Consider the following 259065-nt stretch of genomic DNA (forward strand, 5'->3'; position numbering starts at 1 on the left):
AAAACAGTTTGAAGTAGTTTTAGTTTGTAATATAAGATTAAGTATTGTAATTTTAGAGTAAAAATGTAGAAAAGTACCACCATATAATTCTTAATATGCGTTATTTTGGTGTAAATTTTTTTAAATAAACACATACAGTTCCAGGAGAAATAAATAAGTAAAAAGAGAAAGGTTTTTGAAAATCATTGTGGTATTTTAGCACTTTGATTGATGTCTTTATATTATCTTCCTGAATATATAACTGCTTTTTCAAAGAAGAAAGAAAAGACGATCTATAGCAGAATATCTAAACAGTTTTAAAGATGAAAAATCAGTGCTTCTGAAATAAACATTTATGGGATTAATACATGCAAGATTTCGATTTCTCTTTTGCCGAATGGGTAGGAAGAACTTACCAAGACTTCAATTATAAATTAAGAAATCGTTGAATAAGAATCTTTTTTTTTTTAAATTCAAACTTGAACTGGTTCACTTTAATTCAAAAACAAGTGCATTGTAAAGCAGTTTAGAGACTTTATGTGGACTGATGCCGAATCTTGACTTTCTACATTTTTTTTACCATTTTTTACACCATAGAATTTCTATTCGTATTTTAGAAATTAACATTGAGGGAAAAAATATATCGTTTCAAATGTTATTCTTATATGCAAAAACTTATATGCTTCAAACGGCGTTAAATTGGTCAAGAAAGAAAAAACAAGCCGAAAAAATATTGAATAATTATTATATTATTGTATAACAGAAGCTGTGTATCATTTTCTTTTTTAATCTGAGTGTGACTCATTTTCCTGGTGTTTTTTCATCATCTATCGAATAATTTGTTGAATGTGTATACAAATACTCGGGATTATAAGCAAATTTCATTAGAAAATGTAGTGTTACACAATGATAGGTAATGAGTAGTGATTTTCATTATGAAAGAGTATATCACTTAGAAACGTCAGATTTAATGATCATACTCATTTTATTACAATTTCAGTCGCAGTTGTGGTTTTCTTGGCTCGCTGCGGTTTCCAGAAAATAAATCAATGTTCGATATGTAAAAGTCATGTATAAGGTCCACGGATAATGTTCCTTCTTAATCTTGGAATCGGACTATAACGTTGGAGATCAGCATATTTGGAGTGCAGAATTCCTCTTGGCTTTCAGCTACAATTGTTCTGTCAAAGGGGAATCCCATAGGTTTCTTATCGGGGTACTTCTCGCCCATAACACCACAGTAGCTGAGGGCATCAGTGCATGCTGTCTTTCCAGTGGTAGCGACCTGAATAAAAAAAAGCAGAGGTCAAATTGAGTGAAATATGAACTTATGCAAATTTGAACATTAAAAATGAAGAAGTTCTTTTTTTTTTTTTTTTTTTCCAAAGGAGTGAAGATTTAATTGTCCGTTCAGCTCTTCTGCAGTAATTTATTAAAATTTGTGATTGAAGAATAAATATCTGCAGTATTTCATTAACGATTTTTGTGATAATTTTTCGATATCCGAAACTATGTGTTGAATTAGCTTAGGCCTTCATCTAGTTTTCTGCATTGACAATCAATCAAAATTGACAATTCAGTTTGGATTTCACTATTTACTTAGAGCAGTATTATCCTAAAGCATTAACGTGACAATGCATGTAATATAAATCTATATTTATTACTGTTGATTTAGCTTAACTAATTAAAAAAAACTTTTTAGTCAGATAAAGCAAATTAAGTTATTTCAAAAGCTATTTGGAATTTATACAACTGCATTTTTGATGTATAAAATTGCTAAGAGTGTGTTTTGATATTCTGTAATTTAAATAAGAAGCTATCAAAATTTTACAATCGAATATATTTTCTACTGAGCTCAGATAATCAATGTTATGTGTCATGATAACTTTATTTATTTTCATTTGTTACTTACTATGTTTTATATTATGTGTTATTTTTTTAAATAAGCCAGGACCTTTTCTAATATGGACCTACACATTGACTCAAACATTTAGCTTTGCACTCACAGCATGTCTGTCTAATAATTACTCTTAGCAAACATGTGAATGCGAGACATTTTAGAAAAATATTTTAGAAGAATTACTCAAAACCAAGTGGGAGAGTGAGACGTGGTGTTCAACGAATTTTCATTAAAAGATATTTTTCCATCTGTCAAAGGGGGTTAAATATTTATCTTCTCCCCAATCAAACACATGCACTCGGTTATAGAAGTTCTGTACCAGAAACAGAATTTAGATAGAGATCATCGTTCACACACTTTTACTATTTTCTATCGCTGAAATCGACTTTTACGAAAAATATTGTGACAGACTAGAGAAAAACGGAAATATACTACAGTCTGAATTTTTGAATCTTCTCTGCAATACTTGCAATAATAGTTTGCATAATAGTACCGTTTATTATCGTTAACAAAGATCAAATTAAAATACTGAAGAATACTGAACAATGCAAATAGAGGTTTACTAGTAGAAATATGTGGAGGAATGTAAGAAGAGGACTGGGACACGTCTGCATCAGCTATGATTTATGTCAAGAAATGAGCTTTGTTGGTACAATTGATTTAATTTTACGCTCTTATAAAATTAATTACTTTTTTTATAGTAATTCTAAGTTTTTTAAAAATATATTATTATATTTTTCAAAATTAAGTTAAAAATGTATTGTTTGTTTCAAATATAAAATACCTTGTCTTTTTCTGCATCTGTGATCATTACAAACAAATCGAAGACCATGCCCTTGTCGTTGCCTTTAGGAACGAGAAGATGTTGGGGCCATCCGCAGCTGCAGAATTCATCCCTGTCCTCTTGCATGTCTTCTCCGTGAAGAAGTTCTTTGAATGTGTAGGTAGAAGAAATGGTGACACTTGAATCAGTTGAACTCCTTACAAGGGTGTTCTTTCCTGGCCTCACTAAAGTAAATAATTCATTTATTCAGCATTTATGGAATAAGATCAAGTAGCTTAAATAATTCAACATTTTATGCTATTAAATCACGATTGTAATTTATAATGCAACATGTTTTGCATTTTATTTCATTGATTGTATGGAATTACTTTTTGGTTAGGTCATTTCACTTTTACTTCACTTCACTGCACAGAAGTAAAAGAAAATATTCAACAAGGTTCCTTTTAATCCTGAAACACATGCCTACAGTTCTCTGCAAATTTGTGTGATTTAGCATTGTAATATTATCGTTTGTTTTCATGTTTGTTTTAATTTTTTCACCGATTATAATAAATGCAATTAAAATGGCATAAATCTTTGTATACATATATATTGATTTTTCTTTGCCATAAAATTATGACTGCGAGATTAATTGAACATAATGGAATTTTCTTAATCCTTGTTACGTTAAGAGCTCACTTTCATGATATCAAGTCTTTCTAGCTATAAAACTCAGATTAATTAAGTTGCTCATTGTTACTATTGTAATTACTTTGAGGATTAGCATAAAAATCAATGATTTTTTTTTCGAATGTGAGAAAAAGAAATTTTACTGTTTCTACGAAACATCATTATTATTTATAAGCTAATAAATTAACTATACATATGATAGTTTTCTTCTTTCAAGGAAAGATTTGTGGATACTTATTTTCAATTTAAAACAAAAGAAAATAAAACATATTATTAAGTCCCCTTTACTCTGTTTAAAAAGTGTGAATTCACATTTTCAATAATTTCCATGGCAGGAATATGAATAACAAATACAAAATTCAAAAAATATCATAGAAAAAGTGTACGTAATAATTTTGAGTCATTGAACAGAAATGTTTTGGTCTAACAGATTTGTCTTTGTACTTACATTCAATGGAGAACTTGTCCATTTCAATGAAGAGCCTTCGTTGCTCATCCAGAGGAATAATGTTGCCAAGTTCATCATATTTTGGAGCCAAGAAAATTCGAACTGTGCCTTGTTTCTCAACGTTGCTGTTGTTAACGGTGGTGATAATGTAAGAGAAAGCTTCGTGATCAAGATGATGGTATCTAGCCTGAAACAAAGTATGGTTAACACTTAAAGTTGAACACATTTATATTGAAACTATCTTTTGTACGTTTACTATTTCTATACCATATATATATATATATATATATATATATATATATATATATATATATATATATATATATATATATATATATATATATATATATATATATATATATATATATATATATATATTATGTATTCAAGCCAAATACCAAATTTTAAACATTTTATACGAAAAATAATGATGAGAAAAAGGAAAATACCAGCAGTAATATAATGGAAAAAGACAAAGGTTGAATCCAGATCTCATCAGCCGTGGAGGATTCAATAAATATGGTCAAAAAATTTAACTACAAACTTTTTCTCATCACTACTTTTCGTATAAAATGTTTAAAATTTGGTATTTGGCTTGTATACTTTTTTATATTTACTAGTCTTTTTAGTTTTGCTGTGTTGCGCATCTATGGGCTTTAGGTGTGGTCATTTCAATACTTTTCACTTTTATTATAATTGTTATATATATATTTCATGTTCACGTTATTATACGACTATTTGGCATTAATATCATGTCATGATATTTTGCAAAATTTCAATAAAATATGCTTTGACATTTACATTTTAAGTTTTTGTTCAATCACTGTAAAAAAATGTGGAATGTTGCCGGTATTAATGGGTGTAACGTTACACGAATTCTAAACTTCGTAGTATCATTGTTTTAAAAACTCTGTTGGAGGAACCTTCCACTATGTTTTCTGTAGAATTCAAAGCGTATGCGTAAAAATCAGAATCGGCTCAGAGCAGGTGAACTCTTATTAGCGGAATGAAAACCGGCCTTTGGTAGCTGAGCGGTAAAAGCTCTAGCTTTGCAATCTGTCTGTGAGATTCGCGCATTGTGGGTTCGGACACCACTCAAGTAATTTCCTCTCTTACAGCGACAAAAATATCTTGTTTGTGTATTAAAATAAATAAATAATTGGCGTACATTGGTTGTGAAAAAGAACTTGATAAATATTGAATAAACGAATGACTAAAAGCAAGAGCTGCAAAGAATGACGTTTTTTAATACTGTTATATCGAAATTTCAAGAATTGTAACCTACCAATTTATTTTTGTACTGTCAACTAGACTTTACTGGACAATTTAAACCATCAAATAATTAACTTAAAGTTTTAGTCTACTTACAATTAAAGTCGAGTACCTGTTCAAGAAAGTCAGATGAAAGCTTAATTTTTGCTAGTGTGTAACCTTTCAAGCAATTTCTCCGTAAGCATACAGAAAATTGTGGTGTAACCTTACGCAAAAAAAAGTGAGACGTTACGCTATAGTTACATTACCATGGTGTAACCTTCCACAAGCGATGTGTAACTTTACACCAGTTATACAGTAAAACTTGTAAAGTTGACCACCCTTGTAAGTTGACCACCTGTCTAAGTTGACCGCTATTTTCTGGCACAGAATTAGATCTATATCATATAATTCAACCTCTATTAGTTGACCACTTGTTTAAGTTGACCACTAAAGTAGTGCACCGCGAGTGGTCAACTTATACAGGCTTCACTGTAATGCTTTTCTACAAATAAGAGGAAGAATCTTACCCTGACTGATCCAGGAGTTGCAAATTGCATGCAATGCGACAACTCCAACTCATCTTCACGGATGAACGTATGGATTACGTTAGAAATCTTAGCATTCACTTTGATTTCAGTCACTTGAACATCTTGGAAATTGAGCTGTAATGGAATGAGAATCAAAAACATAACTCTTAAAACCATGAAATGATGCAATTAAAAGTTAGAATCGCGACTGTTGAAATTAGTTACCTGAAAAGACCAAAACGGTGCAGAAACATCATTATTTTTTAATATTAGTGAAACATTATTTCAGTGTTTTGCTGTGGTTTTATACATCTATCCATTATTTGAAATTTGATTTGAGACGATTGTGGTTACTAAAAGTAGAACGTTTGTTAGATGAAAATTTGTAAGTTAATTAAACTGATATGTAACCTAAATTGAATACTTTTCATCTATTTTTTTTAATACTCTAATTTTGAGCCTATTTTTAGGAGTGTTTTTTTTAACACCAAGAACCTTTAAAATTCTTAATTGCTCAATTGTTTAATGCATTTGAAAATTAACTTTTTACTAAAGTAACTAGCCGAATTTTTTTTTTTACAAGATGGTGTTTATATAAGTGACTAGAAAATCACCTGTCAAGGTATGAAGGCTGAAAATTGCTTCTTCATTTCAGTGAAGCAACAGCCTGTTTGGGGATATTTTGATCGTTGAAATTTCGGGTCGCATAACTTTGAGCAACTGTTCCTTTCTGACAAAATCAGCGAGGTCAAAGTATATTAACTCTTTTTGGTGCCAAAAAGTTGGCAACAGTTGAAAAAAAAATCAAAAGTCTCAGCTATTTTCTAGTAAAAATATATACAAAATTCAATAAACATTCTCAATTGTTAAATAATTCACGTTTAAAAATAACGTAAATGCTGGTGACGTCAGAACGTTACTCGATCAATGATTTTGTCTATTATATATGTGAGGATTCGTATATATTTGGATTATTGTGACATTGTGAATCATCAAGTTGATTTCCGTTTAAGCTCTACCCATTGAAATGCTTTTATTTTAAAGGCACTAAAATGTGTTTATTGTTTGAATTTTTATTTTATTACCGTTTCTTTGTTTATTGAGTACTTATGTAAAGTATCAAAACATTTAGTCAGGGTAACCTCAATGACTTCTTAGTTTCTAAATTTGTCTGATTGACTAATTAAACGTCGAAAGAAGCAAAAAAAAAAAAAAAAAAAAGTAGAGCAATCGATATTTAGCTTGAAAAGCAATCTGTATTTTTGGCTCTTTTGACGCAAAAAGTATTGATTGTTTCTTTAAGTAGCGAAGTTGATGTAAAAAATATGTTTACAAAATGTGCATACAAAAATAGGATTGTCCATCTTCAAAAAAAAAAAAAAAAGGAGTTTTCTGATTTCAAGTAGTTTAAGAAGTAGATATTGTGTTCTAAATTTTTTGAAAATTTACGACAGAAAAATGACCGCCATTCTTTTGTAACTTTTTCTTATTATTCTTGATAAGAGAAAGTATGTAGTTTTTAACGTAGTAAACTCGAAGTAAAAATATATTTTTTCAATTTTACTGCATTGAATAAATGCTAAATGTTATTATTTTCTGGAAAAAAAATGAGTACATTTTAAAAGTAAATGTTTTACTTTGAGTTTTGCATGAAGTACATATTTTATGTTTAACTATTAATTTTGGTACATTTTCTAATTTGTTTCAATTATCTTTGATTTTCAAATATTAGTACAAATTGGTATCAGCAAAATATTACCTTTTCTTTCGTGTAAACTGGAAGAGTGTGCTTATATTCTTGGAAAACGTTATCGATAAACCTATGGAATCGGTAGAAGATTGGATCCCTGAGACTAGTGGCAGTGTCATTCATGACACCTGGCGTTTCCTGAAAAACAATACAGTTAGTTTAAGTAAATAAACTACAACATGTACTTAAATTTATACAGTTGTTCTTGGCCAATATTGGAATGGAAGTATGCAGAAGCAATTTAACGCGCATCATAAGTTATTTCTAATTCGTCAAAATGATTACTTATTATCAATAATTTAAGTGCATAAAACTAATTTTGAAGTTTTAAGGATTTCTTAAATAAATTATTTATTTCAGTATTTCTATTTATTATGATGAGCTTTTCTTTTTTTTTTTCTGTGATTGAAAGTATAATTGCACTACAGAAAATCTTACTTTAAATCGACCATCAGGGTCATGAATGTAGGCCATCATTACGTGTCCCCAGTTGTGCAAATTGCCATAGAATTGAGGGTTTTTGGAGTCAACACTAGATTCAATAAGAGCACCGATGATATCAGCTCCGTTCTCTTCATCCAATGGGATATCATGTCCCTCAGCGTCAATAACTTTGCCAATGTGGATGGCTTCAAGAATACGTTCTGTCCACCTTTCCATGTCCTGGACATCGACACTGCGTAAATCGTGCATTGCCAACCCATTAGGACGAGCGGCGTAATATCGACCGCTAGCAATGTGAGTAAGATGAGCAGCATAACCTTCAAGTGGTTCTTCGAAGTTGTGGAAAGCTACCATTCGATTCAAGCCATTGGACAAACGCTCGCAATCGTATCTATAAAGGAAAGAAAAACATTGATTAAATCAATCAAAATGTCAGCAAAAGCGCGACATTCATTCACATTTTCGATACGGAGTCTTAATTCCAAAAATGTAAATCTAATCTTGAAATTTTTCTTTTAATTTAGCTGCATTGTCTTTATAAATTAGTGGCATTATGGGAGGTATAGTTTTTAGTTTAATACTAAGATTTTTGTTTTGTTGGTTAAATTTCTTATGAGAAAAATAAGCAATACAAAGGCAGATTAATAGGGCAGAATCTTAATGAGATCATGGTTAACATTATCAATCGTTTATTGTTATCAAAATCATTTGGTCCTGATTTTCTCTATTCATTTGTATATTAAAATAATCGCTTTATATGATCATTACATCGATTAAAGTTATCAGTTTGCAAATCAGGGATTGCGTTTCTGATAAAATGATCAGAAATCGCTTTGCCCCCTCAAAATTTTGCAAAAACGTTGACTAAGAATCTAAATGATGAAAATCCTTCAGATATGACATCAGAAGGAGCAGCATGAAAAACATTGATCAAAATATCCCAATGGCTTCCATATTAACATTCGCCAGATTGTTATAGGAAAGTGACGACGGAACTGGGGAGTCAAATGAAGAATGACTTGATATTCAGTTACCTCCTACAAGTGCTGAAATGAGGAATACATTGGAAGTTTTGGAACTTTTCGTACAACACCACTCCGATGACTTGAAAATATTGATTACGAGCAGTTTATAAAGGAGATTTTGAAAAAAATGCTGGCAATCAACGATCGACTATTTTTAAAAATTTGGTACACTTTATTGTTTTAATGGAAATATACATAAACATTAAATGAGAGTTTTTTTCAACCACTTTATTTGGAATCACTGAAATAAGTATATTTATCTAGGTTCGTGATTCATTTATTGTTATCACTCGGTTATGTTGTCAAAATTATTGTGTCCCAAAGTGATCCCATTAACGGAGACTACTTCAATTTTGAATTTTTTTGTTTTATGTAAATATTTGACCCCTTTTAGATTGAATATTGGAAATACGAGTTAGAATAAATTTATCTCTGTTGATTGTTTTTACCTGGCGCACATCTGCTGATGCATGTAGTAGAAAAGTTCTCCTTTCCTGTCCTTAGGTTGACCAAAAAACTTAGCGTCGTATACAGAAGGATAAACCACATGCCAGTGCCAATGATGTGCATTAACACCAATGTCTTCCCTGTAATAGGCCAACTTGTATTCAGGATCCAAAATATTACCTGTTTCTTGCACGTCGACAGTGATATCACCCTGAATGAAAGTAAGAAAATATTTCAAAACAGAATGAAAAAAGCTAAAATGGAAACTTATACCGATTTCGTTAGTTTTAACTCGTTATTTTCTCATTAAAAATGATATGAGAAAGGTACTTGTTAAATTTTTGAATAGTACTGTTTAGGATACTACTCAAAACGGCTTTTTGTCATTGTCACCCAGAGACAAGAACACGTTAAAAGAAGTTAGAGCAGGGGTTCTCAAACTGGATGCCGCATGATGAGGCAAGGGGTGCCGGGAAGTGTCCATGGTATCCATATATATGTTGGAGTGTGTGCCAAATAAGGCCATGTAAACCAATATAACCATCCCCCTATTTTTTGATGTAGCATAATAAAAATTCGCTATATCGTGTTTTCATCGTCATCATAAAGCCTGATTGATGATTAAGCTTTTTCAACTAGCAGTTTTTGATTACTAGGCAACAATGTAGCAAAAGTTTTTTCAGAAGACAGACGTCAAAACTATCTTAAATTATTTTACGGTAGGTTTTGTTCTACTAGATTACTAGCATAAAAAAAGTTGTTTATTGTTCTTGAAGCCTAATTTATGTAGTTGATGAATTCAAAGAGAAAAATGTCTTTGTACTGTCATTTTTTCCTATAATTTGATAATCTAGAAAAGTAGATTGTAGCCCAATAAGGTCATCTGATGAATATGCAAAAGCCAGTGCAAATTCAGTTCCAAATTAGCGTGATATTTGGTTATGAACATTAGGATGACCTTATTTAGCGCACTAACCTTATATAGTTTAGATGGACTAGGGTGTCGCGAGAAAATTCTAATTCGTCAAAGGGTGCTGCGAGTCGAAAAAGTTTGAGTACCCCTGGGTTAGAGAATTGAAGCACGAAGAAACAAAGTGATGCAGGTGCACAAAATAAAAACTTGAAGATAATGACCTCTTAAATGGAACTAATCTGTTTTGTGGCAAGGTCAATCCTGACTGCTGCTGTTATACAGCATGATTTAGAAAAACTTTTTAGCTTTCCCGTGGGATGAACTTTGCACACCGTTTTACTCAAAACTTTTATTTTTTTCACTTATCTTCCTTTGCTTCTCACTACCTGAATATTAAGTTATCTTTTTACAAACATAACATCATGAAGTTAAAATTAATTTACACGCGTATATAAGTCGACTCCCCTACTTTTAAGAGAAAAATCGGGAAAAAATAGAAAATCCGTGAATAAGCGGAGCCTCTTCTGTAAAAATCGGGACCGTTTTGCTATTTTTGAATATGAACGTAATAAAATGGGGGATAATGAAATGCAGTGAAAATTCTTATGCTAAAAAAAGTCCGATTTTTATACTTTTGCGATCGTAATTTTAGTAAAGGATTCCATTTTCGCTGCAACGGGTTTTGTTACTTGTTTTTATTTTCAATTAATATCATTATTATTATACGCCCAGCCTCATTTTCAGAAATGAGTATGAATTCGCGACTATCGGAAAAATTCGCGAATATGGGAACTCTCGAACTTTTTGGGTAGTCGGTAGTTAACTATAATTATTTAGTCTTTATTTCACAGTCAGACCATGCAAAATTACATCAGAATGGGAAAGTATTTATTTCTTTAGCATTTCTTTAAAAGGAATGGAATAAAATCTGGAAAAGAGAATTTTTCAGAATGTTTTTTTCCCAAAAATTGTTCAGGGAAAATTTTTGGAAATTCTGTCCCGCGCATAAGTCAGGCCCTGAACTTTTAACCTTAGGTTTTGTACTATATTTCTCGATAATCACATCATTTCTTTTTTTTTTTTTTTTGAAATGCAATGAGTTTTTACATAACAATTGCATTGAATATTTTTAATGCATTTAATTTCATAGTAATTAAACACTCTTCTCAATTTTACAGAAAAGTTTAACTTTAAAAAGAATTAGCTGGTAGTTTTTCGCATTTTTAACTATCTGTTTGTTATAACAAAACATTATACATTAATGAGATTTGAATGACTTACTTCATCTCCAACCGGTTTAGTTGTGGCGAGATTGAACGCTCTGATGAGGGTATCAGAAGGAACAAATCTGTCAGCAAAGATTTCTTGAATGGGTGGAACAATGATTCCATGGCAATCTTTTCGATGCAATAGAGCAACTTCCGCTGCATAAGCAAACAGTGTAGAGTTCACAAATGATCGGGCCTGCTCTGCTAAGTGAATGAAATCTTCGAAGTCGTTTGCACCTGAAACAACTCGCTATGTGAGCCAGGTCTTATTTATTTATATATTGCAATTATTACTATTTTTTATTATTATTATTACAGTTGCTTTAACTTCAAAGCATGACAGCTAAAACAAAAAGATACTTTTTCGTGGGATCTGTAGTAAAACTACACCCTTTGGAGAAAAAGATATCTAGTGTTTGTTAGAATTACGGTTTAATATTTATAATAAAACTCACATAAGGAGAAAGCATTTTCTGTCTCAGTGCTATAATACTTTCTCTTATAACCTTATTCAAGACGATGTTGTCCAATATGATGCTTATTATGAAAAATATTTATTTTTCACGTGTAAAGTAAAACAAGTCATAATGAATTTAGGATAACAATTTATTGCAGTTAGCCCCACCACATTTTTTTTTTCATTTAGGCTCAACATGAAGTCAATGAGCTTTCTTAAATTAGTTAAATAGTTTCAAGTAATTTTCTTTAATCGTTTACATATAATAAATAATTGAACAAATGAACACAATTTGATATATTTTTTTATAAACCAGCAATGCTCTAACACATACTTTTTTTATTATTGCATCGGTAAAAATCAAGTTAGGGGAAAAAGAATATTTTGTATTAATGAAGTAAAATGTTAACATTTTTTGAATTTTATCTTTTTTTTCTTAGGAAGTGTGAAACTTAAAAATAAATGCGGCAATAACTTTAACTTTTGTGCAAAAAAAGCACAAACGTGCGAATCGAATTATATTTTCATTTAGTTCAAATATTTAAACATTTTAATTGATTTTTTTTTTTTGTTAAGAAGTATATGGCATATTTACAATCTAAGAACTACGGTAGTATCTTCACAATTACGTCTACGTATACACATCTAAAGTTTTAACAATTTCATTCTTTGGAAAGTTTCTAAAAAATTGCTGTTCAGTTGAAAGTCTAACTACATGATAAAAGCATTGTTTCTTTATTGAAATACAAAGAAACATGTTATTTTATGATAGAAAATCTGAAGTAAAATGGAATGTCGTATTAGTCAAATTTGTATGCTATATTATATTTTTTAAATTTTAACTTTAGTAAGGCATTACTGAAATCTTCCTTTATGAAAGAAATTAATGGAGCAAGTTAAGGCACATAATTTATTTGATAATAACACTTCTAAGAACTTCTGTACTCCATGCACCCATATTAGTGAACATTAAAAAAATATATAAAACTTTGAAAAGCTATGAAATAAGAATGGTTTTAATACTGTTAACTGATTTTCGTTTCTTATTTTGAAGTTTTTGAGAAATTTCGATTTCAAGTACTAATTTGCGAATCGTTAAAAAAGATTTTTGTTGAGAATTCATGAATGCTCCTTAAATTCCTCATTATAATACCTAAATTCCATAAATACGCAATTTGGAGAGAATTTGAGAGTTTTTTCAGCAAGAAGCATTGACAAGCTTTTTGATTCTTTCATTGTTTTTTTTTTTTTTTTTGGTCAACATTTTTTTTTATAACCATGAAAATAAGAATATTCGAATTCATGATTCTGTGATCTTAAAAAAATGAAGTTTGTCTTAGAAGTATGTTCATTAGCTTCGTGACTACTTCAAATTTTTAAAAACGTAATTAGCTTTCGTTTTCATAACTTTGCCGGTACCAAATTCATACTTTTTCAACAGACTTAATGAGCCTTTTCATTTTCTTCACATTTCTCATTCATATTTAATATTTCCAGAGCTTTACTAAAGGTGTATCATCCAGCATTTTAAATAACCACTAACCCGGAACGTTTATTTGAATGCTCAAATTCTGCTTCAGGCTGACGTAATTTTAAATGTACCGAAAGATAATTGTTGATGCGTATAAAAGCATTCTGATATTCTTAGAGATGGAGTGAAGATATAAACAAAACACCCCCGATTCATTTATGTAACTTAATTTCTGTTATAATTGTTTTCGAATTGAAATATATTTACAAGAAAAAACTTGATGTTGAAACTAGCATAAAGAAAAAGAGCCTAGAAAAATGCTTTTGGTCGCCTTATCTGAGGAAAGATATTTCTGTATTGGAAAGGGTTCAGGACTAGTAAGGGGACTTTCAGATTTAGATTAGAATACCAGACTTAATAGGCTTAATATGTATAGCCTGGAGCAAAGGAGAGTCAGAGGGGACAGGATTCAGTTGTTTAAATTTATCAAATTGAAAGATGTTAATGGATTAAATTTTTGCACGGAAAGCAGGACGAGGGATCATTGCTTTAAGTTATTCAAATCTCAGGCTAACCTAAAAAAATAGGAAAAACTACTACTTTAGTAGGGTTGTGGACACTTGGCACAGCTTACCGGAAAAGGACGTAATGAGCAAGGGGGTGGATAGCTTTAAGAGGGCCATTTATCTTAATTGTGGACTAATAAATTGACTAGGACCAGCCTAGCTGGGCCCAGAGCCTGTTGCTGGTTGTCACATTTGTATTTGTATAATTAAAAATGAAACTTAATGTAACTAACTACATTTCATATTTTCCTTGGAACAGCTCGTCATACAAAGATTACTTCAGTGAGCGAAAGATTTTCATTTAACATCATAAAAAATATTTTTGTTTGTTGCTTTCAGATTGAAAATTACTAGATTACTATTTACTAGATATTATGATTCCGTTTAATTTGTTTCAAGGAATTAGTATGATTGAAAGAATGTACCACTTACTGTAGAGAATTTCAATCAGTCTGCGGGCTTCCTCCAAATGCTCGGGCAAGAAGCATGAGAAAAAAGCGTTGGCCGCCACTTGTCCGACAGTTTTTAATCGACTGTCGATTAGATCGGCAGGGATGTTGTTCTCGCCTGTTGCAGCGACATTAAGTCGCTCAAAGAGCTTCAGGACACGAACTTGCTTCTCGTGGAGGAGAGTCATCTCGACGATTGCTTCTTTGCAGCTGAGCACAACCGGGACCGTCCTTGCACTAATCTCTGCTCAGTTTTTACATGACAGCAGCGTTTTATATCTCGCAAGCGGAGCCTTGTTCTAAGAAATGTTTGGACACTGCTCGCTGGGCAGTCGAATCAAACTTTCGCCGAATCTTTCTCTCTAACTATCTATGGCAATGCTATTAATAACTACTGCAGGAGACCGTCCACTCATAAGATAGGAAGCGGATTATCAAAACTAGATCTCATTTCACAGTGTGAAAATTCGCCTTTGACGTGTGCCGGGAACTAGTTGAAGTGCTATCATAGTAAAGAGTTTCATTGATTTAGGTAACATTACATGTGTCACACCAGCATTCTTTTGGTGTAGTTGAGCAAAATTTTTGCTTCGTGGGCACATGTCTATATAAAAAAGGCTTTTTTTAGGGAGTTTTTTTTTCACGGAGGTGCAACATGAATAATCAATTAATCATTTTTTTCATGTTTCATAATTTTATAATTAAATGAAATGAATTGATGATGCCGTTTCTAATATGAAATTTTTACTCGTAATTAAATCGTTTATTTCAAAAGGTAAAATGCAATCTGTTTTTGATCTCATCTGTCTCTTTTGAAAAGGGAAAAATTCTTAGTTTTAATTTATTATTTTTATGGCATAATCAATCAAAAATCGTTGCAATTAGTTACACTATTATTGCAATAATCTACCAAAAGAAAAGTCAAATAAAAGACCGGTAACGCTGTGCAAACTTTCATTAGTCAGTTTCTTTTCTTTTTCGGAGATGCTACCTTTTCGAAATAAGCGATTCAATTGGATTTCTAGCAACTAACAACAGTAACTAATAGAGATGAGAAATGCTTATAATACACAGAAAAAAATTTAACTTTCTGAAAAGTCCTTTTCTGGAAAATCTGAAGCTCCGAAACCACTTGTTAATTCTCGAATTAAAATTTAGTGAAGTTTATGTAAATACTCACAAAGACAGGGTGTGACAAATCCTGTACGCCTGGTCACCCTGGCAACTAAAAATTTTTTCTTGATGACTAGTTCTTTCAGGACGGCAAAAAGTGATGTATGTTAGCTCTGAGGGATAATTTGGTGACAAAAGTTTTCCTGGCTCCTAAAATTTCACAATTTTGTCAGTCCCTGATCAAAGACATCAAATTATTAGATGGTCGATAGTTTTCCCTAATATGCTAACCTAAATTGTTCATAATTTTTATCATTCTCACTATTCAATAAAAATGTTGACCTTTCATAAGTTCATTAGTTTCTTGACTAATGAAGAGAAGGGAGAGGGCAAAAAATATTTTTTGAATATATAGCGAAACCTTCATTATCCGTAATGATAGGGATCGGATCTTCTTAGATGAACCAAGTACTCCGGATGGCATTGCAAAGGAAGGAAAAACCGAGCTTATTCCCGGGAATAAACCGGGATTTTTGGGAAGGAAATTTTAAAATTTCCCAGGAATTTCCAAGTAGTTTAAAGAAAGGAAAACTTTGTTTATATTTTAACCCTTCTCCTACACTATTTTAGAGTTTTAATGCTTTTTACCGTTGTAAATGCAAATTAGGTAACATTTTTCTAAAACAATTATGCCAAGTAGACTGTTTAGCAACCCTTAACTAAAGTTCTTTTTATTGGTTCTCAATTAAATATTTAACTGATTGATTTGAAATTTTAATACTTTTACGAGCACTACTAATCAGTAATTAAACATTTAAATGGTTTATTTTTATATTAACACTCTTTATTAATAGCACTGAGATAAGACATTCATAATACTTATCACTTCATCAAGGGTTGCTTACGTAGTTATTTTTGGACACCAACCAACAATTTGATTTTTTTTTTAAATAAATAAAAATAAACTTGTTCAGCAAGCATATTTTTAGTTTTAATTCGATTTTAATTTTGAATAGCTTGTTCTATACTGAGAATACAAAAGATTATTTTGCAATGATATCATCTAAGAAATCTAACATAATGGTATTTTAAGCCCAGAATCAGGGTGGGAAAACATGGAGTTCGTTTACTTCCAAAATTCCTAATTCAGTACCTATTACTGCTGCTGGTATGAAGCTGTTCTGGTATGTTTTTATTGCAACTGAGCAAACTAATACATTGATGTTCCTATCTACTTGTATGACAGTGATTCGTAATAATCGGAAGTATTCTATCATAATTTGAATTAATTTATACTCCGGATTCCGCAAAAAATTAGTCTATATTAGTCTAATTAGTCTATAGTTGCCACTACGTTTTCCTCAAAAAGCAGTAGGGGAGAATGGGGATACTTGATCCCTAGGGATTCATGATCTCACAGTCAAAAATGTACCAAAATCATTAAGCAGAGTTTTGAAACCTGACAATTATGTTAAAGTTATACTGTACATAAAAACTCTCAACACTTTGTTTTTTTCAGCCATTTTGTTTTAGCTCAAGAGATGATTGTCTGAATGTGTCAAGGGAAACCTTTATTTAAGAAAACATTCTGAAGCTTACATTATCCGTCATATACAACTTTAAAAAAATACCGAAGTGTAATGTTAAAGTATAGAGAGTCTTTAATAATTGAGACATATTTTTAGTAATTTGCCACTGATTGTTAATAATAGAACAAGTATATTTATAAAAATCGCATATAAGGGATACTTGATCCCTTCGTTTAGAGGGATACATGATCCCAGGAATCAACTATTCATATGACAATATAAACACAATGAAAACAACATAACTGTTGTTCACTCAGTTGACATGAACTTAAAACATTTAAAACCATGTTAACCGAATAAAACTTATCATACTATGAGTGATAGATTTAAACAAACACTACAGTAAATATGCTTAATCAGTTCGCACTTCTAAGCCACATAACACCTCAAACATCTAAAATTGAACTAACTCTACTGATGAATTATGTTTTGATCAGCTAAATGAGCTTGAACAAGTTGAAATAGATAACAAATATTTAAAATGATTTTGCTATAGTTAGATTTACAACAAAAAAGTGAGTTGCCCATAATGTAGACCCATTAGCGTATAGAATGCAAAGTTCGATTTCAAGAGTTTGAAATAAGTTTTCTAAAGCGAAAAGGTATAATATGCTAAATCAATCTATTTTTCCAGAAAAATTGATAAAAGTCTAGTAAATGAGAATAAATGTGTTAAGTTTCACACATCGAGTTGGGTTGAGCAGAACTTTAAGAACTACAACAAACGAATTGTTTGCATTTGACTTTTCAGGTGCGAGAGAGATTACCCGCACGGCGTTGCTCGTGCTACGAATTTGAAGGAAGTGCGTTGAATAAAGAAATCCAATCTCTCCCCCCCCCCTACCTTCTGACGTGAAATGATTAATTTTTTTTCAACTAAAATGGGTACACATCTTTTCAAAAAAAAACCCTATTAAAATATCTTTGGATTTTAAAACTACATTCGACAAAACACATTAAAAGATAGCCGCCTGCGGCGACCAGCTAGTTCGCCTTTCTATGCAAGCAGCCCCAAAGGAGGGGGGGGGGGGCAGGTGTACTCTCAATGCCCATTTTTTCGAAAAATAACGAAAAGCAAGTCTTCTTTATGTGAATGCTTTATTTTTTCAAAGTCGGGGGGGGGGGGGAGCATTGATCACCCGTTGAAGTTCAGTAAATACGGGCCTATCTATCTCTTACTAACCATCTACCTATATCAACCTATATTTATCTATCAATCTATCGATATGATCTATGCATATCTACCTCTGATGATAATTAACAACCTTTTTCTATGTATACGACACAAAGATCATCCAAAAAAACCGTGTGCTTTATTTATTTAATTATAATAGCACCAAAAAAAAAAAAGTTTCTGTTCCCCGTAGTGTGCAAAAGATAAAAAGAAAACCTCACTGCTATTATTGAATCAAATGCATACAAATGTGTCACGTTGAAGAACAACAGTAAAACGTCGAGGGGGGGGGATAATAAATAAAATTACTAAATTGAAATTAAAAAAAGCAAACACTGCAGTTGGATCACGAGGCCATGACATCATTCCCATGACGTAATGACCATCCTTAATTGAAGACGGACAAGCTCTGCGGCTATGCTTGGAAGTCGTGCCGTGCTCCGAAATAAAGAAATTCTAAAAAAAATAACTGTTGCGCGTTTTTGAAAACTTTTTTTTCTGAAGAAGGTGAAATGGCTTTACCATTACATAGTTAAATTTCAGAAAAGAGGTCTGTGTATTTTTTGCGGGATGAGTTTAGAAAAGATTAAACCCAGGAAAAAATGCGAAATAAAGTTTTTTTTCCAAAATGCATGAAAAATACAAAAACTGCTCTATTTGCAAAAAAAAAAAAAAAAAAAAAAAAAAAAAAACGTTTTTTTTCACCATACTTAAAAATAAATTTCTTACATTTTAGTACAGAAAATATTTTTCTGGCGCAATTGGTCGGGATCTGTGGGGTAAAAAGTAGTAAAAACTGCAAAAAAAAATCACATAAAACATTGAATATTTTTTTAAATAAAAATATTAATGTAAATTATGCCAATAGCCTTCCTCAATAAATGAACTATTCAACACAAAAATGATTTTGCGAATCAAACCAGTAGTTCCTGAGACTAGCGCGATCAAACAAAGAAACTCTTCAGCTTTATATTATTAAGTATAGATTGATAAAAAAATAAGATAATGACACGTATATATATAATTTTGGTTTACTAATCATTTTTAGCATCGCTGCACAATTTCTCTGAAAAGTCCCCTTGAGATTTGCCTCATGGTTGACTCGAACCTATGTCAACTGGATCGCGAAGGGTCGAGCCACCGTGGTTAAGCATAGTCTGCGTTCCCAGCTTTTTATACACTGTTATAACCAGGGGTTCCAGACGAGTGAAAATATTCCCTCTAAGGTGAAAGCATAGTGCCTGAAGGTGCAATGCAGGCCAGAAAATAGAGCAGAGGAGCCGAAACAGCATGCAATCGCAAAAAGACTCATTGCGCATACGCTTTTGTCTTAGACATACATTTAACCACCTCAATATGGCGGACAAATGATGATTGCGTTTGTGTGTCTTTCACATTAAATGAAGTACACTATTGGATTAAGACACAACTTTTCTAGGATTAATTATCCGAAATTACAAGTAAGTACAGCTTTTGATCACTTTGTAGCTTTGCTTTTAGAAATTTCAAACATAGTTTAAGTGTTTAAAAGTACATTTATTGCTTTTCAGTTACCGTTACTGTCTTTTAGTTTCATGTTTACCGTTACTATCGAGAAATTTCCATCATTCAAAACGCTACTAAAAATATCTGTCATTATTTTCTTAAGTACTCGATAAGCAGCTTTAATCGCAAAAAAAAAAAAAAAAAAAACACCTACTATAAGATTATCAATAATCAACAAGTGAGAATCTTAATAAAAATGGTTCTTGCGCTTCGTAGATTATAACAGAAAGCTAGCGGAAAAAAAAAAGATTTCTCTCAGTCTAGCTCTTTTTTTTTTTTGCTTTTTCATTCAAGTGTTAGAATCATTTCCTGTTAGCGGTTAATGTCTCGATAGCGTTAGAAATTTCTTTTGGTTTTTTTAACTGTCAAAAAACTCCATGTGCATTTTATTTTGTTACTCTTGATTAACGTTTATGAATCGATTTTGTTTTTCTGTAACTGTAATATCCCTGAATATTTTTGGCTCTTCATGTAAATAATTCATAATTACAGCTATGCTTCATTTTCGGAATGCGTCATGTTTTAGTAAATGTATAATTTCTCACATTATTTAAATAATTACTCGTCTTTAAATTATAACGATTTGTGACAGATCTTTGATACCAAGTAAAGGGGTAGATATTTATTGTTTTATTAATTCTTAACATTACTTTTTGTAAAAAAAAAAAAAAAAAAAACTCATCAGAACTCTGAATTTTTCACACGTTTTTAACGGCCCCATAGTTATTATCAATATAATTTATTTTATGAATTTTTAAGAAAACGATAAAGATTTCACTGGTCCGCAAAGTTTTTCATTTGCTTTTACCGTGTCCGTGGGTCAAAAGAGGTTGAGAAACACTGAGTGAGAGAAATGAGCTCTTCTTAACTATGTTGAAAAACTCTGAAATATGATCAAATGCTGTAATTACATGTTTTAATCATTTCCAGTACCGAGTTCAACGTGAAAAATATCCAAAACGTAGAATATCATAAATCAAAACAAAGCTACACAATACGGGAGGGGGGGATGAGGATCTATAGTAAGGGTGCCATTTCTCTCTCCGAAGGTTCTTTTTCTTTCACTCCGGCTGTCTATTTTTTAAAGGGTGCCTGTTTTTCACCCTACTTAGAGGTGCGATTTCGGCTCCGTGTTGGGTGCCGCTGGTGAACAAGCGTTTCTCCCCTGAAAGGTGCCGAATGCATCCTGTTGTTTTAACAGTGTATTATAACATTAATTTTCCCATTTTCATAACATTTTTTATTGCTGCTCCACTCATATTAGTCATAGCGTGATGTTATATATTCTATAGCCTTCCTCCATGAACAGACTATTCAACACAAAAAGAATTTTTCGATTCAAACCAGTAGTTCCTGAGATTAGCGCGTTCAAACAAACAAACTCTACTGCTTTTTATTATTAGTATAGATATAGATATTACTCACAGCTGTATTGGAGAATAAGTAACTGATCAAAAGCATCAAAGTTGTGCACATTTTTTTTTACAAATGTCCTAGTGGAACTTAAAACAATTAATGTTATTCTGTGTTCACATTATTATTATCTCATAAAGAAAAAGAAATAGTTTAATTTTTTAGAAACATTTTGTAGAAAACTAAAATCCATAAATGAATTGCTGATCTAATGAAAAATCTATGTATTTTCTCAGTGGGATCAAGTATCCCCTATGAAGGGATCATGTATCTCTCGCTGTAGGGATACGTGATCCCTACATCGAGGGATGAAGTTATGAAATTATTGAAAAAAAAATATTTTACCTAAACTATCTGTTTAATTCAACTAAAAGAAATCTGCCAGATGGAAAAAAAAATTACCTTTGTTCACGTACTTAAAAAAAAAAAAAAAAAAAAAAAAAAAAAAAAACAAAAACCCTGATAATCTGCAGCAGAGAAAAAAATTGAAAACTAAAGTGGGGATCTAGTGTTCCCAGTCTCCGCTATTGTCAGACAGTTTCTGCATCACCCTTCTTTGTTTCTTCACAATGTTAGTTGGAAATGCAGCAGTGTATCCATTTAAAACCACTGCCTCACATAAAGAGAAGTTTTTTCTGAAGACACCTGAAGTATTTAAGGTATATGTCTTTCTGTTACATGTCTAACTTGACCCATGTCAATGCTTGCATAAGAAATCCTTCATCTTTAATGGGCGAATAGATTAGTCTCGGCTTAACACGAAGCTATAATGAGGCGTTTTTATCATTTCTCAGAGAAACCCGACCAAAAAGCGAGGAAAGTTGAGGGGCTAATTCATCTTTGAGTAAATTATCGTTTGATTTGAGAATAGCAATAATCCTGGCGAAAAGCTGTGGAAGACGGAACAAAACACTCTCATTTTTCAATAATAAAACCTTTTTTCTTCTGAAGATTTTAACTTCCCCAAACGAACTTCCTTAAACTGAAGGCAATAAATTTTCACCGCCATTTTCTCTGTTGTCACATAATTATATGCAAAGGTAATTTAAAAACTTATTTTTGAGTAACTATTTGCTAGTTAAAATGCCCAAAAAATACGATTTTGAGATGACAAATGGTCTTTTTATTAAAAATAAATGTGTTAAACCATTTTTGACGAATTTCTATCGTTACTGTGAGTGTGTGTGTGTTTTCTATTCTCACTGAATATCACAAAAGGAATTTGGAACCATAATACGATTTATGGTAGTTTCAAAGAGTTAAACATATCAGCCATTGAATTTTCAAAACAAAATTGTTGCATTTCAGGCAAAAAACAATTTGCTGATCATATTGTTACAAATTCTGTAAATAGTAACTATTTTTATGATTAATTTGTTGTAATCTGGCTAAATTTGGCGTTTATTCCATTATCTTTCATCTAAAAGTGTCTTAGTAACGTAACCTGTAAATAGTTTCTTGTAATGAATATACAGCCCCCCTACATTCGAATGAAGTATATGGTCCCTCCATTTCTGAATGATCAGATTTGTGAATGGAATAAAAACAAAACATCCAGAAAGAAATCGAAGCTCATCGAATTTTGTCGAATCTTCTCTAGAATTATAAATAGCCGGGCGTCTTGTGAATGGAGAGAAGAATCAGTTATGCTTTTTAACTGTCTGAGATTCGACTGAGCCGTTACTCTGTTTATTGTGAGGCATTTGCCCTGTGTTTTTGCGTATTTGGATGTAAATATGTGTGCCATCGTTGAGTTTACGGTGTTAATTGATATTTGCTTAATTGCTGATGATTGATTTAGCAGTTGTAACTACATTTCCTGTACATATAGCTGTAAATAAATCTCCTGTGCTTTTCTCAAGAACTGTGTCGTCATTCAAAGAAAGTTTGAAGTTGCATCGAACTCTTAACAATATATTTTTAGAGCTTTTTATGGGGAAATGTCGGTAAAACCCAAGCATCAGTTCAAACATACATAGCATTTTTCAGAACAGAGTGTATAGCATTTTTTAGAACTGAAAAATACCAACTAATGACTAATGTAAGAGGAAAAAATATTTTTTTAAAAAATACCACAAATAATTATTTATATTAGTAGCTTATGTGTTCTGCTGCTTATTACGTAGAACACAGAAAGTGATGTTTAATATTAAAATTTCAGTTTTAGATGTCAGAACCAGTGGCGTACCTAAGGGTTGGCAGCAATGGCTCTCGCCTGCGCAGCAGGGCGGCAATTCGACGGATTATATATATATATATATATATATATATATATATATATATATATATATATATATATATATATATATATATATATATATATATATATATATATATGTATAAAAATCTCGTGTCACGATGTTTGTTCGGGGTAGACTCCGAAACTACTGAACCGATTTTTATCAAATTTCATACCTATCTGTAATTTGGTTCAACTTAAAAGATAGGATAGTTTTTATAATTTTTTATTGCAAATTTCATATTAATTATGCAATAATAGTGTGAATTAATTGTTTAGTTCTAAAAATTCTTAATAGATGGCGATGTAAGTTAATTAATCGATACAACTCTAACATCGTATGACTTACTACTAAATAAACCATGATAAAAAAACTCAGAAATGCTGCTTAGAATTTCCATATATCGTTTCGGGATATTACAGGTTATTATTTACTTCCTGAGAAAATCAACTATATTTTTCAAAACGTTTCCTTGAATTGCTACAAATTGCAGATTTCACACCGTTGTGAAAAGTATTTTTCTCCACCAGTATCAAGATTAACTAAACGTATTTAATAGGTGTATCGGTTTCGGAGCGATTACGGTTCGTCCAGATTGACTCAACACCCAATGAGTGCGAAAAGTTAACTGGATCACGAAGTTTTGTAAGAGTTGCAGAGGAGTTACATTCGAGCTACTTGCTTGAGAGTCCGTCTTCGCGTTGGCAATGCGTGTATTAATGCTTTGAGAGCTTTCTTAGAAAAGCAGGAAGGTTCCAGGCTATTATATTAAACCTGCGTTAGGCTTCTCTGAAGGTGCTAGTATCATAACTGCCTTTAACCAAGAAGTCTACTGAATTCTTCAAAAATATTCCAGGCTAATTTCAGGAAGGTTAATGAATTTAAGCGGAAAACAATTATTTTCTTTATTTTGTTCCCCAAGAGATTTTTAATATCATTAATTCTTGCAAACATACGTTTGCAACAGAAAATTGCAGTGACAATTGCATCGTCAGGCATTGCTGCTACTTTTTTTAGATGGTAGACGAACAGCACATTCAGCTTTAAAGTTGCCTATTAGATATTCATTAAAAACAAAACGCAATGTGTAACATTAAAGAAAAAAAAACGTGGTATGACTGTAGTGTTGCAAGAGAGTGAAATTATAATTTGGGATAAGTGTACTATGGCTCGAGAGTAAAAGGGTTCATTCGAAGCACATCGTAGGATTGTGCAAGATTTGAACGGCAACGATAAACTTTTAAGCGAAATCGTCTGAATACTGTCTGGGGACTTCCGGCAGACATTACCAGTTATTCCGATGAAATCAACGCATTTTTAAAACAATCGTTTTTATAGCGTAATGTCGAGATAATGCGATTGGCCATGAACATGCGAGTATAAACGCAAAATAATCTAATCGCACAAGTATTTTCTAAGCAATTGCTGAGTATTGGAAACGGTGAAATTGATCTGTATCAAAATATACAGTACAAGAAATAGTCAGACAATTTTTACACTGCCGTTGAGACGAAAAGTGAACTAATTGAGAGTCTATTCCCAGATAAATTTAATTTTTTAAAACTCATAATTGCCACTGTAATCGCGCTGGTTTTGTTTTCGGTAAACATTCCCGAACAGACAGGAATATTTGTAGATCGTCAATTGTCGACTGTCAAATACATATCATGATGCATGTCGCAAATTGTATTTATTGGTCGCACAAAGTCATTGGGAGTTGACACTTTCTAATGCAGGTTTGACATACGGAGAAACAGTATTCGTCAACTGTTTAAAACAATTTTGACGACATACTATCCGATACAATCATTTTTTTTAAGGAGAAACTATATAACTTTCACGTTTGAAGACGTATTTCATAAAGTTTAACAAACACACAAATGTCCAAATCCAGATGTTACACAAGAGATGAATATGAAGCTTTAGTTTTAACTGAAGTTTTTTGCGTTTCAATTTCAAATTTGCCACTTAGTTATTATGATATGCCGTCACTTGATAGTTGGGCCACCGACTTAGTTAACATTGATTTGCAACGTATAACAACAGAGCAATGACGCTGTCTTAGCTACAATTATTGCGAATAATGAGCCATTACTGACGGCTTTAAAAAAAAGCTCCCCATTAATGCTGAACAAGCCTATACAGTTGTCGATGAAAACAAAGCAGTAAACATTCCAAATAAATTTTTAAATTCCCCGGATACACCAGGAATGCGACTACACGATTTCCGGTTGAAAATTGGCTCAACAATTTATTCTTTTTCGCGATTTAAACTCACCTAAATTACGCAACGGTACACGTTTCTACATCAAAAGTCACCAATTTTGTCGGGAAAGTTTAAAGGAGAAATGTTTGTGTTGCCACGTAATCCATTAATAGCGTCATAACTTTGAAGCATATTTAGAAGACTTCAGCTTTCAAAGCGTTTAGCTTTTTCAATCATCCTATAAATATCTTAAGACAAAACAATGTCTATTTGCGGTTTGTACTTGAAATATACATATTTATCTCCTGGGAAAACTATCTATCGCCTACTCACGAGTGGGAAAATTATCATACCTATTAGTGTATTTTGTAAAGAAGTTATTGATTACAAACTATAGAGAAAGCTGAGGTGAATAAAATGTAGTGTAGAATCTAAAAGTGTATGGTGGTTTACGCTTAGTTTCTACATTCGGTTATTTTACAATCAGTTTCGATATTTACTATCACTTTCAAGTTATTTTTGTGTGTTTTTTTGCGGAAGTCATACTTACAAAATTTACTAAGCGTAATTATAGTGCTTTTTCCATAGAAAATTTAGTAAGTACTTTCTTCAGCCTGCACTGTAAAAAAAAATCCGAAACGTTAATGAGTAAAAATTTTCGATACTTGCTTGCAGTTCTGGCTAAGCTTTGGCTATGTTTGCATTACTGCTTATAGAAGTTCCTTTATAAATCAGAAAGGTGCTAAGCTTTTTTTTTTTGTATCCCTTCCTAAGTTTACACTAAAGTTCCAGAAACACGACTAACTTCAAATGGGAAGATCTTCGAATTTTTCAAGAGGCTTCCGAGATGATTTCAGGAAGGTTCAGGAACTTTTATCGGAAAACTTTCCGGGTTTTGGCAGGACATGTTACTGGCAGAAATTGGCCACATCAGCTGCCCATAATTTTCCAGGGACATTTAGGAATCGTTTTTACATTGAATCACGCCCATTATCAATCTCATATGTTTTAAAATTGGCTATACTATTTTAAGCTCTATTAAAAATATTTATTTGATTCTATCAAAATAATGAGTAAAAGTTTATTTTAATCCAACTTTTTTGCCACAGCAACGCGTGGCTGGGTCAGCTAGTATATATATATATATATTTAACTTAAAAAAATCGCAGGAAAAAGAGCTGCATGCGAAAGTAAAACAATCCTTAATTCTCAAAAAATAAAAAATGGGGGGGGGGGGGACTTTACCCGTAGCATTAAATTCCATTCCGATTCACTGATTTAGCTAAATATTTCTATACACAATTTGTACACCAGGGAGCGGTAGAGGACGCGTTTTATACCATATGATTCCTTTTTTTTTTTTTTGCAGGGAGAGGGATGACATTTTGTCGTATAAAGTTTTCTTAAAGTATTTATTATCATTGAAATAAATAATACAAGCATAAAAAGTCTTATTTGAACAAAAGATTGGGAGGCCTAAATTAACGAATGTACAGTATTTTTATTTTTCCTGTATGTAAATGGTCGTGTTTTATATGCCAATTTCAGACGAGCAATGCTTTTTGTATCTGCTTTGCTTTCCTAATTATAATAGGATTTTTTAAATGCTGGGATTTTTATTTAAAATATATTTTAAGGTTTCTTTTTTGTTTTGGTAAATGTGTAAATCATGTTTAGTAACGGCATCAGTAACAGACAGTCATAAGTTTGGATAAAAATAATAAAAATTTTAGGCATGGTCAAACTGATGTTGCTGCGACTTATGAATATAGTGCATCCATCTAGTGTTAGAGTGAATTTTATGAGCCAGTTGGTATTTACAAGGCAGTGGTGGAAGCTTATGAACAGCTACCACGAGGTCAGCTGGTGTTTCATGTTCTTTGAATTAAATAGGGCTTTAGTTCTAAAAATAAAGAACTTTTGCACATTTTGAAGAGAAAAAGGGAATTCTGTCCATTACTCATCCTTTTTTCATCCTATCTGTTACTGGGTATCAACAAATTTTTCAGTGTCAACAAATTTTTCAGTCAACTATAATTCAGAGGATCCAGAAGCAGTCAAACGTTACATGAGATGTAGTTGCAGGAGAGAAAAATAGTTTAAAAAGTCTAAATGCATTAAAAGACTCAGAAAATTGAATTAACCTGAGAGCGACGTCTTAAGCATGTCTGTTATTGGCGCCGTTACCCTAATTTACTTTCACATTTAATCACTTTCAAGTCTAACGGCATTTTAAAAAAGTAGAATTATGTAGCGTCGTGTGAGATGAGAGAAAGATCAATTGTTTCTCAAAGCCTGTTAGTCGATACCAAAACAGCCATCCAGGCTGTAGTTCATTATGCCACAGAAACTCAGATCGTCTCAGAAGTTAGACAAGCTTTGAACTTTCTTTTTAATTACAACAAAACAATCATTTTCAATGGATCGCTTTACATGTGCGGGTGGACGGTAACAAAAAGGCCAACTCGCTAGACAAGAAAGGAACACAAGAGCCACAATACATCAGACCAATTCCTCCAGAGACACTTAAAAAGCACATTTTTGAGAAATTGATGGGTTATCAACAGGTAATGGATTATCAGTAAAATCAACAGGTGCCTGAGCTAACATTCAAGACTCTTGGAAATGTTTTGTCATAAACCCCGTAAAGAGGCCGTTGCTAACTTACCACTGACGAAAACACTGCGCGACAAAAAGCAACCTCCAAAATGCTTCTGATGCTATTCTTGCTGATTCTTATGCCAAATAACCCCCTAAATCCAAGTATGCCCACCATTTTCCTCCATCCCCCCCCCCTCCTCCACTTTTCGGAAATGGCACCCTATTTTATTCAGTCCTCGGCAGTTTCATAGCCATTATTTTTTTGGAGAGGAAAGGACTCGACCGATGGTTCAATATTTTAACCATCGGCATCGGCGGCCGATGCTAACTTGGAGGAAACATCGGCCCATCGGCCTTAAAAAACATCGAAAAGCCGATGGAATTGGCCGATGTTTTCGAAAAAAAGGACCTTTGCTGTTTTACTTTTTAATACAAAGTAAAGGGAGTTATTGCTTTTATATAAATTTTTTTTACTTGAATTTCAGTATGAATTTCTATTCTAGTCACCCCTGAAAGAATTTTTAATACTGCATTCAGGTACGTACAAGTTAATTATTGCGTTGTTTTTTGCTGGATGTGCGTATGTATCTCTCATAAGTCATAACTCAAAAATGGTAAGCTGTAGAAGGTTAAAATTTCGTATGTGGGGTCTGCGTACGTTCCAGTTGTGCACCTCCCTTTTTGTTTTCAATCGGGTGTTCTAAAAGGCCTATTTATTCATTTTTGTGGTTATACATTACTTATTTCAATGCAAAACTAATATAGCGTCTTAGGCTGATCATTTGGTGATATATTGCCGAATTGGAGACCAACTTGAAAACGAATATGAGGTGGCGAAACCGGATTTTGTGACATTTTCTTAGATTCCCGTTAAACTGACGGTACTTTTTAATTTTTCGATATTTGTAATATGAATCACAGTAATGCAGTCTTCCTGTATCGCTTCGACGCAGTTAAAAGTTGGAGGCCCGTCGAAATACATTTTGGGGCCCTCTTTCTCTATCACAGAACTTGTTAAACATGTATCATAAGGTAGAATCCATGTCAATTCAACAGGGAGCGTAACTTGATGGTCTCGGATTTTTTTGAATTTAACATATGTTAAAATTCATAAAAAATTAAGAAATACTTAAGAAAAAAAAATGCTCAAAAAAATTTCTGGGCCGAGATACAAGCGGCCAAAGCTGACGGCCCTGTTATGATTTCTCACTTGGGATTTTCGTAAAAGGCTTTAAAGTACATTATCATAGGAAAAATAGAACATATTTTGTTGCGGTTCGTTTTATTTAAAATAATATATATTTTTTTTTGTTTAAGAAAATATACCAAATTTTGAAAAAAAAAAAAAAAAAAAAATCCCACAGTCTTTTGAAAAAAAAAGTTTAAAATATTTTTTTTTTACTTATCTCGAAAATTCCAACTTCGAAAAATTTCATTTTTTTACTATTTATTAGTACCACTGAGCACTACGTTCCCTGAAAAGGAGAGCTTCTACTTTTTCGTGTTACAGGTTTTAGAGGCATTTGAAAAAATGAAGGTTTTTAATGAATTTTTACGTAAAGGCAAAGTTGAAAATATAGCGAAATTTTCATTTTGAGTCACCATTTGATTCGGGATATTCAATTTAGTGAGAACAAGATGGCATTGCATTTAACGATTCTTTTGGCGCTACGCTGAAAGGTTGTGTGGGGAAATGCAGCGAATCAGATGGAGACTGCGTTATTGTTTTCATAAAAAATGAAACTCCTGGATAACTTGAAGACTAAAAATATGATAATTTCGCTATGTAACTTAGCTTAAAAGTGTTTTCTGGCCACTTGTTGCGATTTTTTTTTTAATTTTCAGGTCTGCCATTACGTAAAGAGTTCCATAAAAGCCTCCATTTCTTCAAATGCCTCTAAAATATCTTAAACAAAAAGTGGAAACTCTCCTTTTTAGGGAACGTAGTGCTCAGTAATACTAATGAACTGTAAAAAAATTAAGAAATTTCAAATTGGAATTTTTAAGGAAAATTTAAAAAGATATTTAAACTTTTTTTATCAAAAGAATGGAAAAAAAACCTAAAGATCATATTTCAAAATGTTGCATATTTTTTTAAACAAGAAAAAATATCCTTTCAAGTAAAACAAACCGCAACAAAATATATTGTACCGTTCTTGAGATAATGTACTTTAAAAGATTTTGACGATAATCCCAAGCGAGAAATCGTGACAGGACCGCCATCTTTGACGGCCTGCATCTCGGTCCCAAAATTTTTTTGGGCAAAAAAAAAAAAAAAAAAAACATTTTTTAATTTTTTATGAATTTTAACATATGTTAAATTCAAAAAAATCCGTGACCTTCAAGTTACGCAACTTGTTGAATTGAAATGAATTCAACCATAAGCATTTTTGTAACTCCTACGGGGCCCTTATGGTCATGGAGCCTCTCGCGCAACTGCAACATTTGCGATATTTTAAATCCGCCACTTCACGTCAAAACAAACTGGGGTGCATATTTCAAAAGGGTTTTTCTGCTCGCTCTAAAGGCAGGGGTTCTCAAACTGAGACGGGGGAGGTGCACACCTCTCTAGTGAGCGAAGAAGAGTGTCCTGGGAGGCGTGTATGATTAGAAAATGTAAAATGATAAAGTAAAACTAACTATAATTTGCTAAATTTTATGGTCACATGTGAATATTTCCGACATTATTGCCTTTTTTAGGTTGTTGGTGTAGTTTTCATCCACATATGAGTGAATCTGAATTTTCAGCATTAGCACCATATACAAAGTCAAAGCATCGAAGAAGGTATTGAAAGTATTCTGATGCACTGCGTTAATTACAACTTAACATTCAGATATTTATCAATCACAAACAATGGCAGCTCTCCCACCAACGTAGCTAGTGTTACATGCCAATCTCACTTCGATCATAGATTTCCTCAAATTAACGCATATTAGTTCTTTGCTTCTTTGATTTCATGAGTTCTAATAACAACACTCTCAAAATAAAGTTATATGTGTATATACATTTTGCGTACGAACTTACTATTCTTTCACTTAATAGCCTGCTTCAGTTTCAATTCTCGGTTTTCCGATTGCACTATACTTGTATTGACCAAATATAGTTGAGGTGATAAAGGGGGGGGGGATACGTGTCACGTGTGAGACTATAGTAGCGTAGCTAGGGTGGAGCGAAGGGGGTGGTTCGCCCCGGGCGGCAAATTTACCCTCAATATTTTGGAAAAACGTACGTATTTTCCCAAAAAGGATAGTATATTTTTAATCTATATTTCCTGCAAAAACAAAATCTCTTAGAAATGTAAGTCTCTCGTATCACCACCAGAATAAAATTACTTAGATACAAAACAAGAGGTTTTCTTGATAGCATATCAGTACAATTCCTTGTTTCTCAGTGAGGAGATGGCAGAGGAAAATCATGGAACCAATGTTATTTCTACTGTAGAGGTTAACTCGAGGAGGAAGAAAACAATGTTTTCCTAATTTTCGTTTTTAGAAAAAGTTAACACTTGATTATTTCTTGAAAACCTCCTAATAAAACAAAAACTTCCTTTTTTAACATCAGGAAAATGGTGGCAAGATTTAGAAAGGGAGGGGGAACGATCCTTCAAATCCCTGACAATCTTAGCAATTTATTTTCGCTTGATTTTTTTTTTTTTTTTTGCCATCGGCCATCGACATCGGCCATTTGGAGAAAAACAATCGGCAATCGGCCATCGGCCATCTTTGAACAATCGGCCAACAATCGGCATCGGCCCATCGGCCAAAAAATGCCATCGGTCGAGCCCTAGAGGAAAGGAGCATTATATTAAACATTAACATTCTTATGAAGAACTAGAGAGGGGAAAAGTTGAAAAGCATGAACACTTGTGGCGAGTTATCCGGCTCGTGAAGGTACCCTCCTCTAAAATATTTTTAAAAAAATCTTCATAAACGATCTCTTTTCTAAGAATTTCTTTTACAATTTTTTCAGTGCGAAACCAGAATATCAGACTGTAGTCCTGTGAGTCCCACGTACAATTACAACTGTCTCCTTGAACCATACTCCCCTTTTTCTTCTTGTAATACAATTTGCAAAGTACTTTGTTTAAAGCCTATCATAAATGTTCCGCATGATAATTATCCATACACTGTTATAACCAGAGGTTCCAGACGAGTGAATATGTTCCCCCTAAGGTGAAAGCATGGTGCCCAAGGGTGCCGTACTAGCCAGGAAGTACAGCAGGGGTGCGAAAACAGAAGGCAATCGTAGACAGGGGTGTCAAAACAACAAGAAATCGCAAAATGACTTGCTGGCGCATGCGCTTCCGGCATACATTCACCATTCAACCACTTCAATATGGCGGACGAATGATAGGTTGCATCTATGCGTGGCTTCACATTGAATGAAGTACACTATTGGATTAAATCTCAACTTTTCTAGGATAATTCTTTAAAATAACAAGTACAGCTTTTGATCACTTTGTAGCTTTTAGGGCTTTCAAACATAGTTAAAAGTACGTTTAATGCTTTTCAGTTACCGTTAGTCCGTTACGATACCGTAGTACCGTTATTTGTTGATTTTCAATTTACCATTACTGTCGTGAAATTTCCATCATTCAAAACGCTACTAAATATATATATCATTATTTTCTTGAGTACTCGATAAGCAACACTTAATCACCAAAATAATAACCGCAATAAGATTATTAATAATCAACAAGTGAGAACCTAAATAAAAATGATTCTTATGCTTCGTAGATTACTACACAACAGCGAGCGCAAAAAATAAAAAAGAAATCTCTCTCCGTCTATCTTTTTACTTTGCTTTTTCGTTAAAGTGTTTGAATCATTTCCTGTTAGCGGTTAATATTTCGATAGCGTTAGGAATTTCTTTAAATTTTTAAACTGTCGAACAATTTCATGCACATTTTATTTTATTGTTTTTTTGATTGAAATTTTGAACGTTTGAGAGACGAATTTGTTTTTCCGTAACTTTAATATCCCAGAATATTTTTGGCTCTTCATGTAAATAATTCATAAGTACCTCTACGCTTTACTTTCGGTGCGGTTATTTCTCACAAATGATCATTAACTTAACTATGATTATTCAGATAATTACTCGTCTTTAACTTTAAATATATTTGTGACAACTCTTTGATAATAAATAAAGTCTGTATATATTTATTGTTTTATTCATTTTTAATATTACTTTGTAAAAAAAAAAAACTCATCAGTACGCAGAATTTTTTCACAAGTTTTTTACCGCCCCGAGATTTATTATAATTATTATTATTTATTTTATTTATTTTTAAGAAAAGGATAAAAATTTCACAGGTCCGCAATGTTTTTCATTTGCTTTTACCGACCCGTGGGTCAAAAGAGTTTGAGAAACATTGATGTAGAGAACGATCAGATGAATTAAAGCAATGAGCACTTCTTAACTATGTTGAAAACTCTGAAATATGATCAAATGCTGTAATTACAAGTTTTAATCATTTCCAGTACTGAATTCATGCAATGTAAAAAGTGTGCAAAACGTAGACTATCATGAATCAAAACAAAACTATTAAAAAAAGAATACGCAACTGTATTCAAAAACGCACACAATACGGGGGAGGGGGAGGAGGATCTACAGTAAGGGTGCCATTTCTCTCTCCGAAGGTTTATTCTTTTCACCCCGGCTGCCTATTTTTTAAAAGGTGCCTGTTTTTCACCCTAGTTAGAGGTGCAATTTCGGTTCCGTATTAGGTGCCGCTGGTGAACAAGCGTTTCACCCTTGAAAGGTGCCGAATGCAACCTGTAGTTTTAACAGTGTAGGTAGAGAAATGAACTTGATCAAATGATTAATTTGTATTCATAAAATAAAATATTATAAATCGATGCATGTGAGAGTCAAAGAATAAACATTGCTTACACTGTTAAAACTACAGGTTGCATTCGGCACCTTTCAGGGGTGAAACGCTTGTTCACCAGCGGCACCTAATACGGAGCCGAAATTGCACCTCTAACTAGGGTGAAAAACAGGCACCTTTTAAAAAATAGGCAGCCGGGGTGAAAAGAATGAACCTTCGGAGAGAGAAATGGCACCCCTTACTGTAGATCCTCCCCCCCTCCCCCGTATTGTGTGCGTTTTTGAATACAGTTGTGTATTTTTCTTTTTTTAATAGTTTTGTTTTGATTCATGATAGTCTACGTTTTGCACACTTTTCACATTGCATGAATTCAGTACTGGAAATGATTAAAACTTGTAATTACAGCATTTGACCATATTTCAGAGTTTTCAACATAGTTAAGAAGTGCTCATTGCTTTAATTCATCTGATCGTTCTCTACATCAGTGTTTCTCAACCTCTTTTGACCCACGGGTCGGTAAAAACAAATGAAAAACATTGCGGACCTGTGAAATTTCTATCTTTTTTTTAAAAATAAATAAAATAAATAATAATAATTATAATAACTCTCGGGGCGGTAAAAAACTTGTGAAAATTCTGCGTACTGGCGAGGTTTTTTTTTTTTTTTTTTTTTTTTTTACAAAGTAATATTAAAAATGAATAAAACAATAAATATCTACAGACTTTATTTGGTATCAAAGAGTTGTCACAAATATATTTAAAGTTAAAGACGAGTAATTATTTGACTAATCATAGTTAAGTTAATGATCATTTGTGAGAAATAACCGCACCGAAAGTAAAGTGTAGATGTACTTATGAATTATTTACATGAACAGCCAAAAATATTCTGGGATATTAAAGTTACAGAAAAACAAAATCGTTTCTCAAACGTTCAAAATTTCAATCAAAATAACAATAAAATAAAATGCGCATAAAATTTTTCGACAGTTAAAAATTTAAAGAAATTCCTAACACTATCGAATAACTGCTAACAGGAAATGATTCAAACACTTGAACGAAAAAGCAAAAGAAAAAGATAGACGGAGAGAGATTTCTTTTTTATTTTTTGCGCTCGCTACACAAAGCACAAGAATCATTTTTATTTAGGTTCTCACTTGTTGATTATTGAAAATAACATTGCGGTTACTATTTCGGTGATTAAATGTTGCTTATCGAGTACTCAAGAAAATAATGATAGATACATTTAGTAGCGTTTTGAATGATGGAATTTTCACGACAGTAACGGTAACCTGAAAATAAACAACTAACGGTACTACGGTATCGTAACGGACTAACGGTAACTGAAAAGCATTAAACGTACTTCTAACTATGTTTGAAAGCCCTAAAAGCTACAAAGTGATCAAAAGCTGTACTTACTTGTTATTTTAAAGAATTATCCTACAAAAGTTGAGATTTAATCCAATAGTGTACTTCATTCAATGTGAAAGACGTAGAAGCCACGCGTAGTGCAACCTATCATTCGTCCGCCATATTGAAGTGGTTGAATGGTGAATGTATGCCGGAAGCGCATGCGCCAGCAAGTCATTTAGCGATTGCTTGCTGTTTTGGCACCCCTGTCTACGACTGTCTGCTACTTTCGCACCTCTGCTTTACTTCCTGGCCAGTATGGCACCCTTGGTCACCATGCTTTCACCTTAGGGGGAATATATTCACTCGTCTGGAACCTCTGGTTATAACAGTGTACCTGAAATCAGAAAAATAACGATAATATGGTGGAAAAGAGAAGCAACGTCTTCATATCCCAGAATCCACCTGGGTATTCGCTGTTGATCCACGGATAACTGGCGCAATGTATTGATCCATAGAAAAAAAAAAGGCAGTCATGGGACTGCCGGCAGAAGTGAAAACTTAAAACTATAAAATAAATTTGGTGTGTTTGTGTGGTGTGTGTTAAATTTACATCTAAATCAATTGTAGTTTCAAAAATTAAAATTTTATAATTTATAAATTCAAAATATCAGCTAGTCTAATTTTGACGTTTATCAGCAATCCGAGCATCAATTTTTACATTTTTGTATGGTCTATTTCAGTTTGTTTATAAAGTAAATATTGATGGAAATATAGGAAATATTTGAAAATAAATTTTTAGTTTGTGTTATTCAGTTTTCCGTGCCCCATAAAAATAATAAACAATACACATACAGGCGTCGCTCGTATAACACGGTACTTGTACAACACGGTTTCGATATTACACGGTACCAAATTTACGATTATTATAATGCGGTTTCAATATTACACGGAACGAAAATTCAATTTAATGCTTCATGCCTTTGATACAACACGAATGTTATATTTAAAAAAATGGAATTTCATTTTTGTTTAATACTTTCTGCTAATTTTTGGCAATAACTCTAATACTTTACTTTGTTTTTATGAAACTCGGTTTCGATACAACACGGTACACATCCCTTGATTTACATTATTTCTAAGTTTCGTATAACACGGTTTCGATATAACACGAAACACGTTTTCAACACGGAACATATTGACATGATTTTACAATGTACATGATTAATTAGAGTAAAAAAAGAGTTAAAAAATTATTTTTAAAAAAGTCTTGTATAACACGGTTTCGATACTACACGGAACGAATTAACCTTGTTATACGAGGGACGCCTGTACTAAACTTTCGTCGTAATCAATTTACTTTATTACTCCTCTTTAGTCGAACTGCCGAAAAGAGCTGACATGCCGACAGATTGACCAGTATACCTGGAAATTAGAATTTTGAGGTATGCCAGATAAGTTGGTGCTCATTTCGAAAAAATAAAAAAAGAGCTTATGGATGGGGAAAGACATTTGGCAAAAGCCAAATGCCGATTTGTTTGCTCTGTTTTTATACATTTATATGTACAACTATGCAATCTATTTTGAATTTGATTTGAATCTTACACAGCTGTATTGAACTGGTTTTGCATGATGATATGAAAACGTTTTGATGACTTGTTATTTGAGATTCAATTGTTTTTAAATTTTTAAAACATCGATTTTTTGTTCAATTATATTTAAAAGAATAATTTAATCAATTACAAAAGTTACTAAAGCCTTTTTAAAAAATCAAAAAAATCTGATTAAAATAAAAAGCCTGATTTAAATAAAAAAATTCTAATTTTTTTATTTTTTTTCAAAAAAATCATGATTTTTCTTATAAACCCTCATCATTACCATAATTACATTTCAAAACTGATACTATAGGTTATGGTAACTAAAATAGGAACTAAACACTTTTTATTCGAATCTTTAATATCTTATAATAACTGCATCAATTATAGTTTTATACCTCGTTGTGCTAAGATTGTGATCATAGGACGTGGTTAAATTTAGTTCTCTATTTAAAAATTCAGTTAATGGTTGATTTTTATCACCTGCAAAGTTGATGTTGAAATACCCACTCAATTATTGGCAAATCATCAAAGCTCTTCCCAATTTTATCTTCAAGTAATGCAGATGCGTCTTTAGAATAAATAAATAAATTTTCACACAGAAATTCTCGTATTGCGCTTTAAGACTTATCCGGTGAAATATTAACCGCAACCATTACAATTAGTTTGGTCCATTTTCAGAGTGGCCAATACTAACACATATCTCACCGATATCAGAAATATTGTTTTTTTATCATATCAAAAAATAGGCCCAACTCGCCTAAAGAAGTTTTCAGTTCAAAAAGAGTTATACAAGCTTAAACATGTTTACTTCTGAAGAAGAAACGCAATGCTCCGGGTGAGGATCGAACTCACGATCGTCAGATTGCTTGCAGAATGACGCGCTGTCGACTGCGCTATCGAGGCTCGCAATACCAACAAAAACAACGCACGTAAAGGAGCAGTGAGAAGTTTAATTCAAGGGAAGGGGAGTTTAATTCAAGGGGAAAAAACTAAACAAAGGTTTTTGAAATTAATGAATCGTAAAGTAAAGAAGCGACAGCGCTAGTAAAATCCCGGAAGTAATGAAACGGAAGTGACGCAATAAACTGACTAACATTTGACAACAACTTGGTGATATTTCTCCTAATTTGAAGTCGAAAATGAAGTGACAACTTAAGTGACGAGCGTACATGAATACAGTGAAGCTCAAGATTGTTGGCGCTCGGCCTTTGACCAATCCAAATCAAAACCAGTTGAAAACAAGAGAAGCATGGGTTTCTGTAATCAAGCGTTAGCGTTAACAAAAAAAAAAAAAAAAAAACCTTGCTTTACCAAAAAACATATTTCAATTGAAAACTGGTGCCTAGCTCTCGGGTAAGGTGCATATTGTGAAAGTCTTGATTTTCCAATTGCACATTCACTGTCCTCCTCCTCATTTCCTACGGTTTCGACGATTTTGACTCTTCCACCGAACGCCAACAATAGTGTACTACACTTTACATGCAACCATATTTCTGTTTTGCAATTTTCTCGCAAAAATACCGCTGTTGAAGTAAAAAAGTCTAATCATCAGGTAGTCATTGGTGGCAAATTTTTAGTCTACCGGAAATATATAGATATCACGAAAAGCTAAAATGCTATACGCATAAGAGAAGTTACTTGAAATTATACTGGCGAACCAAATAACCTTCTAACATGAGCAACGCCGTGCGAGTACCACTAGTTGTAAATAATTTTAAAATGAACAAGGCTATAAAAAAAATCTTTATTCTGTTTTGATTTTAAAAAAATAAATTTCAACGACGCACTTGAAAACTAAAAAAAAAAAAAAAAAATGTCGATAAAGAAAAACTGTTTTCTTTTTTTTTTTTTTTTGGCTAAATGCTAAAACCTCAATATCAATCCATCCCTTCCATGTTTCCTTCGTTTTTTTTTTTTTTTTTTTTTTGTGCATTTTTGGGAAGTATTACTTTTTGTCAACTACTGCTTTTATAAGTATATTGCATGACCATTCGACTAGATTTTATACAGAAAAATAAAAAATAATAATCAACAATAAATAAAGAAAGAAATAAGAAATTATAATACAAATAAAATTCATCAACCTTGTATTTATTTTCATGAAAATGAAAACTTTTCGTTGATGTAATTAAATCAGAAAATCTATTTGAAGTATTAAGTTCCAAATTATTGATGATACTAATAATAATAAGTAAACATATTTCAACAAGAACTAAATCAGGATTTATTATTTTTTGGTTTCATTTACACTATTAAAATAAAATTGCAATAAAGCACAAAATGAACAAACCGTACACAAGAAGCTATTTCAACACTGCGAGAGACCTGCTAATTTAGTGAAAACATTCAACATACTGAACAGGTATGTTGAATAATATAACTATATAACTTGAACACTATATAAAAGTCTTCATCTAAAGACCCTTCATCGTAGTCTAGAAACAGCAACAGCTGTTTGCTCGCACTTTAAAATTTGTGGTATACTTCTGCCATTATTAATTACTGATTTTATTCAATCAATTACTCAAAAATATTACCCATACTATACGAAAGTAGTTATTAGTATTTAGTCAACCAAATACAGTTAAATTTTAATGGAATAATTACTGGTAATTTATAACGTAATTGTTCGACTAATCATTCATTTGTTAGTCGACTTCACAACGTAACTGCTTCCCTCCCCTCAAATGATTAAATGCATTTTTTAAATACACTGCTCGACATTGAAAATGCAACACCCAGAAGGAGTGTTCAGAAATTTATACAAATTTTAGAGTAGACGTACATCACCGAAATATGTAAACGATGTGAAATGCGCAGCTCTTGAAGTAACGCGACGCACGTGAAGTAAGGTATAAGGGAAGGAACTTGCAGAATGGGCAATTTGCGTGTCGTTATTTCTGGCTGGAGAATTATCGGAGAAATTTTGTTTTTGTCTTGGAGGATACGTGTAACACGAGAGAATGCTAGGCCGACGTCAACGAAAGCACTTCCAGCAGATAGACGATTTTACGAGGGGTATGGTGATCAGACTGAGAAGGGGAGGTTGGTCCGTACGTCAAATCGCAGCTCATACCCTCATGGATACGAGCACGGTGCATCGGCTGTGCCGAAGATGTTTGGAACAACGAAATGTGGTAAGATTGAGGGGTGCAGGGGCGTCCAGTGTGACCTCAGAACGCGTGGATCGACGCATCCACATACAAGCTGTAGCAGACCCACAAGTCACTTGTTCCTCGATTCTGCAGCAGGTGCAAGATACCCTGAATGTTCCCGTGTAAACCAGAACCATTTCCCGTCGTTTGGTCGCACGTGGTCTGCAATCACGGCGTCCGCTAAGAAGACTGCCATTGACCCCACAACATAGACAGCAACGTTTAGTATGGTGCCGGACTAGAGCGACGTGGATGACAGAATGGCGAAATGTCGTGTTCTCAGATGAATCCCGCTTCTGTTTATCCAGTAATAGTTGCCGCATACGTGTATGGCGTCGACGTGGAGACAGATCTAATCCGGCAGTAACTGTGGAACGTCCCACCGCACGAAAACGTGGCATAATGATTTGGGGCGCAATTGCGTTCAATTCAATATCACCTCTAGTTCGTATTCAGGGCACTATGACGGCCTAACGATACTTCGATAATGTGCTGCGGCCGGTGGCAATCCCTTACCTTCAAGGGCTACCTAATGCAGCAGGATAACGCCCGACCACACAGTGCTCGCATCTGCCAACATGCTGTCCAAGGCACACAGATGCTTCCCTGGCCACCATACTCTCCTGACCTGTCATCAATCGAACATGTGTGGGATGTGATTGGACGCCGTTTGCTGACTCTGTCCCTGCCTCGTTCAGAAGACGAACTGTGGCAAATGGTTGAAAGGGAATGGAGAGCCGTCCCTCTGGACACCATCAGCACCCTTATTGACTCTATGCCTAGACGTGGTCCTACATCCTACTGAGCCGACGCACAGTGGGGCCAAATCCCGAAAAGCTGGCCAAAACCGCAAAAATGAAAATTTGATTCGGGAAATTTTCACTTGTGGGATGGATGGAGGGATAACTGCTGCGTTAAATTTCAAAAAGATAAGGGTCTATCCTCATACCTACGCTTGTGCTCTTCAGTTGAAAGTTAACTTTCGTTCAGAGCGCACACAAGTCGCTAGAACTTAACGAAAATAAGGGTATATTATGAAGCCTATAATTTTAAAGTGAAATGTCCAAATTTTAATCTACAACATATAAACGATATCTGCAGGTATATAGAAAATGTTTTTACATTGATATGATAGAAATTTCATTTGTATCCTGCTAAAATAAATTAAAATTTTGTGCCCTGACAAAAGCGAAATAATGGTAGAGATTTCGATTTTCAACTAGACGAAAAGTTACATATAACGCCATATAACGCTAAAGATTCAAGTTTATGGCTTTAGTTTACTCCCTTATCTTACGAAATTCGTCAACATTAACTGCTTTTAGCTGCCTAACATGTTATTAAGCGCTATATTACTTAAGCGGTTTTGCGTGATTCTGCAGGTTGTTTCAAGTTGCCATGAGATACATTGTGAAAAGTTTCAAGTATATACAGTAGAAACTGCAAGGAAATTCGTCGAATTATATCCATGGTATTACATGCCGACTTCGGTGCACAAATTATTAATTCACGGTCCACAAATAATAGCACATGCATTACTACCAATTGGTCAATTATCAGAAGATGCGCAAGAAAACAGAAGCAAAGATATTAAAAGATATTGCGAAGATTTTTCGCGAAATGTTCGAGAGCTAAAACTATGGAAGACATTTTCAATCGGCTCATGATATCTTCTGATACGTATATTTCCAGTATTAGAAAATTGCCACAAAAAACTAAGGCGCTTATCTCAGGAAGTTGTAGAATTATTACTTTCTTTTACAGTAACCATTACAACAAGAACACGAACGTTAAGTAGCTCTACATTGGACACCGATTCGGAAACAGATTCTGATTTCAACATGAATTCCGAATCTGAAACTGGTTTTAACTAATTGATTGATAAAATGTATTTTATTTCCCAGTTTTTAGTGGATTAATTGATTCTTGGTTCTCACTCTTTTTTCTTTCTTTACTACTTTTTTCTTCAAATATTTTTAATTCCTTAGTTTCAAAATATTTTTTATATAATAAATAAAATATTTTCATTTTACATCAGACATTGATTATTATAATCGGCGACTTCGGAATGCACCATATATTAATTTTTATAAAACCCTTACATATTTTTCACATATGCGTTCACCGTATTGGATCCGCCATTTTGTTTACAGTAATTTTGACTTCAGATTTATAATCAGCGACCTCAAAAACCAATACCTATATACCAATTTTGGTACAAATCTAAGTTTATTTGAGGTTTTGGCCAGCTTTTCGGGATTTGGCCCTACTGTGCGACGCCGTTCTCGCTCTGTATTCTGCCTATCATTTTGAAATTAAGATCATTTATTATTCCTTGCTGTCTCGGTCTTTTTTCCAAATTTTATCACTTTCTGACCACTTCCTTCTTGGTGTTGCATTTTCAATGTCGGAGCAGTGTAGTTTAATTAATCATTGCTAATATTTTAATCGCATTGATATGCGTCTGTCGAAATTTTCTTAGAAATGAAATAAGGAAGAATTATATGAAGATGAATAAACGTAACAGTGACTTTAAAAATCAATTAACCACGTTATTTATGTGCCTGAAACTATACAATACAAAGAGAGCTCCAAAGTTTTGCAATAGAGTTTTATTTATTTAATTTCCTCAAAGTAATTTCAACCACATTCAATGCATTTCTTCATTTGTTGAAACCAGTTCTTAAACTAGCGGGAGAGAGGCACATTTGTTACCCCAAACCTCCCAGAAGTTCTTCGTCACTAGAAAACGTTTTCTTTTCAGCTTCATTTTCACATGTGAGAACAGTGCAAAGTCACAGGGAGCAAGGTCTGGACTATATTAAGGGTGCTCATGACGTCTCAGTCCAGTAGCAGCTAAATACTTGGTGCAGGTTCTGGCACGGCGAGCAGGAGTGTTGTCGTGGTGTAGTTACCAAGTGTCCATTTTTCACTTGCAGCAGATTTTTCATGGACTCTATGACTTTAGGCAGGACACTTCGTTACTTTGTTACACAGAAAAAAAAAACATCTTTAAAAACTTGTCGAATTGTATCAACTTTACTCAGTGGGGCTTAAGGTGATACTCAAATGAATAGTTTGTTGCGATGATTTAATAAGCAATGAAATGCCATTATAAATTGGTAGTTTTCGCATAAATAATGTTTTAAAAACATAAAGAGCTACAACATGTCTAAAACATTTTTAATTAACTCCTTGTATGCAAATTAACACAGCAATATTGGGAGCTTATACAGCAAGTAAGCTACCATAAGAATTTCAAAAAAATGAAATAAAAATTTTAGCTAGAACTCGAAATGAAATGCACTGCGTAACAGCAATTTAAAAGTTGCTTTTAAAGAAGATTCTTATAAAACTAGAAATCCGCCCGTTAAGGTATGATGGGTGAAAAATGCTTCTACATTTGAACGAAGCAATTGCCTGTTTGATGATGTTTTGATAGTTGAAATTTTAACCCAAACTCCAGTGGACCCTAAACTCCATTAGATAGCGTTCATTGTCGACCCGTTTTTCATTTCTTCGTTCCCCTGAAATGCCTTAACAGAAAAATAGTTAAGTTACCGGATCCAGTTCAGCCTTGTCACAATAAAGCCTTTCCCTTTATTTTAAACATTACCGAAACATACTATCAAATTATCATGCCGTGGCGCGATTTTCATTGTGGATGACGTCAGAAGCGTTACTCGAGCATTGGCTATTATGTATATAAGGATGTTTGATGTCAGATAGTAAGCATAAATGTTATTTTCAGTTGATATAAGTGTAAGTAGTGAGACTATTTTATTCACAACCGCAACAGATATGAGCTCAGCTTTTACAGGAAATGCAGTGTATCCAAACCTATCCCGGTTTAGATGTAGAGTAAGCTTTCAGACACTCGACACAAAATGCTTTCTCTTCCTTTGAATCAGACTGACTTTTCCTGTTTCCTGTTTTAGATGTCAAACTTTTCTTTGGTTCCTTTTTTCACACGACAATACTTTTATTTTTGCACTTCCCATTTTTTTGTTCATTGCTAAATAATTTGATTAATTTCCCTATTTCAGTGAAATTTAACCATGCAGTACCAACGTTCTAAGATAGTTAACATTCATTAATTTCAGCAGGTGAGCACACTTGATCATTAAAATATAAAATAATGAAATGATTAAACTTATGTCGTCTACATAGAGCATACATTTGAAAGGCAAAATATATGAGTGTCAAAATCTAAAAAAAAAAACATTTAGAAATTAATTTTATTCGTTTCAAAAAATCTTAAACATTCCCCAAGATGAAAATTCTGAATTTTCGAATATTTTCACATATTATTTGTGGATGAATTTTGTAGTGGTAATTGAGATCTACTGGAACGTATCACCATAAAAATATGATGGAAAGGATAAAAGAATCAGGTTGGGAATAAAAATTTCCATAGACAACAGGTTTTATTTTCATGCACTCACTCAAAAACGTATTATAATTCAAGCTAATTTCCTATTCCATTTTGATGAGTAGCTATTCAGCTTTTTCAAAAACACACAGCTCGATAGAAATATGACAATGGACATTCACTTTTTAGGGGGGATTAGTATCTTATACATTGCATGCAAACTTAAGTACTTTTCTAAGATGGTGTACCTGACATTTTTTGTGGATAACAGTCAAACCATATTACAAACTTCAAACGGGATTAAATTTACTGAATCTTCGTTTTTACTTCCTTTTACAAAAAAAGGAAGTATTGTATTCGTGAAAAAAATTTTCACTCAAAAATTGGCCTTAATTTCCATTTTGCTCACCCGCGAATGAATGTTGAGTTTTGTTTTCAACCTAGGACCATACAGACACCCGAAATATCCATTTTGACGATCCCCGAGTTATTTACAACGAGTTTTCTCGTGACGTCCGTATGTACGTATATATCTCGCATAACTCAAAAACGATATGTCCTAGAAAGGTGGAAGTTGGTACTTAAACTCCTAGTGGGGTCTAGTTGTGCACCTTCCCTTTTGGTTGCATTCGGATGTTCCTAAGGGGGTCTTTTACACCTTTTTGAGGGGAAATCAATGTTAATTTCAATGCTAACTCAAGTGGTGTTATAATTTGTCAAACACTTGGCAATATATCGCCAAGCTTTTGACCGTCAAGTTTTGTCGCCAACTTGGCGAAAAATTTGGCGATTTTTTTTTAAAATTTTTAAGTCTGGTTTAATTCGGCCAATGTTGGTGATATTTAAAGAGTTAACCACTGAAGCACATTAAAACTGCCAATAATGGGGAAATAAATCTATTTGAAACGTTTTTTTTTTTGCTTCGGTTCGCAAGAAACTAGGGATGAAAATATTTAGTGTTTCCTTGCTTATTCCAAGACGCGGTTATCATTCAATCGGTTTAAAAGGAAGTCATGTGATGCAAACATCAGCTCGTTTATTTTTTCATGCAATGAATTTTTATAAAAGAAACAAAATGGCTGGATGAATGCTTGTAAACGATGGATAACTGTTTTAATCCCTTGTAAACAAACGCTTGCAAAACTTCGCTTCTGTGGTAAAAGCATTCTCTTAAAATTCAAATTGAGAATTCTCTCGAAACGTTTTTATTCAGTTGTTATTTTTTCCGATGGAAAATTTTCTAAGACTGGAACTTAAACAATTTTAGTCATTTGGTGTTGCGTAAAAATCAATGGCCTTTGGCCATGGTCTAGTTGGTCTGTTCAGTAATCTGGACACTGATTCCCTTTTACAGGTCGAATCTGTTCCTAAGACACAAAGGATGAGAATTGTCATGAACAATAGAAGCAGCTGATTCACATACCGTAAACGCGGGCTACTTTGGTCCGCGTTCTGTAACGTTTCTCATCATTCTCTCAATAATTTTGTAACTATTCATATTTCCAAGCTGTAGAAACCTGTTTTACGCAGCTAGAGTTATCTTAATTTAATTTTTAAATACTGCTCACTTTGTTTCAAAATATTATTACTCCTTTTAATTGTTTTTAGTTTGGGCCAATGTTATCCTTGCTTTTGGATTACTTTGGTCCAAAGTGGTTTTCCCTACTTAAAATCATTGTAGAACTAACTAGAGCCAAAGAAAGACGTGTGTACAAAAGGAAAAACTTTATTTGAAAGAAAAATTCCTTTTTTTTTGTTATGTTGACATGTTTGAGTCACACACTTTCGTTTTAAGGAAAAGTTTAAAAAATTTAAAAATGGTGTGTGCACACCTGGTTATTGTCTCAAACATTACCGATGGAGAACAGTCAACTTTTCAACAATTTTGAATAATTTTGTTAAGATAACACCTTTTGTAAAACAAAGGATCCTAAATTTTCGGTCACTCCCAAAAATTTTGGCGCGTTCCATGCTCTGAACATTAGCTCCTTCCTCTTTCGCATGAACAGTTATCCCTGGAAACCCGAGCTCATTCCATTCCACCATAACAAAATTCCGTAAACTTTCCTACAAATTTAACATTGAACAAAATTTGTAAGAAGCAGAGGCAACTGAATCAACGTTTTCTAAACCTCCATTAACTTTTAGTTCCTCTTTCATCTTCCATAATAAAAGCCATGTAACTGAGCCCTAAGGATATGAGTCTAGATTCGCTCTCTTAATCCGTTGCTGGAAATTCCTGGTTTTTTCTTGTGTTTTTCCTGTTTGGAGTTTTACTTTGGTTTTTCTTTTCTTTTCCAAATCTCTCTGACGAATTTTTTTAAGTTTTTATGCTGGTCCAAAGTAGCTCATAATTTTTAGGCTAGGTATTATGTTGTTATTGTAAAATTTTTAAATAAAACACTTAAAAGCGGAGGGGGGGGGGGGTCGTGGATTTTTTTTTTCAATGGACTTAATTTAACTTCTTAGCACGGGCATCGCCGAACGGTTACTGCTAGTAGTAAAATATTGGAGAACTTGCAGTACCCACACGGCGATGCCCGTGCTAAGAAGTTAAAGGAAGTCCATTGAAAAAAAAAAGAAAAAATCCACTCTCCTCGCCTCCAATCTGATGTGAAACGATCATTTTTCTTTAATTAAAATGCGCAAACACCTTTTCAAAAGACCTATTAAAGTCTCTTTGGAATTTAAAACCATTCACCAAAACACATAAAAATATTAACGGTAGCTTTAAAACTCAAAATAATTCTTCAACAACATAGTTCATCGCCTAACACGCCAAGCAACCACGCTACCATAACCCTGCCCTTTAGCGAGTGAAGAGGTTTTTTTACCCTGCAATTTAAAAGTGTTTCACCAAATAAAGAATGCTATAATAAAAACGTTATAAAGAACAACCACAACTAAATAGTACGACAAATCAAATTATTTACTTAGATAAGTAACTATCTCAACTATAAGAACAAAAACAAACGTTGAAGAAATAAGGAAAACGAAACCCAATAGAAAAATCTTACAAAATAAAATTATTTACCTGAACATCGAAAAAACCGCATTCAAAAATCTGTTCATTGATCACAACAGCATGGGCATGGTTCCTTGCAGCTATCAACACTGTCGCCCAGCGCCCTCTCGAAGAGTTAACTTACCCCGACATCTATTAGGAATTCATAGAACTGAACGATTAATTAGCATTTAGTTTGCAATTGCAAATATTTCGGTCAATATGATTTAAAAAAATAGCCTATAGCTTTCCTCAATAAATGAAATATTCAACAGAAAAATAATTTTTCAATTCGAACCAGTAGTTCCTGAGATTAGCGCGTTCAAACAAACAAACTCTACAGCTTTATATTATTAATATAGATGTATGTAACAAAAGAAGGGTCATTTCACGAAAATGTCAACCTATACACTGTTAAAAATTCAGGAAGATTTTCAGGTAATTGTTACTGTAAAATGGCGGACTTAACGCATCGCTGATTTCTACGGTAATTTATACCGGAGAAATAAGCGATCCCAGCGCCAATTGGTTGCTGTGGCCTACGGAGGAAACCGTAAAATTTTACAGTAACATTTGATTTTTACGGTAATAGTTACTGGCAACATGGATGCCAGTAAAAATTACCGTAAATTTTCCGGAAAATTTTTAACAGTGTAGGCCGAAATTTCAAACTCAATCAATGTCAATGTCAATACATCAATTTAAAGATAAACATTATGAATTTTTGAATCTGGAAATAATCTTTTCAAAACGAATGCGTTGCGTAGAATAATTACTGTTTGAAGATCTTCAAGAACAACATGTAAATGGTGATTTTCAAAACGATTGAGAGTTTGGTGTCCTGACTTTATCCGTTTATTTTTACGTTGACAAAATTATTTGTTTTTGGCATTGCAAAAGCATGTAGTAAGGCATTTTGTTTTTCATGATCGTAGATTAATAAGCCTTTTCTATTACTTTAGATAGCTAGTAACGGAAATTTCCTTGTCCTGACTAGAAAATTCCGATTCCCATTTACTTTTTTTTTTTTTTTTTGTACGTTTTCAACCTTTTTTTTAACACTTTGTGCATTGAAGAAGGAAGTAATATCTGTTAGTTACACATTGCTGAAATAGATTTTACTGAACTGCTCATTTAACTGTTTAAAATTTCAATGCAGTTTGTGTGATCATGAGTGTTAACAAAGGGAATTTTTTTTATGTGCAAAATATTTCTCTATCGTAGTCATCAATAGTGTTAAGGAAGCCATATTTGTTTCTTCTTAGAATATGTAAGTCTAAAAATGGATATATTTTTTTCTTATATGTTGTATTTTGAATTTACAATTCAATGTGAAGAGTATTTTAATCATTTCTCATGAGTGCTTCCCGTTTATTTGGTAATATATTTTTAAATATAGAAATATATAATTAGGCACTAACGTATTTTTTGTGAAGGAAACAAGAGACCTAATTATATATTGAAAACGCCGATAGAATTAATTCCAGCGAAGAGTTCTTCTATAAACCTCATGAGTGTTACCGCTCATGAGTGTTACTTTTAACAGGTAACATTCATGAGAAGGGAGTAACAATCATGATAAAAGAGACCCAAATAATGAGTAGATCCGTAGTTATAGATATTGTATTACCTTTAATTCATACCTTTATCAATGAGATGCATTTTTCACAATTTTATATATAATAGTAGGTAAAAATTGACAGTTCAACGTCAGGAGGCGGCTCTGCGGCTCATAGCCGCCTCCCACTCCCCCTCTGACCTTGGGAATGACCTTGGTCTGCCCCTCCACCCCTGCCGACCCCCCCCCTCCACCTCCCCCCGACCTTGGGGATGACCTTGGGGTTGCGCATGAATCTTGAAGAAGGTTACGGGGGTTTTTCGCGCGTTTTTAGATATTTTCCCGCGTTTTCGGACTTAGAATATTTTGAACTTGTTGTCATGACAACCAGAGTTTTTAGTTTTCGGTTGGCAACACCTGTTGCTATGCTTTAACTTATGCGGTGTTTAACGTTCATGGCGCCATCTATTGAGAGGTTTATTTTTATTTTTTTTATTTCTACGAATTTAATTATTTTTATTTTTACAGAGTGTTGAAGTTGGGAATCGAACACCCAAACTTTGAGTTAGCAAAAACGTATGCTAACCACTATGCTATATTTTTCATTACTCTTTCAGTCTTAATGTGAATCTGTACCATGACAACGAATATTACAATTAAATTAATTTTAAAACCATCAGTTAATTTACTCTTTAGTACTAATCATGGCATATCATTAACTGAATTTCAGCTCATAATTGAAACTATCATCATTATTATTATTATTTTTCATAATAACAAAGTTTTCACTTAAGTAAAGATTTATTTAAATACAACCCATTCGAGATTTTAGATTTATTTCAATGCTTTGTGGACTTGAAATATATTTTAAACTTTGATTTTCTTTTCCATGCATTTCAAACTTTATCCTTTTTATTTTTTCTAACTTGTTAAATTTTCTTTTTTCTTTGTCAAATTTACAAATAATTTTTCTAACTTGTAAAAATTTCGAAGAAATAATTTTCTTAACTAATTTTTTTTTTTTTGACTTTCATACAACAAAATATTTTTTCTTATTTGTTAAATTTTCTAAGAAATAATTAACTTAAATATTCTTTCATACATTTTGAACTTTAACGTTTTTTCCTGTCATTTAGCACTTTGATTTTTTTCACTATTTTAGCGTTTTTCAATTATTTTCAGTCTTTAACTATTTTCTTAGCTTTTTAGTCTTTAACTAATTTCAAGCATTTCAGACTTAGATTATTTTTTCGTGATTTCGATTTTTTTAGTATATTTTAGAGTTTGATCATTTTCTCGCTTGTTTTTACTTTATCGTTTTTTTTTCCGATATTTTTAAACTTAGAAATTTTTCACAAGTAGTGACTGGAATCGAACCTTCAAATTTTTCGAAACATTATCATGTCTACAATTTTTGCAATCATGTCAAACTTGCAATCAATTTACTCTTAGTAGTAATTAACACTTATCATTAACAAATTTTTACGGATTTTAAAAAATCAACTTAATTAATTTTTTCCAGTAAGCAAATTTCGCACTCAAGTTACATTTCATCACTGCATATACGTTTCAAGAGTTTCATTGAATTTATCACATTCCATTTAATTAACTCTAATAATTACTTTTTCATTAATACTTAACTTAATCATTTTATCATACATTTATTCCAGTTACAAAATTATGCTTAAAAGTTATTTATTTTTCTTAGCACAAGAGATTTTAACATGTTCCTACTAAAATGCTTTTCACTCTAGTTTGAGTTTACTAAAATAGCAACTCATTTACGATTTAGATTCATTTAATCGTCTTTGATTCTTTTTCATTATTATTATTTTACATTATCACATACGTTATTATTTTTATACATTTATCCATTTAATTTTCCAAAATCTACAATCAATTTACTCTTCGTATTAATTAACACTTATCACTATCAAATATTTTCATGAATTTTAAAAATTATCTTCTTAAATAATTTTTTACTGTAACCAAATTTCCCACTCAAGTTATATTTTATCACTACATATGCTTTTCATGAGTTTCATTTAATTTATCGCATTTCATTTAATTAACTCTAATAATTATTTTTTATCATCGATATTTAAGTTAATCATATTTTCCTTTATTTATTTTTCATGCAAACACTCTTGATGGAATAAAACAAAATTTTCAACTTTCATGAATTAAATCCCCTCTGACTATTTTATTTTACTTTACCATACTTTACTATTTTACTTACTGCGTTTTACTATTTATCATTCATTACAGCTTTTCCAAAATATTACTTTACAACCAACTAATTTCATTAACAGAATTTTCATTACAATTTATAAATTTCACTTTTATTTAATTATTTTTACCTACGCTAAAATAAAACACATCACATAAAAAAGTTAAACATCAATGAAGAACCCGAGAAATGTTAAAATTATAAGTCAAGTATCAAAACTTCATGTCAGCAAATTTTAAAAATAGACTTACCGAAAAATAACTTCTACTGAAATTCATTTCAAAACTTGGAATCAATTTACTCTTAGCATTAATAAACACTTATCATTAAGAAATTTTCATGGATTTTAAAAATCAACTTATTTAATTTTTTCCAGTAAGCAAATTTCGCACTCAAGTTACATTTCATCACTGCATATACGTTTCAAGAGTTTCATTGAATTTATCACATTCCATTTAATCAACTCTATTAATTATTTTTGATTAGTATTTAACTTAGTCATTTTATTGCATAGTGTTTTACTTTATTATTATTATTTTTTTTCATACAAGCACTCTTGTTAGAATAAAACAAAATTTTCAACCTTCATGAATTAGAATCACTTTGGCTATTTCATTTTCCCAATAATATTTTACTTTAACAACTAATTTCTTTAACAAAATCGATATCATTTATTTTAGTCTTTATCCTTTTCGAACGATACATTCAAATGGACAGCTATACGTTAAATTAAGAAACTTAATCTAAATCTTGACAAATTAAGTTATAGCTAAATACTGACTAAAATTAAGTACAAAAGACTAACCTTTTTGGGGTGAAATCCCTCAAGTACCAGCTATCGCGAAGTTATTTAAAAACAGTGAATGAAATTGTAATAAGTGGATTGTTAATTATAACTCAATCTCACAAAATTACAATTACACGCATGTTTTATTTGAAATCACTGCATACGGCTGGCTGCCCATCGTCGATTTGCAGAACGCATGCCGTGATATCGCAAATCAACTCGGCTGTTGAAAAAAACTACCGTAATGCTACAGCACTTCGGATCGTCCACACACACACCGAGGCGAATTGAGAAAATGACTTTATCAATATTGCTATCTACCCCTTTACCGATAACAGATAACAAACCCCACGTGCTAGTATTATTCACCACCTGGCCTACGTCTTTCAAGTGATGTCACTGTTTCTGACCAATTAAAATTAGTTCACGTTTCTCAAATATCAAGCACATAGATCGACAATAGCCTGATGTCAGGTTTTCCAAACAAAATTTTAGATTTTAATTCGTAGTTTCGAATTAATTTCTTTTTCATTTCAAACTTATAAAAAAAAAATTTCCAGCTTGTAAGAATATTTCTTTCAAAAACAGATTTTTGATTCAAAACAGTATTTTTTCAAACTTGTAATATTTTTCTACTTAGAAAATGAAATCAAAAATTTTTGTTTTCTTTAATCATATAAAATGTTTTTTAAGAAATAATTTCTCAAACTTGTAATATTTTTCCACTAATTAAAAAAAATCAATTTTTTTCAATCATATAAAAATAAATTTTTAATCTTACAACAGTAAATTTTTCCGCAAAAATATTTTTTCAAATCAAAATAATAATAATAATAATATTTTTGTAACATATTGTTTTTTTTCCTTTCAATCTTTTTTTTTTTTTCAAAAATTTTCAAACTTACAAAATAAAATTTTTTCAACTGAATCTTCAAACGAAATGATTTAATTAAATTTAAAACTCAATATCACTTTACTCTTAGTATTAATAACCAATAGCACTTAACCATTTACTCTTTGCACTCTAAGTATTAATTAACACACACGCATTACAAATAATAATAATAATAATGTTAAAGATACTTACAAATCATCCACTCAAGCTTTCAAATATCCATCTAGCATGTTATTGTTCATTCGTGTGAGGGAACTTGTAATAAAACTTTACTTATCAACCGAAATTATAAGCGAAAATATCGCATTTTTTAGCACTTAATATAATCCTACAATTAACAAATTGGTTTTAACTTTGAATTTAAGAAAAATAAAAACTATTACACACTTAGTAACATATCTATCGATGTATATTATTTCATGACAAATCACAAATAGGTGAGGATCTTTTATTGATCATGTGACCAACTAAGTTAAGAAAGAGCGTTCTTATCTCATATGAGAATTTATAAGTCTTTAATATTTCTCTTTAATGTAAGTGTATTGATACGTACGAGTTTGTGTATGTGAATATAACTGTGTATTGTTTTCAAACCATTGTCATGTTTAAGCTTTACGGTTCTAATTTTGACTTTCCACTTAGCATTATTTGAAGTCCTTCGCATGCATTAAACTATAGAAATATTACAAAAATTATATTTTCATTCAGTCTTAATTACAAAACCATACAATAAGATGAAGACAACACCGATAGTATAAAGATTACTTACAATAAAGTGCATATAAAAAATATATGTAAGAGTGATTTCAAAGTATAATCCATCAACCATATTCAACAACTCAATCAAAACACAAGTCTCTTTTAAAATGATAAACACAATTTATTCACTCACACAGTAAAAGACAATTAAAAAAACTTGAATCCTTAAGTAAAACTCTTCAAAACTTTCAAGCGTATTTTTAACATCGATTGCATCAAATAAATCAGACACATGACATTTTAAACATGGACTATCAACATTCAAAGTAACGAAGTCACGAGTCAAGTTTTCCCAATTAACATTAAAAAGAGCCCGTTCGAAAAAAGTGTCGAACTTTCGACCCCTTGTTAATGATTCACATTCATGCACTCTCATGTAAAAAATGAATCCATTTTTACAATCCACACATTCTTTTTTAGAAAGGTAGTTTATGTTGCATATGAGCTCATCAAATAGTCACTTACGTAGAGAATCAGCCAGTTTACGAACTTCTTGTGATGTATATGTGCTGATTTTATCACATCGACAATCACAGGGATATTTTTTCTCAATTTCCGAAAGGATGTACTCTTTTAGAGTATAAGTCATAAGTTTGTCTTTGACACTACGTGAGATACAAGGGGACGCGTAGCACAATTTGTCAATCTGGCTTTCCAAAAGTAGAACTCTATCAGGCATCAACTGGAACACTTCTCGTTTCAGTTTGAACAATCTTTGCACACTAACACAGATGTTACCATTCGCACTCGACTCTCCTTTTTTATAACAAAAGCGAAATCACGGTCTTCGATTAATTTTTGATTTATATTTTTACGTAGGCTTGAAATAAGTGATCTCCACACATCTGGTTCTAAGGAAATACCATCCATAGTTGGTCGAAAAATACCATCTTTCCCACACGTATATCTTCTAATATGCACGCGTGTACGTTTCCGAAAAGCATTCACCTAAAGTGAAAATACAATCACCCAAGTGTATCATATCATCAGGCTGTGGAGAAGCCTCAATGTTCATTTTCATGTTCGTTGCATCCCATCTGTTCATCTTCAGGCTTCAAAGTTTCAGAATGATTTTCACCAGCGTTAGTCATTCTTAACTCTCATAGGATTAGGAGTCACAATACTAAAACAACTTCCTGTGAACTTAAAAAATAAATTCAAACTAGGTTTTAACACTAGCTGGTGAAGAAAAATCCTAAGTACATAGAATAAAATTTCACGATCTTTTTCAAAGCTCAGAATCACCCTGAAAATGATTCTCCAAACATCCACTATAAACCAATGAATATTCACTTTAACCAATGAGAAGTGTACATAAATCTCTTGCTACTGACGTCATAGAATATCACATGAACTTTTGAGCAGAATTGTGTTGTTTTACACAGTATTCAGATTTTTAGAAAATGCCAACACTTTGACTTCCAAATTCATCCTGACCTACTACGAGTAATTTTAAGATGGTAGCAGGTTTTCACATCACATCGAATGCCGATGACGGTTTCGCATCTCACGCATGACATGATCAATCACGTGTAATTGATCATGTCAATTTGCATTTACTGTGTGAGTGAATAAATTGTGTTTATCATTTTAAAAGAGACTTGTGTTTTGATTGAGTTGTTGAATATGGTTGATGGATTATACTTTGAAATCACTCTTACATATATTTTTTATATGCACTTTATTGTAAGTAATCTTTATACTATCGGTGTTGTCTTCATCTTATTGTATGGTTTTGTAATTAAGAGTGAATGAAAATATAATTTTTGTAATATTTCTATAGTTTAATGCATGCGAAGGACTTCAAATAATACTAAGTGGAAAGTCAAAATTAGAACCGTAAAGCTTAAACATGACAATGGTTTGAAAACAATACACAGTTATATTCACATACACAAACTCGTACGTATCAATACACTTACATTAAAGAGAAATATTAAAGACTTATAAATTCTCATATGAGATAAGAACGCTCTTTCTTAACTTAGTTGGTCACATGATCAATAAAAGATCCTCACCTATTTGTGATTTGTCATGAAATAATATACATCGATAGATATGTTACTAAGTGTGTAATAGTTTTTATTTTTCTTAAATTCAAAGTTAAAACCAATTTGTTAATTGTAGGATTATATTAAGTGCTAAAAATGCGATATTTTCGCTTATAATTTCGGTTGATAAGTAAAGTTTTATTACAAGTTCCCTCACACGAATGAACAATAACATGCTAGATGGATATTTGAAAGCTTGAGTGGATGATTTGTAAGTATCTTTAACATTATTATTATTATTATTTGTAATGCGTGTGTGTTAATTAATACTTAGAGTGCAAAGAGTAAATGGTTAAGTGCTATTGGTTATTAATACTAAGAGTAAAGTGATATTGAGTTTTAAATTTAATTAAATCATTTCGTTTGAAGATTCAGTTGAAAAAATTTTATTTTGTAAGTTTGAAAATTTTTGAAAAAAAAAAAAAAGATTGAAAGGAAAAAAAACAATATGTTACAAAAATATTATTATTATTATTATTTTGATTTGAAAAAATATTTTTGCGGAAAAATTTACTGTTGTAAGATTAAAAATTTATTTTTATATGATTGAAAAAAATTGATTTTTTTTAATTAGTGGAAAAATATTACAAGTTTGAGAAATTATTTCTTAAAAAACATTTTATATGATTAAAGAAAACAAAAATTTTTGATTTCATTTTCTAAGTAGAAAAATATTACAAGTTTGAAAAAATACTGTTTTGAATCAAAAATCTGTTTTTGAAAGAAATATTCTTACAAGCTGGAAATTTTTTTTTTATAAGTTTGAAATGAAAAAGAAATTAATTCGAAACTACGAATTAAAATCTAAAATTTTGTTTGGAAAACCTGACATCAGGCTATTGTCGATCTATGTGCTTGATATTTGAGAAACGTGAACTAATTTTAATTGGTCAGAAACAGTGACATCACTTGAAAGACGTAGGCCAGGTGGTGAATAATACTAGCACGTGGGGTTTGTTATCTGTTATCGGTAAAGGGGTAGATAGCAATATTGATAAAGTCATTTTCTCAATTCGCCTCGGTGTGTGTGTGGACGATCCGAAGTGCTGTAGCATTACGGTAGTTTTTTTCAACAGCCGAGTTGATTTGCGATATCACGGCATGCGTTCTGCAAATCGACGATGGGCAGCCAGCCGTATGCAGTGATTTCAAATAAAACATGCGTGTAATTGTAATTTTGTGAGATTGAGTTATAATTAACAATCCACTTATTACAATTTCATTCACTGTTTTTAAATAACTTCGCGATAGCTGGTACTTGAGGGATTTCACCCCAAAAAGGTTAGTCTTTTGTACTTAATTTTAGTCAGTATTTAGCTATAACTTAATTTGTCAAGATTTAGATTAAGTTTCTTAATTTAACGTATAGCTGTCCATTTGAATGTATCGTTCTAAAAGGATAAAGACTAAAATAAATGATATCGATTTTGTTAAAGAAATTAGTTGTTAAAGTAAAATATTATTGGGAAAATGAAATAGCCAAAGTGATTCTAATTCATGAAGGTTGAAAATTTTGTTTTATTCTAACAAGAGTGCTTGTATGAAAAAAAATAATAATAATAAAGTAAAACACTATGCAATAAAATGACTAAGTTAAATACTAATCAAAAATAATTAATAGAGTTGATTAAATGGAATGTGATAAATTCAATGAAACTCTTGAAACGTATATGCAGTGATGAAATGTAACTTGAGTGCGAAATTTGCTTACTGGAAAAAATTAAATAAGTTGATTTTTAAAATCCATGAAAATTTCTTAATGATAAGTGTTTATTAATGCTAAGAGTAAATTGATTCCAAGTTTTGAAATGAATTTCAGTAGAAGTTATTTTTCGGTAAGTCTATTTTTAAAATTTGCTGACATGAAGTTTTGATACTTGACTTATAATTTTAACATTTCTCGGGTTCTTCATTGATGTTTAACTTTTTTATGTGATGTGTTTTATTTTAGCGTAGGTAAAAATAATTAAATAAAAGTGAAATTTATAAATTGTAATGAAAATTCTGTTAATGAAATTAGTTGGTTGTAAAGTAATATTTTGGAAAAGCTGTAATGAATGATAAATAGTAAAACGCAGTAAGTAAAATAGTAAAGTATGGTAAAGTAAAATAAAATAGTCAGAGGGGATTTAATTCATGAAAGTTGAAAATTTTGTTTTATTCCATCAAGAGTGTTTGCATGAAAAATAAATAAAGGAAAATATGATTAACTTAAATATCGATGATAAAAAATAATTATTAGAGTTAATTAAATGAAATGCGATAAATTAAATGAAACTCATGAAAAGCATATGTAGTGATAAAATATAACTTGAGTGGGAAATTTGGTTACAGTAAAAAATTATTTAAGAAGATAATTTTTAAAATTCATGAAAATATTTGATAGTGATAAGTGTTAATTAATACGAAGAGTAAATTGATTGTAGATTTTGGAAAATTAAATGGATAAATGTATAAAAATAATAACGTATGTGATAATGTAAAATAATAATAATGAAAAAGAATCAAAGACGATTAAATGAATCTAAATCGTAAATGAGTTGCTATTTTAGTAAACTCAAACTAGAGTGAAAAGCATTTTAGTAGGAACATGTTAAAATCTCTTGTGCTAAGAAAAATAAATAACTTTTAAGCATAATTTTGTAACTGGAATAAATGTATGATAAAATGATTAAGTTAAGTATTAATGAAAAAGTAATTATTAGAGTTAATTAAATGGAATGTGATAAATTCAATGAAACTCTTGAAACGTATATGCAGTGATGAAATGTAACTTGAGTGCGAAATTTGCTTACTGGAAAAAATTAATTAAGTTGATTTTTTAAAATCCGTAAAAATTTGTTAATGATAAGTGTTAATTACTACTAAGAGTAAATTGATTGCAAGTTTGACATGATTGCAAAAATTGTAGACATGATAATGTTTCGAAAAATTTGAAGGTTCGATTCCAGTCACTACTTGTGAAAAATTTCTAAGTTTAAAAATATCGGAAAAAAAAAACGATAAAGTAAAAACAAGCGAGAAAATGATCAAACTCTAAAATATACTAAAAAAATCGAAATCACGAAAAAATAATCTAAGTCTGAAATGCTTGAAATTAGTTAAAGACTAAAAAGCTAAGAAAATAGTTAAAGACTGAAAATAATTGAAAAACGCTAAAATAGTGAAAAAAATCAAAGTGCTAAATGACAGGAAAAAACGTTAAAGTTCAAAATGTATGAAAGAATATTTAAGTTAATTATTTCTTAGAAAATTTAACAAATAAGAAAAAATATTTTGTTGTATGAAAGTCAAAAAAAAAAAAAATTAGTTAAGAAAATTATTTCTTCGAAATTTTTACAAGTTAGAAAAATTATTTGTAAATTTGACAAAGAAAAAAGAAAATTTAACAAGTTAGAAAAAATAAAAAGGATAAAGTTTGAAATGCATGGAAAAGAAAATCAAAGTTTAAAATATATTTCAAGTCCACAAAGCATTGAAATAAATCTAAAATCTCGAATGGGTTGTATTTAAATAAATCTTTACTTAAGTGAAAACTTTGTTATTATGAAAAATAATAATAATAATGATGATAGTTTCAATTATGAGCTGAAATTCAGTTAATGATATGCCATGATTAGTACTAAAGAGTAAATTAACTGATGGTTTTAAAATTAATTTAATTGTAATATTCGTTGTCATGGTACAGATTCACATTAAGACTGAAAGAGTAATGAAAAATATAGCATAGTGGTTAGCATACGTTTTTGCTAACTCAAAGTTTGGGTGTTCGATTCCCAACTTCAACACTCTGTAAAAATAAAAATAATTAAATTCGTAGAAATAAAAAAAATAAAAATAAACCTCTCAATAGATGGCGCCATGAACGTTAAACACCGCATAAGTTAAAGCATAGCAACAGGTGTTGCCAACCGAAAACTAAAAACTCTGGTTGTCATGACAACAAGTTCAAAATATTCTAAGTCCGAAAACGCGGGAAAATATCTAAAAACGCGCGAAAAACCCCCGTAACCTTCTTCAAGATTCATGCGCAACCCCAAGGTCATCCCCAAGGTCGGGAGGAGGTGGAGGGGGGGGGGGGGGTCGGCAGGGGTGGAGGGGCAGACCAAGGTCATTCCCAAGGTCAGAGGGGGAGTGGGAGGCGGCTATGAGCCGCAGAGCCGCCTCCTGACGTTGAACTGTCAATTTTTACCTACTTATAATAAATTCACTTTTATTAAAAATTGAGGATTGAACACTGACACAAAGCTAATGTTTGCAAAAATGAAATTTGTGTGCGCTGTTTAAGAAAAACTCTAACTCTCAAAATATGGTGTTCAAATAACTACATATTTTAGTAAATTTACTGCCAAAACTCTGCAATAAATAGTTTAATGAATCCATCTCTCATGAGTGTCGCCGTCTCTCATGAGTGTTGCTATAACTAAAGTTTAGCATTTGTATTAATAAACTGTTTCTTGAATGTTTAAAAATTGGTTTCAATATTGATATTTTTTAGCTATTTATGATAATTGCAATGAAAACATTTAATGTTTAATTTAATGTGACTTTATCGTAAACTTTACCCTTTATTTAGGCCACAAAGTAACACTCACGAGGAAAACATTTTTACAAATACTTAAAAGTTCTTAAATAAATAAATATTTAATCCATTTTCACTTATAACAACAAAAATTTTCAAATTGTGTCGAAGATAATGTATCAATGCATTTGTAAATCACCCAAATATTGCTCATAAATGATTCAAGAAAAGCCTCCTGCATTTTTTAAAGACTACATTTGATGTCAATAAAAGTTTTTTCACTTATTGCATACATTTTGAACTTTCTGTGTCTTTAATTTTTTTCATTGAATTTTCAATTTTTTCTCGTTGAGCCTAATTTGAATTCCGTGTTGAACCTGAATTCCTGTTACGTTCGTCACAAAACGGCATATTATTCCTTCCACACTTTTTGTAGCACTATAAAAAGAAAAAATGCTATTTATCTTCTTTCCAAGAGCTACCGAATGCATTTAAAATGTTGATTGTATTAAATTATTTAAACAATTAGTTATCAGCGTAACGAGCGTAATAAATTGTTTATGTCGAAAGCAATCGTTTGAAACAAACACTGCATCTTTCGAACGTTTAGTTCAATAAGAAATACATGAAATATACTTGTTGAAAGAATTTAGTTCTTTAAATGTCACCGTATAATATTTTGTAATTTGTACAAGAATTAACTCAATTTTTAACACTTATTTGTGGAATTTTTCCTGGGTGGAAAAAACGGCAACGCAAAATACAGTGGCTCCCAAAAGTCTTCGTACACCTACGACTTTGAACGAAATAGGTCCCATTCCATTGGTTAGAATTAATATTTCGAAATAGGTATTTAGTTATAAGATCTATGATCCATTTTTAACAAAACTACATGAAAAGTTTTTAAAAAATATTAAAACTTAATTTTTTAAAAATCAAAAACCAAAAAGTGCCGGAAATTTTATCTCACAAAAGTCTTCGTACACTTTATAAAATGTCTATATATTATTGAATAATCTAACTTTTGATTAAGTTATTAATTAGTGGAATATCATACAGTATTCATAACACCTTTTAAACGTCTGGGAAGAGATTTCATTCTTTTTCTTTCTTTTTTTTGCGTAATTTCTGAGTAAGTGTTTAACCACACTTCGAGTCTTACTGTTTCTAGCTCTATTTTCGTTTTAAACGCCCTATTTTCGTAATCTAGCCTCCAGATATCTCTAAATACGTTACATTAAGTTAAAATCTGGAGATTGAGGGGGTATTTTCTAAATTTTAGGACAATTTTCGAGGCACTAGACGCAAACGTTGAAAACCGTGTGCTTCTTATCGTTATCTTGATAAAAAACAAAGTTGTTTCCAATAACCAAATTTTTGGCTCAGAGTTCAAAATTGGTTTTTAAAATATTTAAAGGAACAGCATAATTCATTATTACATGAAAAATTACAAACTACCAAGTCCTGATGCTAATATGCACCCTCACACTAGAACAACTCCACCGTCCTGATTAACTGATCCAAATAAGTTCTTAAGATTAAGTCCCTAATTTTTTCTTCTACTTACAATTATACAAAAAATTAACCAAAAGTGTTGAATTCATTTTTATCTGTAAGTAATACGTGATTCTAAAATGTTTTTAGCTTATTTAGCATTGATTTGCGACGAAAGTCGTAAACTTTCTGTTTTTCGCATGACCAAGAAAATTTCTGCGGGAAGAGGTCCAATTTAATCCAGCTAATCTGGGAACTTGGCGAACAATTTTAGGTGAAAATTAAACGTAAAATGTTTCATTTAACTCTGCAGAAACTTTTACAGCACTCAAATGTGTATTTTTCATAAGATTTTTAACTTTAAATCTCCGATCACGTTTTGTCAACCTGCCGATTGACCTTTTCTTACCCTGTTTTCGGTCCAATTCCTTTCTTTAAAGCATTTTATCAAGCACTTTACTGTACAAACAAATAAATCAACTAATTTAGAGACATTTCAAACCAATTTACCACTACTGTGTGGAAAAAAATTCAAATTTTGAATGATGTTTGCGGTTTTTTACGAATACCAGCCATTTTACAGTAGTAAGCACAATATTAAGGAATAAATAAACAAAAAATTAAAGCCAAATGACTTATAAGGGTCAACACAATGCAAAAATATTAATAAAACGGCATATGATAATTTTAATCAGGAATTTACTCGAAAATATTTGAGTGTACGATGACTTTTGTGGCGTGTTATTTCTCTGTCTCTTTTTTTTCTGACCCATTTCAAAAAGAAGTTCCGTCAATATTTTGAAAAAAACCAATGGGTTGTATTGAGAATGACATAGGAATGATGTGAAAAAATATTGGACTTAATATTCGAATTCAGTTTCGAGTTATTTTGGTTTTACTAAAAAATTTCAAAGTGTACGAACACTTTTGGGAGACACTGTACGAGTTAAAGCAGAGCAAGAATGGCAGGTAAAATGTGAAAAGGACAGGAAAAAGGCGGCAGAACGTATGCGAATATTACGGCAATGTAAAAACGACGCTAAGAAAATAAAAAAGAAAGAGACTGAGGGATCAAAAATGAGAATGTAGGACATGAGAATCAATTGGAAGGAAACTAGTAAGTTAACTTTGTAGAGTTTTAAACCCATGTAACTTCGACTTCCTCATCATGCCAAGTTTACGAAAAGACCCCCAAAAACATATTCTTCCAAGTAGTTCCACGAAAAAATAGGCTCTTATATTTTATCTTGATAAATAGAAATAATAATACGTAATGAAATTACTGTGGCAGAGAAATGAAAGTCAAAAGTTCCTGCTGGCCTTCTTGGTAAAACAATCCTTACAATTGATTTTTTTTTGTAAAAAAGATTACATTTCTTGGTAGTCATTTGAAACAAAAATGTTCTGCTTGTGCATAAAAAAAAGAATGGGTGTGGTAGAGATGCACAATAGAAATGAAACTTGATCTTTTTTTTTTTTTTGTTATTGTTTCAACTTGTTTTTAGTTCAGCATTGTTTTTGGTTTTATTTTGTTCTTATTTGTTTTTGGTTTTTATTATGTCTTAAATCAATAGGTTTTCAATCTCCGTATAAAGAAGTTTCGTTTTTTGAACCATTTGAAATTTCTTCAAAAGAGTAGGCGTGAAAAAATTATTCCGAATTTTATTTCTTTGAAATGTAATTTACCACATTCTGTCAAAATTGACAAAGTAATCTTTCGGTTGAAATTGGCTCTACTTATAGATCCAGGAAACTATGAAACGACTTCCGTTTATTAAGCTTGACCTCTATGATTTGTATCTTTCTCTTTCAAATTCGATTTATGACTTTGATTCCGTTGATCGAACTTCTTGTTCTAGAACCATTCGTTCCTCGAAGAATCATCAGGTTGTTTTGAAAAAGAAATTTTCTAAACTGTGTAAAAATTCGCAAGTAGTTTCTTCTGAAAACTAACCTGCGGCTAATGAAAATGTGAACATTAATATTGCTCTGTGTTACCCAAGGTACATAAAGCTAGCATTTCTTTCAGGTCGATTGTTTTCAATATTGGTAGTGCTTCTTGTAAACTTGCGAAGTATTTTGTATTTGTGTTTTCTCCTCTTTAGGCTCTTACTTTATTTACTGTTAAAAATAAAGTCGATTTTGCAAAAAAATAAATAAATAAATAAATAAATAAAATAAAATAAATAAATAAATAAATAAATAAATAAAACATAAATAAATCATAATTTTGTTCCACATAACTCTTTTATAACTTCTTATGTGAACTATTTATTACAAACGTTCCGGTTGAGGGCTAATTGTTATGCTTTAAGAGTAGACTTTCTGAATTTTAATTTTACCTCGATGGAAATTGAGGTTTTAATTTTCCTTACTCGTGCAAACAATGTCGTATAAAACAATGTTCTTTTGCATTTAGTGGTAAATTTTATACCATGTTAGGTGGTCTGGGTATGGGAAACCAACTTAGTTCCATTCTCAGTGATATGTATATACATGTACTATTAATTTCCAAAAATTACACTTTCAACTCTATGTTCGCTATGTTGATGACTGTTTTGTTCTAATGAACTGTAATCTGCTAAGTGTTGATGAGATTTTATCTATTAAAATTTCCATAGATCTTCATATTCAATTCTCTAGTGAAAACAAACAGAATAACTGCCTTCCATTTCTCGATGTTCTTGTTTCTTGAACTGAATCCGGTTTTGAAACTACGGTTTATTGCAAACCTTTTGCTGTTTCCTTACCCCCACAAATATTCCCCACCTAATTAAAAATATTTAGCTTTCAACACCTTTGTTTATCGTGCTATGAATATTTGTTCCGCACCTGAGCTTCTTCATACATAGGGATAATGCTGAGAGCTGTTGCTATTGATAGGGACTATCTACCCACGTTAATTGATTCCGTTTATAAAAAACTTTCCAACAAATTTCAAAAGAACATTCTTAATAAAACTTTTATCGCTAAGAATTTGGCAGTAAGTTATTATGTCCCCAAAGTCAGGGCTAAGGAAGAAGTACATGCAATATACCGACCGCCCGGTTATCACATCCAGAAATCGCAGTTTCGTCTTTGTTTTGGACTCATCAGTATGGACTAGTGAATTTCCGAGCTGGAGGCAGATGACAGTTCAATGAAGCTGAGAATGCCAATAAACTGGTAGATGAAGTAAATTTGTCTCACCAGCGAAACTCTGCTGCCATGGTGCGGTTCAACTCGTAAATTGAAGGCAAGACTTGAGTATAAATTATTAAGTTACTGCCCCTAAGCTAGGGCTAAAGCAGAACTACATACAATATACCGACAACCCGGTTATCACATCCAGATTCTGCGATTTCGTCTTTAAGATGACATCTGCCTCCAACTTGGTTATTCACTATTCCAGACTGATGAGTTTAAAATAAGGACAAAACTGCAGTCTCTGGATTTTTACTTCAAAACGTAATCAGTTATACTAACTGTTTGACTTATTTTCCCACTCCCCCTCCCCCTAAAAAAAAAAAAGAAAAAAAAAAAAGCACGACCGCGCAAAAGTATTTGGAAAATAACAAATACAAATCAAGCAGTTGAACCTTGGCTTCAAACATTCTGACGCCCTCAAAAATACATACAATTTTCTCAAACACAGGGATTTGCAGTAAGGGAAACAAGGGAGGTTTGACCTTGACCTACCGTCTCTTTTCATGTTTAAATATTTATTTAACTTATGAGCATCATATAGTAGCATGGTATAAAGTAGAATTAAACTTTAGTATAATTTTCTAGCCGCTTTGAAGTAGATAATATGTGATGTCTTTTTCAGGTAAAAAAGCAATTTGTTTTGTTGCAATTTCATCTCTAATGTACTATTCGTCATTAGCATACAGAAAAGTAAATTGAATTATTTGTGTCCTCAGATTAATTTACTAAAAGACTGCATACTTGTTTTTTACTTCAACTTTTTGTATTAATGTTTTTTAAATTGTTTTGCTAAAATGGCTATTAAGGGTGGTTTGACCCACATCAATTCTGTAAGGTTCGACCCGGGTCAAACCTCCCCATTTATTTTTATTTGATGGTGTAACAATTCGTAAATTGTACACAATACGAATTCAATACATCACAATACATTCGTTTTCAAAATGAATGTTTTTAATTCAAATGAAAAAAGTCTTGAATTTTTACCTTACAATCGGTCCCTTTATAATCATTTGAAGCGCTACTTGTTAATGCATTATTTCGATCAAACTAGCACTAGAACCGTGGAACGGGTCAATTTGACACAAAACGATGTTTAATTTACCACCACGCGAAACATTTTGATTGCAGAAGAAAATCCTTTTATGACTTTTAATAATTTTAAGTGAATTAAGATTTGCGAAATTTAACAAATCGATAACTTGAATATTTTTTAAATTATTAGCACTTATACTTAGAATCGTAGAGCGGGTCAATTTGACCCATAAGAAATCTTGTGCACAAATGAGGGGGGGGAAAAGGGTTTTTTCATGGAAAGAACTCTTGAATACTTCTTCCTCATGTCTAAAATATGTTTGAAAAGTGTACTCGGGGATATTTGATTCGGGCTCAAGTGGCCTTTAATATGATTATACGCACAAGTATATGGGAAATGCCGAGAGTTTATAAAAGAAGCATATATAGCTGAAGTGAAACTAATATTAGTAGCGAAAGCTAAAAACAGCTGACGTGGGAGAAATTTCCGTTTCCAAATTATAGAAAAAACTCGAACCTACTTTTAAATCAACTAAGTGTGCAGGATGTATGCTTTCCTTTTCAAAAAATCATTTGCTTAAGTTCAAAAATAAATAATTTTCTTATTTTATTGTGAATCACTCATTTCAGCTATTATTTACTGTCCATTTTGAAATATTTTAATATTTTTTAGTTTATAAAGTTGAAACACTAATTTTGTTTGAGAGTTATAGTAGAGCAGACCGGGACACGTTTACGAGGATTATCTTTAATGATTTTTTTTTATTTTTTATGTTTGAACCTAAGAAATTTTAGACATTGGTTTTATAAAGCAGTTATTAAGTCAAAATTTGTACATTCAGTTGATGCTCAGCTTGTGTTTTTAACCGTTAAAAAAAAAAAATGTTATTAAGTCCAAGTCGGTGCGTAAACTTGCCCCGTACACGGGGCAAGTTTACGCATCAAGTGGAGCACGTTTGCGCATAATAGAAATTATACCAAGGAGTAAGCGATATAGATATTTAACCAAATTTTAATGTTTTATTTCTCTTAAAACACTTTAAAAATAAGAAAATCGCGAATACAATTAATTAAAGAACATTTTATAGGCCAAACTAAAATCATAGGGCTTATTACTAATTAAAAACAGAAACTATTTAGTCATCTTCTTCATCACTGTTATATTGTACTAGCAAAAAAAAAAAGGATTTCTTTTCGCATACTTGTCATGGGATTGCGTTTTGACATCTAGGACATTGAACACTGTCTTGTCCTTTTTTCGATTGGTTATGTGCTTTCAAACAATAGATGCGAGCACAATTTTCTACTTCGTAAACAGAATTGTTCATTAATTTCTTTTTTACAGAGTCCACTAATTTTTGCCCTGCCTCAAGTTTTGGTTTCATACTTTTTTCTTTCATGTCTTCTATTTCTGCTTCAATAGAAACTTGTAAATTTTAAAGTAATTTCTCCTTTTTTTCCCTGCCCATTTTGTTTTTTTTTTTTTTTTGTAGCTTCTAACTGCTCTTGTCTGAGGGCTTCTTTAATTGGAGTATCAGTTAAGTTAAAAAAAGAGGATGCTCACAATCCTTTTCTGGTTCCTAAGCTTTAGTCCTACTTTTTCAAATGGTCTCAGTTGGGGTAGTCCATATGTGACGATGTGGAAGGCCCAGTGCGAGAAGTACTTGGATTATCGATAAGCCTTTTCATTATTTTGATACTTAACGTGGTTCTGTTAGTGTTTTTAACGTAATGGCTTACCATCTTTAAAATGAAGAAAATGTATTACAGGCTGAATAGTGTGTAAAGTTAAAGCTGAACAGGCATGAAGACAACACTATATGATTGTAAGCTGTAATATACAAATCTGTTACTGAATTAAAAATGAATGGTGATTTTCAAAACTAAATTACCTGAAAATACTAAAGGTTTGAGACAATACAGAGCGAAAAAAGTGTCCGGGACCCGTTTAGAAGTAAGACAGAGTAGTACGACACAGTAAGAACGTGCGTAAATGTGCCCCGATGAAAATGCGCAAACATGCCCTATCGGTAAGTTTGGATTTGTTTTTAACGTGCAACAAAATTTAATAACTTTTCTTTCCATATAAATTCAATTCTCAAAAAAAAAAAAAAAAGGATAAAAATCTGCTATTTTTTATATATTTTTTTGTTTTTAACAAAGTATTCACAATTCACATTTATATCACAAATTTATTCACAATAAGCTTCAAAACGTTTAACACAAAATTTACTGGGCTCGTAGAAAACAGATTTTTCTATCCGCAAGCTAAACCGAAGCTCGATTGATGCTCAAAAACTTGTGAGAATATTTGCTAGGGAGTAGCATCAATCTGGTATGACTGTTGGCTCTCCATTTATAATTCGTTTTGAAACGAGCTGATGTGTGCATCACATGACCCTCTTCCTTTTACACCCTTTTAATACTAATAGTGCCTTGTAATAAGCAAGGAAACACTTTAAATGTTTTCACTTATAGTAAATAAAATATATACAGGTAGTTATCAAAATAATGGAAACATTTGAGATTTATAAAGAATTCTTTATTTGTATGGTGTAGAACCATCTTTGGCATGTAATACAGCTTGGATCCACCGATAAATCGATTCATACAAGAGTTGAATAGAATTTGTACCATTCTTCATGGAGATATTGTGAAAGCTTTGGGAGAGACGCTGGTGAAAGGTAGCGATTCCGTATCGGTTGCTCGAAAGTTGAAATTTGGTACGTAGACTTCTAGTGGGGTCTAGTTGTGCACCTCCCCTTTTGGTTGCATTTGGGTGCTTCTAAGGGGGTCTTTTGCCCCTTTTTTGGGGGAAATCATTAGTAATTTCGATGTAAACTCAAGTGGTGTTACAATTTGGCGGACACTTGGTGATATATCGCCAGTCTTTTGGTCGCCAAGTTTTGTTGCCAACTTGGCGACAAATTTGGCGATGTTTTTTTAAAATCTGGTTTCAGTTTGGCCATTGTTGGTGATATTTAGAGAGTAAACTATTGAATCACATTGAAATTGCCAAAAATGTGAAAATGACATTAAATTGGAGTAAAAGGAAGTCATGTGAGGCACACATCAGCTCGTTTGTAAAAGGAAGTAAAAAGGGCACTGCGTAAACGTCCCAATGCGTAAACGTGCCCTTGTCTACCCTATATAGTACATGAAAGTTTAAATATCTTTCTATTATTCATACTTCTTAATTTTCTATGAATATTTGATCAAGACTGATAAAAAGGTTATAAGTTCCAGTAACAATGGCAGCTATTTTGTATGATGACTTGATTTTGTAAAATAAATTTTAAGTTTTTTTTTCTATTTTGTTTAATTTTTTAAATTGACATAAGCAATTTTCATTCTTTTGTGAATAAATAATGAGCAGGTGGCAATAAATATTTGATTTTTATTTAAAACATTTAAAAGTGCACTTGTTTCTCCAGGATCAAGTCTCATGATATGAAGGAGGCTTGATCCTTTCATCTATTATTGAATAAATGATCAAGCCTCCTTTAAAAGTTTTATATCTTTAAAATTTTTACATAATACGTAGGGTTATGAAACGGCCTAGCATATTGAAAGGATAAAGAATGTTATAAATGTAACATACCTGATAAAAACTAAAAACTGCAATGATACGAGCTTTTTACGATGACGTCTATGCCATTCAAGCAGAGTGACACTGGTGCTAAAAAACTTTCCCAAAACAAAATGACAAACAAACTGTGGATAATTTGGTTAATGGATCAGAATGTTGTATTGAGTTAAATATATCCGATTTTGAATAAATATTAGCTTTAAAACATACAAGCTGACCCGTGCGAAGCATTAGCATTTGATAGTGGTAATTTAAAAATCCCATCTTTTGAACTGCAACTTTTCTAAAAACAATAACTGTGGGTTATTTCTTGTCTAAACGCCTAATGCAATGAGCCGGCATATCTTCCATTTTGTTCATTTTTTTATACGAATATACAAAGGTGTGCAAAAATTAAGGACGAAGTCGAAAAATTAGCATATCAGCTGAACGAAGAGGCAGAGCGGACAGAAAGACCAATCAGGAGATTAAGTAAGGTGATGTACGGTAGCACATGCGCAGATATGCAGGCAGACGTAATGGGGGAGTGTCTGAGTAGTATAAAGCATGTTGTCGGTGTAAGATCAGTATTTCTGGCAAAGAGATTGCACGCCGTATAGCAGTTAAAATCACACCGAGTTGCTGCCTCAGCGAGAAATGGCGAATAATCAATCTGTTAGACGACATCTGGATGCTTTTAACCGAGGTCGAATCATTGGGAAGTTGGAGGAAGGCCGCAATGTGACAAGTGTGGCTGCAGAGTTCGGAATTGCTTACAGCATCGTTTCACAACTTTAGAGACAATTTCAAACTACAGGAACAGCTATCCGGGGGTTCAGTAGTGGTCGTCCACGAGGAACCACACCCGCAGATGACCGGTATATTGTCTTACAGGAAAGAAACAGGCGGCAGACAGCGGGAGAAATCGCTAGACACACGACACAGGCGACTGGACGACCGATATCGCGTTTTACCGTGGCCAGAAGACTGCACGGTGGTGGTCTGTTTGCACGACGCCCTATATGGTGTGTACCTCTAACGCCTGCCCATCGGAGAAGGCGTTCTCTGTGGTGCCGTGAACTCCGGAATTGGAGAGACAATGAATGAGGACGAGTACTCTTTACAGATGAGAGAAGATTCAGTCTGAGTAGCGATTCTCATCGCATACTCATCTGGAGAGAGCGGGGAAGCCGCAATCATCCCTCGAACATCATTGAAAGGGACAGGTATGGAGGTCGCGGTGTTTTCGTTTGGGGAGGCATCATGCTTGGTAGTCGTACAGACCTTCACATCTTCGACGCAGGTTCAGTCAACGGGACCCGTTATTGTAACGAGATTCTTCTTCCATATGTGTGTCTTTTTAGAGGCGTTATGGGTCCGCAGTTCCTTTTCATGGACGACAATGCACCATGTCATTGCATAGTAGCTGCCGAACAGCTCTTAGAGAGTGAGGATATTGAACGTATGGATTGGCCGGCACGATCTCCGGATCTCAATCCCATCGAGCATGTATAGGATTTTCTAGGCAGATGCTTGGCACTCGTACCTTACCACCAGTAACGATTCGGGAGCTTCGATTGGCGCTGCAAGACGAATGGGCAGCAATGCCTCAACAACTCATTGACACCCTCATTCTCAGCATGGGCAGACGCTGTGAAACCTGCCTAGCAGTCGGGGGAGATCATATCCCCTACTAAAGACCGGATGTTTCTTGCTGGACACCCATCACACAGGGTCTTTAGAAGAAGAGACTAGGGTTGGACCATCTCCCGAAACAGGTTGTGGGGGAATGAAATTGGTGACGTAGCTCTGGAAGCACTCGCGGAGCACTTTAAGACGATTTCAATAGGAAATGGCATTGCTTCGCGCCTATTTTTCGACATAAAAGCATAATTTGGAAAAAAATAAAAAAAATAAGTCTTCGTGTCTTAATTTACCTTTTTTGATACTAGTGTCTCACCCATATTTTACGAGAATTATTTTGAATTCGAATAAAATGGAAAAACAAAACTTGATCATGAGTGATTTCAAACGATAATTATTATGAAACTAAACCAAGTTTGACTACAACTTAAAATAATTTTATTAGAAGAAAATGGTAATCTATTTGAGTCATTAAATTCGTAAACTACTACAAAAAATCTTTTCCTGATTTGAAAGAGAAATTACTATTATTCATTTACTTTAAAGTTTGTCTTCAAAAAATTGTAGAAGAGAGAAAGAATCATGATTAATATTAATAATATAATAAATTAATATTAATTCTAAGAAGTAAAAAACGAACTTTTCAATGAATAATGATTGAATTTAATAATATATAGCAACTATATTAGTTCAAAATAGTTATATATTTACATTTATAAAATATATACAACAACATAGAGGGAAAAATACAAATACTCAGAAACTGATTACCACATGGTAATATTTCATTTATACGTCTTTTATGAAAAAAATTAAATATCTCATGAAGCATTTTTAAAGCAATTACTGTTATTACAAGCAGATATTTCCCAAGTACTGTTACTCGTGTATAATGGAAAGATTTTGTAACTACTATGTTGATTCAAAATGCAAATAGCTGTGTACATAAATGACTACAATAAATACATATATTAAAATATTATTTTTGCAGAATACTAAAATAACTATAGAAAAATAAGTACGGAATATCAGAAGCTGGTTGATACATAACGTTTCTTTAATAACCCCCCAAAAATATTATCCGATGAAATATTTTTAAGACCAAACCTTTACTTTAAACTGATATTTCCAAGAACTATTGGCTGTGACTTTTCAAATGGATACCACTGATGAACATTCAAAGTATGATCAACTATGTAATTACTGATGTTTATGATTCAAATAAATGAAATAAGCTGCAATAAATACATATACTGAAATAATTCCATTTGTAGAATATATGCGCAACTCTGCTTGACAGAAATACACATAAAGGTAAGATTAATTAGAAGAAAAATCCTTTTTGTTTTATAACTGAGTAGAGGGCTTTCATGGTCAAACCCAGAAATAAGTCAAGTCGTCACTCAACCAATATATTGGGTAATTGGTGTCTAATCATAACAATTAAATATTCTATTTTAGATTGCCTTTGAAACTTCTGAAATTTTCGACTTTCAAACATGATTGATATTTTTGTTTTGTAAGAAAAATAATACAATGTTACTGTCTAAAAATGAAAGCTATTGAGTTTTTATTTTTTTCAATCCAGTCTAAGTCCAAATCAAAACTAAATTGGTTTTTCTTAAGCTGAACCAAAATTAAACTGGAGTTTAAGTTTATTCATACGGCCGTGCTAAGCACAGTAGTAAAAGTAGTCATACCAGCCCTTTTGAACAAATATGAGTTATTATAACCAAGTTGTTCCCTGTTTCGTATTTTACTTAATAAATAAAATGTTTTAGGGTCATTTGATCAAGACTGAATCAAATATATGGAAGAGCCACACTTTAAAATACAATATCTCAGCTTGAGCTCAACTGCAAAGTTCCCTTTTTTGCTTAGCACGGCAGTATACAGGGTGCGATATTAAAAAAAAGGACAAAAATTGTATCATCGAATGGAAGAAAGGTTATTTCATTTTAATGAGTACCTAATTTATTTTTTTTTCTCACTTTATTAGGAAATGGTTTACAATATATTACCTAGTTTATGTATTGTTTTACGGTTTTCTTACAATTTTAAGCGAAATACCTGCTATTTTAAGTTGTTTAACCAAGTAGAACGACAGTTCGTTTGCTTGTTGTGCCTCGGCAAACAGTATTTGAAACGGCATGCCACTTCAAGTGGCTTGGAAATGATAGTCGATGTCCGGAAAGTGTACAAAAACGAACAGTGAACATTTCAGTTAATCGTCTGGTCATTCAAAATTGAGTTCAATGAAATCCTCTGGTTTCCACGAGAGCAGTCGTTTGTGGGGATTTGTGACCGATAAGTGCGACTAAGGGAAAAAACAGCTCAAACAGAAGTTTTGCAAGTTCCAAAAATTCAGGCATTCGTATGACTCTAAGGATGCCAGAAACGTTTGAGACGGGCCCGCAAATCCACGCTGGAAGAGATACCGTTCACTGATTTACCGTTCAACTGGTTCATATCCCCCAGAACCATAGGATTTGGTCTGTAGACACCATAGGCTCCTATATAGGGGGCAAAGTGGGGCTCAAGCCCCCCCCCCCCCCTTTGGAAATGAGAACTTCCTCTTCCTTTTAATACTTTTTTTCTTTGTAAAAATGTAAAAACATTTTTTCTCCACTCATTAATGAATTAGTTATCAAAAATGTTAAATTTTATAAGCTATAATCTGTACTAAAGTCGGTTTCCATGCGGAAAATATCCTGCTAAACCGCGGGTAAAATATCAGAGCCCCCCCCCCCCTTAAAATTTTGCATATGGGCGCCTTTGCTAGACACTCCAAGCACCTTAGAAAGTGTTAGATATCGCCAAAATCCGAAGTCAGGCTTGGTATGAGATGGAATGAGGACAAGCGACAAAAATTCTCTAGTTTTTTTGTGGATGAGGGCCGTAAAATGAATCAAAAAGTGAGCCAGACGGACATTTTAGAAGTTATTGTACTTCTGTGGGCCTAAGAGCACTTCAACATTTTAGACTGGACATTTTCCTTTAACACCACGCCGATTCATATGGCCAAAAAGACAAGAGTGGTGCAAAGCGCATTGTTTTTGACAAGATATCATCTTTTGAGTGGACGCTCTACTCGCTCGACCTCAATCCCATTTATTACACTGTATGGCCTATTTTAGAGTCGAAGGTCTACCCTAAACTACACATAAAATTGAACTCTCTAAACCAATTGCTTTATAGGGAATAGAATTGATAAAAGAACTTGCTCAAGTTTCAATTTTTCCGAAGTAAAAATTTATTCCTTCGGAAAAAACGGTTTTTTTTCCGTTTTTTCTGATATTTTCCGGTTTTTTTCCGACTGTTTTCATCTCTATTTCATACTCAAAATGAAAAAAAAAAATGATGCGGACTGGCTATTTATATGAAGTTGATTTTCAAAACAATTGATAGTTTGGTGTCCTGACTTTATCCGTTCATTTTTATGTTGATAAAATTATTTTTTTTTTGCCATTGTAAAAGTATGTAGTTAGGCATTATTTTACACTTAATTCATGACATTCAGTGCTTTTTTTCCATGATCATAGATTAATAAGCGTTTTCTATTACTTTAGTTAGCTAGTAACGGAAATTTACCTGTCCTGACTAGAAAATTCACATTTCCTAAAGCTTTTTCGTACGCTTTCAAACAGTTTTTTTACTTTTTGTGCATTGAAGAAGGGAGTAATATTTGTTAGTTACACACAGCTGAAATAGATGTTATTGAACTGCTCCTCTAAAAGTTAAAAAATTTCAATGCAGTTTGTGTATTTATGTGCAACTCATGAGTTACCCCAGGAAATTAAAAAATTTTGCGTTGCAAAATATTTCTTTATCGTACTTATCACCAGTGTTAGGGAAACCATATTTGTTTCTCCTTAGAACGTGTAAGTCTAAAATTAGATATATTTATTCCTTATGTGTTGTATATTGAAATGCACAGTTGAATGTGAAGAGTATTTTAATCATCTCTCATGAGTGTTACCCATTTATTTTGTAATATTTTTTTTAGTATATAAATATACAGTTAGGCAGTAATGTATTCTTTGTTAAGTAAACAAGAGACCTAATTAAATTTTCAAAAATACCGATAAAATTTATTCCAGCGAAGATTTCTTTTTCAAATCTCATGAGTATTACCGCTCATGAGTGTCATGAGTGTTACTTATAAAAGGTAATATTCATGAGAAGGGAGTAACACTCATGCTAAAAGGGATCCAATTAATGAGTAGATCAATAGTTATAGATATTGTATTACCTTTAACTCATACCTTTATCAAAGAGATACATTTTTTCACATATATATTACATAATAATTCACTTTTATTAAAAATTGAAGAGTAAACTCTGACACAAAGCTAATGTTTGCAAAAAAGAAATTTGTGTGCGTTGTTTAGGAAAGACTAATTCTCAAGATATGATACTCAAATAACTACATATTTTAGAAGAATTACTGCCCAAACTCTACAATAAATAATGTAATGAGTCCACCTCTCATGAGTGTTACCGTCTCTCGTGTTTCTATAGCTAAAATTTATCATTTGTATTAATAAACCTTTTCTTGAATCTTCAAAAATTGGTTTCAATATTGAAATTTCTTAGCTAATCATGGTAATTGCAATGAAAACATTTAATGATTAGTATAATATGTTTTTATCGTAAACTTTACCCGATATTTAGGAAACAAAGTAACACTCATGAGAAAAACATTTTTACAAATATTTAAAATTTCTTAAATAAATAAAGATTTAAACCATTTTGACTTAAAACTGAATATTTAAGATAGTTTAATCAAGATTTTGTGGATTAGTTAATTTTAGAAAAGAAATTACAGAATGTTTTATAAAGGTAACACTCATGAGAGAAATGGTGACTTGCCAAATAGTATTTTGGACTTTCTAAAATCAAAGCAAATTAACTCACTAATAATCACCTGGTTAGAAAGCTGTATAAATTATGAGGAATGTATACCTAGGAAAGTTTTAATGTTTGTAACAACAAAATTTTTAAAATTGTGTCGCAGCCAAATTGTCAATGCGTTTGAAAATCAGCCATTTACACTAACAGGCGATATTTTGACTAGTTTGAACGTGGGAACTTCTGCTGCTAGTGATACTAAAGATGTGGAAGTCCATTCACCAAATCAATGTTTAATAGCCATTAACGAAGTCTTTACTTACGTACCCCGATTGCCTTTCCAAACAGTTTCATGCAACGGGCGAGAAATTCGTTACTCCGCGAAAAACTCGCGCTGTCGTTTCACGTAAGTCGAATCGCGTTGTAGCGCGAGTCGACTGTATACTATGGTGTATAGAAAATTTTTTTTTTCGAAAGTCAATTTGTCAAGTTGATAAAAAGTTGCCCCTACCGACCCACATCTTATAGAAAATTTTTTATCCGAATCAAAAAATATTTAGGTGTCCCGCACGAGGTCTAAAGAGAGTTTATAATTTTCTTCAAAAATCAATTTTGCTAAAAAAAAAATTTTAATAACAGAAAAAAATTTAATATTTTTTCAAGTTGATAATTGTGAGTAATATATCCGGGAATTGTTGTAAAATAAAAGGTTTTGTTCTCATGCTGCATTCAGGTTTCCGTACGCAAAAATAAGGATTTTTTTTAAGTTTAAGTTATAATTTACAATATAAATGTATTAGCTTTTAATTTTTTTCTTTTTTATTTCTGCAAATGTTGGTGAAAAATTTCTTCACTAATAAAGAATTTTTGGTACATTTATTTATGTTTTATAGATAAAAATTGTTTGAATTTATTTTTTAATTATATTGTTAGATTAGTTTTGTGAAGTTTAAAAAGAAATAAAAGGTTATTGTTAAACAATCTTGCAAACCTCGTTTTCATGTTATTACAAGAATTAAGTATAAAAACTGAACACGGAAACATATGTAGAGCAGGGTTTCTTTCAGGCATCTCTCCGGGGGGGGGGGGCAGTGCCCCGCAGGAGGAGGCCGACTGCCCCCGGGGAAAATTTTCGATCACACTTGTTTTACTATGTAAAGATTTTTCTTTAAGAAGAAAACTATAGAAAATTCCGAATTTTATCATCGGGGGGGGGGGGGAGTATGGGGCTCTGTGTCCTTTATTTTGTTACTGTCGATGGAAAGTGCCTTGCTATCAACAAACTGCTAAAAGCATTTTCCCCCCTGGAAATATACCTGCAATTAATTAACGAACAAAATATCTTCCCCCTTTTTATTACCCTCTTTCGTTTGTCCGCTTATTTCTGTTGTTGTCGGTATGAGGTGGTTAGAACGATATTATTTCTTATCTATTTAGTTTTAACTCGCACAATTGATTGGTGAGGTTCGTATCGGAACCTTAGAACATGTACTCTGTCACCAGGGTGTTGGAAAAGGAGGGTGGGACCGTGTCTTTGATCTTTCAGTTTCGCCGCTTAGTGGCTAAAGGAGGGGGGAAACGGCCGTGTCTGACGTCATCCTGGAAGCACTGACTTGCGTATTTCCATAGCTCAATACTGGTTTGCATCTTCAATTTTAATTTTTCTGCTCGCACTGTTTATCGCACGGGCTCCCCTTGCCCGTGCCCTGGGCATGACATTTCCAAGAAACAGGAGAATTTTTTATACTTCATTTAAATTATTTTTCAAAAACTATCCTAGTGTTTTGAAATAAATTCTTTAATTCTTAGTATTCCTTACTATATTGTTTTCCCTTTTTCGTTCGGTGAGGGGGGGGTGTAGTTTATAATGAATTTAAAACACAGAAGAAAAATAAAATAACTAATGACGAAAATTAAGAGCAGCTGCAACATAGGTTTTGGTATAATTGGAAAAAAAGGGGTCAGACAGTGATAGGGGCGGACGGGCCCGCCGGCCGATGCGCCCTCAGTGTACCTTGGTTATTATTATTTTCTTTTTTGCACCCTCAAATTTGTGTGACTTCGTTTTTTTTTTTTTTTTCATTCATTCTTTTTTTTTAATTTTTTTGCACCCCTTCAATCTTGAACCTCTTTTTTTTTTCCTTGCTTCCTCAAACCTAAGCTCAGTTTTTCTTTCATCCCTTGAACCTGTGTACCTTCGGTTTATTTATTTTATTTTACCTAATTTTTTACGGACTAAAACCTGTGCGCTTTAGGGGTGTTCCCCCCCCCCCCCCCCTTAAACCTGCGGACTTTCGAGGTTTTTTTTTTCTTTTTTTCTTTTTTTTTTTTGAAACCTTTGGGAGTCAAGGTTGGTTCTATCTTGGGGAATCCTGTTCGCCCCTGAATAGTTATGGATTTCAGAGTGGTTTTTTAAAAATTACCTTTGAATTCGAAATGTTATGCACTTTTTTGTTATTTCATAATCAATGATGTTTATTGAATGAAATTATTTAAGAATGTAAATTAATTGGAGATTAATAAAAAAATGCATATATTTGATGACTTGTGCATCTTTTCATTTCAATCCGGAGTGTGCTGTTTGAATATCTCTTTGAAATATAGTATGAGTTCTCAAAAATGTTTCATAGGATAATAAATCTCTTAATACAGCAGTTAAATATTGGAACAATGAGTGGTTTAAATGCCAAAGAATCAATATTTTTCCATTTTTAGTTGTTTTATCTATTTTGCAAATTTAAATATTTCATGGATTAATTTCTAGCAACATCTTAAACTGTTAAAAAACAAACGAACGAACAAAAAATCATTGGATGATGAACTTCAACGAATCGTTATGTGGTGTCATTTTCGGAGAATACATATTTTTATCATCTAGAGTTGTACATATATTCTACAAATGCAAACATTTCAGTACATGTATTCATTATAGTTTATTTCATTTATTTGTTCCATAATCATCAGTAATTACGTAGCTGATTATAATTTGAATTTTTTTCATTGATAGCCAGTTAAAAAGTCACAACAATAGTTCTTGGAAATATCTGTTTAAAGTAAAGGTAGTTGTTTTAAAAAATGTTTCAATTGAATAATATTCCTTTGTGGGGTTATTAATAAAACGTTATGTGCCAACCTGTTGTGTCAGTTTCGTATAACGCATATTTTTCCATCTACAGTTGCGCATATATTCTACAAATGGAATTTTTTTGCAGTATATGTATTTATTATAGCTTATTTCATTTATTTGAATCATAAACATCAGTAATTACATAGTTGATCATACTTTGAATGTTCATCAGTGGTATCCATTTGAAAAGTCACAGCCAATAGTTCTTGGAAATATCAGTTTAAAGTAAAGGTTTGATCTTAAAAATATTTCATAGGATAATTTTTTTGGGGGGTTATTAAAGAAACGTTATGTACCAACCAGCTTCTGATATTCCGTACATATTCCTCAATAGTTATTTTAATATTCTGCAAAAATAATATTTTAATATATGTATTTATTGTAGTCATTTATGTACACAGCTATTTGCATTTTGAATCAACATAGTAGTTACAAAATCTTTCCATTATACACGAGTAACAGTACTTGGGAAATATCTGCTTGTAATAACAGTAATTGCTTTAAAAATGCTTCATGAGGTATTTAATTTCTTTCATAAAAGACGTATAAATGAAGTATTGCCATGTGGTAATCAGTTTCTGAGTATTTGTATTTTTCCCTCTATGTTGTTGTATATATTTTATAAATGTAAATATATAACTATTTTGAACTAATCTAGTTGCTACATATTATTAAATTCAATCATTATTCATTGAAAAATTCGTTTTTTAATCTTAGAATTAATATTAATTTATTATATTATTAATATTAATAATGATTCTTTCTCTCTTCTACAATTTTTTGAAGATAAACTTTAAAGTAAATGAATACCAGTACTTTCTCTTCCAAATCAGGAAAAGGTTTTTTGTAGCAGTTTACGAATTTAATGACTCAAATAGATTACCATTTTCTTCAAATAAAATTATTTTAAGTTGTATTCAAACTTGGTTTAGTTTCATAATAATTATCGTTTGACATCACTCATGATCAAGTTTTGTTCCTCCATTTTATTCGAATTCAAAATAATTCTCGTAAAATATGGGTGAGACACTAGTATCAAAGAAGGTAAATTAAGACACGAAGACTTAATTTTTTTTTTCCGAATTATGCTTTTACGTCCAAAAATAGGAGCGAAGCAATGCCATTTCCTATTGAAATCGTCTTAAAGTGCTCCGCGAGTGCTTCCGGAGCTACGTCACCAATTTCATTCCCCCACAACCTGTTTCGGGAGATGGTCCAACCCTAGTCTCCTCTTCTAAAGACCCTGCTCTGTCACTCTGTGGGCACTCATGGAGTCAAGGTACATGTCGCTGGAAATCATAAATTTTCTGGATAAGGATCATTGTATAGAGAGGAAAGAATATTGGGCTGTGAGTTATCTTTGGCGGGCTGTAATGGAAATGCCTATGTTCGTTCCTCTTTTAAATGACAAATAACATGGTGCTATTAACGTCTTCTTTTCGGAAGAAATGTCTGAAAATTCGGCATATTTTACTCCCCCCCCCTTTATGTCCTCCCGCAGTTTTTAGGCCAACAAGACTTTTAGCCAATTCGAAAACTTTTAAAAATCTGAACGGATTTTCTGTGAAGAACATATTTATTTGGTAGTCATTTTAGAACTAGAAGCCCACTAACGTGTGAACTTGTTTAAGTCTCCCTACAGAAGTCTTGACTGTCTTTAGCGATCATCTTTGCCATCAGAGTCAAAAACAATATATTTCGAGGGAAATTTTGTTTCTTAATATATTTTTTTTTCCTTTTAGTTCAAAAATTATATTTACAATAATCACTCGTGATAATTTTGTACTGTTCGTTTTAAAAATTGTATGAAAGAATGAACTCCAATATTTACTTTACAAGGGTGTACAGAAGTCATTCTCCAAGTTTTCTTAACTTGAGCTTTATCAAAACTAATTTTAAATGAAATTGCTTCAAAAAATAATAAACTTCCATACATATATTTTCTTAAATGAAAATCTCTATCTACTTAATAATAAATAGTCCTTACATACACCTCTGATTACGATCCAATCGAAATCCTAAATTGAAACTAATTTGAAGTCCCATTACATTACTCTCATAACATTTTTTTTAAGTTTTAAATAAAAGAAATAACTCTTTAGAAGTTTCTCATGCGTGCTTATTTAACCATTAATAATTTATCTCCAAATTTGGTAATATTATCCATTTTTTTCAATTCAAAATATTAAAAAACCATTATTTTTTTTCTACTTAGATTTATCTTTAGTTAGTTTTCTTTACTTAGTTTTATTTATTTATTTAATTAGTTATTTATTTTTGACCACATTACAAAACGGTCTTTTGCATATGTAATTGCTAATTTTAGCCCATTTTGACGTTTAGTGCATATAAATGCATAAAAAAGTTCTTTTTTTTTAATGCATATTACTGCGTTTTTAATAAGATTTTTCTTCCCTTCTTTCTTCACGTAAGTTTTAAAAAAAAAGAAAAAAAAAGAGCTATTTTTTTTTTTTTTTTTTGTTTTTGTTTTTAGCGCATATTTTTTTTAGTTTTTAGTGAATATTTTAACTATTTTTAGTGCATATACATTGGTAGATTATTGCTAAGGACGGATTCCAATGGGCTACGTAGCGCGTAAAAAAGTAAGTGTAATTTGATGCCAAGTGAAATAAACTAGTGCCAGAACACTAGAACATTGCAATGACGATTATTAATTGTGCTCTGAAATCCAGAAGGCGTTGACAAGTGTTCAAAGCACGAAACGGTCATTTTGGGCTCAATATTTCAAAGTGAATAAATGTAATTACCGCCCCCACGCGTTCCGGCGTAAGAAGTCAATATGGGATATGGCTACCATGGAGAGCGATGCAAGCTTCCCCACGTCATGTGATGCTTTACACAACATTATCCAGCAGCTGTTGGGGTAATTTATCCCATTCTTCTGTCAGTCACGGTGTTCTTGCTTATTGGAGGACGTTGTCGACCAGCAAGACTGCTTTCCAAAGCATCCCAAACATTTTCAATATGATTCAGATCTATAGAACGTGCTGACCATCCAATGGATTGAATATTTTGAGTGAGCTAGACACTCCTGGACGGCGATCGTTAATGACATGTTACATTGCCATCCATGAAAACGAATTTATCGCCCACAGCATCACAGAGCACGTGAACATAAGGTATCAGAACAATACTAATGAATCACTAGCAGTCATAATCTTGTTTAAAAGCACACGAGCGACGTATGGCCATTGTTCATATTCCTACCCATACCATGACACAACTTATAGGATACTATTCCTTTTCTTTTATGTTTGCCGGCTTGTATGCTGTACCACTCTCATGCCAGGTTAGTTGTCGTTCACAATTAGACGACAGACTGAACCTGCTTTCATCTGAGAATAGCACACAAGCCCAGTCGACTTCTCTCCAAATGCGATGCTGAAGCCATCATTACAAACGAGCAAAACACTGACGTGTATACAATGGGATGTACAAAACAAGTTGACGGGCGTATAGTCTTACTGCATTCAAACGTCTGCAGTTATAGTTTTTCGGGATATTTGCTTGCTAGTCGCAGCAGGAAACTGCTTTGCTACCTCAGTAGCTGTGTTGCGCTGGTTCCTTTTCGTTGCTAGCACTAAGTACCAATCTTCTGCTGACGTCGTATTGCCTACAAGACCTCCGTCGTGACATTTGCTACACATTCCTGTTGTTTAAAATGATTTCCAAACTCTAGAAACAACACTGTAGCTGACATCGAACACCCTGGCAACATCTAAATTTTTCTGCCCTTCTTCAATGTTGCCAACCACATGGCCACCCATAAAGTCATCTAAGGGATGTCGGGAAGACATACCGAAAAATGCAAGTTCGTCAAATGATTCTTTCCCGTCAAACTAGGCTTTTGAACAACAATGTTCATCACGCGCCCATTCCTTTATATCGCTTATCAGCACTGTCACTCGACCAGCAACGTCGTGAGTCTAAAATTTGCATACTCACAATCACAACACGTCTTACTGTGTCCCGAACTTATGCTAATTTCCATATTTCCTTGCTTTCCATTTCGTGGTTGCTAACGCTGTGATTGCCATCCGTCCTTAGCAATTGTCCACCACTGTATATATGCATCTATTTCTTCATGATTTTTAGTGCACATAATGCGGGCTGTAATCATTTTCCTGTGAAACTTTGGTGAGAGTTATTTTTACTGACTATTTGTAATTTTTATTTTATTACTTGTTATTGTCAGGTTTAGGAATTTTAAGACAATCTTATGAAGCAAATTTCGACTTCAGAAGAAACAATTCAACGAATATTTGTTTCTGTAAATGTGCTCAATTTTAAATAATTTGTATACATGATGTTCATGCTTCGTTGCATGTTTTATAAATTTAAAAGTTTCTTATACATTTACAGTGTGACGGAGGACCGTCAGTATGAAACTTGATAGTATTTTTCTCGCTTAGAGTGATTTTTTGTATACTTTAATGATTAAGAAATGTTTTCATTATTTTTTTTGGTATTTTCAAATAAAATTTTTTGTTTTTCGTAATATTGCAGTACTGTCAGTCTTTTAATCTGTTACATTTTTATAGGAGCGATGTAATGAACCAGGAATGTCTTTTAAAACTCATATCGTCCCGCCGGTGGACGCATACAGGGATTTATTTGAGGAGGGGCGTGCAAGCCCAACATGAAGGTAACTTCGCAAATTTAAATTATAAAATTATTCAGAGATGGTAATTTTGAATTTATTTCTTGGGGGGGGGAGGGTCCTTTCCCACTCCTTCAATACGCCCTTGCCCCCCCCTTAAACTTTCAAAGTGCCCCCCCCCCGGAGCAAAAAGTCTGAAAAAAACACTGATGTAAAATTTTATATGTATTATCATATAATATCAAGCTTTTTCCATACTACTGTTTTTCAACAGCTCTAAAAGGATGCGTGAGTTTTGCTGGAGTCTTTTTTAGTACACCATTTGTGGAGTACTGCAAAGTCACATAATAATAAGCAACTATCGTGTGGTACACAAAAGTGAACCCTTCGCTTTGTATGGGAGGGGAAGGAATTTATGCCCAAAAAATAATGCTATTGATAAAAACGCAGTCTATGGCTCTGCAGCAGTTAGTTTTACAGAGTTTAAATAATTGTGGACATTTAACAAAAAATCTCCACAAACCTCATGACCTTCGAATAATTTTTCTAATATTTTTCTTTTCTTATGGGAGTCTTGTTTGTCCTTTGCACAAGAACTGCAACCCTCGGACAAATACGATATCTTTGATTTGTGTACTGATAAGTTCAATTTAACTACATAAACGTTGGTCATTTTATCAGTGTATTTGATTCACTACAGCAGGGAGTGAACGCAAATGGATTTCACCAAATCACAGTCTCAGTAAAAGTTTTTATATAGCTTCGCCTTTTACTTAAAAGAGACATTCAAAAACTTTAGCCGCTTAAGGTACTGCGAGTCATCCTGTGCTTCATCCAAGTTTCTGCCGCCTCTCTGCCGAATATATTGCAGATTTGTCAGCTAATTCATCCAACATCATTTTCAAGGTACCACTCAAATTTATAATAGCTTCACGGTGACAAAGACATCGGCAGGCACTCTCTACAGGTTAGAGAGCATAAATAATGATAGGTTTTTCATTGCTTTCTTCTTCGGAGAAAAATAGATTGTGCACTTTTAGTAAGTTAAAGGTTTTGCGTGTTTTCTTAAGCTTACTGAAGCGTTCCAACATTGTATTCTTGCTTTAACAGCGGGTTTTGTAATATGTATTGCACTTTCTCAATTTTTTCTAAAGCGCAAATTTCTGGGTTTTAAATTATAGAGACCGGTTTTCGAAAACTTTTATAATTTTTACGCATTTTCTCAATTGCTGAACGTATGAAACTCAAACCTCCAATGAGAATACAAATTCATTTTCACCGTTCCTCATATGAAACACAAAGTTTTTCTTGTTCTTCTTGCAGAAATACGAGGAAGGTGATTCAAACTTCAAATGGCGCTTGAGAAAATATTCGTTTTATGAGCGGTATAAATTGAAAAACGTTTGCACAGAAAATCTTTCCAGGATTGGAAATCTTGCGAGATTTTGCTCTCAATTCCTCGGAATTAATCTCACAAAATCTCACGCAGGATCCCACAGGATTCTGGATCGGGATCGGAAACCCTATTTCTAACCAAGCCACATGTCCTTGAAAAATGCTTTTTTTTTTTTTAAATCACGGAAGTTTAGAATAAATGCTGGATATCTATACATTGTTTGGGGTAGTTTTTTTGCCCTCACTTTTTTCTCCGACTTCAACTGTGTACATTTTTCAACTTGAAAAAAATTTAACATTTTTTCTGTTATTAAAAATTTTTTTTAGAAAAAGATGATTTTTTGAAGAAAATTATAAACTTTAGACCTCGTGCGGGACACCTAAATATTTTTTGATTCGGATAAATTTTTTTATGTAAAATGTGGGTCGGTAGGGGCAACTTTTTATCAACTTGACAAATTGAATTTTGAAAAAAAAAAGTTGTTTTCGTTACACCCTATTGTATACCCACCTTTACTAAAAAAAAATATAAATACATATATAAAATTCTTAAAAGCATTTTTTTTTTAAATTACCGCACTCATTGTTCTTCGCCTTCTAAAGGGTCCCTTTAGCTTTGTAGAGGACGAAGAGCTTTAAAATTCCAGTTCTGATTGCCCAAGACCAGTGGTATACAAATAGGGGAGCTAGGGGCCTGATGTAGCAGGGGTAAGTAGTAACTGATTTTTCACAAAGAATTTGAACTTTATTAACCTATTTTTTTGACTCAATCTTACTGTTATAATGTACCGCGTCACGTCATCACCGCCAGTGTTCCGCCAAGTGACGTAGTGAGTGGGTGTGTCGAGCCCTCCGTTATTGACAGATAACGTATTTTTTGACCTTCGTAAATTTTTGGTTAGTTTCATTATTTTCGACTAAATAGAGCTTTCAATGTTTTATTTCGTATTAACATTTATCTATGTATGATGTATTATCATAGTTTTCAAGATTACAAAGTTGTTTGAATAGTTAACACGCTAAATATGAAAAACTATTATTTGGGGTTAATTGTAACAAAATCTCGGGGTATGTTGTAACATGTTACAACTTGCCCCATATTGCTGTATGTTATTTGTAATGTAATAAGGGATTTAAAACTTCCAATGTTTGGCCTTTAAATGTAGATATTTTCCAAGACAGTGACTTTGCGCCCTCTTTTGTCACTAATCATCCAGATCCCACTGAACAATCAGAAAATTCTCTAAATGTGATTGAAAATTTATCGTTGAATCTCGAAACTGCAAACGAACCAACTCCGAGTTGCTCTGGTCAAAACAAATTTTCCCCATCGAAAATTAGATCGCATTACCGAAGGCACCACCACGGAACACAAATATAAATAACAGGCGTAAAAGGAAGTCCACTGTTTTGACAGACACATCTGAAAAAGAAGCTTTGAGAATGGAATATGAAGAAAAGATGAAAAGAAAGCAGAAAAAAGATAATAAAGATAAAGAAAAAGTAAAGGGAAAAAGCAAAGGTAAAAAATCTGCAATCAATAAAGATGGAATAGAAAGAGTAAAGAAAAGAGTTTTAAATTCGAAGTCGGAATCTGAATCTGAAGAGTGGTATTGTCTAGTTTGCAGCGAAGGGTACCGTCATTCAAAAGGTGATTGGGTTGAATGTATTGTATGTAAGATGTGAGCACATGTAGGATGTGTCGGAAGAGATACTATTTCTTTTGTTTGTATTAACTGTAACTCAGATGAAGACTAAATTCATTTATAAAGAAACTTATGAACAGACTGATTGTTATAAGTCTAAGAACTAAGTGTAAAAACTAAATGTAAGAACTAAGAGATAATTAAAATACTTAATTTGGAAGTTTATAATTTAACTTACTGTGATTTCGAAGTGCCTAGTTTGTATATAAGTACCTATGGTAGAATTTTGATACAAAAAAGGATTAATAGTTTCAAACTAAAATATTTAAATTGTTGATTACCTAAAAAAAGTGTATTTCAGTTAATTATTTATTAGTAGATGCATTTAATAGAAGTGTCTTATTATTTTCGTTAAATACCTAATTATTTGTTGAAAACAAAGCAAAATGTGAAGAGAATAAATGATTAATGGTGTAAAATTAATGTTTTTTTATTGTTGTTACTATATGCCCCAATAGATGTTACAACAAACCCCAAGTACGGGGTAAGTTGTAACACTTTCGTTTTTTTAGAATTTTTTTTTCCCTGAAAGAGATACATATAGATGTGATGTTTTTTCAATTAGACTTCATAGAAGAATAGTCAGAGTACCAATCAAAATTTAGATAGTGATAGTTTAACCAATACTTCTCAAGATATGACACCATTTTTAAAAATTGTTACAACAAGCCCCTCGCTCCCCTATGCTAGACAATTTATTAATCCTCAATTGGTTGAACAAAAGAAAAAAAAAATTTTAAAGCGCTTTTGGGTGCTTTCGACCTGGTTCAATGCTCAGTTCTCTGTCGTTCACCAGGAGTAGCGATGACATAGATACATACATACAGACATACATGATAAATAAATCTTTATTAATTTTAGATAAGCGTACGCGTTTTATGTTCTTATTCATTTTTTCTCCTATAAATATTTTTTTTTTTTGAATAACAACTTTTTTTTAGCGGACAGGTAAACCCAAAGAGGACCGGTCCGATTTTTCCGCTAGACCAGTGGCTACGAATTGCGTACTGTAATATTAGGATATATCAAAAATAGTGTGTATTTGGAAATTCAAAATTTCAAGTCGATGAAAAGCTCCCTTAAAAGACTCATGTATTACACTGGTGTGCAAAAATTAAGGACGAAGTCGAAATATTAGCATATCAGCTGAACGAAGAGGCAGAGCGGACAGAAAGACCAATCAGGAGATTAAGTAAGGTGATGTAAGGTAGCACATGCGCAGATATGCAGGTAGACGTAATGGTGGAGTGTCTGAGTAGTATAAAGCATGTTGTCAGTGTAAGATCAGTATTTCTGGCAAAGAGATTGCACGCCGTATAGCAGTTAAAATCACACCGAGTTGCCTCAGCGAGAAATGGCGAATAATCAATCTGTTAGACGACATCTGGATGCTTTTAACCGAGGTCGAATCATTGGGAAGTTGGAGGAAGGCCGCAGTGTGACAAGTGTGGCTGCAGAGTTCGGAATTGCTCACAGCATCGTTTCACGACTTTGGAGACAATTTCAAACTACAGGAACAGCTATCCGGGGGTTCAGTAGTGGTCGTCCACGAGGAACCACTGCATATTGTCTCACAGGCCAGAAGAAACAGGCGGCAGACAGCGGGAGAAATCGCTAGACAAACGACACAGGCGACTGGACGACCGATATCGCGTTTTACCGTGGCCAGAAGACTGCACGGTGGTGGTCTGTTTGCACGACGCCCTATACGGTGTGTACCTCTAACGCCTGCCCATCGGAGAAGGCGTTCTCTGTGGTGCCGGGAACACCGGAATTGGAGAGACAATGAATGGGGACGAGTACTCTTTACAGATGAGAGCAGATTCAGTCTGAGTAGCGATTCTCATCGCATACTCATCTGGAGAGAGCGGGGAAGCCGCAATCATCCCTCGAACATTTTTGAAAGGGACAGGTATGGAGGTCGCGGTGTTCTCGTTTGGGGAGTCATCATGCTTGGTAGTCGTACAGACCTTCACATCTTAGACGCAGGTTCAGTCAATGGGACCCGTTATTGTAACGAGATTCTTCTTCCATATGTGCGTCTTTTTAGAGGCGCTATGGGTCCGCAGTTCCTTTTCATGGACGACAATGCACCATGTCATCGCACAGTAGCTGTCGAACAGCTCTTAGAGAGTGAGGATATTGAACGTATGGATTGGCCGGCACGATTTCCGGATCTCAGTCCCATCGAGCATGTATGGGATTTTCAAGGCAGACGCTTTGCAGCTCGTACCTTACCACCAGTAACGATTCGGGAGCTTCGATTGGCGCTGCAAGACGAATGGGCAGCAATGCCTCAACAACTCATTGACACCCTCATTCTCAGCATGGGCAGACGCTGTGAAACCTGCCTAGCAGTCGGGGGAGATCATATCAAAGATAGTAAAAGTAGAAGATTGGACACTGCGTGAGTGTATTGCCGAGAAAACAACGACTTCTAATAATGATGGTATGACACAAAAGCTAACATACAGGGAAAGTGAGCACGCGTTTGGCGCCAATGTTGAATTGGAGTTTCTCGGAATTGGCTCAGAAGTTGCTTGGGTTGCTATAGCTTTTGACTCGGAATTCCAAGAAAAAAGAGGGGCGCAAGGTTTGTTGAGGGGAACACATGACCACAGACACGACGGGATACTAATTACCACCCCGATGTCCGATCAATGATAGCAAGATAGTTTGTGATCGTTCTCTATTCCTGGCTTTTTTTCTGAAGAATGGATGCCAGATGTGTGCAGCGGGCATTTGCTTTGTTGAAATTGCGTTTGGAAGAAAAGTACACTTGCGGAATTGATGAACTTTTTACTCACAAGCATATTTCACTTCTATCTTTTCTTCTAATATTATACATAAATAGTCCAAAAAATAAACATATTTAATTTTTCAACATTTTTATCGGATGGTTGTGAAAGCACATTCACCTCCCCCCCCCCCTTAGCCCTTACTTAACCGTTGTGCAATGCATGCTGTAACTTTTAAGTTGATGAATTTGACTCCCATCTGCTCACTTTAATGCCTGTAAAAGAAGCGTTCCCGAAACTAAAACATAAAGCTGACGCAGAAACTATGACTTTTTCCAGTATTTTATTATTTATAGTCATGACAAAGCGAGTGCTTGTTTCTGATGAGATGAATTGAAAGAAATAATATAATAACAAAAAAAAAAAAAAAAAACGACTCACGGAATGCAAATGTCACAAGAATATCTGAATTAGGGAAATTAAATTGCAACCATCTGATCAACTTTTTGCATTGGTGTTTGTGAAAATTCAAATTAAAGCGAAACATAACGAGCTGAGAAATTACTATAAATTAAAGAAAAAGATTAATACAACAATGACTAGTGATACACAGGAAATAATTGCAGAGTTTTAACTTTAATAATTTGTTGCCTGGGACATACATTTAAAAATCTAATTTAAAAAAAAATAGATTTTGAATTCCAACAAATCATACAAAATTTATAAATAGGTAAAAATTTACATGAAAAAAAAGTTTTTTCTCAAAAAATCTGACGTGATACATAATAATCTTTCAATCAATAAACATAATTGAAAAGTAATTTCAATTACAAAATGGTTTTCAAAAGTAAAAGAAGCTGCAAACAGTCAGTAAAAATTATGCAACTACTGGTGAACAGCAAAAGTTGACTTTTATTCAGCTTTGTCTTGTGTGTGTGTGTTGAAATTTTTTTAAATGAATTTTTTATTTTTTATGGTAAATTATAATTTTTCATTCAATTTTTGAATTTTTGTGTACATGCAGTAGAAAAACACGTGAAGAATGAATATATATATATATATACGAGTATATATTTAAAGTCACAATTCCTTCCGAACAGCAAATAGCCGCTGAACATTTTAGTCATTGGAGTCCGTTTCATTAATTTCTTGTTGTATATGGGCACTTTTAATTAAATTGCAATTGAAATGAATCTAGCAGCAGATCCTATGCCCAATATTGTAGAATGAAGAACTTTGCTTTTATATAAATTGAGCGGTAGTATTCCTTAACGCCATATCCAAATGTATACCATAAAAATTCCTGGTATATAATTCTCCATAACAAAAGGATTTTACTCGTATGCTTTTGAAAAAAATCTTGTGATTCTCACAAAAGTGATTTATGTTAAAACTTTATTTAAAGTACATTCATATGAATACGAACTGAAATAAGATTAATTTTGATTATTGGCTCAATATGTAGTTCCAGAAAAATTCTTTAACCATTATTTTCTTGTAGCTCAATAGTTACTTCAATTAAAATGACGTAACGAATCTCTCTCACCTAAGGAATCATTGTCTAAGGAATGCCTAAGGAATCATTTATGTTGTAAGTAAGAAATACGCAATGAAAAAATAATCTAAATTTAGAACAGCAATCTTAGGAGATTCTCCGCAAATATTTTGATTATTAGCTCAATATGTAGTTGAAGAGAAATTATTCCACCATTATTTGCTTGTAGCCCTATAGTTACGTTGAGAGAAACTTCATAAAAGAAACCAGGTCCGGATATATAAGTTTTGGGTCCCCCTACAACAAAGTCTGTAGGGCCCTTTCCCAGAGGTTTCTCTTTCCTTTTTTTTTTTTTTTTTGTTTTTTTTTTTCAATTTTTCGTTTCAATTTCTTAGGCAGTTGGGTTGAAAGTCTAAACATTTCCAAATATAAGAACTCATAATAATAATAAAAATGCATTGAACTTTTTCAGAAATCACATTTCATTCAAAATTAACGGATGAATGATGAGTAGAATAATTTGGGTAATTTTTGAAACGTTGAACAAAGAAAGCTACGTGCTAATTTTTTAAACACATAGAAACATTTCGCATGTGTTTTTGTTAAACAGAAAGAATAATATGGATTGCATTATATTTTTGAATGTATAATATTTTTGATGTTTTGTAAGAAAAATAAACCGCATTTGATTTGTAAGAAGTTAATTTTTCTAATTATAGTAAATGTAATAAGGTATAAATTAGGAATTTTATTAAGTACTAAAATTTTTAGAGCATGTTCATACATGAAACATTTGCTTGACTCAAGTTGATGACTACTGAAATTTCCAGAGGCGATTACTGTGGTCATTTAGCGAGAAACATTTTGAAGTAATGTACAAAATAAAAGAGTGTTAAGACTCCCCCCTTACCCCACCACCATTTTGAATTTTGTTATAAAAGTGGACATTGTTATTATTGCAGTACTTCTGCTTAATACTGTTATTAGTATTTAAATTATTGATCGCTAAATAAATGTGTATAAAATGAACACAAAGATTACAAAACATCATTTATGTTTTTAAATAGTTTTGGGGGTAATGCTAATGCAACTACTTAATAATGAAAAATTCGAAACCGAACAGAAAAATATTGTCAAAACAACAAATTCGGCCTTCCAATTAAAACATTACATTTATTTGCATTATTAAAGGTAGTGAATTTAACAGATTTGCATTTCGTAAAGTTTAAATTAATTAGAGCATGAATAAAATATCCCACCACTTTAAATTTTTTCTAATGGAGTTAAGCCTATCGAACCGAGTCAATCATAAAAATTAGCCAATAATAAAGATTTTCTTTGTCGTTATTTAATGTTTTAAAATCAATATTTTAAGACCGCTAAAATCTTCATTCCCGTGACATTTTCCTTCAATTTTAGAACGCTGTCAGTAAAATTTAACCATTTGATTCACTCTGTTTTGGAACATTCAAATGAAAGTATTAAATTACCCGATTTATTTTACTCTTTACTTATTACAAACTAGGTAGGGTGTCCGAGAAAAACGGAAAACATCGGATAGCGGTCAACAGAAAGAGCTTTGGAACCTCTCTGTTTAGTTACAACTTGAGTTACCCGTTTGTGGCAGAGAAAGCAACGTGCAGGGGCACGCAAGATGATTTTCTTCTGCTTCTCTTATGTTCTTTATTTTGCTCTTCTATCTTTTAAAGTTAGAATTACTGCGTGAAGGAAAAAGTGTGCATTAAAATTTTTTTTATTTATCGAACAGATTCTTTTTTGCTCAATAATGATTAAAAATGAGTAAGTTATGATATAGTGCTTTCAGTTGGTTGTGATTAGCATTCAATCAGCAATAGGTTTAAAAGAGTCTTGAGTATTTGAAATTTTAAACTCTCTTGCTTATAATATTCAATTTTATCTCTCTCACACTGTATTTTTCTTTTTTATCCGCTACTTCTCGACCTAAAAAATTAATTTGAAAAAAATAAATAAATAAATAAATAAATGAAATAAAAAAATAATTTAACAAGACAAAGATATTAGTGTACAAACACGATATCGAATGCATAAGTATATGAAATGAACGGTTTTATCTCAAGATCTTTCTATTTTGATTCTTTGAAATCAGATTTTATGGTAATATATAATTTTTAATTTAATGTTTGTGATAAGCTGATTTGTAGGTTTCGTACATGCAGTAGAAAAACAGTGAAGAATGGGGGAAAAATACGAAATTAATAAAGTCACAATTCCTTCCGAACAGCAAATAGCCGCTGAACATTTTAGTCCTTAGATTCCGTTTCATTGATTTCTTGTTTTATATGGGCACTTTCAATTAACTCTTCATAAATTACACTTAAAATGAATCAGCAGCAGACTCGATGCTTAGTACTGTAGAATGGAGAACTTAGCTTTTATAATTTCACGTTTCATTCAAAACTAACGGATGAATTATGATTAGAATAAAATGGGTAATTTTTGAAGCTTTGAACAAAGAAAGGTACGTGATAATATTTTAAACAGAAACATTTGGCATATGTTTCTGTTAAAAAGAAAGAATAATATGAATGACACATATATTTTTGATCTTTTCTAAGAAAACGAGCTAACTGCATTTTAATTTGTAAATATTCAAATTTTCCATTTTTCCAAAAAAAAAACAAAAAACTTTTTGACAACAAAACACCTCTAAATTTCCGAAATTTATCAAAATTTCCCAACCCTCTTTCCGTTTTTTCTATTTTTAAGCGTTTTTCTTTTAGTTTATTTATTTATTTATTTATTAATGTTTTTTATTTATTTATTTATTTATAATAGTTATTATTATTATTATTTTACTAGAAAAGTTCTGTTCCAATGACAGACCACATACACACACAAACTGATTAAATAAATGAAATAAAATGTAAACAGAACAAAATAAAAGTAAATATTTCAAATAAAAAAAAATCAGGAATTTTTTTAATTTATCTATTTGAAGAAATAAATGTAGGAATCTCCCCCTCCCCCCCGAAAATTTTTTTTTTCATGGCGGAATTCGCGCCATAATTCTCCCCCCCCCCCCAAACCCCCGGTGGGCACCCCTGTTGTTCAGAATAAAAAAAGTAATAAGTTTATGATAATGTCAATCTGTGATAAAATCTCATTGTAAGTCAAACTTGAAATGCGTTAAATTAGTTGCAGCTTTTCCAACTTTAAGCAGCATATTGTAATAAAAATAACGCACTAATAGCAAATTATAGCAACCGAATTCGCTGTTTTATTTCAATAATTAATATTCTTAAGCATCTAAGACTTTTAGTTTATAGCTTTTTCACATTCGCGAACAGATGAGACAGTAGATATTTTCGGAATCTTATTTTACAAACAGCTACTCTCTTGTGCTTGACGACACCCCGCTGGCGACCCTCCCTCCGAAAAACGGCTTGAGGCTTAATTACTTTCACCACCTCCAAAGACACGGACGACACAGCGTAGCGAAAAGAGCAGCGCTTCCGTATTGGCGACGTATTGCCTCTACGACACCTAAACGCGACTTTCGCCAAAATTTTCACGCCAATCTTCTCCTAAATGTTGGCTTTTTTGTCATAATGTTCGTAACCAGTCTTCTCCGAGAAAAATAGCATAGGATTATGCTACAGTGTCCCGTCTGGATCCTCTTAAGTCTGTGATCATATCCCCTACTAAAGACCGGATGTTTCTTGCTGGACACCCATCACAGGGATGTTTCGGCCTTCAGTCGCATTGCGCTCCAACCTACTTTTTCAATAAAGCTTCTTTTTATTACTCTGATTTCTCTTTTAGTAAGTGTTGCTTACATTACACATGTCCTTACGTATTGGGGATCTTACGGTATTAAATGTGTTGATTTGGAAAGCTTTTGTACAAAGTTATATTGAAAAAACCGTCTCGTCCTTAATTTTTGCACACCAGTGTACTAAAAAACAAAACAAAAAAAAATCAAATAAATATATGTTTAGGTCTACATCAAAAGGTCTAGAATTAAAAATGTTCTTCAAAATGGATTTGTTTCAATAAATGTTCAAACTTTAAACAGAAAATGTTTCCAAGAAAATCAAGTTGAAAAATGTTAACATTGAAGTATGAAATTAATTTTTAAAAAAGGGGTTTTTATTCTCGTTCAATATTTAGCTATCCAGGCTAGTACACAAAAATAAGGAGTCTTTGAATTAAATTTAAATTTCTTTTGTAATTGCTGGTTTGAAAACTTGTTCGCTAATAAACAATTATTGGTTCAAGTTTTGTGTTGATTTATGAATGAAAATTATATAACTTTCTTTTCTTATTAGCTGTTGTAAGATTGTTATATTTAAAAAATGAAACTAAGTCTACAAAAAATGCATGCTTTCAAATATTATTTTCATTTTATTGCGTATCAGTGTATTATTACAAAGATTAAATATTTGAGTTTGTAATTTCAAACCATCCTAACCAAAAAATAAATAAAGAAAAAAGAAAGAAAGAAAGAAAGGAAGAGAGAAGAGATAAAATGATAACATGTTTGAAACAAAAAAAAAAAGTTTCACTGACAAAAATCCTTATTTTTAATATTATGTGTGGGAGACCTAAGCATTACATGACAGCAAAAACTTTTTTTAAAAAATAAAACCCTACTTCTTTATTTACATTTTTCAACATGGGAATATTCTAAAATTCATATTTGATTTAAAAAAAATATTGCAAAAAAAAAAAAAAAAAAACAATTTTCTGAGAAAAATATCAACTTTTGACCGTATACGGAAGATCTAAATACTTTTTTTTTTATTCGGATAACAATTTTGTGGTGCATGTAGGTCTATTTTTAGGGGCAACTTTTTATCAGTTCAAAATTTTGAATTTCGATTTTTATTCGATATACTCGACCATATATGGGAAAGTGGACTAAATGGAACAAAAAAAAAAAAAAAAAAAAAAAAAAAATCGCTAGAAAAGAGTTATTTTGCAATTTTTCCACTTTTTAAAGGGGGTGCGTTTGGTATTTTTTGGAAAGAGAAGGCATGTACTTTTGTTAAACTGCAAAAGTTTACAGAACATCTTCACTTAAAATAATCAATTAACCAAAGTTTTGAAGCACAAAAATTGCAAATTACTGCAGACACTTGTTTTGGTGTTAAAGGAACACCTTTTTCAATGCAAAGAAGTGTGCTTCTGGATCAAAAGTCAGCCGACAAAAGGATGTCTTTTCTTAACACACTGAAAAGCATTAAATCTTTAGGATTCAGAATGTCTTGAGAACATCCAGGGATAAAAGCATTAAAATCATCAACTGTCACCCGTCGCAGGCGGCATCGAACCAATACTGGTATTGAAAGGGGGTTGGCGAACAAAACGAGCAGAGGACGGAGCCCCTAGTGAATACTATCAAAACCTGTGCTCGTCTTTGCGTATGTGTGCGTGTGTGTCTTTAACCCAACCTCCTCCGGACTATAAATGTCTACCAGGTCAATACTGGATACAAGACATCCAGGGTTAGCCATTCCGATCTTTCTCACATCTCTGATCCTTAAGGGGCCGTATATCCAGGACGTCTTGCGAACATCCAGGAGAAAAAGCATTAAAATCATCAACTGTCATCCGCTGCAGGCGGAATTGAACAGTTGCCGTACATGGCTAACGGGGGTTGACGAGCAGGAGGCGAGCCCCCAAATCCTCTTGATAGACCGTAAAAATTGTTTGTCTGTTTGGTAATGTTGAAAAATGCCAGAGCCAAATTTTAACTATGCAAGAAACATATTAATGCATGCAATCAAGCAAAAAAAAGAAAACAAAAAAAAAAACCTTGATTTCAAATTAAGGTATTGAAACATTGTAAAAATCTATATTAGAGACAGATTTCAGTTTTCTTTCCTGCCTAAGCTGACCATTAAAGACAGGAATTCAGAGTAGGGATAGTGGATGTGGTACTGACATTTTAGTACCTACTTTAAGCCTTTACTTTAATAAGTAGTTAGCACTGTTAACTGCCTGTTATCTTGTTTTTCAGAAGGTAACAAATAAATAATTATAATAATAAAAGAAATGTAAAACACTTTTCTAAGGTTGCTATGAGAATGGAACAAGAAATTGTACTTTTTTAGATTAGCCCATATGTGTGAATGCGTGTGTGTAAATTATATAATAAATTAAAATATGTGTGAAAAGCTGAAGATTAGAAGTATCTGTATAAGTGTTTATTCATGTGTGCTTGATACAATTACACAATCAGTAAAACTGTTTAATAAATAAATAAATAATTAAATCATAGTACTAATGGAGTGTGAGTTCATTTAACTTATGAATTTGCTATGATTTCGCTTTCTTTCTTTTTTAAAATGAAAATAAAAGCCATACTTCAGTTTATTTTAACGGTGTTGCTCACATACACAAAGTATTTTCCCCCATTGGAATCAATGAAATCTCAAAACCTCATAAGCAAAATAATTGTTGGCTAAGTTTCTCCCTCCGTAACGATAAGACGACTAATTGAACTGGATCGCGTATCGCCGCATTTCTACGGTGGCGGAACTAGGTGTGGACATTCCTAAAAATAACTCAGAGCAGCTTCATGAGCTATTGGTCTCCGAATCTTTTATTTTCAGCTGGTCAACTCGACTTCTGGGAAGAAGTCATGGTGGCGAAGCCTCCAAACATTTCTTCGAAACCTGGAATGGCGCTCGGGGTATATAAAGCAAAAGAAGGCCTCCAGTTGTACGGACACTCTGAGGATTCTTCCCGGTTCGTTGGTCAAGTCCAGCATCATGACTGTGAAGGACAAGCAAGCGAAAATCCTTCCACTTTTCAAGAAATTAACGGCTTTGTCTCCCGAGCCTCTGCCTGAAGCTGAGAGGGATGCGAGACTTTTGAAAGTCGGAGTGTTGCCAAGGGGAAGACTATTTTCTTGCTTTCACGAAGATCATTTAGCTGAGGCTCAAGCACTCTACGAAACTTTGTACGGTAAGTCAAGTTGGCACGAATTATCAAAAAAGTGTAATCGTAAACTTTCAAGTTTTATAAACTTTTGGTTATTTATAAGGTTTTACATCAAAAACCAAAAGAGTTTGATCATTAACTTTTCAGCAATATAAACTTCTTGCAATTTATAATATTTAAAAAATTTGGTTAAACTGAAATTAATCATAATTTTAAAACTTTTTAAAGTGCAAGTGACTTTTAGCTTTTTAATAATGTTTTAGGCAATTTAAATAACAAAGAAACAGAAAAATATCCTGAAATAACTAGCAGTTATCAACTGCCTACCTCCAATGGATTTTAGCTCAAGCACTCTAATTCATCATGTTTTCAACTAAAGTATCCCTTTAAACTAAAATGCTAAGCTGTCAATCCTTTTATTAGATTTCCAGAGTCAATCCTTTTATTAATTTGCCAGACAGTTGCACATTTGTAAAGGAGTAACTGATTAAAAATTTCCTATATATTTCAGTGACTATTCTTTAACATATATGTTTGCATCTTCTGATTTAACTAAACTGAGAAAATATCCAATTAAAAACTTTCTGCTACTGTAAAACTTTTCATGCTTCAAACAATGATAAATTATTATAAAAAAGTCTTTATCATCAGAAATGTTTTACTTGCAGTTTCTAACAAGCAAAATGTAGTACAAATGAAAAGGAATTTAGTAAAGTAAAATAGAAGAGATTTAAATTATTTCATGAAAGTTTGATTTTGTTTAAAAGTAACAAAGAAATCCCTAATCCCTTTAGTTCATGTACTTGAAAGAGCAGGGCTCATAGTTTTGAAAGCGTGACGAAGAACAAAAGAAATGATTTAGATAGCTTAATTAGATTAAAAGTATTATAATAATAGATACGTAATTATCAAATTGTAACACCTATAAAAAATGACTCATTACCAATTCATTGATTTATTATAGTAGAAAAAGTACGGTTATTAAGAGGAAATAAATGTGAAATGATAAAACTTAAAATATTCGTTGAAAACAAATCATATATTAGTTCAAAAGAAAAACCTTGAACAAAAACAATTCTTTTTATATTTAAGGAGAAAATAATTAATACGTAGTTATTTAGAGTTAAAAATTATCGGTCACAAATCTAGACAGAAAATATAAAAAATTTCGCCTTGTAATATTTTTATTCAATGGTGGTCAATCTGAAAACATTTTTAAACAAGTTATGTTTACTAGTTTTTACTTAAAATATGCATTTAGCTGTAAGAATTGATATAACTAAACAAAGAGCTTTACTCGGATAAACAAAAACCATCGGATGTCGCAGTAGTCTGTTTCATACAATCTTACGAAACATTTACATTAAATACGAATGCGTTTTTCATTCTGCATTAGACATGAAAAATTAGTTTTACTATGCAATAATATTAAAATACATTTCAAATTGAACTCACACCATATTGATGCGTGAAAATCATAATGTTTTTTTTTTAATTTAATTTTTATGACACGATTTCAGTTTTATGCTTAAAAAAGTCTTTCTGGGTCCTACAACTGTTTGCAATTTTAATTACTTTATTTTTCGTCCCATTTATCTCATTTACTAATCTAAGAATTTATTTGAAAAATAACAGTTCTTTTCACAGCAAACCTGACGCGTGCAAACTTCTTGGCTATTCCCAATCCAAGTAGAAGCAAGAAACTCGACGAATAGGGTCTTATCCCAATTCGTGATTACGAAAAACTAAATTTGAATTCAAGACATCAAAATTCAAATGAATAATGGATGTTTTTTTTTCTTTGTAACTTCATAATAGGGTTAATTTTAGTCGGTATACATTTCGCTAGAAACAGCCTACCATACTAAAAGAGAAATATGTAGCGCAAATGGTTAGTTTGTAACTAAGTGACACTACTAAGTTAAATTTATCAGTGCTCTGTTTCATCATGAACATTCTGTTGTACTGAAAACAAATTTATCTCTCGAAAATAAGATTAATTATATAGGGAACAAGTAACAAGCATTAGAGTGGATAATACCTGACTCCCCAATGCTTTTCTCCTATATGCTAGGGGCCCACATTTATCTAGCCAAGTTCCGTGTTTTTTAAGCTGGATTTACTGTGTATTAGTTATAATTAATCGTTTCCAGTACGCGGTTTCTGGGGAGTTTGGATTCACGTGTAGTATGCTGGCTGAAAAATGTTATCAAATATTGTGATTCGTGTCATTTTTTAATCGTATACTTTTGTCAGTTGACCCCCCCCCCCCCTAACTTAAACTTTCACAAAACCTTGTTGTTAAGATGCAAAATTATGAATATTTTATGAAAAAGAAAATTCAATACTTGAATTCATTACATTTGTTCCATGATTTTTCTCTTACATTTTTTGTTATACATATTATAACATATAGAAAAGGTTCATCGAAATTATTGAGCGATTTTTACTGCTCAATAGATTTACAATAGCTCAATAGGCATAAATTTTAAAGTTTTTAAGCTCTGCAATCATGTTTAAGTAAATTATATACTCATGTAAAAAAAGCAGACGTGCAAAATCATATGCATTTACTGTTAACTCACTCTTACTTATATTTAGGAATTTTATAAAATTTTTCAACAACTATGGGATTTACAATCCGTCTATGTAAGTTTTTAACATACTTTTTCTACACGGGGCTTAATTTCTTACAAAACAGGTACGAGAGCTCTATAGTATTCTGAACTTTTTTTTCAAAGGTATAAAGAGCCCGAATTTCGTCTAGCGAGTGAAAATTCACATGAAATTGAAAAGAAGTGCCAGAACAGCTCCCATCAGCTCTCATGTATATTAGCCTAATTTCTGCACCCGAAATTAACTGATTTGTTTTGTAATCTTAAGAGGAAAATATATCTTAACTATCACTTCGGAGTCATTTTTTAGTATCATTAATATTTAAATATCGTAAATGATTTTTAAGTACGGTCAATCATGTTCAAATACTATCAATTTCATTTAAATATTACATTTAAGTGCCATCAAATCTGTTTAACACCCTTATACTGCTTCTTTCGTTTAAATTGAATCTGAAAAATCTTACGAACTCTTCGAATTCTACGTGAAAGGATTGTATGGGACGTTCAGACTGATCTGCTGAAGATGGCTCCAGGGTCAGGGGTGTGCACAGAAATTTTGGGGCCCGTCACAAAAGACTTTTCTTGGGCCCCCTCCATATTGTTTACCCCTATATTTCTCGTCTAATTTTTAAAATATTGGGACTCCTTCAGACTCGGGCTGGGACCGACAGGTGTCCCTTCTCCCCCCTGAGCAGGGTTGCCAATGTGCTTAACAGCGGTGGAAACTATAATACCCTTAGGTAGGTCCATTTAATTTGTCAGACATGTTGTAAAATTATAATTCGTTCATGTTAAATTAGTAAACAAATATTTAATTCTGAAAGTAAGTGCGATTTCTCCAATATTCATACATTGGGGAATATTTACTTACATAACTCATGAAAAAAAATTAAATTACTTTTTAAAGTGTTTAACTAATTAAAAAACATGAGCAAGCACTTTTCGTGTTTTAAAGAAATGGGGAACAGAAAGGGAAAAATTTAGTCAGAAAAAATGAAAGTTCGTTAGCTAGTGCAAATAATAAGAGAAAAATCAATTTGTTTTGTGGTAATAGATGTTGATGCTAGCCTGAAAAGTGCTGCAAGGTAGAGTGAATTAGAATATCTTTTCAATGGGAAGAGTCTAATGATTTGATCTTTGAATTCGGTTTTCTTTTTTTTTTTTTTAGCTCCCTAACGTCATTTTTCTCTTCAATGCTCCGAAAATAAAAGACAGAAACATACACATCCAGTCATATGTTATCCGAAAATTTATATGTACAAAAAAAGGCTTTAAAATTTTAACTGTGATCCACTGATTAATGTTTTTTTCCCTTCTAACAGAGGCTAAGGACTTTGATGATTTCATCAATCTTGCCAAGCAGGCTCGTGACATCGTCAATGAAGGTTTGTTTGCTTTTGCTTTGTCCGTAGTAGTCTTGCATAGAGATGACTGCCATGGGGTCATTTTGCCACCAATCCAGGAAGTTTTCCCAGACAGGTTCATTCCTGCTGAAACCATCAATAGGGCCTTGAAAGTTGACAAACAATCCAGCAATGAATCAAAGGTAAGCGACAGTTCTCAGGACCTCCACAAGTATTAATCTTTAGAAATTGCATCCCTATTTTCAATTACAAGAACCGTTCCATTTTTTTTTTGTAAATGCAAACTTTAGCGGAATCGATTGTGTAAGTGCTTGTTTCAGAGTTCAAAAAACTCTGAAATAATTTCGCTTTTTCCTCTATTCGTCCACTAAATTCACCTCTCACTTCTTCAAGATGCTATTTACCTTTGAATGTAAACTATTTTTATTGAATTTAATCAGAGAAGATTCACAAAATTCTTTAATGTATGAAAATATTTGATCCAATTATTAAAGATTGATAAAATTGTTTAACAGTTTACTGTCTATAAGTAATGAAAGCAGTTGATCCAACTAACTTTGATTTTCCATATTTTTTTTTAGTTTTTCAGAATTTAAATTTTAAATATCAATGCATTGTAACCCGTAAATGATACGCAGTTTTTATCTTAACTTAACTGTTTTCCCAAAAAGGTGATTGCTATTCAAAAGACTGGAAACATCCTAGATCCTGAATACAACTTGGCCTACTTCCGTGAAGATGTTGGAATTAATGCCCATCACTGGCACTGGCATCTTGTTTATCCCGCCACATACAGACCAGATTTCTTCGGAAAGGTTAAGGACAGAAAGGGAGAACTTTTTTACTACATGCACCAGCAAATGTGTGCCAGGCAAGTATCATTAAAAGCCTTTTTATTCAAAAAACTCACATTATATATATAGTATTTTTTTCATTGTGCCATTTATGGGGAAAACGCCTTTTTTTAAATTGAAATTAGAGCAACGCGAAATCTTCATAGTATATGGCTCACTATGTATATATATTTTTACATTAACTCAATGAGTTCTTTATTTAAATCAACAGAAAGAAAGCATATTTTTTTTTTGTCGGTTATTGCGTTGAACAGCTTAAATTAATCACCAGAATGAATAATGAGTTTTAATAACGCGGCGAATGCTATATTAATAAAAATTCATTAATCTCCCAACAGGCAAAACAGCCATTTAATACAGAAAACAAATACCTAACACTAGCGATAATCACCTTGAATATTTGATGTCACAATGCACACTTCGTTTTTCCTTTTCTATGCATATTATATATACTTATTTTCAAAGGTGAGTCCGCATCGGTACACATCACTTAGTCTACCTAAAATTCAGATTGGCTTCCAAAAATTTTTCTTTCCGAGCTTCACTTTTAGCAGTGAGTGTATTTCATATAAACTAAAAGGAACATTTTTTTAAAACCTTAACAAACTTTCCCTTCACAGAAACATTAAAGTCAAACCCAGTCATTGGTAAATTTAAAATGTTCAATATGATTTTTAGGTATGATTGCGAACGATTGTCTGTCGGACTTCAACGTATGATTCCCTTCCAAAACTTCGAAGAAAAACTAGAAGGTTACTCGGCCCACTTGAAATCTCTAGTGAGCGGCTTGAACTACGCCTCTCGTCCAGCAGGAATGGCCCTCAGAGATATCCGTGAAGTTGATGTGCAAGACATGGAACGATGGAGGGAAAGGATTCTCAGTGCCATCCACACTGGCCAGGTTATCGATAGCAACGGACATGAAGTGCCCTTGGACCAGGAAAGAGGTCTTGACATTTTGGGAGCCCTCATTGAATCCAGCTACGAATCTTTGAACAAGGGATATTACGGAACCCTTCACAACTGGGGACACGTCATGGTTGCCAAAATTCACGATCATGATGGCAGGTTCAAGGTGAGTTTGAAAATACGAATGATTTCAGAACTCTGAGTCAGAAAATATGATTCTACTGTTAGATATTCTGTATTTCCTTATGCCATATATTTATTTATCTTAAGAATTGCTATGCCATAAACATCAGAAAATTTAAAAGATTTTAATTCATTCGTATGTTCAGTAAGCTTTGTATTACGATTATTTGCAACCTCTTTTCGAAATTCAAAGTAATTTATTATTGAAAAACTTCAAGTCTGCGGACAAAATGCCTAAATTGATGTTTTTATAAATGTAAATTTGTTGAGTGATAAAATATATTCATCTCTGGATATTAATAAAATTATTTTAGGTAATTTGTTATCATTTTGTCTCACTGTCAAAATTTTAGGTACCCAAATTAGTTGTATTCGTAGGATTGTATAAATATTTGTTTAGGATCTGTGATGAGATCTGGCCATCGATAATCCCAAGATTTTTTTTTTTCTTAATGTGGGTAAAATCTGTCCTGGTTATATGTATGTACTTTAATTGAATATATCACTTAAAGTTATTATAATGAGCTTTGAATTTCCAGGAAAATCCAGGAGTCATGGATGATACCTCAACTGCTCTCAGAGATCCTATCTTCTACAGATACCACAGGTGGATGGATAACATTTTCCAGGAATACAAGAGCCGCCTGCCTAACTACACTGCAAAAGAAGTAACTGCTTAGTTTGTAATATATTTCTAAAAATGTGTTGCTTCTTACAGTGAAATAATACTCGTATGAAATTACAATAAAGGAACTGCTGTAATAAAATGTAATATTTCTTCACAGCTCACTTTCCCAGACGTAAGAATCACAAGTGTGACAATCAACGCCAAAGTACCAAACCTTGTACATACCTACACCAAAGACGCCACTTTAGAACTGTCTCATGGAATTAACCTTAAGAACAGAATCCAGGTAAATTATTTCGATAAAACCTTTTTTTCTTTATTGATGTCTTATAAAAATGCTTGCCTAAAGAACTATAGTAACCTTTGAGAAGAGATAAAATGGAGGGAATGAAGACTTTCATTCGTGAAGGAAAAACCCCAAACCACGTGATAGATTTTAAAGAAAAGCATTGGAAGAAATTGGGTTTCCTTCAATAGTTTCACGCAAAACATGTTAACCATTCGTCGTTGTTGAGTCACGTGACTTGAGTTCCTTGCTCAAGCTTTTGCTTAGACAATGATTGGACTATGTCCCTCCATTTATAATTCTTGCTCTAAGATAATAACATGTAAACAAAATCAGTCATCAAAAACAAAATGTTTTTGATGATTGCAATCTAATATTGAGCATGAACTTTAAAAGTCATGTAGCCATAACGCATCAGTGTTTTAAGTAAAGATTGAATACGTAAAATATGTAGGTATGTGTTAATATTACGTAGTTTTCAGAAACCTCGCTAAGGCAACAAGCAAATCTTAAGAGCAACCAAATAAATACTATATCGTTTTATTTGCAGCTGTAATACATGGGATAGTATCCCAGTAAATCTTATTGAAAGTGTAAATTTATGGTACTTCAAGAGATAGTTTCAATTATTTATTTCCACTATTGATTAAATCGCATTTAATTTGTTTCAGGTTAAATATCAACATCTGGATCATGAACCATTCAGCTATTCCATCAATGCTCTTAATTCTACTGGTGCTGCAAAGAAAACTACTGTTCGTATTTTCCTTGCCCCTAAATATGATGAACTTGGAAACAGATTGGTCTTAGAAGACCAGAGGAGGCTCTATATTGAGCTAGACAAGTTCGTGACAACTTGTAAGTAAATTATTTAAATTTCGTTTAAACTAAATTTATACAAAATCATTAGCACTATTAATATTTTATTATTATTATTTCTATTATCTTTATCCAGAGGCTTAGAAGTTTTTATCTCTAGAAATAATGGTGAAAAACATTAAAGGATTGACGCATTCGTACTTTATTGAGGCACTAACTACGAATACAGTTTCAAAGTATTCTATGACATTAGGGGGAGAGGGAAATTGATCTTATTTTTGTTTAAAAGTGTCTATCGCCGTGCTAATAAAGAAAAATTATTGTGTTAAGTGAGGCAATATTTTGAAAAACAAGCACAAAATAATCGCAACTATATATTTCTTTTTTTTCCTGGCTATTCCTAATTACAGTGATTCTAATATATTCGGCTTATTCTTAGGATAAAAACATAGTTCAACGTAACAATAATAACGAATAAATAAATTTGTGTTTGAAAATTAAATGAATGAATTACCAACGGTTTAATGCACAAAAATTGCAAATTACTGCAAATTTTCTGCAATTTTCGTGCATTTAAACTTTGGTAATTCGTTCATTTAATAGTTTAACGTGTTAAAATGACTATGTTAGCATCAATCTTTAAGTTCCAATATTTTATTTATAACGGCTATCTTCAATGAGACATCGTTTCATATTCGTTAATGTATGAAATATCGTCGTATAATTATTCTTTAAAAAAATGTATCTCATTCTGTTTCAAAACTTTCAGTGGAACCAGGTAAAAACACTATCCAAAGACGATCTTTGGATTCATCTGTGACATTGTCCGCAATTCCAACTTTCGATGAGTTGGAAAAAGGAGATGTTCTCGCCGGAAAAGCCACTGAATATTGCAGCTGCGGATGGCCAGAACACATGCTTGTCCCCAAGGGTACCCCTCGTGGCATGGTCTTCCACTTGTTCGTTATGCTTACTGATTATGAGCAAGATAAGGTTCGTACCATTTTACTACCCATAACAGCAATTTTTCAATTTAAAAGTAATGCCGTAAAAATGGTGTTCAATTGAACTGAAAGTCATCAAACATTGAAAATTTTATAAAAATATCACAAAATTAAATTTTTCATTCGAGCAATTTAATACAATGAAAAAATATATAGCTGTATTTTTTATCAAGACTCTAAAAAGTATAATGATAGAGCAGTTATGTTGATACATATTGCCGTAGGCAAACAGTAGTATCTGCAGAAATGAATTTTCGGGATATTAGGGAAAAAAAGCGTTTTGAGTTCAATGCTAACAAAAGGGAAATGTTGGAGTTTAACATTTTTTTCGAGCTTTTTTTTTTCACCGAAATCTAATAAGCAAGTTTATAACATAAAGCTAATGTACAATATATGACAGAAATGCAAAAAAAAAAAAAAAGAATTATGCAGATGGCAGCAAAATACAATATTTTACAATTACCCAATATCTAATTATAAAAACAGACTACAAAATATATCAATAAGCGTGAAATAATTTCTGATTTCTAAAAAGAAAAAAAAAATATTTCGAAAATAAAGAACAACATAAACTGAATAGTTACTAACAAGCTCTCTTTCCCAACTTTCCATTGCTATTCTGTTTATACTGGTGGGAAAACTTTTAAATTCGTAGTTACGTCTGTAAAGGAAAGTAAAAAAACACACACACAACAGTTAACAATTTGTTCTAGTTAAAGAACAGGTCTATACTTTTGATTTTATTTGAAAGAAGTAACTCATTTTGTTAACCCTCGATAACTAGCGTTAAAATGAGTGACCTGAGAACCCGCAAGTGAGATTTTCTCACAACACATATTTTCCTCAAAAAAAAAAGTTTTTTAGTTCAAAATATTTCGTTTACTGTTCTTTCTGAACACTAATGTTAATAAAAATAATTGTATTTGTTGAAACAAATGAAGTATTTGATGAAACAAAATAACAAAAAAAAATAAGTTTCATTTCTCTTTGGTTTTGGATATTTTGCTCACGACGCTTTTTCACAGTTTGTTTCATAGAAAATGTTAAGTAAGTTCGAAGCTACTATTCTTTTTTTAAATATTTGATTTGCTTTTTTAAACGTATATTCTTTGGAGAATTTACGTTTTAACTTAATTTTGGAGAAATATGGTGATTCATCTGCATTGATTATATTAATTCAATCATTCTAGCAATATGAAAGGTTGTTGAAGAGCGAAAATTCCACGAGAAATTTGCTAAATTACTCTCTAAAATTTTTAATAATGTATCATTTCGTATTAAAAAAACTTCAAAAGAGAAATAAATTGCAAATTTTATCGTCTTTTATTTTTAACGTTCGATACAGAATTGGACGGAATTATGTAATTTTTATCTAAAACTTTGCGTAAGGGCGTTTTAATACTGCAGAATGAATTTTTTGCCCCTAATTACTATCAAACCTAGATTTTAATTTCAAGTTTAGTAAGAACATTAAGTTACTGCAAATAAGGTACTTTTAACATTAATTATCGCAAATGCATAAAAATAGTCTTTGCCTCAGAAATTTGGGGCGTTAATCTCATCGGATTTCCATTGAATGTTTCCATTCTAATACAAAATCGTTTTTCTTTTCCCAGGTTGATGGTGGTGCAACCGTTGTTTGTTCTGATGCCGTCAGCTACTGTGGTGCTAAGGATCAGAAATATCCAGATAAGCGAGCTATGGGTTACCCCTTCGACCGTCATATCAAGGCAAGAACTGCAACACAATTCAAGACACCAAATATGTCATTCACAGAAATCAGGGTTCAATACGGAGGATACAAACCATAAGACGTTCGACCATTTATTTCCCCTAATTAAGAGTATGAACTGACTGGCAACAAATTCAAGTGAAAATAATCATACAAAGAATGAAATAAAATTTCTCCTTTTGGCACGTGTACTTGCTTCTTTTTTTCTGAACTATTACAAATGACATAGAAGACTTTTCAGATGTTTTATTAACAGTAAATTTGATTGTGAGTATTTAACGAAAAGGACATTTTATGAATGGCCTTGCATTTAAATATCGATTTGGAAATTCGGAAATAATGGTGAAAATAAAATTCCCTTTCAATAAGCACTTGGAAAATGTATTGGACTCATAAATAGTAAATTCATTCATTGTACTGTGAAGTAGGATATTATCCATTTATTAGTTTACCTAAAAGATTTTTATTTAGATGGTTTAAAAAGATAGCTTAAATTATTCATTATTTTCCTGGCAAGTAATATTGGATGTCGAAGGTATTAATTTCATTTACTACAGATATGAAATTAGTCATCCATTTCTTGTTTAATTGATGACAGCTAAACTTCTTTTATACCTTTACTTATGCATGCTTTTTCCATGGTTTCAATATCTCTAATATGTAAAAAAAAAAACCCCTCAAAGAGATTGTGAAAGAAGTCTGGCGGGCCTGGGTCCAGGACACCCCATAACACCTGTGGCAACACCAAAATGTAAATTCGTATCACGTGATTGAAAGTATAAAATGCTCATTGCGACATGCAAGCGAGTTGCTTGCTACCATTTTAAGTTTCTTTGCTTACTATTTTGTAAATAAAATAAAATTGTAATAAAATTAAAGTCATTTAAATAAAACTCCATTTCAAGAAGAAAATTCCATTTTGAGAAATTCCATTTCACGTAGTACCATTTCAGTTTCGCAATTTAAGCTACCTCAAATAGCCAATTCATTGGTGAGCCGGACGTGATAAACGTTTAACAGAATTTTTTAACTCGACAATTTCATTTTTGCGTGTTTCAATTGTAGAATTACTTTCAACACTAGAAATTGCAAATGAACAGTTTGGAACTTTATTAATTTTATCTGCAATTAAAGCTAAACCAGCTAAATTATTCGTAGAGGCTGATAAAATTTGCTGCATATTGGTAGGCAAACGTTGAAACCATAAATTACGCAGCAAGTTTTCGTCAATTTTTTTACCTGCCAAATTCTGCATTTCATTTAGTAAATGAGAAGGCCGAATATCACTTAACGAAGATCGCGCAATAACTTTTGAAGGTCAATTAATTTCGACTGAGCAAAAAAAGAAAGAATTTTTTCTTTTAATTTAGGATATGCATTTTCAGTCGGGGGATTGAAAATCAATTCTTTAACGCAAGATAGAACCTTTGTATCTAATGCAGCTACGACGTGGTGAAATTTTGTCAATCCAATAACAATGCCACTTAGTGCAAACTAGGATTCAATTTGAGTACATAAACCATAACTCAGGGTCCAGTTTCCCAAAAAGGAGGTGCTTTAAACCCAACTCTGGAAAGTTGACCCAATTTTGAATCACTTGAAACGTAAACATTTTCGTTCAAATTTTCCTTAGACATAATTTGAAATAAACTATATCATAACACAGTTTAATTATATATTTTTATAAACACTCGGCAGAACAATTGAATAGAATTTCTAAACAATATAACTGATCAATCCAAACCGAAAAGAAGTCTTCACACAAATAGCAAATAAGAGCGGCAATGAGAAACAAACAAATGCTTCACTTACCCAATTGAAGAATTTAAGCTTGACGTTTTCACACATCTGCGAATTCAAACACAATAAATATGCAAACGCTTTGAGTTAACTAAAATCATTCAGCGATGAAATCTTGACCACCAAGTGTTTTCAAATTTTGTGACGAAAGTGCAAATTGAGAACTGGATTAAATACAGGAACCAGGATTTAATCACAAGAAAGGGCGGGTCACCAATGTAGTGGCTATTTGAGGTAGCTTAAATTGCGCAGCTAAAATGGTACTACGTGAAATGGAATTGTGACTTTAATTTTATTTAGTTTTTAAGTATTGCATATAAATGTACATAGCACTTAAATCTGTAAAACGTTTATCTCGTTCCACAGAAGCGTATACAGGCGTCCCTCGTATAACACGGTACTTTTACAACACTGTTTCGGTATTACACGGTACCAAATTTGCGATTTTTATAACACGGTTTCGATATTACACGGTACAAAACTTTAATTCATAATTATACGGTTTTGATGTAACACGAATTTTAAAAGATAGAATTTAATTTTTGTTCAATATACTGTTAAAAATTTATGATAACAACTGTAATAAGTTTTTACTTTGTTTTTATGAAACTTTTACGAAAAATTGTCTGTCTTGGGCTCAAAAGTTTGATTTCCCCATATAACATTAACTTTTAAATACATACTTCATTTTTCTCATCAGTGTTTTCTAAAAGCAAAAAGGTAAATATTATTTTGTTTCCAATGCATTGTAAGAAAATAACATAAGGAATAAACATAAGCTAAATTTGGCAAACGATAAATAAAAAATGTAGTCGGAACAAAATATGAAATCAAATAAAATAGAATGATTCTATTTATTTTATTTTAAATTTTGTTTTATTGTTGTTGCTCAGACGAACTTTATTGCTACAGAAACGCTCAGATTTTTTTTCTTTCTTATAGAGTGACTTTTGTTCTTAGTACTTAAGAGTCATCTTTTTAAAAGCTGGAAAAAGTGAATGAGGACCTGCTAGTTGACACCTTCAATTTTCCTGAAACTTTCAGGATATTTTACTAGTACAGATAAGAAAAAAATGAAGCTTCTTTCCGCTCTAATTTGAGTTGTTGGCATTCGAGCGGAGGTCAAAGTTTATTGTCGTGAGAAAAAAGAGCTAAATATATGATTGCTTTGCTTCAAAAGCAATGAGTGAACCAAGCCGATTCTTTTAAATAAGGATGCTACTTGATACTAGGTACATTCTAGTATAAATATTTCGGTGACTAACTGATGGCTTTGAGGGCAAAGGTCGATTGAAAATGCAATTTGTTTAACTTTTTTTGCCTTGTTTGAGCCCGGATATCTGGTAAAGCCGTGAGTAACACTCACAAATAAGTATATGATTAACTACTCACCACAGTATAGTATTAAGAAAAATATAAAATAGCTTTCGTTTATCTTGGCTTTAGTAGTTAAACGGTCTCAAAGTCGATGAATTTTTAAAAATGGCCAAGTTTATAAAGGTCAATAACTTTGATCGCGACGGTTCAACAATTTGGGACACAGCTGTAGTTATAGTCCGAGTGGTTTAGTTTAAGGTTCAGGTTAGAAACCCATGGCAACTAATCAACTTTTTTAATTACGCGGTCTCAAAGCTGATAGTTTGAAACAACAAAAATCAAAGTTTCAGGTCAATTATTCTAATAACGCCTGAGTCAATAACTTTGAGCAAGAGCTGTAATTATGCTCTACGTGGTGTAGTTTTAGATTCATGTCAGAAAACTATGAGATTTAATCATGTTACTTAATTAAACGATCTCAAAAATGATGATTTTAGCATAAAACTGTTTTTTTTTCACGAGTTTATATGCGTGCTACTCAAAATCTTATGAGCTCAAACTCACATAAATACTAGAACGAATCAACAGCCAAATTTACTTTAAGCTGACAAAATTTCATGCTTCCAGTGTAATAAAATTTTCTGTAACCTTTACCACAACATGGCATTTCTTCTCACAAAGCTGATCCGCCATTTTATAGATCCTAAATCTTCATGATTCGGATCTTGGAAGCTGAAAATTTGCACAGGTTAGTTTCAAAGACATTTCTACACCTCAATAAAATTTCATCCCATTCGGGGATGATCGAGCAGGAACAATTAAAAAAAAAAAAATAGGTCAGTTGACGTGGAATCACTGTGATATAACATTATGACAATTCACATGCAACTTCGGTTATTTTTGACTTTATAATGATCATAAATTAATGCTATATTTCAGAAAGAGGATTGCAATTGGGTAAGAGATTGAGTTCATAATTACAGTAAAATTTAAATATATACTGCTAAGTAATAAACATTTACAAATTTATTAAATTTGGCTCAAAAGTAAAAACACAAATACAAAGTTAAAAAAAAAAAAAAAAAAAAAAAAAAAAAAAAAAAAAAAAAACGGACAAAAAAAAAAAAAAAAAAAAAAAAAGGTTTTCTAGACTAGTGCTTCTTAACCGTTGTGCCGCGACAAGGTCCTTAGTTTGCCGCGGTATTTTCACAGTTGTAGGAGAACGAAGAACACCTATTTTAGCTGCGCAAGAAATCATAATATAATATATATTTTGAAGAAAATTAAATTTTAGGCCTCCTGCTGGACACCTAACTATTTTAAAATTTGGATAAATATTTTTGTGGCACATGTGGGGCTATGGAAGCAACGTTTTATCAACATGAAATTCCGAACTTCCATTTTTTTTTTTTTTTAAATTCGGCCTAGTACACAGGGCACTTTCAGGTGCACCTCGGCATGGGTTGCCGTTGTTTAAATTACATGAAACTTTTTTCACAATTGTTTTGACCTAAAAGAAAAAATATAAGAGGGTGTGCGATTTGAAAAACCGACTTTCATTTTTTCTGGTACACCTTAATAAATAAATATATGTGTATCACGGGATGCGGGAGCGTCCCGCCGCCAAGGAAACCAAACGTCAGCAGCCAACAAAAGCAAATCCACCGCCAAAGACGAAAGAAAATAAAAGCGACCAAGAACAGTTTACGCGACAGAACAAGTTCGGGTTTTCTGGGTTTTTTTCACTCCTCTGTATCTCAGCCCCATGAAGACCCACGGAGTTGATTTTTGGCATACTCAATCTCTAGTGGCACCTGACGACATAAACCGAAATACAATCTCCAGGACCATCAGGGGGAGGAAGAATTCAAGTTAGAAAATCGCTGCTCAAAAAAGTTTTCACTTTCTTTAACAGGGCTACAGTCCAGACAAAAAGATAAATCAAGCTGAAATTTCGCACACACATTCCTTGTGCCCCTACTGATGTGCCTTTTGATCCCCTCCCCCCTGGTTTTTACTCCCCAAATTGTACCTTCCCGGTGTTCTGTCACAGCCCCCTGGGGGGCTATGGTAATGATTTTTTGTATACATATTCTTCGGGGGCCATTGTTTACATATGCAAAAATTCAACCCAAAGGGATATCATGGGCTGGAGTAATTAAAGTTTTAAAATCAATAATTTCTCCTACATTCTTATGTACTGACTCTCACCTCATAGGGTTTGCTAATCTCTGACTGCAATTGCAAGGCTAGAACAGATCTAACAGTTATTCAATAGTTGTCTTATGAAATGAAATCCCCCCCCCCAATCAAGATTAATAAAACAAATCCAACAGTTGCAACTAGACGTTAAATCGCGGATATCACAAATTTGCCACAGTGACTGCGCATGCTCGCGGACTTAGCTCATTAGATTTAGGTCCATGACTATTGCATAATTTTGTCGGCATTTACAAAATGGTTGTCGTTTACTTGAGTACGACACAAGAGGCAAAACTGACCTGGATGGTACTATTAGTCGCTCATCCATTGATCCATTCGAATGTCGTGAATTCAAGTATTCATCTTTTCAACTGATCTTCTGATCAAATTAATTATCTATTACCATCAACATAACCTCATAATTCATTCTGTATTGCACCAAAGTTATTAGAGAGATAGGTCCATCCATTGAGAAACTTCTCCAAACCCTTATTGAGCTATCTCCAAATAAGGTATTTAAGAAATTTCTTTTTCTTAACGGAGATCATAACAGAAGTCGCGAAAACAATCTGGTGCATCAGTTATTTTACCCGATTGGGAAAGACATATTTTACCCATAGTACTGCATTTTCAACAAACTCCACCAGTGCCCAGAAGTGTGTTAGCCTCTTCTGAACTTTTGCAAGAGGTTGTTGTGACAGTATTCCAAAACGAACCTTTTTTCTTTTATTAAAACACGCCGAAAAGTTCGAGACTGCATTCTACCAGTTAAGTTACCGTTAATAGTTGTTTGGTGGAGCAAGCTCGCCTTATTTATGATACTTTTTACAAGCACAGAAATAGAAGGTGGCCTAGCTATCTGTTTTTGTTATGTTGATTTGCCAGGATTTTCAAGAATTGAAAATCCTGGGAGGATTGATTTGCTGGGATTTTCACAGATGGCCGTTCACGAAATTTGTTGCAATTTGACGTACAGTAAGCCATAAAATTTAGAAAGCAACTACTACTTTTCCCTTCTCAAACTCTGAAAGTGTAGTGTTAGCACAAAAAGCATTTATATCATCATATGGTATCGTAGAGATGCAAATTTTGCTTTTTAGAACACTAATCGATGTCTTTACAATTTAGAATTCAGTGGATTTCCCATGGGCGTTTAAATTCCAAAATGCATTTTATGAAAATGAATTTTCCATATCGGGGTTTTCGCTGGGACATGGGATTCTGCAATCCTTGCAATGTTTTCCAAAATCCCACTAAAAAAAATTCAAATATCAAATTTCATGTTCACTTTACATTTTGGTTAACACATGAAATAATACCTTGAAATTTTCCCTAGTGTAAACCCTGACACTTTTTTCCACAAAAACTAATGAAAAATGCTTTTTTTACAATTGGTTTCCAGCCATAAAATTTTCAAAATGTCCCAGCCATCTGTAGCTAAGGTTTGGCGATTTTTCGCTTGTATTTATAATTTTAACAACTACTGCATTGTTGTTGTGTCTAATGACGTTCAGAATGCGAAAGGTTTAGATGCCTCCAAAAGTCTTGATGACAAGATCTGCTGATTCTAGAGCCCGATGGCAGTAGAGGATTTTAATTGGTGGTGCTCCAAGTTGGAGGAGAGAGCGAATAATGGTCTGGCAATTAAAAACATGATCTGGGGTTAGTTGTGAATGGGGACAGTGCTTGCAGATGGGACAGGATTTAATATTAGTTCGTAATATCTTTCATATCCTTGAAATGACCAGTACATAGCTTAGCAAAGAAAAGAGTTGCACTATTCATTAGTGAAACTCTACAATACCACTGAAGTAAAACAAGCATTCAATGCATGTTTATTTTTATTTCAAGCACATAGTTTCGTGTTTATTTTTTTAGGGCTCGTTAAACATTAAATGATCCATTCTGTCCCAACTTCCCCTATAGAAGATAGTATGTTCGTTTTGCTCTGAATGAACTTCTCGTTTCATTGCAAATTTGTGTCTAGCAAACACTGGATTTGTTGTGTATAGTTATATGTAATTTTCTAAACCAGAAGAGGGAAAAAAGAAACTAATAAACATAGAAGAACTAGGTGCATAAATCATTGAGCATTAATGACTTCCTCGGTTTTTAAGCAATATATAAATACGCCATTAAAATGCACACAAAGATCGTCATAGCTTTAAAAGGGGAAAAAAAAAGATTAAAAATATTGCATACAACAAAGTTTTAAACAAAAACTCGAAAGAATCTCCAATTTTTTTCTATGACATTGCATTTACTTCACTCAAATTGATCAAGTCCAGCTTCTAAAAATGAGTTTATTGAAACATTTTTAAAAGTAACACATATTTTGTGAATATTAAAAAAATGGAAGGAAAAAAAAAAGAATGTTCTGATGACATAAAAATTAAATATACATGAGTTTTGTAATTTCTCTACACATAACCAACATTTATTCTTTTTCTAAGCAGGTATTCGTTCTAAATAAGTTGAATGTTTTTCTGAAAGTAAGATCTGTACATTACTATTTCAGGCTTTAATTAATATGATGGACATTAAAGGTGTTCACAAATATTTGAGATTTTAGAAAATTAACAGACAATGAAAAATAGAGCAAATAACAAATGCAGATATATGTTTCTATATAGAATCATTTTTAACAGAACATAAGTAAAACAAATTTACATGTTAGTTCAAAGGTTTTTGAGGTATTAAAAAATGAAACAATGTTTGGCGCTATATATATATAGGCTTGCCAGATTTCTGAACTGTTCAACTGGGACACCAGAAGCACCCCCCCCCCAGTGTTGCTAGTATTCAAAGGGGGACATACCCCTGGCTGATTTTTGGAGTTTTTTTATAAAGCAGTTTGTTTTCTATGCTGTAAATAAATGATTACTAGTTATGAACCTAAAAAAAGGACAGTAAAAATGACATAAGAAGTTAGTTTGAACATTTCACTTCCGAGATGTAAATATTTACAATTTATTTCAGTTCTAAATATAACTTTGAATGAGGAATAAAAAATTGAACCGTATTTAGATCTACTTTTCTTTTTATAGGACTTTTTTAGACAGTCTTTTTTGGGTTTTAATCTTCTTGTTAAAAATCCTCACAAGCTAATCTGGGATTAATTTTACAAGCCAATGTTACAAATGATAAAGTAATTATCCTAAATAATCCGTCACAATTAATTATTTTTAGACCTCCTTGGTCATTTGTAATCAAATTTATCTTTTCCCGGGACACCGGGATTTTGTTTGAAAACTGGGATTGTCCCGGTCAAACCGGGACGTCTGTCAAGCCTATATATATATATATATATATTAATATAATAGAATCATAGTTTTTGTGAGCATTTTAAAAAAGATTCTTTTAAAATGGTTCTAAGTTAGACTATGTAAAGTTTAAGACTACAATTACATTTTGAATGAGGTTTACGTCAAACATCTTTCCAAATATGGTCCCAGTTTTCAGCTTTGTGCAGACACAAAAGCAGCCTAAAGTAACTGTGGAGAAATTACATCATGTATATATAAATAGGTCAGAAACACCTGTATTAATCTTCATCAAAAAAGATTTTAAACACATGTTAAAGAACTGACACAATTTCTTTAAACAATGTTATTTTTCTTCAACTTTTGTGAAATTTTCGGCGATGTATATTTGAGCATGTTAATATATAGCCAAAATAATCTATACAAGTAGGAATTAATCTCAAACTCAAACAATTTAAGAAAATTATCTTTCTGTTATACTTTTTATATCATTTTGTTACACTAGACTTGCAAAAAAAAAATAAAATAAATAAATAAATAAATAAATAAAATAAAATTTAAAAAAAAGGTTAAATAGTTTTTCTTTTAGTGTCTTGAAACTTTAAATTGTAAAATAAAAAATAGTGTAAATGTAAAAGGTGACAAAAAAAAAAAAAAAAAAGAACCCTCGATGGAGAATATATTTAGTGCTTAAAGAATGCCGCAAATAAAGTATATTTCTTGTAACATTTTCATATAAAATCTTTCCATGTTTTATTCACACATTTTTTTTAAAAGAAATTTGACAGAAGCCATTTAAGTTACAAGCAACAAATATAAGATATTTACAACCACATATGGCTTCTAGATGTACATAAATTAACATGCAATTTGACAGGACCTTGTACATGTAACATACAGAAAACATTCAGTTTTGTATTGAAACACACATCACCATGGTTAAGCAAAATACATCCATAACAAAGGGGGGGGGGGAGTTCAGTATTAAATGTAACAGATATGGTTCAGAAGCAAACAAAGTTTCTTGATCATAATATTTTCTGTTATTCATATGATTATGGCTAGTTAATACATCAACGTTGATCAACAATTATTTTTCAGGTAAGTAGTTTGTATTTTATTCAGTCAAGTGCTAATGCAAGATTAAAAAAGAATTTTTTGAAAAATTATAATGCATCCATCATAGATGAATTATGAATGTTATGTTCGATAAAGTCAAAATAATAATTGTAAAAAGTATTTACCATTTTCCAAAAGTTGCCAGTAATTAGTCATATTAAAAACAAAACAAGAAAATTCTTTTTGGCAGTATGAGCTGTTATATATGCTTGCAAATATAAAAACCATACCAATGTGGAAACAAAAAACACTGACAGCAAACAAATAAATAAACAAAATATTGAGCTAATATTGGCATTGTTTGGAAACATTCTTAGAAACATTTCTTTAGCAGAAATGTAAATAACACAAACACCACATTGACCAGAAAAAAAAAGTCTCAATAACTGTAATTATTCATACTTATATAAATATGTATTTCAAAAAAGCTACCAAAACTTTGCAAGTGCCATCTTATAAAGTGTGAAATAGATCATTTTTCATAAAAATAAACATTTTATGTTAGTCAAAGGAAAATCGAATGTCCCATACAAAACACACACACACATACAAATTCGATCTCATCCAAATTTTTTCTTTTGCAACAAGCTCATATAAATAAGGTAAAATTTTCTCCTGATTTGGAATCAATACTATGCAAAAGATTAAGTGTAGTTGACAGTGTACTTAATAGTTTGTAACTGAGAAACTTTTTAGTGGAATAGAAACTGATAACAATAGTAAAAAAAGCTTAAGCTGATTAATGCAGAAATTTCAGAAATATAAATATGTTCAAATTTATTTAAAAAAAACGAGAGAGAGAGAGAGATAATGTATTGGGCAGCCCATGTTGTTTTGAAGCAAAATTCAATCTTAATTATTTCATAACTTTGAACAAGTTGTCTTTGAACCACATGATTATACACCTAGATGGATCTTTCTTGCTAAAACCAATGGAAAAGTGTTCTACAGGAAGACCTAAAATCATAAGGATTGACGGCATTAAGATTTTTTTCTCTAAAATCAACAAATTAAATTTTGCTTTAATAGGTAAATATGAACTAAAAATTTGAGAAGACTGGGACCAACAATTGGTTGTTGTACAATTGGTGAAATGTTTCATTTCCATAAAAATGTTCAGCAAAACATTACGGATATCAAACAGCGAATGATGTACAAATGAATGCTGATAAAAGATGAAAACATATGATAAATGTAAATCTATTGCATCTATGGAATAGCTGATTTATTAGAAAACTTTTGTTTGGTAATAATGTACATGAAAGTACATATATACATATTGCCTTAAACATACACCTAAAATGTATAAGCATGGGATAGTCCTTAGTAGATGGACAGTCAATGGACAAAAGATATTTGTAATAAGTTGTGTTTACAGATGATTAAGTGCAAGGTTTATTAATATGATTCACATATTAATATTTTAAATGTTCCTTTTCATCTTTATTTTTACCATCACAGAAAAAATCATGCAATCTTGCAGATTACGATATTAATTACAGACCCAAAGTCACAGCTAGCATGTGCTTGAAGATTTTCAGGAAACATTTTGCCAATCTCTTGAGGCAAGTGTACTAAGATCATCTGCAACATCATACAGTCATCGTATAGGAGCTTCCCTTTATTTCTTCCACTGTCTGTTTTTCTAGATACATAAATTTTAGCTAGATAATGAGCATGGGGACACTAGAAGTGTCATGAACGTTTATTATGTCAATAGTAATATTTTTATTATATACCTCATTCTGTCCATCTTTACAGGCTTTTTAGGAAGTCTTAAACAGTTCAAAACTGAATTATATTCTCTATGTTCTGTTTCACAATCAAGCTCAAAAGTAGCTTTTAGATTTTTTAAAAAAATGTATCACAACAGATCCCACAACTGTTAAATGCTTCTATTTCATTAACACACAAAACTATAGATTGTATATGCATTTTATAGGTTTAAGATTCTGTGTTAAATATTGATAAAGTGGGATTTAAGTAGCATTTTTTAACAATAACATTTCATTATTAATTGATGATTTTATGACCATAACAATAAGTAATTATTAGTTTCAAAAATTGTAAGTGCATTATTTATTACAGAAAAACAAGAACCACAAGGGATTTTGTTTGATTACCAATAAATATTGAGCTGTAAATCTTAGTTTCATTCTAAGATTTTCATCATTCTTCACATCTAATGTTAAACATCATTATTTTTGTTTTCCACAATAGCAAAAAAGTAGCACAACATGTTTATTACAGAATCAACAAATGCAATTTTTATATATTGCCCCTGAAATTATTGCGAAGCATTACATAAAAAAATTCTTTGCACATATTACATATGCAGTTGCAAAATTTTATAATATAAAAGATAAGCTTGATTTCAGAGTAGTCCTTTTATATTAGGAAGCAAAACTGCATATGCTATAAAATTTTACTGTATGTTTTATACAGTAAAATTTGGTGGCAACCAATTGTGGAAATGGTATTTAGTACTGAGGGGAAAAGTTTTCAGCTAGAAAAAATAATAATACTTTTAATTAAAACTTTGGAATAGCTAGAAAAATCTAAACATGTGACTAACTGAGCTTGATTTATGTATTTACACTAATATTTTTTTTTTTTTTTTTTTGTGAACAATATAACAATTTATGATACATTGGGGGAAAATGTACATAATAAATTAATTAAAAGCTTTCTTTAGTAAAATATTTTGCTTGTTTCCATTTCTGACAATTTTTTTTTTAGGATAAAAAACATGATATATGTAAAAACCACCGGATAATGTAATATATCATAATTATCACATAAAATTTTAAATGAAAAAGTAAAAATATTCAGAATAGCAGAAGAAAAACTATAACTTGATGACATTCATTTCATTTACTACAAAAAAAAAAAAAAAAAAAAAAAAAATTCATATATAGTAAAACCTGTGACATTGACCAACCTTGTAAGTTGACAGTTTTTGTCAGGAACAGCATTAGTTCATTATCATATATATTAATCTTGATAAGTTGACCACCTATCTACATTGAGCACTAAAGTACTGCACCACAAGTGGTCAGCTTACACAGGTTTCACTGTAACATGGCACATTTCTCCCTATTGCAAATGACAATTTGGCATTCTAGCTGACTATCCAGCTGTAAGAGAATTTGCAAAACCATTAATGTAAGTTCTGAGCTTGCACAACATAGTCACCATATGACAAAACACGCATTAAAAATTAGTTGTAACATATAACAGTTTTGAAGGGAAAAATTATTGCTTGTATTACTTTTAAAATTACTAATGCTTGTTATACCTCAAAATAAAATTGTCAGAATGATATCAATAAAATTTATACATAAGTTAAATTATGATATATCTACCAAAGCTATGACACCTCATAGCATTAAAAAACATTTATAATCAAGTTTTCAAAGAAAGAAATGAGCGGATAAAATTTTTACTCATAGCAAACATAAATTGAAAGTAAATTTATAAAATGCCTAAAATACAAAACTTTCAAGCTGTATAACTAATTCATTTAGTGTAAGCTTCTGAGTGAAATGTGTCAAGGCCTTTAAGAGTGAAACCTACAATTTCATGAAAGATGAATTTAAGTCTAACAGAGAAACATAAAATAATAATATTAATAATAAAATAAATATAACAGCAGCAGAAGTTAATGATGTTGAGATTTTAGTCTCAATACTTCAGGGATTCCCAGCAAAACCAATGAAAGATATGAAAATTATTTTTATGAAATAATATTCATAAAATGATATTTTTGAAGCTATACAATGCCTATCCTAGGAATCAAAGTAAAAAAGTGAATGACTCCATACAACTTGAATTGAATGAAAAAACATCTTTGAAGAATGTGTTGTGTTGATAAATTAAAAAAATATATATATTTATCTTTTTAACTAGTTTTAGTAATTACATTGCTTTTTTTTATTACCTTTAATTTGAAAATGTACATAGTTTGGAAATCTAAACTAGCTGTCTCAAAACTCACAAAATATAGTGAACTTAAAAATAAGCATATGAAGACATTAATGAACACAGGATAAAATGATTTAATATAAAAACAATACTTGATAAAAAAACAATTATATTACCTATATCATTTTCTTAATTATGTTTAAGTAAAAAATTAAAAGAACTGAGTTATTTTACAGAAAATTAATTAAAGAAAAATATTTCAAAAGTTGCTTAATGTTTCCACCCCCCCCCCCCTTTATTCTTTTGGCAAAATACTTATTTTATAAAAAAATAACTAGCAGACCATAAATTTTGATATTTTGCACATTTGATGAATATGAAATTAAAGTACCATTTCAAAAAATAAATTTGGTTTCATATGGTATTTTAAATATATTTATATCTAAATATTAATTAGTAATATTTTCTAATTATCACAGAGATCTTTTTATCAAGTTTCATTATTCTTATAAATTAAAGTTTAATCTAAAATCAACATTTTGCATAAAACATTTTAAAAGAAACAACAAATTGAATATGAACATGATTTGAACTTTAAATGATGAAAATTTTCATGGCACAAAATCAACAAACTACAAGCACCTATAAATATAGCAAATAAAACACTCTATTAATACACTATAACATTCTAGAATACCATAAAATAATTGATGGTTAAAAAAGAATGAATACCTGAATTGAGTATGTTTACAGAATACATACATTTTAAAATCTATAACAGAGTGCTTTGCAAAAACTCACGCAAACGACAAAACTTGTATCAAACTGCAAACAGTAGCAATTAAACTACTATAATGCATGCATTATATATATATATATATATATTAGGGTGGTCCTTATTTTTGAAGTTGTAGATATTTTACACGACGCCCCCTCAATTTGTTCCATTATACAAATAAATGATCCAAGCACAATTTTAAGTCAATCCATGAATATTAACACGTGCCCCTAGGGCCCCCTTTTTTGAGTTTTAAAGAAAAAATTGTGGATTTTCTCATTTTTATGTAAAAATATTCCTAGGTTTCATATTTAAAGTAATTTTGAACCTCAATAGATGTTGCTACTTCCATACCAACCATTCTCTCACTTTCATTCTGTAAAATTTTACATATTACATAGGGTACATGTACACCAATGGCCTTTGGAAAGGCATAACGCTATTCGCGCTCGTTTCAAACCAAGCGGCAGGGGAACATTTATTTCCACCAAGATGGACACAAGGGATTCTAAAGGCCATTAATGAATGGTCTAGGCCATTAATGAATGATTTTTGACAACAACAAATTGCCTCCTCAAGGCTTTGGGGGTGTTGACTCAGAAAATTTTCTGTGTATGTAATAGGTGTGACAAATAGGGTCACTAGGTTTCCATGCTATAAATATAAGTAATGACAATTATATTTTAATTAGCTGTTCTTTAGTTATATACTTAAATGTTTATGCATTCTTATAATTTAAATTTTGAAAAATCCTCGATTACCCTACCATAAAAATAAACTCTATTTTCCATATCTAAAATTTAAATTTAAAAAGAAGTTCCAGATCGAAATAATGTAAAAATATATACTTTAAACTGTCTTCTACTTCAGTACATAGTCCTTTATTAGCATCAAATTCCTCTTGCAATTCACAAGATTTAGAAACCGAAATGGGTATCCATCTTAACCTGTTGAACCTTTTTTCTATATCTGGTCTACCACAACATTAAAAAGCTTGACAACTATTGAGATCTGCTCGCATTTCATCAATGTTAGACAAATGAAATATTAGGGACAAAGATGCTGCTCCTTTATTGACAGCCTATGTAGATGCAGTAAATTCAAATCGAAATAACCTTATGATCAATCGTACATCCCTTAAGAGAGCAAGAGAAAATCTTCGAGAGGTAAAATCAGATTTCATGAATTTAAATTTAGATTTTTTAGTTATTCCCTGGGATACAAAGCTACATTCAAATGTAACTGGAAAAAAACGCCGATAGGCTTACCATGATAGCTTCAGGTTCCAATGTTGAACAGCTACTCAGAATTTCTGAGATATTTCTTCAGTTGTTTTTTATTGCTAACTGTTCAAGCTGTAGTGTTTTATACAGCGGCTGACAACACCGGCTGTATAAATTGTGCATGTAATTTTTTAGAGCAAAAGCTGAACGGTGATATATTGCATTTGTATTGCTATCATCATGCACTTGAAATCGTACTGCAGAGTGTCTTTAAAGAAGTTCTTGCCTTTCTTAGTTATAGATTCGATATTCCATCATTTAAGCGTTTTAAAATTCAAAAATTACACATACCACTTAAATTCTAAAAGAAGAACTTGATGACCTATTATTGTTCATAGAAAGCAGAATTAAGAAATATGACAGGGAATTCTCATAACGTGTAATAATATTTCTTGGTGAAATCCTCCCTCCTACAGGGATATGTTTTCGGAAACCTGGAGCTTATCCCTGACCCAGAGGGGTGGCAAAAGAAATTTCTTGTTTGAAAATTTATATATTTAGGAAGCAATTTAAATTGACACTACATGAAGAGAGTGCTCGTAAATGCTGTTTTACAGTTAAATGTTGTATGAAGATATAGTTTTTTCGCAGCAACCCAGTCTAGGCCTTTTAAATTAATATGTCTAGTGTCTAAAAAACCTGCAGCATACAAAATGATGACAAACATGCAGCAGAAGCAGTGATTGAAAAAGTCATAAATCACTTATGGTACTTAGGGGATGAACTAGTAGCTTTGTCCGTATTTGATGAAGGAATTAACTTTGAAGATAGGAAAAGACTTCTTCAAAAAAATGCTTGCTGAATAGGAAGACGTGTCTGATGACTGTATAAAAAATTTCAAATAACAGTAGATGATTTGGAATACTTTCTTAGTAAAGATCTTCCTCTTTATAGAATCAAATACAAGTCAGTAAAACTGTTTGATAAGTTACAAACACTAAAAGTTGTGAATGATACAACTGAAAGAGGAGTACAATTAATCAAAGAATTTTACAATCAATTTGCCAAATATGAGTCACAAAAGCAATCTAGGATTTTACAGACACTCCAAGACTATCGGAAAAAAAAATGCACAGGATTGAGATACATTGATAAAAGCCTACGATTAAGGTAAAGTTTCTAAAGCAATATTTCATTCTTATTCAATGTAAAATCTTTAGACGATATGAAGTAATTAAAAAGATTAATTTTAGTGCTACCTCGCTGTAAAAATATTTTGCAAACCTAGGAGAAACGATGTACAGGGTCTGAAGTAAAAACTCGAAGATTTGTGAGAAAATTATCAAAAGTGTTAAAGTTCAACGTCCTAGGGGCACGTGTTATTATTGACTGATCAAGTTCAAATTTTGCACCGATTACTTTTTATTATAGTGTCACAAAACTAGGGAGCGTCACTTGTTGAATTCCGAAATTTTTTTTTCCCATATAAATAAGGACCACCCTAATATATATATATATATATATATATATATATATATATATATATATATATATATATATATAATGCATCTATTTTAGAAGGTTAGTGGTATTGCAGGGTTAACATTCAAACATTACACCAGAACAACATTACTTTAACAGAAGGACAAAAAACTGAATTTACAATTTTTAACTTTGCTGAACTAGAAAGCAAAGAACTTTGAATAGCTGCTACAAAATGTTAGCTAGAACACAGAGGGCCTCATTCAGTGAAAACATTACATAGATTTACTCAAATATAAAAAAAACATGGCTTTGATTCATGAACTTCTGCAATTAGTTTAAAAAAAATATATAGATTCTGGATTTGTTAAGCATCTGATGAGTTTTAATTATTGATTTAGGATAAATTGAAATAAGACATGCTGGTTCTTGATTACCAACTGATTAATAAACAACGTACAATTCAATTTTTATCGTACTTATAGTTATTCATTTTTGTATATGAACACAATTTATCATAATAGTTTAATCTACTTTTTCTATTAAATACATCTTGAATAATATAACAGACTAGAAAAAAGAAAAAAATCTAGAATGCAGAAATAAAAGCTATAGCAGTTCTTCACCAACAATATTACTGTTCTAAAATTTTAACAAAGAAATCAGACTAGATTAACATAAATGATAGGTTTTGGAGGCACACACAGACCTCGGATATGATTTAGGGCACAGAGAATGTTCAACCAAATGTTTAAAATGAAAACAAAATGTAACAGTCAGATCATCGCAAGTCACTTAAATTTGCTTCAGAGCCAAATAAATCAACAACTTGTTTTTGGTAATGATCAACGTTGCGTCTCATTATATCCATGCATGGGCCTAACAACCTTTCGAAAGCTGCTACATCAAGAACTGGAAGTATGAAAATAAGAAATGATAGTGATTATCTTTTGAAAACCAAACATAAAAAGCAAGAATTTTCAAGATATCATGTTTGCCACATAGTATACACTTATTAAAAGAAATTTGATAAATAAATTGTAAGACAATGGAATTTAAAAAAAAAATGCTTGAGTACGGCATTTAACAGCAAAAATTTTTAGTAGTTTTGCTGCAATAAATTTCACTAAACATGATTTGATAAGTGTTACATATACGTAGGGGAATGTGGGGCAAAGTGAAATAGTTAAGATAAATAAGCTTATTCAAAATGAACAAATCGGAAATTTGCTTTGAAAATTACAATACATAAAGAACACACACTGTGTTTTGCAATAAAACTTGCATTGAAACAGTATTTTTCAGTTTTAGCAGTAAATTTGCGCATTGAAAACAAAGTGGAAAATGTTCACTTTTTTTTCCATGGGGCAAAATTAAAAATAAGATTTTTCTAATGGAATATTTTCTATTCAATTATAAGAAATACTTTTGAACAATTAAAATCGTAAACAAAAGTTTTAATACATGAAATACACCGCCAGCTCAGTCAATTCCAGTCGAGGACTGCAGTTTCATGCTTATTAGCATTCATCAGCTCGACATTTAATGTTTAAATGAAAAGATGATAAAACAATAAACGAAAAATTTAATTAATCAATTAATGCATGAAGAAAAATATAAATAATTGAGTAAAATATTGAATGAATAAGAAAATAGGCAAATGAATGGATAAATACCTGAATTACTAAATGAAGGAATGCAAAGGAATTCATTAATAAATGAATATGTAAGTGATTTAAAAAATGAGTGAGGGAGTAAACAAAATAAACTATTTCACTTTGCCCTGCATGTACTTGACTAATTGAACAAAATATTTAAAATACAAATATGCTTAATATTGACTAAATAATTACTTCACCAAATATTAGAAGTTGTCAATTAATATTTAAAAGGTTAAAAACAAGAAATTGATCATTTTATAATATCAGAAATAATTTATATTGCAATATGAGTATCAATTTTTGAAAATTGTATATATGCTTTAAAATTTGGAGGTATTACTTTCCTGACTGGAATAAATCGCATGTGCTACTTCATAGTTAAAATATTACCAGACAGGTGTCGCAAAGAGAAAAGTAAATATTTCACCATTTCACTTCGCCCCTACACTCCCCTATTAAATTTTCTATCAGTTTTCAGGCCTTATCCTCAATTTTTGACGTTAAAACTATGCACTTTCTGAGCCCGTCTTCAAAAAAATTAAGTACCCAGTTACAAAACTGCATTATAAATTGTAAGTTGGAGTTACTAGTACAAGTTTAAAAACAATTCCTTGAAAATACCAAACATTGGAGCTAACAATCAAAAATTTTTCCTTTTAAATATATCAAGAGAATCAAAGTTTAAATCCTATTTCTTTGATATTTTATGCAGTTACTAAATGTTAGCTTTAATGCAGAGCAGACACAATTTACATGTACCTTATATATAACTTTATAACTTTTAAATGAAAAATGTCAGCTCTTCAAAGGGGGAAAAAAATCAGAATTTACAGAAAGTATTTTTCTAAACAGCATTGAACACAACTGATACTCATCCAGTTATAAGAGCTTCTTCACATTAAAAGAAGCGCTGCAGTGCCAAATACAAATATGCATATTTGTTTTGCTGGTGGTGGGGGTTAACCAAAAAAAGTTTTTTCAAAATTTAAGTGTTATAAGTTATTGCACATTTATATGAAGTAACAACAGATTTTTCTTTGCAGTTATAACAAACCTAGGTTCAAGAATATGTTCATGGATTGTTGATGCCTTTTTCAAGTTATCCTATACTATTTTGACTTTAGTGCTTTTTGAACTAATTGGTTGATTTTCCTTTAAAACTTTTACGCTGAAAGTGTTAGCAATATTTCAATATACACATAAATTTCTGACATTTTTTCTGCTAGTACTTTTCAAATTAATTTATTTATTGAATTTCTTTGAATATTAAAAAATTTACTCCTCAAGCTTACTCTTAATTCAGAAGAATTGCAGCAAAACAGCTACTTACATGCAAGTTTGACATTCCCAACTGCATAAGCAGATGCGGCACGGGGCTTCTGTGTAACTAATGCCAATTCTAAAAACAAATAAGTAAAAATTAATTGATAGAAAATGTAATTTTTTTTTTGTTTACATATTCTGAGCTCAGATCATTAAAAATTCAAACCGAAAAAGCACAGTCGGAAATGAAAGCAACACAAAAGGAAAGTCAGAATATAGAATTAGCACTGACCAGACGAGTGACCAAAGCAATGGTTCATTCAACTCGAAGATTGCAGGCAAGGCAAGGTTAAAAAAAAAAAAACACTTAATATATTTAAAAAAAGAATTTAAGACAACATTTAGAGTCTTTTTGGGTCCAAAATATGCGTCCAGCATAAATATGGGTTCTTTAAAAGAATCTCACTTAAAAGAAATTGAGAAAATACAAAAAATAGGACCTCAGAGATCAGCATTTCACAAAAATTCTTATCTGGGAAAACTAGTCTTAAACTTTCAAAATTGTTTAAAGGTTCAAAGATGGGGGTATTGGTATTATATTTGTTCTATCTCTTGCCAAAGAGTATTTTCAAGCAAATAATTTTCACATTTTCTTTGATTTAGTGAACATAAGACAATATGTGATACTTAAGAAATTAAAAATGTTTCCTTAAATCATAAAAGAGGACAATAAATTAAAAAACGCCAAAAACGATTATATATATATATATATATATATATATATATATATATATATATATATATCTTCAAGTACAAAAACACAGATTACATACATCTTTATACTAAATAAATAAATAATATTTCGGATAATCATACCTCCAAAATATTGCCCTTTTGTAAGAGTTATTAAATCAACTTCAACTTCATTGCCATCGGCCTGAAAAAAAGATTTTGTAGTGAGTACTCAGTATATACACAAATAATTTTTAAGTACAGTACATTTGAATGTTTAACATGGTTAATGTACAAGTTCGAATCTCAATAACTCTAAGCTTATAACTCTAATATTCCTTTATCTCAAAGTTTTCCTCGGGTCCCAAACTCTTGAGGCATTTGTGGAAACTTCTCATTACTCGAACGTTTTAGCCGGTCCCTTGGGACTTCAAGTAATTGAGAGCTGACTGTATATTTATGCATTATGTATATACATTAGGGGAGGCCTTATTTTTCAACTTCGTTGTTTCTGATATCTCGATCCCTCAGTTTTTTACAACTAACACCAGAAAAAAAAAATCGGGTTACTCTCAGTTTTAAATGGTGCTGCAGAAGCTGTAAATATAGCCATTAGTCAAACCTGCTTATAACAAGCCCTTTTCTAACGAGAATCTAGATTTTGCGGGGAAATCAGAAATACTTGGTTGGTACAATGTTAAGTCTATGGGGGCATAACTTGCTTTAAATGAGCAAACACTGCTTAAAGCGAGCAATGTTTTTGTGATTTATAAAATTTCTATTGACTTCCCGCTCAGCTTATCTTTTTTTTCTTTTTTGGTAAATTTACTTTAACATTCCAAAGTCAACCAAAGTAAGTGATAAGTCATAAATTCTGTGAGCAAGCAATGACGACATCTTTTTTAAATTTGTTGAGTAAAGAAACATTTAAAAACTATACATGTGTGTGCATGTGTATACCTCAAAAACAATGACATAAGAAATCGACATTCAGATAGTTCAAAGCAAAGTTATCGACTTATTTGGCACAGTATGTTAAGGCCCATAGTGTAATTTGAAGTCAAAAAGAGGGCACTGAGATCGCCACCAAATGCTAATCATAAAGCGAAGAGTTTATGCAACATTAATATACGTGGGAGTGTGCCTTTAGTAGTGTTTGAGTGTGGGAGTCGGCAAGAGATGTCCGATCTCCAAGTGAATTAAGAGTTTCCTTCAAGTGTTACAGTCCACTTTGTGATTATTTGAGTTTTGTGTGTTTAATGTGAAACATCGACGAAAAATTTGATGCGTGTTTAAAAAGCAACTATTATGAATTTTCATGATTTTTTTCAAATTTTCCTTTTACGAGCACATCAGTTATAACAAGCAAACAAGGACCGATCCAGAAAATTTTCAAGGAGGGGGCAATTGTCTTTTGCTATTTATTTACTCTTTGAAACTTTAATTTCTAAAAACTTTCGAAGGACTGTACTGAACCCCATAGCTTATACACTTATGTAATCAAAGGTGTCCTACGGTTTTGTTTCTTTTGAATAATATTCAGGGAGAGCCTTAGAACCTAGCCCTAATATCCTCTAAGATTGTCTAAAATTGAGATTTTGGATCTTCAATTTCGACAAAAAGAAAAAAAAAAACTAGAAAGTTCCGATCCTATCCCCAGAGTAATAAGAGATGGGCTACGACTGCGTTTTCAAGACTTCAATTACAGAAGAATTCTGGGGAAGGGTTCTCTTTCTTCCAACACCATTGAATATTATGAAAAATTGTGGTTTTGAAACTTTAATATCGAAAATATACGTGAAGAAAGTTCCTGTCTCTCGGCTCAAGGACAGGGCAATCGCCTCCATCGCCCCTCCTTTGTATCTGTCCTTGTAAGCAAATATTGCAGTCTCTTTGCAGTCATTATAAGCGAGTTCAATGTAAAAAAAATCTGTCCTTTATTTTCATATTTAAATATATAAAAAAAGATTTCATATACCATAATAAGCTAAATAACATCAAATGTGGATTAAAACATAGTTTTAAATTACTTAAATGAACGCGTTTCTCAGTAGGGGGTATAGTGTACTTGACCTCAGTGGTTCATGTTCTCAGTTTTACCTTTTCTTCACAATGAAACCATTGCAAGTGTTTTATTAAAAATAGCGCAAACAGTCAACTTTGAAATTGCATGTATCTGATTAAAAGATAATGTAATCAAATAATTGGTGCAAAATTTCATTCTACTAAACAAAGAATGTGCAAGTGATTTTTATGAGACAGTTGAAATTAAGTCTCTGCAAAATATTCGCAGTTGCTATTATTCAATTGCCTTCTGGAAGTGCAACCAACATAGTAGCTTCTATTTGTAACTTCCTTTCAAAAATAAACTTTTTGAGACAGTCGAAGCCTTGCATTGTGACACCATTGCATTAGATGCTAAAATTATAAAATGTTAAAAGAAGGTGAAGAGATTTCTTTTTTCATTTATTCTGCTCTACCTTGCAGACACCAGACATATTAATAAAATTTGAAGGTACATAATTATGTCCTCTGGACTGTAAGAAGGCTTATTTAAACTCTTTCAAAAAGCTTGGGAAAATACAGATGCTTTAAAACAAGCTATTGGAATATACAATTCATCTGTATCTGCAAGGACATCGAGATTGAGCAACATTCTGCAAAAGAGCAAGTTGTTCGACAGATAAGAAATGACTATGAAGATGTGCTGCAGTTAGTTGCACATAGCAAACAAAAGAACATTTTCCTTAGCTAGCTTTGCGCCATCCCAGGTGGATGGTGAAAAACTAAAGTCATTTGATTTGGAAATAATTGCAAGAGTGAAGTATGAATTATTTTTGTACATTTACTTCTATAATATATGCAAAAGATTTCTACAATGCTTCCTCAGGCCTGTAGGCTGACTCCTACAATTTTTCTTTTCTCCTCTCAAAGCACCATTTCAGAAAACGATTGTTCTAAAAGGGTTTTTCTTCTTATAAGGAAGTGAATAAAAACATTTTCCAACAAAAAATCCCCCAAAATTTCTAGGGACTATTGTGGTGTCTTATAGAAAAGTTAGTGGCTTAAGCATTTTCCATAATACCAAATACTTTCAAACAGAAAAGCTTTGGCTTCACTAAGAAAGCCAAAGTATTTGAAAAAACTAACTATGACTCCCATCGTATTAATTTCAACTTAAAGAAAACGACTAAATGTAATATTAAAAAAATGCACAAATTTGTTATAAAAATTTAATCAAATTTTTTTTTAGTGGTTCAAAATGTGTTCAGATGTTTTTGTTTCTCAGATATTTTGCTAGAGTTCTTTCCAAGAATATCAAGATATCCCTACACTCATACAGACCCAAATGATATTGCATAAAGAGTAATAGTGCTCATGAAAGAACATAATAAATGAAAAGCAAAAGGAACTGGGGCCATTTATTTCAAGAAAATTAAACAATAATGTAAATGTAACCAAAACAAAAATATATTAAATTTTAAAAAGGAGGCTGAACAAGGGCCACAAAGTTTGTTAAAAATGAACTTGGGGCAGCTAGGAAAACTTGATGATACACTATGTGCCCTAAAACAATAAGACCTAATTTATTTGTAACTTCACAAATTTCATATAATTTGAGTACAAAGGGATACCCCAAGGATACATTTCATTTCTGCAGCATGCTTTCTCAGTTTCTACATGGTAGTCTCATAAATAGGAAAATATATGCTCTTTTAATGCTCAAAATTTATCTTATCCACACAGGTAAAGAAATTCAATGTGGCAATGCAAATGTTTTCTTTGAAAACTGCATACACATACATATGCATAGAATAGTCAGGGTTGTAGCACTTGGGTAGTAATCTAATGATTGGTTATTTTGTATACTAATTTGAATGAGAAGGTCAAGCAAAAAGCCCCAAAGTATTGTTGTAGGATTAGCAACAAAAAATGAATTCTGAACAACTAGGATATAATCCAAAGAATATCCTAGTTGTTCGGAATCTACTTCATACTTATCACTACAACTATGCTAAGGGCTGGGATTCAAACCATTGAGAAGAGATAAAATGGAAGGAGTGAAGCATTCATGAAATTAAGATCCCAAGTCACGTGACATATTTTAAAGCAAAGCATTTGACAAAATCAGGTTTCTTTCATTTGTTTCATGCAAAACATGCCAACCATTCATCGTTGTTGAGTCATGTGACTTGGGGTATTTGGGTCAACTTTTGCTAAGTCAATGATTGACTTGCTCTATCCATTTAAATTCCTGCTCTAAGATTTAAACATGTGAACATGGCAAAGGGACACTAGTTCTCCATTACTTCTGTCACTGAGTAGCTTCAGTATTTTGAGAAATACCTTATTCAATGCAAGGAAATATAGGTTGTTTTTATTGCATAGCTCCATTTCGTTTCAAACACAGAACTACATTTTTCTTTGAAAGCTGGTGATTTAGCACACTGGATATTTTTAGCTGTATTAAGGGTGGAAATTTAACCACCTGCAATTTTTCGCATTTATTTCACAGACACTTCACTTGATATTAGGCAAATTTTTAAGTACCATAGGCACATGAGTCTACATTTGAGTAATTCAGTACAAAAAATAAGGTTCAAAATTAGTTAGTCCACCTCCTTGAGGGGAAAATTTCCTAACTTTTTCGCAAACAAGACTCCAAAAACAACACCTGGAACATGGAAAATTTATTGATTGTGTCTCAACTATTTTGATATAACAGTAAAAAGATGCTGGCACATTTGATCGTAATTAAATAATGTCTCATTGAAAAACATAAAATTTTAATTAAAGTAAAAGCATACCTTCAGGAAAAGTACCAAAATAGCAAAATTTTTGATACTTAACTTTTCCATAAAGCTCGATCGCATGGAAACAGGATTCCGTTTTTTAAAAAAATAATGTAATAGAACTACAAGAAAAGCTAAAAAGCAAAATTTTATCAATATTAATTCTGAATAAAACAGCAATTAAACATTCTTATCACATTTCATTTTCGTTCCCTTTTTACACCTTTATTTTTGAAGGGGCAAAATGAACCTGATTTTTCTTTGGGAGCAGGGGGTTGATTCATATGTAAATCAATTTATATGAAAGAACATTTTTTAAAATTCAAATATTTGCTCAAAAGCTATTACAACAAATCTTCATTAAATTAACTTCATCAAACAAAATAATTTACAGAATTTTTTTTGAGAAACTTTCAAGTATATTTTCAATCTTTCCAATAATTACCTCTTTAATCATAGTAATTCTAACATTACCATCTTCAATAAAATACATTCCATCTGCCTCATCTCCCTGTCAAAAGAAAACGTTAATAAGACAAGTAGAACAAAAATAGGTTACTAAGAGACAAAAACAAACTTTAGAGAATTCAGTTTATAAAAATAAACTTGTCTTAAATAGCTCTAAATTTGAAAGCATATGATAGTAATATATTACATGCATTAAACACAGCATATTCAAAGTGGGAAAACACTGATGTTATGGCAAAAGAGTTTGAGATGAATAAATAAGCCGAGTTTAATTAAGTCACTTATCATGATAATAAAAAAGGCTTTTTATTTTTTTTTAAATGCCACTGTAATCTTTTTATTAAATAACATGTTGTGTGTTTCAATACCTACTGTTTTTATCAAAATCTTATACGAAATTTTTGAATTTAAATGTAGTCTTGATGGAAATGCCAACTTTTTAAAATCTTTCCAGCTTGCAAAAAGAGTAATTTGTTAAATCTAGATATTGAAAGTCACCCTTCTATACAGTTCTGAAATGGGAGGCAAAAGAAAAATCAAGATTGAATGATTGAGATAAGGTTTATAAACTTTTCAGGGTATCCGCTACATTTCGGATTTCACAACATATAACTTGCCAAAATGTTCTCACAACAGCTGCTTCTAACTTTCCCTGAATCTTGGAATGAGACTTTTTTCAAAAGAAAGCATACATTTTTCCCAAGAATTGTCTAAATTAATGTTTTGTGAATATAAACTTGCAAACATCTGAGCTATGCTTTTCATGTTTTTAAAAATTCAAATTGAAGCAAAATGTACTAGATCAGCTAATATTATAAGTAAATGATCTGATGTCATCACATGACTTCCTTTTACACCAATTTAATGTTATTTCCCCATTATTGGAAAATTTAATGTGATTCAATAGTTAACTCTCTAAATATCACAATCAGTGACCAATTTAAAACCAGATTTTTAAAAAAAATTTAAAAAAAATCGCCAAATTTGTCGCCAAGTTGGCGACAAAAAGACTGGCGATATATATCACCAAGTGTCCACCAAATTAAAAACACCACTTGAGTTTGCATCAAAATTAACAATGATTTCTCCCAAAAAGGTATGAAACACCCCCTTTAGAAACACACGAATGCAACCAAAAGGAGAAGTGCACAACTAGACCCCACTAGGAGTCTATGTACCAAATTTCAACTTTCTAGGACATACCGTTCTTAAGTTATGTGACATACATACGCACATTCGAACATACATACGGACGTCACGAGAAAAGTCGTTGTAATTAACTCGGGGAATGTTAAAATGGATATTTCAAGTGTCTATACTTTCTTAGGCACTTATCAGACCTGTGGCTGGGTTGAAATAAAAACTTAACATTAATTTGGCGGTGAGAAAAATGGAAATTAAGGCCGAATTTTGAGTGAAAATTTTTTCGCGAATACAATACAGTAAAACCCCTCTAATGCGGACACTAACGGGACAAAATTTTTTGTTAGCAAAAGAGGGGTGTCCGCAGGACAGGGGTTTAATAATGTTATTTGCCTTGGAATCGGGAATTAAGAATTTTCCTCATAAGAATGGTGTCCGTTAGGAGGGGTTTTAGTGTACTTCCTTTTTTGTAAAAGGAAATAAAAACAGCTAATGCAAAAATGACTAGTGATACACATGAAACAACTAGTTAAGAGTTTTAAAATGTCTTTCAGAGACATTTATTTATAAATCCAAAAAAATAAATAAATAAATAAATAAATAAATAAAAAATAAAAATAACATTTTTTTTTAGTATATGACAAACCATACAAAAAATTTTCACCATTCAAAATTTACATGTAAAGCATTTTTTTTTCTTCCACAAAAAATCTGATATGACACACAATAATCTACTTTAAATCATCAAAAATATTGAATATAAGTATTAATTTAAAAATGAATTTCCAAAATAAAATAATCTTCAATTTTTCAACAATAATGATATAGTAATAATAATAACAATAAAACCCATTAAGCCAGTTATAAAAGTGAATCTTTTTTCAAAACTTTAAGAGAAATTTTTAAATACATATTTTATTTTAAAGACAAATAAAAAGAATCAAACAAATAAATGTTCACTATTTTAAAAGCTAGCAGTTTTCTAAAACGTTTAACTACCAACAACACTGAATGCCCAAAAACAAAAAACCCCTTCAAAATGCATCTGACTACATTCTTGGTGATTCCCCTCCACTTATTTGAAGATAGCTTCCCAATAATATTATTTTTAAAAAAATTATTTATTATTTTTTTTGTCAGTTTCATAGCATTAATTTTATTTAGAAGAAAAGGGAGCATAACATTATTTGTTAGCATTCCTCTGAGGGGCTAGAGAGGTCAAACGCTTAAAAAGATTAACATTTGTAGCAAGAAGGGACATTTCGGTAGGCCTTCCCTAAAATATTTAAAAAATTATCTACATTAATATTTTTTTAAGGGTTTGTTTTGCAATTTTTTACTCGTTTTTCAGGGTAAAACTAACTAGCGGACTAACTTCTATAAACCCCATGTCCAAAAAAAAAAAAAAGGATTTTTCACTTAGTTACTAAGATTAAAAAAAAATTGGTAACATTGCATGTTGCATATGAGTTTCACTGCAGATCTTCAGCAAGAAACTTACTGTATTATTTATGTTTATCCAAGTTACATTCACCGATATAATTGAGCTTAAAAATGAAATTAAGTATGTTTATAATATAGCATTACTGTATATTTATACTTCTGGGGATGCACTGCCCCTATTATCTCTTTTTGATATAACTAGTGGTACCCACACGATTTTGCCCGTAGTAGAAAATTAAGAGGTCTTTGTCTTGCCTGTATATTTAGAAATAATGTATGGTGAATTTTCTCGCCAATTTGCTTGTACCAATGTTACGGTTCCACGTTATGAGAACTTGGTAGTTTTGCTCGTCCATCTTATGATAATTTTTCTGGGGAAAATGTTCTTAAAATTGGAACAGAAAAAGAACAAAATCGAATTTTCGAAAAATCACTTTGAGGTGCACACCCCCATGGTACAGACTAACTTATTGCCAAATTTCATGAAAATTTGGCCAAACGGTGTAGGCGCTATGCATGTCACAGACATCCAGACAGACAGAGAGACTTTCAGCTTTATTATTAGTGAAGATAATAAACAATGGACTGTCTTTGAACAGTTAACTAAATTCTACTCATTTAAAAGACATCATAAAAGCATTTCAATAGCATTTAACTATCCTGTTAAAGAAAATTGTACATGCATCATATTTCTTTTCAGTTATTTTTACTTGCATTCATAATTGGAATAAATTGTTAATTGCAATTGAAATGATTGATTAAAATTTCATTCTATATTAATTAGTAGACTCATAAACAGAAATAATTTCTATGACAGTGAAAACATGGTAATTGGTTAAATACACATTACTAATCGAGAAAAGCACTTGAGTGAATAGATAATAACTTTACCAGATTATTCTTAAATGATGACTAAGATTTCTACCGTAAGCAAAACGCAGCAAGCAAAAGATATGAGAATATCTATAGAACAATGCAAAATAATTTCAAACTAGATGAATAGGTACCTGCTTTATTATGAGTTCTCCATCTGCAGCTGACTTGGGCATTAAAGCATCACATAAGTTCATTCTTTCATAATTCTGAAAAATAAGTGAACATTACTTCGTTTCACAGTAAGTTGGCACTGAAGGGAAAGCTAGGCGAGCCGAATTGCAGCCGTTGTCAAGGAAACGAGGTTACTCTGCGTAGGGCGCGTGCCAGTCAGCGGCGCGACTTGCCGAATTTGGCGAGGGAAAAATAAAATATAAAATACCAAGAACGAAACAACTATCCTTGAAGTTTTCAAAGAAATTACATTTGTCTCAAATATATTTCATCATATTTCTATCACAAATGCAAGGCTGTGAATGGGATTTCATTTTACAGCGGCGGAGAGCTATCGGTCACAAAGTAATTGACAAATAATTCTGAATGATTAAAAAATTAGCAGGAAAACAAATAAAAAGTAATAATTAAAAGAAGAGAATATGCTCTGAAAGACGCATACTCTGTCTCTGGTGATTTCTTCGTTCGCTGATAAAAAGCATGTGCCCTCTCGTCAAAATACGGACCATCCAGTATGTATATATCATCTATTTCAAAAGGAAAAATAAGACGACCGAAGTTGATATATGTAAGGAGAACGTTAGCACACAGCTGTGAACATTTATCCATAGTAATAATGGGTACCAAAGGCATAGAAAAGAACCGCGTTCTCTTCAGAAGTATAACAAATGAAAAACTATCATGCATGTTCTCCAAAGCGCATCTTCGTTTTTCTATTGCAGATCCTCAGAATTCGCTAAAGGCTGTTCATCAACAAGCCTTTAGCGAAAAAAAAAAAAAATGTTAATTTTCAGTCCTTGCCTGCAATTTTATTAGTTTGTTAAGAAGTGGATCTTTTACCCTGCCTCTGACATGGAAATGGTATTCCATATGTGCCTCCTCTTATCCATATCTTATGTATATATAAATCTATAGCTTCTTTACAACTTGTGCTTTCAGAAAAAATGACTAAATTAAACTGAAATTGCCATTTAAAAATAAAACTTAGCTTTCGGGACAAAATTGATTGCATATTTGAAATAATCTGCAACCTTTGTTACCCCCCATATTCTTTACCTCTGTTTTGAATAACTTCACTTTAATTTTTCACATGCACTCGACTTGCTCTCTGGAGTTGAGAAATGCATCCTAAGTTCGTTTAAATCTTTGCAACAAAAAAGGAACTCTTAATGTTTATAGATTATTTTCCATAATCCCTCTGATTTAAAAATCCAACTGTGCCAATGCCAACCATTTCTTCGGAATTCGGAAAAGGTGCCATTGTGTCTTTTTATACATATGTATATAAATCAAAGAAGTACCTTTGTGCAGAAAAGTAAAAGAAAATGTAACAATGATAATTCGTTACAGACACCTGTTTTGAGGTTTCAAGGATCCCATTTTTCATCGAGAAAAAAAAAAAGATCGTGCTCACTTTTCTGCATTAAAACTGGGTGTTCCTTGAAACCCCGAAACACCTGTCTGCAATTCCCGGCAAATTTGTGTAACTCAGCGTTGTTTTATTATCTAAAATAACATATTTCAACCCTGTACACGCGTGTTCATTTTATACTCTAGTAATAACGGTGAAGATCCAAGATTAAATAACCAGTTTTCGAAAAAAAAAAAAAGATTGCCCTTTCTAAAAAAATTTATTCAAATAAAAAAATTTAGAAACTTCATGGGAACAATTAGCTATTACTGCATTTCGGAGCTCAGAGAAGATATTAATTTTGAATTTTTCAAAAAAAAGGGTCGATTTTAAGCTCAACTTATTTATGAAAAAAGTTAAAAATAATAAACGAAAATGCATCGAGGTTTGTGCAAATAGAAAAGTTATGGCTCTCAATTTTGCGTGACTGTGAAAGTATATGATTAACCCCGAAACTCAGTTTATTAAAAATTATTTTACTAACCCTTAGCGTAGTTAATGTAGCCTACTTTATAGGTTTATTTTGGGAGTGAGTAAATTTACTTAATATAAAAAATTAATTTAAGGCAGGGGTTCTAAACCTGGGGAGGGTGGGGCGAATTAATTTCGTATTTCAAGGGAGATGTGTATGTTTCAAATTTAAAGTGAAAAAGTAAAACTTCTTCATCCAGCAGTTCATCGGTGTAAATTTGTAATAGTGAATCTGTACATACGTGTGTAAGAGCATTATATTTTTTTCCTCCATAAACTTTTCAAACGATCCAAAAAAGAAAAGAAGAAAAAAACGACTTTTGCCGTAGCAAGGATTTGTACACAACAAGTATTCGTTACATTCAAACAAAATTCGGGTTTCTTTCATTTTTTCACAATAATTTTCTTGAAGTTTGGGCTCATTATGTAAGAAACGAAAGCTATTTAAAACTACGAAGTAAAATAAATCTCGAATTCAAAGAAAAAAAATCCCATTGTATTTGTAATTGCAGCAAGTAAATAATTGAAAATTAATATTTTCATTTCATTTTTTATTTCTTACTCACGAAAACTGTTTTTAAAAATGTATTCAATTGCTTGGAAATAACGATGGAAAGCATAAATGAGAAAAAAGACCAGGCAGAAATGCTTTGACCACAATAAGGAGAGTTCTTTCAAGAGTCATAATGACAATCAGATGTTTTTCCTTGGGCGATGCGAAGTGGGGAGAAACGAGTTCTGGGGGGTTTGCCGTTCCACAGGAAGCCCGCCAAGGTTAACCTTGAAAACTCAAGTCTTTGCCAAGACAAAGTCGAGTTACGGCGCTTTGATTTTCCTTTCGTAATCAAATTCTTATAAATTAAGTATATTTAACACACAACAACTTCAACTATATGTCTCAACCACATACATTCTCTATTTTTTTTTACATCATTTGGGAATTTACACCCGTTTAAACCTCCAAATTTACTAGAACTACTTCTCATCGCGGAGTAACACATCTCGTACCTTTCCCTTCAGTGCCAACTTAGATTGGAATATACTAATGTAAATTTACACATATGTTTAACAATAAATCTCATTTCATTCAAATTCAAAGAAATCAGTGATCCATATAGAAAATATCTTTATTAAAGAAATCATGAAACATGATCTATTTTTCAAACTCTAGAACAATTATTAACATGGCTTTAAAATTATTCTAAACCTTATTACAACACAGTTTTAATAATAGTACCTATTTTTATTATTAAATGTAAAAAAAAAATAAAAAATAAATGAATGAAAAAGAATAGTCCAAACAGATGCAATTTTATAAAAGAAAATAGAAAAATCACCCACAATTCACGGAATGTGGAGTTGCAAGAGCCTCCAGGGTTTGGACTTCGGCCTGTTGGCTTGTGGGTAGTATTTTACTTCCCTCCTACCACCTAATAGAAAAACCAATGAAGCTTTCCCCTATCCACCACCTGAGAACACTCTCTGTTGGGGTTAGACTTCTCTGAAGAGACAAATCTCTCCCCGTCCCCAGTAGAAGTTTTTTTGTCCAAACAAAGCTGTTGAGATCGCTGAAGCTATCTTCAACAACTTCAGAGTTGGCTTTTCATTTGCATACCATGGAAACGTCATCATCGTCAGGACCACAAAAATCACCAAGTTAGTGATTTGAATTATTAAACAGTCAAACATTTGCTCTTAAAACAAATTTATACTGTAATGATTATTTGGTCAACATTTAATTCCAATACTGATCACAGATCAAAAAATTTTTATCATTAAGATCTGTGAGTAGAATTTTATTTAAAATACGAAAGGGGAAACCTCTGTGTGGCTAGTGGAGGTTGTTTGCTTCACTACACGCATTTGTTAACCAAAAACTGGTACGCCAATCTTTTACATCAAATTAGTGCTGGTTCCTTCAACATATAAAGATTTTGAAGTAAAAGATGCAGGTTTTAAAAATTTTTTAGGGACGTTTCATAGTGCTTTCCTCTCTCTCTTTGTAGATAAAGCAGGAGCAAAAATACAGTAGCAAGCAAAAGTCTTACTCTTAAAAAATCTGGAAATGTTGGAGTCCTGTAAATGAATTATAAAAAGTGAAGAAATCCAACAAAAGTACTTCAGCAAGCATCCTTTTTGTCCAAAACTTCTCAGATATAACAGGAGCTTTTTCTAGCTTTTAATCTTACAACTCCAAGTTCATTAAACCTTAGTTTGTGCATTCTCTTTTTAGAATGATGTAATGAAGACACTTTAAAAATTTTTTTGCTCCAGTATCAGCTGAAGTTTTACACTAATTTCTATGACGTCAGAGATAATGTTTTTTGCTTCCACTTCTACATTTAAGTTCCCAAACCTGTTTATGATTTGTGGAAAACTGTGGATCAACCTTCCATACATTATTTTTACTTTTGAAAGTTGCTTCATGCAAAAGAGTATTAAGACTTTAAATGTACTAATAATTAAAATAACTTGTTAGCTAACATCCAAGCTATTTATTTGCTTCAATGCTTGCAGAAGGTCTGATGCCCCTGGCTTTAAAAACTAGCTACAAACCTTTTATCTATAGGTTGAAGAAGTGCAATTGTAATAGAAGGCAAAAAAAAAAAAAAAAAAAAAAAAAAAAAAAAAAAAAAAAAAACACACACACACAGTCAGCACATCAGGATGATAGAAGCTTAAGTGAGGAAGATAACTTAAAAATCTTAAACTAAAAGTGCTTTGAACAATCCTTTCGACGGCAATACAGCTTGACTTCAGGGACAAGTCAGGGTGAACAAAAAATTCCGTAAAACAGGAAAAGCCATCTAGGTTTTTGCATTTAATATTTAGGGGATGAGTGAAGCTTTTGTTAAATTTTTTAAAACATGTGTCTTAGCAGCTCCATAAATTAAAGCTGGCAAAGAAATATTAAATCACACAGCATCTGTTTGTACATTCATATTTGTAAGATGGATAGGGTCCAAGAAATTGCAACAGTTCTTGAAGGTAAGGGTTCAAAGAAGGGCTACAAAGCTAGTAAGGGGACTTTCAGGTTTAGACTATGTTGCAGTGGTTGGAAAAACTACATTTTTTTTGTAGCGAACTACAACTACAACTACTTTAGCACAAATGTAGTTAACTACAACTACAACTGCTTTTTTCAAAATGTAGCAACTACAAACTACTTTTGAAATGTAGTCGCTACTTCGCTACTTTTTAAAAATTAAATAAATAAATAACATACACATACACACCGTTTGAGATTGAATGAAAAAATTAACAAAATTTTCAGATTGATATATTGACTCATTTGAATATCGAATATTGCTATAAATTATTTATTCTTTCTTCCTTTACTGAAACGATTCGTCAATCGAAACATTTTTTACCAATTGCACGAATATTCCCTGCAGGAAAGGATTTAAAAGTGGAAGGAGTTCAACCTTCAAATTTTTAATCCTTTCCTGACAGTAAATAGTATTTCATTCAAGAAGAGCAACTCGGCTACTTGAAATTGAGATAAATACAATCGTAATTTAATTTAAATTTTACGTAGACTAGACATACATATACATAAAACTGATTTAGATGATGAAGTGCATCAACAAAAGAGAAAAACTTAAATTTTATGAGTTAATTTTAAAGGAACTTATATTTCATAGTTAGGGATTCATAGGATAACATTAGTTATTTCATAGGAATTGATTGCTTTTGAGCTTCAAGCTAGGGTTCCAGACCTGGACACCATCTCTTTTCTTACGCCCCTGATAAAATGAAATAACAGCATTTTTCTATTTTGCCAATAACCTCAAAAACTCACAACGTTTAATAATCGACTTTTAATATGTTAATATATCAACACTCAATCAGTAAAAAAGACAAAATAAAGAAAAATGAAAAATATCCCAATCGGTACTACTAATTATCCGAAACATGAAACATAACTAAAAATGATTACTTTACTTCAATGTGCAATTTTTTAACAACAGTGGACTAGGGCTACAACGCAATTCGACTAACGCGAAATGTCTATATAGAGCGAGTTTTACTCGAGGAACGAATTTTGCAGCTGACACGAATTCCTCACCCGCTACACGAAAATTTTCTTAACGGAAGCGCAGGGCTTATATCACCTTCTTTCTTGGGTACTAAATATTAGTTCGACTGCATGTGCAAATGGCATTAATACCGAAAGCTTTTTGCTTAACGGGCAAAGTTTGCAGGAAGCGGGAAAAAAATCGTTTCTTTCTTTTTAAGCCATGCTCTATTCAAGGCGAATATTGGGAAAATGTGAAAGTTTCTATGCCAAACAAAGTAATGGCGTCAAACAGATACAACACATGACGTCAAAATTATATGTTAGAGGTCAGCTCGAATTTTTCAGTCTTACGAATCTGATTGGTGCAACTTTTACTCGCGTAAGACTTGCACCAGTCAGATTCGTTTGAAAATGCGTTTTTTTTTTAACTTGATTCAAAAGTAGTTTCCAGAAATCGCTACAAACTACTTTTTTTGTAGTGAACTACTCGCTACTCTACTTTTTTAAAAAAGTAGTGCGCTACACTACAAACTACTAAAAAATGTAGCTACTACAGTAGCGTCGCTACTTGTAGCGCGCTACTTCCAACCACTGCTATGTTGCATACTTAAAAGGCTTAATATGTATAGCCTGGAGCAAAGAAGAGTCAGAAGGGACATGATTAAGTTGTTTAAATTTATCAAAATGAAAAATGTTAATGGGTTAAATATTTGCAGGGAAAGCAGAACAAGGGGTCATTGTTTTAAGCTATTTCAACTTCAGGATATTTTGAAAATCAGTAAATATTCTTACTTTAGTAGGGTTGTGGGCATTTATAAGAGCTTACCAGAATAGGCTGTAATGAGTAAGAGGGTCAATAGCTTTAATAGGCCTATTCAACTTCATTGGGGACAGATAAACTGAATAGGGCCAGTCTAGCTGGGCCCAGAGCCTGGTTGTCACATCTGTATTTGTAGTTGATATACAGATGATAAAAACTGAAATAGGATCAGGTGGGTAAAAGAAGTCACGGGCTAAAATAGGTCAGTTTGAAAAAATAAATAAATAAATAAATAAATAAAATTAATTAATTAATTAAAAATAAATAAATAAATATAATATTTTATTTCTGTGTTGCCAGTTACTGATACCAGTCATCATTTCATATGCAAAATTGGCTGCCACTTCAACTTTGAAATAGCATAGATTAGCCATTTAATGCTTAGCTTTCATTATTACAAGCTTGAATGTGTTGTTGATAAAAACTTTTGGTTAAAAAAATGTTAAAGGGAGGTGCACAATAGTTTTTTCACCTACTGCATAGAGCACATACATTTTTCAAATTATTTTGTTAAATTTTTTGATATAAAAAGAGCAAAAAATATTTTTTTATGGTAGAAAAAGATGTGGCAGGGTAAAATAAGCCTGTTTTGAATGAGGTTAGGTTTGTGGCAGGGTAAAATAAGCCTGTTTTGAATGAGGTTAGGCTTGTGGCAGGGTAAAATAAGCCTGTTTTGAATGAGGTTAGGCTTAGCGGACATTCTAAATATAATTACATGTATTGCTTTTTAAATCACTTTTTGCTTTTATATATGCGTATACTAATTTAAAATAAAATATGCAATCCTTAGTCACTCTTTTTACACACAAATAAATACATAAAACTAAGGTGGAAAAAAACCATCATGCCAAAACTTAAGCAAAGTTTTTTTTTTCTGAATAACTTCCTTCAGAAAATGTTGTTTGGGAATTCAGAGGAAGTGGCTTGCTTTCTCCAATGAAAGAAGTTGAGTTCAAATGAATGCCGCAACACCATTTTATAGAACTGCTTTAAAATAATGTAATTGAAGCAAAGCCTTGACATCTAGGAGCTTGATAAGAAATGAGGACATTTTTTTCAATCTGGGAACAAGATAAGTCAAGTATACAGTGCTGGCCAAATTATTAGACTAAGACTGTTTTAAAAGCAAATTCTTTATTGATTACATAACTACATACACATTAAAGAACAGGAAATGATTAGCTAATATTTAGTATGCATTCCCTTGTTCTTGATGAGCATTTTAAGTCTTTTTGGCATACTTTTCACAAGATTTATACCATTTCTTAATTTTTTAAAAAAGGAGGTAAAAAATTGTTTATACTCACTATTATATATATACTCACATACACACTCACTAATTACCTAAAACTAACTTTAAATATAACAGAACACACTAATAAAAATAACTAGTGAACTGTTTAAGCTGATTGAGGTTATGTTCCTGGTAGGTAGATAAAAAAAGAACATAAAGCACAGAGCTGCCACCTGCAAACATTAAATTAAGCTAAAATAACGTAATAATCAGTGTACAGTATGTACTGCACTTTAACAGTGAAATAAATAGTATTTTATTACAAATAGTGTACAAAAAAAAACTATTTAGTCTAATAATTTGGCCAGCACTGTAGGTTCTCCCTTGAAACATTTTGAAACTTTTATCATAAGCTCATTGTTTTCTACAATAACTACCAATTGCAAAGAAGCCCTAAAGAATTCTAAAAGAAAACACTGTGCAAAAAGAAACTGGTGGAATTTAAACAGCCCTGACATTCTTGGAGAGACTGCAGAGAGTCAAAGACAGAAAAAGGGTAAAAAGAAACAACACAATTAAAAGACACAAAAATTCAACTGAAGTGTCTTTGAAAAAACACACACATACAAAAAAGAAAAAAAACAAACAAAAATTTTCTTAGGAAGAAACTTGTGCAACTAATTCAGAGTACAGTCGACTCCTGCTACAACGCGATTTGACTTATGCGAAATGGCTATAACGCAAATGTTTCACGAGTTACGAATTTTAGAGCTAACGTGAATTTTTCGTTCACAACACGAATTTTTTAGAAGGAAGTATCAGCTTTGTTATTGGCTACTAAATATTGATTTCGTAAATGTTATTACATCCCTCTAAGCATCACTGAGAGTGAAAATTCCCACATCAAACTAATCTACGCATCGAGTTGTTAGTGCACCAAACAACCATTCAGCATCCTTAATTAATTTATCGTTTTCATTCTTAATATTAAATCTGATGAAATATATTGGTATCTTGGTGGTATCATCATTTAAACTTTGTGAAGATGGGAAGAAAATGAAAGTTTATGATTAAAAAAAAACCCCCAAGATTCTCGAGATGCTTTACTACAAAACGTTGATGGTAATGCGACCAATAAATATGATTGAATCTTCCATGAGTGCAATTAAAAGTCAAAACAAAAAGATATTCATAAAGGTTCAGAACTTATTTTCAATATTTAAGCTAGCAGAGCATTCTAGCAAAGTAAATATTCAGAAAGTGGAAGCTGCTCTTTTATTATGGATTTAAGAGATCAGGAAGAGGATGTGGTGCCACAAATTTTAACGTTATAAAAGAAAAGGTGAAGAAGCCGTATTTAAAAATGGATAACATAAGAATATCAATCAGATCATAGAGCATAAATCACCATTATCTTCATTTTTTAACTCATAAATATGTTAATGTATATACTGTACAGTACTACTATAGTGCAGCATTTTACTATTACCATAAAATGGTCCAACTATGGGCCACTTTGCGATGTTTTCAATGAAAATTCCGTGTATATTTCTTTGATTTAGAAATTTGAGGACTTTAGCAATGGTAGCTGTACATCTCGTCTTTCGAATGAAATGTTAAAAAAAATCTAGGTTGGAAAGAATAGGAAGGGGAATTTTTTCTTTATCCACTCCTATTGGGTATAACTATGAGTCATCTCATTTTAACCTAGAAAACACAGTGAAAACTTGATCTCCCCTGTTGTTGTCTGAGACTACATGTTGTCCTCTGCTTGAAACTGTATAAAGAATTTTTTTGTTCCATCATTTAACTTTTCTTTTTTTTTCAATTTTTTAAGATTTAATCATCACTTGTCATTTTGAGTGATTAATAAAGTCCACCATGGTAAACTTAGGTAAAGTTCTTTATTATCCGCCTAGGTTTTGACATAGAAACATTTGAAAACTAGAAAAATCTCACCAACTGTAGGCTATTTACCTATACATAGGTCTCAGAAAATACGTAGGTCTGACAAATTTTAAACAAGATCAAAAAACATTTTTGAAAACTAAAATGCGAAATCACATTTCTTATTCCAAATCTGATCAAAATAAATAATTTTTAAAAATTATCTCAGTTTGTATTTATTCCGGCTTTTAGTCAGCACCTTCTTCAAAAACTCCTAGTACGGGCTCATGAGTACGGGCAATAGGGCGATACCCAAGACTTCTTCTTTCTTTTCTTTCCATTATTTACAATAAATAACACAAAATATGACAAAAGCATTCCTACAGAGACTAAACTGAAGCCCAAAGCCACTAAAAACCATGAAAAACAGGTGGCCCATTGTTGTACCCCAATATTCCCATTTTCGATAAATGTTGAGAGCTCGTGAAAACTACGAAACATTTTTAGTCAACAAGCGGCTTAATTCATTACCGACAAATTAGTAAAGCAAATCTGAACTTACCAGAACTTGGAAAAAAGTTTTAGTGGTCTGCCTGAAGGAGACTTTTGGCTCTTCCATGAGTGAATCGAATCATGCACTAAGAAAGACTAAATTATCTGAGGCATACAAAAACGGCAATCTCTGATGAAGCGTCTTTAACTACCTAAATGGTTACACTACCTGGTGATTTTTTTTTTTTTTGGAGCTCGTAAGTTCGAAAAATAGGCTACTAGAGAGCAAAATCATTGCCATGGCAACAGTGGCCCATTGTTGCCCCCCTTGGCACAAAGTTGTACCGTTTTACAGTACTATACCAACTGTGCATACCATGTTGTTTTATTTTATGTCATTCATCCCTGTTGATCATTCATTTTGTACATCTTAAAGTATTTCATGTTGAATAAAACAGTTTTTTTTTTTTTTTAATTCAGTAAAAGTTTAGTTCTTTATGTAAAATACTGCAGTGTATAGTTGAGGAAGCTTTTGGTCTCCTTATCTTAAGAAAGACAATGTATTGGAAAGGGTTCAGAGGCGGGCTACAAGGCTAATAAGTGGACTTTCCCACGTAGATTATGATTCCAGGCTTAGAAGGCTAAAAATGTACAGTCTTGAGCAAAGAAGAGACCTAGGGGACATGATTCAGTTGTTTAAATTTATTAAAATGAAAGATGTTACGGGGCTGAAGTTTAGCACTGAAAACAGGACAAGGGGTCATTGTTTTAAGCTATTTAAATCTCAGGCTAACATGGATGTTAGGAAAAATTATTATTTTAGCAGGGTAGTGGAACCTTGGAACAGTTTACCGGAAGAGGTGGTAATGAGCAAGGGAGTAGATAGTTTTAAGAGGGCCATTGATCTTCACTGGGGATTGTAAATTGACTAGGACCAGTCTAGCTGCGCCCAGAGCCTGTTGCTGGTCGTCACGTTTGTATTTGTATTTGTATATTGAGGAGTGTTCATAAAAGTCTAAAGAATTTGGTAAGCTTTAAAAAAAATTATATACATGTTTTTCCACAATGTGAAATTTCGACTTATGCGAGGAGTCTTGGAATGCAACCCTGGCGTAAGTCGGGACTCGACTGTACATTAATTATGGCTAATCTTTAAAAGTTTCAAATTCAATACAAATAAGTTGTATTTTTGGAAGAAAATTCAAAGAAGCCTATTTCATGCCATCATTCTTTCCCAAAAGGAAGAATCACCCACATTAAAATTTGCATTTGCAAAAAAAAGTGAAAGTTCTTTGTTTTTCGGCACAGAGATCATGTTTGGAAAGTTGATGCACTGCAAATAGTGAAAGTCAATCTTGACCCAGAGATAAATCAGAGACCAATATTGTAGTATGTATTAATACTAATTGTTTTCTTATTAATGATTAAAAGTAAAAAATTACTAATCAATAAATTGTGCAATTCAAACTTTTAAAAAACGAATTATTTTACCCCACTAGTGACCTATTTTACCCCATGCTATGAAATAAAATAAGTCATTGACAACATATTTTATAAATTATATTTATTGGGAACAATATTTTGTTTTTTCAAAGATATTTTACTTAAACTGTCATAAAGAATCAATTGCATATCCTAATCATTTTATTCACTAGTTAAATGTATAGACTTGTTGCTAGGTGTGATTGCAAAATTTCTGTTTTTTGACCTATTTACTCAACCTGACAGTACATAAAAAAACAATATTTTAACACATTAAATCCAGTGGTAAAAATTGAAAAATAACTTCAAACTTTAGAATCAATTATGCACATTGTGGCCTCAGAGCAGCAGTAGGATATCTTAATGTTATTCAGAGGTTTAGATTGTTGCTCTGAGGTGACTTCTAAAACTACAGTGGAGTATCCATACTGTGATAAGTCGTGTTTAAATAGAGAAAGTTGTTAAATAGAGCATTGTTAAACAGGGAGCCAACTGTATAAAACAAAAACATACATAAAGGCAAAGGAAAAGCAATATTAGTAATGCATAATGCTACATCTAAAGCTATGAATAACACAACCAAAAGAGAAGTAATAAACTTAATCATTAAATTTGAAAAAAAAAAAGTCTGAAACACATGTATGCCTTAGACTAGAGCTTTTAAAATAAATAACTGAAATTGGGGGTGACAACAATTTTCCAATATACTTGGCCAGTTATTAATTTTACTAAGCAAAAATGAATAACAGGCAAAAAATGACATATGTGTAAACAAAAACATGAATTATGAATAGCATGTATTGCTGTTATTGAAAAACCTGGGACAAAGTTTTCTCATGCTATTCTACTTTTTACTTTCAGAGGAAAAAAAAATCTTGAACCACAGCGATTATCTAAAAATTTTAACTAAAACAAATATAAATACCTCTAATGTTTGTAGCATAGGAACACCTTCAAGAAGTGTTTCATATTCCTTTCTCTTTTTAAATGCACTCTTTAGTACGATTCTTCTAAATGTTTGTCGATTCTGGAAAAAAGGTACAATGAATACTAGTTGAGTAAATGTTATATATACAAAGTTAAGAATTTAATTTAGATTAATAGATAGCATGGTTAAGGTGAATGACAAAAGGTCAATAAATCTACATCTAGAAACAATAAGACAAGTTCAACCATCTAAAAGACATAATTCAAGAGAAACAAAAGGCTGATGCATCCTGTTGCATATTTTAGTTAATGCACTAATTTTTTCTATGTGAGGGAGAGTTACTTTGCTATTCTAAAGTGTTTTTTGCATCCAGTAAGAAAATTATCAACGCACAAACACAGGGATCCCACTCCAAAATGGAAATCAAAATAAAGCACTTTAGAGCACCTTACTTTTTCTCCAACTAGGGTGATTTCTCTGTATTGTTGGTAAATCATAATATTTTCTTAGTTTATGTATTATCCTTTTATACCTAGTTCCTGAATATCCCAGTAACAAATGTAAAAATATAGAAAATATAAATTCCAATTGAATGAAATTCAAAAATTAGGACAACAGTAAAAATGAATGTTGAGCACAAAAATGCAAAATTTAAACTTAATGCAGGGTTGAAATAGTTAAACAAAGTATTGAAGAACCATCTACAGAGGTTAAGAACGGTTCAATACAGCATTCAAAAATTATTTAAAAACAAAACTGATCTAAGGTTTGTGTTTGTATTTTGATAGTTTAAAACACTAGCATAAAAATAATTATCAGAATTTATTAATAAAACATTTATAAACTAAATCTCCGGGCACAAAGAACTTTGATTTTTCATATCCACACATATGTGATTATAATGATAAAATAACAAAGTACAATAATAATAGAAAAGACTGAATAACATTAAAAGTTTTAAAGTTAGTTATAGTTTCAAAACTTCAAATTATAATTAAAAAATTACAATAATACAAGGAAAAGGACCAGAAAACAAAAGTCTGAATGAGTCTATAAAAATGTCGACAGGAAAACCATAAATTACCGCCCCGGGTGTCACCCATGCTAGATACGCCACTGATTTATTTATTTTTTGGTATATGGATTTAACAAAACATGTGTCACATACATTTCACTCAAGTGCTTAGAAGTTTCTCCAAGGCAAAAACTAATGTCATGTTTGAATTTAGTCATTGTCATTTAGTTATTTGTATGTCATTTTGAATCAAATTCATATGATATTAGTTCCAAATACCCTGGCATTAAAATAACTGTTGCCTTGTGTAATTAAAGCCACAAAATTGTTTATTTATTCATTTTAAGTTTCATTGATCAGTGTTCATACCCTTTAAGGAAAAAAAAAATCAAGCACTTTTCAAGAGCAATAAAATATTTTTCCAGGTACTACTATATACATTCGTACTATAAATATTGCATGCAAATTTCATTAAATGCAAACATTTAAATAACAGGCAGTATTATAAATAATATAAAACAAACTGCATTTTTTACAAGAGACACTTTGATAAAAGATCTACTGTCTTGAAAGTTTCTAAAAATGTCTGAAAAGTTTGGTTATAAGAGAAGTTGATCACACGAGGATTAGTGTTTGAAGCTTTCAAATTCAAAGTATATTTTTAGGAATCAACAAGCTTAGATTAAAAAAAAAAAAAACCTCTGTGATTGTAGGGCAAAGAGTGCTTCAAACTTTTATGGGAAGAAACCAAACTGTCATTATGACAATGATGTACACAAATTCAACTTAATGAATCATATAATTCAACTTTATGTTTCAAATACAAACGCTAAGTTAAAATGTTATGCTCTCAATTGTTTAAATTTAATACTTTTCCAAAAGAAAAAAAAATATGGTAATGGCTGTAAAGTTAAGTTTGTCCCCAAAACTAAATAACTTTTTTTAATTGAACAAAACTAAAGTAATTATTTCTTTAGTCATTTAAAGAAAAAGAAAAAAAACGAGCTAATCTGATGTAGCATTTGCCAAAATAACTTCAATTGCCAAAAAAAAAAAAAAAAAATTACAAGATGCAAAACAATTTTTATCTCAAGTAAGGGAAGTAAATTTTCCCCGAATCAAGTTCAATGTTGGCATTTTCTCTATAATAAATATATTTATTTTTTACTAAAACTAAACATAAAAGGCTAATCTAAGGCAGTATATGTAAAAATAACATCCGACAGGTCAAAATATTTATTTGGTTTACAAGACACAAAACGATAAATTTCATTCACAAGAAGCACTCCATGAAGTCTGAGTAAGTTCAATGTTGCCATGGTTCCAAAAAAAAAAAAAAAATCTTTATTTGTAGAAATTAAACATAAAATAAGATTATCTAAGGTAGCATACCTCAAAATAACTTTGGTTTGTCAAAAACATCAAAATATTTACAAGATGCAAAAGGATTGAAATCCAAAACATGAAAGCAACTTTTTGCGATTCTGCATATGGAACATATGTTCAGATAATTGGACTGATGAAATATTTAAAAAGAAATACAAGTAAAATATAATGATTTTTAAAAGAATTCAAGCACTAAAGTAACTTTTCAAAGTTTTTCAAGATTTTAAACACTTTTTCAAAATTTTTAACCAGTGGTTCCCAACCTTTTTCATGTCACGATCCATTTTGCACCAACTAAACAACCCGCGCCCCTTATGTGTCCCCCATATATAGTTTATGTGTGTGTGCGCGTCTGTGAGTGTATCGTGCGTATGCGCACATAGCACATATTGTGCATGATGAATGGAGCTGCTTGAGGTATTTTATTTAAGCTTAATCTTTTTTTTCTACAATAGTTGCACATTGCAGAAATAAAAAACATATATACAGTCTTGATAATGTTAAACGTACATTTCAGCACTTTCAAATCTTTTGCTTCTTAACAGAGTCGAATGCAGGGTTTTGTTTTCAGAGGAGCTGAGGTCATAAAAATCTTATATAGTCTCAGTGTCTATAACTTTTTTCTTTTAAAAAGGCCGTCCCGAGGTCAAAAAATTAAGAGGAGGGCATTTGTAAGACCCTCAATTTTTATCAAACGTATGTATGGGAAGAGAGAGAGAATCCAGTTTTTTTCTTGGAGAGGGAGGGGGAGGTGTTACTGCTAGCGTATGAGCAGTCAACTTAAGAGAATTGCGTAATAAGTGGAGAAAGAAAATTAAGAATATGAATTTACAGACTGAAAAACTCACAGGTAATTTTAAATAATATTGCACTAAAATAATTATAGTAATTAAAAACAAAAAAACACTTGGAGGAAAGTCATTTTTTTTGTAAACACTTACCATTGCCCATAAAGATCCATCAGTTTTTGCCTCAATTGTAGCTGCTCTTGGCATATTGTACATCAATGCAAGCTCACCAAAACTTCCAGCATTATCATATTTTCCAACTAATTTATTCTTTTCTTGATCAGTATCTACATGGATATTATACACTCCACTGAAAATGTAGATAAAAGTGAAAATATTACTTCCAACCTCAATTAGTTTCTAAATTTTGATATACAGTCAACTTACGATAACTTGAAGTCCCAAGGTACCAATACTTTTAAGTTATCAAATAAAAATGAATATTTCTATATTTATGATATATTTTTTCAGTATATACATATTATGTAGCGTAAAAGATCCATAATTTAAGAATAAACAATGATGTTTTCATACTTTTATTTATGTTTTAGTATGAACACTAATTAGCAAAATTACTCTTCAAACAACTGTATCTTTTTTACAAACCAAATACACAAAACAATATGCAAAACATGCATGGTGCTTCAAAGGAATATGCAATTCACCCAGAAATTTTCTTTTTAAATCACCCACTTTGAGTTTACAGGGATCTAAGAATGTCATTTTTTTTTTTTTTAGGAGCTGTAAACTATAAGGGGAAAACAAACACATAAGTATGGTTATATTTTCTGATTAGGGTGATTCCAATGATTAGTTATTGACATATTTCATTATGTTTTGGTCTCCTAAGCGAGTTATTGCCCTTTGAAATCAGTAATAATTTTATATTTGACCTTGAACTTTGCCATGTTCCCATTAATTACTTAATTAAGTTACACCTATGTACTTAACATCTGAGACTATAATATCATGTAGTTTCATATCATAATGCAAAATTAACAGCTATAAATGTAATTCAAATAGATTTTGGCCAAAATGCAAAGGTCTAGAAGTCCCATTTTTGGGTAGGAAAACTACTTTTGGTGACCTCTAAAACATTAAAGATCAAGATTAGAGGGAAAAAAGGTGGTTTTAAATATCTTTCAGATAGAGCTTTTATGGATATGAATTTCAAAACAACAGAAGATGGTTGAGTGTAGTCATTTGATGAATCTATATGGAGTGACCCAAAAATTACTAATTTAATTTTTAAGAAATCTAGTACTCAATAAAAAAGAATTATTTTTTTTTAATTTCAAGAAGTCTATGAAATTGATGAGGAATAACAATGTGGGGCAATAGTATTTATACACTTTTATATGTCAAAAAAAGTAGGGGAATGTGGGGCAAAGTGAAATGACTAAGATGACTGAGCTTTTCAAAATAAATGAATAGGAAATTTGTTTTGAAAATTACAGTACAAAAAAAAAAAAAAAAAACCTTTGTATTTTTTAATAAGATGTGCATTGAAATATTTCTTATTTTTGGCAGTGAAAAAGTGCTTTCAAAAAAAAATTCACTTTTTTTGTCATATGGCAAAGTGATAAATGAAATATTTTTCTAATGAAATACTTTCTATTTGATTATAAAAAGTGTTTCTGATCAAATAAATCTGTAAATAAAATCTTGAATGAATAAATGAAAAGAAAATGGAACAATTAATGAATAATTTAATTAATTATGTAAGAAAAAATGAGTGATTAAAAGAGTTAATGAATAAGAAAATAAGTGAATGAAGGAACAAATATAAGTGAATTACGCAATGAAAGAAGGAAAATGAACTGATGAAAAAATGAATACATAAGTTTTTACTCCCTTTTACAAAAAAGGAAGTATTGTATTCGCAAAAAAATTTTCACTCAAAAAATCGGTCTTAATTTCCATTTTGCTCATCCCCGAATGAATATTGAGCTTTTTTTTTGACTTGACCACATGTGGATTAGTGCCTAAGAACGTATAGACACGGGAAATAATCATTTTGACGATTTCTGAGTTAATTACAATGAGTTTCCTTGTGACATCTGTATAAACGTATGTATGTGCGTATGTATGTCGCATAACTCAAGAACGGAATGGCCTAGAAAGTTGAAATTAGGTACGTAGACTCCTAGTGGGGTCTAGTTGTGCACATCCCCTTTTGGTTGCATTCGGGTGTTTTTAAAGGTATCTTTTGCCTCATCTTGGCAGGAAATCATTGTGAATTTCGATGTAAACTCAAGTGGTGTTATAATGTGGGGGACACTTGGTGATATATCACCAATCTTTTGGTTGCCTAGTTTTGTCGCCAACTTGGCGACAAATTTGGCATTTTTTTTTGGTTAAATCAGGTTTCAATTTGGCCACTGTTGGTGATATTTAGAGAGTAAACTATTGAATTGCATTAAAATTAGAATATTTCTGGGAACATGAATTGTTTTGCTGATGATGTCAAAGTTATGGGGACTGTAGAAAATGAAGAACAAGCAAATCAGCTGCAAGAGGATCTAGATCATATTACGGAGTGGGCTGATAAATGGGGTATGGCTGTTAATGTTGGGAAATGTCAAGTGCTACATTTAGGGCATGGAAATAAGTGTACAAGTTATTATTTGCAAGGTTCAGTCATTAGTCAGGCAGACAAAGTTACTGATCTGGGGGTCTTCATAAGTCAGGATTTAAAGTTTAGCCAACAGTGCAGCATTGTTAGCAACAAAGCCAATAAGATGCTTGGGTTTATCAATAGATCTATTTCAAATAAATCTAAAGAAGTTCTTCTGCCCTTATATAGAAGTTTGGTAAGATCCCATTTGGAGTATGCTGTTCAGTTTTGGTCTCCTTATCTTAAGAAAGACAATGTATTGGAAAGGGTTCAAAGGCGGGCTACAAGGCTAATAAGTGGACTTTCCCATTTAGATTATGATTCCAGACTTAGAAGGCTAAAAATGTAGTCTTGAGCAAAGAAGAGACCGAGGGGACATGATTCAGCTGTTTAAATTTATTAAAACGAAAGATGTTACAGGGCTAAAGTTTAGCACTGAAAACAGGACAAGGGGTCATTGTTTTAAGCTATTTAAATCTCAGGCTAACATGGATATTAGGAAAAATTATTATTTTAGCAGGGTAGTGGAACCTTGGAACAGCTTACCGGAAGAGGTGGTAATGAGCAAAGGAGTAGACAGTTTTAAGAGGGCCATTGATCTTCACTGGGGATTGTAAATTGACTAGGACCAGTCTAGCTGGGCCCAGAGCCTGTTGCTGGTCGTCACATTTGTATTTGTATTTGTATAAAACTGCCAATAATAAGAAAATTACATTAAATTTGAGTAAAAGGAAGTCATGTGATGTACACATCAGCTCATTTAGTAAATGATTGAGTAAGTAAATGAAATAAGCTATTTCACTTTGTCTTGCATGTAAAAATGCGAATAGGATATAATATTAACTAAATAAATATTGCACTGCATATTAGAAGGTCTCAATTAATATTTAAAATGTTTATAACAAGAACTTTATAATTTTATAATATAAAAAATTATTTTTGACTTACAACAAAAAGAGTCTCAGTTTTAGAAAATTGCCTGTATAATCACAGCCTTCTTATCTTCGGCGGTATTTTTATTCTGACTGGAATAGGGTACATGTGTAACTATTTTGTTGAAATATTACAAGATAGGTGGTGCTAAACAACCAGTAAAATATGTCAAGTTTTCACTTTGCCCCACTATTCCACTTTGTCCCACATTCCCCTACTGTATTATGAACAAAATTCTACAAATGAAGACGAAAACAAGAGGAAAGCTAAAATTGCTTAAGATTTTTGCAAATTACTCTAACAGTAAAATAAAAAGCTTTTTTTGTGGCACACATCCCAGGAAAAAAAGTGTGGCTAAGAAGGCTTGTTCCATGGAAAAGGTTCAAATAGATGTATGAAGAAAAAAAAAAAAATGCTAAAAACTACTGTTTAAAAATATTGTTTATAATACACATCACTATTTTTTCAGTTACTTATGAAATTTCAAGCTCAAAAACTTTGGAATAAATAAATACAGATGTGCACACGTATTTCAATATAAAATAAAAACTATTTCTGTACAGCAAACATTAGCTACCTGTTTAGCATCTTTTTGACAAACTCCCGATATCAGCTCTTAACACTTTTTCTTCCTCCCATGCCCAATAAACCAAGCAATTGATATTCAGTCCTCACGAACATGATTTGGTACCAAAGGAAAAAGTAAATGTATTACCGTTTTGTTTAACTTTGCTGGCTCTATCAGATAGAAAGTTACAACTTTTCTAGCTGTTTAGCAGGTCCCTGGAGAAAGAAGAGCAGGAGGGATGAAATCCTCAGGGCCAAGCCCACTGGGGTTCTGGAACTCCAGAAAATGGATAACTCAAGGAAAAGGTTTGATGTAGTAGTGGGATGTGGTTGGGGCCTGTCAGTATTTCCGTAGGGGCCAAGACAAGCTCTCAAAGGCCCTGGTGCTTGGATATTAAATCTTTACTAATAATAAAGCTGAAAGTCTCTCTGTATGGATGCCAGTGACATGCATAACACCTAGACCCTTCGGTTGATTTTCATGAAATTTGGCACAAAATTAGTTTGTAGCATAGGAGTGTGCACCTTGAAGCGATTTTTTGAAAATTTGATTTTGTTCTTTTCTATTCCAATTTTAAGGCCATTTTTCACATAAATTTGATAATTTGGGGGAGAAAAATTTCATTCACATAAGGTTTACGTCATTCAAAAGCTTGGAACTTTGCTTGAGATGAAGTTTGTTTGAAGCGTCTACAAGCATTAGGAGAGCAGTAGGAGTCGTTTAGTGAAAACCAACATCCAAGGCTTATCATAAGCACGCCAAACAATTCTAAATGATTAAGCTCAAAAATAAAACCAAAAATTAAAGGTAAATGGAAATTGTTTTCAAAGTTGAAATTAAATTTGTATGTTTCTATGGTTAAGTCTTTTACTCCCTTTGATGGCTTTGTTACTTTAAAAAAAAAAAAACAATTATAACCACATGCTTATTTTGGTGATCAATCCAATTGAAAGGGAATGAAATTAAAATCCTTTAGCTGTTAAGAAAAAGTCATCTGCTTTTATTTTCTTTGTTTTTATGGAATTATATGCAGTAAAATATTGAATTACAACCTTATTTCAATGGTGTTTAATTTTGGAAAAATTTGGCATTTCAAGCCAAGGAAGGAAAACTTCCTTCCTCTTTTAAAATATTTCTAAGGCTTTTGCTGGTTTCTGTTATCTGTTAAGATACATGCTAAGTTTTCAAATCTGCCAAAAATATGACTGTATATTTACTAGGGTTTCCATTCCCGCGCCCATCTCAGTCAAACGGGATTTTAGGATTGTAAGGAGCCAATCCCCCGGGATCCCTCAGGATAAACGTTATCCCTCTAAAAGTTAAATTTTTGTGTCAAATAAAAAAAGTTATGCTTTTTGTGAAGAGCTGCTTTTGGTACATGAATTAGTTGTTACCGAGAATTTTGCGCACCAATTGTAAAATACAGTAGAACCCCTCCTAACGGACACCCCTCAAAGGCGGACTCTCCTCTTATGCGGACAATTTTTAATTCCCCAGTTCCAATGCAAATGACATTATTAAACCCCTGTCCTGCGAACACCTCTCTATTGCGAACAAAAATTTTTGTCCCGTTAGTGTCCGCATTAGAGGGATTTTACTGTACTAAGTCAAATCTCAATGAGCGACTATCGTTTGGTACCCAAAGTGTACTATAAAAAGGTCCAATGCATCTTAAAATTTTTTTTTATTTATTTCGAAGCTAAACAGCTTTACATATATAGAGGACTGCATGCTAAGCGCCTTGCCTCCAGACACACACAGGATAGATTTTACAACACAAAAGAATTAAATCACCAATTTAACTTGCCTTGTTGCTTCATTAACGTTGATGGTCATTGCATCAGCGCATTTGATTCGTTACTGCAGGTGGTGAACACTGATTGGGTCGCAGTCTCAGTTCAAGTTTTTGAAAAATTTTGCTAATTTTATCTCTCACTTTAAAGAGACAATTAAAAACTTGAGCAGCTTAATGTACTGCACTGACATGCGAGTCATTTAGTGTTTCATCCAAGTTTTTGCCACCTGTTTTAGAGTGACGCCGAATATTGCAGGTTGCTTAGCTAATTCATCCAACATAATTTTTAAGGTACCACCCACGTTTATATTAATAGCTTCACGGTGACAAAGACATTGACAGACACTTTCTACAGGTTTGAGAGCATAAATAAAAAATGTCAGATTTTTCATTTCTTTCTTCTACGGAAAAAAATATTGTGCACTTTTAGTAAGTTAAAAGTTTCTTGTGTATTCCTTAAGTTTGCAGAAACGTTTCAAAATTGCATTCGTGCTACTCCAGCAGATTTTGCACTCTGTAATACACTTTCTCAATTTCTTCCAAAGTCCAATTTTCTGGATTTCAATACTTAGTGATGGTTATCAAAAAGGCTTGTAATTTTTATGCATTTTTGTAATTGCTGAACGCATGAAAACAGAAATCTCCGAATGAGAATACCAATTCATTCTCACAAAAATATACTCTATTTTTACTGTTTTCTTGAATGGTAAATACACTATTCATCATGTGAGACAAAGTTTTTCTTGCTGATATACAGGAAGATGATTATAACTTCAGATTACACTTGTAAAAATATGTGTTTATGTATAAATCAGGAAACGTTTGCATGGAAAATATTTGCGGGATTAGAAGTCCCGCGGGATAAATCCCGCTAAATATCATGCAGGATCCCGTGGGATTCGGGATCAGGATGGTAACCCTAATGGTAAGTGTGTGGTAACCCTAATATTTACAGTTACCGCATAGTATACGTTAACTGTAAATATACAGGTGAAACAAATGACCTTTTAATATTCTACTGTAATCTACTGTAATATCATCTGCACAATTAGGGTGGAACTTTCTCTATTTCTGCAAAAAAAAAAAAAAAAAAAAATTGAGGAGAAAAATAATGAAAACTTAAGGATATTTAGGACAAAAATGAATATTTTAGGAATTTCAGGACACTTAAAAAAACATTAGGAATTTTAGGATAACTCCCACTCCTGACTTCACAAAACTTACCGAAATAAAAGTGCATTGTAATACAGTTGCGCTGAATTTTGTTGAACCAGTGTTTTTAATACCTAGGTTTGCAATCTCTTTAAAACTGCAAAAGCTAAAACTGGAATTTTCTGGAAGATTTTCAATCATTTGTGGGCCTGGAAATTCTGAGAGAAGTTTAATCTTATCAAGCCTTTTGTGTAAGGCCTTCTGATGACAAAGTTTAGGAAGTTTATATAAGCAACCCTACTAGCAAAATTTCTTGCATCAACCTTGACAGATCTTGATATTATACTGACGGCGTCAATATTGACGTGTTTCATACTGCATAAAGCTTGCATAAAGATGAAAAAGCAATATTACTATAACAACACGTATGCAACATTGCATTCATCTTAAAATATCAATATTGATATTACCTTAAAATAACAACATTGCATACATGTTGATGCCGTCAAGATGATATTGATTTCATGCTGTCGCCGTCAAGGTAATTAGTACACAATAGAGCAGGTGGACCTTCGTTGATACTTGCTTGCGCATGCGCACAGTTCTTTCTACCCAGCGTCCCTCGCATTGCTGGCACATTGATTCAGTCGGTTTAGAGGAGTTGCACGTGGCTTTGCATTTTTTAGGCTTCGTTAAGTTGGTTACTTAGTTATTAGTGTGGAATAGTATTGTTTTAGGAATAACATGAATAACTGATATTTGCATTTGTTTATTAATATAGTACTAAACAAGTCATATCGCAGACGATGTGCGATCAATGTTAGAAATGGCCGAAAATAACAAAGGACATGAAGTCCAGAATTTCGTATTATCACTTCAATCTCACAAGTAAGATTAATTTTATTCAATGGTTATTTATGTTATTCTTTGAGATAAATTCATATGTTTTGTCCATGGGATATTTTCAATGCTGACATCCATTTGAAAATGTACTTTATTGTATTTATTTATTATTTTGCTACCTTTACTCTTAAATGTGCTATAAAAACTTCCGCAATTATTTCTAAATAGGCATTTTATGTCTTTATAATACAATTAGAAGCAAGAATTTAAAAAATAAGTCAAGTATTACGCAAAACGAAGAAACTTTCATTTTTTTAAATTAAATTGCGAGTACTTTTAATATCTTTATCTGAATTTCCGATCAGATGTCAGCTTTAAGAAAATATTCTCAGACTAGAAAACTATCTTGAAGAATAACAGAAATAATTAAAGAATGAAATTTAATTCTCGAGTTTGAAGTGAAAATAATACAAATAAATAAATGGATAAAACACCTTGCAAACGTGCTGATTTCATACTGTCATGTCAATGTATCCTGATATTTTCCTGTCATACCAATACGTATGCAATATTACAAAAGCAAGATCATCTTGCCTAGACCTTGATTTCATGCTGTCATGACAACATCTTGATATTATCCTGTCATATCAATACGTATGCAAGATTACAAAAGCAAGATCATCTTGCCTAGACCTTGATTTCATGCTGTCATGACAACATCTTGATATTATCCTGTCATATCAATACGTATGCAATGTTACAAAAGCAGCCTACCTTGATATTTTCCTGATATTATGCTGCATACACCTTGTCAGTCAATATTGTGGCAGCCTGCTGACAGCATAAAGGGAGTAACATAACAACATTGAGGCAGTATTAATGCAAGATGATTTTTCTTGCATGTCAACCTTTATGCAATACTGAGGCAAGATATTTTGCTTACTGGGAAACTGCCTGAGAAAACTAAAATTATACAAAACTACTAACTTGTCAATAACATAGAAATTATCCCCATCATCTCCTTGTTTGATTACTATGTCACCTGGTTTTACCTACAAATAAAAGCATACTATTAAAATAGATAGGAATAGTAAATACCTGGTTGCAGTAAAACTTAAGAGGATTCCATACAGAAATTGTAAATAATAATAAAAAATATCATTGAATTTTTCCAAATGAGATACAATATGACATGTGACTTTGCTGATGTTTGATTGAATTAAAGTAACTTATAATTCAGGAATGCATCTTTACTTTCTTTTCATGGTATAATTAGAACTGTTCAGAATTTTAAACTATGTCAGTTTTGTCATGCACTTAACTATTTAGGAATTTTTCGCATTTGGAATTCGGTGTTTCTCTCCTGAATCAGATGGATTATCCAAGGCTAAACAGATGTTGCACAGGAGAAAACGGGCAAAAAAAAAAGTGACAATTTTGATGAAGGTAAAACTGAAAAGTGAGAAAGGGTACAAATAGGGAACACAGTGGCCAAGAAGAGCCACATTGGCATGCAAAAAGGGAAAAATGGGTGCCACACTTTGAAGTGCTTTTAAGTGAATTCTGTACCAGTTTTAGTTTTTTATTTGTAATATTTCATTTTTACTTAGAAATTCAGAATGGGATGGACCCAAGACAAAAAACTTTATGCACTCAACAGGAGCAATGACCTTTTGTTAAGTCCTACAGTGAATTATGTTCAAAAGTGAGATGGTACTAGTAACGGCAATTTAAACCTAAGGGAAATTACCTTTCCATATTATTTGACAGTTAACTGACTGGTACTTATGTATTAGAATTTTATGTGAACAATGAGATTAATGCAAATATAAACTTTGCATTCAGAGCATTAAACATCCTGACACAACTAACCATGCGAAATTTATGATAAGCACAAGATTATGATTAATTTATCTAACTGCTATTTGAAATTCTCTTAAAAACCGATTTAACAATACAATTTAGAAAAAAAAATATCTATGGAGTTTAAAACAGCCAATTTGTATTAAAATTAAAATAATATTAAAAACAAAAAAAATTACTTTTCTTTCAAACATTGCATCCAAAACTTCCTGCATTTGTTGCTAAAAATGAAATATATTATGATTAATTTTATAAAATAATACATGAAACCATTTTCAAGTGTTAAAAGTCAAAATATGCATACTTACAATATCTAATGACCTAAATAGCAAAATATTTCTTACAGCTTCACCTAGGCGCTGTCTTTGGTCATCAGACTTAGGATATATAATCTGAAAAAAAAAAAAAAAATCATCATATGATTTTTGACAGCTAAACACTAAGTTCTTACTTGAGGTTCGATGTCGATGTTTTTTTTATAAAAAATTGATAATATGTGGTCAATGTTGTTTTTGGATGTTGATTTTTTTCATTTGAATTTAAAAAAAAAAAAAAAAAAAGAAAGTGTAGAGAAACGACATCGATAAAAAAACTGCATTGATGCACAAAATTTAAAAATTCGATGGTATCGATGAACATAGATATAAACATTAATGGTTTTAAAAAAACGTTGATGTTTAGATTCGTTTTTGAGTAAGATTTATTTTTAGAATCATCCATTTTGAAAATGTTTCCTTATTGCTATGATAGGTTTGTAAAAACACTTACTTTTAGTTTCTGAATACTATTCAGGTACGAAATTATTCCTATTAATTAGCATTCATGTTTTAAGGTTTAGTGATTTTAATACATGCATCATGTAACTTTTCTTTTGTATTGCTTCAAGTAATAATATAATTACTAGCTGCGTGCCTCGCGTTACACGGGCTACTTAAAAAATGAAAGAGATGTCCAATTGATGTTTTTTTATTACTCTGACATCAGTTTCTAAAGAACTAAGGAATAAATAAATACGCTAATGCAAGGTTTGCAAAACACCAGTAGAGCATTTTTTTTGGCAAAAATCTCTTTAAAAATAATCATAGTTGTCAATGATACAAGTTATGATTATTTTCAATTAGCACAAAAGATAAAAATATATGCATTATTAACTATAATCTGTGCCCACTTTAAACTGAATTAAATCTAATCGACTATATCTGAAATATTTATGTACAATTACAATTAGCTTTTTACATAAAATGACACATACTTTTTGATTGATTACGTGAAATAAAGCACCAAGACTTAATAAATACCAATAAGCATAAATTTAATACCAAGTCATCAGATTCGACTTAAGCTTTAGTTAAAATCCTTAAGAACAACCTTTTTTGTTCAACTCTGTTTCACTTAAAGAAATCCAAACAATCCTGTATTTCAAAAATAGAAACAGGAAGGAAAAAGGGAGTTATTACAATTCAAAAACTCATCCATGTGACAGGAAAAAGGCCAACAAAATAAACATAATTAGTCGCACATCCTAAATGTACCAAAATATGAGGCCAGTGAGTGATAAATTTACACTACAATTAATAGGGTCTGGTAGGGTAAAGTGGTCATAAAATCATAGGTTTTCAACTTAGGTGGATAATAAACACAATAAATTCTTTAAACACTTCAATTTTTTTTGTTGTTATTTTACATTGCATTATTAAAGAACACGGTGCATTGAATTTCAGGAAAAAAAAAATATTGATTAAAGTAGTTTTATAACACTTTCATTTCCCTTTGTTTTTATGACCACTTTACCCCATGGGATGGGGGGGAAAGTGGTCATAGCGTGGGGTAAAGTGGTCATAGTTTTTAAAAAACTGCAAAACCGTTACAAATAACCCTAATTTTGTATATTTCGGTTATTTTTATAGTTACAAGTATATGTATGAGTATATACGGGTATACACGAGTGTAGACATGAGTAAACATGTTCATATATAAATACACATGTATACATCAGATACATGCATGCACATGCCGACTCAAGTATATACGTGTATACACGAGTATATAAGTATGTACACGTGATTACCAACAGGAGTGTATACGTGTCTACAAGAGTATAAACGTGTCACGTGTATATGCGAGTATATACGAGTATAATCGAATATCATATGTGTGTTTTGCACTTGTATCTCAAGTATATGCGTGCATACCTGAGTATATACGTGTATTGTCGATGTATATACGCATATATAAGTGTACATACATACTTATGCGGGCATACACGAGTGTGGATGTATATAGAGCGTGTTTGTTACTCACGTAAATATATATGGAAGCACGAGTATTATACGTATGTTTACGTGTAAACATGATTATATTCCTGTTAGACGTATATACGTGCATTTACGTGTATACACCAGTACATGTATCCACGTATATCCACAAGTATGTCCGCTAATATACATGTATGCTTACAGAATGAATACAAGATCTTTTGCAGAATCTAAGTTGTGTGAAAGGGGAGGATAAGAAGCAAAGAATCATAAGGAAGTTATGGTCGCTGACGCGCTACATGCACAAAAGGTCAGAAACTGATGTTAGCAAAACAGGTCAAAAACTTGTTATACAAAGACGATTTTACCCGACTTTTTAGTTTTTAAGAAATATTTAGAGCAGGTGTTAAAAGTTACGGCCTGTGGTAGCTCTAATACACGCATCGCAACAAAGGCGCAGTGACTGATGAAAATTTTTAAAAAGCTTCGTAATTGCAACAGAGTGATTGCGATGCATGTATTCCAGCTGCCGGTCGCAAATTTCATCAATAACTTTAAAACTTTCTTAAAACCTAAAATGTTGTGTAAATTTGTCTTTGGGTAATAAATTTGTGAGCTGTTTTGTATCCATCAGTTTCTGGCTTTACGTGCATGTAGCGCATCAGCCTTGAGTTTGAGTCCATATGTTTCTTATGATTCTTGCTTCTTATCCTCCCGTCTAACACCTTTTAACAATTTTCCTAATAGTTTAGACTCACCCTGTATACATGTATATCATATGCTTGTATGCAAGTGTCTACTCGAGTACGTAGGCGTATATACGTGTTTCCCTGAGTATATAATTGTTCGTATATATACGAGCATAAGCAGGAATATACGTGTATAGTCGAATGTATATCTGTATAGAAAAAAAATACTTGCAGATACCCAAATACGTGTTTATTGGTGCATTTATGTGAATACGTATATATGCGTGCCTACACGAGTATATGTGTATGCATACGCATATACTCTTATATTTAACCCTGTTTATTGTAAAAACAATACATATTAAGTGAAATTAATATTTAATTTATATTTGCTTTATACTTAAAGATTAAGTAACTTTAGAAGAACAATATTCGTTAAGCCTAATATTATGACCACTTTACCCCATTTTACTTAAATTGTTCTAAAAAAATATTCAAAATAGATTCAGCTAACTGCTAATGAGTAAGGGTTCTTGAGACATGTAGGAAGCTTCCTGTGCAGATAATCTGTTCATAATTCTAACAAACAAAATTTCCCAAGGAAGTTTAAAAAGGTGTCTAAATTTTAAGAATTTTCATATCTACACAAAATATTTTTTTTTTACTAAATAAAATTTTGCCAGTTGTAAAATTTTGTATTCAAAATTTAGTTTCTAAATGCACTGCCCTAAAATAAAATTTTCACATTCATTTGAACATTAATTTCCAAGCTATAGGCATTTATTTGAATTATGACCACTTTACCCCATTGATCACTTTCCCCCACCAGACCCTATAAACATAACTAAAGAAACAACTTTCATATGCTGAAAAGAGTTAAGAACGTTGAATGTAAAAAAATAAAAAAAAGGACAGACGATAAAATAAAGGCTATGTCCGAATAGAGCAACCAATTTTAAACTAATTTAAAATGGAATTCTTGGTAAAAACGTTGTTTTAAGATTTGGACAGCAGCCAAAAAAATCTCTTTTAAAACAATTAGAATTTTACTTACTCACCCATATGCAAAATAGTAACAGGAAAGAAATAAAATTTCTTGAATAACGTTATGTTAATTAACGTTTTAATTAATATCTCCATTAGTTAAAGTCGCACAATTACGAGATTGGTCCTATTGTTTTCTTTGGAAAATTTCAAAATGATCGGTATCTCGTTCGACTCTCGATTTGCAGCGGTTCTCGAGAAGTTCAATCTTCAGATTGACACACAGACAGGCGGACGTGAACAGATTTTAATATTATAGTGGATTGGCTTTGCTTTGTCAATTCTAAAATATTAGTTTATAATATAATATTAGTTTAATGCATTGAGGCACTGTCAGAAGAATCAACTGACAAACTTCGAAACATTTGTTAGAGATTATTCAAAAATGTACGTTATATATATTTAAAAACATCATGGTTTTTGTTCAATGTACCAATGTTACGTTCGGGGGCGGATACAGACTATCATTTTACGGGGGATATGCAAACGAATGATCACCTCCCCCCAAGAGCGAAGCTATGGTTTTGGGCACAAAAGGTTTCTGAAACTGCTGGGATGTCCATGAAAAGCATCAAATTGGCCAGTAATAAGGACCCTAATACGATATAAAGGTCACTAATTGATTTCATTAACAATGAAAAGAAATAATTTCAAATATTTACTTTTAAATTAATTAACGAATTGAAAACATTATGAAATCGTTTACATTTTACAAAAAATGTGAGCACAATGCCAGCGGATAATATTGTCGACAGTTTGGGAGGGGTCATGACCCCCATGACCTTCCCCTTGTATCCGCCACTGGTTATGTTTTAATTCATAACATTGATATTCAAAAATATTGATATTTTGCCATTGATGTTGAAACACTAGTTCTTACTCTTCCGGAAGAAAAACATTTGAGCAATTTCAAGAACCAAAAACTATTTTTCAAGATACTTCTATAACTTTGAACTATAAATATCTAAAACAACTTTTATTTAATTGAAACATATAAATAATAGGCAACACTATAAAAGATATAAAAAACGAAATTGCATTTTCTACAACAAGAGAAATTTCTATAAAATACCTAAACTAAACACAGTGACCCAACGGCACATGGGAGCCAAGGTCTACTGTCCTAACTCAGCTTACGAGATTCAGAGCTCTGGGAGGAAAGGCAGATGTTCCATTTAGGTGGTCAACCAAATGCGGCACCCCCAGTGTTTACATCCCAAGCACGCTTGGTACTCATTTTATTGCAAAGGGCTTTCGGGGGTACTTGTTTTTGGTTCTTCTTGGTACTTGGAGGGGGGGGAGGGGACTAATGTGGTTTGATTTTAACTTTCTTTAAAATGACGAAAATGCCTGTGGTGAGAAAAGCGGTGTATCAGCTGTCAAAAAATTCTAATTTTTTTTTTGAAAATCAAATATATTTAGGCATCCTGAAGTTTCGTCAAATATGTAAAAATTTTAGTTTTTATGTATGAATTTTTTTAATCGCCAGAAGCGAAAATAGTTGCACAGCAAAACTCTTTGTTCATTGACATTTTTATCAGTGACGTGCAGTCCCCCAAGCAAACCCAGCAGAGCTTGGACACTCCAAAAATAATTTTCATTTCTCATTTGCATGATCATTATGAGGGTTCCCCCTCCATCTTGCAAATAAAATTCAAGTACTTTTCAAGGACTTTTTAAGGATATTAAAAATCTTCTCAAAGACTTCAACTCTAATGAAGGGTGTGCAAAAAAAAATCAAGATTCGCTTCAAGAATGAAGTTATTATCAATGAACCGTTCAGATTTTATGAAAAATACATTTTGTAAGTTTAAAAATTGAAATTTTTTGAAATAAAGATAAAAGTTTTGCATTTGTATGAAAAAGAAAATTCTGGAAGAATGTACAGTCCAGTGAAATGTTCAATATTTTGGCTTATTTAAACTTGAATTCAAAATAGTACTGTATAAGAAACTGGATGGTTGGACTAGATTTTCAGTAGAAAATATTGTATCATTGTAACAAAACCAAATCAAAATAGCTAAAAAAGAAAATTTACTGTCCCAGCTCCTTCCCCCCTCCCCCGTCATCCTTACTTTAGCTGTAGCAATAGTTACTAGAATAAATTGCAATAACTGATGGTTTTTCTCTATTGCAGATCTTAAAATGTGGATAATTTAGTTATGGGTGCCCTTAGGAACGATTATGTCCTCCTCCCCTATTTTTCAGGTTAGCTCCCTCCTTCAAAATGCAATTCTCCAATAATGAGACCAAAGTATTTCAACGCACGAGCTGTAAAAATTTTAATGGTATGGTCTGTGCTATGATCCCCCCCCCCCCCCATATGAGGCAGTGAGAAGCAAAGGGATGTAAGTGGACGTTTTGAAGTTTTGAGTAAAACGCGTTTAAAGATCAGATCCTAGGTAGGCTTTCATTGAATTTTTTTTCTAAATCAAGCTGTATACCGGAACCTACCAGGGCTACTAGTACTATATCTTGCCCTGAGATAGAGGGTTCACCAACCGTTTGTACTGGTTATCTCCAAATTTTTAATTATGAGCATTTTCAATTCATTTATCATTTTTGAAAGTAAGTATCCCCCTCCCCCTTATTTTTTTATAAATTATAATTAGTACTGAATCATTTTTAAGAGTAAATTATGAACAGCAGGATTTTTTGGAAATAATTGCACGGCTTTTAGCACTAATTTTTACTACATTCATGAGAAAAAAAGAAAGAAATAGAAATTTACAGATTGCATTTTAAAAGCTATAAAAATGCATTTTGGAAAGCTTAAGTGAAGATAGCTTTTTATTTATTTATTTTTGCAAAACAAATACATAAGCAAATAGATGAGAAGTCGGCAGCAAACTGCATTTCAGCTGAAATAGTTTTAGTTTATCGCAAAACCTCTGAAGTAGTGAGGATCAAATACAATTTTGCTGATAAAATTTCATTTTTACAGAAAATAACTAATTAAAAAAAATAATACATGATTTCCGGCCCTTTTTATGAAATTCTCAGTAGTTTTCACTGAGATAGGCATCCAATTCTGTTTTTAGAAACTTAGGCAACTTATAGTATTGTCTGCTTCTATCTTGCGAATGACCAAACATGGCAACTAGGCGAAATATTTAAGATAGTAGATTTTTGATTTGAAAGTAATTATAAATAATTAAAAGCCCTAAAAAAACTATAATTTAGATGAAAGTGTCGGTTTTTAGCACATTAGCGTCCAAAGCAATAAAGATAAAATAATATTCTGAAGATAAAATTTGATAATTTGAAGTAAAAAATTTTGCATTTTTCAAGAAAAAAAATAATTATTCGGGGGGGGGGGGGGGGAATGCGGCACATTTTGCGGAATGCTCCATAGTTTGCATTATATTGGAATAGACATCCAATTCTGTTTTTGGAAACTTAGGCACTTAAAGAATCTTGTCTACTTCCATCTTGGAAGTCACCAAATATGGCGACTGAGATTAAAAATTAAAATTTCGGTTTTTGAATTTGTAGTACAAAAATAATTATAAAATAAAAAATCGAATTAAACATCAATTTAATTGAACTGTAATAGCTTTTAGCACATTAGCGTCCAATGCAATAAAAATAAAATGAACTTTTAAATATAAAACTTTTCATTTCTCAAGAAAAACTATTTTAAGTAATAAAAAATATAACATTAAAATTAAAAAAGAAAAAAATTTGAATTTGTGTCATCTTGAATTCAAATTATGTTTTTCGCAATCACGAGCGTGTGTGTGTGTATGCATGCGCATGTGTGTTTGTGCAGGCGAATGTGTGTGTGTGTACATGCGTGTGCGTGTTGTGCATACAGTGCTGTGTGTAGGTGTTCGTGTGTATGTAGGCATGTGTGTGTTTCTGTGTGCAGGCATGAGTATGTGTATGTAGGTGTGTGAGTTTGTAGATGTGTGTATGTATGTGTGTGTGTGTGTGTAGGAGACGGTTTTCGCAAGAGGAGTAGCATCGTGAGGCCGATCGACGGTGATACTGCAGAGGAAGGCGGGGGGGGGGGGGGGGGGATAAAATCATAGGACATCAAAACAGTCAAATGAGAACAATAAGCAATCGTGATTGCTCAATATATACGTATATATATATACATAAATGCTTTACAGCACATTTTACGCTATTTTCATTAGTTTGTGTTTAAATAAACATTAAATTCTGTTCTGTTTTTAGAAACTTAAGCATTTAAAAGTATCTTGCCTACTTCCATCTTGTGAGTGACTAAATATGGCGTCTATGTTTCACGCATAACTGATAAGTATTGCTGTTCTGATCAAAAAACGATCTTCCTTGATGTGCTTATCCTCAAGCGTTATGCTTCCTAAGCAATATATTTTCTTCAACCCTCTTGAGTTAGTGCATAATTCCTGTACATCCCAAGATATTTTTTTCCTTAGCAACAACGGGGGGGGGGGGGGGGGGGGATGGTGACAGACGTCTTTTTTAGGTCACCCTTTTACAAACTAGGTCTGACCTTCACTGGCTTACTCAGCTGGAAAGTGAAGAATGTGCTACACCGCACAAGAGAGGAATTCTTTCGTAGAAATCATAGTTTTCAAGGACTTCATATGATTTTCAAGTACTTTTGGGGGCCCTTGAAAGTCAAAATGAGATTCAAGGACTTTTCAAGGCCGCGGGAACCTAGTCAGTGATAATAATTGACAGGAAGTGAAATAATAAGTTCTTTCTTACCTTGACTTTCACTAAAAATAAATTTACCATTCATAAGTCGCTCAAATGGCGATTCCCATAGCAAAGGAAAGAGAAAACTACACAGTAGGCCATGGAAGAGTAGAATTGAAGGGGTGTTGCCACGCCTCCTATCCAATGATATGGCGCTTCTTCAAACCAAGCAAGCAGTCTTAAAATACACTACCAGCTCAGTTATTCCATCCGCGGATAGAATAACTAAGCTGGTGGTGTATTTTAAGTATGTTTGCCTCAGCCCTGGCTTAGGGCGGTAACTTACTACAAGCAAGCAGTGTATGGGGAGATTGGATTACACAAAGAAAGCAGACTTTTAAGACTACAAATTGGGAAATTTTCAGGCAGGGGAGGGGGTGACCTCTGATCCCTTTCACCCCCACCCCACATCATGAAGTGAACTCAGGATTAAGTTCATATTGTCAAAATTTAGCCCCAGTGGTGACTTTTTCTTTAACCAAAAAACGGAAACATATTATTTTCATCTGCGTGTAAGATATGTTTTAAATTATTAAGGGGCCATCAATTTCATACACCCCTTTACTTTATACACATCGCAACGGCTCTGCACATATGCGTCTGGGGCAAGTTATATAAAAAGCGTTCATAGTCTTTGTCTTTTTGTACATTAACCGACTTAAAATTTCGTCAAACTCAAAATGTAGTTGCTTCTGAAAATTGTATGACTTGCATGTTTTAAAAGAACATTAAAACCTTTCTTTTTATTTTTGGTGTTTATATGGGGGGGGGGGGGACTTCACAAACTAGCGCCCCGGGTGTCACCCAGAGTGCTAGGCACACTGTTATAACCAGAGGTTCCAGACGAGTGAATATATTCCCCCTAAGGTGAAAGCATGGTGCCCAAGGGTGCAATACTAGCCAGGAAGTAGAGCAGGGATGCGAAAACAGCAGACAATAGTAGACAAGGGTGCCAAAACAGCAAGCAATCGCAAAATGACTTGCTGGCGCATGCGCTTCCGGCATTCATTCACCATTCAACCACTTCAATATGGCGGACGAATGATAGGTTGCATCTATGCGTGGCTTCTATGTCTTTCACATTGAATGAAGTACACTATTGGATTAAATCTCAACTTCTCTAGGATAATTCTTTAAAATAACAAGTAAGTACAGCTTTTGATCACTTTGTAGCTTTTAGGGCTTTCAAACATAGTTAAAAGTACGTTTAATGCTTTTCAGTTACCGTTAGTCAGTTACGATACCGTAGTACCGTTAGTGTCGTGAAATTTCCATCATTCAAAACGCTACTAAATATATATATATCATTATTTTCTTGAGTACTCGATAAGCAACATTTAATCACCAAAATAATAACTGCAACAAGATTCTCAATAATCAACAAGAGAGAACCTAAATAAAAATGATTCTTGTGCTTCGTAGATTACTACACAACAGCGAGCGCAAAAAATAAAAGAAATCTCTCTCCGTCTTCCCGCGTGCATTTTTTCAAACTTTTAAAAACGCAGCTGTTATCTCCGATTGTGTTAAGAAGTAGGGGGTTAAGGGCTCTCCCCAAGAAATTGCTCGAAAATGTAGCTTTAATGATGCAATTTAGACGATTTTTGATGATGTGGCAAGGAGAAATTTTGGGGGGTTTTCGGAAAGTTTTCGAAATTGATCGAAGAACTTTAAACGAAGTTTAAGACAATTTTCAGCGATGTCGGCGAGAGGGAGACGCTCTTCCGGAAAGTTTCCAAAGTAAGCTTTTAAAAGGCAGTTTTAAAAGGATCTTTGGTAATTTTAGTGGGCAGAAAATGTTCGTGGACCCTCCAGTATTTTCCGGAATTTAAATTCCAGAAATGCAACTGTGGATTATCTTCAATGGAAATCAATCCAAATCAATCAGGAAGTTTGGTTGCACTCCCCAGGAGAATTTATCGAAACTGAAAAACTAAAATAGAAATTTTAGACGTTTCTTGATCAGATTAAGTTCAGAGATGGTTCGGAGATCTCCGGAAAATTTTACAAATTGAGGTCCTAGAAACGAATTCTTAAACAATCATTAATGATGAATAGGGTGTGTTTCTCAGGGATTTGAGTGGGGAGCGCTATCTTGAAGCTTTTCGGATTTGAAGTTTCCTAAACATGTATTTGCAAGCCATCTCTGATGAAGATAGTGGAAAGGATGGGGCTTGGGAACTCTCCCACAGAATTCTTTCAAAATCTAAGTTTCAAATACGCTCCTCTAGACTACTTTTGGTAACGTAAAATGAAGGGATAAGTTTATGGGACTTCCCTATCTGCTTCCCTTTCTTTTCTATGTCCCAATTTTCTTTTTTGTTTTTTAATTATTGAAAAAAATACTGTGGTGATCACTCCCCGAGTTCTCTTTTTTCAATACCATTAGACAGCTTTGGATTTAAATAATGAAATTTTCAATTTCCAGCCCGATATTTTATTTGATTGAAATCAAAGTGTTTGCGGTCTCAATAAAAATACTTTTAACATTTTAGATTAGTGTGGTATCGTGATGCAGGAGTGACTCTCGCCAAAGGGAGCAACAGGAAGAGGGGCCGTAATTTGCCAAGTTTATTTTTTAAAAATATTATTTCTTTAAAGTTGATTTACTTTAATGATTTTTTCGAAGAAAATTAGCAACAGTAGAGTTAGAAGGTAAAAAGAGGCAATGTGTATAATGCCCCAAACCCCATCATCACAAAAGGAGAATTTCGTATACATGGTGCATTTCCTGGGTCTTCTCAATACCTATACACTGCAATGTCGTATCTAGGTGGAGTTAAGGACGGTTTTCCAGTCGGATAATCTCTCTTTTTCGCAAAAGGGGTGGCATTTAACTCGCAAAGGGAACAGAAATATTTTGAAACATTATAAAATAAAATACATGTTACAAATTAAAAGGGGAGCAAACTCTTCCCAGAAATACACAAGATCGACTAAATCTGCGTTTTTTAAAACGACAGCTTCAATTTTTTTTGGGGGGGGGGGGCGTCTGCCCCTATCTCGCCAAAAATATTCAAGATTGTCCTAAATTTTGATTTCAATTTCGTAAATGTTTCGAGTGACAGTCCCCGAAAACTCCTCCCCTAACATAAGTCGGCCAAAATAGCATTTTTGGAGTTTCAGTTTCGAAAAGTTTCCAGAAAGAGTCTTGAACCTCTCCTCCCTCTAACATCACCTGAAATCGTTTAAAACTGCGTTTTTTGAACGATAATTTCGAAGATTACTAAGGGAGAACCTCCTCAGTAGCCTCCTTCCTCAAAAATAGTCGAAGGTAATCTACAATTGCGTTTTTAGAAATTCAAGTGCAAAATTTGCCGAGGGAGGAAACCCGAACCTCTCTTACCATTATCAAAGATCCTTTAAAACTGGGTTTTTTTTCAACTACAATTTCGAGGTTTTTCTAAAGGAGAGATAACTGGATCCCCTTATTCGGTAATATTTTACTTACGATTAGGTTCTAATGTTTCATAATAAATTGCTAATGCTGTTTTCATTTATATCATTTCTATGATGCGGTATGTGCATGGGAGCCTATATACCAAATTTTAAGGGTGGGGGGGGGCTCATGGATTAGCACGATATTTTCCCCATTAAAACCAATTTCAGTACAGATTAGAGTTATTGAAATTTGACATTTTTAATAACTTATTCATTAACGGCTGAAGAAGAAATGTTTTTAAATTTTTGAAAAGAGAAAAGTGCTAAAAGCATTGAAGTTCTAATTTCTAAGGGGGGACTTGGAAGCCCTGACTCCCTCATCCCATATGAGCGCCCATAGGTATGAGGGAAGAGCACCATCCTTAAAGTTCACTAGGGACGCTAGAATCCATAGATACTCCACTGGGCACCTCAAATAATTTTCAAACGAGCATCTTTATTTCTCTTTCATGAAAAGCATGCTGTTCCTTGATATTCTTTGCTAAAAGTGTTAAAATGTTATGAACTTCATTCGTGTAAAAAGGGAGCAATACTGCATTCGAAGGGTGTTGAAAGAGCTCTCATTCAAATTTAGAACTTGACTTGATTTCATGAAACATAAGTTCTTCCTCTCTGCAGCACCGTTTCATGAAAACCTTTTTTAAAAAACTAATTTAACATAACTGAAATGCGTATACTTGAAGGAGAAATGATGAAGGCTGAGTGTGATGTATAGAACTGGTTATGAGAAGCTTCCTTACCAGTCAGCCATAGTCACCTCAGTCTCATTTCAGACCCCTGCACATAACTCAAAGCATTATGCTGCTCTAAAGTTTTAATATCATCGTTTTTTTTTTTCTTTTTTGAGCTAATAGGGGTACCGCGGTGGTGACCCCCATGCGCACTCCCATGACCTTTTCTTACCTTGTTTTTGATCCGATAATTTTCTTAAAAGCATTTTATCACGCACTTCACTATGGAATGGTATAAAGTAACTAATTTAGTAATATTTCGAACCGATCTGCCGCTACTAGTATGAGGAAATAAAATCAAATTTCGAATGGTGTTTGTAGGTTTTTACAAATACCAGCCGTTTAAAAGTAATAAGCGGTATATTAGGAAGAAAATGAAAAAAAAAAAAAAACTGACGACAAATGCCTTTTAAGGGTAAACACAATAAAAAAAATAAAATAATAATGAAACGACATATGATAACTTTAATCATGAATTTATTCGAAAATATTTTAGTGTGCGATGACTTTTGTGGCGTGTTATTTCTCTGTCTCTTCGTTTTTTGACCCATTTCAAAAAGAAGATCCGTCAATATTTTGAAAAAAAAAAAAAACTACAGGGTTTTTTTCGAATGACATAGGAATGATGTGAAAAAATACTGGACTTCACACTCGAATTCAGTTTCGCATTATTTTGGTTTTACTAAAAAAGTTCAGTGTGTACGAATAATTTTGGGAGCCACTGCATATGGAGTTTTGCCAAATATGGAATTTCGTCAAATACATAAATTCTTATACAGCCAAAAAATAATAATAATAATAAATTCAAAAAAAAAAAAAAATGCTCAGTAAGACTCTTTGTTCATGACTTTTTTTCGATATCGTACAAGGCTTATAGTGTAGCCGATACTCTAGTTTTAAACTAAAAAACAAGTGAAAACAACCCAGAAAAAAAGGGTTTAAATGATTTTTCTAATTTGCCCCCCCCCCCCCCCACCTCTTGCCAACTCTCTTTCCTTACTACAAATGCTTATGTTTCTAAACTTTTCATCTCTCTAGCTCTTCAGAGAAATGTTAACGGTTCATTTAGCGTTATGTTGCCCTCCAAATCAAAATAATGGCAATAAAATTGTTAAAAACTGAAAAAAAATAAATAAATAAATAAATAAATAAAGTAGATAGGCACCATTTCCAAAAAGTGATGCCTGATGGGAGAAAACTCCGGTCACATTTGGATAGTCCAGTAATTTATTCCTATAATAATAGCTAAATCAGGGATGCTCACGTTTGTGCGCGTGGTGGTGGTGTTGGTGGGGGGGGGGGGGCAGACTATACCACTGAAATTTTCAGAGATTAATTTAAAAGGACTTCGTCTTTTTCTTAGGGGGTTCAGCCATTGGCTATCTCGGTAAATATTCCAACAATTTATTCTAACAATAATAGCTAAAAGAAGGGTGCCGACAGGAGAGGGGGGGGGTATTGCCCAAGACTAAGCCACTAAATTTTAAGACAAGGTATTTTAAATGTATTTCCATTATTGAGAGGCGCATTTTTTTGGAGGGGCTGCTCGGTACAATTACGGGAAGGGGAAGGGGGAGGGGGCGGTGCCATCACTTTTAGGGGGATAGCTAACTTTACCTAGTTGCTGTATTCTACGATTTGCACTAGAGAACAGCCATCGGCCATCTCGGTGAATAAATATTCTAGCAATTTATTCTTATAATAAGAGCTAAAGCAGGAGGCAGTAAGAAGCAAAGGGATGCAAGTAGCAAAATTAAAAATTTGGAGATAACCAGTACAAACGGTTGGTAAACCCCTCCTCTATCTCGGGGCAAGATATAGTATTAGTAGCCCTGGTAGGTTCCGAAATACAGCTTGATTTAGAAAAAAATTTCAATGAAAGCCTACCTAGGATCTGACCTTTAAACACGTTTTTACTCAAAACTTCAAAACGTCCACTTACATCCCTTTGCTTCTCACTGTCTCATATGGGAGGTGGGATCATGGCACAGACTATACCATTGAAATTTTTACAGCGCGTGCGTTGAAATACTTTGGTCTCATTATTGGAGAATTGCATTTTGAAGGAGGGGGCTGGCCTGAAAAATAGGGGAGGAGGACATAATCGTTCCTAGGGGCACCCATAACTAAATTATCCACATTTTAAGATCTGCAATAGAGAAAACCATCGGTTATTGCAATTTATTCTAGTAATTATGGCTACAGCTAAAGCAAGGATGACGGTGAGGGGGGAAGTTGTCCATGGCGCAGACTACGCCACTGGAAACTTTTAGAGGTGTTTTAAAGATACTTTAGTCTCCTCATTGGAGGGGGAAGGCTGCGTAAAAATGGGGGGGGAGGAGGAGGGTGCGCTATATCGCTGAAAGGTACCATAAACCAGCGAAGTTTATGTTTTGAAAAGGTGATGCTTGTTTATTTTGGTTCAACGAGCTTGCGACAGAGATTCTTTTCAGCAGCGTTATTTTCTTATTCGTTTCTACTAACAGGTGGGTCAATTAAATAGGGAGTGGCACTGTTTTTTCTTTCTTTTTTTTCTTTTTTCTTCCGATGTTCATCCTATCGAGTAAAGTATTCTAGAAATACATACCAGTTCAGATATGCAAGTTTTTCGGTTTTTTTACAGAAATGATATCTCCTCTAATTCCGGATCCAATATATTTCTTCTAATTCCGAAATCCACGTTTGTCCGAAACCATACGAAAGGTGTGGATTCATCCGGTTCTAGTAGTTTTCATATTGCTTCTTTAGAACTCTGTTCAGCGTGAAAAAAAAAAAAACCGTCCACTCATCTTCGATGTCATATCATACTAGCTTATCCGTGCGAAGCATCCGCCATTTTTTTTATAATAACAGCAAAAATGTGCCTTGTTTTTTGTTTATTTTCCGCTGATAAAACGGTGCAAAAATCTTTAAAATGATGTCTCAGTTCTGAAGTTCGATGAAGTATTAAGGAAAGTTATGGCGCACCAAAAAAAAAAAAAAACATTTGAGAAAGAAGATACAGTAATGGCCAGAATTATAAGGACGCAAGGAAAACCCACTAAATATTTGCTGCATTTGGTCGGTAAGTTAGGCAAATTTTAATGACTAATAGTAGTGAAACTTTTTTTTAATGTTGGGAATACAACGGAATTTCTTTTTTGTAGAAGGAAGTTCGAGTTCAGACATCCATGCGATATAGACAAAATTATAAGGACAATTAGATCTGTGTGTTCTAAAAATAAATTTGTTTTCATGTTTTTTATTCTGCAAACTGCGCTAAATATACGATATAAATGTTTTAGTAAGCGATTGGGGATGGCATTCTATTTTTACACTCATCCCGCTAGGCACTAAACTTAAAATATTTTTAGAAAAGGAAAGTAGTTCCTTGAAAAATTTCACGACGTATTGAACGTCAAATCGCAACAAGTTTGAATATAGATAGAGATCGATCATTTAAAGCTTTCTCAAAAAATCCAGCAAATAAAGTCGACAAAGACGAAAAGGTAAGAAATTTTCTGTTTTTGTCTGTGTGATGATAAGGCGCGAGCTTTCGCTCCAAAAAACAAACGTCAAGAGATATTACATGGAAAAAACGAACTACATGAAATATACCAGACAGCCCAGTTATCACATCCAGAGACTGCCGTTTCTTTCTTATTAGAACTCAACAGTCTGGATTAGTGAATAACCAAGCTGGAGGCAGATGTCATCACATTAAAGCTGAGAGTACCAACAAACTGGTAGATAAAGTAAATTTATCTCACCAGCGAATGTCCGCAGCATTGTGCGGTTCGGCTCGTGAATTGAAGGCAAACTAGGATAAATAGCAGTAAGTTACCGCCCCTAAGCCAGGGCTAAAGCAGAACTACATACAATATACCAGACAGCTCGGTTATCACATCTAGAGACTGTAATTCGTTCTTAAAGTTTTTATACACTATTCAATGATGTTAGGGCTCTCTTCCCCAGGTTTTTTCGAAATTGTAGCTTTAAAAACCCAATATTTGACAATCTTTAATGCTATTAGTGGAAGGGGATTTCGGGGCCCCACCCCTCGAAAAGTTTTAGAAAATCAAGTCATAAAAGTGCTATTAAACCATATTTCGTACCGTTAGGAAAGGTTCCTATAATTTTTAGAAATTGAAGCTCCAAAATGCAATTATTAATTAATTTTGAGGCTGTAATAATGAGAACAAGAGGTGTTTGGGGGGGGGGGGGCTCATCCTCAGAATTTTTGTGAAATTGAAACTTTGAAAATAAAATTTGAGACGATCTGTTATGATTTCTTTTTTTTTTTCTTTGAGGGGTGGGGAGGGGCTTTGGAGGAATAGCGTTTTCAATATACGTCCTTATTTTCGGACTAGAAAATATGAAAAAAATCTGGGGCGGGGGTAATTAGGTGGCTCATAAATCTGCTACCTATTAAAAAATACCTATTGAAAAAAAAAGATTCTTTTCCCAATATTACTTTTTTTTTAAATTAAATTCGCTTTTTCTAAGAAGCGTTCTTTTCTTCTGTTAAATGTTAAAAGAACATTTTTGAAAAAAAAAAAAAAAAAAACTCAGCACTCTGGGGCACTGGCCCCCTCTGATTACGCCATTGAGTGGTACATTATTTTAACTGCTATAAAAATATTTAAAAAGGCATGATAATTAGTGTATTTTAAATGTAATTTCTTTCTTAGTGTTCAATTAAAAGTAAATGATGCGGTACCTAATTATTCTTATTAATTCGTTTTAATTTTTCATGTTTATCAGTTTGAAAAACATTACTCTAATTAATAGAGTGACATAACAGTCGCTCTTTTAGAAATATTAGGGCGTTCTATACACTTTTAAGAAGAGTGCTTCTTTCAAAATAATTCCCCTTACACTCTAGAAATTTCACACTAGAAGTAATTTCAGTACATGTCACTGAACTCAAAATCAAATTAATGCATTTTTGAAATAAAATGCGCCTTTTCCCTATGTTTTGAGTTTCAAACGTTAAAAATACAAAAGCTTCTTTTTCGCCCCTTGTCCATTTTAGTTAAGTACTGCTTATCGTTGAAAGCGAAGCAAACTGTTTTCAGCCTTGTAATTCAAGCAAAATAATAATAATAATTTTTGGTTGAATTTGCAAGATCGAAAACTTGTAATGCTAATTCTAGAAGAAAAAGTTTCTTCAAATTGTATTTTTTTTTTCAAGCGGGGAAAAGTATTTTATTTTCTAGGTCCACATTGCGGCCCCCAATCTCTCACAGACCCCATGCAATGCAAAGGCCTGTCGCTCCCCCTCTCGACAGCCCTGCAAAATGTGGGTCATGAAAAAGTGTTTGTAGTAGGATGACTTGTATAGTATTTGGTGCGCTGATTTCAAACATGACATTCCTTTTATTTTTTTTTAATCACATGAGGATTTTTAACAAAATTTGCTTACATGTATGAGCAAAAATTTTACATATTCATAAAGGAAAAAGTTCTTTACAAAGTATATGTAAGTATTTTGCTTACAAACTAAATAATATATCAAACAATTGGAAACGATTTGCAAATTATACATAAATTTTATAATAATTACAGATTACATTAATTAGAAGAGCTATTATTTGATATATCCTGGAATGTCTTCTCTGTGTGTCATCCAACAGTAGTTCAGCATAATATTCTACTTACCGCTGTATCTACACTCCATCTCTTTGATATATTGGTAGTGTGATCCAAAAAAAAAAAAGTAACTTCATTCCCTCAGTAATATTTAGGAAGTGGATGCTAACTTCGAGAGTATTTTTGCAACTGCAATTTACGCACTTAAAAAGCATGACGTAAAATGCACACTTAATTATTCAACACATGCATACTAAAAATGTGTAGCTACTTATGTAAATGAAGCACTACTAAGTTGAAAATTTTGTTAACTCAAATTGTAAAAAAAATGCCAAATACGAAAGGAAAAAAAAACGTAAACACTCATCAACAAGACATAAAAAATAAAATTGCCAAATACGAAAAAAAAAACCACTGATCAACAAGACATAAAAAATATTTTACGGCAGTAAATTTCAAACAAAGCAATAAATTTTCATTTCAAACGCAATGTTTTTTGAAAAAGGGGGGGGGGTAAAATGCTGGTGGAAAAACATCTCTAGAAATAGTGATCATTATCGGCAGTACAACTGATTCAATGACCAATTAACAAATTTGCTGTTGCCATATCTTTAAGCAATATCGCAAACACTATATCGTAGCCTTATTACAAGGGTTCCTTCCAATTCGGTAAGCTGCTAACACTGCTTTCGTCTTCTCACTTAAACGCATTTTTGACTTTTCCGTTTACAATGCCTAATCAATATTTATAAAATTTTTCTTACGTGTTCAAAGTCATATGATTTGCTCGTTTATTGCGGCAGCACGTTTGTGCGTGTAACCACTACAATTAACTCTATAGAGTGATCTAGCGTTGTATAGAAAGGCGATATTATGTTTCAACTTCTTATTCAACATTCGATGTTATTTTAACTGTAAAGACGAATTATGGCGGGTTTGACATGCCAGTGACACAATGATAAGTTTTGTAAAAATTACTAAATTAAGAAAAAATTCCCATACATGAGAAATTTATTTACTGAAATAAATCAGTTTTTTTTAAACATTAAAAAACATTAAATTAAATAGAGAAAGCATAAAAATCGAAGCATAAAATTTTGAAAACGATCTTTTGAAGACGAATTTCCTGAAATGATATAAACAGAGATTTTGAAATGCTTCTTCGGCTGTCAGCAAGAATTGCAATGAATCTACACCTTTATCAACATCTTTGTAAAAAGGCTAACAGAAAACAATAGGACAGATGGCATATAAGAACAGACTGACCATCAAAATGACTAAGACAGCATTTGATTCATTTCTGAGAAGGGAAAGTTTCCTGCGCCTACGAGGCTGTGGCAGCGTGGGCACACGAAAGGGAATGAAGTGGTGTCCAATATTTGAAAATGCAGGTAGACATTGGACAACATCCAGTTGCAAGAAAGGGGTTTAGAGTTGAACATTCTGAACAAACAACGAAAATCACTTGGCATCAAAAAAAAAAAAAAACTATGGAAAGAGGCGGGAAAATAAGAAAGAATTTTTTTTTTCCCCTCTGAAGTGAACTACCATTGCGGATGGAAAATAAACAACAATCGTGTCTGAGAAATATCTTGTTTTACCGAGGTTTAAAAGTGCACAGAATACCAATAAACTGAACGATTTACATAGTAATGTCTGCATATTCACGGAGACTGGAAAATCTTATAACTAAAGAGGGTGTTATCGTTTTATCGGATTGCTCCAACGAGGATTTCCTACATACATTTATAATTAGGTAACTTTGTAATTTTATTATTATTGACTTTCGCAAAGTCAATAATAATAAAATATAGCATCACTTTTTAATTCCGATGTAATTCTTCGAATGGATTTTTTAACTCAATGATCTCAACAAATTGCGTATTTTTGTTGAATGTATTTATTTTTATTATTTTCGTATAGCATTAAATTAATGTTAAGTAAATTAATTATAAACATGCATGGTAAACAAATTCCATTGCATTAACTAACACAATTTCAGAATTTGCATGCCCTTACCCGTTCTACATCATCATCCTCGTCATCTTCTGGATTATATTGTTCTGCGAATACTGAAATTAAAAGAAACAACTATAACATACCGGATATTTGAAATAGAATTTTACTAGAACTACATATACACAAAACGTTTACGGAACATATTAAACTAAAAAAAAAATAAATAAATAAATAAATAAATAAAATAATAATAGTATCACATTTCATAAAAAAAGTAATATACAACTTCGATTAAATTCGAAAAAAGAAAGAAATGCAACGTTTGATTTACTTTTGGAACCCCTACAACTTTCTCTGGCGCCCCTAAACCATTGCTTCCATTTGCTCCTATTATTCACCATCACACAAAAACATCTTAAATAACATCAGGCATCAGAATTAAAACAAAATTTTTAAAGAAAGTTTTCCTATGAATTAATTTGAGAGACTTTTTAAAAAATAAGTATTGAATTCAAGATAAACAGGTAGCCTTTAAACAAATTTCGTCAAAGCGGGCCCACTTGAAAAAAACCTACTCTCTCGATAGTTTTTTTTTTTTTTTTTTTCAGAATTCCCTTCGTATTGAAAACATTTACTTGAGAAACAAACTAAACATTATAGTGATTAGAAGTACAGAAATTGCTTCTTTCAGCAACAACATAATAACATAATCAAAAGACTATTTCATTTTCAGCTCCACTATCCAAAGTTAATATTATAATATGCTACACATTTCTTACTAGCATTTAACATGAACATAGATTTACAGCTAGTTTAGTGAAGACCCTGTTTTCCTTGCATTGACACAGGCCTGGCAGCACAGTTCGTCGACGTTTGTTGTGTCGTATGTACGTACGACACAACAAACGTCGACGAACTGTGTTTTTGGTGAGGTAATCTAAATCATATGGGGTTGTGAAACGGAGATATGCCGGCCGTCTTGTCTAGTGGGTCAGAGAAGTCTGACTGCGATAGGGGGGTTCCGGGTTTAAATCCCGGTTCGGGCATGGATGTACTTTCTCTCTCCTGTCCTGTCCTTTCTTAGTGTGAATGTGTTGTTATGCTGGGGATGTTTGCCTACCCTATAAACGGATCCTTATAACATGTGTGTACTGTGGAAGTTGGACTTCACACTACATTATGGTACAGTGGGAAAAGTGAAGCAAGGCACCTCAAATAGCCAGCCAGGCTGGCCCAAGACAACAACGACATACAGTTGTTGATGATACTTTTAACAGTTTAAAATAAATCATAAAACAAACATCTAATAAATACACTCACATTTAAAAATAAATTGCAGAGGAAAAAAATCAATTTTTCAATTTAAAAAAAAAGCGGAAAAAAAAGTGTTTAGGATTTTTCAAAAAAAAAAAAAAATCCTTTTTTTTTTAAACTTATGACTAAAACGAAAATTTTTAAACTTATAACTACGAAAATTAGAGCATTGCAAAATAATAATAATAAAGATTTGAATAATCACCCAAATTCCTGTGGCGAAATCAAAACGAGACCTCTCCACTTGGGGTTGTATTCATTCTGATTCACTCTTTGATAAGAGTATCGGTGGGAAAGTTAAGGTATATTTAGTAATGCTTTCCCTTTGTTAGATTGTTTCCTGCCCTAAAACGACCCACTCGCTGGACGGAGCTAGGTAGGGGGGAGGGGGGGCAAGACTAAGTTATTCTAGGAACCAAACACGACCTTCACAAATGAGAACAATGAAAGAAATGTCTTCTTGCAATAAAACGATGGAATTGTCATCGCTATGTCTTTTTCTAGAAAATGCTGAACTCATTCAAGGTCAAATGTTTGTTTTTGTCTCCCACACTTTCACTATTCTTTCCCTAGACATCGAAACTTTCATTTAGAGAACTTTATCCATCAAGAAAGTTCAAATAAGAATAAAAGAAAATATTTAAATACATTTTTTTCAAACAAAGTATTTCAATAAAAAAAAGAAGAAGAAATTCATAATTTACAGAACATTAAATCTGGTTCTCTTTCAACGCCCCCTAATATGGCTCTGTTAATCATAACTTTGTTTTGCTTAGCGTTCCCATAAACAGAGCTGAAATCTGTCGTTCTGAGCTTCAACTAATTCATCATTGTGGTGGGAAAATATTTCAGTTTTTATGAAATAAGTAAAAGTAAACCTTTTTCAAAAAGAGAATGCACTCCTTGTGGAACATAAGAGTTTAATGACATTTTGTTTTTAAGGATACTAAAAAAATATATGAAGTGCAAATTTTTCTCGCCTCTAAATATATGCGCTAGAGAGCTGCCTACTCGGCCAATTTGGAAGTTCGGCTACGCCTTTATGACAGAGTAGAATCTTAAAATAGAAGTAAAATAAAATGTACCAGTCAATTCACTTCATCTCTGTCCCAATACTAAAAGCCTCAGGTTTTTAGAAGGTATGAAGATCCAAAATTTACTTTTAGTCCTAGTTAGCATTGTAAATCTATACTAATAATAAAAAGCTGAAGATTTTGTTTGTTTCAAAGCGCTAATCTCAGGAACTGCTGGTTCGAATCGAAAAATTCTTGTTGTGTTGAATAGTACATTTATTGAGGAAGGCTATAGGTTATAATTTACATTAATATTTCAATTAGAAAAAAAATTATTCAATGTGTTATGTGATATTTAGCACTTTTAGTACTTTTTACCCCCACAGACCCCGAACCAATTATGCCAGAAAAATATTTTTTGTACTAAAATGTAGGAAATGAAATTTTTAAGTATGATGAGAAAAAAGTTTTTGCAGACAGAACAATTTTCGTTTTTTTTTTAATGAATTTTTAAAAAAACCTTTATTTCGCATTTTTGCCGAATTTAATTGTTTTTAAACTCATCCCGGAAAAAAGTTTATAAAATTTCACTGTGTAATAGTAAAAACAGTAACCTTCTTCAGAAAAAAAAAAGTTTTCAAAAATACGCGATAGTTTTTTTTTTACAATATTTAAATGCGCAGTACGGCACGACTTCCAAGCATAGCCGAAGTTCTTGGTATCTTCAAGTTTACGATGGTCATTACGTCATGGCCACGTGACTGCAGCGCTTGCTTTTGCTTAATTTTACACATAGTAAAGGAAGTATTGTATTCGCGAAAAAATTTTCACTCAAAAATCGGCCTAAATTTCCATTTTGCTCGCCCCCGAATGTGAATATTGAGTTCTTTTTTTCATCCCACATGTGGATATATGCCTAAGATCGTATAGACACCCGAAATATCCATTTTTGACGATCCCCGAGTTAATTACAACGAGTTTTCTCGTGACGTCCATGTGTACATATGTATGTATATGCGTATGTATCTCGCTATACCCTATTTGGTACGTAGACTCCTAGTGGGGTCTAGTTGTGCACCTCTCTTTTTGGTTGCATTGGGATGTTCCAAAGAGGGTCTTTTACGCTTTTTGGGAGGAAATCAATGTTAATTTCAATGCAAACTCAAGTGGTGTTATAATTTGGCAAACACTTGGCGATATATCGCTAAGCTTTTGGTCACCAAGTTTCTTTGCCAACTTGGCTATATTTAGAGAGTTTACTATTGAATCACATTAAAATTGCCAACATTGAGAAAATTAATATGTATAAAACTTTTTTTTTTTTTGGCTTCGGTTCGCAAAAAAGTTGGGGTGAAAATATTTTAAGTGTTTCTTTGCTTACTCCAAGTCCAAGGCACTGTATTAAAGTGTGTCCCAAAAGCTTAGAGACAACAAGGTTTTCATGTTTTTACAAGTTAAAAAGCGAAGTAACGAATTTCAAAACAATTTAGAATCATAAAAAATATCAGTGCAATATCAATACTTGATAAAAAAAAAAAGAAAAAATTACACAATCAAACTTTGATGAAATTTAAACTAAAATTTTAGTGTCCCAAAAAATTATAGATAAATCATTATTTTCATTTGATGTTCAAAATTTTAAGCCACTTTTTTCTGATAACTTCAAAATGTCGATCAGGCATACTTCAAACAAGAGATTGAAGAATTTTTGGCTTTAATGAAAACCAACAGCGCTCAATTGGCAGTCTAAGATCTTGAACTGTTGCAAAACTGCCCGCCTCCTATTAGCGTATACAGGGTTTGTCTGGAAAGTAATGAGCCTTATTTTATTGTGACGCGACCGTACACCGCCGAGCGGCGCGACCGCTTGGAAGTGGTGGGGGGAACCCTAAGCTTTCCAGCGAGCCATGCCTCAGTCGCCTCCGAGCTCTGAAACGGTGAGGACGTCATTTTAAGGAGACCTCTGTTTCGCGCCCTTGTCATACTAAAAATGGAAAGAACGATTGAACAAGACAAAGAAGTGCTTCAACGGCTGAATAACCGCGTCACCCGCGTCCGAAAGGAGATCAAAAATTGTTGGAAACTCCATCATGACAATGCACCGTCTCACACCAGCTTTGTTGTGACCTCCTACTTGACCAAAATTCGCATCGACGCGCTTCCCCAGCCACCCTACAGTCCCGACTTGGCCCCGCCCGACATTTTTTTGTTTCCCAAACTGAAACGAGAGCTGAAGGGGAAACCATTGGGACACCTTGGAAACCATCCAGTCTACTACGACGTCACTTCTAAAGAGCTTATCGGTCGAGGACTTCCAGGGAGCCTTCAATTCATGGAAATCGCGCTGGCAAAAGTGTATCGACGCAGAAGGGTCGTACTTTGAAGATTTTTAAGTATTTGTAAGAATCTGATCATTAAAAGTATTTTTTAAAAAATGAGGCTCATTACTTTCCGGACAAACCCTGTACATTTCGAGCTAATATTCCCCAGAGATTCGCTATTGGGTTTAGGCCAAGTCTAAAGACTGGCCAGTCCATAAGAGTTACTTGGTTTTGTGTAAACCACATCATTGTAGAGTTAGACACGTGAATGGAGCAGTTGTCTTGTTGGAATTTCCATTGGTTCTCCCCAAGCAATTTTCCAAATGGAAGTAAATGTTCTTGAAGCGTTTTCCTATAATCTTCGGAACATTGACAACCTTTCAAAAACGATATATCGGTTGTTCCATTGAAAGAGAATGTATCCCAAGCCCATGAGTAAACCTTCCCTTTGTTGTCTGATGAAAAAAGTTCGGGGTTCCTTGCAAATTGCGTACCAATAATGTGCTCAATCATCAGGGACCATCTAAATTGGATTTCTTTTCATCAACTAAAAAGAGTACTTAACCATTCATTTGATATCGGGCCCACTGAACACGAGCTCTTTATGTAGTTTTGTAAACTTCGGCGAACCACGAATTTTGCGATAAACAAGAAATGCACACTTGCCTGCAGTTGTCAACGTACTGTTGATTTTGACACTAGAAAGCTAACTCCTCAACAAACTGACTGTGTTGACAGACTCTGGGTTGAAACTAATCTTTCCATCTCTCTGTCTTGTCGTTTAGTTATTTTCTTTGGTTTTCCAGAACGAAAGTTTGCTTTAAAACTATTATTTTTTGACAAAATTCGGTTAATACCAACCATACTGAGTTCAATTTTACTTGAAATGTCAACCACTTTCCATCCACGCCTTTTCAAACGATAGATTTGCAAAAATTTCCTTTTTAGAGAACTGCACATTGCGGGACACCTTGGCAATCGTTCAGAAAAGGAAACGCAGGTTCGTTTTAATGACACAAGAAAATGACCTTGTAGTATGCAAATTTTGAATATGAATACTAAAACCAGGTTTTTCATAGATTGTCTTTATGCTTTTGGGACAGCATTCTTTCGTTTATATTTTTTAAAATTAGATCTATGACCGAAGAAAGTTGCTTGAGCGTTTTATCATTTTTTATGTCATCATTTGTTATTTGCATAGCTTATTTCGTCTTGCTTACTCGTATAGTTAGCCCGTGGTTTCTATAAAATGACTGTAACTTTTGGGACGCACTTTATCATTCAATTAACGTAAAAGGTAGTCATGAGATGCACACATCAGCTTTTTTTTTTTTTTTTTTTTCATTTAGGAATTTTATTCACCCCCCCCCCCCCCTCCATGCAAGGTTTTTTCTCTTTTTTTTGTAGCTTTTGCACACTACAGGGAACAGAGCTGTTTTTTTTAGTGCAATTTCAATTAAATTAATAAACTTCCCATTTTGTGCATGATCTTTGTTTTATATGCATAGAAAAAAGATTGTTAATTACCATCAGAGATAGAAATACATAGATCGTACAGAAGATCGATAAATGAATATAGAGGTGATATAAGTAGATGGTCAGTAAGAGAAAGATAGGCTCGTGTTTAACGACTTTAAAAAAAATGAAGCATCCACATAAAAGTAGACGTGTTTTTTGTTATTTTCCGACAAAATGGGCATTGATAGTGCAATCCCCCTCTCCCCTCCTTTGAAATTGCTTGCATAGAAAGGCGAACCAGCTGGTCGCCGTAGGCGGCTTTCTTTCTATGTGTTTTGGCAAATAGTTTTAAATTCAAAAGATATTTTAACAGGTTTTCTGAAAAGGTGTGTAACCATTTTATAGTTGAAGAAAAATCATCATTTCACATCAGAAGGATGAGGGGGTATGGATTTTTTTTTTATTCAACGGATTTCCTTTAAATTCTTAGCACGGGCATCGCCGTGCGGGTACTGCTAGTCATATATAATACATAATTAAACAACTCTACTTTAAAGTTGTCTAGAGGCGAAACTATTATTCAAAAATTAACGCAATTTTGAGTAGAACATTACTGTACGGCAAAAAAAAAAACCTTCAAAATGCATCTGACATTTTGTCGGCTGATTCTTAAGTAAAATGATCTCCTGAATTAAAATATGAACTCCATTTTCCTCCTATACGTACCAATTTTTTTTAAAAGCCCCTCCCCCCCCCCAAGTTTTTTTTTCCAATTTTCCTTAGTTTTAGAGCAATTATTATTATTATTTTTTGGAGGTGAAAGGAACTTTATATTAACTGCTAACATAGTTTTGGTGGGCAAGAGAGGTTCATAGTTTAAGATCAAGGACACCGATCGTAAAAGAGGGGACTTGGGGGGGGGGTTACCCCCCCTCCCACCCAAAATATTTGAAAAATCACGAAAAATGGTCTTTTTATTCTGCTTTTTTAAAAAATACGTTTGTAAAAAAAATTTCGGTGCAGAATGAGAGTATAAGACTTGCTTCTATGACTCCTATGTCCAAAAAAAAAAAAAAAAAAAAATTTCGCGCTGTAAAAAAAAAAAAAAACTATCATATGAATGTCGCACGTTGCATATGAGTTGAATCGCAGGTCTTCATTCGAAAAGACATTCTTCTGGCTGATTCTTATGTAAAAGGACCCCTTGTTTCCAAATACGACCACCTATACCCCCATTGCGTCCCCTTTTTAGAATCTCCCCCTTCCTCTTATTCAGAGCCATTTTCTTTTTATTTGGAGGGGAAAAAGAGCATTATAATAACCGTTTACATTATTCTGAATGACTAGAGATGTGCAAAGCTCAAAATCTTGTGCATATGTAGAAAAAAAGGAAAATATGCCCCCCCCCCCCCCTAAACACACTGTGCAGCAAAAAAACTTTCAAATGCTTCTGAGGCAATTCCGGCGGATTCTTCTGCAAATTGACCCCTTGAATCCGAATATGAACTTCGTTGTTCTCCTACACGTGCCGATTTTTGTAGAAAAGCACCCCTCCTTTTTAATTTGGGGGGAAGGGGGGGGGGAACAATATTTAACAATTATTCAATATTTATGGGTAAAATTGCACCCGTTTAAAGCATGGATGGTTTAAAGTGTTTGCTGCCAATAAAAAAAATACGTGTTCAATATTTTTGAGTGTTCTATCGATGTGCAAAGTTATATTCAAATCGGTGATTCACACGCACGTAGGGTAACTTGTAAGTTCGACGGAATTAAAGATATTAGGATTTTTGAAAAATGAAACTGTGCTTTGGGGCTGTCTATAAATCATGTCACAGATTTGACCCCCCTGCCCCCACCCTTAGACTGAAAGGGTCAGACTTCACCATATTTCGCCCCTTTTTTCACACATGTCACGCTATTTTTCATAAACATATTCTTAAAAAAAAAAGCATGACATCCTACTTCTTGTTACTTCCTTGTTACAATTTCACGAACATCCCTCCCCCCTCAAAGTGGGATATCATTTGTGGACAGGCTTTTAAGTGTTCATTCGCTGGTCGGGCGAATGAACACTTACCCTCTGACATGCTAAGCACAAAAGTAGTATCCGCACTTTTTATCAAAATTGAGTTACGGTCACCACTACGTGATTCTTTGCCACATATTTTACCTAAATACCATGTTTTTATGGTCATTTGTGAACAGTAAATATATATTTTTTAAAATACTGAAAAAGCTGCATTTGAATTAAATACATGATGGCGCAAAATTTGATACGGCAATTTCTCTTTTTGAACTTAGATACACTGTCAAAAATGAAACGCTCAATTTTGACGATTCGGCAATCCTCGAGCACTATTTCGTTATTTTCAACGATCCTTTCGTCACCGAATCATGTGATATTTGACGAAACCAGAAATCTCAAATTTTTCACGAAATTATTTCGTCCCGATTTCGTCACATTGCAGTGCATTCTGGGAGTTTTCGTTTCAATGTTGTACTTGCTGGTTAAATTATCTTACCTCAATTATTCTAAAGGATTCATAAAAACGGTTAGTATTTATTGAAATTTGTATGTGCAATGTGCCTTCTTTTATGTATTGTTACATTTTTGTTTAGTGTTGTGTTTAAAGTTATATTTAAAACACATTAAAATTGAAAACGAACGTTTCGATTAGGTTTAGAATTCTGTGTGTGTTAACTTTGAGTCACCTCCACGTTAGGTTTAGCTAGCGTTGTTTTTTTATTTGTAAAAGAAAATTTGGGTTCTTTGACATTTGTTTCCAAAAGCGTACTTCCTTTATTTCGTTAAAAAAATTACAAACATGAACTAAACAGTTTGTACAAATTTAAACTTACAAAAAAAAAACTCTCCACCGTAGTTTAACTAACACAGATGATAAATACAGCGCTTTTATAAAACGCATAGAACTTTGAAGCTTTTATTTTCAACATGGAATATATTACATGGTTATGTGTTTTCATTCTTCTCCATGAATTTTACAAAAATAATTCTGTTAAACGAAGTGCATTTTTTAGTTTAATAATTCAAATTTGTTTCATTCTGCATTTTTATTTTCTTAAACAAATACTATATACCAATCCCCCAATATGCTTACCAGCTTACCCCATGTTGTTTATATAATCTCTTTCCCTGCGGCAGATGTTTCTAGCATTAAGTGCTTATGTTCATTATTTGTGCAGCCTTTTTTTTTTTACTTGCATAAAACATGAAGTAAAGTAAATATCAATTTGATAAAATCATTTTAAGATAGAGAAAATATCAATTTCCATAAAGAACTCTATCTCTGTGCTTGATATTTCAGCAGAATATTTTCAATATTTTTTCAATTTTTCCGCAAATTAAAATAAATTATTGAAGGTAGAGTTTTAATGTTTAACCTCGATTTAAAAAGAAAAAAAGAAAATATAGTATAGCATGTTTGAAAATTGTAATAACAATAATAAGCATTTTTTGTTGTTTATTTTCCCACTTCATGCACTAAATTTATTAGTTTTTCTATGTCAATTTGTGTTACATGATTTGTCATAATTCGGAACTCCAGCGCTCGAATACGCTACCTTGCGGTGATTTACAAAACTGCAAATGAAACTAAAACTTTGCCACGTTGTGTTCCATGTGTGTCTGTTGACGTAAACACAGGCAGTTTGTTCTGAGTATTTATTAACGCAATCGATGTGTCTTAGTTTGCTTTCAGCTACAGAAATTAATTCGTCCCTTAGTAGTATTCTCGAGCTCCTCAAAATAATGTTAGTTTTCATTATTTCCTTAATAATAGGTGAAAGCGAAAATTCTGGATTAACAAACTTGGATAACGTTATACAAGGTAAAAATTTTTATTGTTTTGTATGAATTTGTAAGAATATGGGAGTTTTTTTAATCTTAAATTAATTAAACTTACCATATTTTACAGCAGCATTTAGTTGGAATGGACAGTATGCAAAATATTTTCTTGAATATATTATCGTAGAACAAAATGAATAACCGAAAAAGAATTTACTTTATTCCTTTTATTCTCAGCTGAAAGGTTTCGCCAAATTTGTTTAGGGTTATAGTTTTGGTATTGTGCGAGCAAAGTAGCCTTGGCGAGATTTCGCGTTTTTAGTTAAACCATTTTTAATTTTTATCATGAGTGGAATAAAATGGTAGTAAGATTACAGAATTCGATAAGTGAAAGGAAATAATGGTCAATCAACTGAAAAGAAAACTACCACCATATATCCGTGAGAATTTTGTTGATGATTTGCATAACATGACACAATTAAATCGTAGTTCAGAAATTAGAAAAATCGAAACAGAAAATTTTTAAATGAACCGATTCGGGAATTCGAGAGAAATAACTCGGTTACAAATGGAAAACAACAAGCGCTAGCCAAGCAAGGCAAAAAAGTATAATCTTCTTTCGATAACAATGTGTAATGTCATATTGAATTTTCTAGCATTAATTGTTATTCTTGTCAGGCTACAATTATTATTTAGTTTTATCAAGAATTGATAAATATCGAATTCAACATCGTGGAAATAGCTGCTTAGAACTACGGACTACGTAGTTTGCATTAATCTTTGACGTTTAGTAATGCTTCTTGAATTCTCATTTCTTTCTACGTGGGCCAGAATATCCACAAGACTTTTAAAATTAAATTTAAAAGAATAAAGCGAAAAAATGATACGTACGAGCAAAAATCGCAACACTTTTAGCATTTTCTTCGTTACCATGTGCGTTTGTTTTAGTTTTCAAGTCCGCCATTAGACAGTGACTTCAGTGCCCCCTATAGTTCGTTGGAGTTGCGAATTATGAATTTTTCCATTATACATAGTTTTTACAGCTAAAATAAATGCAGCATTAATTTTATTGCCATATTTGCTGCCTCAAGATATTGTCAACAAAAAGTGAGAAATCCCGGTCTACATTAAATCAGACTAAGAAGCATTTTATAGATGAACTTCCAATAATTCCAAATCTTTTAGTTGGAGTTGTGATTTTGCTGGATATAAAGTAAAATGTCTGAAAATTTAACCGAACTTCAATTGAAAAATTGAAAGGATACTGAAAATATATGAAAAATTAAAAGGATAATGAAGGTATATGAAAAGCTTTATATATGTAACAAGCTTTGCTCACCACACTAGTCCCTATTTTCATCATATACTTTTGAAAAAAAATCCGTTGATATCAGTCAATTAGTTCTCAAGACACAAACAAACAAGAAAATGCACTTTGTTATTGGGTTTCCCCTTTCTTTGGGAACTCTTCTCCCTTGGCGTTTTTTTTATTTACTGCGTGAAAATTGCATATTTTAAAAATCAAATATGCTTAAGTTAAAAGGTGATACTCCTTTCGTCTCCGTCTCAAACTATTAGAGCTACGTTTGAATATTTTTGTACTCGTGATTGATTCTGATGATTTTATTATTTTGTTCGAATATTTTTTAAAGATTTCAAGGTACTATACTATCAATTAACAACTTTACATCGCTAGCATTCCTTCTTAAAATCATTAACAGCTGAGTTAAAAAAATCCGAAGTACACACCCCCTTAAGCTACGCCCCATTTTGTAAGTACTCTACCCGCAGTATAGCAGAAAAATCATTTTTTTTTCTACTAAATCCCTATCCATCAGCTAGAAGATAGCTTTATGTAATTACTAGTTAGCTTATGAAATGGAGCGTGGCTTCGAGTGTTGGAGCCCTGGGTTTTTTGACTCGAATTTGATAGTGGTTTAAGGAGGTAGAGCTCGGTAAGTAAATGTTGTTTATTGATAATATAGCACAATAAAATCTCTGAAAAAAGTGCAAATAAAATCATAATCACCAGTTTCAGTGCTACTTAATTCATAAGTACTTTATTTGACTAATTTGGGTAGGGGGGAAGTACTTCAGAAAACATTCGTAAAGAAAACGGAACACGAAAATCGGAAAAAAAACGGTGTATTTATTTTGGGAATCGGTTAAAATAAAAAATAAATTAAAAAAAAAATCACAGATTAACAATTTTCGCACCCTTGATTTTTTTATAGCTCAAAAAAATGAAAATTCACGACTTGATTTGCAAAAGAATTAACTAGTTTAAAGGCTAAATAATGCTGATTCTCGATAAATTGAAGAAGAACTCTGATTCTAGAATATTATTCAGAAATTAATTTCAGAAACTAACAGAGAGTCTAGCTGCCAAAATTAAAATTTTGTTCATCCGCTGTAAAAATAACTCATTCTTGTAATCTGCTTGAAAAAAAGCTGTCAGCATCGCAATAATCATATATTTTGAAAAATATTAAAATTAAATCAGATGCTTTTCAAAGTCACAAGCGAATCGTAGCTTTTTAACTTAAGAAAAAAAAAAAAAAAAAAAAAAAAACCTCAGATTTTGAAAGGAATAACGAAAACATGGTTTTATTTCAGAAATAAACTGCTGAATTTAATCGTAAAACTTACCTCGAAATAGAAAAAAGATCCATGTGCATGAGGGCATACATCCATGGACTTAAACCTTTACTTATTATGTATATATTCTCTTTTTAAAACTTTTTTAGGATGGATCCTACATCACGGAGATAATCAGAACAAGGATAGACGAAGACTTTTTCATAATTATAACAATATTCTAAATGTTCGTATATTATATATTGATTTCACGTTACACATGTTTGGAAATAAAAATAAAAACTTAGGGGTAAAAAGCAAAGGTATATTTTATAATTATTTAACAAACATTAAACTAAATTAATTTTACCAAAAGATTTATTTCACATCTGCATTTGAAGTATGAAATGCATGCAATAATAAAGTTCCTGTATTAAACATAAATTTGGCCAAATAAACATTCTATATACAAGCAAAATTAATAAAACAAATAATTGATTGGAAAAAGAAAAAGGTAAGCTTTTTCTTAAGATTATCAAATTTTATTTTCTGTAACTAATTTTAGAACAAATATATACTGACTTAAAATTGTCCATTTTATTGTACTTTTCCTTTGAAATTTGTGGTATAAGTTGGATAAAAATCTGGAAGATATAAGTTGGAAATTTTTTTCTGGAATTTTTTCATGCGATGCAATGAAGAAAAAACTTCTCAGCAATTTTCTCCCGAGCATATATCGATCTAACTGTGCATAAAAGTGGCACATGATTTATTTTTCCAGAACCCAATGTCTGCTGAGGAAGTAGCACTTTAATATTCCCAGTAGGGCAGGGCGATGTAGGAATTTCTACATCGTGATGCATCGCCATCCTTACATCGCGATGTAGCGATGTAGTTCAAACAGTTTGAAATATTCTTTCCGCTTTAGGAGCACCCCTCTCCCCCATTAGGGGAGTTTTCCTTACAAAAATCCAGGCTTTTGTCAGATCTTTTTCTAATTTGGCACATAGGTTCTTTAATCACATGGGGTAGTACCCCATATGAATACTACCCCATGGGAAACTATCCTATGTGGATTTCCAGCATCAAAGGACATCTGGGCCGAATCTGGGAAAGATCCGACGAAAACTGGATTTTTATAAGGAATACTCCTATGGGGTTTGCCACACATAGCGGGACGAACTATGAGAATTCCCAAGCATCAAAAGACAAATGTACCAAATTAGGAACAGATCAGACAAAAACTGGGTCCTTATAAGATCCCCCCCCCCCCACACACGTGGTTTCCCACTCCATAGCGGGACGAAAACGGGAATTCCCGAGCGTCAAAGGACATCTGTGACAATTTTGGGAAAGACATGATAAAACTGGTTTTTTATAAGAAAACCCCTCATTTGGTGGTTGTCCCCCATGGCGGGGCGAAAACTACACTATGAGAATTCCTGAGCATCAATGAACGAACCTCTATGCCAAATTTTGGAAAGATCCGTAAAAAATGAATTTTTTTCAAGGAAAACCCCCCTTGGGGTTGCCCCCTCCCACCCATACAGTGACAAAAGCTAACCTCCGTGAATTCCTGAGCATCAAAGAACCTCTATGGCAATTTTAGAAAAGATCGGACAAAAACTTTTTTTTATATAAGGGTAACCCCCAATGCGGGGTTGCTCCCCCCCCCATCATGGAGGGGTGAAAACTACCATGATAAAAACTGGTTTTTTATAAGAACCACCCCCGTATGGAGGTTGCCTCCCCCCCATAGCGGAAAGAAAACCACCCTATAAGAATTCCTGAGCATCAAATAACGAAATTCTGTGCCAAATTCGGAAAGATCCAACAAAAACTGGATTTTTTGTAGGAAAACTACGATAGGGGTTGCCCCCCCCCCACATAGAGGGTCGAAAACTACACTGCGTGATTCTTGAGCATCTAAGAACCTCTGTGGCAAAATTAAAAAAGATCGGAGAAAAACTTTTTTTTTAATACGGAGAACCCCCAATGCGGGGTTGTCTGTCCCCCCGCCCCCCACATAGAGGGTCATAAACGACCTTGTGTGAATTCCCGAGCCTCCAATAACAAACTTCTGTGCCAAATTTGGAAAATATCCGACAAAAATTAGATTTTTTGAAGGAAAACCTCCATTATGGGGGGTTTAATTAGATACCATGTGGAGTTTAATCTGTAATGATTTGTTTTACCCTTTTTAAGAAGTTGTTTGTTTGCATTTTTACATGAATAAAAATATTTTGACATATTTTTTGTACCTCTTTTGTTAATAATTGCTTCTCTTTTTTTTGATGGAGGGGGGGGGGGGCCGTAGGCCCGTTGTTTCAAATTTTTCCCAAATATGACAAAGAGTCTGTACTCAATAAAAATTTTACAGAAAACCAACTAAAACAACGGCCAGTCATGTGTAAAAACATGAATGTTCAAAAATCAAGACGGGAGGGGGGGGGGGGCAATTGACCCCCTGACCCCGTAAATGACGGGCCTGTGAAAGTAAGTATATGCAATAAAGTGGGAAACTACGGTGCTAAGATTCTGAAGTTAGGATTTGATCACACGCACACAAATCTTATAAATCCTCGTTATAACGAACTTAAAGGGACCATTAAAATTGATTATTATAAAACGTGATTTATCCAAAAAACAATAAACAATAAGACAAGGATTGCAAAAAAGTTCATTTCAGCAGTTATTTGTTTTAAGCGTGTTCGAATTAACGAGGTTCGACTGTATTCTCAAAAAAAAAAAAAAACTAATGTTCTCAAAGGAAAAAAAAAGGAAATAAATTTTCTTAAAAATTAACGAAATTAACGTCTTCATATATGACGAAATTAATTTAAAGAAACTAATGCTCTCAAAACTACGAAAATGATTGTTAATTTGACGAAACTAGAATGAAGAAATATTTCGTTACATTTGACGAAATTCGCATCCTCAAACCACTAACAAAAGCAGTTTCTTCAATTTGACGAAATGTTCGCTCGGAGCATATCCCTGGAAGTGGTTTCGTCAAAAACGAAGAAAATTTCGTCAAATTTGAAAGTCCATTTCTGAGAGTGTACAGAAACGACTTTTGCGCTTATATAGCACGGCAGCCTACCTTCTTATTTGACTTTTAAGAATGCTCTAAGTGAGTGGAAACGCTTGGAAATGCTTTCATAAAAAACTTTGCGTTGTAGTAATAAATCAAAACCAGTTAATTAGTGCATTTAATTTTAATACTATTACACATTTCAATAATATTTACAAAAATAATATTGAGATTAAACTTCTGCACTCATTGTAGGAGTGAATATTCTTCACTCATCATTACTGAAAAAAACTTTAGCAATACCATTTAAGTTTAATTTGAATTCATTTTCATTGTGAAAAACATATCAAGACAACGATACTTTTTTCAGATTAGCATATCGTCTCTCGATACAATTACACTGCTCGACATTGAAAATGCAACACCAAGAATGAGTGTTCAGAAATTTATGCAAATTTTAGAGTAGACGTACATCACTGAGTTATGTAAATAATGTGAAATGATCAGCTCTCCGACGCACGTGAAGTAAGATATAAGGAAAGGAACTTGCAGAATGGGCAATATTCGTGTCGCTATTTTTGACTGGAGAATTATCGAAGAAATTTTGTTTTTGTCTTGGGGATACGTGTAACACGAGAGAATGCGAGGCCACCGTCAACGAAGGCACTTCCAGCAGATAGACGATTTTACGAGGGGTATGGTGATTGGACTGAGAAGGAGAGGTTGGTCCGTACGTCAAATCGCAGCTGATACGCACATGGATGCGAGCACGGTGCATTGGCTGTGCCGAAAATGGTTGGAACAACGAAATGTGGCAAGATTGAGGGGGTGCAGGGGCAGCCAGAGCGAGACCCACGTGATAACAGGCCAGACAACTCCTTCCCCCCCCCCCCCGCTTCGTTACGCCACCAGCCGTCGATCTATGAACTTGGCGCGAAACTTTGAAAGCAGTGCATTTTACCAGTAAACAGTGGTGCTGCTTGCTCTGGCTGAAATAGATGAAATAGGAAATATGTAACTTCGGATGCACATTTTTGAATACAATACTGTTGGATTTATCTCATCCTTTCCACGTACCGGAATGTAGAGGCAATTAAAAAAATATATATATAATACAAGTCTTGTCTGTTGAGTGAAAGTGAGTCAGCGATTTCCGCTTCCGAACAACCTGCATGCGAAGAAAAAAGTTGGGCTCCTCCTGGAATAAATTTTAAAGTTCGGAGGTAAGTACTTTTCTCAGATAAACAAATTTACATTTCATGCAGTTAAGGTTACTTAACTTTTCCTCCATTACACAAACAATTGTCAGTTTCCTTTCTGATATCTTTGTCTGTAATTTGTAATTTCAGCGTACTGCTTTAAAATTTGAAATGGTTAACTTGCAACTTTTTATTTCTTTATTTTTTCAACCTTGTACACGCATTTATTCGAAATGGATTTTCCAAGATGACAATATACATATGTCAAAATTTTCTGCAAATATACTTGTTGCTATCAGAAGCAACGTAACTTGGTGTTGATATTCAGTTAATATGTATGTTAACAAGTTTATTGAAACAGGCTTTTAACTGAACTAATCTTATATTTTCGGTTTCGATTAAATTGTTTCATACGCTAGCATGTGTTATTTTGATCAAAAAACATTCCTTGATGGGCTTCCGTAGTTCTGAGGTAGAAGATTAGCTTTGAACGCCGGAGGTCGCGGGTTCGATACTCAAACATTTCCCCCCAACTACGCCCCTTCAATGTTATTCAAACAAGCTGGTTCTGTGCGTAAATTTAAAAAAAAATATATGTTTTTTTCCACTGTTGTCTTTAAGTTTTATGATAGTATTTATGCACAAATTGTGGTTGAGTTAAAGGTATTCATAATTTCAGGGCTTAAGAAAGATTACTTTTGAGCAGTGGATACGCAACGTGTTTTTGCCAAATGCTCTATGCTTGTTTATGCCTAAAAAGGGCAAAATGTCTTGAACTACATATTTTTTGTACTTCTTGGGTTTTCTGTTAATGGGCAGTTCTCAAAAGGTGGGAACAAAAAGTTAACTTTGAGCAATTTCAAAAATTTTTAAATTTGACATCAATTTTGCTTTTATTCTATAGTATGCATACCTAGAACACAATATATGAACATGAAAAGACAGCAGGTATTTGTAAAAGTTGTTAATTAGCAAATTAAATCAGCAGTCTGTAGGTAACAGATTTTGGACATTGTTGTCCTGTAGGTAACGGATTTTGGACATAATCTTTATGTAAGTTTCACCATTTTTGACAATTGTTAATCTGATTTTTAACTTTTCCAATGAAAATTTTATTTACTACTTTTCGAATTTTGCAATTTAATAATAAAGAGGACATTAATCAAGTACCTGAATGGCTATACATACTGCTCTTTACATATAATAAAGTTTTGGAATGATTTTGAAAAAGTTGATGAAAGGTAAAAAAAAAGCTTCAAATTAAAAATAATACAAGTGTAAAAAGTGACATCAGTTTTATAATTGAATATTTTTTTAAATGTCATAAAAATTAAAACGATGTCTAAAAATAGTTATTGAAAAAAGAAATTCGTATTTCTATTTGGAGATCGTTAAATTATGTTTCGAAAAGAAAGAGAAAAAAAATTCTAAAATAATAAAAGCGGGGGAAAAAAATTGCTAGCGCAGGTGATAAAGTCGCCAAAACTGGTGCAGCTGACGAAAAACTACATTTTTCAAACTGGAATTCCCTTCTGGTAACCTTTAGCTTATAGTACACTGTGTTGTCGCCAACGGAGTTTGCTTGGCGATTTTAGCGCAAAATGGCTTTTGTTCGATCATAACCAGCCATGTTTCTACTGTAATTTATGTATTGTTCAATGTGTAACGTATTAATTATGCAAAATACCAATGGATTACAGAAGATAACATTATAATAACCTTTTTTATTGAGGTTAGAAGACAGTGGATGATCAAAAATTATGAATAAACGGACAGAATTATCGGCGTCAAGATCGTAACGCCGTTTGGACATCTCAAATGTATGTTTAAGAAAAATTATTTTTCTTCTAAGATACTGCATAAAAGCTTATGAAAACACTTTTAAACAATTAAAAATTGATTCTCAGGATCGATACATATCTTTAAAACGAAAACATCATATACTTAGTTCTCAAATAATAGCATTGTAAGGATCGTAACTTTTGGACATACATCAAATTTCAAACTTACTTTTTTCTAAAATCGTTTACAAAGTAAATAATCTGTCTTTACTTTTGTTATTTGTGTAAAATATTAACAAAAAATTATTCAGTGTAAGATTCATACCTTTAATTTTTTTTTTTTTTTTTTTTTTTTTTTTGGAAACGTATGGAAATAATTTAAAAAAAAATTTTTAATGGTACATTTGCTCAGTTAACGTTTTGGTATGTCCAAAATTGTGCCTTTTAGCAAAGAAAATATTTTTTAAGGGCATTTGAAGAGCAATTTTTCCATAATTTATGTCAATTCTTGTCTCTATACAGTATTATAATTTAACTCAAAAAATTTTTGAGTTAATTAAAATGAAAGTTATTTGGTGTTGAAGCTTCAAAGTTGAGGTCTGTGTTTGCTCCCACCTTTTGAGAACTGCCCTAATAAGCTTTCAGGAACTCTGAAACTGTAACATAAATTGAATTAAGGGGCTGTCCATAAAGTATGCTGCAAAATTTTGAACAAATCCCCCCCCCTCCTTGTTACATGTAACGCTGTTCAACAATGAGCATATTGTTATAAACAACGCGTAATGTCACACTTCTCGTTATCCCCTCCCTTCCCCCTGTCACAAAACTGTCACACTGAATTCCTAAAAGAGCATACTCAGCAAAATGTTGATCTAAATTTAACATATATGAGGTTTTAAGTATTGAAAAAAGTTGCTAAAATGGTCATTCTATGAAAAGTTTTTTGAAAAAGGTTACTTTGTCATCAATTAATGCTTTTTAAAATAATTTTTCAAAAGCCTAAAATGATGAACTATTGAAGCCCCCCCCCCACACACAAGAATCATTAGTAGCAGAAAAAGCTAAAAATGGAAAAGTAGCCAAATTCCAAAAAAAAAAAAGGGCTGCTTAGATATTGAATACATTTTTTTGATGTACAACATACAGTATTCATGATGTTGTATAATTCATTCTTTATTTTAATTAATGTTTTTCAAGTTGAATTCCTGTGTAATTTTTCGAGAGTGGCCACCGTACGGGGGGGGGGAGTAGGAATCATAGTCTCATTGTAATGATAGCTTTTCAACGGCTATAGTTAAATAACTGTGACCTTGAAATTTTAAGGGAGATGGGGGAGATGTTTTTGGGGTATTTTTCTTGAAGTTTTCATAATTGAAGGGGGTAGGGCAGCGTTTACTTTGGGGGATGGCACCCAAGCATTCATGTCTTTTTAAAAGCATAAATTTGCTCAGCTAAGTTAACATTAATAATCTGGTATTATGTACTTTAATTTGATGTTATGTCTTTGAAACATACTGCAGTCATATTTCCCATTTACTTAAGTAAAAATGTTTATTTATTTTTTAAAATTTCAGTTAATTCTTATTCAAATACAATAGTAAAATTATTTTTTGTTTTGATGTAATTGTAAAATGAAAGTTCGTTTTTTTTATTTGAATACTTCTTAAGAGTTAATGTTTCAATACAATATACAAGTAGTTAAAATGCGATTAGTTAAAAAAAAAAAATTCGAATGAAAAATAAAACTGTGTTTATTTATCACTTCATTTTAACATGATTGTAAAATAAAATCGTGTTTAGTTATTTGAATACCTTGTAAGACTTATAAATGTTTTTATGTAAAATACTATGAATTAAGCTCAGTGTATTTTTTAATGTATGATTATCGGTTTCTTTTTATGTTTTCAAATGAAAAAGTAGAACTTTTAATGCGACTAAAATAATAGAAGACAATAATAAATAAACCAAATAGTTTAATTAAACCAAAATACTAATCGGAGTGCTCACTTCCCAATATCATTGTGGATCGACGAACGATGACGTCATTTGCTAGTTGGATGGCCTTCCTATCTCGAAGGCCTCGACCAGAGTGACGTCAGAACGGGTGGATCGACGCATCCACCGACAAGCTGTAGCAAATCCACAAGTCACTTGTTCCTCGATTCTGTAGCAGGTGCAAGATACTCTGAATGTTCCCGTGTCAACCAAAACTATTTCCCGTCGTTTGGTCGCATGTGGTCTGCAATCACGGCGCCCGCTAAGAAGACTGCCATTGACCCCACAACATAGACAGCAACGTTTAGTATGGTGCCAGACTAGAGCGACGTGGATGACAGAATGGCGAAATGTCGTGTTCTCAGATGAATCCCGCTTCTGTTTATCCAGTGATAGTCGCCGCATACGTGTGTGGCGTCGACGTGGAGACAGATTTAATCAGGCAGTAACTGTGGAACGTCCCACCGCACAACAACCACCGCCCTAACTGCTTGGGGCGCAATTGCGTACAATTCCATATCACCTCTAGTTCGTATTCAGGGCACTAAGACGGCCCAACGATACTTGGATAATGTGCAGCAGCCGGTGGCAATCCCTTACCTTCAAGGGCTACCTAATGCAATTTTTCAGCAGGATAACGCCCAACCACACAGTGCTCGCATCTTTCAACATGCTCTCCAAGGCACACAGATGCTTCCCTGGCCACCACTCTCCTGATCTGTCACCAATGGAACATGTGTGGGATGTGATTGGACGCCGTTTGCAGACTCTGTCCCTGTCTCGCTCCGAAGACGAACTGTGGCAAATGGTTGAAAGGGAATGGAGAGCCATTCCTCTGGACACCATCCGCACTTATTGACTCTATGCCTAGACGTGTTTCTTCGTGTATCGCTGTCCACGGTGGTCCTAAATCCTATTGAGCCGACGCCGTTCTCGCTCTGTATTCTGCCTATTGTTTTGAAATTAAGATCATTTATTAATCCTTACTGTCTCTGTCTTTTTTCCAAATTTCATCACTTTCTGACTACTCCTTCTTGGTGTTACATTTTCAATGTCGAGCAGTGTAAATAATAATAGATAAAGGGGATATTTCAAAGAAAATAAATAAAACAAAAGTTACCAAGGAAATATTTTTAGCAGGTTTCTTAAGAATGCGTCGAGGTTTTATTGTACCTGTATGAGTATCAGGGAAAAGGGTAAGGTCGAATACTAAAATATCAAAAAAAGTCTGAAACATACTTATACAGGAAAAATTTCATATTGCCATTTCTATGAAATGAAAGTTAAAATTACATTAACATAGGTTAGGAACATTATGTAAACTTTTACCAAAGCATTAAATGACAACTTGGAAATTTGATGGCACATCATCCTGGATATAAATATAAAGTCGAGGTGTTGTGAATAAAACTATATAGTCAATATCGCACTAATTCATTTTTTTCAATCTTCCAATGATTGTTATCACTCAATCAGTCATCGTTGCAGCACGTCGAGATAAAGTTTCTTTCTTTTTTTTTTTTTTTTTGATATTTTCCCACGCACTCTTGATTATGATTGCATTGATGAGTTCGCTTTTTCCTCGATACTCTCTCTTTTTCTCTGTCGCATATCCTCATGAACAGATTGCACAAGTGTGCAGGAGCACCTCAAACTAAAATTTTTAGGAGCGGGGAAATTTTCAATTTGCCAAATGAAATTCCAATTAATACGATCATGCACACATAACATCTAATGGAAAAGAGCTTTAGGCATAAAAAAATAATAAAAATTTAAAAAGAATCAATGTTGCAATACTGTCTCAAATTCGCCAAATCGTCAGCAAAATTTACCAAATAAAAGAAACTAGTTGACCCGTGTGGAACTCCGCACTTTGCATCGAATCGTTTCAGAAGGCATTTCGCTCTTTAAAAATTTCAAAGAAAGAACATTATGAAGAAGAACCGAAAAAAGCAAACGGAAAAAAGTAAGCGCACAAGAGAAGGCATGTAATTTGAAGAATCAGTAACAAAATCTTCTTAAATACAACTCTGTGATAATTTGATCATCGTTCACCTTTTGGTTGTACGTATTTTCAATGCAAACATTAATATCATTAAAAGTATGGCTGAGTAACTAGTGAAAAAGCAGTAATTTTGCATGTGAAAAAACAGGTTGTGGCAAATACAGTCCTACCCATGTGAGCATCTGTCGGAAAAAAAATGAAACATTAAAAAGATATTTATTGGCACGGATTCGAACTGGCGCCATTCTGATTAACAGCACGACACTCCAACAAACCTAGCAATTGCGCCTTCCTTTTCGAATGCTATTCATTGAAGAAATGCGTAATAAAAAACAGCAAAAAAAAAAAAAAAAATCATGCGTCTATGTTTTGTCATTAGCCAGCATGATACGATTTAAAATTATTCGTAAAACATGGAATTTGATTAAAGAATGAGGAAGATCTGACGAAGCGATTGAAAATGAGTGTTTTTATTTTTGAATATTGAACTATTTCCCATAGCAGGCTGCTTTAACCGTTACGGTTTAAATGACCGCACACGTTTTTCTTTTAATCGAACACTTAAAACTTCAAAACTAAAACCAGTTGAACTGAGTCCGTTTTTTAAGTGTAATTTTTCGAACTTAGACAAAATGTTTTTTATTTTTTCCAGCCGAAAGCAGAGGAGTAGAAAATGATTTCTTACCAATGAAGTTCACAATAATTTTAATGTTTTACATCGTATTCGAATAATTAATTAAAGGTTTACTGGGTGAAACTCCCAGTGTTAATTTGGCGTAGCATTTTTTCATTTATACAAAAGGTCGAACACTGCTATTAGAAAAATCTACATTTCAGCACACAATGAAAATATTTTTCTGCACAAAAAGGATTCCCTTGAGGTAATTCTAACACTTTTTTTGCTTACATTATGCTTAGTGGTCTGGACGGAGTCAAAGCTTTTTTTGCAAAAAAAGGAAGAACACCCTTCGATTAACAATCAACTTATCTGAATGATAACTTTAGCCAGCATAGAGGAGTCGAAACACCAAGTAGCACTCCCAATGCATTAATTTTATTATGTGTGTTATCTGTTGTATGTTAGGAGTATGTTGTATGTTATGAGTACATGTAATGAGTGATATTAATATAAGTTTGCTATCATGCCGGACAGCCCGAGCTTGCCCGAAGTTCAAATAGTTTATAGCCGAACGCTCTACCGAAAAAAACTTATCAGTTTAACCGAACTACTAAGTGCGGTGCTTTTAAGCTTTATTAAAGAAAAAAAAGCACAGGTTAATTTTTTTTTTTCTTCCCGAAAGTAACGCCAAAAATTGGAAAATTGTATTAGAACTTTGCTTTAAAAAAATCTGCATAAGAACTACAGACTGCATCAAGATTTTGCAGCAGCAAGGGGCGTTTCCGAAAACTTGATTTTTAGACCGTAAATCTATTTTTCGTCATTAGCCGACCTGATAAGTTTTAAAATGAGAGGAGAATTTCTTCAAGAGATAAAAAAGATCTCGCATACTGACAGAAAAATAATACACAGAAGTAGTATATAAGGTAAGATATTGAAGAGAAGTGTTTTTATTTTTGAAAATTTTTGCAATTTGTTATAGCAGGCTGCTTGAATCGTTATAGCTTAGATGACAGCACGTGTTTATCATTTTACAGCACGGTTAAAATACGAAATAATTTGAACTAAGTTCTTTTTTAAGCGTAGATTTTCGAATGTAGTAAAAATGTGATAAGCTATTTATTTATTTATTTATTTATTCAAAAAGAAGAAAAAAAATATATACTTTACTTTTCAAATTGAGATAGTAATTTTTTTATTTGTACAAAGAGTCAAAAACTCAATAGAAGAATCTATATTTCACAATATAAGATTTATTAATTTTTTTTCTGAACAAAAAAAAATTCCATTGTAGTCTGAAATCTTATAAACCTGATACTTATATTTTCGTTTACATAATGTGTTAATTTTCTTACCGGAGCCAAAGCTTAAAAAAAAAAAAAAGCCTTGCAATTAAGAATCAATTCAGCTCCATGTTGAATCAAGTTTTCATAACACCACGGAGCGTTTCCACCTCATCTATTCTCTCATGATCGTTATTCATTGTTATCAAGTTTTCATGTAATGCGCGATATTTCTTTAATTTTTTGATGCAGTTTGTCCGGACGTGGGCCCGAACACGCATTCTCCTGGTTACCAGTCAAACGCTCTGCCGATCAAGCTATTCAGCTCTGTCGGTCACTGTGAAAGTTAAAGTTATAAATTTAACCGAAAACCTCATTCTGGTTCTTTAAAACAGGTTTTTTTCACAGAAAAAACAATTTTTAGATCGTGGGTCTATTTTTCGTCAGCAGCCAGCACTATAAGCTTTGAAATAAGGTGTAAATCAAAGAAATCGATCAAGAATTGATGTCAAGCGTAATATTATAGCGTTTTGCTGTAGTCCTGCAGCAACCTTTTAGCATCCGCTTTTGGTTTACAATACTTCTTTTTATTTTCTTATTAGTAGGTTACTCAAAACATATTGAGCAAAATGCAAAGCTAAATTTCAGTATAAATATGATTAACTTGTTGCATCGATCGGCATACCATGTAATGCATGGTAACAAAAATCAACATCCGCCAATCATAGGCCAATGCCAATAATCTTTTTTTCTTTTTTTTTCCCCACATATTAAAGGATGCTTACATTAAAATTTCAAATTTTCTTTTCCAGAAAGTAACAGTTAATTTTCAAAAATTCATAATTTTTTACACATTTTAATGTTATTTTCAATAGTTCACATTGATATAAACATCCAATTCTGTTTCTGGAAGTTTAAATCTACTTCCATTGTGCAAACGATCAAATATGGCGACAAAGTGAAAAATTTAAAATAATAAGTAGATTTTTGGATTTGTAGTATAAAAGTAGTAATGAATAATTAATAATCCTTAAAAAACTATAATAAAAGCAAAATAGTCAGTATTTAGTACATAAGAGTCTAAATCAATTAAAACAAAAAATGTTATGAAGATTTAATTTTGCATTTTTCCAGAAAATAATTAAAAATTATCCGGAAAAAAAGGCACAATTTGTGTTGTTTTCAATAGTTTGCATTGCAATTAACATCCAATGCCGTTTTCGGGAACTTAGGCACTTAAAAAGTCTTGTGTACTTCCATCTTGGGAATGACCAAATATGGTTGCTATGCCCAAAAATAATAAATAACTTTTTTAATTTGTCGCATGAAGACAATTAGAAAATAATAAATCTTCATGAAACTACAATTCACTGAAAAGTTTTTATCACATTTGCGTCCAAGGCAGTGAGGATATAATCTTATCCTTCTGTTTTAAAGACCAAAATTTTTCATTTCTCAAGAAAATTGTTTTAAATAATAATAATGGAAAAACAATTTGCAGACCATGTTTTGCTATTTTCATCAGTTTACAATTAAAGAAAACATCCAGTTCTGCTTTGTTTTTAGAAACTTGGGCATTTTAGGATCGTATCTACTTCCATCTTGTGAATGACCAAAGATGGCGACTACGTTTCACACGTAGCTGAAATGATTTTCCAATAAAAAAAAAACGATTTTCCCCGATCGACCCTCCCATCTACAGGTTGTGCTTCCGAAGCAGTAAATTGTCTTCTCTCCTGTTGAGTCTGTGCATAATTCCTGTTCACCTGATTTTTTTTCCCTTGGGAACTACTGAGAGCCATAAATGGCGGCTGCTGAAGATTTTTTGGGTCGCCACTTTTTTCATTGCTTTAAAATTGTTACAATTTTTTAAAAATACATCGATAAAAATGAAGATGAGATCTCATAAAACAAAATTCCCTGGGAAAAAATTGGGAAAAGAAAAATTTTGCGGACACATTTGGAAAATTCCCTGACATTTTTGACTATGTTATTTTCCCTGATAATTCTAGGTTTTCCCGGAGCGTACGAACCCTTAAACGAACAGATTGTTGTGGCAACCCATCTAAAACTTTAGGCAGTAGAAAGAAATGCGTTCCCCTCACTGACTCCATGTAAGAAAATCTTCGCTCTTTTGGCGCATTTTTCGTTGTGAAAAAAAACGTTCATTTTTCGATTGCACTTTTTTAGTGCCAACGTCGGTTTAGATAAAAATTTACAATTTTTTTCGTGAAATCACAATAAAAACGAAGACTAGATCTCATGGTACTTAATTCCTTGCGAAAAAAATGGAAAAAAAAATTTTTGGAGGACAAAATTTGAAAACTCCCTGATTTTTCCGACATTTTTGACAACGTCATTTTCCCTGACAATTCCCGGAGCGTACGAACGCTGTGAAAGAGATGAAGGAGAATGATGTAATCGAACCGTCATCCAGTCCTTGGGCCTCTCCCATCGTCTTGGTCCGAAAGAAAGATGGCTCCACCAGATTTTGTGTCGATTACCAACGGCTGAATGAAATCACCAAGAAAGACAGTTACCCTCTTCCACGGATAGACGACACCTTGGACACTATTTCCGGACACAAGTGCTTTTCGACCCTGGACTTGAAGAGCGGCTACTGGGAGGTTGAGATACACCCTGATGACCGAGAGAAGACAGCGTTTACAACTGGACAAGGCTTATGGCAGTTTAAAGTGATGCCCTTCGGCCTCTGCAATGCACCAGATACGTTCGAGCGTCTTATGGAGACAGTGCTAAGAGGACTCTCTTACGAATCGTGTCTGGCCTATTTAGACGATATCATCATCGTGGGACGCAGCTTCGAAGAACATCTGGCTAATCTCAGAAAAGTGCTGCAAAAGCTTAAGAAAGCCAATCTGAAGTTAAGCCCGTCCAAATGTAATTTGTTCCGCCGGGAAGTGAACTACCTTGGTCACATCATCTCTTCTGAGGGTGTACAATCCGATCCAGAAAAGGTATCTAAGGTCAAGAGTTGGAGTCGTCCCGAAAACATCCATCAGCTGCGAAGTTTCCAGGGGCTCTGCACGTACTACAGGAACTTTGTGAAGGGTTATTCCAACATTGCACGACCTTTGCATAAGCTGACGGAGAGCAAGCAGAAGTTTGAATGGTCCAAAGAATGCGAAGATGCATTTCTACGACTGAAAGAGGCTTTAACATCAACGCCTATTCTCTCATATCCTCAGCCTGGAAAGTCCTTTATCCTCGACACTGATGCGAGCCACGAGGGCATCGGAGCTGTTTTATCCCAAGAAATAGACGGCAACGAACATGTCATCGCTTACTGGAGCAAATGCTCATCAAAGTCGGAGCGAAATTACTGCGTCACCAGAAAGGAGTTACTGGCCATAGTGAAAGCTGTAGAACACTTCCATCATTACATCTACGACCGAAAGTTTCTGCTTTGGACAGATCATGCCTCGTTAACTTGGCTTTTGAACTTCAAAAATCCGGAAGGCCAGATAGCCAGGTGGATACAGCGACTCCAGGAATGAGACATGGAGATCAAGCACCGAAAAGGGTTGTCTCACGGTAATGCAGACGCTTTATCAAGGAGACCCTGTCCTGAGAACTGCAATTATTGTTCCCGAATCGAGAAACAGTATGGAACGACTAGCTCTACTGCCTATCAGGTGACAGTGACTCCAACATCATCAGAACTTCATCCATGGAGTGACGACCAAGTTCGAAAAAATCAACTCGAAGACCCAGACATAAAACCAATTTTGAAGTTCATGGAAAATGACAGTCGGCGACCTAGCTGACAGGACGTTTCCATCTTCAGTCCTGCAACAAAAAGATACTGGGCTTTATGGAACTCACTCCATTTACGGAACGGCATGCTGTACCGAAAATGGGAATCTGACGACGGCAAAACATATAGGTGGCAGTTACTACTTCCCCGATCAAGGATTTCAGATGTTCTGAAAGAAATACATAGTAGTGCGACTGGAGGACATTTTGGTGTCTTGAAAACCCTCAATAAAGTTCTTCTGGAGCAAGGCGAAGGATGACGTGGAGAAGTGGTGCCATTCTTGTCACGCCTGTGCTGCTCGTAAAGGACCGAAGAAAAGAAGCAGAGGGAAGCTACATCTGTACAACGTTGGAGCTCCTTTCGAACGAATTGGGATCGACATCCTGGGTCCTCTACCAAGAACTGCTGATGGGAACAAATACATTCTTGTTTCCATCGACTATTTCACCAAATGGCCCGAAGCATATCCCATTCCAGATCAAGAAGCTACCACCGTAGCAGAGACTCTAGTCCAACATTGGATCTCGAGATATGTAACACCTTTGCAGATTCATTCCGATCAAGGGAGGAATTTCATCTCTGGGTGTAGTGGACAACACCACTACACCCACAATCGGACGGCATGGTGTGCGGATTTAACCGCAGAATCCTGAATAATCTCTCGCTTATGGTCTCCAGAAATCAACAGGATTGGGACAAGAAGCTACCTTTGTTCCTGCTGGCCTACCGCATTGCTGTCCACGAGACTACCGGATATGCCCCATCTCAGATGCTCTTCGGACGAGAGCTTCGGCTACCTTGTGATCTCGTCTTCGGTCGTCCTCCGGATGCGCCTTCATCGCCTGAGGAGTACATCCAGGATCTCCAGGCCCGGTTGGAAGACGTTCATAACTTCGCACGAGAGCGAATCAACATCGCGGCGGAGAAGATGAAGACCCGATACGACACAAGGTCTACTGGACATGAATTCAACGAAGGCGACAAGGTTTGGTTATGGAATCCCATCCGACGGAAAGGTCTTTCACCCAAATTGCAGTCGCATTGGGATGGACCCTACAAAGTCCTTAACCGACTGAATGACGTCGTAGTGAGGATCTAAAAATCACCTAATGCAAAACCTAGGGTTGTACATTATGATCGGTTAGCCCCATACTATGGCCATAGTTCATGAGTATTACGTAAACAACCATGGTTGATAACATAAAAGTTGTAGATAATTTTTTTTTGCTTTTAATGTTTAGTAATATTTCTTGTTATTATTGTGTGTTCTGTGTATTATTGGTTATTATTTAACGTTTGCATTTGTGAACTTGCGAGCAAAGTTTGGCACCTTTTCTGGGGATTGTACTGCCCGGGACGTGCAGTCCTTAGGAAGGGGGCAATGTTACAAATTCTGTAAATAGTAATTATTGTAGTAACGTAACCTGTAAATAGTTTCCCGTAATGAATATACAGCCCCTTATATTCGGATGAAGTATACGATCCCCTATTTTTCATTGATAAGATTCGTGAATGAATAAAAAGAAGAAATAAAATAACGGTCTACTATTTTCGAGAAGCATTTGGAATCTTGTGGAATACTTGAGAGTTCTCTTTCGGTGTGTATAAAAAGCGTTGTGCATGATAAAAAGTTTAGTTTCGATTGAGAATTTGTACTGAGAGTGTATTAGCTCTGTTTATTGCGAGGCATTTCGCTGTGCTGTTTTCGTATTTGGAAGTAAATACGTGTGTAACCGTTGAGTTTACGGTGTTGAGTGATATTTGCTTAATTGCTGATGATTAATTTAGCAGTTGTTAACGATTTCTCCTGTACATAGTGTAAATAAAGCTCCTGTGTTTTTATCAAGAACTGTGTCGTCCTTTCAAGAAAGTTGGAAGTCGCACCGGATCCGTTACAATACTTTCTCTTCATGTAACTAGAAGGGCATTGGGGATCTAAGTATCGTTCCAGCATATCTTAATCTTTCCATTTTGTCAATTACTACAACTGGTAACCTTAGCAATCTTACAGCTAGTAAGCCTTACACAGTGCCCATCTGGGGGGGGGGGGAGGGGTTGTCATGGCGCAGACTGCGTCATTTAAATTTTTAGGAGGGACGTTTTAAGGGGTATTTTTCTCTTTTGGGTGAGTTCTTGCTTGGGGGAGGGATATTTGCGATATTTTTTTTTTGGGGGGGGGGTTACCTTTGATCTTAGGGGGGAACCCCTGCTTTACATTTTTGTCACTAAAGGTAACTTAAAACTGGGTTTTAAAACTTTTAATTCAGGAAAAATAGAAGAGTCTTTAAACCCCTTCCCAGACTATCACCTAAGATCGTCTGAAATTGTATTGTAGGAAATTAAGTTTCTAAAGATTTCTGGAGGAGAGTGACGAACAATTTTCTCTAACGTCATCAAAGGTAATCTACAACTGCACTTTTAGGAGTTACATTGATTAAAAAAAAAAAAAATCTGGAGGAAAAGTGCTGAATTCCAATTTTTCCCACTAATGTCCTCAAAGGTCGTTGAAATGTCCTTTTCTCCAACGGCATGAAAGTTGATCTCGACTGCGTTTTTGCATTTGACTTCAATTCCGAAAAATTTCCGGGGGAGAATTCGGAATAACAACCTCCCTTTCCATAACATCATCACGTATAATTACCTAGAGTTGGGTTATCGATACCTCAGCACCCAAAATTAAAGGGGGGGATTCCATGAACTATTCTTTCTCCCTTTCCTACAATTACCTCACCAAAGAAAATCTGAAATTGCGTTTCGAAAATTTAAATTTCATAAAATTCCAGGTGACAGTTTTCCATCCATTCCTTTCGACTTTCTGTCAACGATGGTCTAAAATTGCTTTTTAAGGACTTCAGTTTCAAAAACCTTTCAGGGGTTGACTCCCCTTTCCTTGGCAGTACCGAAGATAACTATATTGCTAGTAACACAAAAAATCCTACTGAAATATTTTAGTAGGCATTAAAGATCATGACACTATATAAATTCAACTTAAAACACCGCATTTTAAATACAAATCTAAAATTAAAATATCATGTGCTTGATTGTTTCAATTAATTACTTTCCAGAAAAAATCAATAACAATGTGTATAACTATAACACTTCTTCTTCAGCAGCAGCAATACAGCCCGGTGCAGGCCAATGCTTTCTCCGTCTGCTATCTTCAGGCGGCAGAGTCATATATAAATATAAAGTATCTGTAAAAAAAAAAAAAGAACAGGGGCGGGGATTGTCCGGTTCCAAAAGAAAAAAAAAAAACATTTTTAATCATAAGAAATAAATACCTCCAGGTATATGTTTTGAGGTTACAAGGAACTAATTTTTATGCCAATTATGTGAATCTATGGATGCAAAAACCTAAGCTAAACTTCAAGACTAAGCTTCTTTTAGCATAGATATCCTTGCATTCGTAAGCTCACATATTTTTGGGAATTATGTTCCCACTACAGATCATACCTCATTGGTGGAACCTTTCTTCTTAAACTGTCAAGTCAAGAAATCAATAATTTTCTGAGAATACCCAAATTTCTGAAGATGAAGGAAAAACTAGCAATTCACTGCTTCTTGGAAATGCTCTGTTAAAGGAAGCGGACAAAAACAAATGCAATAAATCTAGTATCATAAGTGTTATTTATGAAGATGAGAGAAATCACTAGGAGCAAGTCCCCCATCTGCCTTTGGCCTCTTAATAGCCCAATGCCCACACGGATTCCAAAACTATATCGTATTTTCGGAGGTAAAAAACGCCGCGGCACTTATGAGAAAAAAAAGTTTATAAATTACCGATGCGGCGGATACAGCAGGTGCGGCGCATATTACAACATTTTTTTATTTTACAACATTTTAGAGAAAATTAACTATTTTGAAAAAAAGGAAAATAAAATGTTTCGAACTTTCTTCGAAATGATCGGAAATGTGTTCAAAATGTGTTTTGAATAAAAAATAACAAAATTTTGTTCTTGGATTTCCGGTAGCATTATTAAACACGCTTTTTTTCCCCAAGCGATCAACTATGCAAAAAATTGATGAATTTATAGTCGGTGTGTCCAGCCTTTTTCGCACTAGCTTCTGCTGTAATTCAAGTCCTTTTTAATTAACGGGAAGATAATATAAAATTATGAAAAATGTGTTTTATGTCTTTAGTTTTTAGTTAAAAGGATTGAGCTAAAATCAGAAAAATGTCCAAATTTTCGAGTAAAGATCGGGAAAACTTGCGGAAATCTTATTTTGCGGTAAAGTCCAGATCTCCTGCTTTAAGCATCATTTTTTGGACTAAGGTTGCGAAATTTAAGCGAGTTTATTCTGTAATGATTTCCAAGTAAGTTCATTACTTTTTTAAACATCCATAAAGGCGATTGTTCAAAGTTTTTTTCATGCGCAATGTAAAAATTTTCGGCAGCGATCCGAAATTCAGCAAAGTCCGTGGTTGTGGGATTTAGCGTAATTAACTATCAGTAAGTAGTTAAGAATTTTTTTTTCTGAAATATTTAATCTGTTTAAATTGCGTTCCAGATATCTTCAAAAATAAAATTCAAAAAAAAAAAAAAAAAAAACTCATCTTTTACATTGTTTGTTAAACTGAAAGCGTGGCGCTTCCGCCGGGTTCGGCGCAAGCTTCCAAAAATACGGCAAGTGCAAAATTGCTGGCCCCATATGATTAGTTTTTAAGCCACAGAGGTGCTTCTGTAATTTGATATGAGCATAAAAAAAAGAAGAAAAAGGAAAATACAAAGCCACATGAAAAGAATTGCTCAGTTGCCACCACTTGATGCATAGGAAAAAAAAGGGAGGATTAACATTTTAGTTTTTTTTTTTTAAAAGGATTTTTTTCCTTCTTTTAAAAATTACTAAATGCAGAGTGGGATAAGTGGAAAACTAGAACATTACTCGCGATTATGGCGAAATGCGTACGTCCGCAATGAATATATCCGCAAAGCAGAAAATATTTTCTTACAGCTGCGAATGTATCTGCGTCCATCTATATTATCTAGCTATGATAACTACGTTTTACATTAGCAATATTAATTTTAAACAAATTAGAAGTAAAGAAGGAGAACCGGAATGATTGTCGCGAGATGCGCGTGCTCGCAACGAATGTATCCGCACAGCAGCGAATATATTCGCCTTACGCATGGGTGTATATTAGGGTTTCCGATCTCGAAGAATCCCGCACGATATTTAGCGGGATTGATCTCGCGGGATTTCCAATCCCGCAAAAATTTTCCATGCAGAAGTTTCCCAATTTTTGCCGTCCATAAAAAGAATATTTGTGCAAGTATCATCTGAAGATTTGATCACCTTCCTGTATATCTACGAGAAGAGTAAGAAAAACTTTGTTTCATATGATGAAAGGTAGATTTACGAATCAAGAAAACAATAAAAATAGAGCGTATTTTTCTGAGAATGAATTGGTATTCGAGGTTTTAAGGTTCATACGTTCAGCTATTGCGAATACGCGTAAAAATGAAAAGACTTGATGAAAACATAAATTTTGAAACCCAGAAAATTGGGCTTTAGGAGAAATTGAAAAGGTGTATTACAGTACAGCAAAATCCGCTGGATTATCCAGAATGCAATGTTAGAATGCTTTTATAAACCTAAGGAATTCGCTCGAAGCCTTTAACTTACTAAAAGTGCACAATAATTCTTTCCAAAGAAAAAAATCAATGAAAAACTTATTATTTATGTAACCTGTAGAAAGAGCCTGCCGATGTCAAAAGCCTGCCGATGCTGCTACTAATAATAAAAATGTGGATGGCACCTTAAAAATATGTAGTATGAATCAGCTAACCAATCTTCAATATTCAGCACGACTCTAAAAGAGGCGACAGAAACTTAGATGAAAAATTCGACTTGCAAGACAGTGCAGTACGTTAAGCTGCTTCGATTGTCTCTGTAAAGTGAGAGGTAAACTTTTACTGAGATTGCGACCCAACCAGCGTTCACCCCTGCTGTAGCGAATCAAATGCACTAATGCAATGACCAACGTTAATGAAGCAACAAGGCAAGTTACACAAATCAAACAGGCATCTTTCTTGTCGAAATTTGAAGTTCATGAGCAAAAACCTCTAACATGACATTCTCTATTTAAAAAAAAAATCTATTTAGAAGGTGAAGTTAATAAGGATATTTGCTAAATATGTCAATTATTTAATCTCAGTAAAAAAGTGACCTAGTTACCTTTGAATGTTTTGCATGTGCGAAAAAAATACATAACATACAAATATAGCACATAAATGAGTATTAAAAAAAAAACAATTTAATGTAGCATTAAAGGAGAGTAAATTTTATGGAAGGTGCAGATTTTCGGTGTTAATGCCATTAAAACAAGAGGGAAAATGAAGTTTTCCGTTGTTACAGATCTCTGTAGTTTGGAGGACATTTTTACTTAAGAAATAGATTTCCCCCTTATAATTGCATTCCCATTTTACTTTTGCTTACTGGCAGTGGGGGTGTCTGCCACCCCCAAAAATGAGCACTGCAGTACCCTTGAAATCTGCGTTCCTTCCATGAATACTGGACTCATTGGACCTTTGTGCTCCATAGTTGACTATTTCTGTGCCATATTTCAAAACATCATGAAATATGACACAAAATCGGTCTATTTGAAAAACCCTCTAAACATAATCATTCAATCATTCTTTTGACTAGAAATTTTTAAATTAAAAAACTTACCTGATTTTCTTCTGGAATACTGGTTAACTGATTCTGAAAAAGAAAATTGGTTTGTTAAATACATTTGTTAAATAATGAACTTTAATTTCGATATTTTATTAATGAAAATTACTATAAATAGATTTCCTTTGCAAGAAAACGATTTGAATGTTCATTTTTAACTATGCTATCTAAAAACGGACATTGAAGTACTAATGTACTTTTAGATTTCAAAAATTAGTTCAGAGACTTTGCAATGTATGTTTTTTAGAGCTTCATGAAGGTTATATGGTCCTTTTACTTTTTTCTTACTTTACTATCCACGGTTTGAAAGGTTGCCTTTTTGTTAAAAATTTTGCAAAAGATTATTTTGCTATTGAAGAATTTTATGTTTGAACTATATTTTATCAGTGCACCAAATTTTGAGAAAGATTCTTTATGAACCACAACGACCCTAAATAGACTGCCATTTGACAGTTTGATTCGAACTCCATGCCACAATATTTGTTACATTGAATTATATGACATATGTGCAAATTGAGTGACAGTATCCCCCCCCCCCCCACCCTGGCCCTGCATTCCTTCTCTATAGCAATGCTTACTGTTTTAAAAGCAAATAGTTAAACAGCATTTACAAATGCTTTTACCTCTAGCACAGCTCAAAAATTATACTGTCCGACATGCCCCACACATGCAAAAATTCCAATCGGTCATGAATCTTTTACCCTTACATGCCCAGCTGGGCATGTCATTTTTTAATCAAATATGTATTCCTAAAACTATATTATTGTGTATTTTATTAAAAAATTATCGCACCCAGAGCTCAAAATTTATCTCAAGCAGTACTGCTAAAATCATGAACAATTTGATTTCACACTTTTGGACAAAATCATTGGGAATCATTGGCTAAGTCAGCAAGCAATCTGCCTTAAGTCAAGTGTATAGAGAATGTTTTTGTTTATCGCGACAGGGATTGCCTTATTGACTATTAGCAGTTTGATTATAATTGCAATTGATGATGTGGAATCAGATAGTTTTGAGCCATGAGGGGCAATCAAACACCGGTTGTTTAAAGGAACAAGACATGTCGATTGACATGCATGTCAACAATAATAATGGTAATATAATTTAAATTTTGTAAATTTTAACAACAGCTTATTATGTTCCATTTATTTAAACTAATTTTCTTATAATTTATATTAAAATATTTCTGGATTCAGATATAAAGCTGTCAAATTACTTTTTGTCTGATTAATGCTTCTGACAAATTCAAATGTTTTTATATACAATATAAAAAACTGGGCATAAAATTTTATTTGGACATATATTTTGTACACAAACATGCACAGCAGGGCATGTAAAATTTTAAAGATTTTTCTAGCTCTGCCCATAGCGATAAGAGTGATATGCATTACCCAATAGGTGCTTAACGACTGAAAGCAGATAGCAATGCTTGAAACTCTTAAGTGTTTTAACAAATTTGACCCGCCCTGTGCTGTCAACTGGTTCTACTATAACCCCTCAGAAGAATTAGCCTCACTTAAAAACAAAGTTTTTTTTTTTTTTTTGAAGGAGGTAGTTCATCATGCGAGCCTAAAAAACTAGTGAATATACTTGAAAAATAAAAGATCGAGTGTCGTTGCAAAGATCAAAATGGGAAGGAAAGTGTGTAGCTCCAAAAAAATTATGGCTTTAATAACTTGATGTTCTTAAATATATTCAGTTGAGAGGATTTTAAGTTATTTACAAATACAAGGCGAACATCATAAGAAAAAATGACTTAATTTTTTATATTTCACAATAAAATACTTCTCAATAAGGGTTTGTTTACTTCTTTAATTAACACACACAATTTAAACAATTCTTTTTCCTACTAAGTTAGTTTACAAGTACAAAAAAAAGGGGGGAGGGAGGCCTCAACTGTAGGGCATCAGCAGCAAGAGTGAAAACCAAATGAAGAACTAACTTTTGATCACAATCTAACTATAGATCCTGAAGCCTATTTCCTGCCTGTGGAACATTAATAATTATTTTCTCTACTCTTGGGTTTTGTGTTCCTCATCAATAAAATAAGCTTAATATTATCTCTTTTCCTCATGTGAGAAATTTGCAATGAACATTAAACTGCACAGCTGAGTAGCTATGGGCTTCCTCTTCGCTTGTTACCTAGTCTACCGTTTGAAATCCATATGCTTTAGGGTTTCCGCTACGGTCGCATTTTTGGCAAAATGGGAAAACACTATCTCAATAGTAAAAATAATGCAAAGCATTTTTTAATTTTTGCTCAGGTAAAAAATGAATAAATTAAAAAAAAAAAGGAACAATGCTTGATCCAAGAGAGGAAGCAAGCATGGTGATGGTCAACTTAATCTTTTTAAAACCTTAGGAAAGATATTTAAATTACTAAAATTAAGTTCAATAATTTTACTTAGTCTTATTCGGCATTATGTCACCCTAATAATTGCAATGTTACAAGGAGGCAAACCCAAATAATAGACAAACACGCAGACGCTGTTTGTGCACAGAAAATTTTAAACATTTGCAGAGAGTTTTGATATTTTATTTTTGTAATGTGTACTGATTTTGTTTATTGTGTTGCAATAACATCTGCTGTATGAAACTAGCACATTTATTAATCATGATATTGTAGTCATAGTGGAGGTCTACTTGCATATATAGCTTTGCATTTTTGCTATTAGTGAAGCGGGATTCAGGTAGTGCACTGCATTTTCTCAGAGGAAATTTGAAAGAAATTCTTTGAGTTCACAGATAGTGGTACATTTTATCTAGGTCAGAGAGGAACTGACTGCAATTTTCTATTTAAAAGAAAAGGAAAAAAAAAACACGCTTTTTTTTAATGGTGAACATAATCCACGATTTATTATTTTACGTTAAAAAAAAAAAAAAAAAAAAAAAACTTCTGTACTTATTTCTTTAAAGATGTCATTAATGAAATTTGATTTATATTTTTAACATGAAATGAAACACTGAGGCATTTTGAAAGATATGAAAATTTGTAACATTTTAGAATTTTTCTAAAACTTTTCATTCAATTTTAGCTTTTATGCTCAAGAACTGTTGAAGCCAGCTTAAACCCTTATATGCTTTCTCCTTTGCCCTTATAATCTTTGTCCTCTTCTTAAGGCAGAGATCTCCAACCTTATTTGCTCAATGGTCACATTGTAAACTTTTTGAGGCGAGACGGGTCAACAATCCAACAATATTTCAGTACAGATGGTTTAGTTAGCAATAGCTCCTTCCCCTATACACTCATTTTTTTTTTTTTTTTAATTATGAGCTCAGTAGTGCTTTTTGAGATTTTCTAGGCTTTGTTTTCTTAAGGAAATATACTGTTAAATCCTGATAGAAAGAAGCTCAATGGACCACAACTTTTGTTCATTGTAACGGGAATTTCATTGTAATGGAATTCAAGCACTACAAAATTGTGTTGTGAGTTTAATATTCTAAAATCAAGTGTTAAAAGGAAAATGATCAATTCAAAACTTTTATAGATCACATGAATTTTAAAAACCGGGAAAATGAATAGAGTTAAATACTGAACCGACAGAATCATGGTTGGTGTTTCTAATGACAAATGAATGCAAGAGGACAAACTGATTTACTAGCAAAAACAGTAAGTATAATTGAACAAAAAAAGAAAACATGACTCAGAAAAGGTGGAGAGGCATGGTTTACACACATTTTTCATGTCCTTATTCATAAGAAAATTGAAGTTAGGAAAATAAATTTCAAACAGTGTTTGTCTCCCTTTTTTAAGATTTCATTTAATGACACTCATTGGATGAAAAAAACATCTGATTTTTTGATATTCAAAATAATTTTTTAAAAAAATAAATAAAATTTTATATACATCCATGCAGAAGAATGGCTGCATGTGTTTGTATGTTCCTTATACTAATTTAGTTTAAGGTGAATGTATGACAAATTTGGCAAAGAGGTCACTTGATGCTCAGGAATTTCAAACAGACAGCTTTTCGTCCCCCTATGGAAAACGGCACCTCCCTCCCCCATAGAGGGGTTTTGCTTACATGAATCCAGTTTATGTCAGACATTTGCCAAATTTAGCACAGAGGTCTTTTGAGATGCTCTGGAATTCACATAGGATTCACCCCCGTTGGAGATGGGGGGAGATCTTTTACAAATCCACAATTTAATCCTGATCTTTGCAAAATTTGGACAATATTTAGCAAATATCCACAGCAGTGTATAATCTGCAAGCCCTAAAATCGGTCTGAAGAAAAAATCTTCATATAATATGTCAAAAAGCGAAATTGTTTGGATTTAACATACAATTTTAGCTCATCATACAAACTGTAATTCAGAAACACAGGTTTATTTTTCTATTAGAACTAATTGAAACGTCCAACAAAGCATATTTTTAATAAAGTAGTGTTCAGGCATTCATAAAATTTAAAAACAAGTGTTAATTTAAATCTTCAACTTTTATCTTCCAGATATCAGAAAAATGAGCACGGAAAGTAAAATGACTTTCTTTAATTAACATCAGAACTAACATTCATTAATTACTGGGTTAAAACATTAAATAATTAAAATTAAAACCTGATTCCAAATAGGTTTATTTCAGTAAACCAAGGCCAAGAAATAACGTTTTTTAAAATGAATCATCATTAGTTATTGTGAAAAATACCATTCAGTATAACTGTTTGCAACATTTGAAATAACCTTATTAATCCCTTATTGACTCAGGAATATTCTCCAACATGCTTTTCTTGTATGGGAGAGTCAAGAGAAATGGGAGAAGGCAGCATTCAATCCGATATAATATGTGAAAAACATTTTCCAGCTTGTCCAGTTAGATGTAGTAACTTTTGACTCTTGCTGCTGCATTTACTGGACAAGCTGGAAACACGTTTTTGCAATTTGTTTTGGAGTAAATGAAGCACAGTCTCATTCCTCCCAACTTTCTCTTTCTCTCTTATCCCATATCAAATTTTCTTCATTGAGAATCCTTCTATCCTTAATTTCTAATGAAACAAAGCACAAAAAATTATATTTTTTTTAATGTAAGACTTAGGGCCATATTCAGTTATAACTTAGATTTTGGTACAATCTAATACGATCAATTGTATCTACCAATTGCACAGCCCGAAGTTGCCTTTGCCCCACTAAGAAGTAAATTTCTTGTTACACTACTGGTAGACAGAATTCAATTGAATCAAACACAATTGAGTAAAATATGCCCCTTAGAATATAAGAACTGAATTACATGAAGCTACTAAACGTTTAAACGATTGATATGGCATTTTCCCTAATGTATGTAAAACTTAGAAACTCGCAAAATGGAAATACATAAGGAGACCTCACAGTGTAATTTCCATTCCCAGTAGTTATGACTTGGTTGTTTTACTGAGCTAAAAGTGGGTCTGCTGAAGCAAACCAGATTTTATATGCTCACACTCACAGGCCACTTTTGGCCTGTGGGCCATAGTTTAGAGACCCCAGCTCTAGGAGCTTCAAAGAGATTAAAAAATAAGGTGATAAATGGGTTATAAAAAAGGAGGGCATAATTTTTCACACCCTTGGAAAGCTGAGGTGACATATGCTATCTCGAGGTCGCACTTCAGGCATGTGTCCATGCCATGGTTTGGGGAAGTTGATAGACAGATTTCCAAAAGATTGTTTCCCCAAATTTATTGGTTGCTTATGAATGGAGCGGATGTACTACTAGGTCATTTGATTGGTCCGACTTGATTTTTAGCAAATTTGAATTAAGAAAGTTTTATTACACAAGAAGAGTTGTCTTGCACTCAAGATTAGGTTATTTTTGAAGCTAACAGCTAAACTAGAAACAAAAGTTATTAAGAAAAAACTAATAATCTAAGGTTGGCAAATATCATTTCATATTTTAAAGCAAACCAGTTTCTGAATGGATAAATAATGTGAGAGTATTTTGTATTAAAAAGAAAAAATTTTAGTTTCTCTATTTAAATATAGTATAATAGTGTTTTTAATTAATGTACTTGTAAGCAGAACATAAGTTCAGATTTGCTATCATCTGAACACAAATTGAATCTTCATGCTTTTATTACTTTCCTGCCGATTTTCTCAACATTTTGAAACATTTTCTTTATTTTTTTTTTTTCATATTGTGCATTTCTTCATTTTCAGCTTTGATAGGGGTAGTTGTCAGAATTCTTGATTTGGTTATGTTTTCTACCACATTTGCCAAATATTAGTTGTGTTTAGTTTGAAAAGAATAGCGAATAAACAGGAATTGCTTCAAATGAATCAACAATGACTTGTTGATTCAAATGAATTATATCAACAAGTGACTTGGATTGCAAGTTTTGAATATTATTTTTTTTTTCATTTGAATAAAAATCATGTCTTTCTAACAGTATAGTCAGAGCCAGTGTACCCATACAGCTGTTTTAAACCTTTGCCTGTGGGCAAAAGACAAAAAAGATGCAGGAAAAAGGTAATAATAAATAAAAGAATGCAGCATGCTAGTGTATGCAGAAGGAAATTTGTTTCCATCTGTCAATAGCACAGTCACTGACAAACAGATGTGTAAGGCAGTCTTGAATAATATAGACAAATGAGCGAATGGTGTTTGCAGAAAATTTTTGGCTCAGCAGAAATTTTTTTCAGACAGCTAACTTTAATTAAAAAATAAAAATAAAGGAATTGTAAAAAAAAAAAAAACCTGTTTATTTCTATTACGCAGCGGGTTATGTGAATTATGCTAAATATGCGCACATGTACTTGCAACACTATCTAAAACTTTAGAGTACATTATGCGATAAAAAAAATTTGATCACATCAACCATCAGCAAAAACATCAGTTATCCAACGATCTAACGAAGTGACAAATTCAGGTGGTCCAGAACCTGTAGTGATTCAACGATAGAACAAGTCTTGAAGAGAGCAATGAGCAATACAACAGTAGAATGCTAAATATTTACACCTTTTTGTCTCCCAGTTTGGAGATCACAATCCATTTCGAAAACCACCAGAAGTTTCTTTCTTCTCTATGTGTATTGACTCAAGTTGGTAGTGGTATTTCTTGCTGATACTGGTCGGTCACTGATGATAATGTGAGTTGTGATGAGGCCTTCAACGTTGGGGTAGTAACATTAAAGGATATTGAAAGCAAACAAGTTGGTGGCATTTCTTTGTAAAGGAAATAAGCAGTTATGTCTTTAGCTTCTGTTACGAGAGTAGTTACTATCTGTAAAGATGTGTAAGCCCAAACCATCTTTTACACCGAATGATATGAACAGTAAAGATGGAATAACAAATTGCTAAAAACATCTAGTATGAGTTATGTGCTGATGCTCCATCAGTATTCGATGAATCTGGTTTCAGAAGGAAAAAAAATCTTGTATCGTTAAAGTACAATTATTTGAAGCAAAAGATTCATCCACCATTACAGAACGAACAGCTGATGTCATATATGAGGCAGTGAGAAGCAAAGGGATGTAAGTGGACATTTTCAAGTTTTGAGTAAAACGCGTTTGAAGATTAGTTCCTAGGTAGGTTTTCATTGATTTTTTTTTTAATCATGCTGTATAGCAGCAACTACCAGGTCTACTAGTACCATCTCTTTCCCCAAAACAGAGGAGAGGTTCACCTACCATTTGTACTGGTTATTTCCAAATTTTTAATTTTGCCACATACATCCCTTTGCTTCTCACTGCCTCATATGTAATAGATGGAAGATATCTGCTCGACCATATTTTTTGGTAATGATTTGCAAGCTTCAAGGAATTATGCCAGCAATGCAGTGCACTTGTAAGTATGGGAAAGCTGGTGTCATTTTTGATGGGTACATAGAAGACAGGCCAAGAACAGCCAAGACTTTCTGCGCCTCAAATCTTGTGCTTCTTTGAGGGGTTTATTGGATATAGTGAATGTTTGAAACGTCTGAAAGTAGACTGAAGTGCTCAATTATGTGCACAAACTATGTTAGACATAGCTGCAACAATGACGATTTTGCTGAGGAACTAGATTCCAAAAAAGATCTTGATAACCAAGACATTTTGTTACAAGCTTAGGAGAAATCATTTGAAAGCAAAAAAAAAACAGTTCAGTGTAATTATTTTGACCATTTAATCAAATGTCCACCATCATAGGGGGGGGGGATCTTTTAGTATATAATTTCACAGAGGCGTAGCTAGACCCAACTTTCGGGGGGGGGGGGGGTTCTTCTTTTATGTATATATATATATATATATATATATATATATATATATATGTGTGTGTATGTGTGTGTGTGTGTGTAAATTTTTTTAGTATTAAAAAAAATAAGAGGGAGGTGAATCTTACATACTTTGGAATGGGGTGCCCCAATTCCGATACTTGTGTCAAACAAAACAAAAGCAAAGAATTTTTTAATTTTTTAATGTTATGGAAAATTTAACTTTTTTTTCTTTTCCTTCCATTTAATTTAAAGTGAAATTTTCCAGCAACGTCTTGTCAAAACCAGTCTATCGAAATCAGGGGGAAATCAAATATCTGATGAGCGTGTTTCGTTCATTTCAGTGTGACTGCCTAATTTAGAGGCTAACACACATCTACAAAAGCTGGCATCCCTGAAAGCTAATAGATACTTCCATTTCCGCCTGTAAACTGGATGTTTGACTATCAATCTCAGACTCTAGTGGTCAGACTATAAAGATATTATATTTATAAAGATATATCTATAAAGATATTTACTTTTAATTTTATTAGCTGCTTTAGAATTTACATAAATATCTATTTGAGAGAGCAACAGCAATTTTCGGGTATTATAAACAGAAGTCGTTTTTATTTTTTACTTTTTAATCCGAACCAAGCTAATAGAAATAATCTAGATTCATCTCGTTTTTAAACATTTTATTCATGTAATGCTATGCAGTTTTTCTTTTGAATTAAAATAAAATTACCTTCAGAAGAGTCCGATGGGACTAACGCTGCATTGCAGACTGTACTTCATTTTCTTCAGACGACGTTAACTTTCTCTTTTTAGAGCAATCCTTTTCGTCATTTTAATTTTTTTCTTTGAGTTGAAAAAAGCTTGTTATTGGTCTTGTTCGTTTCATTATGCAACAACTTTCACTTAGAATGTACTACTTTAAACAGACTGTACGTTTCCAAAAGAATACGCAGTAAATACTGGCTGAAGAATCAATGTGATTGCAATGGATACTCTGGTTAGCAAAGGTAGTTTTGACTATGACCTATGACACACACGAGACCAGACCAACAAAAACCTCTATCGTCTCGAATTCCGGTTATGCTATCATTTTCGGATTCGAAGCCCAATGATCTTCAAAGCAGCAAACAAAAACATTTTCTTCAACTCAGAAACAGAAGAATAGTCTTCAAGAGTTGAGGAGGCAGTAAATGTGTTCCACGAATAGGCTTTCCAGGAAGATTAACCAAAGGACAGTCATTTCGCGCACTTTCTTGAAAGAAGAGTTAAGGGGTGAAATTCAAAGGTTTGGCATGTTAAGATGAACATTAAAGTTCATGGTTAAAGGTCATTCAAGTTAAAACACATTTCGCTCTGTTATCTGGATTAGTACTGTTCTTTGGTTGCTCTCTTTCTTAAAATTGTGATTCCTTAGAAAACCGAAATGAAAGGAGTGAAAAGAAAGTATAAGTTTTTTTTAAGTGATGAAAAAAGGAAAATCGTAGACTACTGGCCAAGTTAGATTTGCTGCAATTGCTAACCTCAAGAGGATAAATAATGAATCCAAAAAAAAAAAAAAAAAATCAGGGACCAAAAAGCAATAAAAGACTTTTTCTTTAAAAAGATATGCTTAAAGTTTCTTTTACTGTCAAAATGATTCCTTAAACTTGCAATAAAGCACTCAATAATGTAATAATAGAATAAATACCTAACAAAACTAATAAAGAGGAATTTTAATCAAGAGCCCATATTGTCTTTAGTATCGATTTCAAATTTTCACCATCGTATTTCAAATTTCTATAAAAAGTTTCTTAAAGCCTCCGTAATTCAAAACCGCTTTATCTCGATTTTTTTTAATGTGAAATTCGAAACATAAAGATTTGACTGTATGCAATATTCTCACTGCGCAGCTCATAAAATTAAACATATTTAACAATTTGCAGAATCTATGACAAAGAGAGGCTGCCTATACCTGGATTTAACAAACAATCTCATTTCTAAAGCGAAGTGTCAAATTTCACTCAATTATCAAAAAATTATCGCAGCAGAAGGAGGCGTCTTTATACTTGAGGGTCACTCATGGAGCAGATTTTCAATGGCATTGGGGGGGGGGGGGGGAGCGAAGTGAATTTTTGACCTTTGTTACACAGAAAAAAGTCGTAGTGATTTTTTTTCTTTCTCTTCCCTCTTCTTTTTTTTTTTTTTTGAGACTAACATTTCGGGGGGGGGGGGGGTGTCCCCAAACCCCCCCTTAGCTACGCCCCTGTAATTTCATTTTGGGAGGTGAGCTACTGTTCTTATGGGGTGGACAGTCCTGATTTAATGCATTTTATATTTGCATTAAATCATACTTCTACTTGAAATGGATGGGGGGGGGATTGAGATAATATTTTATTTGGCAAAGGGGGGGGGGGGTGCTGTAGCTTTGGGAGGAAGTGCACCATCACACTTGGAGGATGGACACACTTGATTTCTAACTTTAACTTTGCATAAAATAATATTCCCATATGAAATGTATGGAGGGGGGTTCGGGGGTACTGCTTTGTTTTATGGCGATAGGGGGCTCTGTAGCATTGGTGGGTTATGTCATCCCTCCTGGGGGGGGGGAACACCTTTAATTTTACGCTTTTAAATTTAGTATGACATAATATTCTCACTTTTAATTTACTCTAAAAATTCTGGAAAAATACCCAAAACAGCAATTTTTAGATGCCCCCCATTCTGAAACCCGACGCACAATGGGGTGGGACTTTTTACCTGTTCTTATTGGGAGGGTAATAAACAATTTGCACCAGGTTCAGCTTTTTTTTTTGGATGTTTGGGTCCGACCCCTATTTTTACTGTACTATATCTATACTACTGTACATCGCGCAATCAAATTGCGTATTCCAGACTTCAATTTAAAAAAAACTCTGGGGCAAATACCGATTCCCTCTTCATCCTATAAAGCAGAGTAGGTTGCGAACCTTGGAGAGACAATTTGAGAACCATCAGTAGTGATTTTGAGAAGCAATTTAAAATGTTGTGGAGCAGTTGAGTAATTAGAAGAAAATCATTAAAAATAAATAAAACCACTTATCTAAAATTGTTTTATAACTTTAATAAATCATTTTAAGCACTAGTATGAAAATAATTTTTTTTAAATTAATAAAACAGCTTTGAACACTATTTCAATCTTTGAGTATTATAAATATATTTAATTTTCATAATATTATGATAAAATAGCAAAATTTAACTCTCTCATGGTTTTGAATGTCTTATCACGCCCTAGTGAACATGTTTCAAACGCAGAGGCGCAACTTGGCCACATGAAGTGGGGGGAGGGCAAACTTTTTTTTCAAGAGATAATTATTTAATTCATATTCTGCCACTCAACAAAAATAATGCAAAACAGTTGTGCTTACGTTTTGTAATCCTTAAGTACAGATTTCTTTTTCCAAGTTGAGCTGGTTTATATTTGCGAATAACTTCATGGATTAATTAGAAAGTTCAAAGAATTCTAAGTATGTTTGAAATGATTTTTTTTTCCTTTCGAAGTTGTTTTCCAGGATCCCAGGAATGAAGAATTTTGTACACACCCTGTTATTAATGAACTATGCCCTGAACCAAAGTGATGTTCTATTTCAATGACACAACCAGAAAAAAGTTTTTAGAGAATGGAGGGGAGCACATCATAAACGAGAAGAAAATGTAGAACTGATAGGAAAGGGGGGAGGGTACGGAAAAATTCAATTTTATACCACCTTCGCTGATGCTAGTGGGACAAAAGGTATAGGGCTCTCAACAGAATTTCTAGAAATCGAAACTTTAAAAACGTGATGATAGGCCATATTTATCCGCGTTAGGGTAACGGATGAAGCTCAAGGACTGTCCCTGGTCGAAATTTTTATAGGTCGAAATCAATCCCCCCCCCCCCTGCGTTCGCATTGAAGTTTCAAAAACGCAATTTTAGACAAACGTTGAAGATCTTATTGGAAGGAGGTTCTGAAGCTCTTACCTGGTAAAATTTTCAAAATTATGATGCTCTAGAAACTAAAGCGGTTTTTTATTCTGGAGCTATCGTTTAAAATTCTTGTATGTAAAAAACTTAATTACCTCTGATATTGGATGAAGACGGTATGGGACCCTTACCCGAATATTTTTTTAAATTTAAGTCTGAAAAACGCGATTGTCAGGCCCTATTTTGTAATATTAGGGCCAGTAAATTTTCGAAATTAAAGCTCTAAAACACAATTTTAAGCAATTTTTGATGTTGTTCGGTAATTTTGGGTTTTCCTCTAGAACATTTGCAAAATTGAAGACCTGAAAGTGAAATTATAGATGCTCCATAATGCTTCTGATCTCTGTGTGTGGGGGGGGGGGGGGGGAGCTTCGGAGCAGCAACATTTTGAACACGTTCTTATTTTCAGATGAGTTAGGGGAAAAAAAGAAAAAATGCTGTGGTACAGTTTAAAAACAGATAAACTATAGGTTGAAATTAACGATTGGTGGTGGTTGAAGACAAGAATACAACTTTTGCATATAATTCATAACAATAATTCATTCATTTTTATGGGGAAGAACTTCATGTATCTTACTCATGACATCGGACCGCCAGAGGGTTAAGCCTGAAAACTTTCGGCCGGGAAATGCAGAGCAAAAGAACTTCTTTGCAGAGCCGCAGAGCTTCACCATTTTTGCGGAGCAGTTGGCAACCTTGTATTAAGTCTTCAAATACGAGCTACAATTGCGCTTCCAAGACTTCAATCGCGAAAATATTCCAGGGGAGTGCATCGCCACTCCCCTAATGTAACCAATGAAAAATAATAAAGAAAACCTTATTTCCTTTTGACAAAATGTAAGAGAGGTTAAAACCAGTTGAACTCAGATACTGCTACACCTGCTGCATGTTGGATTTAATCGGAAAGCTTAGCCTATAGCGTAGATAGATGTTATACATATCCCCAACTATAGTAGACCTCTTCAGTTCTAATTAATTGGGTCCGGGAGGAGTAGACAACAGAGTTCTTTAGATTACAGACTGTATTATGCTTCTCACATGTCTTGTACATAACAAATACAATAGTGACGACCAGCAACAGGCTCTCAGTTCAACTAGACTGGTCCGAGTAGATTTATTAGTGCCCAGTGTACATAAAATTACATTATGTTCACTTGTGTATACTTTCAATTTATTAAAGAATGGTTAAGAGAAGATTTCACTGAGGTTAACATTTTAATAGGGTACCAGTAAGTCAAAATTGAAAGCATCATGTGGGCATGTAATGCTCACTTCATTACGTATATCATTGTCTTAAAGCAACATTAGGATATCTTACTATTATTCCTGGGATTAGATGCCTTACTGTTGCTCAAAGGCGACGATATAAGGGAGATAAAATTTGGTGAACATGTAATATAGAAAAGAAAATTTTGTAAGGTAAACATTTTACAACGAATATTGAAAGTAAACAAACAAAAAACAAAACCACCACAAAACATGCTGTAACACAAAGTTGCTAAGGTGCAACTCAGAACTATTACTGGATGCATCTAGTTTTTATGATAATCAAGATTCTGTTTTTTAGGGAAAATTAATAACATGGGCATAGCAGTTATAAAATACAATATGGTTTTAAACCACTGTAGTTGGTTTAAACCACTGTTTATTTTGACTGTGGATGCACTACAAGTTATTTAGTCAATCTCTTTCTGAAAAAATCAGCTATAATTTTTGCTCGAAACAATTCTATTTGAAAATATAATAGTAACTTAACATATAAGGACAATTTAAAACAGATAGGAAAAAGCTTAAAGCACAAAAAAAAAAAAAATCACAGAATTGGTCCTGAACATACTGTTTATACCAAAAAGAGCTCCCAAAATAGGTTCTGAATCTACTGTTTATCCAAAAAGATTGTGTAGATTTACTGTGTAAGATCTCAAAATAAAATCGAAAGAGGAAATCGTAACAAAACATAAGAACAAGAGCAAAATTACTAAAATTGAATCTGTTCGTGTTTTGGTGATTAAAACATGCAAAATCAGTGATGCAGCATGGTAGGGGAAGTTGACTAAAAATTTTTCGTGAAAGGTGTTTCACTTACTTCTTACAGGAGGCTCCTCCATTTCATCTTCATCACTAACAGCATCTTCCTCTTCACACGTTACAGATGTTAGAGGAACAGATTGGTCACGATTGTTTGTTCGACCTTCATCTCTAAGCTTAGTAAAGTAATTCACAGCATAGTCCACAATATCAGCCGGCTTTTCTAACAACACATTGACAGTGAAATCTAACAGCAAGCTAGTGAGTTCTCGCGGAACTTCTAAACGCGGCCGATTCATAGTTCTGCTCAAAATTAAATCACTAAATTATGCAAGGAAAATTTACAAAGCTAACCTGCAGCTTCCTTTCGCAATCGGCTTCGAAGGCCCTTTAATTCATCCAAATTACTATGCAGTATATACCTCTTCTTCCTCCCTTCATACAAAACGACAGCAACACTAACTGCAGGAAAAATTTTCACATCTTCTCTTACCGATTGGTTGAAAGGATACTAGGCGGGTTGGTCTTCTGAGCTACATATCGCCATCTGTCAACACACTCACCAGTTGTGTGGCTTCGTAACAGCTTAAAAATTTTACTCCTTGCATCAAAGAGAAGGAATTGCAAAAATATATGTATTAAAATTCCATCGATGTTATTATTTTATATAATTAGCAGAAAACATATTGTTACCGGTGCGAATTTTCATATCGCTGAGATGACAATTCATTCCGCTTTAAAAACTGGTAAAAATGTAACAAAAATTATTTATTAAAAATGAATGCCATTGCTGGTTATTTTTTTGCTCCCCTCTGCTCAATGAGCGCGAATTTTGCTCTTTTGTGCTTGGACCGTTTTGTTTGATACAATGTATTAGATTTTGTATTAACTGTTCTGTCTTGAAGATGATTCTTGTGTTCGCGACGTGCAACCGGTCGACCTCGGTGACGAATCAGGTGGGTTCTAATAAACCTACCGGTTAATGAAAACTAATGAAAACATCCTATGGACACAAACCGCGACGTTATCAACCCAACCACTGACGTCATCAAATCAACCAACCGGTGCAACCGATTGCTCATTGCTGGATTCGAACACAAGGTTTGTTTTCACCTTCTGCATTCTCCGAATTTTCAATTTGCGCCGGAGACAAGCTGTGCAGCTTACAGTACTTCACTGTTTTTTCTGAAACTGTATAGCTTCTTAGATAAAAGATAGAATGCTACTTTTAATTCTTGTTCTTCATTTACGGATAGCTTAGCCCGTGGTCGAAATGGGAAGATTGAGCGCCGGGAACGTTGGACGCCGAGCATATTTCCCAGCGCCCAATGTTTTCTCGGCTCCCAATTTTCACGGCGCCCATTATTACCAGCGCCCAATGTTCGGCGCCCAATCTAGACTGAGAGGCCGTCGGCCGCCTCAAAAAATAAATAAATAAATAAAAAGGCTTTTTCAGCACCATTTTTGCTGGCACTGGTTAAGATACCCAGGCGCCCTAGGCCTTTTTTTTTGTGGCCCCCTGTATTCAAAATTCATAGCTTTAGCCAGAGGCGGACTGGGGTACCCCGAGAGCGGTCTAGGAAGATTGGGCGCCGCAGATTGGGTGCCGCATATTGGGCGCCGGGAACTTTGGGCGCCGAGCACTTTGGGCGCCGGGAACTTTGGGCGCCGAGCACTTTTGGCGCCGGGAACTTTGAGCGCCGAGCATTTTTAGCGCCGGGAACCTTGGGCGCCGAGCATATTGTGCCAAATATTCCCGGGGCCCAAAATGCTCGACGCCCAATGTTTCCGGCGTCCAAAATGCTCGGCGCCCAATGTTCCCGGCGGCGAATTTTGAAACGCTCTCAATGCTTGCGTTCGACGAGCTCCACCGGTAGCTACCGGTTAACCGATTACGTCACCTCTAAGGATCACGTGCTTCAATCAACTAATCAACAGCTTAATACGGTAACCGAGAGATGATAGAACGCAGCGGTTAGCAGCCGGTTACTCAGTGATCGACCGGTTAGGATCGTCTAACAAAAACAATTACAGTGCATTGGCGAAACAAGAAATGAAAACGAGCGCGTTCTATTAAACAGCATGGTAACCTGGATACATTAAAGCAACCCCGAGTAAAATGTAAACAGAGCCGCCCCTTTAAATTGTGAGGTAGGAATTGCAATGCGAAATATTGCTGTTTAAGTTTTAGTTCGTTTTAATTTCACTATTTACTTTTTTTGTGTGTTGTGAAATATTTCCGTTTTCGTAGGGTTTCTTCTGAATCTTAATTTACGTAAATTCATCATGCATTATTTGTAAATATACAGGGGAACCAGGGAGGCTAAAAGAAGGAACCTCATCTCCTTTGGCAGCGGGGCGAAAAAGTGACCGGATTATTCCATCGCCACTGGTGGCGCTAGTGGTCCATCTCTAGCAGTTCGCTCGCCTGATTTAACCGACCCCGAGTATTCGACTTGGTGGGTGCCGGCAGTTAGCTAGTTTGGGGCCATTGATACGAAAAATTTGTTGGAACTCAATTATATCGCGCGGTCATCACGATGGACCTAAAATTACTTTCTTTCTTATATTTGTTCTAGAATTTAGACATTAATTCTGTGTGTCCTCGATCTTCTTTCTCCTTAGTTCTTTTACTCCAATTAATTTATGCAGTTACTTCGATCAACCTTCTCCCCCCCCCCCATAAATTTTGCATGATATAAGCTCATTTAAAATTAAATATTTCACAGTAATATGTGCAACAATATTTAGTTTCTTCTTTTGTTTACTTCTGCTGAAAAAGCCGTTTTTTTTTTCCTTTTTTTTCCTGGTGGATTAATCTTTAAAAACGATAAGAAAAAAAAAATTAATACTTTGAACATTGAAAAAAAAAACTGCCTTTTCGTTAGTTAATTGTGAACAATTAAAAAAGAATCTTACAAGAAAGTGCTATTTAATTCAAGCGCTAATCTAGTTTATTGCTTATATTTATCAAGCTAAGTTTCGTTTTCACTTACCATAATTACTTGGTTCTTTTATTCCAATATTTGGTTCTGTTACACCGAGTTTCTTTATCCTGCACCTCCCCCCCCCACACACACAAATTTCGTGCGATATTAGCTCATATAACTTAATGTATTTCACTGTATTATGTGCACGAATATTTAGTTTCGTTTTTGTTTAATTAATTACTTTTGCTGAAATAACCTTTTTTTTTTCTTTTGTTGGATTTATCTTTAAAAACGATTAGAAAAAATATTAATACTCTGTATATTGAAAAAAAAAATTGTTTATCGTTAGTTATTAGTGAACAATTACAAATAATGTTACAAGAAAGTTCTATTTATTACCAGCGTTGATCTAGTTTATAGCTTATATTTATCACATTGTGTTTCGTTTTCACTTACCATAGTTACTTTCTTTCTCCTCCTCCCATACATAAATTTCGTGTGATATAAGCTTACATAAAACTTTATGTACGTAAAACCTGTGAAGTTGACCACCCTTGTAAGTTGACCACCTGTCTAAGTCGACCGCTTTTTTCAGGCACGGAATTAGTCCTTATCATATAAATAAACCTCTGTAAGTTGACCACCTGTTTAAGTTGACCACTAAAGTAGTGCACCGCGAGTGGTCAACTTACACAGGTTTCACTGTATTACGTTTAGTTTGAAATTGTTGCTCTGCTCTCGATTTAAGTGAAATTTGAAGAAAAAAAAATCAGAACATAAATATTTTGATGAAAATTATATGTTAAACAGTTCAATCTTAATTTCAATTGAATTCTCTACATGAGTGCGTTATTGAGTTTTTCTACTACAGTGGAGTTTCTATTATTCAAGTTAAGCATATGTGAAATTTAATAAATAAGAAGAAAAAGGACATGGAAATATAACTAGAAGGAAACAAAATTAGTGATTTAAATTCCAAAACTTTAGTTGTTCATTGCTACTCTCTTTCTATTTTTTTAATTGAATAACTTTAAAATCAAGTCTTCTCGCTTACTCTTAAAATTAAATGCATAGTACTCAGAAAAATTATGAAAACCGGATCGTAATTTACGGGTTTTAGTGGGAGAAAATGTTTTCAAAAGCCAGCTAAAATCATTTTTAGTTTCATGGCAAATGAGCAGAACAGCCATATCAAAAACAATATACAAAATAGAACACAAATTGCACAACACATAACAAGAATGAATGCTCGCTAAAGTCGTAGCAGAAATACAAATTAAACACATCGAATGCAAAATATGCCAAAAACCTAGGGTGGAGTAAAGTATTCTATGCTTCTTTGAACAGCTTTCATGGCGAAAGTAGTTTAATACCTCCAAATATACAGGTGATAGTTTTTAAAACACACTTGTTTACAATTCTTCGCTACGAGCGAAAAGATATAAGCAGTGCGAGAGATGATACTCTAGCGGCCTCTGGCGGAAGTGGAATTTTGTTGCCAAACTGCTAACATGGAGATTCCTCTCCTTCCTTTTACTCCCTGAGGGGAACCAAAACACCTTTTAATTTTCTACTGCGGGCAAAGTCGTGCAGGTGACACTAGTCATAAATACAAGCGCCTGACCGAGAGATAAGAAATAGCCAAATGTTTTTTTTTCTACTTGCATTTACTACTCTGCTTCTGTATGTACATTTAAACTACGATTTTTGTATATATTTATCCAAGAACATTCTTCGTCACACTTATTTTTACCTGTTTCACATATCAACTAGTTATTCACGCAGAACATTAATGCGAATTCCGTAGTATAATATTCTACATAATGCGAAATGCGAATTCCATAAAGTTTAGCAAAGCTAAACCAACGCTGTTTGATACAAACAATGTAACTACTCCTTCTTGTCATGAATCTAAATACGAAAAGAATTCTTTTTTCCCCGAAGTTTTTTCTTTCCCCAGGTTTTCCCCTAAGAATTCCCCTCAAAACTTATTTCCCCAAAATTTCCCCAGAGAGCACCAGATTTCCCCAAAATGGGGAAATTTCCCCCAATCTGGCAACATTGGCCAAGCTTTCACGACTGCACACGGAGCATTTGTAAACAAAATTTATAAGTCTCAATACAAAATTTAACTAGCGTAATATCCATCCACGACTTGATTCTTATTGTGTTCAAATAATTGTTTAATTAGACCAAGAATATCGTTCGGAGTTTAAAAAATACAGAACTTTATGACAATCGCGACTATTAGAATGAACTTTGTTTTCAAACATAGGTTGCAAGCAGAGGCGCTTGAGCAGAGCATAAGCAGCATTGCGCTCCGCAAAGAGAAGCACTACGAAATTCTCGCCAACCATTTCGGCAGCTTTCGAATTTCGCCAATGCACTGTAATTGAGAGGGTTTCAAAATTCGCTTCCCGGCGCCTAAAATGATCCGCGCCCAAAACTCTCGGCGCCCAAAGTTCCCAGCGCCCAAAATGCTCGGCGTCCAAAGTTCCCGGCGGCGCCCAAAATGCTCGGCGTCCAAAGTTCCCGGCGGCGCCCAAAATGCTCGGCGTCCAAAGTTCCCGGCGGCGCCCAATTTACGGCGCCCAATCTGCGACGCCCAAAATTCCCATTTCGCCCGAGAGGGCGCCAACCATGGGAGAAAAAAAGTGCAAAAAAAAGGAAAGAAAGGAGAAATTAATAACTAGGGAAAATCAACAACTAAAAAAAAGGGTGTCAGGCTTGAAGGGCCCGCGGTCCGATGAGCCGGCGCACCTGTCCGCCCCTGGTTTTAGCCATTGGTTAAAGCAATTTTAACCATAGACTAAAATAATTTTAGCCATTATATAGAGACCCTAAATATCGGGGACTGTAGACACGGCCTAGTTGGCCTATTCAGTAATCAGGTCCTGGGTACTGCAAGAGTGCTCACTAGGAGGTTTCATGGCGCAGAGACTCTACCATGGAATTTTTAGGGGTTTTTTTTTGACGGGTATTTTTCTCATTTTAGGGGGGTCTTCGATATTTAGGAAGATGGTCACCCCTAAAGGATTGATCAAGTCATGATTTAGTGTTTTCCTATGGCTTTTCCCGAATCTCTGAAAACCAGAGTCCGCGATGGAAATAGTTGCTTATGCGGCACAAGTAGATGTAGATCAGTAATGGTTGTTATGTTTTCGGTTATCGTCCCAAGGATGTTCTGAAATTTAAGTTCGATAATAACGATAGAATGAGAATGACCACAGGAGAAAGAAATGCTCCTCCTATTTGGGTTCGGACCACTCTGAGCATGTTCTCGGTTTATCCCGTCAGACATACTTTTTTGTGGCTCCTGTATTCAAAATTTATAGCTTTACCCAAAGGCGGACTGGGTCCCCCCGAAAGGGCACCTACTTTGGTGGGGGGGGGGAAGAAAAAGGGCAAAATGAAAAAAAAAAGTGCAAAAAGGAAAAAAGGGAAAGAAAAAGGAAACTAACAGCTAGGGGAAAATCAACAACCAAAAAAAAAAAAGTGTCAGGCTTGAAGGGCCCACGGGCCGGCGGACCAGTCCGCCCATGGCTTTAGCCATTGGCTAAAACAATTTTATCCATAGACTAAAATAATTTAGTCATTTCAGAGACCCTAAATATTGGGGACTCTAGCCACGGCCTAGTTGGTCTATTCAGTAATCAGGCCCTGGGTACTGCAGGAGGGCCCACCTAGGAGGGGTCATGGCGCAGAGACTGCGCCATTGAAATTTTTAGAGGGGTTGTTTTGACGGGTATTTTTCTCATTTTAGGAGGGTCTTCTCGATATTTAGGGGGTGGGCCCGTTTTCATATGGCTTTTCCCGAATCGCTGAAAACCAGAGTGGGCAAAGTAAATAGTTGCTCATGCGGTGCAAGTAGATGTAGATCAGTAAAAGTTGTTATGTTCTCGGTTATCGTCCCAAGGATGTTCTGAAATTCAAGTTCGATAACAACGATAGAATGAGAATGACCACAGGAGAAAGAAATGCCCCGCCTATTTGGGTTCTGACCACCCTGACCCAGTGGCGGATTGGTTGAAAAAATCGGCCCTGGCATTAGGAGATGTAGCGGCCCCATAGCTCTTATAGATAATAAATTTTACCTAACGATTGGGATATCACTTAAATATGAGGAAATTATTCTTAACAACTAAATATGTTTCATTTAAACAAAATTTAGCAGATAGGAACACTTCAGCGCTCAATGGTGAACAAATTGATACAGTATTAGCTAAACTTTATTGGGGGGGGGGGGGGGATTGTGATTGTAATTCTCCATTCAAGTATTTTTACAATGCCCGGAACTTGATTGAATATTTCCGTAATGATAACACTACTTGGCTTGTATGTCCTTTTCCTTGTATGTTCTTATATTTGTGATGGGTCCCTTGACACAAACATACATTACTGGACTCTGTTATAAACATTCCCGTTTTTATACTGCCATACTCTGACGAACTCTAGACTCGATACGAGGTCAAAAACCTGGTGGGAGGCCAGGCGTCGGGTACGAGTTTGGCAGCCCCTTAATTTTTTTTTTTCAAATGTATGTATCGATACAAAGAGAGAGAGAGAGAGGACTTAGCTTTCTGGCTTCTGGAAGTCATTAAAGTATTAGCAATATAAACTTAATGGAAACATTAACATTGAGTCTGAAATAAGGGGGTCCAGCGGGCCTCTCCTCCGGAAATTTTTCGAAATTGTAGTCTTAAAAACTCAATTTTAGACAATATTTGGTGATTTTAGGGGAAAGTTCAGGGTTTTTCCTGCTGCTATTTTTCGGAAGTGGAAATCCAAAAACAGAATTTTAAATTATCTTCGAGTATATGCTATGAAGAGCGGTTCCGGGGGCTCTCCTCTGAAATGTTTACTAAAAAAATATTAGCTCTGAAACCGCAGTTTTAGAAGATCTTTAGTGATTTTAAGTCGAGATAAATTCCGGAGCCATCCACCAGAAAATTTTCAAATTGAAATCTTAAAAACCTTTTTTGGTAAACACCAAGGCAGTTACTCGAAAGTTAAGTTCCAAAAACAAAATTTTTGCTGACCTTCAGTGATGTTAGGAAAAGAAGTTTTCAGAAGGCTCACCCCGGAAAATTTTCGAAATTGAAGCACTAAAAACGAGATTTAAAGCGTTCTTCATCGATGATGCCGAGAGAGATGACGGGACGGGGCACTTTCCCTGAAAATTTTTGATACTGTTAATTTAAAAACACAGTTTTAGACCATCTTTGGGAATAAAAAAAAAGGGAGAGGTTCGAGTGCTTTCCTCCAGCAAATTTTCGAAACTGGAATTCCATGTTATGACGAGAGTGAATTTGGCTGTTCTCTTATGAAGTTATTCAAAATTAAAAGCCAAAAATTTTAATTTTACACGATCGTCGATGATAATAGGAAGGGGGGGGGGAGGTTCTGAGGACCACCGGAATTCTTTTGACACTGTTTTTATCAACTTATTTTCTTTTTAAACTCAGGGGCCCGAAACCGTGAGTTTGTACAGCGTACAGAATACTTCATGTTTCGTCAGAAAATGTTTGAAACTCACATTTCGGTGGCCTTTAGCCTTTGATTTGATAATCTTAATAATGTAGAGTCTTTCATGCTTCTCAATGGTATCTTAAAATTGCATTTTTTTAAAATAATTTTACGGAAAAAATATTTTGTCACTTATTATTCCAATTATTATAAACAGGGTTGCCGAGAGCAAAAGGGGAAAAATATGACACAGGTCATTTTTTTTTCACAAGCCCCTTTCTACACCTTTCACCATACTTTACCCTCTACTCGCGTTCAATTCTGAGCCGGACCCCTATTCTCCAACTAAACTGACATGACCTCACGTCGGCCCTTGTTGTAAGTTGCATTTTAGAGCAATTGTGAATTGTCATTTATAAATAAAATTGCCAAAGAAACCAAAAGTATTTTAACTTTTTATGACCGCTAAAGTTTCCCAGTTTTTTTTTTTTTTTAAATTTATTCATTTATTTTTTATTGTACCACTAAAAATATATTGGCAACCCCAGGGCCCGACTAACTAAAAGTGAGGCTCTAGGCCCACATTAATTTGGAGGCCCCCTGAAGACTATACAGTGCTTGATTTATATTTTTAAAGCACGAATGCTTTTTTGGAGGCCTCTTTGTCTAATCACACAACTATGTATAAATCACTTATGTGCATTTATGAATCCCCTTTGGGCTCCCTCATAATCGTGACCAAGGAAATTCATTACCAGCAGAGTGATTAAAAATTCCCCTTTAAAGAAGTTTTTTCCAATTAATCAGTCATCATTTTTTTATTATTATTTTTTTAATACATTCATTTTTCATGTTGTTGCAATACTATGCATAATTCTTTGAAAAAATTGGGGCCCCTTAGGAACATGGGGTCCTAGGCCTAGTCAGCCTGTGTGGTAATCAGGCCCTGGGCAGCCCCATTTCAGAAATTCCCCCTCACGCCCCTCTTGGTGACGGCCATGCCTCCCTCCACCCGCAGGCTTTAGCCCATGCGTAAAAAGGAGCTGAGGCTGTGTTTTGCCAATTTGAGTTATTCTAAACACATGCGCGCAAAATTTACGTTTTGCTGTTAGTAGACAGGGAGGTCATTCCAAACGTTTTCTACTTTCGAGTTCGAAACGTTACGTCAGAGCCGATCACGTGACGAGAAATCTCGCAAAGTGGTATTCTGAAGTAAAAAAATTCTTATTGCGATGTGGCGACGAGTCCAAGTTCCAGCCGCGATGGGGGAGGAAGAGTTTTTCGCCGATTTTGGCGGCGCGGGGGGGGGGGAGGAGGCACGTGATTTTTTCCAACCAATGGTCTTTAGGCGCAGATACTTTTTGTTTTGCTCCATCCGCGTAAGATAAGGCGCGAATTTTGACGATTGGCACCGTAATGGCTCATACTTCAAAGAATACGTTTTACGTTGCAAAGAATCACATCGAAATAATTTTAGATTTTCTAGAAGCAAATCCAGAATTCATAAAAATAAATTCACCGAAAATTTTACAAAATAGTACACACAGGAAAAATGAGCCGAGGGCTAAAGGTAAGTCATATTTTATGCATACGAGTATTTCAATATTACAGTGTCAAAAACAAAAATCGAAGAGGAGAAAAAGCCAATACATACATGAGAAAAAAATTAACCGTACATTTTGTTGATTTATAATATAAAACCATCTATAATAGTAAGAACGTCTTGTATGAAATATATTTTCCCCGAGAAACTATAATCAAAATAATGATAATAATAATAACTTAAGAAAAAATCATGATATCAAAAAAAAAAAAAAAAAAATCCTAACTGTCATAAATGCAGACGAAGAAATATAAATAGTCCGTAATCGGGGATTGTATATTATGTTGTTGTCGTGTCTCGTGTCGAATGCGAAAGGTTTAGCTGCATCCAAAAGTCTTGATGAAAAAATCTGCTAATTCAGATTGAATATAAAACACTAAAATGCAGGGGGGGGGGGGCTAGGTTATGGCGCTGTTTGCGCTATTGAAATTTTTAGGGGATGGTGGTGGTGTTTTGAGGGGTATTTGTTTATTGGGGGGGGGGGGCTCTTGCTTTTGTAGGGGGAGTCTTCGCGATATTTGGGGGGTAGGGGCACCCCTGCAACATGTAAAAGGTTTGTTGGGCTAATTGAGCTTTTGGGGATGAGAGCAGTCATAACAGAGTATACAATCTTCCATATTAGGATTGGTTATGTAAAAACCAATTTTTCCCCCCCTCAGTTGTAACTTGTAATTATAGCAACAATCTCAGTATCAAAGACATTTTCCACAGTTTTTTTCTCTTTTTCTTTAAAATTATAATTTAATAAGCATATGCTTAAATAAAAAGTTTTATTTCTTCATTATTCCAGTTTTCAAATTCCATTTTTTCTAGGCATTGTTTTCCAAGACCCAATCTTAAGATATCTTCAAAACAGTACTTTTTTAGATTTCCTTTTCAAAACAAGCAACTTGTAACTATGATTACATAATTTCATCTTTATCTTCAAGATTAAAAAGTCAAAACAGCAATCTTGGTTATAAGAGCAGTTTAAAATAAATAAATACTCTGCTTCTGTAAATATATATTGAAAAATATTCGTAAAGGGAGTAAGATTTTTTAATCATCGTTTCACTTCAGCTGATAAAGAACTTTAAACGTTCAACCCAAAGGAAAGATTCTAAATTGAAGAAGAAATGAAAAAAAGGAGCAATCGGGGCGAAATGGAAAATCAAATTTTGGAAACAATTCCCCAGAAATAACCAGGCTTTGTAATTTTTTGTAATTAGTTAATCAATATCAAATTTCAATAAAGAAAAATAAATTTTCTTACAAATTAAATTCAATTGAAATTGAATAATGACAGTAGGTAACAAATAAAGAATTTAGGGAAAAAAAGGGGAAGGAGGATTTTACAACAAAAGAAGACAGAAAAAAAATTACATTCGTCAGTGGTGTACCTAGCATGGGTGACAGACGGGGCGGTAATTTGTGATGTCACCCCCCCCCCTTAAACGCAAAAAAAAGGGGGATTGTATATTCTGTATAAACTTGAAATTCATACAATTTTCAGAAACAAATAGTACTTTTGTGAAACAACTAAATTTTAATTGGGATAATGTACAAAAGACGAATAAAAATTATGAACGCTTTTTATATAATTTGCCCTAGACGCATTTGTGCAGGCCGTCAAGCGGTCAAAACCAATAAAGGGGAGTAGAAAATTCATAGCTCCTTAATTTTTTCAAATGCATTATTTCTTGAAAATGGAAGTCCCCGATCCCCCCTCCCCCCAACGTATTTCCTAAGTGATGGATTTGGTTAAAAGAAAATGAAATCCATGGAAATAAACAACCTTAGCCGAGAATGCATTTTTATTCATAAACTGACATCTTTTACATTGAAAAAGGAGCTCTTAATGTCTCCAAAATACGTGTCTGCAATTGAATTCGGATATTTGTGCATTATAATGTTGTGAAAGTGGGTTTAAGTCTTTTAAGCATTGAAAACTTGTTGTAAAGCGAGAAATGTTGCATATATACCTATTTTATGTTTGCCAGTTATAACTCTCTCCCCCCCTCTCTACCCCCCTGCACCATTTTTGAGGTTGGCCACATCCTAATTCGTTTTCTTCGTACCAATACCTTTTAGAAAAACCAATCCCCGTAGTTTTATTACGAAAATTTCACCGAAAACCACTTTGCCGCCCCCCCTTCTTCCCTGCAAAATGTTTTTGCAAAACTCCCGTTTTAGTGTCTCAAAAATTGAACGAAAAACCACTTGCCCCTCAGTGCAGTTATGACCTCCCCCCTTTTCCCTGCACCATTTTCAGGGTTGGCAATATCCTAATTCGTTTTCCTCGTGCCAATACCTTTCAGAAAAACCAACTCCCGTAATTTTATCACAAAAATTCCACTAAAAACCATTTGCACCCCCCCCCCCCTCTGCACCATGTTCGGTGTTCGCAACATTCAAATTAGTTTTTCTGAAATGTATTGGCAAGCGGAAAACTAACTCCCGTTTTTGCGTCACGAAAATGGAACGGAAAACCACTGTCCCCCTGTACAGTTACGACTCCCCCCCTTGCCCCCTGCACCATTTTCGGCGTCGGCAAAATCCTAATTCCTTATTTGTTATCCTCCTGCCAATAAATACCTGTCAGAAAACTTACTCCCGCAATTGTATCACAAATTGAATAGAAAACCACTTGCTCCCCCCGGTGCAGTTTTAACCCCCCCCCCCCCTTCCTGAACCATTTCCAAGACTGGCATCATCCAAATTCGTTTTCCTCGATCCAATACCTTTCAGAAAAACAAACTCCCATAATTGTATCACAAAAATCGCATAATCTCACCTACTTCGGGGCAGTCGAGATTTCGCTCGCAAACAAAGTCACTTTTTCCCCTTCTTTTGGAGCTTAGAATACGAACTTGCGAGATTTATACTGCGAGACTGCGATTTTCCCTATAGCGTCATCTAGTGAGACGATCAGAACTAATCTCGCAAGGTGAATTTCGAGCTTGGAATAAGCACCCAGGCCCGAAATATTTTGCTGTTAGTTGATCGGCCCGAAGCATGACCGGCCCACCGAACAATGCCCGGTTGCCCGCCGGCTGTATCCGCCACTGCCCTGACCATGTTCTCGGTTTATCCCGTCAGACATACTTTTTTGTGGCTCCCTGTATTCAAAATTTATAGCTTTAGCCAGAGACGGACTGGCTTAACCGAGCCAACCTTGGGGAAAAAAAAGGTGCAAAAAAAAAAAAAAAAAAAGAAAGAAAAAGAAAAAAAGAAAGTGCAAAATGGAAAAAAAAGAGCCAAAAAAAGAAAGAAAGAAAGGGGAAATTAACAACTGGGGAAAATTAACAGCTAGGGAAAATCAACAACTAAAAAAAAAGTGTCAGGCTTGAGGGCGCAATGGCGCATAGGCGGGAGGGCGCATCGGCCCGTGGGCCAATGGGCCGGCGTGCTAGTAGGATTTTATAAGTAAAGGATTTCCGAGACACACTGAAAACAACGGCAGGATCTTTTTGTGTATTCAGCTGATGCTGAAGATATTCTTAATCGTTTTTAGAACGGTTTATGCATTTATCAAAATGTTAAAAATTATCGACATTCTTACATGTACAACAGAAAAACGAACCAACAAAAGCAAAATAAAACTAAACTCCAAGCTTATAGCTGGGTGTGCCACACGCTTGTGAGGATGACCTGCTTGCTAATTTGAAACTATCCCATACTTCAAATAAACTAAGTGTAAGCAAGTCTTAGCAATGCAGTGAGATTCCGTTACAACGAATACCAATACAACGAACTTTCCTTTTCAACGAAATAAATTTTCAGCCCCGATTTAACTACCGATACATTGATTGAATTCCATTACAGCGAACAAAATTAGCGGCAGCTTGAAGTTCGTTGTAATGTGCACGATATCACTGCAAATGTAACAATAGAACAAACAGTCACGCTTGGAATTTTTGTATTTTTACTTGAGTCAGAATTGTCTTTCATTCAAGTGCAAAATTTGAAACACGGCTGTATTTAAATTATTAATCAATAGTTCTGATACAAAGTAAAATTATGTAATTTATTGTATGGGATAATGTTTGAAAAATGTGTAATTATATGTTTTTTTCTTGTCATTAGTTAAGGGCATATATATGAATTTTAATTCCATTAATTGCAAGAAAAGTGATAGTATTTTAAATGAAACAAAAAAATATATATATTGCACTTGGCTCAGAAAAAATTAGTGAATAAAGCATAATGTGTGAAATAATTTGTAAAATTATTTCAATTTAATTAGTTTAAACACGAAATCGAAAAAGTTATAATTTTTATGGAATTCTCAATGTAAGCATTTGGCCCCCTCCGGAAACAGGTATCGTATCAGCGACAGTAAACACCGTCATTTGACCAATACTCAATTTCAGTACCAAATTTTAACGTTCTGGCCATAGGCGGCACGTAAGGAGGGGGGTGGAGGTAAGGGTGCACCTTCCCCCTCACTTTGAAAAGTAAAGGGGCTTTGCCCCCTCACTTTACAGTACTCACTTTACTTTAAAAATTAATGATCAATTGAAAAATGATTTTTTTTTATCGCACAATTTGGTGCCACGCAGTTTGAGAATTTTCGAGTTTTCTGATTTCAAGTCATTGACTAATTAACCCATTTTTTAATGTTACATTGCAAAATTATCGCCTTTATTTTCAAAAAAATCAATGCAAGGTAAATGAATAGTTATAGACATGGTTATGGGTTTTATATAAAATTTGTAGTGCTCTTGAACTTTTACGTTACAGTTCTAGTTCATGGACAAAACTAATTCTAACAGTTAGTATTCAACAATACTAACAACACTTTTTTTTTTCAATATAATCCTTTAACTTTTTTCTACATCGGAAATTTAAAGTAGAAGACTTACCTATTACTACTGCAGCAATATTAAAATTAAAATATGAATAACTGACAGATGACTTTTGAAAGCTTTATCTGAACAACAACAAATAAATAAATATAATTATTCTACTGCTACATTTATCATTTATCGCTTGACGAATTTAGCTTATGGTTATAATCAGAATGTAATTTCCTAACTAATGCTTGGGTGATAATTTAGTTTCATCTTTTTCTTTTTAGAATACGGATATGAAAAATAAATAAGCGTTCAAAATTTTGATGTCTTTAATTCCAAAACAATATATGAATTGAGTTGAATTATAGAATCATTGTTACTCCTATATAATAAGTTTAAGTAAGAATGGGCAACAAATTAATTATGATCATATGTGTCCATAACTAAAATACTTATTTTTAATTGACTAGTTAATAGACACATTAGCTCAAAAGGATTTCAAATATTTTTATTAGTGTTAAAAATGAACTTATATGATAGAAAAAAAAAGGTAAAGAAAGAGTACATACCAATGAACCTTCGCTCTGGTGAAAGACAGCAATGTCAGTTTCCTAAGACAGAAGATCTTCGAAAACTGGTGCGGCTCCCTGCATAAAAATAGTGCGCATATTTTTTCGTAGTTACAATAAAACCTCATGTCACTTCAAGCATGTGTATCAGTTTTTACCTATTCACATGCATTATTCTGTGTATTATAATTTTTTTCAAATGTGTACTCATTTTCTGATTACCCGGTATATGATTTTCTCAACTTTTTTTTTCCGGAGGGGAGGGGGGGGGGGGAGGTGACCCTGTAGCTTTCTTAATACGCCATAAAACTTCAAAAGTAGGAAATAGTTTTAACGATATATTCATTCTTATCAGCAGGAAAAAAAAACATCACATTTTTGATTTTGGGGGAGAAACCTTACAAAAGCGGGTCTTGGAATTCCTTCTGTTGAGGGCGAATACTTCGCATGTGTCAACTCGTAATAATTATTTGAAATAAATATTTCAGTTCTTCATACGCTCCAATTCATGTATTTTGTTTATTTTTAGTTTTGAGGTAGTTTCTATTTGTGTGAACCTTCTGCTATTGACTGATAGTTTTATTTCTTACTGTTACTATAGGACTACAGAGTAATGATTAACATAATATGATCAAATAAAATGCGGGCAGTGAAATATTTTTAAAATGACAGCTTGATAAATGGTTTACAAAAATGTTACCAAAAGAGTGAAACCTGTCACATGGCTAAAGTGGTCTCTCCCCCTCCCTCCGAAGGGCACACCTCATATTGAAATGAGTCTCGCATTCCAGAACGCATAGACGGCTCATACAAGGTTAAGGGGGGACAAGGGGGAAATGCCAACTCATGTCCAAAAGTAAAGAAGCCTTGTCACTTTTCCAAGTTCAAATTTAACAGGCAATCAAAAAGTGATTGTGTTGATCAATTGACATGTTTAAGAAAAGTACAACAGACTTAGTAAGTGTGTGTGCTTTTAATCTTTCTCATTTTATTTCTTAAGAATTACGATATTCTTTGCTGCGGCCGTTTTTCCTAGATTTTTAAGAAGGTCATTTAACCAATAATGACATTAAAACCCCTTATAGCTCAATTATCTAAAAAAAGCTAACTTCTGGAGTACCGCTCACCTAATCCCCTCCCCCTCCCCGCATCTCCTTTGACTTCCCTCACCTCCTTCCACTGTTTCAGTGCACCTATGGCAGAAAACATATAAAATTTAAAAATGAATAAAATTTCTCTAAACACAAAGGGAAAAAGAAAGAAATGCAAAAAGAAAGAAATTGAAAATGAAAATCGAGAACTGTTGCTAAAATTATTTGATGCATATTTTATCAATCCGAAGTTTGTATCTGTTTTTCAAGAACCAATTTCTGAACGTATGGCTCCAAATTTCTGACATTGTGACTAATCGAGATTTTCTATTGGTAAAATTGAACAAAATAACGGTCCATACTGATCAACTAACTTCGCGAGCCGCATGTGCCGCCCTGGACGTAGTTTGGGCATCATAAGGCTACAGCATAGCATAGAATAAAAGTAATTGCGAAAGACTTTAAATACAAATTATATATTTATCAATAAGAAAGGTCCCAACCTCCAATGTCACTTTTTGTGATTTTCTTCCCCTTCTATACAAACCTGATGTTATGATGGGACGCGGGAGCGTCCCGCCACCAAGGAAACCAAACATCAGCAGCCAACAAAAGCAAATCCACCGCCAAAAACGAAAGAAAATAAAAGCGACCAAGAACAGTTTACGCGACAGAACAAGTTCGGGTTTTCTGGGGTTTTCACCCCTCTGTATCTCAGCCCCATGAAGACCCCGGAGTTGATTTTTGGTACACTCAATCTCTAGTGGCCCCTGACGCCGTAAACCGAAATACAATCCCCTGGACCATCTGTGGAAAATCTCCATAAAATCCTAAAGTATACCTGTGCGCAAGAGGGCGCTTTTCGATATGCAAATTTCCCACCTATCAGTTCAATTTAGTTAGCTGTCTTTCTGTATGTATCGTGGATTCGTGAGTTTGATTTTTGTTGATGTTGGTCGTCTGGTGGCAGTTCGCATTGCAAGGGCAATTTGGAAGCCCTTTCGCGTGTAGAATCCAAATAAAGTTAATTTATGATTTTAGATAGTTGCCTTAGCATTTTCTTTATGGTGCATCGGCCGCAAGGTACTGCACAACCATTTGATAGTTAGAATTCGTCGAATAGTAATGTGCTTCTTATGTTATATTGACATCGTTGTTGTTTCGTACCATTGGACATAGTAACTGAAGAAATTTGGGTGAGTTATTTGTTTTCAATTTGTATGTCAATTAGTATGGATGCTGAAAATATAAAAAATAAGCGTAAAGCGCTAAAATGCAGTGCCACTAAGTTCGTTAAAAGTTTAGACGTCACTTTAGTAAATGAAACTAATGTTCGTAATTTAGAAGTATTATACAATCAATTAACTGATAAAATTGACTGTCTTAAAGTGGCTGATAATGAGCTTCTGAATGTTATCGAAGCAAAAGATGTCGAAAAAGAAGTGCAACAATGTGAAGACTTCATGGAAAATTTAATTTTTTATAAATGTCAAATTACTCAAAGAATAGCAGCTCTAACACCTCCGGCTGTACCTCCTACTATTAACCCCGCAAATTGGTGTACTCCAATTTCTTCCACACTTCCGGTAGACCCGAGGGACTAGGGGGAGCAAACAATAGCGCTTATCGCAGCCGAAGAGCTCCAGTCATACCTCCTGTTGAGTTTGAGGGGCAAAAGGAGTTTGAAAATACCAAGCTGTTTTTCCTGTTCTTTTCCCATTAAGTCTCACTCTTTTAAAAGTTTCTACTATTGAAAATGAAGTTGGCGAATTCTTGGCGTCTTAAAGAGTGGCCCACTCTTAAGCAGGGGTGTGTGGGTGTGAAAAGAAAAGAGAAAAAAAAAAAAAAAGCACGTGTGTCCAGTTTCTACGATTTCATAATGACGGACGTATCATTCATTCAGTCTAACCTATTTAAGACGAAACTGTTTGAAATTTAAAACATATTTACTTGCTACCTAACCTATTTTTGTTTGAATAAAAAATTTTCGCTTAAAGAGAGGATTGTGTACCATTATCTGCTCTAAAAGTTTTTGTGTTCGAATTTCAAATAATAGTGAAAAAGAAAAAAGCTTGCAAAAGTGCTTATAAATTAAATCACAGAATGCTCGAAAACCTGCATTGTTTAAAAATTTAAAAATGGCCTATTAGTCATGAAATGTTTTTGACAAATCTTTAACTTTATAACATTTAGGAGCTTTAGGGTGGGGCACAGGGTTCCGAACCTCCCCCTCCCGGGAATAATTTAACAATACCATTAACTATTTTTCAATATACTAGGGAGCTCTGCCCCCCGCTCGCTAACGCTGACCAAGCCCCGAAAGTTGCTTAGCAATCTTATTTGATTCTCAACGATTTAAAACGTCAATTATAAAGAAACAGGTTAAAAATGCATTATGAGCTCTCTTTGGAAAAAAAGCATACCTTCCCCGGGTTTCAAAATAATTTGTACTAATTTGCAGAGCGATAAAGATTAGGAGTAGTGATGTTCCGAATATCCGTATCCGCGGATATCCAAGGGAAAGTAAAGATCCGTATCCGCTACTTTTTGACGGATCTTAAACGGAACTTTTCTATTCTAAAAATTCCTAAATATTTGAATAAAAAACTCTCCGTTTAAATTAGGTTTTATTCCCTTTTTAAATTATAAGGTATCATTTCAGAAGCAAATTTGTACCACCCGTTGCAAAACCGGAGATATTAATAAAAACCGACTTCACGTTTTTCAGAATTATATTAGTAAAAACTTACCCGTACGTTAAAAATATTGGCCTCAAATTGAAAGAACTAAGTTTTTCTTCATTTGATATTTGTTTGGAACTTCCAAGTTATATGCAGTAAAAGCTATAATCTTGTCAAGGAAATTTTAAACGCAATTCAAAGCCTTTATACGACGCGTGATAGGTAGCTATTTCATAGTCGGTAAGGAGAAAAAGTTCAATGATTTAAAATTTCTATCCGCTGTCAGTTCATATTTGTTAACAATGTGTGTTTTGACCCGCAAAATCCATCTCAATATCGGGTCGGCCCTCTAGGACATGTTTTTTTTTTTTTAATTTTTAGTTTAACATTCGTTTCTGTTATTGATTTGGGGTTTCTGTTGTTCTTCATTTTGGTTTTTCTCGGCATTCTTCAAAAAAAAAAGTGAAACTAAATTCTCTATTAACTGTTTGTAAAGGTTTTCTCGGCTCTGTTATTCTGTCGGTCGGAGTAAGTTAGGTGGAATAGGTCAGTGCTGCATTTATGCTGAAACAAAATGCGAAAAATTATTTCTAGCCTGTCCAGTAGCAGCTTTACACTCTTGCTCCTGTATCCTACATTTACCAAGGAAGCTAGAAATAATTCTTCACATTCTATTTAGGCATTAATGCAGCGTTGACCCGTTCCTTCCAACTCTCCCTCACTTTTAACGGAGATTTCTTTAAAGAGTAAATCATAGTCTTGATTATATTTTCGCCGTAGATGACATTTTTTGAAGAAGCAGTGTTATTATTCTGACGGGAATACCTTCCGTAACAAATTGAACACTTGGATAGTTTAATTGGGTAAAACAAATTGAGATCCGTATCCGTGGATCTTGACGCTAATGATCCGGATCCGTGGATCTACTTTTTTGACGATCCGGCACTTCATTAGTTACGAGGCTCCTGCGCATTGCAAAATTGCAGTTGTATACGTTTGAAAAATCGCGTTCATAATCATGATCTCTAGTAATATATTTGCTCCTTAGCTTGGGGCTTGAATTGAGTTGAGCCTAAGATTTTCCGTCAAAATCACAACCTTAAAATTTGGGAATGGGAATCCGAAATGAGTTAGTAAGTAATTTTATGTACTTAAAAATAGTTTAATTGGCTCTAAGAGATCTTTAAAAAACATTTTAAACGGACCTCGCGGGAATAGACCGGGATCCCGCGCACTTTTTCGTTATTCGTTACTAACAAGCTAATTTTCCGTTTGTAGCTTCATTTTGTCGAGACGCCCAACATTAGCCAGTACAAAAATTTTGTAAGTGGTAGCTAATAGGGGTATTAAGGACATAGTTTGTTCATTTGGCGGTTATCAAATATTTATAACTAACTGTGTTATTTTTTATAATTCTCATATTAATTATCTAAATTAGCCGAAAAAAAAATTGTCCTACAAAATGCACGATTTGATCAAAGGTGTCCCACTTTTGCAACATGTACTATTTACGAAGACATGAAATATAATTACTAACCAGCTGAATTTTTTTTTGGTCAGTTAGTTAATATTTATATAATTTAAGACACACATTGTCCTACAAATTGCGTGGTATGCTTTCCTGCTGGTCCGACACTCCAAAGTTGTAGTACAAATCTCAAATATAAAAATAATTACTATCAAGTTGAATCTTCGTGAGTAGTTTCGTTTTAATGAGACAGTTTCCTTTGCAAAAATGCTCGATTGTGGCAGGTATATAATATGTTGATTTGATGATAATAAAAAAATTATTACTAACTGGGTTTTATTTTTTAAATTCTCAAAATAATTATTGATATTAGCCAAAAAAATATTTGTCCTACAAAATTCAAGTTTTTATCAACGAGGTCCCCCCCCCCCTTTCTAACATGTATCATTAACGAGGTCATGAAATATAATTACTAACCAGCTAAATTTTATTTGATCAGTTAGTTAATATTTATGTGATTTAACACCCACATTGTCCTACAAATTGCGTGGTACGTTTTGCCGATCCTCCAATGTAATTTGAAATTCATACAACTGAAATTAGATTCATTCACTACATTTTGCTATTGGAGTTCAGTTATATTAGTACGCATGCGCACATAATTGTTTACTGTGTATTAGGTATTTTACGTTGGAGCCGACCATAACCGTGCTAAGTTATTTTATGTTGACCACGTGTTTATCGCTCTGAAATAATTTTAATTACTTTGTGAATTGCTACAAAATAATGGAGTGTTTTTTTTTTTTTTTTTTTTTTTTTTTTTTTTGCAATATATTGTGCGACAACCCTCGCTTTTATGAGAAACGCGAAGAAATCAAGAAATTTTCTCAAGATATTTTGCTTTCTTGTCGAAATTTTCCATCAGCTCGAAAGAATCATAATCACAAATATTGTAATGTCGTACTACCGGAAAATTGGAATGACGGCATAATCGGGTATCATTTTTCTTGCTATAAAGAATTTCGAGTGAAATCAAAATATTTATATTATAAAAGATAAATCGATTGACTATTTTTTCATTTTATTTTTAAAATATATGAAAAATAATTTATTAAGTAGAATTTTTCACGCAATTATGTAAAAAAAAAAAAAAAAAAAAAAAAAAAAAACTGGAGTATTTTCATGATAAAATTATTGCTATTTTTTTTAAACAATCAATTTGGTAAGTACATTATGCTTTACATATTTTTCTAAAAAATTTTGGAGTGTAATGCATATAGTACAGTAAAATTAGGCTAAAAAATGACCAAACCCAAACATCCAAAAAAAAAAAAGTCGAAACCTGTTGCAAATTACTTCTTACCCTTCCAGCAAAAAGGGGGTAAAAAGTCCCAGCACTTAGAGCGTCGGGTTTTGGGGGAAAGAGGGGGGCGAAAATCCTCTTTTTAAATAAAAATAATTTCTATTACTTAAAAAAAAAAAAAAAAAACTTAAAACTCGCAGAAACCACACTCTATAATAGTAAAATAACAAACTCTCACAGAAAAACATTCTAATTAACTGGAGTGCACAGACAGATGAAGGGGGGGGGGGGGGGGGGGTCCATGGCGCAAATTGCGTCATTGGAAATTTTAAGGCAGTTTTTTCAAGGGGTATTTCTTTCTTTTTTGAGGGCTTTTATTTTGGATGGATTCACATAGGAAAACGAAAATAACAATTATTGTAGGACTAGGGATATATACCTGTTTTCTCGTTTGACATTGTTTTATTTGGGCACGAAACACATTAGTCTATCACGTGATATTTGTGTCCTATGGTTAATAAAAAAAATGGTCCTGTAGTATTGACAACTTTGGAGTGTCGGACCTGAAAAGCATACCACGCAATTTGTAGGACAATGTGTGTTTTAAATTATATAAACATTAACTAACTGACCAAAAAAAAAAAAAAAAAATTCAGCAGGTTAGTAATTATATTTCATGTCTTCGTAAATAGTACATGTTGCAAAAGTGGGACATCTTTGATCAAATCGTGCATTTTGTAGGACAATTTTTTTTCGGCTAATTTAGATAATTAATATGATAATTATAAAAAAAACACACAGTTAGTTATAAATATTTGATAACCGCCAAATGAACAAACTATGTCCTTAATACCCCTGTTAGCTACCACTTACAAAATTTTTGTACTGGCTAATGTTGGGCGTCACGACAAAATGAAGCTACTAACGGAAAATCATCTTGTTAGTAATGAATAACGAAAAAGGGCGAGGTATCCCGGTCTAGAACTTTTTTTAATAAAAAAAGTTCTTATGAAGGGGGCACTTTTTACTTTTCGGGGCCTCTCCCAAAAACTGTCTGTATCCGCCCCTGCCTTTTAATTACTGTTTTATTTTATTGTTACTGCTAATAATTAAAAAGCGGAAGTGCAGTTTAACCGAAGCGCCAAACATCGAAGTATCGGATAAAGGGTGACCGAAGCTTCGGCTGCTTCTTTTCTTGAATTTTTAGCCATGAATACTTGAATTCATAATAAATGCATGCAATATGATACTGTACTACAGATATTTTAATATGTATAGTGTCACAAAACATTTCCTGCTTACTGTCTTATTTTTAAACTAATTTCACTAAATCTTAACATTATACCTAATTTGAAATTTTTGAAGTCAAATTAAAATTGTTCTAGTTATGTACATATATTTTTTCTTACGTTACTTATCTTTCAGAAAAAATTCTTTAAGTAAGAGAGTTAACGCATTTATTTTGGATCTAGCCCCGCTTAATTGAATATCGTCGATTCCAAGAAATATGATTCGATAAAGCGGGTTATTTTACAGGGGTGATTGTGGTCCGGTATTTTACCGAATTTCCGGTATTTTCGGACGTATTTCCGGTATTTTTATGTCTGAAAATACCGGAATTATGATCTTTTTTCGTTATGCTTTTATCTCCCTACCTCCGCAATTTATTTTAAATTATATAATACTCATCAAATATACCTGCAAGAGCCTTAAGATGGACAACTATCCCTTAAGATGGACAAATGTCAAGATAATTTGTATAACACCAGTTCAAAAGTAACTTCGTAATCCATTAAAAATTTAATTAAATGTGCACGCAATATTTTGACTCAGAACTATTTAAAACTATGGCAAAGGTGCACTTAAGTAATAGGGGCCAAAGATTACTCCCCCCCCCCCCGTTGAAACTTTGAGGTATTTTTTGATGAACTCACAATCACCCCTGATTTTAATATGCGGGAAAATTTTATTTAGCTTTCTAATTTGACAACATTTGTTTTAAAACATTATACTAATAATAAATAGATCGCTGCATAAAGAAATGTTATTGCTAAATTGTTTTTGATATAAGCTAAATTTAACAGCAAAATAGTTCAACAATTAGTACAATGCATTACAAGTACGCATAGAAATTATAAAAAGTAACGTACAGCTTGAGTTATGAAATCTTTGTTTTGGCACCTTTTTTCAGTACGTTATTTTTTGAAAAATTCCATAAATTGCTTGTACTCAAGATCTTTTTGGGAACACTTTTCTGACTTCCTTTTTTCCCTTCTCGTCTACCGTATCTTACATTTAATATTTATTAATTCCTCATCATCGCCTAAAGTGCGTATATTCATTTGCGTTATTTAATTTCATTATCGACTGCTTTTTTTTTGTAATGACAAAGACAAAAGAAATTTTTAAATTTCTTTAACTGTTCTTTTAAAAACATTGAAAACGTTTTCATGGACTATGGATGTTGTTTTTCACGCCTTCAACGACAATCAATGTTCTTGCTTAATTTCTTTCTAATTTGTTCAAAATTTTTCCCAACAAAATTATTTGCTAAAGCTGATTAATATTATTCGATTGTAAGGGAAATTGTTGCATTAAGCGAGGATATTTAACATTGCGTCTACGTGGAAATATTCAGTTCCAGGAGATTTTGTACGTAAACGCGGGGTATTTGCATATCCGTTACCCGATTAAGCGGAGCTGACGTATTTATTTCGAAATAAAAAATAAAAAAAAAACACAAATAACTATTTTCTTTAATGTGATAAAACGTGGATGTGCAAAGAATAATCTATTTCTCCATATTTTGCTTTATAAAATATAAATAATAAAATTCATTTTCAATTAACTATTTTTTTGCTTAATTCGTAGGATGTTTTATAATCCAAGACTATTTTTAATAATCTTGAACAATCTCTACGGGAAAATATTTTATGGAAGAAGCCGAAAAAAGTCCCCCCCCCCCCCCCCCATTTTTTTACTTAAAAGAAAAAAGTTCTCTTGAGACTCTTTTTAAAAATGTTTTAAAAGATTATCCTTATCTCCCCTTATCCTTACAGCCAAATAATCTATTTTAAAATAAGCAAATGCTACGTACTTATCTACTTCGAATATAGAGGTTAAACTTATTTTTCTCCAAAAACGTTCAAGTTAAAAGAATATGCAATTAATTTCTGGTTCCAAGTGTTCAATACTTACAATAAATTTCACTAAATGTACTTATCAACTTTATTTCATTGTATGGCATAATTGCGTAAACTAAAAGGATACTATTTTATATGATTGCAATTGTAAAATGAAACTCACAACATAAATCTTTATTTATTTCAACATAATATATCTGCTGAAGCGGCAGAATCACTTCTCATGATTCGGCCAGGACGATGCTGTGGTGAAATAGCCGAAACTTCGTACCATGTCTATTTATAGTAATAATTATTTTTCATTGTTTTTGAACCGGAATTAGTATGCAAGCATTATGACATAGAAAGTACGCTAAGAAATCGTCTTCAAGTTCTGTATTGGAAAATAATTTTAGCGAGAAAGACTATTGAAAGTTGAGAAAATGATCGCATGAAAGCACCCTATTATTTACGGCTAGCTTCACACTTATAAGACACCTTCTAAGAATTTTCCGGAGAACCGGACGCTCTTTCGAAAGGAGTGCAACAATTTGGCGTGTTATCTTTCCCTTGGCGAATGCTTTCCGAGGGGATTTACAATTGTTTTCGTGACCAGTAATGGCGAACATACGGATTTGTACTGAACCTGCTTTTTAAGTTTCTTTCCCTGCACAAAGGAAGTTCCATACAATAGTTGCTCTGACAGCTCACCTGTCATCCTTATCAGCAAGGGGAAGAGTTTGGATGTAGCCGATTTAACAAGAG

General features: G+C 33.1%; 3 protein-coding genes across 3 annotated transcripts; 1 reads left to right on the forward strand and 2 right to left on the reverse strand.

Annotated features, from left to right (window-relative positions):
• Window positions 1-927: 927 nt before the first annotated feature.
• Window positions 928-14595, reverse strand: LOC129219230 (hemocyanin A chain-like). Its single transcript, XM_054853553.1, has 9 exons — window positions 14335-14595; window positions 11422-11645; window positions 9230-9438; window positions 7750-8146; window positions 7321-7449; window positions 5562-5696; window positions 3781-3967; window positions 2664-2887; window positions 928-1264 (listed from the first exon to the last, which is right to left on the reverse strand). The coding sequence occupies exons 1-9, from the start codon at window positions 14537-14539 to the stop codon at window positions 1079-1081; spliced, it is 1896 nt and encodes a 631-aa protein (XP_054709528.1). The 5' UTR covers window positions 14540-14595; the 3' UTR covers window positions 928-1078.
• Window positions 14596-97913: 83318 nt separating this feature from the next.
• On the forward strand, window positions 97914-108715 carry LOC129219232 (hemocyanin D chain-like). The gene is made up of 9 exons (XM_054853554.1): window positions 97914-98151; window positions 102068-102291; window positions 102781-102980; window positions 103642-104038; window positions 104595-104723; window positions 104841-104969; window positions 105641-105827; window positions 106558-106781; window positions 108409-108715. Exons 1-9 carry the CDS (start codon window positions 97956-97958, stop codon window positions 108601-108603), a joined length of 1881 nt encoding a protein of 626 aa, XP_054709529.1. The 5' UTR covers window positions 97914-97955; the 3' UTR covers window positions 108604-108715.
• Window positions 108716-126253: 17538 nt separating this feature from the next.
• LOC129218301 (cAMP-dependent protein kinase type II regulatory subunit-like) lies at window positions 126254-233651 on the reverse strand. Its single transcript, XM_054852539.1, has 13 exons — window positions 233351-233651; window positions 219128-219160; window positions 184331-184383; window positions 164197-164280; window positions 164068-164109; window positions 163013-163077; window positions 154271-154427; window positions 150926-151027; window positions 138143-138217; window positions 134527-134592; window positions 129433-129493; window positions 128624-128692; window positions 126254-126544 (listed from the first exon to the last, which is right to left on the reverse strand). The coding sequence occupies exons 1-13, from the start codon at window positions 233589-233591 to the stop codon at window positions 126414-126416; spliced, it is 1179 nt and encodes a 392-aa protein (XP_054708514.1). The 5' UTR covers window positions 233592-233651; the 3' UTR covers window positions 126254-126413.
• Between the last annotated feature and the right edge of the window lie 25414 nt (window positions 233652-259065).

Source organism: Uloborus diversus, chromosome 3 (genome assembly GCF_026930045.1).
Source record: "Uloborus diversus isolate 005 chromosome 3, Udiv.v.3.1, whole genome shotgun sequence".
NCBI lineage: Eukaryota > Metazoa > Arthropoda > Arachnida > Araneae > Uloboridae > Uloborus > Uloborus diversus.

What these genes read in the sequence shown, in the direction of transcription:
- LOC129219230 (XM_054853553.1), bottom strand. Translation starts at nt 14,539, where the DNA reads ATGACTCTCCTCCACGAGAAGCAAGTTCGTGTCCTGAAGCTCTTTGAG. An exon ending in CTAAACCGGTTGGAGATGAA is followed by an intron (nt 9,439 to 11,421) that starts GTAAGTCATTCA and finishes ACTTTCATTCAG; the next exon opens with GGTGATATCACTGTCGACGT. An exon ending in CAGTTTACACGAAAGAAAAG is followed by an intron (nt 5,697 to 7,320) that starts GTAATATTTTGC and finishes ATTCCATTACAG; the next exon opens with CTCAATTTCCAAGATGTTCA.
- LOC129219232 (XM_054853554.1), top strand. Translation starts at nt 97,956, where the DNA reads ATGACTGTGAAGGACAAGCAAGCGAAAATCCTTCCACTTTTCAAGAAA. An exon ending in CACCAGCAAATGTGTGCCAG is followed by an intron (nt 102,981 to 103,641) that starts GCAAGTATCATT and finishes TATGATTTTTAG; the next exon opens with GTATGATTGCGAACGATTGT. An exon ending in ACCTTAAGAACAGAATCCAG is followed by an intron (nt 104,970 to 105,640) that starts GTAAATTATTTC and finishes AATTTGTTTCAG; the next exon opens with GTTAAATATCAACATCTGGA.
- LOC129218301 (XM_054852539.1), bottom strand. Translation starts at nt 233,591, where the DNA reads ATGAATCGGCCGCGTTTAGAAGTTCCGCGAGAACTCACTAGCTTGCTG. An exon ending in TATTTAGGTCATTAGATATT is followed by an intron (nt 164,110 to 164,196) that starts GTAAGTATGCAT and finishes TTTCATTTTTAG; the next exon opens with CAACAAATGCAGGAAGTTTT. An exon ending in ATGGATCTTTATGGGCAATG is followed by an intron (nt 151,028 to 154,270) that starts GTAAGTGTTTAC and finishes CCTTTTTTCCAG; the next exon opens with AATCGACAAACATTTAGAAG.